We start from the raw sequence: 288,358 nt of genomic DNA, 5'->3' as shown, positions 1-288,358 counted from the left end.
TTCATGACCTTGGGTTTCAAAGTGACTGTTTTCAACTTTTTAAATGCTTCTGCACAGTAATTTTCCAAATGCTGCATCCTGTGACTCACCTGGTCTAAAGTCTCTCCTCCTGGAGGCGTGTAGTCCCGACATGCCTGGCCAGAAGCGTTGGCCATGTTCTTCAGATCCTCTTTTGGACGTCCTTCAGCAATGCCGAAACCCTGCAGGAACACCACAACCACAACTTAGACCTCAGAAAACTACATATAAAACCTTTAATATCTGGACAAAGAGTGCAGACGTCAGATCTTACCCGCTCTCTGAGTAACGGCTCCAGAAGCATCTCGGTGCCAGAACAGTGAGTGTTGTTCCTCAGAATTATTTCAGCTGTCCGTCAGAGGAAATGTAATCTGGAAATTACTGACTCAATACATTTATAAGGGCCAAAACAATCTGTCATGGACACACTTAAAAGTCATTAAAACACTCTGTCAGCGTCAGTGAGTCAAAAACCACAGAGACATGAATGTTCACACAACTATGTTCATATCTGGAAATCTGTTATATGCATCCTGTTTTTCTCTTTGGAGGAAACAATCAAGACATTTTACTGGTTTGACAGATTTATTCCTAATGAGAAATAAATAAGCTACAGCTATTCATGACTCAAAAGATTTCCAAATACACGTGTTTGTAGGCAGAAAAAAAAAGAGGTCTGACGCTCCAACTGTTGGACAATTTACAGGAAGTGTCAGCGCTCAGGTCCACTCATTGAAATACGTGCAAATTCAAAATTTCAACCCTAGAGAATATTGGAGGATATTACATACAGCCAGAATGTGTAAAAAAAACATACGGACCCGGGGGAGGGGGGTAATATTTTGAGAAAAAGGTTTACAAGATTAAAGTGTCAAATCTACGAGGAAAAAAATGTGCAGATTTATGAGATTTAAAGTGGTGAATCTGAGAAAAAAAAGTTGTTTTTTCCCCACTTTTTTCTCCTAAATCTGCAACTTTTTTTGCACAGATTTGACACTTTAAATCTCTTAAATCTGCAACTTTTTTTGCACAGATTTGACACTTTAAATCTCTTAAATCTGCAACTTTTTTCTTGTAGATTTACCACTTTAATCTAGTAGATTTGCAACTTTTTTCTTAAAAGAAAAATAATTTTTCATGGACACTACCACAGGGCAACATATAGGACCGTGCACGTAACCAGATATGATATAAACTGCAATTTTAAATATGTTAACAGTGCAGTAACTTAACATAATTCATGCTCAAATGCATGTATAACTGTATAAATAGGAATACAAAAGGTCTGAAGCAAATAACCACCAAGAACAGCAGACCAACATTAATTGCAAGAAGTAATTTTGTGCATTTTTACACTGCACTTTTAAGATTTAGTCCAGTTGCCCATCTCTGGGTTAAGGCTATGCATTTTCAGTGTAATGGACTAAGATGCTTTTAAAGTCTGTATTTCTGACATATGTAATGGTACAGGAGGAGGAAAACTATCACTCTGGAGATGACTTGAACTAAACTGCAATTTAAACCCATTTACTTCAATTCATCAAGTATCTTCTCTGTTTTTGGATTATTTTTTCACTGTGGAGGCTTCCAAGGAAAAACAAAGTGTTCTTCCAAGAATTCAGGGTGGGTAACATGCTGTGAATAGTGTTTATACAAATAGTCACTTTGAGGGTGAAGTAGTCATTTAACTTTCAACATCTTAACCAAGTGCTGTGGGATAATTTGCCTCCATGTAGAGGTCTGGAATCACTTAATCACAAATGTCAGCCTGTTGCACAATGGCTGCGTTAACAAAAACGATTCCAAGGAAATTTGACCAAACTACATGAAAGGTTTCACAAATATCACTACAATATACCCATTATAAGATCTCTAGGCTCGCATTATGTATGTAAATTTGATATGTTATTCTATTAGAAATAAAAACAATAAATAGTATGACTTTTTTCTCAAATTTTGGACATCTCAAAATATGGTGTTTTTTTTATTATTTCTGGAAAAGCCACCCTATTACATGTATCAGCAGTAGGGTGGTCAAAAGTATCGATACTAAAACGTTGTATCCTGATACGATACTCATATTCAAAAGTATCGATAGTTTATTGTAATATGTGTAAAGCATAGCCAAGGAAGGAACACTTAAGTTATTGTTATTTTTTTATCAAGCTTGCCTAATATTGTGCACAGCATACAACCTCAAAGTATTGTTCTAATTGTTATTGTTTATTGTATTTATTTACTTTTTGCACTACCTCAGACCTGAAGCTTGTTATCATAGTTGCAGTTTCTTTTTGCACAACTGTTTTTTATTATAAATATTTAACCTGTGGTTCTGTTAATTTTTACATGTTGCATTTTCTTGTTAATAAAAATATTCCTGTTAAATTTTGGGGTCTTTGTTTTTATCCTTGTGGTATCGAAAATGGTATCGAGTATCGAATATTTTCCTGAGTATCGGTATCGAGTTGAACATTTTAGTATCGTGACAACCCTAATTGAAAGGGTTTCACAATACAAATATCTGGGAGTCTGACTAGATCAAAAACTCACGTTCAAATTCATGCTGACACACTTACAAGTAAATTAAAACAAAAAATTGGATACTTGGGCCTGTCTTTTTATCAGTTCTGGATTATGCTGATGTTATCTATAGACTTCTGCCTCCACTCTCACCTCAGTGGACTCTGTTTATCAGTCTGCACTCCCATTCATCACTGGTGACAGTTACTCCACCCATCATTGACTCCTATACAACAAGGTGGGATGGGACCTTTATCTGTGAGACGAGACATGCACTGGTTCCTCTTCATTTATAAAGTCTTGATAGGCGACATACCACCATACCTCAGCACCTTATTAAACTGGTCACATAGTAATTATCCAACACGCTCTAGTGATTAATGCTTAATGCTCAGTGTTCCCCGGACTAATACTGAATTTGGAAAAACTGCTTTCAGTTTTTCTGCTGCATCTACCTGGAACATCTTACAACATTCACTAAAACTCAACACAATTATAACTATGGGCCAGTTTAAATCTATGATAAACAATAACTCTGCCTTTTTAATGTTTTTGCATGTGTTTTGTCTGTACTGTTTCGTATTTTCTCTGTACTCTGTTTTGTGTTTTCTCTGTACTCTCAACATCATTGCAAATGAGGGGTTGCCCTCATTGATTCCTCGAGAAAATAAATAAAGGATAAATGAAAAATGAAAATGTATTCAATGCGGTAGGAGAGCATCAGGCGAGGCGTGGCGTGTCAACCAGGTTATTCCAGACTCAAATACCTCAGCAGCTCTAGTATCAGACTGAGCTCCTTTAATAGCTACAGTAGTTTATAGCAGACATGCATTTGTTGAGGGATTATCTTTGACATGGGATGGTCTCAAAGAAAAGTGCCGAAGTTCATTGTAATAAAGAAACACGTCACCCAGTATGACAATGTGGCTCAAACCTATTTAGTCACTGTGTGTGTAGCAAGAAGGGAAGAGATTTTTCTTTCACTGTCACCTAATCTCTGTGTGTGATATCCAGATGGTAGACCACTTGTTTTGTTTTGACCTAGTAGATTAAAAATGAATGGGTCCGTCTTACCTGCACGGCTCGTTGTAGGTTACTGACAAACACGTTGTTGAATGTGATGTCTTTGAGATAAAGCCCCACGGCCTCGGCCTGCTGAGCACCTGTTTCTGACAAGGTAGTGTCCACACCTTGACCTAAAGAAAGAAAGAAAGAAAGAAAGAAAGGGTTTTCAGTGTCTTCATTTGTGTTTTGGTTGATCGCAATGCAGAGATGCATGCTAGTGACTAAACAAAAATTTACATTTTATATGGTTAACATTGCATTCATTTGTATAAACGTAATTTCAATTTCAACATTTTTTTTGGGTGGATAACTTGTTTATTTTCATTTCTGCTTCTTTGTATCATCTATTATAATAATGATGTAATTACTGTTAATATTCTATGTAAAATATGTTTTAATTTTAAAAACATATTTTATTCATGATTTGTAAGTTGTTTAAAATGTGTACATTTGTTAGTAATATCTTTATTGAATAAATTGAAATAAAATAATAACTTTGAAATTTGCTTTATCAAATGTTCAGATATATGCAAATTAGCGCATATTAAATGAGGTCACGTGTCATGAGCATACCTGAACATGAAATTTCAGAAAACTTGTAATGCAAAAAAATATTGTCTTACTGTAAATATCAAACTGGGGAAGTTTCATGGAGATATCTTTATTTTAAAAAAACTGCCCTATTAACCTGTAGTGTCCCCTTTATTACGTACCTTGCAGCAGCTTATCCCTGTTGTACTGAGTCTCCCCACTGTGTGGAAAAACACCAGTGACATTGAATTAGGTTAAACATATTCAACATGTGAAATGATAATAACTTTGTGTTGAAATATACAGCAAGTTATTTAGCTCCAGCTTAGTTAAGAAGACTGAACCACGTTAGTAAATGTTGGCGAAGTTACACGACGTTAACTCTTGTTTCGGCACACAATCAGCCGCCATGCTTAATTAACGCACTAACTGGACAAACTGTTAATGAACAACACTGTCACATTATCGATTAAGTCACATTCAAGTCCTCTGACATCATAAAAGAAAGATTAAACCTGAAAATAGTCACTTACTGTCGCACGAGCGTTAAGCTGAATGTAAACATCTTCCACGGCTGTGCTTGTGCTACTTCCTGGTTAGTTCAGCCGCAATTACGTGACGTGTCTCCAACGTCATCACGCAAATGCTATCGCATTGCAGAGATGCGTAATACATTGTTTACATTTAACAAAAAATAAATAAAACATTTTTTTTTACATTTTATGTGGTAAACATTGCATTAATTTATATCATTTTTGCTTCTTTGTATTTTTATTATAATTATATGATGGTAATTATTGTGATTTCATGTAAAATATTTTATTTTTCTAAATATTCCATGATTTTTAAGTTGTTGAAAAATGTATACATTGCTTTATTGAATGATTATTATTGCACCCATTCTTTGTAAAGAATTTCTATATTTATACGTTTGCTATTTATATGATTTTTTATGATTATAGCAATATAGTATATAATTTTTTTTAAATATATATTTTTATTCATAATTTAAGTTGTTTATTTTAAATTGTTGTGCAAATTGCTAGAAGAGTTATATTCTATTCAATGTTTTAAACATTGTTCCTTATGTGCTGGCCCAATTAATTTATGTCCTAGTTTTAGAATATCTATATATATTTAAAAAAATAAAATAAAATTTGAAATACATTCAAAAATAACATTGTCATTAACATTATGTTTAACTGTCAACAATGCCCTTCACATAGAGTGGTATTTAAAACTTGGACAAATTCTAGTTAAGAAAAAAATTAAATCAACTAGTGCACTTCAAGTCTTAAAATGTTTAGTAGAAATATAGACAATATTTGTTTGACAAATAAAAACTAATACAATATACATAAAACAATTTTTGCTACAAAAGTATTTGTACAGACATATCAAAGTTTTTCTTAAACTATATATTATTCATATTTATATATATACTTCATTACTCAACTATAAGCTTTAACATTGCTTCCCAGGTGGCTTAATATGCATTTTAACAATCCTACTCACATTTTTCTATATTGTTTTACAGTATTGTTAATATTAATGATGCAGACCTGTGTACTGGCTTAGATCTAGTTTTGAGTCTTGTCTGTTTTCAGTGTTTTAGTCGCCCTCTAGTGGCAACAGAAGGGTAAGATCTCACAAAAAGCACAAATCAGTTCACATTTCTGCAGATCAGCAGATCTGTGTCTGTACGGAAGAAGACAAATTAACCAGCCATGTGATTTTTAGCCAATTTTATTGAGGAGAAATTATTGAGGTACACTGTGTGGTTGCTCGTGGGGATAGTGGGAGAGGAGTTTGGAAAAACAACCACACCGAACAAATGATCAAACATTCTCGTGGTTTAAACTTCCGACTAGGTGGGTACCTCAAAAATAAACAATTTTCCATTTTATTCCAATGAACCGATCAAAACATGCCAATGTCCGATACATGTACAACATACAGTATAGGCTGTCTTTTTTACTTACATATATGAAATAACCTATTTTAAAGTATAGGCACTTAGAACTGCTCAGTGGAATCTGGTGGCAGACATTTTTTTTGTGATTTACAGAGAAGAAGCATCGTTGTTCCTCTCATCCAGATAGAGAAAAAAAAAAAAAAAGTTAAACCCGTCCAACAAATTCAGAGTGAAGACGACATGTGTGTGTGTGTGTATGTGTGATGTGAAGTTTGATGAGGTAATGCGAGATGGGCTCTCGCTCTATCTGTCCAAATTAACCTGAGGTACACAAACATTACAAAGAAGCAGCAAGAATATGGTAGAATATAAAGATACAAATGGAACAATTAAAAGGAATAAAACATGCTAATCAAAAAAGATCGGCAAAAACAAGTACTTCCAGTCCCGCACCAAACTGTGTTACGTTCCCTCCAGTACACATACAACAGAGAAGCAAAAGAAGACTTGTTACATATACACAATTTCATAATATAGCAGCACACAAGTGAATCACGATAAGGCATCTTTGTGTAAGACTAGAAAAGAAAAAGCTTCATAGCAGCAAGAGAATGATGTGTATAATCTAGTTTTCTCACTTTGGAATTATCTTTCAAATTATACACAAAACCTTTACAAGCATAAACATTTTTTCTGTTTAAAGCACTTTTTTTTTTTTGGAAAAACATTTGGCTTTTTTTGCACAACAGAACATGCACGGATACAATTTAGAATTTTTGTTTCCTAAAATGTAAATGAGGACTTTTGTAGCATTTCTGCTCATTGGGAAGTCGGTTATATATACAGTCAAAACGTTCACACCATGTAAACCCCTACCTACTCATGCCTATAATGCAGAAAACTTACTTTTAAAACTTCAGTTTAGAGAGCAGTTTACATAAAAAGAGCAAAAAAAAAACAAAAAAAACAAGAACAAAGAATATTTAGGACACAGTATGCGTGTAACTCTTTGAAAGAACTATTGGAAGGTTTTGGCTATGAATTAACAAAAAATTCAAGTAAGGTTAAATAAACGCACTGAATCAAAAAAAAAAAAGTCTACAAGTGACTTGGCTTTCCTTAGTTTATATTCTATTATACTATAACACCGATTATCCTACGTCTACTCACCTGTCGGGGCGCAGCTTTCAAGACAATGTGCGTTACCCCATGGGAATCCAGCCCAGAAAAAAAAAAAAAAAATCAAATAACTTAAAAGAAAAAAAAAAAAGACCCTAACAACCCACTGAACTCTCCTCAACCACCATCCCCTTACCATTCTTAAGGAGTGTGTTTTTAAAAGTGCATCAATATTGTTCAAAGTCGCCCACTCTCAAAAAAAAAAAAAAAAATTAATGGTGAAATTGATAACAGGAGAAACTGCAGCACAACTAATCCGATCCCTCCGAACACCACCAGGGATTCTCTCTCCTCCTGTGTGTCACTCAAGTATCGTGCAGCTGCAGAAACTTTTAGCTTAAGTTAACTTCCGCGCCGATTATTCATCAATCCAGACTTCTAGCATCCCCCCCTACTTTCTACATGCATTCTTTTCCAATAAAAACCTCACAAGAAAACCTTCAACCTGCGTCCATTTCCATCTCAAACCTGGTCATAAAGATAAAAACATGCCAAATCTTCTTTTTCCTCGTGACTACCTAGCTGAGGCTAAAAAAATCGCCTGAAAACCATCTACTAAAACACTCTGGAACATGTAGGAGCTAGACCAAGAACAGAACTATAATAATGTAGCCTCGCTGAATTATAATACATGTACATATCATCCTATTTACATACTGTACTGGTCTGTGGTTTCTGGCAGTGAAATCAATAATAACTGACCTGTGTTAACCTTTAAACAGTAGCCACTGCTCCACACCTCAAAGCCCCTCATGTTCTTCCTCTGTGAGCAGGCCCAGCCCACTCCTGGCCAGCATTTTTCAGCATAAATAGTAAGCAGTGCTACAGGTGCACAGTATGATAGATAGAGAGAGAGAGCGGCTAACTACAGTAGCGCTCCTCCGGCTGGATATCAGGTTGGTTTAAATGCCATGTACTGTATTATCAGCTATAGGAGTTCTCCTGCACAGGGGAGGAAAACCCGATAAAACTGTGAAATTGATAACTGCTCACAAAAGATGATAAAAGAGTAACATAACTAAATGCTAGCTAAATATACAATATTTATATTTATTTTTTACTAGGTTGTATCAAAAGAAATATGTATATTTCATATAATTATGCTGTTTTTTTTTTTTCAAGTATGAAAATATATTCAGGTTTCCATTCTGGGAAACCTAAGGCACTATCAAGTTTTTCAAGAATTTCTTTTTTAAATAGCTTGTTTGATTACATGTGGCCCATAAAAACAAAAAAAGGTCAAAGTACACCCAAAAGGGGTAGAATGGGGCAAAAAAAGGAGAAAAACTAGAAATTTCTTATTTGCTAAAAGTTCATGGATTGTCACACCGTCGCTCATGCGGAGCCTTGATGTAGATACCGGCGGCTCGTGCCTCCCTCGCTCCCGTTAGTTCATTGGTAAACAGGCGTGAGCGGTGTGTGCGAGTCGGGTGGTGATGGGAGCTCACAAGTTGACATCTCGAACATCTGTGGGGGTGCTGGACTGGTCTTGCTGCTCCCTCGCCTTGTTGCCTGCTCTGACGCCGCTCTCCTGCCGGTACTGCTGGCCCTGCTGCAGGCTGGTGGCCAGCACACGCTCTATTTGCTCCTGGCACGCCGTCAAACAATCCTGGAACAAAAAGGGTGTCAGACGTTGTTACACATGCACATGCTTCAGTTACACCTTTTCCATTTACACACCAACAAAAACAACCCTCTGGAGTCAAGAATAGTCTTAGTTCATTTTACTGACTTTCTATGGATTCATTTTGGTCTTTTAAACCTTTTCTTACTGTAGGTGCAGGGTATCTTTTAAACCCAGCTCATCATATACATTATTCTTGGTTCAGACCCCTTAGCATCACTTTCTAACACACTGGGTAACCCTACTTGTCAAACCATGAATTCAAACAAAACTACTTGGTTAAGTTTCGGCAACAAAACTACTTGGTTAAGTTTCAGTAACAAAACTACTTGGTAAAGTTTCAGTAACAAAATTATTTGGTAAAGTTTCAGTAACAAAATTATTTGGTAAAGCTTCAGTAACAAAATTATTTGGTAAAGTTTAAGAAATGGCAAAAGTAAAGATAAAGGGTTTGGTATCAGACCAAAGGGACACCAAGGGCCTGACACATTGTTGGTATTTGAGAACCCGGCAATGAGAAGAGTCTTTGTTCTTTTGTCAGCACAAATTCAATTGAAATACCAACTTTGTCAATTTAACCAAGTATAAAGCAGCCAGGAACCAAAAAAAGGTGCCTATAAAAATGTGTTTTAGCAGATAAAAAATGTGTTGGTCTTCAGACAGAAATGAGATATTAGTGATACTTGTTCACTGTATTCACTGATAAATAGCGTGTTTGATCTGTGCACCTGTCTGCAGACACTGGCGTGCAAAAATCTGGTATTTTATCACATTTGAGGTGCAAGTTGTTTAACAGCTTTGGTCACATGCATGGCATACCAGCAGGGAATTATGTGCGTTGAGGTAGGTGGTCCTGTCTGCATCATGACCAGAACAATGGGTACCAGCACGCTCCAATACCAACAACACAGTGCAGCGAGCTACATGGTGGGCACAGGAACCCTCTCTGACACGAGAGCGGTGCATGGCTGAGGTATGAACACAGGGGGGATGTGATGGGGCAAAGGACCTCTGTGGTCTGTCGGGGAACAGAGAAGCAGATCTGGACTCCCTTCCTCCACCCCCCTTTGGGTTTACAGCGCGGTCAGTCCCATGAGGAGGTCTAGAGGAAATGGCTTTGACCTACTGCACCCTGAACCACTGAGTTTGGGTGTAAAACAGAATATAGGACAGTGGGACCGGATGTTTTTGGACAACTTTTCCAGTGAAAGGGGATCCTCTGTCTCTCTGTCTGCGTCCCTCTGCAGGTCTGTGTGGGAGATGTGGGAGGTCTGGCTCACTGAGCCGGCTGCAGGACTCTTAAAAGAATGAACCGAGGCTCGCAAAGAGGCCAACATTCCTTTGAAATGTACGGATAATTGGAACCCGATGGGCTGCAGTCGGAGCGCCTGTTGTGACGGCTGGGTTTGCGGGGCCCTCGTCGCCAAGCAACGTAACCACAAGCTAAGAGGCAAACCGTGTTGTTCCTGTGGCCCATTGGCTGCGGCCTTTTAGGATTTCTACGCCTCTGAACTGGTCCTCTGGTGTAACAATGACTCACTGTCACAATGAAAGCACACACTGCCATAAATACGGGACAAGTTGTTTTAAGTTGTGTGAATTCTGTGCAGCAGCAAAAAACAATTCTTGAGTTGGCATAATTCTGGTTATGTCTGCTGAATTGTTACCAATATTGTTTATAGTTTGAGTTATTCATATTTAAATATAATTCCCATTGAGATCCATTGTTTGAATCCGAGCCAGAATATCCTGAACAAACTTCAATAATATGTCAAAGCTCTAAATACTGCATACTGATAAACTCTACAAAAATCTCATTAGAAAAGTGTGTAGTTCATGACTTATCACTATTTACATATTACATTTAAGTCAATGGAGGCCCATTCACTCCCATCATATTTTTAACACAATGTATAATGTAAATACCAAATTCATAATTCTTATTATTGCACATAAATAAACTGTGTCAAAGCTCATTATGCTGGCATGTACTTTTTATGACTTTATACAATACTTGAAAGTCAATGGAGGCCCATTTACTCCAACTGAATTTATAATGCAGCATCTATATATGGCACAAACTCCATTGATATTGATGAAGCACATCTCATCTCATTATGATGACATTTACGGTTTATAAATTGTTATGAGGTCATTTAAAGTATTGAAGTCAATGGAGGCCCATTCACTCTCATAGTACTTATAATCCAGCACAAACTCCGTTCACATTTCAATATGCTAATTAGTGCACACTAATAAACTGTGCAAAAGCTCAGGATGATGCCATGTACCTTTTTATGACTTACATAATACATGAAAGTCAATGGAGGCCAATTGACCTCCATTGTATTTTTAACACAGCAACTATATAACCTACAAAATCCGTACACATTTCAAAATGCTTAATATTGTACATTGATAAACTGTGCCAAAGCTCATTACGATGGCATGTACTTTTTATGACTTTCATAATACATCAAAGTCAATGGAGGCCCATTCACTTCTATTGAATTTATAATACAGGACGTGTACACAGCAGGAACTCCATTCACATTTCAAAATGCTTATTAGTGCACAATTATAAAAATGTATGAACGAGCATTATGATGGGATTTACTTTTTTTGACTTATATTATACATGGAGGCCTATTCACCTCCATTTAATTTTCAGCACAGCAACTATATAACCTACAAAATCTGTACACATTTCAAAATGCTTATTATTGCACATTGATAAACTGTGCCAAAGCTCATCACGATGGCATGTACTTTTTATGACTTATATAATACATCAAAGTCAATGGAGGCCCATTCACTTCATAATAAAGGACCTGTATACAGCAGGCACTCCATTGACATTTCAAAATGCTAATTAGGGCCCAATCATAAAAATGTATGAAAGAGCATTATGATGGCATTTAGTGTTTATGACTTATATAATACATGGAAGTCAATGGAGGCCCATTGACTCCCATTATATTTACAATACAGCTCCTGCGTGCAGCACAAACTCCATTTAAATTTCACAACGCTAATTAGTGCACACCTAATAAACTGTATGACAGCTCATTATGGTTGCATGTATACATTTATAAAGTCATCTAAAAATGTACTTAAGTGTTGACCTGCAGGTTTACGGATAACTTTGTTTCTCATCTGTCCTTTTTTTTTTCTTCTTCTGTCCTTTACGAACATATTCCTCCACCAGGAGGGGCACGCAGCTAAAGTGGGAGCCATGCAGAGAAATTGCATGTGTCCTACCACAAGAATGTGGGCTCTGAGTTTTAAGAAGACATTCCCTCTGCCGCTGCTCTTTATAGCAGCAGTCTGGCTCCACAGCCAAGAGCCAAACGCTCGCTCTGCCTCTCTCTCCATGAAAAGTAAATAGCTTCAATCTGCCACTACTGAAGTCATCGCTGTTGTTTACTGAAGGGCCTTTTATGCTGCTGTCGTGAGATGTTGCAATGAATATTATTAACAATGCATTGTTGTGCAGCACTAAAAAACTATTGAGTAATTACTTCTGGCAGGTATAAATTTCCTTCGCTGTTGCACTCACCACCTCTGTGTTGGTGATCTTGGCCAGCAGGTCTGTCAGGTTGTCTCGACTCAGCCTCTGGTCGCTGTGGTCCAGCTGCAGGCCACAGACGGCGGCTCCCATGCTGCCAGTGGCGATCATGGAAGGAGGGTTCATGGCAAGGCGGTCATCTGGCGAGGAAAGAGGAAAGAGTATTAATGTGCAATTAGTCGATCAACTTTGGCCTCCTGCAGGCCACGAGGATGGTTGCACTATCTCGGAGAGAGACTGAAGTATCTTCTACACTGTAATAAATTATTCTGTGGTCATTTCATTTTACAATATATTTGATGTATGTATTAAATATAAATGCGTCCTTGATTTTGAGGCAGTTGTTTAAGTAACTTTAATATAAAAACGTCTGAGATGGAATCTACTCATTTTGACCACATTAAATATAATCTTTATGTGTATGTGATTCTAAATCAAGTGAATTTTGAATGATCCAACAAAATAGAATTAGTCCGTTTTTAATTGACAGGCACTTCCTGTTAAGTTGTTATTAACTCAACTTGTAACTTAGTTAGATTTAATAAATAGTATTGCGTGCAATATGTTGCCTCAATTTTATTGAGTAGCTATTGTTTATCTTTTTTTTTTACAGTGTACACAATCTTGAATTAGATAAATGGCAATGTGTGTTACATTAGAAAAGCTAACCAATGTAATTAGGGGTAAAGTGCAAGAATTTGAAGAGGTATGGACACCCTTAATGGAATTTCTCAAGCAACAGTAGATTATATTTATCTGTAAGCATATTGAGTGTAACAATTATTATTTTTAATTATTTGTTGTAATTGTTATTTTATATTTATGTACTTTTTTTTACCATTTCATTTTAATTTTTATTCATTTTATTTTATTTATTTTGTGTGTATGTGTGTGCAGCGGGGTTTGCCTGCTTTTCATTATATGGCTAGTGCGGTGATTGTTGATGTGTTTTGTATGTTCTTATTAAAAATTAATAAAAACATTGTTAAAAAAAAACTAAACATGTGCAATTAGTCGAGCAGCAGCTTTTATGTCTTTGTGTCACATATTTGTGCCTGTCAAACCAAACAGCTGCAACACAGAGGAAGCAGAAGCGATGCAAGAGACGAACATGTGCCGCAGCTGAACCCGACTTTCCCACAGTGTGAATTTCAACAGACGTCGCTCCACGGTGTAACCTGTGTGGTTTCCTAGGTAGAAACTTCAGCTCTGATTAGAAAAGCAGAGTAGGAATCCTCCTACTCGCTGCGCAATGAGTTCCAGAAACGACTCCCCCCGGTACGTATCGGAGTTTAAAGGCTTAAGCGACAACAGGCCTGGACGGAGGAAGAGGCGGAAGAGGAGGCAGAACACCTCCGCATGTACTGAGCTGATTTTATTTTAATGTGTTTGTGAATGAAACCTTCCTCCCTCGCCACAACGGTTTATTTTTAATTCATGGGAAAGCTTGCGAGAGTCTTATCTGACCACCCGGAGCCCAGAGAAGGGGTGGGGTTGATGACATTTCTGTGGTTGACATCATGTTTCGTGAATGAATGTCTGCATTGATTGCTTGGTGTCGGGCCGGTGACCGGTCTGTCAAACACATTGTGAGGAGAGCGAGGAACAAATATAGATAGATCAGTTCACACTGCAAATATTTCTCCAGTTCACTGAACAAATCAGCCTAATCTAATTATTTATTTATAGCCGTTGGTTTAGTATTTTATGTTCACTTCATGAGCGGATGGTTTGATGGATAATTCATCAGAGAAATTCCAAGTTCGTACAGCATTAAAGTCAATAAATAAACCTATTGACGTTAATGCTTCAAATTAACTTGTGCCAGTACACTCTTTCAGAAATGCGTCAGAAACGTTTCACATGAAACTTGTGACAACACCAGTGTTACAGATTACTGTGGACATTTTACAAAACATTCCTCAAAGCACTTACTTCATTAAGCATTACCGCATTTCTACCACTGAAACCGGGGGCGCTGTTGTGTTATTCTAACATTAAAGCCGGGAAAGCAGATACGTCGTTTTTTTAGTATTTGTAGTTTTACTGAAATGCATCAGAATACTTGTGGGAGTGTCGCAATGCAACACGTTGGTTTTTTTAAAAACTTTATTGAAGGTTTGGGCAAATAAACTCAACTTCTCATGAAAGCCACAGGTATAAGCTCATATATTTCATTTCTATCTACTACAGAGGCTGAAAAATCTATTATTTAGTAGACGCGTTGACACTTATGTTGAATTTCCAGAAAAACTTCAGGTTTTAGGAGGTTATTTTAAAATCGCCCAGAGGTTTTACAGGTATTTTTTCCAGGCATTTTAGGCCTAAATGTGTTAATATTGGATCTGTAGACACCAAATTGTCAATACTCTCGTCACGTAATAAGCAAAAATCGGACTCTTTGAGTTTAAAAAGTTTAGCGTCGACCCTTAGCAGGGCTGCGAGAATATGCCTTTCTCCCGATTGAATACTATCACGATACTTAGGTAACGATTTGATATGACAAATTATTATGATTCCTGAGACTTTAACACTAGTCGGTGTGGAAAAAGTTGAATCGCACTCTTCTAGAGGCTGCATGTGAGGCAATTCGAGTTGCTGCAGTTGCTAAACGTCTGTCCTACAGACCGTCACAGACTACCAATATAAAAGCACCAACTTTCTTTCACCTCCAAATCGACAAAATAAAGCATGTGAATTTGAATTATATCCAATCAGGCAGTTCAAAAAAATGTATTCTAAAATCGCAATATTTAAGTGAATCTATTTTTCCTCACCCCCTAATGCATTTGTAACATATTTTTTAACAAATTAAGAGGTTTTTTATTAGAAAAATGTGGGCGGTATTACTTAATGCAATCATAGGATGCGAATAAGCTTGAAGCTACAATCTGGTACGATGCATCACACCGCTACATTTACGTCATTTATATCAAAAAGGCAGAACAAAATTAGTGGTGTTGGGAAAGTAATGTGATCGGTGTATGCCCGAACACGAGATATGTTGCGTGACAATATTATATCAATTAATGGACGCCAAGTATCGATATTCAGCGCTCCAGCCGTCAGTATTTTCAAGTTTTTTCCGGAGGCCGTAGCAGGCTCACTTTTAGGAATATACTGGAGATACTGGTATCATATGAAACTAGAAGATTTAAGGAATCTATAGGCACCATGTGCGTCAGGATATCGTGTCGGAAAGTTGTTAAAATAACGCTGCAGAGTTCGGCTTTTTTTTATGTTTCATTCAAATAAATTGTGCCAGTGAAGCTTAAAGTTGAGGAAAGTTTGATAAAATGCTGCAGTTGTTGTCGTCCATACATGTTTGATATCAGTTCAGTTCAGTTTGACTGAATACTTTGTTGGTCAGTCTGTGGGTTTGACTCTCATTGTGGAGAAATAAAAAGACTGAAGTGACATGAATAGACTGAGAATTTTCTCTTATTTGATAAAACAATTCTTGATTGAATTTAATTTTGTGGACACAAAATGCAGTTAAAGTGTTAAATTGCAATATATTGTATCGCAATACTCACCATATTGCACAATGCTTAAAATCTCAATAATATATCATGATAAAATCGTATCGTGGGGCCGAAGCACTGATTCACACCTCCGTATAACACTAGTAACGCTTTTATTTTCCTCCATTCTTGACACAGCTATCACAGTCATTTTTAGTGTGTAAAAACAAAAGCAGCACGGTAAAAATGTGCACCGTCACCCCCATATAAAAACAATATTGTGCTCGTAAAACAACTATAAACACACCATCCATAAATGCCTTTAAGAGTTCATGTACTTTATATATTCCCCGAGTGGAGTCGTTAGGACTAACACACCCCGTGTTTTTAGGACTTTCTCCCAACTCAGCCAGTTAGGAGCTACTTTATTTTGTGAACACAGCCCCTGGAGGGTTTTCCATTATTACCATACGCAGGCTTCTTCCGGTCCCAGCACATGGACGTGACCAATCTTAAAAAGGCAGAGTCTTACCGCACAACAAGTCCAAACCCAGCACGTAGCCGTAGCCCAGTGCAAGCCAGCGGTGGTGGCCTGATAGCTTTGATTAAAACCCCGGAGCAGCCGGCTTCACTACGCCCATCTTCTCCTCCAGGGACCAGCTGTCCATAGGAGGAGCTCCTCCATCATAAGAATAACATCTCAACTCCATATAAAACTCCAAACATTTACATTACTGCACAACCACAGCAGGCCTCTCTCTTTTTTTTTTTTTCCACTGCGGCTGCTTTGTGCTTGGATATAACCAGCTGCTTATGAATAGCAGAGGCGACCACTGAAACACACCCAAATATAAAAAAAAAAAAGAAAAAAGAAGTGTGACACTAAAACGACGCTAAACGGGGCATGAAGCTCATTGAAGGAGCCTATGGTTCCAATAACTAGTTCCTAGTAAACGAAGGCCAGATCTGACCACAGTTGGTGTTTGTGAGGAATTTCATTGCACTAATGTGACCTTTTTTTTTTGTTTGATTCCCTTCATTGGATTATCTGAAAGGGAGGTAGCACATGAAAGGCAGCCTTGTGACAGAGCAGTGATGTATGTTCTGTGTCTTAGGTGATCCAGCTGTTGTATTTCTGACCAGGATATGAAAATATTAGGAGGGATTCCTAGTATAGGCAGAGGAATGCCATGAAAATTCACCTAGGGGAGAGGCCTGAGGGGACATCTGAGTTTCTGCTTCTCCAGAGCTGCTGGAGTTTATTTTGGACATGAGGCCGGGATGGGAGGAGGAGAAAGTGGGCGAGTGCCCTGACTTTTCAAAAAACCTGTCAACAAATAATACAGTTGAGCCGCACCTGATTATCCACACTAGGGCAGGGCGATATATCCATATAAGAAATATATCAATATATTTTTAAATGTGATATGGCAATTAGACCACATCGCATATATTGATATAGTTAAAAAATAATGTATATATAAATGCTGCCCTTACTAGGGTTTGTAATGTTTAGTTTATTCCTTTCTCGTATAAATATATTTATTTCAGAAAAAGATTGACCCATTTTATTTCATAGACTATTTTTAAGATATTTATATAAATTATCGACCTTTGATTATTTTTTTAAAAAGGTACTCCTGTTATACAGTATTTATGTTCACTTAATCCATTTAAGACGGGAAAGCATTATCGCATTTCTACCATTAAAACCGGGGGCGCTGTTGAGTTATTCTACCATTAAAACCGGGAAAGCAGATACGTCGTTTTGTAGTATTTGTAGTTTTTTCCACCTACTTTCGGTCTCTTGGCCAATGAAATGCATCAGAATATATGTGGGAGTGTCGCAATGCATCATGGGACTTTTCCAGAACTGAAATCATGGCGGAAGACGACTATAGCGGAGGGAGCTCAGATATAACAGCTATAAGCTCTCAAATACTTTTTGAATTTCATTTCTATCTGCTACAGAGGCTGAAAAATCTATTATTTAGTAGAAGCGTTGACACTTCTGTTGAATTTCCAGAAAAACTTCAGGTTTTAGGGGGTTATTTTAAAATCACCCAGAGGTTTTACAGGCATTTTTCCCAGGCGTTTTAGGCCTAAATGGGTTAAATAAACAGTTTCAATAAAACTACTTGTGAAATGCCATATTTGGCTTTGACCGAACATTTACTCTCATTTTGCGATAAAAATATCGGGATATATATCGTATATCGACATTCAGCCTAAATGTATCAGGATATGACTTTTGGTCCATATCGCCCAGCCCTAATTCACACACGGGACAAGATACGGTACGATAAAACCGGCTCCTTAAACTAAACGGAGCACTGACAGGTTTTTTTCCCCCAGACACTTGGTGAGGAAATGTGGAAATGACCACTTTAAGCAGCTTTTAGCAGCTGTGAATCAAAAACCTCTGCAACAGGCTGCGACTAGAAAGCGGATCAGGCAGCCAGTCGAGTATGCCGAGAGAAGAAAGAGGTCACAGATGACTCACGATGGGAGAATGTTTGTGTGTGTGGGAATATTCTGGTGGATGTGGGAATCACAAGGCAGCAAAGTGAGCGTGCGAGTGAGCAAACAAATCAGGAAAAAAAAAAGGGCTCATGGGATGATTTGCAGCTGTGTTACCTGTGGCACAGAGGGCAATGAATGTCTGCGTGTGTTTGCGGACCATGGCCAGCTTGTCTTTGGGAAGGGGCAGCCGGCGTATGATGTGCTCTATAAAATCATTGGGGGTGACCGAGGCCATGTTCCACTTCAACTTCCCCAGCACCACCAGCTCCCAGTCCTGCAAGACAAGAGAAGAAGATGTCAGTTGGTTCAGACTCAGCCTTCTTGGCAGAATCCACTCAGTCAGAGGGTTAAATGGCGTGCTGCCATGCCTCCATTGACCGTGAAAAAGATCACAGTCCGTCCCTATTCCCAGCGGAAATAGCTCTGTAAGAAGAGTAACATTTCTTCACTTTATCTCTCCTCGCTGTATCTTATTATCTGCGTGCCTTTCTCATTCCTCACATCCTTTGTGTTCATAACGCCGGCATGTGACAAGCTTTGCCCTGCCAATGAGACAGCAAGCCCCTTCCTTCCTGTCACAAGCCTCAAACAGCTACAGTGAGTTTGCAGCAGCAGCAGCAGCACGGAGCTGACTCTTCATACTGTCGGCTTTTGCATCAGCAAGAAAGGTGGACGCGTTTCATGATTCGATTTCCTGTGTGTTGAGTCAATCTTTACAAATCAAGAAAGTATTTGTGGAAAAAAACAAGTTTTTAAAGAAAAAGGTGTAACTGCACACATGCATTTTTGTGTTTTAAGGTGGAAAATTTGCACCAATATGCTGACATTTGGAAATGCAACTGCAAAACCCACAAATAAGACATTTAAGCACATGATTTGGTAAGGAAAAAAGTGCACTGCAAAAAAGGTGTGTCTAAAAAAAAAGATAAAAACACTAATTCTGAAGGGAATCATCTTGCTGCATGGACAGATAATTTTACTTGACAAGATTTCCTGAATTAAGATTGTTAATTCTAGAAATTAGCATGTTGAACACTTAAAATAAGAAATTAACTCTTAAATCAAGACAAATTATCCAACACTTCTAAGTTGTTGTTTTTTTATCTTGGTAAGAGACCAAATAAGAGACAGAATGAGCCATCACAGTCGTTATCAGATTCAAATATTGAACTTATTTGCACGCAGGCAACAAAATAAGTGCAACCAGCCAATCAGATGGCTTCTCAAGGGTTCTTTATAAACATCGGGCATCATAAATTAACACAAGAATGCAAATATTTTACATTAAATTGATTCAGACCAGCAGCAGTGCAAATTTGCAACAGCTACAACATGTGTTCAATGAAAGGTTTGAATTAAGGATGCACAATATACTCTATATCAATGGGAAATTTGAAATATTGTGCATTATTATATGAAATTATAGCCGATCTACCAGTCTACTAATCTACTTTAAGACAAACAATTTGGAAAAAGCAATATCTCCAAATCGTGCTTGTGGACTGATCCTTACACAAGCTTTTGAACCATTTTCATACATTTTTAAGTGTCCTGCTACACATTTTAAACATGCAAAATCTTGATTGTTTTCCCTTATTTCTTATTAAAACTACTTGGTATCCCAAATAAAAGTCCTGCTGCAGTGACGCATCGTCATTACTTTCGCCGAGAAGTTTATGTCTTTGGTTTATTTTTTGGTTCGTTTGTCAGCAGGAGTTCTGGAAACCTACTGGCTCCATTTCCATGAATGTTGGTTAAAGGGCGTAGAACAGGCCGACGCAGAAGTCAATAGGCTTCAGAGCGGATCTGAATCACAGGGCGGTTACACAAATAATTTTCACTTTCGTTACAATTGTATAAACAGCGCGGACGTGGTGGAGGTCCGCACTCTCGGAGTGACCTTTTAGTTTCATTATGATTCCAGAATTAGTCACGAGGAACACTCTAGAAGTTATAAATTACTAAGTTAAGTTTTATGTCTCTGTTTCACTGTAATCAGCCAGTTAGTTCTACGTTAGCTGCAGAGTTTCACTTCTTATGGATCTAATCAAGATTTATATACACTTAGATCACTTGAATACACTTCAGTTAGTCTTTAAATAGGCTTCCTCTTTCTACAACTTGCTGCCATATACATATCTAGACATTTTCCATGGTTTTCTTGACAATGTTTTATGTTATTATCAAGAAAACCATGGAAAATAGCTAAATACCAGCTCTTAAATTAAACTCTCATGAGCTTGTTTGTCCAAACAAATGTACCTTTAGTTGTACCAGACATTAAAATGAATAAGAAACTGAAGAAAAAGGGTGGTCTAATAATGTTTTCCATGAATGAATATATGGCAGCAAGTCGTAGAAAGAGGAAGCCTATTTGAAGACTAACTGAAGTGTATTCAAGTGATCTAGATGTATATAAAGTCTTGATTAGATCCATAAGAAGTGAAATTCTGCAGCTAAAGTCGAGCTAAACCGGCTGATTGCAGCGATCAGAATAAATGCTGATGAATTAAACTCCTCTCCTGCTCTACGTAGGAAGTGTCGCCTAAAAAGCAAACGTAGTAAAAACTGAAACCCCAACACCCGGCGGCAGGGACAGTCCCCCCCCTCCGTCACTAAACACTTATCTGTCATCTGAAAGGTCACATTTACGTGGGTTTCCTTTACATAACCTGCTGCACACATGCTTGCATTTAGCCTCGCTCTCAGCCCCGTTGGAGACTGTTGACTGAGAGATGAGCGAGAGGGGCGGAGGTTTTTCTGTCGGTGCTCTCACTTCCTGGACAGCTGCCCCCTGACACACACCACCACCACCACCCCCTCCACCCCCTCAAACTTCTCCCTTCCAGCAGCAGCACACTGTCCATTACAAGGAAGAGCTGCGACATCTTTGTCTGGCTCTTATGGCCTTCTCTGTGCATCCTGTCAGGATATCCAGGAATCTGGAGTCTTACGACAATATGGAGCATCTAATGGGATGAATGTCATTTCCCTCAACAGCTGCAGGCGACGTGGGAGGAGGATGTATAGAGAGCATGTGGAGCTGCTGGTGTAAATAAGCAGCAGTGGAGGAAGTACTCAGACTAATACCCAAATGTAAAAAATACTGTTTGTGCATTAAATGATTGAGAAAATGTTTATTTTGTGTGCAAAAGTCTTAATTTGTAGAGAAACTAAAGCTGTCAAAATACTAGATATACTAGAAGTATGATATGTGCAACTGAAATGTAGCAGAGCAGAAGTAGAAGTCAAATTTGTACTGTGAGAATATTGACTTAGTTATATTACACTACTCGACATAGCTTGTAAAGATTCCAACATTACCTGGTCACACCTTTTCAAGTGGGAGGATTTGTTGGTTTTCGTTAGAGCGGCAACTCATAATTATTACCTCTACGACAAAGAGGTGATGTTTACCATTGTTTTCTCTGGTGGAAAGGTGCGGCACGGTGCCAAAGAAGAACTCATTACATCTTGGAGTGGATCATGGGACGAATGCACAAATTATTTTTCAGTTAGTGTTGCATTCATGTGCTGTATTTCACAGCTGATCTGTTTCCTTTGCACATCGTTGTCACGCTAATACTGGAAACGGCTATCAAACTTTTGTTTAAACACTCACCGTTGAGCAAATAAAATACGACACGTGTTCTCTATAGTGAAACATGTTGTTTTGATGTTACGACTTGCAGCTCATGGACGCACCGAAGTTGGGAGAACGACTTCCCAACTCAGGAAACGGGAGCACGCAACGAGCACTAAAATGCACCATTGGCCTTGGCGGAGGTCTGCAGTCTCCGACAGTTGTTCTAATTTCCCCAAGTGACCATTTTGTCTAAAAAATGTCACAAATAGTACTGAAAGACCAACTATTGTATGCCTTTTGTAACTATAATATGTCATTTTGTTTATTCAAGGAGCTGTTCATTTTTACAGGCTATTTGAGAGACTAAAACCGAGAAATCTGGGCTTGAAAAAACTGACCGAAACTCATGTTTTTTCTGTCATTTGAGTGTTCATTTAGTACCTCTTCTGCTCCTCGTCCCTGTGATTGTAAACCCAATATCTCAGGATCACCTCCTGTACAGGCCCTTAGCAACTGAGTACATTTAATCTGCTAATGGGGACTGTGTGATACAGTAGAAAGCTCCAGAAGTTATATATGTGAGCCTAGAGCACAGAATGTCTGGTCAACTTAATACGTTTCATTTTTGGACTGTTGGATGGCACAAAACAAGCAATTTGAAGACATCAACTTGGACTTTTTCCAACTTTGTGACATTAGATTATTCAGGAAAACAAGTATGAATGAAAAAAATAGTTGCAGCCTTATATGGTGGCTCTCAAAAACAACAGCTCAAAGTTTGAGTTCATTAAATTAGCCTCATTTTGGCAGGATAGAATTAAATGTATTCCCTCTATATGCCATAAAGAGATATATACTCTCTCAAAATAGATGTATGGAGGTAAGATTAAAGAGCTGTTTTATTGCATAAGCCCTCCTATATTTACTTGAAATACTGAGAAAATCCATGTTCTGCAAGATATCCTAATTCTATGCTGCATTACTGGCACTAGATGGCATCACATGCCTCTTCAGTCCACATGGGCCCGAAGAAAGGATGTGGCTGTGTTGTGCACAGCTCCACTTATAAGGAAAATGGGATACTTCCTGTGAAACCAATATAGCTATTAGCATTATAAAATCATCCCAAAATATGACAGTGCATTTTCATGGTCTCGTGTGAATGAATGGGGCTTTTGACTCGCCCAGTCCTTACCAGCAGTTCCCGTGGTGTGATGGAGTTGTCTGTGTACATGCAAAGTTTTTCTGCAGAAAGCGGCCTGCAGTCCTTTAACTTGGAGGCCAGGAATATGCACACAGCTCCCAGAAGCTGCAAATAATTCTTTCTTGTGGGCATCACAGCTAAAAATCTGTCCAAATAATTAATGGCTAAAGGGAAGACGTCTTCATTACTCTTCTCCTCTTCACACACCTAAAAATAACACAGAAATGTAACAGAAAAATTAGCTTATAGGATGTAGAAAATAACAAAAATATAAAAGTTGAGTATTTATGCATGCTTTAAAACAGAAAAGCAATTAAAAGATGGGGGTGGTTTTGCTGACAAATGCACTTTTTTTCATGCAAGTGTTATCTTTAGGTTAAAACACTGATTTTTATGTCACTTTTCTCAAGTCAAAGGCTGCAAAGTCAGGGCAAGGCAGAAACAAATTAGTTCAATAGGAAGTCGTTCAGCAAAACGTCGCCATTCAACTCCTCTTCCTTGTTGGGGCTTGTCGTCTTTTAAAAAATATTTAAAAATAAAAACACACCATATAGAAGCTTTAAAACGTGTGCACAATGTCGAGAAGTCGTGTTAAAACAGTTCCCGACGGTTAAAAACCAAGATTTTTAGCGAACATTAAGTGATTTTATCATTAAAAATGAAAGTGGTTTTGCATGCACGTTGCCCGAGCAAAGCCAACGAGCCTGGGCCATTTCAAAAAAATTAATAATAATTATTAAAAAGAGGAACTGACGGTTTTTCGATTATGTAAATTAAGTTTAACTTCCCCTCTGTCGCCTGAAGTGGCTAGTTGGCAAAAAGCACCAAGTTTATAGCTGATAATCAATGTAAATACTAAGCTAGGCTACTTCTTTTGAAGCTGAGTTTTCTTCGTGGTGGAATTTCCGACTTCTCCCACGCCTTTTGGTGAGTCATTCTCATTCAATTGTCACACAGGTTAACATCCATGACAACTCTCCAAGAGCTAAAACACCCAGTTTATGAGCTAAACCCGGCTCAAATATGTGTAAACATGCAAAGAAAACTTATCTAAAGCGAGTTATCTCATGAGAAAAAGTGAAGTGGCCACAAACCTCGTGCATCCAACCTGCAACCATTCGTCTCATATAAGGCTGAATATCCTTCTGGACCCGCTGGAAATAGGAGCATTGAGGTAAAAACCTGTCCTCAATGGTTAATAAACTTTGCAACACTCTGTCATCATAGAGGATGTTTGGGTCAAGCTGGGCTCTCACGACTGTGTCCGACTCCAGGCAGAAAAGCTCCATGACTCGGCCCCCTTCTCCCCCCCTCCACGTTTTGTTGCTGTTTTTTTTTTTTGTGGTTAAAAAATACAACTTTTAAAAACTACTGTCACAATGCTGTTAATATCGGACTGGAGGAGGAGGAGGAGAAGTGGCCAGGATGAAGCATGAGGCAGAGACTGCTGGGTTTGCTCCAGTCCTGCTGCCTCTCGCTGCTTCTTCTGCGAAGCTCTGCTGCTCCGAGTCAAACCGGACACAACCAGGAGGACAACATCCGGCCGCTGCTTTCACAATAAAAGCTGCCGTTGGCTGGCACGAACTCTTTCCCTTTCTAACTGCAACTCTTCAAGAAACTGTTGATTCCTAACCAATTTTTTTTTTATCAAGAACTGCATCAATGCAGGCCTCAAGAAAAAGAATCCATTAAAAATAAAAAATAAAATAAAAAAAATAACAAAATGTAGGTTAATATGTAGGCTATAATAATGCATCTGTATCACTTTCACTTAATATTTTTTTTTTTTACATTTTTTTAACATATGTATATGTACTAATTCATGTTTTATACAGTTTATGGTGCACACTGTTAATATAGCCTACAGTATTTTCTGCAATATAAAAAATAAAAAGTCTCAAGAAAAGTATCCAATATACATAGGCCTATACATTTGAACTTTTCTTTATATGTTCTCTTTTTTCTTCTTATATATATATTTTTTACCTGTGTTTATATACTCATGTAGTGATAAGATGTGTGTACATACTGATCATATACATGCCTTTCCTAAAAAACATGAATACATTTTTGTGTAGGCTACTCTTGGTTTGAAAACATGCATGTGTGTAAATACACGTGTCTAAAAAAAAAAAAAGAAAAAGAATCCAATATATTTACACAATTGTGAAATTTTCTTAATATTTTCTTCATTTATTTTTCACTTGTGTATATGTACTCTTAGTGTGAAAAGATGTGTGTGCATACTGATTATATACACGCATTTCCTAAAAATAAATAAATACTTTTTTTCGGAAATATATATAATTTTGAATCTGTATCACTTCTTTCTTGATATTGTATTTATTTACTTATGTTTATGTGTATATGTACTCTTTGTTTGAAAACATGCATGTGTGCATACTGTTAATATACACGCGTTTTCTAAATAAATAAATAAATAAAATAAATAATTCTCGGAGCTGTTTCCTCGGCTTCCGGTCTCGCTCTACTTTTTCAACAATACTTTGAAAGAGGCAGACACGCCGCCGATGACGTAACTTCATCTGCTTCACAACTGGTTTAGACTACAACCGACTTTTATGGTGGCTTCAGATCTCTGCATGAAATATAGGATAATAACTACAAGGGGCATGCTAATTACATATATCTATATACTATATATATTATGAAAGCTTTTTTTTGGTATTTGCTTATTATCGAGATCAAAGGACACAGCGCGCTTGTGCAGAATGACTATAATGATAATAAAAATAATAATAATACTCAGCAGCATTATAATCATAATATACATGTAAAAATAATAAGATAAGAGTTTATTGATCCCCAGAGACGGAATTTCTTATTTTTGCAGTAGCACAAAGACAGAAATAAGTACAGATAAATAGAGAATTAAAAATAAAATTAATTATAAATAAAATAATGGGGATATGCAACTAGTACAGGTGTAGAAATAAGGTAAATAAAGGTTTGAAGTTAGATAAAGAAAAACATTTAGATAAAATGAATTCGTTTTATTTAATTTGTATTTTTATTAGGTCACAGAGAAATTAAATATAAATCTAGAAAAAGAGAAAAAAAGGGATTATGCTGGTGGAAAAAAATCATCAGTCGTTAGGGCATTTAATAAAAAACTGACAACTAAAGTTCAGTTTAGTTTACTTTAGTTTATTATATTCATTTGTCAGCAGCATGCACACACAAAAAATATCATTAATATCACACAAGGAGAAAAGATTATTACAATTAATTTTACCAGCAGGTAACCCTAACCCGAAACACTGACATATTAAACTATTCCAATGAATACAATAAATCAGAAATAATAAATAATCAAAATTAGATTCAAATAATGAGGAATGAAAACCAGAATTATGAAAAACGGATACCATGCAAATGTGAGAAAATAGTTGCAACATTAGTTATCATACATGAATTAATATCTGCAGTTGATTAATAATGCAGCTCATTTGTGAATAAAATAGATGATTATGCTGCTTCTGTACATCTAATGCTGCACATTAAATCCCCTCTTGTGTGACAAAGTTCTTTTTATCACATTTAGGAAAGTAAACGTTTTGATAAAGTTGGTTAAATCGCTGAACATTGTGCAACATAAATGGCAGAACTTGTGTTTAAGTGATGGTAAAACAGAAATATTAACTTGGCAGCATAAGAGTGAATATCAACATGAACTCTGCTGCACTGAAAACTGGAAAAATGCCACATCAACAGTGCACAAATCAGTGACTATTTACGTTATTATATGCAGTTTATGGCACAAATCAGCACGTTGCATTGTCTGCCTTTAGGCCTGTAAATCTCCAGCCCAGATGGCCAGACACATGAGGACAGACACAATAATTCACTGACTCTAAAAAATGACAGAATCTCCTATTAAGTATCCCTCAAAGAGCCAACAAGATCAGAAAAGTTTAGCATATGTGCATAGCAGTCCATCTATGCAGAGAATAGTTACTACTGCTCGCCATCTGTATTGTTTCTTAAATATAATTTCTTCACAGCTGCAAATGTGCTCGTGCTTTGTCCTCGATTCAACTTTTTTCTTACTGATTTTATTTGCATTTTTAACATTTGACATATCAAGAACTATTATGTTATTCACCACTTACAGTGATAATAAATTACAAGTAGTAATAATAGTGGTGGAATGTAAATAAGTACATTTACTCAAGTACTGCACTTAAATACAATTTTATGTAACTTTATACTTCTACTTCATTACATTTTGAGGCAAATATTGTATTTTTTACTCCACTACAATTAGCTGACAGCTTTAGTTACATTTCAGGTCAAGATTTAACAAAAAAAACATGATCAATTTAAAATTATTAGACTTTTGTTTTAAATTAAACTTTCTAACAGTATATTAAGAAGTTGAAATGAGCCCTGTCTTTACAAGCTTAAAACACTGCTTACATAAAATGCATTAATATAAATAATCCAATAATATATTTTGAATATATAAAACAATCTGAGTTGGGCCATTCTGCAGACTTTTGATACTTTTAAGTACATTTTCTGATACTTTTGCACATGAGAAATAGGGCTTATCAAGACGTTTTCCATGGTTTTCTCGATAATAACCAAAATCATTATCAAGAAAACCATGAAAAATATCTAGATATCAGCTCTTAAATTAAACTCTTATCAGCTATTTTTGTTGTTATCATTATATTTGTCCAAACAAATGTACCTTTAGTTGTACGAGGCATTAAAATGAACAAGAAATTAGAAAAAAAACAAGGGTGGTCTAATATTTTTTTCCATGACTGTAGAGCGAGACAACCATTCACACTCTCATTCACAAGTAAGTAGGGTCAATTTAGAGTCGTCAATTAAAACCGAGCAGCATATATTCGGACTGAGAGGATGCAAACTCCACACAGAAGAGCCACAAGCCGGATTCGAACATACAACCCTCTTGCTGTGAGGTGAAACACATTGGTGCACAGTAGCAGCTTATTTGCAGCAACTTACTGTAAGTGTGACCACAGGTTCACTATCTAATAATGTGTGATAGCAGTTGCATAAAGTCAGCACGTCCTCTCTGAAAGCATTGGTGCTTTTAATCAGGTCACAGCCCTGCCACATGAGCTGGGATCCTTCAGTGTGATGTTGTTCACATCCTTATGGCGAAGGGTGTGGACCGCATGTTGATCTCTTTCCAGGGAAAAGTTTTCCATAGAGGAAGTCCTCTCTGCCATGGTGGCATGCCAAAAGGATGAAAGTACAAGGATGGACGTGTAAATCTGCAGAGAGTGCTTGTGGCATCTCCAGGATGTTGTTTTGCTCTTCTAAGACAGGAACTAACCTGAAAAAAAGTAGGATTATAATAGAAGAGGAAGCTGTGAGGTTGTTAACTCCCTATCATGTTTGATCTCTGAAGGCCATTTTAACTTCCGCGTGTTTGCTCTGCACAGCTCTAAGTGCTAGAGACGCCTTATCAAAGGCAACAAATACACTTTTTACACATCTAAATCTGCTGCTTCCGATCACGTGTAAGCCCATTTCAGCTGAATGACGGGAGCTGAGCTGAACCACTTCTCGCTGGAACGACTTCACAAACTTCCACCACCACCACCCCCCCTCTCTCTTTTCATAGTCGCCACCAAAGAGCTGAATGAGATATGGAGTTTCATTGAGAGAAAAAAAAAGGAGCACTGTGGAGCTATTATGAGAGCAGGCTGTGAAGTGAGAGTGGGAACTGTCTCCGAGGGAATGTCAAGGTTAGCGAGATTAGTTCTACTTCAAAGGAGGGGGTGTAAGTTTGAAATCTTAAAATTGAGAGTTTAATTTGAGAGCTGATATCGAGACATTTTCCATGGTTTTCTTCATGATAACCAAAATCATTATCAAGAAAACCATGGAAAATGGCTAAATATCAGCGCTTAAACTAAACTCTTATCAAGTTAATTTGCAGTTAATTTGGTTTGACGATCTACAGGATCAAGTCTCTTTTTGTCTTTTCAAAATAAAACCGTTCGTTATCAAAGCAGGCTTTTGCACAGTACTGTACAAATATATTTTATTTTGCCTATGTATGCATGCAGCGACTGATTAATCAATTCATTGATCTTTAACGTTACAGATAATTGAGTTGGCAGGTTTCTTCCAAACGCCCATCCCTATGACATAGTAAAGACATTTCTAACACACAAACACCAGTCTTCTGGTTTGAAGCCCTGGGTTTGTGCCCTTAATGCAGCCTTTATGTTTCATAAACTTCCTACTTTTCGTAGGAATAACTACAAAGTGTTCATGAGAGCAGCCCGAGGCAGGCTAGCTGTTCTCCCAAGTTCACAGCTTTAATGCTAAGCTAAGCTAACAGGCTGCAGGCTGTAGCTTCATATTTAACTGACACAACTGAGTGGTATCAGAGAGTTGAACCATCATGAAGCATTGTAGAGCATTTAGCATTAAAAGCTTCATTCTGGTTGTTATTATTATATTTGTCCAAACAAAATGTACCTTGAGTTGTACCAGGCATTAAAATGAACAAGAAATTGAAGAAAACAAAAGTGGTCTAATAATTTTTTCCATGACTGTATAAAGGGTTTTTTTCAGTAGGGAATTCATAATATCGATCAATTCTCTTCTGGCAGCATGATGAAAGCTTTTGGCCAATCAATTTGATCCAGACTGAAATATTTAAAATATATGTATATATTAGTTGGGTTGCCATGGGAATTGGTAGAGACTTTTATGGTCCCAAGAGGAACAATAATTACAAATTTGGTGATGCTCAGACTTTGCCTCTAGAGAGCAGGATGTGAAGTGAGAGTGGGAATGTCAAGGTTAGCGAGATTAGTTCTACTTCAAAGGAGGGGGTGTAAGTTTGAAATCTTAAAATTGAGATTTCATGTCAGAGGGTTATATCCTTTTGTCTGTTCACGGAGGGGTTGGCAAATCCCCGGGTCAGGGACCAAAGGGGGTCCTCTTTCTCTCTCTCTCTGCAAGAAGACTCCCACACCAGACAGCCAAAAGTCTGACACTTGAGGGAAACAGAGGTGTCAGACAGATAAAGCAGCCTTACCCTGTTGCTGCTGTTTGTGCATGTGTCCTATGATAACACATGTCAGCCGCTATCACACACTCCGAGCTGCACAGAGGTAACAGAGAGCGCCCGAAGCCCTGGGAAAACGTGGAGGAGCGTGAAATCACCTTGATCCAAAGATTCCTGCTGCATACCAGTCCACTGAACCCACCAGAGCACAGGGGCCCGGAGATGGGCAGACTGCCACAGATCAAGAGAAAGAGACAAAGACAGAAAGAAAGAGGGTGATAGTCAAGATCTTTAATCCCAGAGATTGGTTTGAAGCTTAACATCATCTTATGTGTTTCCTGCTCTCCACGAGGGAGGCCTCTCTCTCTTTCTCTTTCTCTCTCCTCTCTCTCAATTTTAGAATATATTAAACAATCTGAGTGGGTCCATTCTGCATAACGAGTACTTTTACTTTTGATGCTTTAAGTTCATTTTCTGATACTTTTGTACTTTTTCTTCAGTAAGTTTTGAATGCAGGACTTTTACTTGTAGTGGAGTAATTTCACACAGTGCATTTACAAGCACAGTTTAATGGAGCTATGCTTAAAAATCGATTTTGGCGTCTTTTCGAACTTCTGTCCTTGTCCCAGTTTACATGCAAATGAGAAAATCGAAGAACTTACGGGAACGTGTCCTCCTCCTAAACGCTGGGTGGCGATATGCATCATTTCAGCGGATTAATATGACGCCCTTTCCGGTTGACCTCGCTTCGACACTTTGTGCCGTCGCTACTGACCAGCTACTGCGACTGGCTAATGTGACCGGCCGGCTAATGCGCCGGCTAATGTGACCAACCGGCTAATGTGACCGACCGGCTAATGCGACCAGCTAATGTGACTGACTGGTGAATGGGACCGGCCGGCTAATGCAACTGGCTAATGCGGCCGGCTAATGTGACGACTGGCTAATGCGCCGGCTAACGTGACCAGCTAATGTGAATGGCTAATGTGACCAGCTAATGTGACCAGCTAATGTGAACGGCTAATGCGCCGGCTAATTCGACCGGCTAATTCGACCGACTAATGTGACTGGCCGGCTAATGCAACCGGCTACTGTGACTGGCCGACAACTGTGACCGGTTAATGTGACCAGCCAGCTAATGTGACGGCTACTGCGACCGTTTTTTTTGGATGTTTTTGTTCCAGGGTCATATGCCAGCGTGGGGGGTTGGGGGGTGGAGCATGTAGAGCATGTAGAGCATGCACACATGCGGTGTTTGCGAAAAATCCTATTCCAATCGCATTATCTGGGTGTCCTAATCGGAGTTGGAGAACTCCAACAATTAGTCGGACTAACACGTTTACATGCACTTCAGTTGTCCAGTTATAGTCTGATTAGGGCAATCTTTTTTTTTTCACTGACCGTGTGGTATTAGTACTTTTACTGAAGTACGGGATCTGAATACTTCCTCCACCACTGCGCATATGGGTCTATCAGAAGCCTAAAAAAAAAGCTATTACTGGAAGGGCATGGCTGTAATGGCGCATTGATTGCTCAGTAACAAATGTGATGCCTTTGTTTATAAGAACAGCAGAAGAGCAACTTTACATTTATGTGTAGACATGTGAAAAGTCCTTCTAGCAAGGTTGCAACCAGCAATATTATGGCTGACAATGAGCGAAATGTCAGATCAAGAGAGAGACAGAAAGAAAGAGGGTGATAGTCAAGATGTTTAATCCCAGAGATGGTTAGAAGCTTAACATCATCTTATGTGTTTCCTGCTCTCCACGAGGGAGGCCTCTCTCTCTCTCTCTCTTTCTCTCTCTCTCTCTCTTGGATATAAACACAGGATTTACTTTTACATGCCAGTTTCGGGGCCAAGCTTGATTACAGGTTGCCCATGTGCTCTGAGTCAAGCTGGCTGTTTGGGTTTACTGACAGTAGAGAAGAGGATGCTATGGCTGGAATGCTGTGGTGTGAACAGCGGTGAACACTCCTCCCAGCGCTGAGTGATAGCTGGTGTAGCTCAGCCACTGGGGCAGATAAAGTGGCTTCTGTCCGTCACATGGTTGCATACTATATGCTTTCACATCAACTGATTACACCCCTGCTGGCAGTGGACTAAACACCCGTTCCCAAACATGAAAAGTAGGCGACGCAAATGTTCAGTCGCATGTTCTCGCTCTTTCACATGCTATTCCTGTCAGGCTATCAGCACCGTGGAGCAGGCCCTGCTATCGGCAATGTCACGCATCAAAGCCGTCGTGTCACTGCCACTCACTGCCGAGTGGCTGGGGGGGGGAAACGGGAAAAGAAGGTGCTTTCCAGGAGAAGTTCAGCAAATCCTAATCAGGATCTGGGTGGCGCTGCTCCCACTAGTTGCTGTGGTTTTCCCTGCCCACCATCATTCTCATAATTATGTTTTTTTGGATGTGTAATTCCAACTTCCCTAGTGCTTGAGTAAAGATTATTACAACTAATTTTATCAGCAGTTTCAGTGACATACACTAAAATATTAAACTATTGCAATGAATACAAATACAATTAAAGCTGCGATGAACGGGCCCGAGCAGAGTGGAGCCGTTGGGGGAGCCAGCCACGCCGGGTCCAGCGATCGTTGGTTCATTAGTTGGGAAAAGGGGGCGTGGCAAATCAAAAAGGGCAGGACTTTATGAAATATTGTTATGTAGAACTGTTCAGTGATGGACTATCATCATGCATGATAAGTTTGAGGCAGATTGGACAATGTATGGCGAAGTTATACAGTCTTGTGTTTTTATGCCAAAATGCCATATTTTGCCACCATGCCACGCCCACATAGTGTGACAGTCTGCAAAGCTTTTAATAACTTTTGATGTCAAAGGCCTTGTGATGGTACTGAACAAGTCTGAAATCGATCAGATTAAATCTGTAGGAGTTTGTTAGAGTATGCGGTGTGGAAATGGCGAAAAAAGTCTAAAATACCATGTTCGATCCAAGATGGCTGACTTCCTGTTTGTTTTTGGGTATGGCTCCTTGAGCCTTTTTGGTGCGTCTTCCCATGATACATGTTTGTACCAAATTTCGTGTCTCTACAACAAACCTGTTTTAGGGGCTCAATTCTAAGGGGCGCTAGTAGGTAATTTTGCCATGCCCATTTCTGAAACAAATGAAATACGTACATTTTCGACGGGATTGAATTTCGTCCCAAGTTTGGTGAGTTGTGGAATATGATAAAGCCCTCAAAAACGCGATTAATTTACCGTTATAATAATAAACGGACCAATTTCAATAGGGTCCTCTCACTGTGCTTGGGCCCTAATAAATATTCATTTCAATATGATATCTAGCCATTTTCCATGGTTTTCTTCATAATGATTTTGGATATTATCAAGAAAATCATGGAAAATGTCTAGATATCAGCTCTTAAATTAAACTCTTATGAGCTCTTTTTGTTGTTATCATTATATTTGTCCAAACAAATGTACCTTTAGTTGTACCAGGCATTAAAATAAACAAGAAATTAGAGAAAACAAAGGTGGTCTGTATCTTCAGACAGCGGGAGGAAGATGGAGGACCTGCAGAGAGGATGCAAACTCCACACAGAAGACCCACAAGCCGGATTCGAACATGCAACCTTCTTGCTGTGAGGCGAGACACATTGGTTCACAGTAGCAGCTTAAATATGCGGGAAAAAAAGGTGCTTTCCAGGAGAAGTTCAGCAAATCCTAATCAGGATCTGGGTGGCGCTGCTCCCACCAGTTGCTGTGGTTTCCCCTGCCCACCACCATTCTCATAATTATGTTTTCTTGGATGTGTAATTCCAGCTTCCCTAATGCTTGAGTAACCCCCCACCAACAATGCTTGAGATGTGATTGGAGGCCCTGTGGTGCAACCAGCTAATTTGCACTCAACTACGCAGCGAGATTAGCAAACAAATGGAGCGTCGTCAAATCAGCACAGGAAAAAGAGGGTGTTTTCCACACTGTGTCTTAGGAATGTTTTGGCTAAACTGAAAGCCATCATTCAAACTGAAATGCCAACATTTGAGGAGACAATGACGGGACAGATAGCAACATCCGGGCCTGGTCTTTAGTCGTCTGGGTCGTGAACACAAGAGGGTTTCTTTTCCACGCTTCGGGCCTCGGTCACTGCTGGATCTTCCCCCCAGCCCTCCTCCATTAAGTCTGTATACAAGTCTGACGTCCGGCAGCTTGCATCCCTCACTCCTACCAGAGCCTCTGAGAACATTGCCCTATTCTCCTGCATGCTCTCAGGAGTAACAGCAGACAGAGGAGGGGAGAGGAAGAGGGTACACTTTAAACAAAAGGCGTTCTATATAAGGTGCCAGAATGAAGCTTTTAATGCTAAATGTTCCACAATGCTTCATGATGGTTCAACTCTCTGATACCACTCAGTTGTGTCAGTTAAATATGAAGTTACAGCCTGCAGCCTGTTAGCTTAGCTTAGCATTAAAGCTGTAAACTTGGTGAAACAGCTAGCCTGCCTCGGGCTGCACTCATGAACGCTTTGTAGTTATTCCTACTTATTATTACTATTATTATTTTTTCTGTTCATGAAACATAAAGGCAGCATTAGGGTTTTGAACCAGAAGACTGTGTTTGTGTCATAGAAATGTCTTTACTATGTCATAAGGATGGGTGTTTGGAAGAAACCTGCCAACTCGATTATATATAACGTTAACGATCAATTAATAAATTAATCGCTGCATGCATACATGGGCGAAATAAAAGATATTTATATATATATATATACAGTACTATGCAAAAGCCTGTTTTGATAAGGATGAAAAGATGCTTTCAGGTTGCAAACTGTAATTTCACAGTGTGGTATTAGTACTTTTACTGGAGTAAGAGAGCTAAATACTTCTTCCAGTACATGGGTATATAAGAAGCCTGAAAAGAAGCTATTACTGGAAGGGCATGGCTGTAATGGTGCATTAATTGCTCTGTAGCAAATGTGATGCCTTTGTTCATATATGAAAAATGTAATGTAAAAAGTCCTGCTAGCAAGGTTTTAACCAGCAACATTATGGTAGACAATGCACAAAATGTCATCTGATGTGTGAAGATTACAGGAGAGATAACAATCTACACCCTGACGCTACAAACCACAAACTCAGTGTTCCCTGTCTGCACGGCACGGTTACACTGAAAAACATATTTTGAAACATTTTTCACAAAAGCTCTGTATTCAAGAAACGTAAACGCAGTTTGCCTGTGGATGGAATCCAATCGCTGAAAATACAGAATTCTCCAAAATGACCAAAGTTTTTGAAGCCAAATCCCAGCATGGATTCTTCTATGTTGTTCTAAAGGTCTCGATATATTGATGTTATATTCTGGAGGGTTTTTCTGACCATTTTTATCCATTCTCGATATGAATAAAATTGCATAATTAAGCACCAAATATGTGTAACAAATGGTATCCACCCAATAATTGCTGCACCAACTTATGGGATATAGTTGAACATGGACTGGACTTTAGAAAGCGTCCACTAATGTTATGACTCTTTATTCACCATAATAGGCTTCAATAAATAAATAAATAAATAAATAATTCATTAAGTCACTTTTATTTTATATTTTTGACCAGAACAACTTGACACACAGTGCTGAGCTGCATCTCAAATTAATCTTCAGGTTCACAGCTGTCAGATGATGTCATCACTTCTATGTGGCATTTATTGTTGACCTGCTATCTCCCCCTGAACATCCACTGCCCACAACCACTAATTCTAAAAAAAAAGGGACCTTGAATGGTAAAAGGTTAAAAAAATGTCCTAAATTTGGGATATTAGCATATATTATCAAAACTATTATAATATTAGTACAAATATCCAGTATCCCCATCCAAAACACTCATTTCTCTTCACATAGGGGTGAGGCTGGCACAAAGGGGAAGCCTGGATCGAGTCATGAGCGGCGAGCGACATAGGTTGGATGTTAATTGGGTGAGATCACATCCTCTCCATTTCACAGTGAACAAACCTCATGTCTAGAAGGAATCACTTAGATATGTGGACAAGATGAGTTTTGCATCTGTCCCTTTCCCCCCCCTGCATGCCAGACTGTAGAAAAAAAAACAAAAAACACATGCATGCATGTACAGTAATGTCCATGTTCACGGTATGAGAGCTCGGCATGCGTCTGCAGGAGAGACTGATGTTCTTCATGGGAGCGTGCAGCTAGATTTCTGACTGTTATATAACGCTGCAGTGGGGGCCCCCTTGTTCTGTTCCAGCAGTCGACTCTGAAGTTCCCCCAGCTTTCCTGCTCATTTCACATCACATCACACAGATGTCTCGGGGCGGTGCAGAAGACTTGTGGGGGGTGGTGGGCTGGGCCGGGGCCAAGAGGCATCGGCTGCCTGTCACAAGCGAACAAGTGTGTGTGGTCAGAGATTAGGGAAGGAAGGACACAAACAAAAATTCCGGCGGAGGAGCTCCTGCGGCAGCTGCGGTTTTCTGAGTGCGAAGGATGCTGGACAACTGGAGCGAGCCGATTGGCCGGCGGAGAGGGCGAGTGGGCGTGTCCTGGCAGTCTCCTGCTTCCTCTGTGTGATCTTAAATGAGAAGAGTGACAATTCATCAGGGACAGGATGTCCAATAGGAAGACAGATCCCAGGGGTAGATAGAGGGCCTTGCAGCTGGCCACTCAATGACCTTGGATCAAACAAAAGTTAGTCTTTCTCTTCGTGTGCTTCTCTGAAACGCTCTCTGTGCCCGTTGAAAAATGAGGCATTAATCAGGAGCAGAGCACTGAGAAGTTTCCAGTAAGTCATTTTGTGTGAGTTTATTTTAAGCCAATGGGCCTCACTGTTCCACAAATAACATTGCTTTCTTCGTCCATTCACTTCCCTTCGACTCTGCAACATTTCCACTCGTGCACACTTACATTTCCCTCCTGAGAGCGAGGAGGAAATGGGGGGCCTCGCAATGTGAACGAAAAGCTCTTTGAAAGTGGCTCTAGTGAGGCGATATGCTCCTTATAAACGTCGAGCAGGGAGGAATTCAGGGGCGGACTGCTGGGGCCTGGACTGTCTGGGAGCTGCCTGGTGTTTTCCTGTGTGTGATGCATGCTAACCCTGGGCCCCCTCGACTGCTGCAGCCGCATAAAGAGGCCTCTGTAAGGCTGAGTCAGCTCCAGCCTTAATTCACCTCATTGGTCTCATTGGCTTGATTAAATTCAGCAGGGGGACTCCGAAGGCCCCAAAATGTCTCATGCATTCAAAGAGACGGCTGGAAATCAACCTGTTATCAGTATGAGAGCTGAAGCCTGCCACAACAATGCTCCTCATATAGTGCAGATAGAGAAACAAGCCAGACCAAACACGTCAATGCACACTGATAAGTATTGTCAGTTTAATAGATCTAAGTGGGAGTGGGAAATATTGTTTCTGTGAGGTAACTCTTGGTCTTAAAATTGAAACCATTCTAGCATTCTTGGCCGGCTGTGGCATCGCAAAACAGACTACATTTATCCAATTAGGCACAGAAGACAAAGGGAGAGTGTGTGAAAATCAGGAAGCAGAGACTATATCGCATGATAAAGTCCCTGAAAACGACCACTTTACTGCAACCACAAAGCAATTGTTTGGTCCATCCCTGGCTTGTGGTGAGCTTACCACCACTGTCAGCCATGCAAACAAACAAACAAACACTTCATGTGATGGTGAAACACAACGTTTCCCTTGTATATTGTGTAATTTAGCATTCCATAGAGCCTCAGAATAAAAAAAATAAAAGGACAAACAGGGGCATACCAGGCCTATCTGCAGGAAATGCCACGCTATGAGTTAGCGTAGTGATGGCGTGGATGGGTGGATGACAACATCATCAGCTTCTGGCTTTGATCCCTGTATGTGTGGGGGGTCCAGTGGAGGTCCAGCGGCGCGGAGGGGGCCAACCCGCCTGGTGGCGCCCAGAACATTAGCTCGAATCTCTGTCCACCAGGGCGTTCCTGTCTCCGACCATGCCAAGGGATTTCACATACTGGGCAGAAATGACTGAAATCACCTCATCTCTCACTCAAGTGTAGGAATATGAGAAACAACTCAGTAATTACTCCATCCTCCGATGTAAAGATTAAATTAATGCCAAGCTTCCTCCTACAAATTACACTGCTAAAGGAATAGTTTGACATGTTTTGGGGAATATTCTTGCTGGGAGATATGGGAGAAAACTGTCATGTCCGCCTGTTTGATATCAAGCTTTAACAGTCTAAATTACATTTAATTTAATACATAAATAGTTTGATATTTGGGGGTAACAACTTATTTCCTCCAGAATGAAGCGTGTAATGCTAAATGCTCTACAATGCTTCATGATGGTTCAACACTCTGATACCACTCAGTTGTGTCAGTTAAATATGAAGCTACAGCCTGCAGCCTGTTAGCTTAGCTTAGCATTAAAGCTGTAAACTTGGTGAAACAGCTAGCCTGCCTCGGGCTGCTCTCATGAACGCTTTGTAGTTATTCCTACGAAAAGTATTGCATAGTATGTCTTAGCTGTCCCAGACTATTTTGTCTGTTTATGAAACATAAAGGCAGCATTAAGGGCACAAACCCAGGGCTTTGAAACCAGAAGACTGGTGTTTGTGTAATGGAAATGTCTTTACTATGTCACCAGCTTAACTCCATCCAGTAGTTCTGGACCAAAGTATTTTAAGTTCTTTTCCCAACCTTAAACAAACGCTTTTGTTACTTAAACAATACCAACGTGTTCACAATATCTGTGATATTTCAGGATGTGTGTGCTGAGCTAAGCTAACATGCTCTAGGCCAGGGATGGGCAACTTAAATTCTGGAGGGGGCCACAATTTTTCATGGACACTACCACAGGGCCACATATAGGACCGTGCACTTAACCAGATATGATGAAACTGCAATTTTAAATATGTTTACAGTGCAGTAACTTAACATATTTCATGCTCAAATGCATGTATAACATTATAAATAGGAAGACAAATGGTTTGAAGCAAATAAAAAAATAACCACTTACTGTGATTTATTTTTTTAGTGCAAGAACAGCAGACCAACATTAATTGTGATTTTGTGCATTTTTACACTGCACTTTTAAGGTTTCATGCTCAAATGCATGTAGTTGTACTGAGGGCCACTTCAAGTGAGGGTGCAGGCCGTATGTGGCCCCCGGGCCTCCAGTTGCCCATCCCTGATCTAGGCTATATTATATTTAATGGACTGACAGGCCTACTATAAGCTACTGATATCAATCTGGGCAAAAATGACTGAAATCACCTCATCTCTCACTCAAGTGTAGGAATATGAGAAACAACTCAGTAATTACTCCATCCTCCGATATAAAGATTAAATTAATGCCAAGCTTCCTCCTACAAATTACACTGCTAAAGGAATAGTTTGACATGTTTTGGGAAATATTCTTGCGAGGAGATACGGGAGAAAACTGTCATGTCCGTCTGTTTGATATCAAGCTGCAGCCAGGAGGTGGTTTTAACAGTATAAATTACAAAATAAAATCACATTTAATACATAAATAGTTTGAAATTTGGGGGAAACCATTTATTTTGTCTATTTCTGTGAGATAATGGGAAGATCGATACCACTGTCATGTCTGTTTACCTCCAAAGTTCATTAACTAACACAAAATATCACCTCCATCTAATCCGTTAAAAAACTGAAATGTATAAACTAGAGGTGTGAACCAGCAGAGGCCCTATGATAGAATTTTATTGTGATTTTAAGCATTTTTTTACATGGTGAGTATTGCGATACAATATATTGCGATTTAACTGTTTAACTGCATTTTGTGTCGACCAAATTTAATTCAATCAAGAACTATTTTGTCAAATAAGAGAAAATTCTCAGTCTGTTCTTCTCACTTCAGTCTTTTTATTTCTCCACAATGAGAGTCAAACCCACAGACTGACCAACAAAGTATTCAGTCAAACTGAACTGAACTGATATCAAACATGTATGGACGACAACAACTGCAGCATTTTATCAAACTTTCAAAAACTTTAAGCTTCACTGCTCTCAATTTTTTTGAATAAAACATAAAAAAAGCCGAACTTTGCAGCGTTATTTCAACAACAACCTATAGACTCCTTAGATATTCTAGTTTCATATGATACCAGATTCCAGTATATTCCTAAAGGTGAGCCCGCTACGGCTAAATATGGATACTTGGCGGCCATAATCAATATAATATCGCCATGCAAAATATCGTGATACTATGCTGTATATAATATTTCCCCCCACCTCTAGTATAAATGGCAAATTATAGTTTAACAGAGGGTTTGTGTGTAACAGAAATATGTTGCTTTTGTCATGTTTACCATTTTCTGGACAAGAATCCACATGAACGCCTTCCTCGTGTTGCATTCACAATCTTGTAAAATGAACATTTCTAAAAAGCTAAAAATTGTTCATGAACAGAACAAAAAGACTCACAGAAAACAGTTTTTAACCGTCAGCCATCAAGGCCTTAAACGATGCCATGAAGACTTTGTAAGACTATGTAAAATTTGTTGTTGTTAAAGTTTTTCTCCTGTTTTTTTAAATATTCTTACTATTTATTAATTTTCACTTTTATATATTTATTTTAAATCTAGCACTGACAAGGAATGCACTTAATTTTGTTCTACATGTGACAATGGTAATAAAGATATCCAATCCTTTTCTATTCTATTCTATTCTATTCTATGAGATGTGACGAGTTTGCTGACTTTTTGAAAATAACACTGGCCATGGAAATTAATCACTCCGTGGATGGTAAGTTATTATAATGTAATCTTAGTTAGTGTGGAGTTTTTCTTTGTATTTTTATGTCTGAAGGAAATGTTAAATCCCCAAGGCTTCATCTTTTATCTTTTATCTTTATCGTCATTATGCTTTTACCACGCCAAGCACATCATGTGCACGACTTCCCGTGTCATAACTACAAGCTCGCCAGTTGCACCTGAAGGCAGCACCAGAGCAGCATATAATCACCATTAAATGGCAAATTGTACTAATAAACTTTTGCACGGATTAACGAACGAGATAAAACTTGTAAATCAGTAATCTTTAAAGATGCTGGTGGGTAGATTTTGCAAGCTAAGCTGGATTCAACTACATATTTACCAGAGGTGGGACCAAGTCATTGTTTTGGAAGTCACAAGAAAGTCTCAAGTCTTTGCCCTCAAGTCCCAAGTCAAGACCGACAAGTCAAAAGTCCTACAGTTTGAGTTTCGAGTCCTTTTAACAACAGAGTAATAATATTTACACGGATCATGTATGCTTTTAAAATCTGTTTTTATTTATCAAAACATTTTTTTGCAAGAATATTCTTCAAACACATTTGGAAAAAAAAACAAGTGCATAAGAAAAGCATATTGCACTATAACTAGTTCCACAACAGCTTCTGTCCTTTCTTGTCTCATCTCATATTGTCTGTGTTTTTTTCTCACTAATTTAGCAATGCTGCTAGCAAAGTTACTTAGCCGAGAAGCTAGCGTTAGCATTCATTCAAAACTGACTGTTTTTTGTGCAACTTCAAATGTTGGACAAAGTTGGAAGTTGTTGCGTCTCCTGTGTCTGTAAGCTTCAAAATGCATGTTTTGCATACTGCAATTCATTTTTTGTTGACCACTTCGTTGTTTATATACCTGAACGAAACTTTCTTTGGTTTAATTTTTGCCAACTGGCGCCATTTTTTGACAGTTCTTCTTCATTGGTTGTCCTGCAGTTTGGTTGGATGGATGCTGTCGGATCAAAATAACGAGGATCGAATTTGATTGGATGTTGTGCCGACAGCACATGTCAAACACACACACACACACACACACACACACACACACACACACACACACAAACACACAGCGAGAGAGATACAAAGAGATACAAAGAGAGATAGAGCGCAGTAACAGACTTTTAATCTTTGGGTAGCAAGTATTTTCAAGTCAAAAGGCTCAAGTCCTTGTGAAGTCACAAGTCACAAGTTATTAAGTCCAAGTCGAGTTGCAAGTCTCTTTACATTTTGTCAAGTTGAGTCAAAAGTCATCAAATTCATGACTCGAATCCACACCGCTGATATTTACTGTACAGACATGATGGTGGTAATAAACTTCTTTTAGCTCACAGAAGGGGGGGGGGGTTCCCCTCAAAATATAAAACACTTCAAGTATAAAATGTCATTTTTCTCCCGTAATTTATCATGTAAAATCAGCTTAGTCAGCGTTTTCCCATGTATTTCTTAACTTTCCTGTGGGTGCAGCTCTTTTCATCTCTGAGAGCTTGAAATCCAGTCAAACAGGCTGAGCGTCGGTTTAGACACCGACAGAGAGCAAAAAGTACTTCCACCCTAGACAAAACCAGTTGAAATCAAAACCCAGAGATTAGTCTTAATCAAATAACAGGCTTGCAGAACCAGATACCAGGGCTTTGTTACCGAGCTAAGAGTCCCCCTGAGCTATGAGAGGTGGATCACACCGATCATGATACAACATGCTACGCACACACAGCATCATTTCACACTCCTGGAAACATGACATTTGATCCAACTAAACATTCCCACAAGGACTGCCTTGTTTAGCAGTCTATTGGGCCTGTTAATTATAGTCACCGCCCCGGAGGAGAAAACTCTTTCCTCTTTGCCTTGATTCAACGCAGAGAAACTCATCGATTCTTCCCACCGAAAGTCTGGGAGGACTCGTTGTAGTGGTTGTTCTAATGTCAGCCCACGCTGGGAAAGAGGCACGAGGTTCACAGTGCTGCCGCGGCCTGGAGCGGCGATCGTCCAGTTGATCCTCGGCCACTGCTTCCCAGGACCGAGGCCTCGTCCCCGGGGAGCTCAGCTGATGTTCGGGGCAATGTCATTCTGCATCCTCAGCACTGTCCGCAATGGGAGCCCATCCCACTGTAATGACCTACATACTGTATGAATACAAGTATAAGCATGCAGGACGTCAAACTATGTAGTAGCCCTTCTTTAAATACCTTTAACTGCTTGTCCTGTAGCACAGCTGATGATGATGATATCCTCCATGAATCAAGAGAAGGTTAGATACACTATTAGGGGATTGGAGGACAAATTCTACAAAATATGGCGCCCCTGAGAAACCCTCAACAATAATTTCTGACTACCCCCCCCCCCCCCCCCCCCCTTTAAAAATGTTTTATTTTATTTTTATTTTATTGTGATTATATCTTCACTGTTATTATTATTATTATTATTATTTCATTTATTTATTTATTTATTAAACATGTTATGATAAGCATACTGTTAATGTGCAGTCAAATATAGGAGTAAAAAATAGTAAAAACAATCATTATCATTATCTCACTTTTCCATTTATTTTAAACACAACATGCATTCAAACCACAAAAACAATAACAAGCATGTATGTAATGCATTAAACCAGCAATTTATTAACTTTATGCAAACAGCATAGGTTTTTGCGTTTTGTATTTTTGACAAGGTAACAAGGTAACTCATAAATCGCCTTCAAAATAAAAGCACTGTGGTTGTATCAATTTCTAATTTCCAGGTTACCTCACCCGGGCCGGACAGGGACAGCTAATGCCCGGGTCTGGTTTAGAGGGCTGTGCCATGTAGTACCTTGCACCTACAGATGGACCTACAGTATTTGGGATGGCGGTCAAAAAGTTGATCGGACCTCTTGTTTACGTAGCAGTAGAAAAAAGTCAAACAGATAATTTGGCGCCTAACAACCATGATCAAATGTTGGCAGTAATGCTCCGTACGGTTAAAGTTTTCCATTAATAAGAACGTTCGTCAAAGGTTGCAATTGTAAGTAAGTATGCAGTGTATTACGTGGAAGTATGTGAAATTAGACATAGTGTTAGCCTTGTTTTAAACAAGGATGCATAAAGTTTGGCATCCTGTAAAGAGATATCCCACAATAACAGCTTTCAACAGCGTGTGATATCGTGCAAAAAAACTCCCCTTTTCAGTGTCACCATAAAACTTGCAATTATTCCATTCTCATGGAAATGGAAATGGAGAGGGGAGCTGGGTGCTTCCCTGACAGCCTCGGATGTCTTTGTTTCCGAAACCTTATGTAATCATTGATAACAGGAAGTAGTGAGGCATATGTTATGGTTAGAGCCACGGCCAGAGCTCAAGCCCTTGGTCAGGATTCCCACTGTCACTGAGGAAATGAAAGCACAGGGAGGCTCTCTTTATGGTTAGCCCATGAAGACATAAATACTCACTGGGAGAAGCAAGATTTTCAATCGGACTGCAGAAAAACTGATGACTGGGCAAAGAAAGAATTGCACAAGATGAAATAGTCTTTACAGAGTGATCTCCAAGAGCTGCACAAAGCCAGAGACACACAATGCAGCATTGGATTCATTCTCTTGACCTGGTAAAAAAGCAAACATTCTTGAGGAATGTGTGAAATGTGCAGCGTGGGAGGAGAAGTTTGACACATGTGGCTGGTTGCGAGACATGAAAAGTTGCCAGGGCTTTCAAGGTGCGGCTCCTCTCCACCCTTTTCAGTCCCGGCTGTCAGATTGATATGTGTTCTCAGATGTGAAGGGGACTGTGTGTATGTTTGCATTCTGTAGGCTGCCCTGAGTTCAGTTTCAGGCTAAGACAAATACAGCGATGGTCGGGGTGATTGAGGTTATTTAAGATCAGGCTCCAATGCAACGTCATCTACATATCCTGCTCGACAAAGTCAGACTACACCACCTGCACAGAATAATGTTAAGACCAGAATCTGACCTTTTGATAACGTACCTGACCATATAAAGAATATATGGTGGAAATATTAGAAGACGGTGTGTTCACACTGTGGCGCAAGAAGACACAAGAAGAAGCCAGATTTGTATATTTATGTGAATTTTTTTAACTAAAGCGAGAAATTTGTGTGACGCTGAGTTGCCTACCAGCATTGAGATTACCCTACATACACGTACAGTAGCATTGACTTGTTCGGTCAAGACTCTATTCCCAAAACTAGCATTTGGTTTGGCAAGTGGTTTGTTTGTTGTCCTGCAGACAGACGTCATGATGTCGTCAGTTCAGCATACTTTTGATCCGTTTATTGCAATTAAATCACAGCAAATACCAAGCAGGTTATTCTTGCCATGAATAGGGCTGGGCAATAATTCAATACAATCATTTATCGTCTAATTTGATAACAACAAGCACTAGGGCTGGGCAATATGACAATATATATCACCTGAACATTACATATTCTACCATGTTTGCATCACAATGTCAAAAACCAGTGGCCGAATTGCGTTACGGCAAGATTATGTCATTTAGATTACACTTTTACGGAAGATCTGTGCCAGCTTTTTGCCTTAGGGCGTTCATAGTGATCCTGCAAAGGCGTGATATTCTGCCCTTTCATAGTGCAGTCCGGCATTGCGGAAAGAGGTAGGAGGTATGGTAGGAGGCACAGTAGCACAGAGCTAATAGGCTACACAGTTAGCTCTGTAGCTGTACAGTGTGTATGTGCTGCAGCAGTATGTGTTCACTTAGAGACCTCCAGACCTCCTGTCCACTGTGCACAGTTAGCAATGCCGGTTTGTTTACCATCAGCAGCAGACACCACGTATACGGTTAGCATGCCAGGTTGTTTACTCCCAAGTGGTAGGTGTGTGTTAGACGTCACACGCGACATCAAATATCCCGATTCGCCCCGATGGCCCGTTCATAGTGGTCCCACTTCCAACAGTCCCACCAGTTTTTTCCACCTCTGTGACGACCTCTGGAGCCGGGAAATTGGTGGGATCACTTAATCCCAGCATCCCACTCCGGGCCCGTTCATAGTGGAGGCGAGACGTTACAGAGCCGTAAATGTTCTGGCATGAAACGGCACTATGAAAGGGGCTAGAGTAATGCGAGACAAAAAAATTGCTTCGTGTTTGGTGTGAACACAGCATAACGGCGTAAAAATCCCCAACTACAGTTACTAAACTCTGGTTTCATGTCGTTGTTCAGACATCCTGTTGACTGAACAGTCCGGTGATGTTTCTCTAACGCTAACCAAGTGGTTCACTCTGCACTCCTCCTCTGCTAGTTGATGCTAGCTAGTGAGATAGCCTTAACCAAAGCTGATTTACCAACTTGTAAACTGTAATCTTAATGGAGAAGAAAGTATAACAGAATAGTTGTGCTAAAAGGTAAATTAAGCTAGCTTAAAATAAGCTAACTTAATGTTAGCCAAAATGCTGTCTCTGACTCTGGTGAAATTCATGTAACTATATTTTCTTTAAATCATGCATATTTATTTAGATAACAATAAGAAACAACATTGAGTGTAGAATGTTCACATTTCATAGTCTTTAAAAAAAAAACATGATTAATACTTAAAAAGACAAATAGTTACAGTTTCATAACTTAAATACATGTTTCACAGCCTTCAAACTTCAGGATTTACTGTTTCTGTAGTTAACTAAACCTGCCAGTTAGTGGATATTTCTGAGGTGAGAGCACAAGTTGGAGAGCAGAAGTCACCCGGCCAGGTTTAAGTGTAACATTTAGCTGTTACAGGAAGAATGAGGCAGGAATTTTTTGAGTGAGACAGACAGAAAATGCAGTGAACTAACAGGCTGGTGAGGAGCCACAGAAGCAGCTGAGGGTTGCAGACTATTGCGGTTCAACAGAGAGGAACAACAAAGGTATCAAAGGCCAACAACAGCTGGGTCTGCTTCCTCCAGAGAGCAGCGTTTGATGGATGGGGAACATGATATAGACTTTTCCACTGTGCAGCCACACAACAGCCTACATGACATTTGATATTTCACCGCACATGTCCAGTCCCGGCTAATCGTCTTGACGTGACACACAGAAGCGTTCAAATGTCAAAAAAAGGAGAAAAAAAATGCAGAAGACACGTGTCATTTTTTTTTGGTCCAAGTTGTGAAATGTGCTTCTTTCTCATCTTACAGATAAGCAACTCAAATATGTGACATTCAGCTTGTTGAGTATGCACAAGAGGGAGAAAGTGATAACACATTCCCTTATGCTATAATCATTTCCTCCCTCCGGCGCGGTTTCTGCTTCGACAGCGAGCTCACCAGCTGAGCAGCAGAAAGGATGTCCTGGGAAATGTGCACCAGCAAGCAGCAAAATATGAAAGATATGAGAACGTTCTTCCCTTAAGTCCACATTTAAAGTCGAGCTTTGACCGGCTCTTCCAGTGGAGTTTACACAGCTACTGTACCTGCCCGCTCAAAATGAGCTCTCTGTCCTCAGATGACTGGTGATAGGATTAGGAAGTGAAAAGCCCAAGTCATTATTATCATAGTAAATGGTTTCACACTGAAGTTATTTTGTGAATGCTTCAACAAACACTTCCCAGAGAGCTGAAAGGTTATCTACCAAACACGTAGGGACTTTAAAGATATATATTTTTTGTTAATAGTTCAGTTATCTGTTAATATATGGGTCAGTGACAAATAAGGGTTGGCAAGATGTCAAATGGTGTAACCACAAATTAATTATAAATATATATATTTATATAAACTTTATCCACCTACAGTGTATTTAAGTGGATAATTACTTAATTTTGAAAAAACATATTGCTGAGTATTTCTACATTTACACATTTCATCAATATTGAGCAGAACATATTCTCAAAACAACCATTTTTTTTCCTAAAGTTTAGACAAAGTATGTAAAATTTGTTACATACCATAATGTTGCAATGTAAACATGGGTTGTATTTTTATTTCTCATTTAAGTTCACATTTATTTTCCTGTAAATAATCAGATTTTTATGGGAAAAAATGAATGGTTAAACCAACTGACACTTGCATTAGATCACGTCATTGACCCATGTGCAAAATATATGTTGAGTGTTTTTAGAGCAAAATCTCTCTTTTCTCGTATTGTTCCTTATGGTAGTACATTTATTTATTCTTAAAGCTGCACTAATTTTTCAATTTCATATTGTCAGAGTATCATAAGACTACGTTACAGTAATGCATAATAAACATATATATAATGCAGGTATTTGGGGCCCTTGTTGTCGTAATTATGATGCAGCAAAGAAAGGAGTAATTTAGTGTAATATATAGACTAGTATAGTAATATATAGTGTAGTACACAGACTAGTATAGTAATATATAGTGTAGTATAAAGACTGACAAAGTCCGCACAGGGAGGAGGTCTGGGATAAAAAGATGACTTCCGTGTCTGTGAAAAGTAAAACATGTTGATTTTATTTTATTTCATCTTCGTACATTACATTATGTACAGAAGTATGCACTTCTTTTAACCCAAACCATAATCTTGTTTAATAACCAAATAGTTCTGTTTTTTAACCCTTGTGTAGTCTTAACATTTTTTATATTCGTCTTGTCCTAAGGGTCAAAACAGTATAGTAAAGCAGTTCAAACCTCAAATCTAATTTTTCATGAAGAAACATCCTCTCATGCATGAATTACTTTGTGAATATTAGGGAATGTTAAATATTACTACTGCACAAATAATATGAATTTGATATGCCTCACCTTTTGCTTTAAAAGTTATATGGTCTTATATATGGCACAATAAGGAAATTGGCTACAAAATACTCATCTTCTCCCGTTTTCTAAATCATTGAACCCAACCACAAGTTGTATAAACAACAACAGTAAATAGCCTTTCAATCCAATTTCAACTTGAAAAAAAATAATTTAGTATTTTTTTCCCTGCTGGTTGACATAGTGGCAGGACAATTTTGACCCATAAGACAACACAAGGTTTAAAACATTGACAGTGCGATTGTTTTATAACTATAATACCATGCTCATACCTCCTGAGATATAACATGAACTGCTAATGAGAGTACGTTGTATCAAACCACGTTCATTATTAACACTTATGCAGTTCCCTTTTCACTCTAGATGCTTAATCATTTCAGCTGATTGTTTCAGTTTTACAATGTGCAACTTCACAATTTTTGGGTAAGTCTCCACCTTGTTTGTGTTGTCTTTAGCGGAATAAACCTACTGTTGACTAACTATCCAGCACCAAACAGCTAACGAACAAGCAGGGAACACAGTGGAAAGTTAAGGCACTAAAAGCCAGATGTTTCCTCAGGAATTGGTGGAGACCAAAACAGAATGTAAACACTAAATATGGGCCAATATGCAAAACGTGTAAATAGAGATCTGTTTGCTCACCGCAATATATAATTTGACATGTCATTGTGGGGTTTATAGCTTTCTGCGCTGACCCAAATGGCCAAAAATCGAATAATGCTGAGTTAAGAAGACACTCAAAATGCCGTTTCACTGTGACTTTAAACCACAACTTGACTGAATCTGGCTTTAAAGAATACTTTACCCCCAAAATGATAATTTCTATATCAATTACTCACTCCGTCATACCTTGAATTCTGGAAGAAAACTTTATTTTGCAAGCCTCCACTGTGAAGAAGAATCTGAAAATCGTAACAAATTGAAGTAAATGGTGACCACAGAAAAACTATATCAAAACCAGTGGTGGAAAAAGTATTCAGATCCCTTACTTAAGTACTAATACCAGGTCATTTTCAGCATTATTGATATTTTAATTATTGTTTTCATTGCTGCCATATGTTTGTGAAGTTTTGGTTGTTGGATGTTGTTATATTAACATAAAAAACAATAGATATATGTTTTTAAAAAAAAGTACATATACCATACTGTGAAATTACTCCAGTACAAGTAAAAGTCCTGCATCCAAAACTTGAAGTTTTACTTTTACTGAAGTAAAAGTACAAAAGTACTCAAAGTATCAAAAGTAAAAGTACTTGTTATGCAGAATGGCCACACTCAGGTGGTCAAAAAATATATTTAAAATATATTATTGGATTATTATTATTGGTGCAATAATGTAAACAGCGGTTTATTTTCCCAAGCCAAGGCTAATTTAAACCACTAAATATACTGTTATGTGGTTTAATTTAAATTTAAATGTCTAATCACTTTAAATGTATCATGTTTTTAATGTTAAATCTCGACCTGAAAAGTAACTAAAGCTAAATGTAGTGGAGTAAAAAATACAATATTTGCCTCACAATGTAGTGAAGTAGAAGTTAAAAGTTACATAAAAATGGAAATACTCAAGTAAAGAACAAGTACCTCAAAATTACTTAAATACAGTGATTGAGTAAATGTACTTAGTTATATTCCACCACTGATCAAAACATGTTTACAAACAGGCAGTAAAATCCAATTCTTATGCTCTGTACTTCCTAAACACATGCATTTTTGTAAAAATCAAAAGAAATTTTGCATAAACTGTCTCACACTTGTGCAGTTGTACAAGGACGAGTAGCGGCCCCCAATTCCTTCATATCATCAAGAATGTTCTCAGTTTTAGGATTATTTGTTCAGTAATAAAATCACTAATTAAAGATACAAAATGACTACAAAAAGACATAAAATCACTAATAAAATATACAAAATTACTTCAAATAGACATAAAATCACTAATAAAAGATGCAAAATGAGTGCAAAAAGACATAAAAATCACTAAGTAAAGATATAAAATGACTTCAAAAAGACATAAAATCACTAATAAAAGATACAAAAAGACATAAAATCACTAATAAAAGATACAAAATGACTTCAAATAGACATAAAATCGCTAATAAAAGATGCAAAATGAGTGCAAAAAGACATATAATCACTAATAAAAGATACAAAATTACTTCAAAAAGATATAAAATCACAAAAAAGACACAAAATGACAACGGTGATAGATGAGAACATTGATATTTTTTAACATTTTCCATGGAAAATGTCTAGATATCAGCTCTTAAATGAGCTTTTTTGTTGTTATCATTATATTTGTCCAAACAAATGTGCCTTTAGTTGTGCCAGGCATTAAACTGAACGAGATATCAGAGAAAACAAGGGTGGTCTAATAACCTTTCCCATGACTGTATATCTCTTAAACCAGAATATACATAAAATCAGCAGGAAATCTATTAAACATGCAACAAATATTGCACTGACTCTCTCATGGTGACAACTCCCACACTGAGTGACAGCAGTACACAACTCCACTGAGAGTGAAAGCATTCAAAGACTCATTTCAGTGAGAGCAGCTTTTTTTTGCTCAGTCAGTCGTTTTTTTTTTTTGCCCACAGACGCTGAGTTGCATCTCAGGCCGCGACAGGAACTCCGACGTTCTCACCACCTACGAGCCAAATGTGACCTTCTGTTCACAACTGACACCCATTTATCTGTCACTGATGTGGGGAAGCAACAATGGGCAACAGACAGGCGGACGGGCACGTGCCAACATGCTGAGCACTGCACCCTCTTTTGACACAACAGGAACGCATGTTTTCCCACACTGGCTTCAGACACCAAACGTGTTCTCACAACTGTTAGATGATAACAGAGAAGTTTATGTAATCCCCCACAAGATCAGCACACCTCTGTTTTTTTCTTATTTCTTATTTATACAACCACCACATCACAGAAAACATGGTGGCATGACTGAGCAGCCTCTATAAAAGATAAAGACTGTGTTTTATTAGAATAGAGGCATCCAACATCTCGGCCCAGCCCATATGTGTGTGTGTGTGTGTGTGTGTGTGTGTGTGTGTGTGTGTGTGTGTGTGTGTGAGACTGGCCACGGGGTAGAACCAGGTCTCATTCACAGATCCACTGCAACCAATTAGGTTTTACTCACATTGCCACATCAAATAGCTGCTTGAAAAACTAATAGGATTGCATGTTATTGTCCTGCTGATGGGATTTTTTGTCTACAAGACACACATCTGAACCTGCAGAGGTTTAATCTCATTTCCAGATGTTTCATCCTCTGGCCATCATTCACATGTGCAAGGAATTTCAGAATAATGCCTTGTGGAGCTTTACATCATCTTTCATCAGTAATGCATCCGCATTGCGAGGCATGTGAAATTTCTCCCTTCTTCTTCAGAGCTGAGAAATTGCGCACTGATTTCAATATTACAAACAATGACTGGCTCCTCGGCAGCCCAGAGGTGCAGCAGTTCAGTCTCACTGTAATGGAACTTTGTGTGGGCTGAGAGCTCATTGACGTTGGCTCTCGCAAAAACTTCCACATGAAAACGCTTTTGCAGTGTCATATCTTGGAGAATAGACGCAGTTATCCAGACGACTACAGCAGCGGATTGTGCAGCAGATCAAACACGCTGGCCTGGGGCGCATTATATCAGATTTCATTTTGAGTTGAGGCCCTTCATTCATTTCTGACATTTACAGTTGGATCGGTGCACCCCTCTCCGAGGCCTCTTGGCTCCCAGTCTGCACTGAGGCCCCACCAGCCACTCTGGAAAAACCCGGTGCATCTGACTTGCATTGCCTGGCTCCACTTGTGTGTTCTGTTTGGCCCGTGCCGCTGGAGGAGGAGAGCGGGCCAATTACCAGCTGCCGCTCCGAGACCAATATGATGTCATCCTCCCGCTCCGCCATAACAGGCTGCAGATGAGAGGGGCTGGGCCTCTCAGCAGCCTTATTCACTTAACGAAGAGCAGGAAAGCATGAGAAAAAAAAAATTAAAACGGTATTGAATATCCTCAACATTAACATTTCTCTTCATCTACACTCACTTATTATCCATTAAAGCAGCCCCGTAATGCATCGCAGCTTGTTAGGAGCGCAGCAGATGGGAGATAGCAAAGATAATAGCTCACTGTTTGTCTCATGAGCACCTTGTTTGAATAACCCTGATAACAGCCCATGAGAAAACAGTGGTAATGCCATTGTGTTTTAAGGCCGGTGCATTTTTACAGACATGAGGCGGAAGCGGGGTTTCAGAGGCTTTTATGCGTTATCAACACGCCCCACCCGTAAGAAAAATCACCTGCACGATACAGTCGGCTGTGCCCTTTCGTCTGCAGCGACACTCCCTCATTCTTTAAAAAGCCGCAGTCAGCCAACTGTGTCCTCACGTATCAAAGGAGAGAGTTTATGGCGGAAAAGACACTAAGATACACTAAGATACTGGGCTCATGCACTCATTCACACTCAAAACACGCTCACAAAACTCTGGAGACTACTTAAGTGCTATCCCAGAAGGCCTTAGCATTTCCGAGGAAGTCTTGAAGCCACATCACAGAATCTGAAGGGGCCTGTGGGCTGCAACAGATCTCCTCTCATTTCCCCACATACTCTGTCTCCAACGCCCCACAACGCCCACACAACCACTACGTATGGACTCTGGAGATGATACATAGACAGAGCTGATAGGAGAGTATAAACAAATGGCAGCTTTAACTATTTAGGTGTGTTGGCTGCGATTTTATCTCCATGAGAAAGAATAAAATCAAGTCAAACAAAACCTTTGAGGGGGAAAAAAGAGTTTATCAACAACTGTCCACATTCATTCATGTGGAGAGATAGGCGCTGTTTACAGGTAAAGAAAGCTGCAAGTTATGTGTGAAATGTGGAAATTGCAGGACTCTTTACTGACAATACTCAGGAAGTCTTCCTGCATGTTGTTGTAATCTGTGGTTACGTAGTTAGTGAAATGCAAACCACGAGTCTTAGCATAATTTCTGCTGTGTATACATTCAGAAAGCCCGGTTTCAGTCTGTCTGTCTGGGTTATATGGCGATGAAGGCAAAAGAAGAGTTCCAAATTCTGTAAATCCATTTTGATTTAAGGCCACAGCTATGCTAATCGCTCTGGGAGGCTTTGAACTAACTTCATGCTAACATGCTGTACATTAGCCGTGTTTCCATTAAAGTTTAAGCTAATTTTGAAGAGAAAAGTTGAAATGTTGCATTAAAGAAATGCAAATTAGGGACGTTTCCACCGACTGCTTCAGAACAAATAAACAAAGCTGCATAAATGTACTTTGGTCAGTAGATGGCAGTGTAATGTGTTGCAGTAGGCTAATCCGTCAGTAAACAGGAGAAGAAGTAGAGAGAAAACAACAATGAAAAAGAAATTGATAATCGGACAACTTTGGCCAACCACAAGAGAAAATAGAGAAAAGTCGTCCGTAATTGGATTTATAACTAATAATTGTTCTTTCATGTCAGAGTGGAAACAGCTGATCAGTCATGTGAGTTAAATGTTCGATACATCAGAACATCTCCCGTTTAGCCCATTAACTTATTTTAGAAAAATACCAAAAGCGCTTCAATTGAGCTTTAAACGTTTCTGCACTTTTTCGGAAAAAGTTTTATCAAATTTTGGGATCACTGGATTTGTCATCTATTAAAGTAACATTTTGCCCCCATGCCTCTCACTAAAATGCAGGCTAAGTTTATGAGAGACCCAAATTCAACACATTAACTTTTCATTGGTTGGGTTTTCAGTGGTGAACAAAACATTACTTCTGGGACTTTTTGGATAGAGTAATGTATAATTGATCTTATTTTTGATTATTTTAACTATTTTTGGCCTTAAAATCCAAGATAGCTGCCAAATTTAAGCTCTAATGAAAGCTTAGGTCAAGCTGAGTTGAATTATGGACAGTAAAATGGGGCCATCAAAGGGGTCATCTCAAGGGTCAAAAAAGGTCTATGTTTGTGGTTGATGAGAAACAAACCTTCACTCTCCATGGTCACCGAATAACTGGAGATGACCCAAGTAAGTTTATTGGAAAGCATTAAAAACTCATTTGTTTTGCAGGGATTTAGTCATAAACTAAAGTCCTGGGGAAATAAAAGTTTGACCAAATGATGACACTCAAAATCAGGGTATTACCAAAGTGGTTAAAATGCATCCTGAGGGGGACATTATAATGTCTGCAAGTTTCATGGCAATCCATCTAATAGTTGTTGAGATTTTCACTTAAAACCACAAATGTGAAGCTTCTGATGGCACTAGAGGAAAAGTCAGAGGATGACCAAAGATTGAGATATTTCAGACTGAACCAAAGATAGATGACAGACCGACATTGCCGTGCCTAAAAATAATAACCTGTAGTCTTTCATCTTTAAATCCCACTAAAAGTGTAAAAGCGCCTGGCTTGCAAAAGTTTCAACCGTCATCTAAAAGTACTTTCATTTCGCTCGTCTCACTGCCTTTCTCTCCCCCATAGCTGAAGATGCATTATCAGGAATATCTGTTGGTATTTGTTGTGGGAGAGTGAAAAGGCTTCGACAGTAAATTCCTCTCTAAATCTTCACAAGCCGAGGTTCAGATACGACTCAGGGGAGGGTCGGTGAAGCGAGGTCAGGCACTTCACCTCAGCATGAGGTGGTGAAGGAATGGACTTCATACCTTTACAAATGAAAGAACTAGCAGTGCAATAATTCATGATTTATAAATGGTAAGAGGAGCTGTCAGATACCATTTACCTCCACCAAAAGAGGTTCTGTTTTTTTGCTCTGTTTGTTTGTTTGTCAGCAGGATTACACACCAATTACTGGCCTGATTTTCATGGAACTTGGTTGAAGAGTGTAACATAGGCCAAGGTAGAGCCCAATAAAAATGTTGGGGCAGATCCAAATCATGGGGCAGAAACACAGATACTATGATACTATGAACTATGATAACAAGATTCAGGTCTGAGGTAGTGCAAAAAATAAATAAATACAATAAACAGTAACAATTAGAACGATATTTTGAGGTTGTATGGTTTAGGTGCTTAATAAGTTGTTGGATCGATACTTTTGAAAATGAGTATTGTATCCAGATACGTTTTAGTATCTATACTTTTGACAACCCTACTTTTAACATTGCACGCCTTGGGGGAGGTTGGCTTTCACCAAGTGCCCTTCTAGTTTGTTTGGTTGTTTGGTTGTTAGCAGGATTCCAGAAAAACTACTTTGGTGGAATGGTGTTCCACCAAGGAAGAACCCATTCGATTTTGGAGGCCATCCAAATCAGGGGGTGGATACACAGATAATGATTTCACTTTCGTAACTATCATAAGATAAGGCACGGCCTTAGCGGAGGTTGGCACTATCCAAATGCCCTCCAAGTGCCCTTCTAGTTTGTCTCTTGGTTTGTTTGTTTGTTTGTCTGGTTGTCTTTCCGGATTTTCATGACATTGGGTGGAAGGGTGCAGCATGGGCCAAGAAAGAACCCAATAAATTTTGGAGCGGATCCAAATAAGGGGGTGGATACCCATTGGTCTGCCACAATAATTACAAGATTGGAAATGTATTGTCTGTTTAGGAATAAATGACTCTTACTCTTGAGCCAAATGCTTAATATTCAATTAATTAAAATTTCTGACCAGAGCTTGAGCATCAATTTTGTATTGTTTTAGCTGTGTGGTTTTGTTTTATTTTATGTACGATATATATATATTTTTTCCACATTCCAATTCCAATGTCTGAATATTCTTAACAATTCAAAGTCTCTTAGAAAGGGTGTACTTGCATCACTATGCTATTTTATTGTCATTATATCAGTGGCATAAAACGGTCCTAAAACCATTTATCACAATTATTTCTTTGGCTACATATTGTCCGACAAAATTTTTTTATAGTGACATACACAAATAACTTCTGGGTGCTCTTCAAGGTGCAGTTTCCAAATCTACAAGGGTTGCCAGATGATGTTAGGAACCATTACTAAATTGCATGCCAGCCCTCTTTACTGTCGCTTTCAAAAAAAAAGGGGGAAATAATGCCAAAAAAGGATACGGTATAGAGTGTCAGGTTTAACAGACTACAGACATAGCTTCCACCCAGACATCCAATCATCATGTGATTACCCACTCCTACCCATCATGTGTGCAGAATGGATGACTTGACTGTCTGCAAACATGCTAAATAAAGGATGTACTGCAGTTATCAGGAGTCTTATCATCCTCTTTCATGAGGTCTGACTCCTCTCTGTAAGAAGACCTCTACCTTGTCAATGTGTCTTTGGGTCTGTGCCGCAGAGACTGTGTGAGCTATGCCCCGCTTCGCATTCCTCTGCCATCCAACCTCTGTCAAGCCTGGACTTTCCCACAGAACCCTAAACCCTGTGAATGAGAGTAGGCCTTTGTTTCAGGCATTTTTCATCCTGATCCCAGCAACTTCCCCATGGTGGAATGCAACAGGAATGCCAGAGCCAGCTACCTGGCATTAGAGAGTCTTTGTGCGGAAATAGGAGAGGCTGAAGGAGAGAGCAGGTCAAAGAGGTTTGACAATGGATAGCTCACTTCTCAAGGTGCCCAGCCCATATTACAGAGCGAATGAACAGCGGAACCCGGGTCAAGTCTCCTAAACGTGGTAAGGTGCACTAAGAAGAAGTGAAAAAACGACATTGTTTGCAGCCAGGCCAGTTTCGCTATGAGTTCTCCCCTCAGGTTTTTTCTCCTACTGTACAAATCATTAACTGGAGCGCTGATGTAGCAACTGATTGGCATGCATGCACAAGCACAGCTGAAATGTGTGTCTGCAGCAGTTAACAGGTTGTTGTGAGCTTATCGCTAGCTGGGAGCTGGAACGGTGAGGCAGCGGTTAGCCTCAAGGTGCAATTCCATTCATTCCTGAGCGACCAGCAAAGGTGGATTTTAATTTGAGGGATGCCATGTGAAGATGAGGATTTATTATGATGCTATCTGATGAGGTTTTCTCACAAGTCACAACAAGAGTTAAAATGAGTGACATTCAGTTGTGATTCTGCAGCAATTTGCATGGTATTTTGCATAGCAGAAATGTCAAAATATCACACCATCAATACAAAAAAACGACTGAAGGGGCCACCAGTGTGGAGGTGAACATGGTGTATATGCAAACATGGTGGTGTACATGTCAGAGCAGGAGCTTTGAGGCAGGACGCTCACAGACTGAGAGACAGACAGTTAGCTGGGCCCCCCTCAGTAAAACCATTTCACCTGTAACCTGAGCAGCCCGGCTTCTGAGACGACCGGCTGATCTTCTCTGGATCCTGAGTCTGATGATAAGGAGCTGAGATAAGGCGCTAACTGAAGGGTAACGACAGAGCTATGAAGACAAGGGTGGGGCATCAGGTCACATAACCCCTGCATGTCATCCATAACTACCAAGGGGGCCTCTGCTCACCTCCCGTGAGAACCAACATCTGTAACATGCTGCCAAGCCCACTCCATAATAAATATAAATAACCAGAAAAATAGCAGAGATCGTATACGTATCATTAGCTGCTAAATGGTACTGTCGTTTTTAGTCGACCAGAATCAAAGTGAATCATCTGGTCCAAACCAAACCAAATACGAACCCTAACCGAACCGCACTGTCTTTTCTGTTCGCTTATAGCTGTTTGACTGTTCGGCATCCCTTTTTCCTAGAAAACCCAGCAGATGTTCTATTTATTACGTTCAGACTGCCAAGAATCTCGGGGAGGACAACTGAACATGTGAAGAGAGGCCAGCTTTGTGTTGACCAGACTCCCCCCTTCTCCCACCAGAGAGGAAATTTTATGAACTCACTTGGGAAAGATAAGGCTTCTTCCTCGACACGACCGCTCATACTACGAATTCCAGTGAAATCACGGCAGTATATCCACAGACCAATGTATGTGTTAACACCTGAAATCTAAGAAACGCCGCTAAGTATGAGCAATTGGGCAGCCATATTGAAATTGTGTCAAAAAGTGAAAAATCAAAGCACATCAAAGACAAACCTTCCAAGATGGCTATAATTCCGAAGTTAGCTCATTTTAAATTTGCAGGATTATATTGTCATGAAGAAATAGGCTATTACAATATCAGGCATGTGCTCCTTTTATCTGATTTATTACTTCTTTTTTTTATATAAAGAAGGAAAACAGGCTATCTAAGTCATGCAGCAGACATTTGCCTTCAGCTCTTGTTTGCTATTTACAAAAGCAGACTTCACCATGGTCACCAGGCCTGGACTTTAGACACGGAAAGAGAATCATTTCCTATTTGAAACCTCATTATGTAACCAAAGGATAGCTGTGTGAGCTGGCTTGACACCCCTGGAGCATCCAGATATCTGCTGTTAGATAGTTTACAGGATTAAAGCAGATGGATAAGGTCTTGGTTTGGACCAATGGGGGGGAAACATCTTCCCTTACACAGTCATCTCGTGGGGGAGCATTCTTTCAATGAGCCAATTCAACAGTTACAGGCAAAACCTGCCACCATTCACAATCCAGTCCTGAGCAGAAAAGGGGAACTGTGTAGAGACAGTGCATGAATTAGTTCCTTTTTAACGCTGTAAAAATAAAACCAGAAGTCGAACATGACAAATTCTGAATGAAACAGACACCTCTGACACTTCCCTTCAACACTAATAGAGTTGTTTTAACCATTTAAAGAGTTATTCTGCCATAGAATTGTGTCATTTAGATGAAAACAGCATATTTAAATTGCAGAAACTAAAAAATTGAACTAAAAGCCAAGCTTAACGGCATTTACCGGACTTTGGCCCAGTAGAGCCAGCTGGTGAGATAGCGACGGCTAGCTACAACTAAAACAAAATTTACTTATTTTCCCATACAAAGTTGTTTTCTGTAATAGATGGAGAAGGAAAACAAGCTAAAGTCCTGCTAAAGCTAACTAGCAGTTAACTGCCACTTCAGCTTTTGAACTGAGTGGAATTTAAGTAACTTGATTCGGTAAAGTTACCTATAAATCATGTAAATGCATTAAAAGTGACATCTGTTTTATCATGTAAAGTTAATCTGTGTAACAAAATTTGAAAATCAACAGAGGAGAAACCACAGTGGCTTTGTAGTTCTTAATTATGAGGGATAGCTAGCTGGTATGATAGCCACCGCTTGCTACAACTAAATATACTTATTCTCCCAAAATAGTCTTCGGTAATTGAAAAATGTAAATGTTACACAATATTTACTAAATTATGATGGAGAAGCAAACCTAGCTTAACTTCTGCAAACGCTAACTAGCTTAGCATAGAAGCAGTTAACTGCCAATTCGGCTTTTGACTCTATTTTGTTTTGTTAAGCTACCTTTAAATTATGTAAATGCATTAAAAGTGACATCTTTGTAGTTCTTATGCTGCGTTCGATTGCATTCGGAACTCAGAAAGATCCGACCTCCGAGTCGGAAAACTGCAATAGAACGGCCCTTAAACTCGGGATTCCGACTCGGGAATTCGGGTAGGATCCAAGCAGCCCGAGTAGGTCAGAAATATATATTTATATCACCATAATAAAACAAATCTGCAGATTACTGTAGACTACACGGTGCTTTGAGCTGAATGTGAACATGTCAAAATGCTCAAAATAACAATGCTACAAGCTGATGCTAAGCTAATATTGACCATCTGAGCTGCTAACTAGGCTAATTAGCAGTGAGGACAGTTGAAGCAGATGACATTGAATGAATGAATGAAGCACATCAAAGTCTCTCTGCGCCTTTTGTATGGTTGAACAGAATGAGGGCTATTCTCTGATAAGTGAAATTACATTATTGCGGATTATCATTAAATAGACAGTAGGAGGGCTGGAATACTTGCTCTGACTGGCTGACTTTCAAGTCAGGCACAGGCATTTATCTAAGCCTGTGAAATCCTCCAAACAAAAAAAAAAGGGAAAATTTAAGAGTGGTTCTCAAATAGCCAAATTCCATTTTCTCCTCGATGCATCACAGTGGTGTGCTCACCTAGTTACTGGTAAACACACATCAAAACAATGACGAAAAAGCATTAATGAAGCTTGATAGATTCTCCAAAGAAAACAGTTTTAAGTGAGCAAGGCCTGCGGAGTATCATTATTGCCTACGTGCCCACGGACTACGGCCTCAGTTTACAGATTTATTGTGTCAATCACTATCACTGCGGGTAAAATTAGATGCCAAGACAATACAACATAAGGTGCCCTTGGCCGACTGTTTAACACCTGATCAAGATAAAGAGATTATGATCTGTAATAAAGTGTCTAAAGTAACCGCATCCAGGGGCCAGAGCTCAACCTTAAACAATAAGAGACAAAGACCTCATGCATGTGACACGTGCTTAGAAAGAAACAAAAAACGTCCAGACGTTCAGTCAGACTGTCATGCTATAAGCTTTGTTAGTGTCTGTGTTATGGTCAATGTCAGGGCGGTGCGGGACAGGTGCTTGTCTAACATCTACCTGACACATGGCTGTGCAACATGAATTATTAATTAACACCCTACAAAGAGAAAAACCTGTTCTTTGTTGTTGTTACTTCTGAAATTTCAGTTGATGTACTTGTTTATAGTGTGGATAATGGGGAGGCATATACCAAATGTGCCTTTTATACAAAGGTGTTGGAAAGAAACTAATCCACTTTATACTTTGACCCGACTATATTTCAGGTGTAAACATTTTACTTCACTACATGTACCTGATAAGTTAATAGGATAACACTTTACAATAACCAACTCAGTGATATTTATAGATGGTTTATAAACCAATTATTAACCATTTACAAAGTGCTATACAAAATTAATCTTTAAATGTTTTCAACCAATTTCTTAAAGGTATATGAATCATTTATAAAATCATTAACATACTTAATATGGTGTTAAAAATGTTAAAATGAGTGCAACTAAAACTATTGATAAACTATGAAATTATAATTTAATTGTTTGTTAATGGTAAAGTAACTATAAACTGACATTAATATACCATATATTTGCCATTTATATATGATCTAGTTAGTGAAACATTAATAAATAATGTATTTACCATTCTAAATGGCCTATATACGGTTTATAAATAACGATTAAACATTAACAAACTATCTCTTTACCATTTATAATGATGGTTGCTGTAAAGTGTTACCGTTAATAGCTCCTTACATTTGATAGATTATAGTGCCCAACAGTATGTAAAATAGTGAGTTGTTGAAACATTTAAATGTTGTTTACACAGTGATGCATTAATAACAATGTGGTGGAAGAAGCATTAAGGTCCTTCACTTAAGTAAAAGTGCAAATACCACAATGTAAATCCACTCTGTTCCAAGATTTGATCCTGCAGTCAAAAGTCAACTCAGGTGAAAGTACAGAAGTTTTATCAGCAAATGGACTTTTAAATATCGAAAGTGAAAGTGTTAAACTTGCAACAATGCCGACACAGTGACCGGCACGCCCCCCAACTTTGGAGAAGTAGGGAAAAGTACCAGCACAAAGGTTAAGAAATGTCCTGATGTGGAGGGGAGCAGCAGCAAAAATGTAGAATAAATCATTAAGATGTATGCTATAATTATAAAATATAACCAGACAGCCTTTTCTGACGTTAAATTTAAGCAGTTTTCTATGTACTCCTCAAATCACCAGACTCCTTTGACAAAGAAAGACAAATTTTACATCACAGAACACAGGAGTTAATGCTACTTCAATTGGGTTGTTTCTTGCTACTTTGTAACTTTGGTGTTTTTAGGGTTAGTTTGGATCCACCAAAGTCACAATAACAAAAAAAACCTCACAGAGTGAGGCAGCAATAGACCAGAAGCGCCTATATCTTCTGTAAGGTAAAATGATGAATGTTTTTGTCAATGGGAAATGGCTTCAGTTCTCCCTTGCGTAAGCTTAAACAAGGCCGTCTGAATATGAGGTAAAGCAATGCAAATATTCTAAATCTAGTGTACACTTCAACTCAAATAGATATGTTAAGCTGGCTAAAATACATTCTGCTGTAAGTAATATATTGACTATAGATCAGGGATCTCAAACTCAAATCACCTGGGGGCTGCTGGAGGCAGACAAAATGACCAAAAAAAGACACAAAATTACAAAAAAGACACAAAATGTCTGAAAAAACACTAAATTACTTTTAAAAAGACACACAATTACTTAAAAAAAAGACACAAAATCGCCAAAAAAGTAATTAAAGGGACCTTCCACACACAACACGATAAACTGTCATTCATATAAAACTCACATTAAACTTTCATATCAAGGTGGGGGCCACAAAATATCGTCACGAGGGCCGCAAGTTTGAGACCCATGCTATAGATGCTGAGTGCAATTGAGTTTCGTACCCTGAAACCAAAACGATGAGCTAAAAGGGGCTAAAAAAAAAAACCCCTCTGTAGAGCTGAAAAACTGCAGTTTGTTAATTCTCTAACAAATTCTCCCACAGCAGCTTTAACTGTATGATCTAAACACAACTAGCAGATAATGCATTAAATTGCTTGTAAATCTGACTAATCCCAACATGCAAAATTGCATTTTTTTCCTTCTAAGTATGTGTCAACAGTTGATTGTTTCCAATCTCAGCGTCTTGCTTGTACATGTCAGAGGCTCAGATGTGACACTGACTCAAATCTAGACGCACAATATAAACATGTAGGTCTTTGGTGAGAACGTGGGAGGAAGATACCCCTCGATACAAAAAAGCTGCGCCTGTGTTGCCGCATGGCAGCGAGATGACTAAGCATGAGGCCCGCCGCCTGTGGCACTGTGCAGACATGTTCCATTCTGTCAGAGCTCTGCAGCACATAGGCACCATTTCACACGGTCCCCCGACTCCTGGCGAGGCGAGTGGGAACTTTAGAGGCTCCGCTGACAGCCTGCACCGAGCACAGTGGCGACATTTAACCTGTTTTTAACTGCAAGATACATAAAGAGAAAAGGCCCAGAAAGCACAGTCATTTTGAGCTTAGTTGGCTGCTGTTGATGCATCAATAAAACATTAAGGTGCGTCATTATAATTCAGTTTTTGTGTGTCATGTTAAAAGGGCCTGCAGGTAGTGAGAAAATGCAAAACATAAACTTTAAGAGTAAGATGCTGGAGGAGATTTTATTGTTGTTTTTGGCAGCACAAATGAGAAAAAAATGACTTCATTGTTCTTCACGGGTGACTCATATATTTACAGCAGTGTCAGGAAAATGAACACTGACTGCAATAGCAGGTATTTCCCCCCAAACTGTGAACATCTAAGCTAAGCATTCTTCTCAAACCAGCCCCCCCAGTTTCACAGAGTGTGTGTGTGGTCTGAGGGTGGAAAACCTGTCGGTGTGTTGAGTCTTGAGCGCCACCTGCTGGTGTCAGGTGGAAATTACTGTGCTGGAATACAATCTGAATGAGCTCATTAACAAAAAAAATCTAAAAATGTATAATTCAGCATTAAATACTGAAAAAAAGCACATAAAGCAAATAGATGTTTATATTTCTTAAAATCTGAATGAGCTCATTCACCCTCTGGAGTCCAATTAATTATTAAAAATACACTGAACATGTTTTATTTACAGTAATAACTTTATGTGTATATCATATAAAGACAAGCTGAGAAAGCCAAGTGAACGTGCAATTATAGGAGCTTTTACAGTGTGCCATTTATGTTTCTAGACCATTTTAAAATGTGAATTTTCTTTCTACAATGAAAACTATTACTATTTTTAATTTACATGCCATTAGACTATTCTATAGTTTCATTATTTATCTTTTTTTTCAGCTGTTTTGTGTGTATAAATAGTAAATAAATAAAAAATTGAATTAAAAAATGGTACATTTCCATAGACACCTGTGTCTTTTGTTTGTATTTTGGGTTCCTGGCAGCTTTATACTTTGTTAATTAAAATAAAATGAAAAATCTGACTGATAGCCAAGTTTGTGTGGAGAAAAAAGACCCATGCATGTGATGTAAGGACAGACTGAAAGATGCTAAACAGAGACAGAAATTAATGCATAGGAAGTTGACAAATTTGAACCAAAATCTCCTGGACTTCAGAGGTTTAACAAAAAAAAAAATTTAAAAATATTTAATAATTCACCATTTAATAATGTAGAAAAAAAGGGAAAGCATATAGCGCAAATATGTGTTTGTATTTCTTAAAATCTGGATGAGCTCAGAAGAAAATATTACATTTAAAACTACTTCAGTTAATCTTGTAAAGAAAATACATGTTCATATTCTTTAAAAATCTCAATGACTTCAGAAAAATATTACATTTAAAACAATCACCATGTGCAATAAAAAATACTGTTGCTTATGTAAATGTTAAGTGATTATATTCCTTGAAAATCTGAAGTGCAGAAAAAATATTGAATTTCAAAACATTCACCATGTGCAATATAATTAAAGATTACAATGAAAGTTGTAGAATTAGTTCATAAAGATCAGTAAATACAACACCATTCACCATTTGTGATTTTAAAAAAATACAGTTAATTATGTAAAGAAAATTAAGTTTATATTATGTTTATGTTCTTAGAATCTTAATAATTTAGAAGAAATAATAAATTTAAAAGCATTCACCATGTGCAACCAAATAAAAACAAAGTACCATAAAGTTATGTGACGCAAATAAATGTTAATATTACCTAAAAACCTGAATGAGCTCAGAAAAAAAATTACATTTAAAATGATTCACCACTTACAATAAAATAATAAAAAAAAAAAAATACAATTAATTATGTTCAGGAAATTCATATTCCTTAAAAATCTGAACAAAAAATATTATATTTAAACCTTTCACCATGTGCAACAAAATGTGCAGTAAGATAAAAACAAAATAAAATAAAATTACTTGAAGGAAATAAATGTTAATATTACCTAAAAATCTGAATGAGCTCCAAAAAATGTTCTAATAACATTTAAACCCATTAAAAATATATACATAAAAAAATTAATTATGTTGTACAAATGAATGTTCATATTCCTTAAAAATCTGAACAAAAAATAAATCAAAATTTTAAAAAAATAAAGCAAAGTAAGCTCAGAATTTTTTTTTACATTTTTCATGTGCAACCAATGTTGTTGATTTTAATTGTTTGCTTTAAAAATCAGGGGAAAAAATTACATTTAAAACCATTCACCATGTACAACACATTCAAAAAACTAAAGCAAAATATGGTAATATAGCATAATAGGTAAGCTCAGAAAAAATATTATATTTAAAACCACTCCCAATGTGCAATCAAATAAAACACAAAATAAATGATGATGTATTGCAGATATTCCCCATAGATTCCTATAGTGTTCCTATGGATCCAATATTGCACCGTGAGCCCTGGAATAATTCATCCTCAGCCGGACAGTTCTGGTTGTTGCACCTCCTCCTTTGAACCTCTTCTGTACATTAACATGTAGGCTGTGGCTCTGTGAAAATAAACTACAGCGTTAATTATTTGATGACAGACTGGATTTTAGGAGGAGATATACTACAGACATGGAAAAAATTATTATACCACCCTTGTTTTCTCTAATTTCTTGTTAATTTTAATGCCTGGTACAACTAAAGGTACATTTGTTTGGACAAATATAATGACAACAACAAAAATAGCTCATAAGATTTTAATTAAAGAGCTGATATCTAGACATTTTCCAAGGTTTTCTTGATCATGATTTTGGTTATTATCAAGAAAACCATGGAGAATGTTAAAAAAATATCAATGTTCTCATTTATCACCATGTCATGTCATTTTGTGTCCTTTGGTCCTTTTTTGTCTTCTGTTATCATTTTGTCTTTTTTTGTGATTTTATGTCTTTTTGGAGTCATTTTGTGTTTTTTGTGTGATTTTATGTCTTTTTGGAGTCATTTTGTGTTTTTTGTGTGATTTTATGTCTTTTTGGAGTCATGTTGTGTTTTTTGTGTGATTTTATGTCTGTTTGTAGTCATTTTGTGCCCTTGAGACTTTTTTTAGTCTCTGTTGTCATGTTATGTCTTTCGTGTGTCTTCGTTTTGTCCTTTATTAGTGATTTTATGTCTTTTTGTAGTCATTTTGTATTTTTTTAAAAATGATTTTATGGATATTTGTAGTCGTTTTGTGTCCTTTGCTCTTCTTTTAGTCCCTGTTGTCATTTTGTGTATTTCATGTATCTTTTTGTCATCATTTGGTGACTCTTTGTAGTCATTTTGTATACTTTTTTAAAAGTGAGTTTGATTGAAAAGTCATTTTTTGTCCTTGTGGGGTTTTTTTAAGTGTCTTTTGTCTTTTTGTGTCTTTCCTGTGTCTTTTTGTGGTCATTTTGTGTCCTTGTACCTTTTTTTAGTGCTTTTATGTCTTTTTGTGTCCTTCTTGTGTATAATGATTTTGTTTATTATCAAGAAAACCATGGAAAATGTCTAGATATAGTTATGTTGTTATCATATTTGTCCAAACAAATGTACCTTTAGTTGTACTAGGCATTAAAATGAACAAGAAATTGAAGAAAACAATGGTGGTCTAATAATTTGTTACATGACTATATATTCAGGTGGACAGTATGAGTAAAACAAAGTGTCTTTTTAACAATAAACAATATGAATATGTTCTAGAAGAAACACAACACACCTGAAAACTTGCATTAAAACACAAAATGATGCTTCCACAAGTCACGGCAGGAAAAGAGGATAAAAGGGACACGTTTCAGTGCAATAAACAGGAAGAAAAAGTGAAAATACAACGATCAGGTGTTTTTGTAGACAACATGACAGACAAGATGGATTTCCTCTGTTTATAGATTGAGTTTGAAAGTAGTTTGAAAGACATCATAGTGAAAACATGACCACCTCCAGTCTTTAATCTTCACTGGAGGAACGGACAATGCAGCTTTGTCCCAAAGATCTGAAGCGGTTTCCGCGAGTAGGAAGATAAAAGCTGCATGGCGGCAGCGGGAGTCAGGCTTTAAATGTTATTAATAAAAAATGTTAAACTCTAAAAAAGCAACTGGAGGTCGGTTTGAGCGGGCTCAAATGGGAGTCACATGTTTCTGCTGCTATTTGCTGAAGACACGGGTGTTTTATTTTGAAGGTCAGAGACAATTTTAAAGATAGAGAATTAATGTCTTTATAGCTCTCTGTATGAAGTTCAGAAACACGTTTTAGTATTATATTTTTGAGCAATTCACTTTCTTGCCAAGAGTTAATGAGGGGACAGATGTCGCTCTCAAAATTGCAGTTCATTAGAGAACAAAGGAGCAAGATAATGGAGGACAGAAGACAAATGAAGCAATCGGGACATTTCAGCTACAAATAAACGCAAAATGCATTAAGGACTGAAGGTAATAAAGGCAATAAAACAGTAAAACAAGACTAGAAAATTTCCTCTGGGGAAATTCTGAAAGGGCCACGGGGGCTACTGCCAGTGTGTGTACACTATGATGAGATTCTTCAGAGATTTCAAACTATGCCCTTAAACCTCAAAATGTGTGTGTGTGTGTGTGTGTGTGTGTGTGTGTGTGTGTGTGTGTGTATGTGTGTGTGTAATTAAAATAACATAGTTACCTGTGTGTGTGTGTGTGTGTGTGTGTGTGTGTGTGTGTGTGTGCGCGCGTGTTTGTGTTTGAAGCATGTGTATGCATGTGTGAGGAGTGTGCGAGCTTACGTGCATGTGTGTGTGTGTGTATCTGTAACTGTAATCACATCAAAGATCAAAGGATCAATCAGATCAAAGCAATCAACAGAATTAACTGACACCTGTTCCGGCATAGTGACAGCAGAGGTGGACAGACTGAAATTTCTGGCCTCGAAAAGAAAGCATTTTTGGCAAAACCATAATACCTATCATTGATCCGACTTCACTTTGAGCGTCCTGAGTTCTTCCTGAACGTCTACATATGTTTTTTTTTTAAGAAAAATGAAAAAATAGCTTTGTTACAGCGATCTACAAAAACTGTTACATCTCCCTTTTTCAGAAATCTTCCTGCGTTTTTAATATGGGAGCCAATGAGGCTGTTGGTGCGTATTGGTGGATGATCTGTGCGTCCTACACCCAAACTATAACTCTGACAGCTTTACCAGAGGATTGTGAGTGAGAAGACAAATTTTCCTACGTTTCTATGTATAAATTATTTCTGTAGAGTGGAATTTGCAGCCTGGAGCGCAATTTTCAAATTTATTTTTTGACAATTTCTTCTCTCCCTCTACACTCTGGCGATGTCACACACTGTGACACGAACATTCCGTGCAATACACACCCATTATAATCTCAGAATTTCTCCAAAAATGATCATGGTCATTGAACAGGGATTGATAAAAAACTATATGACCTATCGAAACGTGGATTAATACACCGATACCCAAGACTTGTGTCTACTGTTTAAAGTTTAAATGGAGTCTCTAGGTGAAATTATGCCGGAGAAGTAGACGTTTAAAAATCTCCAATTATTGTTCTTTTTCCCTCATTTTTTTCGGCCGTCCCATTCATTCCAATGCAAAATTTTGGGCAGTTTTTCGCGACTTACGTAATAAGTAATAGCACACCGAGCCCGATCAAACCGCACGTTTTGATATATAATTTGTCATACATATGCTTCAAACACGCACACACACACGTAACTATGTGATTTTAATTACACACACACACACACACACACACACACACACACACACGTAACTTTATGCGATTTTCGCTACACACACACACACACACCCACACACACCCACACACACACACACACACACACACACATTTTGAGGTTTAAGAGCATAGTTTGAAATCTCTGAAGAATCTCATCATATTGTACACACACCGGTAGTAGCTCCCATGACCCTTTCAGAATTTCCCCAGAGGAAATTTTCTAGTAATGAACTTACAATACCAGTAAATATTAAAAATAAAAATAAAAAATCATGAGCCCATCAGTGATGAGGGTCATATGTTGATTACAAAACAGTGTGTAAAATACCATTTGGAACATTTTTTATTATGTAAATTCATTTAATTATCAGTTTCAGTGTTATTTGTCACAATATTGTACCCTCTCTATTAACCCGGGCTTGGGACCGGCACTGATGCTGCAACAGCGTGTCTTATCAGAGGCTAGATTGGTGTATTGTTGTTTATTTTTATAATTTAACTGGTGTTAAATTATGGGAGAAACCTGAGCAACCAGGAGAAAACCCTACATGAGATCGTCACTGACTCATTTTGATCGTTTTTTCGAAATATATACAATATATTTACGGGTAAACCTGAGCGATCCAGGAGAAAACCCTACGTTTTTTCCAAATATATAGCCTACTATATATTTACGGGAAAACCTGAGCACCAGGCGAAAACCCAACATGAGTTTGTCAGAGAGGGGGAGAGGAGTTTTTTTTTTAAATATATACATTGGGCCAATTCAGAGTGTTGAATTAGCCTATATATTTTTGGGAAACCTTGAGCACCAGGTGAAAACCCAACATGAGATTGTAAGAGAGGGGGAGAGGAGTGGAGGAAGAGAGAGCTACTGACAGGCAGCAGCCTCCTCAACCACCTTATCACCATGGACAATCCTATTCTTCTCCTCCTTCTCCTGCATTTTCCTCTTCATTCTCTCCAGCTCCGCATCTCTATCATTGATCTTCTTCTTGCCAAACCAGAAGCCTCTCTTACTGTATTGGTCAAGAGCGATGTCCTGCCAGCTCTGCGTCTCGGCCAGTTGGTCCCTGAACCTCTTCTCCAGGTACTTGTTGTCTTCCCTCATCCCTCTTTCCCTGGCCTCCCACCTCTGTATTTGTTCAGCTAGGTCAGTGTCCCTCTGGTTTGTTATTGCCAACTGTGCCGTGAGGGAAGTCTTGTCCTCCTGCCACTGGAGTTGTCCAATCTTTAGCTGCTTCTCAACCTCTTTAAGAGCAGCCACAACGGTGTTGTTGTCCCGTTTCTTCTCCTCCAGTTGAGACACATAGGACTCTCTGGCCTTCTCGCTTTCCTCTAGCAGGGAGGTTTTCTCCTGCTGCCATTGGAGACGGCTACTCTCAAGCTGATCTTCTAGGTCTTTCTTCAGTGCAGCCACGGTATTCATGTGTTTCTCTGCCTGCAACTCCGACTGGGCGTGATATGTGGCCTGGGATTTCTTCAGCTGTGCCAGAAGGGAAGTCTTGTCCTCCTGCCACTGAAGATGTCCAATTTCCAGCTGCTTCCCAACCTCTTTAAGAGCAGCCACAATGGTGGCGTTGACCCTTCTTTTCTCATCCAGCTGTGCTAAGAGGGAAGACTTGTCTTGCTCAGCTTCCTTAAGTGAAGCCATGAGACGACTACTCTTGTCTTTCTCAGCTTGCAGCTGAGCCATCTCATAAAGCAGAGTGTTCTCCAATTCCATCTCCACCTTGGTTTTTTCCACAGCAATCAGCCTCTTTTCAGCACGGAGCTCGTTGTTCTTTGCCTCCAATTCATTTTGGAGGGCCTCCTTCTCTGCTTTCAGTTGCTTTGCAGACTTGAGCTGATCTTCAAGCTTTTTCTTCATTTCAGTCATGGTGTTCTCGTTTTCCTTGGTCTGCATCTCCTGCTGGGCAAGATGAGTGGCCTTGGATTTTTCCAGCTGTGCCATGAGAGAAGACTTCTCTTGTTCTGCCTCCTTCAGTGAAGCCATGAGATGACTATTTTTGTCTTTCTCGGCTTGAAGCTGAGCCATCTTATCGCTCTCCAATTGCAACTCCAATCTGTTTTTTTCCACAGCGTGCTGCTGCTTTGCAGACTGAAGCTCCAACTTCAGAGTCTCAACTTCAGCCATTAGCTTCCTGTTTTCGTCTTCCTTGCCGTTCAGTTGAGCCAGACTGGAGGTTGAGCTGTTCTGTGTCTCCTTCCAAATAGACTCTTTTTCCTGCTCAAAGCGATGACGTTCAGTCTCCAGCAGATCTTGTGTTTTTTTCAGGTCTGCAGCAAACCTTGTAGTCTCAGCTTTCTGTTTTTCTAATAGTTCCTCCGTCTGTCTAAACTCATGTTGTAGCTTCTGAGTTTCAGCCTTCTGTATTTCCAAAAATCTCTCCAGCTCAAAGTTGTTTTTTGCCGCAGCCTGAAGCTGCTTTGCAGATTCAAGCTCCAACTTCAGAGTCTCCACTTCAGCCATGAGCTTCCTGTTCGTGTCTACCTGTCCGTGATATTGACCCAAAAAGGAGTTTACGTAGTTCTCTGTGTACTGCAGGATACTGTTTTTTTCCTGCTCACAGCGAATACGTTCAGCCTCCAGCAGATCTTGTGTTTTTTTCAGCTCAAAGTCCACGTTGTTTTTTGGCACAGCCTGAAACTGCTTTGCAGACTGAAGCTCCACCTTCAGAGCCTGTACTTCTTCTCTCGTCTTCGCATGTTCTTTAGCTTCCATCTCCTGCTGGGCAATATGTTGTTTTGCCTCCTCCAGTGAAGCCATGAGATGACTATTCTTGTCTTTCTCTGCTTGAAGCTGAGCCTTCAGTTTCCATGGATTTCTCTCCAATCGCAACTCCGAGTTGTGTTTTTCCACAGCCTGCTGCTGCTGCTGCTTTGCAGACTGAAGCTGATCTTTGAGGGCCTCATTCTCAGCTTTCACCTGCTCCACTTGTTGATCTTTTGTGTTGCAGGTCTGATGTTTGACATCCTTTTGTGCTCGAAACTGATCCATGTAATTGGCCAGTGTGTTCTTCTGCATTTCCATGGGGGTGTGGTAGAATTTCTTTGGGGGTTCATCCTCCATGGAGTAATCATCATTCATGCTTTCCAGCATTGCTGCCGCGTCGATTCCCCGCTGTTTTTTCTTCTTGCCTGGCATTGTCAAAGTATTATTTTTATTGGCCAGCGCTGGCCAATTATCTTTATTGGCCAGCAAGTTCTTCTGCATTTCCATGGGGCTGGGGTAGAATTCATCCTCCGTGGGACAATCATTCATGAATTCCAGCATTGCTGCCGCGTCGATTCCCCGCTGTCCTTGTTTTTTCTTCTTGCCTGGCATTGTCAAAGTATTATTTTCTTCTACAGTGTACTTTGAAATAACAATAAAGTGATCTTGAAGAAATCCTCTAATTCTCTCGGAACCAAAATGTTGATTGAGTCGAACTGTGTTTGGACTGAAAATTCTGTCTCCTATTCATAGATTTAGAAACAGGATCTGGTGACCTCGTGTGATGACATCATGAGTTCCTATCCTCATCAAAGCATTAAAGAACCAGAATCTGGTGACATTGTGTGATGACATCATGAGTTCTTATCCTCATCAAAGCATTAAAGAACCAGAATCCTGGTGACATCAGATGATGACATCATCTGATGTCCCCCCCATGCATGCCCCCCCCCATGCATAAAAAAATTTCAGGCACAGGATTTTTTTCTGCCTCAAGCCCTGAAAATGACATGTATTTGTGATTAAATGTGTGATATATCTTCATAACAATCTGATCTTTGTCTCATCTATCCTCTATTTGATCAAAGCTCAACCAAGAGTATTTACTTTGGAGGACGACGACAAAGATGAAGACGATATCATTCCCCAATCTTCTCCAGACATCAGTGAGTCCTCGGACAGTGTTGTTGTCATCCAAAGACGGAAGAAGACACAACACGCAACTGTGGCTGTGCCTGGAAAAGCTCATGTGAGAGGTAAGAATGGCATAACTTGAACCACCTGCCCTGTTAGCAACAAGTGTTCATGAAAAGTAATTAAAAAAACACGTTTAAGTAATAAAAGTGTTGGAAGAGCTGTTAAATATATGTTCTGAAGTAATTATGAAAATAAATCTGAAAACACATCATCAGTCCTAGATTCTGAATTTACTAGAAATTTGATGATGAATAAAAATTGAATGTCTAGAGTAAAAAATGTGGCTTTCATCAAGAATTAAGCTACATGTTTTGCAGCATTCACATTATTATTATTCAACATCAAATGTATTGCTAGAAATATTTCTCTCTCAGAAGTAAATATGATTCTGAACTGTAAGACTTACCATCTAAACAGATCTTATAGAGTATCGTTTTTGTATTGAATTCTGAACCACACATTGTGTGTGGAATCATATCAGGAGATGATCAGATTGTCCCATTCCTAGAATATGCTTCATACTTTTATCAAAAGAGAAGTGACCAGTTTGAGCAATTTCAGCCGACCATGAGCCATTGTTTGATCTCATTTCTGGTGTTCTTTTGTTTTTATTTTATGTGTTTTTCAGTGAAAGGGCCAGCTGAGGTTATCAGCAGATAAAAAAAAGTCTTGAAAAGCTTTAGCAAAGTCCGCACCATGACTGAAGCTTTCAGAATCAATGACGTGGACCGGGGAACTATCAAGATGACTGCTGCAATTGCGGAGCTCAACATTGCGGATCCTGAAACCTTCAAGACCCTGGAGTATGATCCTGCAACTGAGACCCTGCAGTCCTTTACTAAGAGGTGTGCAACCCACATTACCCCTGAGAAGAAGAGCATCATAGAGCAGTAGTTCTCAACCTTTTTGAGTCGCGACCCCCAATTTAACATGCATGTTGTCCGTGACCCCCCCTCACTGTACACAATCTCCACACACAGTTCAGATCATACAAACTCAGTTGATACAACGAATTTTGGACAAATAATGAAGCAGATAGCAACTAAAACATCTCCCTGTCTGTGCATTTATATATATTTTTTATATTTTATTTCTACTTTTAATCTAAGTCCTTTGCGTGTGTGTAACAGTCAGCTTCAAGCCAGAGACTCCTTGTAAAGTAATAACTTGCTACTTTGTGATTTGTCAGAAAAGACACAAAATTACCCAAAAAAGAATCAAACTGACCACAAAATGACCAAAAAAAGGAAACAAAATGAACAAAAAGACTAAAACACATTAACACATGAACACTTTAACACAGTGGAGACAGAGCTGACTTCCAAAATGATTTGGCGACCCCCAGAAATCATCTCGCGACCCCAATTGGGGTCGGGACCCCAAGGTTGAGAATAGCTGTCATAGAGGACATGAAGGCCAAAAGCAAACTCCTCCCCTTGTTGATTAAATATTAAAATGCAAGTGAGCTTCTTTGTTCAGTTAAAATTCTGTTATGTTATAGAGCAAGTTCAGGCGGTGAAAAGGCTATGAGAGTACAATGTTTGTCAGTCAGTTCATTACATTTATTGTAAGCTTTAACAAATGTTTTGCTGATAAAGAGCTATAAAGTTTATATTGAGCTGTGCAGCTTTTATATTTTTTGATTGTGCTTTTTTTTTTTTTTTACTAAATATTGTACAGTATTTTATATTGTGCTGTTTTTGGTTTTATTCAGGTACTATTTGTTGTCAGCCTTAATAATAAATGAGGTATTTGTACTTGTGCCGTCTTTGTTATTCAACCACCAAAGATAGATCCATTTATTCAATGGTGTAACCTATCACTTGTTCATTGCAGTAGTTATATGCTATAACATATTTACTATGTGTGAAAAGGAGGCACCTTTAGATAAGGGAACATGTGTTGGCTAATAAGTGTCCAACTATTAGTGAATTAGTAATGGTCAGATGTCACTTTAGTATGGGGAACATATTATAAGTAACAAAGACTTAACTTTAACTCGGAGCGATGGATTTTTTTTGTTCTTCCTCTTCCGGACGCAATTTCGTCACGCTACTAGTCCTACAACTTGAAGAGTTGCAGGACAAACTATATATCAAAATGTGTGGTTTGATCGGGATCGGTGTGCTATTACTTTTCTCTACAGAATACAAATAACTGCCCAAAATTTTGCATTGAAATGAATGGGACTGCCGAAAAAAAATTAGCGAAAAAGAACAATAATTGGAGATTTTTAAACGTCTACTTCTCCGGCATAATTTCACCTAGAGACTCCATTTAAACTTTAAACAGTAGACACAAGTCTTGTGTATCGGTGTATTAATCCACATTTCGATAGGTCGTATAGTTTTTTATCAATCCCTGTTCAATGACGTATTGAACAGGGATGTTCAATATGTGTGTGTATTGCACGGAATGTGTATTGTACATAATTATTGTACGGAATGCATGTATTGCACAGAATGTTGTGACATCACCGCCAGAGTGTAGAGGGAGAGAAAAAACAGTCAAAAAATACATTTGAAAACTGCGCTCCAGGCCGCAAATTCCACTCTACAAAAATAACTACTATTTTAGTAATAAAACAGTAAAAACAACATAAAGAACGGTGGACAACATCACACTGAAACAAGTCTAAAAAAAACGAACAATTAGGAATCAAAAATCCCTCTTAAACATTTGAAGAATATTGTATTGTCTTTTTTATTTTTAAATTAATCTTTATTATTACTCTTTTTTAGTGATTTTATGTCTATTTGTAGTCATTTTGTGTCCTTTGGTCCTTTTTTTGTCTTTTGTTGACATTTTGTCTTTTTCATTCTTGGTTGTTTTTAGTTGTTTTTAGTCGTTTTTAGTCGTTTTTTAGTCGTTTTTAGTCGTTTCTTAGTCGTTTTTTAGTTATTTTGTATGTTTTTGTGTCTTTTCTAGTCATTTTGTATCTTTTTGTCATAGTTTTGTGTCTTTTTGTAATCATCATCATCATCATCAAAAGTAGACGTTTAAAATCTCCAATTATTGTTCTTTTTCGCTCATTTTTTTTTCGTCCGTCCCATTCATTCCAATGCAAAATTTTGGGCAGTTTTTCGCGACTTACGTAATAAGTAATAGCACACGGAGCCCGATCAAACCGCATGTTTTGATATATAATTTGTCATACATATGCTTCAAACACGCACACACACACGTAACTATGTGATTTTAATTACACACACACACACACACACACACACACACACACACACGTAACTTTATGCGATTTTCGCTACACACACACACACACACCCACACACACACACATACACACACACACACATTTTGAGGTTTAAGAGCATAGTTTGAAATCTCTGAAGAATCTCATCATAGTGTACACACACCGGTAGTAGCTCCCATGACCCTTTCAGAATTTCCCCAGAGGAAATTTTCTAGTAATGAACTTACAATACCAGTAAATATTAAAAATAAAAATAAAAAATCATGAGCCCATCAGTGATGAGGGTCATATGTTGATTACAAAACAGTGTGTAAAATACCATTTGGAACATTTTTTATTATGTAAATTCATTTAATTATCAGTTTCAGTGTTATTTGTCACAATATTGTACCCTCTCTATTAACCCGGGCTTGGGACCGGCACTGATGCTGCAACAGCGTGTCTTATCAGAGGCTAGATTGGTGTATTGTTGTTTATTTTTATAATTTAACTGGTGTTAAATTATGGGAAAAACCTGAGCAACCAGGAGAAAACCCTACATGAGATCGTCACCGACTCATTTTGATCGTTTTTTCGAAATATATACAATATATTTACGGGTAAACCTGAGCGATCCAGGAGAAAACCCTACGTTTTTTCCAAATATATAGCCTACTATATATTTACGGGAAAACCTGAGCACCAGGCGAAAACCCAACATGAGATTGTCAGAGAAGGGGAGAGGAGTTTTTTTTTTTTAAATATATACATTGGGCCAATTCAGAGTGTTGAATTAGCCTATATATTTTTGGGAAACCTTGAGCACCAGGTGAAAACCCAACATGAGATTGTCAGAGAGGGGGAGAGGAGTGGAGGAAGAGAGAGCTACTGACAGGCAGCAGCCTCCTCAACCACCTTATCACCATGGACAATCCTATTCTTCTCCTCCTTCTCCTGCATTTTCCTCTTCATTCTCTCCAGCTCCGCATCTCTATCATCGATCTTCTTCTTGCCAAACCAGAAGCCTCTCTTACTGTATTGGTCAAGAGCGATGTCCTGCCAGCTCTTCGTCTCGGCCAGTTGGTCCCTGAACCTCTTCTCCAGGTACTTGTTGTCTTCCCTCATCCCTCTTTCCCTGGCCTCCCACCTCTGTATTTGTTCAGCTAGGTCAGTGTCCCTCTGGTTTGTTATGACCAACTGTGCCGTGAGGGAAGTCTTGTCCTCCTGCCACTGGAGTTGTCCAATCTTTAGCTGCTTCTCAACCTCTTTAAGAGCAGCCACAACGGTGTTGTTGTCCCGTTTCTTCTCCTCCAGTTGAGACACATAGGACTCTCTGGCCTTCTCGCTTTCCTCTAGCAGGGAGGTTTTCTCCTGCTGCCATTGGAGACGGCTACTCTCAAGCTGATCTTCTAGGTCTTTCTTCAGTGCAGCCACGGTATTCCTGTGTTTCTCTGCCTGCAACTCTGACTGGGCATGATATGTGGCCTGGGATTTTTTCAGCTGTGCCAGAAGGGAAGTCTTGTCCTCCAGCTGCTTCTCAACCTCTTTAAGAGCAGCCACAATGGTGGCGTTGACCCTTCTTTTCTCATCCAGCTGTGCTAAGAGGGAAGACTTGTCTTGCTCAGCTTCCTTAAGTGAAGCCATGAGACGACTACTCTTGTCTTTCTCAGCTTGCAGCTGAGCCATCTCATAAAGCAGAGTGTTCTCCAATTCCATCTCCACCTTGGTTTTTTCCACAGCAATCTGCCTCTTTTCAGCACGGAGCTCGTTGTTCTTTGCCTCCAATTCATTTTGGAGGGCCTCCTTCTCTGCTTTCAGTTGCTTTGCAGACTGGAGCTGATCTTCAAGCTTTTTCTTCATTTCAGTCATGGTGTTCTCGTTTTCCTTGGTCTGCATCTCCTGCTGGGCAAGATGAGTGGCCTTGGATTTTTCCAGCTGTGCCATGAGAGAAGACTTGTCTTGTTTTGCCTCCTTCAGTGAAGCCATGAGACGACTATTCTTGTCTTTCTCTGCTTGAAGCTGAGCCTTCAGGTTCCATGGATTTCTCTCCTTTTGCAACTCCGTGTAGTGTTTTTCCGCAGCCTCCTGTTGCTGCTTTGCAGACTGAAGCTGATCTTTGAGGGCCTCATTCTCAGCTTTCACCTGCTCCAGCTCTGCTTGTTGATCTTTTGTGTTGCAGGTCTGATGTTCGACATCCTTTTGTTCTCGAAACTGATCCATGTAATTGGCCAGCGTGCTCTTCTGCATTTCCATGGGGGTGTGGTAGAATTTCTTTGGGGGTTCATCCTCCATGGAGTAATCATCATTCATGCTTTCCAGCATTGCTGCCGCATCAATTCCCTGCTGTTTTTTCTCCTTGCCTGGCATTGTCAAAGTATTATTTTTATTGGCCAGCGAGTTCTTCTGCATTTCCACGGGGCTGTGGTAGAATGTCATTGGGGGTTCATCCTCCGTGGGGCAATCATTCATGAATTCCAGCATTGCTGCCGCGTCGATTCCCCGCTGTTTTTTCTTCTTGCCTGGCATTGTCAAAGTATTATTTTTATTGGCCAGCGAGTTCTTCTGCATTTCCATGGGGCTGTGGTAGAATTCATCCTCCGTGGGGCAATCATTCATGAATTCCAGCATTGCTGCCGCGTCGATTCCCCGCTGTCCTTGTTTTTTCTTCTTGCCTGGCATTGTCAAAGTATTATTTTCTTCTACAGTGTACTTTGAAATAACAAAAAAGTGATCTAGAAGTAATCCTCTAATTCTCTCGGAACCAAAATGTTGATTGAGTCGAACTGTGTTTGGACTGAAAATTCTGTCTCCTATTCATAGATTTAGAAACAGGATCTGGTGACCTCGTGTAATGACATCATGAGTTCCTATCCTCATCAAAGCATTAAAGAACCAGAATCCTGGTGACATCAGATGATGACATCATCTGATGTCCCCCCCCCCCCCCCCCCCCATACATAAAAAAATTTCAGGCACAGGATTTTTTTCTGCCTCAAGCCCTGAAAATGACATGTATTTGTGATTAAATGTGTGATATATCTTCATAACAATCTGATCTTTGTCTCATCTATCCTCTATTTGATCAAAGCTCAACCAAGAGTATTTACTTTGGAGGACGACGACAAAGATGAAGGTGATATCATTCCCCAATCTTCTCCAGACATCAGTGAGTCCTCGGACAGTGTTGTTGTCATCCAAAGACGGAAGAAGACACAACACGCAACTGTGGCTGTGCCTGGAAAAGCTCATGTGAGAAGTAAGAATGGCATAACTTCAACCACCTGCCCTGTTAGCAACAAGTGTTCATGAAAAGTAATTAAAAAAACACGTTTAAGTAATAAAAGTGTTGGAAGAGCTGTTAAATATATGTTCTGAAGTAATTATGAAAATAAATCTGAAAACTGTTTTTTGTTTTATTCAGGGATTATTTTATTCAGGTCCCATACAGCAGTAGCTGTAGGGACCAGTGCACTGGGCGATGGATTTTTTCTTCTTCCTCTTCCGGACGCAATTTCGTCCCGCTACTAGTCCTACAACTTGAAGAGTTGCAGGACAAATTATATATCAAAACGTGCGGTTTGATCGGGATCGATGTGGTATTAGTTTTCTCTACAGAATACGAATAACTGCCCAAAATTTTGCATTAAAATGAATGGGACTGCCAAAAAAAAAATGAGTGAAAAACAACAATAATTGGAGATTTTTAAACGTCTACTTCTCCGGCATAATTTCACCCAGAGACTCCATTTAAACTTTAAACAGTAGACACAAGTCTTGTGTATCGGTGTATTAATCCACGTTTCGATAGGTCATATAGTTTTTTATCAATCCCTGTTCAATGACGTAGTGAACAGGGATGTTCAATACGTGTGTGTATTGCACGGAATGTGTATTGTACGGAATGCGTGTATTTCACGGAATGTTGTGACATCACCGCCAGAGTGTAGAGGGAGAGAAAAAACAGTCAAAAAATACATTTGAAAACTGCGCTCCAGGCCGCAAATTCCACTCTACAGAAATAACTACTATTTTAGTAATAAAACAGTAAAAACAAGATAAAGAACGGTGGACAACATCACACTGAAACAAGTCTAAAAAAAACAATTAGGAATCAAAAATCCCTCTTAAACAGGTGAAGAATATTGTATTGTCTTTTTTATTTTTAAATTAATCTTTATTATTAATCTTTTTTAGTGATTTTATGTCTATTTGTAGTCATTTTGTGTCCTTTGGTGCTTTTTTTGTCTTTTGTTGACATTTTGTCTTTTTCATTCTTGGTTGTATTGTGTCTTTTTTTAGTAGTTTTTAGTCGTTTTTTAGTCATTTTGTATCTTTTTGTCATCGTTTTGTGTCTTTTTTTTTGTCATTTTGTATCCTTTTGTCATCGTTTTCTGTCTTTTGTAGTCATTTTGTATCTTTTTGTCATAGTTTTGTGTCTTTACTAGTCGATTTGTATCTTTTTGTCATAGTTTTGTGTCTTTTTGTAATCATTTTGTATCTTTATGTCATCGTTTTGTCTTTTGTATCTTTTTGTCATAGTTTTGTGTCTTTTGTAGTCATTTTGTATCTTTTTGTCATAGTTTTGTGTCTTTTGTAGTCATTTTGTATCTTTTTTTAGTGATTTTATGTCTTTTTGTAGCAAATCTGCATCAAGGGCAAAAGGTAATATAGGCAATAAAACAGTAAAGACAATATAAAGAAGGGCGGACGACATCACATTAAAGCAATAAATCGTCTTTAAAAACAAAAAATGAGGGATCAAAATTTCATGTTAAGTAAGTCTCCATAACCCTCTAATGCTCTTTGATCAAAGAGCAGGACCTGAGAACGTGTGTTGAGAAGTTTACCTTTCACGTCCTCCGTATGTCCCCTTCACTTCTTCCCAGGACGCCTGTGGGTTGCAATGCAAATTATCACAAATTTACATAAAACAGACTTATGATGATACAAAAATCTTTCTTGTACAAATGGAGAATAAAAAAGCCATTTTTCATCTCTAATGATTGTAGGGAGCAAAACTAAGACGCAACAATTTGACTTTTTCTAGTTTAAACTTGTACTTAAAAGACAGTTCACCCCAAAATCAAACAAACATAATTGTTCTCTTACTTGTACTTATTTATATCAATTCATAGTGTTGGGTTGGCAATATAAGCAGTACAGTCTGTATGTTTGTCTTCTCCTACATATAATGGATTAGTTGGCACTTTATTTGTGGTGCTCAAAAACCTTGTTGTAAGCAGTTTCATGTAAGAACTATGTTCTTTCTACTTTAGTTCCTACATGAAACCTGTTATGAGTAACCAGGTCATGACTTCTAGGAAAAAACGTTTTTCAAATGTATTTTTTGCCGCTCTGAGCACCACAAATTTAGTGAAGTTTAGACATTTTTATCTCCCAACATTCAGCAACTTGCACCAAAAAAATGGTATTTGGTTTTTGTGTTTTGGTGGGGATTTTAATGTTGTTTTGCATCTTTTGTCATCATTTTGTGTCTCTTTTTAGTCATTGTCTTTTTTCAGATTTTATGTCATTTAGTAGTCATTTTGTGTCTTTTTTGTGATTTTATATCTTTCTTGATAGTTTTGTGTGTCTTTGTACTCATTTTTATATCTTTTTTAGTGACTATGACTTTTTGTAAGCATTTTGTGTCTCTCATGGGTCTTTTTTTTAGTCTCTGTCTCATTTTGAGTCTTTTTTTGTCATTATTTTGTTTTTTTATAGTTATTTTGTTGGTTTCTTGGTTGTTCTGGGGTTTATTTGTTATCATTTTGTAGCCATATTTTGACTTTTTCTGGTTATTTTGGGGGGTAACACAGTAAAAGGGCGGAAAACATCACATTAAAGCAAGTCTATAAAAAACGAACAACAATGGGGTTGTAGTCATTTGTGTCTTTTTTTGATCCCTGTTGTGTCTTATTTTGTTCCATTAAGATAAACTACTATTCAAAACATCTCAGAGGCTTAGAAATAAGGTTCTACTAAGGTTCAACTATGCATTGTGATTAATTACAAAGTGTTTCATTCACAAATATTTTAAGAAAGAGCCTTTGACAAGAATAAGTCATGAATAAATTGCATTAAAGTGAGACTGTTCTAGTAGTTTACCTGCTCTACGTGGCTGTCGTCTGCGTAGTACCAGCGCTGGTTGCCACGGTGACGGACGTAGGCGGTGTAGTGGCCGCACATTGCGTGACCACAGTGCACCACCACTGCATGCAGAGTGTACCTGCAGTCGTTCTGGAACAACAAACACATATATGTAGTGATGGATGAACAAAGATACAACATGCAGATATTATTACATTAATAATTTAATTACCTGTGCAAACTGGGAGGAGAACGCCTCCTTATGAGTCTCTGAGAGGTCAAAGGTTTCTGGGAAGGTAACCGGGCAACCAAGCTTCCTGGTGGAGCCGCCCTGGTTACGAAACCTTTTCAGGTGTACGCACAAGATCCGAGGCAGAGCGAGCAGTTTGACCCCCTGAGAACAAAAACATGTTTCACTTTGTCAACGTTTTGTGTCTCTTTGTAGTCATTTTATGTCTTTTGTTATCATTTTGTGATCTTCTTGGGTCTTTTTTTAGTCTCCGTTGTCATTTTGTGTCTTTCATATGTCTTTTTGTAGCCATTTTGTATCTTCTTTTAGTGGTTTTGTGTCTTTTTGTAGTCATTTTGTATCTTCTTTTAGTCTTTTTTTTAGTCTTTGTGTAATCATATTGTGTCCCTTGGTCCTCTTTTTGTCTTTTGTTGTCATTTTGTGTCTTCCTTGGTAATTTTGTATCTTTTTTTAGTGATTTTATGTCTTTTTGGAGGCATTTTGTGTCTTTCTTGGGTCTTTTTTTAGTCTCTGTTGTCATTTTGTGTCTTTCGTGCATGTGTCTTGTAGTCATTTTGTGTCTTTTTTGGTTGTTTTGTGTCTTTTTTGTCTCTTTGTAGTCATTTTGTATCTTTTTTTGTGATTTTATGTCTTTTGGGAGTTATTTTATGTCCTTGGGTCTGATTTTAGTCTTTGTTGTCATTTTGTGTATTTTGTGTGTCTTTTTGTAGTGATTTTGTGTCTTTGGGTTCTTCTTTTTTTAGAATGTCGCTTCTGGCACCAAGTCTCACCTGTTTGGACGAAGTTTTCTTTTCACATTGTGTACAGAAGCAGCTGTTTACGCCCTTCAGCTCCTGATGCGCAAAGAAGGACGTCAAGCATCCTTCCTGGAAAAAAAAAGGTTCATGTAAAGAATTCTAGTTAGATAAGAGGACTGAGAGCAACCTCACATCTAAACCAAGCAGCAACCTCTGGCTTAGAAAAGTGAAGCCAGTGTATAAAGTATAAAACACAAACAAAAAACAGTCTATATCACCAGAGAATCGTGATCTTCCTTCACATGCAGCGGCAGGCTGAGCAGGTAGCTGGTCAGAGTCTGAACGTTGGAACAGTCTGAACACTCCAGGTACGTCTCCACCGAGATCTTAAACAGATTCTGGATTTCTAGAGCCTGGCAGGAAAGAAAAAAATGCATACATGATGTAGATGATGCACTTACTCTGGTGTAAAATTGGCAAATACTCATCATAGTTGTAAATGTAACAAATAATACAAGTGAACCTAATAAAGTTCAATTAAATATATGCATGCTATCCATTTTTCAGAATACATGTACTGAATATGCCCTTTATTAATATATGTCCGACTGCTTAGGAGCTGAGTTGGAAACTATGTAAATACATGGTCAAAATGAACATATCTATTTGATCAACTAATCATCTAGTGATATTCTCAATAGCTTTAAATGATTCCTTGATCCAGAAAATGTATATTTTGACACCAAGATTGACCTTCTAAGTGGCTTGGAAGATATATTGGTTCTCATAGATTTTATATGGAAGCCAAATGGGATCGGCAATCTTGATGGAGTGGCTCACATCAAAAATTTAAACTTATGGTGATAGAGAGCATGTGGAAAAAATGTATGCATGTTATCCATTTTTCAGAATACATGTACTGTATATGACCTTTAATAACATATGTCCAACTGAATATGAACCGAGTGGGAAATTATGTAAAAACATGGCCAAAATGAACATTTCTATTTTATCAAATAATCATCTAGGGATATTCTAAATAGCTTTAAATGATTCCTTGACCCAGAAAATGTATATTTTGACACCAAGATTGACCTTCTAAGTGGCTTTAAAGATATATTGGTTCTCATAGATTTTATATGGCAGCCATCTCTCATCGGAAATTTAAACTTATGGTGATGGTTTGACGTGTCCTCTTTATTTTACCAGAGTCTTGTCATCCATCTGCCGCTGAATGAAGTCCAGGATGGAGAGAAACACCTCGTCAGCGTCGTGCTGCAACCCGACTGAAAAAAGATCAGAAGCTGTGAGATAAAAACCACGTCAATATACACAGAGACATTTATTTTGAAAGTTCCCCTTACGTGTGACATCGTTCTTGTCCAGAGACTTGAGGAAGTCTTGGTGAGGAGCGGGCTGAGAGTGGTCGCTCTTCATGGCGGCGAGGACTTTCTTCAGCTGCAGAGGGACGTTACGGTCTCCTCTCCCAGCTGCTGGATTCCACCTGGTGGAGTTATAATAGTTTGGGATTTTTCATTACTTTTATTTTTAATTTCATTGTGTTTTTTGTTTTCAAATTCAGTTAGTTTTAATTAGTTTTTAGAGTGAGTTTGCTTTATATTATTTTAGTTTTTTAATTTAGTTTTAGTGTTAGTTTTAGTTTTTATTAGTTTTAGTTTCTTTGTAATGGGGTATTTGCTGGGTGCAAGATTAAAAAAAGATAACAATAAATTTTGCCTTTATTGCCTTTTATTGTCCATCTCAGCCCCAATAAGGTTATTAACTCTTACAACTCCGGGAAAATTTGAATTTTGGTTCGAGTGAAGTGCTGAACTTTCTAAAGGCAATCAACTCACATAGTCGTGTAGAAATCCCAGTCTCAATAAACAGATTCTTCGTCTTTTGTCATCATTTTGTGTCCTTTGGTGTTGTTTTTAGTCTCTGTTGTCATTTTGTGTCTTTCATGTGTCATTTTGCATTATTTTTTGTGATTTTATGTCTCATCTTGTCTTTTTTTTGTGATTATGTTTTTTTTGTTGTCATTTTGTGATGTCAGGTCCTTTTTTTGTCGCCTTTCGTAGTCATTTTATGTCTCTTTGTAGTAATTTTGTATCTTTTTTTGTGATTGTATGTCTTTTTTAGTCATTTTGTGTCTCTTTGTAATCATTTTGTACCTTTTTTGGTGTGTTTTTTATGACTTTTTGGAGTCATTTTGTGTCCTAATTGGGTCTTTTTGTCATTTTGTATCATTTTTTTTGTGATTTTATGTCTCAATAAACACATTTACCAATGCTTCCATATGAAAAAAGTTGATAAAGATGAAAACACATTTTCAATATAAATTTAGTTCGTTTACACACAATACAGTTTCACTTAGCTATGGTTTTTATTTTTATTTCAGTTAACGAAAATGTTTTTTCATTTCTAGTTTGCATTATTTCTCAACTTTCCACTGATACCCAGTTTATGTAATTTTACCCTGTTAAATGTGTTCATACTTGACTTTATAAAGCAGCTTTATGTTGTGAATGCAGCTTCATTGTCTTACTTGTCCAGCAGCTCTCCCATTTCCCAGGTAGCAGAGAAAGTCTGCAGCAACGTGTTGACGCAGCAGGACAGACGGAAGTTGGAGAGGCCTCTCATCCCTGTGAGTGACAATCAGAAACGTTAAAACAATCATTTAATCTATTTTATTTGATAGTGACAATGCAGTTAGCATAGATACAGGGCATGCATCCGATGTGCTGCATATAGAGATATAGCCTCAGCTAATTTTCAACTCCTGTCCCTAGTTGGGCTTTTACAACTACATACAAAATCACAATACTATAAAAATCCAATATACAATTACCCCATCTACAAAGTAGAAACTAAAAATGACAAACAATTACAATATACTGAGAAAAAGAAAAAAAGAAAGAAAAAAACACTGTATAAATATAGCTCCTAATCCTAAAAAAACGTCTGAAAACGTGAACCAAGCATGTTCTCCTGATGCAGAACACCCACCTCACTCACACACTGTATTAAAATAAACACCTCAATCATTTTATGGACGACAGAGGGAGAAAAACGTGTCTGGTTTGTTGGTGTAAGGCTCTACGTACAGCAGAGGTTTATTTTTCACAGATCCAGAGTCGGTGTTTTGTTTTCTCTGTCACTGCTGCACACGTGAGGGATTTATGGGTTGTGACGAGAAAAATAACTGCAGTAAAAGGAGGAAAACTGCTGATGAAAATATAATCTAAAAAGTGCATTGGTTGTGTTTGAGTCGTGGAGGTCTGTGGTCCAGAGAGCCTCAGGGATCTCAGAGGAACTCCACAGAGTAAACTCACTTCTGTTTACACCCTGAACATTTGTGGCATCATGTCTCAAGTTATATATATTTGACTTTTATGACTTTTATGCAAAAAGACAATAAGCACCTGGGCACTGACGTCCCCGCTACTAAATTATAGTCTTTCTTGATCATTTTGTGTATTTGTGTCTTTTTGTTGCCATATTTTGTATATTTATGGGTTTTTTTATGGTAGTTTTGTGTCTTTAAGAAGTAATTTTGTGTCTTTCTTGGTTATGTTGCTTTTTTTCCAGGTTTTTTTTGTGTCTTGTTGTTGTCATTATTATTATTTTTTTTACATTTTTGTGTATTTTTGTAGCCATGTTGTGTCTATTTCTGGTTGTTTTGCATCTCTTAGTAGATTTTTTATGACCTTCTTGGTCGTTTTGTGTCATTTTATAGTCAGTTTGTGTGTTACTTGGTCATTTGTCATAATATTGTCTGCTTGTTTCATGCACCTTTTCGGTAGTTTTTTTGTCTTTTTAAGTAGTTTGTGTCTTTAAGAAGTCATTTTGTGTCTTTCTTTGGTTATGTTGCTTCTTTTTCTGGTAGTTTTGTGTCTTTTTGTCATCATGTTGTGTCTTTTTGGTAATTTTATGCCTAAAAGAAGTAATTTAATGTCTTTCATGGTTATGTTGCTTCTTTTTTTGGTCGTTTTATGTCTTTTTGTAGCCATATTGTGTATATTTATGGTTGTTTTTTGTCCTTTTTAGTAGTTTTGTGTCTTTAAGAAGTAATTTTGTGTCTTTCTTGGTTATATTGCTTTTTTCTGGTTGTTTTGTGACTTGTTGTTATTATTATTTTTTTTTTAATATAATTTTGTGTCTTTTTGTAGCCATGTTGTGTCTATTTCTGGTTGTTTTGCATCTTTTAGTAGACTTTTCATGACCTTCTTGGTCGTTCTGTGTCATTTTATAGTCATTTTGTGTGTTACTTGGTCATTTGTCATAATATTGTCTGCTTGTTTCATGTGTCCTAGTAGTCATTGTGCGCCTTTTCTGGTAATTTTTTTTCGTCTTTTTTGGTAGTTTGTGTCTTTAAGAAGTCATTTTGTGTCTTTCTTGGTTATGTTGCTTCTTTTTCTGGTAGTTTTGTGTCTTTTTTGGTAATTTTGTGCCTCAAAGAAGTAATTTCATGTCTTTCATGGTTATGTTGCTTCTTTTTTGGTCATTTTATGTCTTTTTGTAGCCATAGTGTCTTTTTCTGGTTGTTTTGCAATTCTTTGTAGTCATCTTTTTGGTAATTTTGTGCCTTTTAGTTGTCATTTGGTGTCATATTTTTGCTGTTTATTTTGTGTCTTTATAGTCATTTCTGTTTCTTTGTTGACATTTTGTCTCCTTGTGGTCTTTTGGGTCTCTCTTTGTTGTCATTTTGCGTTTCTTCCTGGTTGGTACAAGTCTGTTTGAGGGAAATCCTTCCAAATATAAGCTACTCTGTATATCCTGCAGTTAGATAGACTCATATGATGTAGTGCAATGCAAAACTACTTTAGTTTCTCTGTTTTACTTAAGTATCTGTACCCTCTGTACCATCTTATTACACTATAATAAAGTATGTAATGTTAATATTTCCCCACGTTAATTACATTCTGTACATGAAAAAATATATTACACACACCAGTAAACCGCACCACAGAGCTATTGCATTACAGTTTAAGTTTTTGGTAACATTTAAATAATATTTATCATCATGAGACATGTTGAATGTAGTTTACTTACCAGAGCAGTCTCTCAGATTGAGACGTGAGAAAAAAATGCAGATCCTTTCAGTCATCAGCTCAGACTTTACTTCACTACCTGAAGATCTGTAAACTCAGAGAGTCTTCCTGCGGAGCACCGAGCAGGTTATCCGGAGAAAAACAGTCAAACGTTTCGTGTATCTACAGATTTAATCTGCTCCAGTGAAAAGCTCCTCTCTTCTCACAGTAAACATCAGCATCACATCTACAGCTTCAGGCTCAGTTTCGTTTTAACAGCTGATCGTCACTTTGCCGAAATCGAAACTTAAGAGTCGTCATGCGCAGGACAACGCTTGCGTAATTTACGCAACATTTCATCCGGTTTCATGACCTTCTGACTCTTTTATCTCACATTATGTCGCCAATAAGACTCGTTGTGACAACAAGCAGCTGAGCACAGACCTGCAACATATTTGTGTCTTTTTGTGGTTGTTTTGTGTCTTTTTTGGTCGTTTTATACCCCTTTGTCATCATTTTGTGTCTTTTTAGATAGATAGATAGATATAGATAGTAGCCTGGGTATACCCAGACTGCCTCGCGCGCTCGAATTTGATTTCGAACCTCCAGGCGGTCTGGCAACGAGGCGATTATCTTAGCCCTGTTTTAGGGATCCAATCACAGAGCGGGGAGGGACGGTGAGACGATGACGCGTACTACTCGGCACTTGGAAGCTTTCCGGATCCAACATGGCTGCTGCGGACGCGAAACTCTCTTTAGCTGTAGATGGTGTTTTAAATAGTTTAGAGCGAAAGTTGAAAGGCGAAAGGTCTCTCGGCAGCTCCGCTGTCCCCCGGCTCGGAGCCAGATCACCGGTAGCGGGACTATTAGCGCCGCACGGGCGGTTTCTGCAGCTCGTTGCGCCGAGCCGGTGAGACCGCCGGTCACCGCCGGTGATCTCGCTCCGAATCGGGGGACAGCGGAGCCCCCAGAGACCCGCAGCAGCTTGTTTGTTGCCCATAAAATCAGTGGATGTGTGTGGCTGAATGACATGAGGGGGAATAAAGCGTGAAAATAAATAATCTTGCAGAAAGCGAGAACTGGAGAAGCAAAGCAGCAGCAACACTCTCTCACAGACACACACACAACAAACATCCATCTCTGTTGCTCTACTACGTCATCTGGTATAACTGATCTGATTGGCTAAGAGCTACCTACAGACGCTTTGATAGACATTCTAAGCGCCCAATAAACGGCTCCGGAGGATCGTAAACCACACCTCCTCTACGGAGAAATACATTGTAGGTGTCCAGACCTAATCTCCAATGAGATTTGGTCTGGTGTTAGCCAGGCTATATAGATAGATTGTTTTGCATCTCTTTGTGGACATTTCATGTCCTTCTTGGTCTTTTTTGGTTGTTCATGTCTTTTTGCCTTCATTTTGTGTCCTATTGTTATTATTTTTGTAACCATATTGTGTCTTTCACTGGTTGTTTTGCATCTCTTAGTGGTCATCTTATTGGCTTTTTGGTAATTTTGTGTCTTTCTTGATTATGTTGCTTCTTTTATTGGTTGTTTTGTGTCTATTTGTCTTCATTTTGTCGTATTGTAGCCATATTGCGTCTTTTCTGGTCGTTTCGAATCTCTTAATGCACATTTATTTTCCTTCTTGGACTGTTTGTAGTAATTTTTTGTGTTACTTGGTCATTTTGTATCTTTTTCTGGTTGTTTTGCATCTCTTAGTAGTCATTGTGCACCTTTTCTGTTTTTTTTTTTGTGTCTTTAAGAAGAGATTTAGTGTCTTTCTTGTTTATGTTGCATCTTTTTCGGCTTTTTTTGTGTCGTTTCAATGTGTCTCAAGGTTATTACGCTGTTTTTTTCATCATCTTGCAGTAAAAACACTATTATAATGAAATAAGGAATATGTCGCTCATGTCTTTATCACGTGATAACGTACAGCAGGGTTACTATTACAGGTTACTTACCGAAGAAATCAATAATATGACACATAATATTGATTTACAATTTATTTTGAAAATCTGATTACTTAAAAAAGAAAAAACCCAAATCTGTTAGGTTCATAATATGTATAGATAAGTTGAAATTTGCCGTCTGAACTTGCAATTGTAAACATATATTTTTATTTATCACCATAATGATACTGATATTTCTATTTTTTCCATATTTATGTACTATCTTGAAATGCAGGCTGAATTAAACACACAAGCACAGCAGTCAATACACCTATAGATGTCCACATTCCTGTGTATACGTCACACACAAGCTGGTTTAAATGTCAGATAACTAATAGTTCAATATCAGAGTCAACAGCACCTTTTACCCTTTTACAGTTATATATTACAATAGTCTCAATCTACATTACATTCATACGTGAGAAACAAAATTATCAAAACAAAAAATCTAATGTTTGAATTATCATAGTTTACATTATCCTTGTGATCATAACTGTATTCCCATTGAATTCTACCATCATTCTTTTTTCCTTATGATTTTATTATTTTATTACCAGTTTTATGTTTTGTAAATCTGTGTATTTGCTGCTAGTATCTTAGCTTAGCCAGGACTGCTGTAAAAAGGATTTTAATAGCTATTTAATCGGCATTTTCCTCGCCAGGCATCACCTAAAATAATTTGCATAGTGCACATCTGCCAGAGAAAATAAAACTTATTCTCTTATCATCACAACAAAGTAAAAAATAATCAAAATGATGGATGAAGCATACACTCAAAAGTTTTGGGTCAATTACAAATGCCCTTATTCTTGAAAGAAAATCAAAATTTTTTCAAATGAAAATAACAGACATACAGTGTAGACATTGTTAATGTGGTAAATGATTGTAAAAGCTGGAAACAAGCTGATTTTTCTTATGAAATGTCTGTTATACATTGTTCCAGTGGTACATTGTGTTAATCCACGTTTATAGTGTTGAAAGGCTCATTGATCATTAAACCACCTGAGCATTATGTTAGCACAGCTGAAAACTGATTTGTGCTGATTTGAGAAGCAATAAAATGATCCTTCCTCAGGCTGGTTGAGTATCTAGAGGTAAAGTTGGAGATTTGTTCAGGTCAAAATTATTATTTCTACCCTTGTCAATGTCTTTACTATATTTATGGTTCATTTTGTAACTCATTTCATGAATAAAACAGTTTATTTTCATGGGTGACCCCAAACTTTTGCGCTCTAGTGTATTGTGATCGTCAGTCTTTCACGTTCTCTGGGTTAAAGCTTGATAGTACGGTGCAAACATGTCGCTCCACATCTGTCTGAGCAGCTGGAGAAGTTTGGAAATCCACATGAATGCAGACGGAAGAGCTGCAGGGAAAGAGCAGGAAGAAATGCACTTATTAAGGTTTATACTACAGCAAAACATTGTGATGAAACTGAGCTATAAAGAGCGTTTAATCCAACCTGGATCCAGCCGGAAAAAAAGCATGTAGAGAAGAACGGCGGCCAGGAAGACTCGCCGCAGAGTGAAGCAGCCTGAACTGCTCATCAACACCTTTCTGTAGAAAAACCTGAGCATGGCTTCCAGTTTACGAACTACAGACCCTGTAAAACAATCACAAAATCTGTGATTAATTGTTCTTACCGGTATAGGACTCAGTATAATACATGTAATAAAAATGCAAGACCTCGAGCTGAGACAGGATGTGCAGAGATCTCAGAGTCTGCAGGATTTAGAGGTGTTTCTTGACTCTCTTTTTCTTCTAAAACATCCAGCGCCGTCTGCCTCTGGTCTTCTGTGAACGCGGCGCTCCCGACCTCCCCGTGGATCAGCTCCAGAGCCTCGTCTCTGTGTCCCAGAGGCACCAGGACGTGCAGCAGGTAGAGCTCGGCCACCGTCCTGAACCCCGGCGATCTGCTGTTGGACGGGCAGTTTAACCAAACTCTGGCTGCCTCCTGCACCACAGCCGGCTCACCCACCTTGGAGTAGAGAAGTATGCTGCCAAAATGAGCAAAAAAAATAATTTAGTGTGTACTTTAGAGCTGGAAAGATCAATTGGTGAATTGATTATGTAATTGGCTGAAAGATAACCTTTGTTTCAGTCATTTATCAAGCAGAAAATAACCAGATCTCTAATTTCAGATTTTTAAAATGTGACTATTTGCTGCTCTTCTTGTTATATATTATACTATATTAATTAATCCCTCTGCTTGTAACTTGTCAGACCAAGGAAAGAATATGAAGTTGCTATGTGTTGGAGGTGGAGGAAAAAAATTGATACAGCATATTATCGTGATATTTTGCATGGCAATATTATATCAATTCATGGCCGCCAAGTATCAATATATAGTCATTTTCCCAGAGCAGAGTTGAGGGTGATACTCACCACATCTGCATTATTTTAGCCGGGACTCTCTCCTGCTGCTCGTACTGCTGGAGGACCCAGGAGAGGACACCGTCCCACTGATTCAGCTCAGCCAGCGCCTGAATACCCAAGATGCAGAAGCCGGCCTTAAACTCTCCACATCTGAGGAGGAAAAACACACACAAAAACTCAGTGACATAATAATATATGGGTCTAATAAAGGAAATTGTATCTCATCTTATTATCCAGGTTGCATTAAAGTCATACAAGGTGGAAAGTCCTACTGTTTCGTCCCCCTGGCCATCACACTTTACCAACAGCTCTCAGTCAGGACAGGGAGGACAAAAGACAATGGACAATTTCATGCTGTTTTGCACAATTTTCCAGGTCTTCTTTGCAAATGTAAAATGTATCTGCACATTATTTTAATTTGTAAATGTTTAATTTCCCCGTAAAGTCCAATTTCTCTGCAAATGTTTAGTATTTTACCAAAGTTTTAATTTAAATTCAGATTTATCATAGGTTAATTAATTATAGGTAAAGTTTAATTTTAAAGAATGTACAGTGAATGTTCAACATTTGTTTGAATGCAGAGCTGGATGCTTGAATTTCCGTCAGGATAAACTACCTACCAACCTAATTACCAACCTAATGACCTACATACCTACCTACCTAACTAATAAATAACCTACCTACCTAATTACCTAATTACCTACCTACCTAACAAATAACCTAATTACCTACCTAACTACCTACCTACCTAACAAATAACCTACCTACCTAACAAATAACCTAATTACCTACCTAACTACCTAATTAACTACCTACCTAACCAACTAACCAACTACCATCCAGGCTGCATTAAACTGATAAAGGTGGATGTTTAGCCTCCCACCTGTTGTCCTCTGGCTCCATGTTGTCGAGGCTCTCCAGTCCTCTCTCGCAGGTGTCAAACGCTGCCTGGAAGTCTCTGTGGACCATCATCTGCTCTGCAGCGGAGTCCAACATGCTGAGTACCTGAGCGAGAGAAGAAGCGGACTGCGGGCTGCAAACGCTGCGAGCAGCAGGCAGACTGGCCGAGCAGCCGCTCATCACTTACTGTCTAAATAACACCAAATAAACAAAACTATTTACAACACTAAAAGATGCGGGTTTACTTATCGCAGCTTAGTTTAAACCTGGAGGCCAAATAAACCTGTCTGCAGGTTTGATTTGTGCATTATTCTCTCCCCTACATCTTGTTTACAATCCATGCTCCCTCAGACTTCCTAGTTTGCGATCAGTAGCCAATCAGACGCTGCGGTCTTCAGGTTGACAGAAGCAGCCAATCACGTTGCAGTTTCTTCAAAACGCGTCATCGTTTTTTTCTTCTCTAACTTGTAAACACGTGTGCGGAGCGGAGTGTGTGTTCCGCCTGGATATTTAAGGACATTTAACCATCTAAACAAGTTCACTGTGAGTCACCGCTTACTGTTTGTATTTGGAACAATGATCACATCCACATAATTCAATTAGCATGTGTAATTAGCTCACGTTGGCTTTAAAATGTGTTTTTTTTGCTGATTTAGCGTCGGAGAGCTAACATGCTAACACACTGTTTACGCAGCTTGCTGAAACGTTTACAGTCGTAGCTGCTAATATCTAGTCATGTAATGTAACTAACACGATTTTTAATGTTAATGTACATTATGTATATGCTATAATCACGATAAGCCATTGAAAAAGTGAGCATGACTAATCTTTAAAGGTTATTAAAGGGCAGTTTTTACAGATTATTTAGGGGCCTGAACATTCTCACTTTAAATATAATCTGTCATTATTTATACCATAAACATTATGTGAGCTACAATACCCTATTCCATTCTTCCTTAACCCTCTTGTTATGTTGCGGGTCAAATTGACCCAATTAAAAAAAAAAATTAATTAATCAAAAACAACGTGGGGATGTAGAATTGAGTTTAAAGAAAACTGTCTTGTAGTTTTTCCACAATACTACTTGTTGAGCGCTGAGCCTTCAGTGAATGTGTGATCTCTGTTTTGCCATCAAAAGCATCCCATAGAAACTTTGTGTCTTTTTAAATTTAAGAATAATGGAAGCGTGAGGATTTTTAGAAAACTAGGAGGGGGAAAAAATCATTATGCACTTAGAGAATACATTTGAAATACAATGGCGAGAAAAAAGTCAACTTTTTGAGGTGGGTAAAGTAGACTCAACACGTCTAATATATGTCTAAAAAAATCACATAAATTGCATAAAAGCAGATTTTCCCAAAACCATAGTTGTAGCAGCTAGTATCAAGATTATCTCATTTATGTGTCGGGGATTTAAATTCTACTAAGCCCTTAAATATTGTGGTTATTGCTCATTTTATGACATCTACTAACTGTCCGTTTCTCTAAAACAATGTTCCTCTGAAGACTTATTGACACAGGAACAATGCATTCTTTAATATTTTTACAACTTTACCAAACAAAGTTTCGCCTTTTTTCTCAAAATTGTATTTAAAATGTATTCTCAACATTTCAACTTTATTCTCAAACTGCATCATGAAAAAAAAAATCCTCATTGTTTTCTCCTACCTGGCACCAATCCTCTTCCATACCTACAGGGCTGCTTACTGTCTGACTGTCTGAAAATAACAACAACTATTGGACAACAATGTGAACACGAGTTGGTTTTTACTCCTGTGTTGTTGTCATTTCCAGATCATTCCTTAAAATGGCAAAAAGTCTCCGAAGCAAGTGGAAGAGGAAGATGCGAGCAGAGAAGAGGAAGAAAAACGCTCCCAAGGAGCTGGCGCGTCTGAAACAAGCTCTGAGTCTGGACAAGAAAGGAGAAGCTGCCATGAGCGACATGCAGGAGATCGCCACCGTGGTGCCGGCCGACAAGATCAAGAAGCAGACGGACGTAGAGATGGGGGAGACGGGGGAGACGGGGGACGGTGAGTGAGAGACAACACAACACAATAGAACACAATAGACTGCAAGCTACAACCTGATTCTCCTGAATACGTCTAGTTTGTCTAAAAAAAAATCACAAATTGCATAACAGCAGATTTTCCCAAACCAACAGTCGTAGTAGCTACTACTAGATTTCAGTTCTACTACGTCTTTAATATAACAGCTTGTTAGTCATATTATTATATTTACGTCTGTTTAATGTCGTCTGTGTGTTGTGTGTGACAGACGGGAGGATGGACATGGACAGCAAGCGCAGCAAGAAGACTCAGCTGGATGAGAACGGTCAGTACCCGGCGTGGATGAACCAGCGGCAGGCCAAGAAGCTGAAAGGAAAACGGATGAAACAGAAAACTGGCCAGGGCAAGAAGAAGAAGGGGATCGCCTGGTGAACCGGACACCAACCAAAAGGACCTTTGCTTTGCCTTTAAAGACTTTTGACGCAGAAACACAATATCATTTCATGTATTATTTTGAATACATGATACATTTGTGAGTTTCTGCTCTTGAATCTCGTCCTGTTCGGTGGATTACAGGATTCACAGAGTCTGTTATTGTAAAGTAATTCACTGCAGGAAAATGTTTGTTCTTATGGAACAGCAGCTTCATGTTGAGACAAGTTTTAAGGAGCGAAGACTTGTGCAAAAAAATGTCGGATTGTCATTTGTTCTCTGCTACAATATAAATCTTTTCATACGCCCATTAAAGAAAATTATCTACAGATGTATGCGTTGTTGTTTTCTGTTTACTTTGACTGTTTATAGACTGGGCAGTTTGGTTGAAATCCCCAAAAAATAAATGGAAAAAAATAAAATCTAAAAATAAAAAAATGTATTTTCTCTTATCTTTCTACTCTCAGAATCTTTAACTTAATTTGTGTGTTTTTCAAACATCACTGCATATTCCACTAAACAGAAAATGTACGCAAACTCAATTGGTGAAAGATTATAAATGATAAAAGCCTTGATGTTACTGTAAACTATTACTGATAATAAAATCAACAAATAAAAGCTGTCGGCATTACAAACAACACAAAGAAGATCTGTAGAATATTTTATTGACTCAAATCAGTTCATTGCAGATAAAAGATGGAACTCGTGGCCACTGATGTGGTCATACGATTCTCATTGCCACAGACCCTCAACGAGATATTACACTAAAACTACAGAAATCAGCTCTTCAGAAGAGATTTCTGTCAAAATGCTCTTTCCATAAATACATTTTTAAAAGTAATTATTTCCGTTTACATTTATACTTCACAGCCAAAATGATCATTTTTATATAATGAACTCACTCCACGTCACCTGAATTATTTTCCTTCATGCTTCTATGGTGAACAAAGAACTAACAGAAAAGTTTTGGTTCTATTTAAGTAAAAGAAAAACTGTCAAAACTCATTGAGTTGTATGCTCAGAACTTCACAAACATGGATTTTCACTAAAATCTTACAATTTAAATATGTCATGCAGGGTAGCCACGGGGTCTAAAAAAGGCTTAAAATGTTTAAAATCCAATAATTTGAATTTAAGACCTTGAAATGTCTAAAATTCTCTTAAAATCTCATAAAATGTCTTAAAACAATTTGAAAGGTCTTAAAAATGAATTAACTTTAACTTTTATTTAAAATAAATGCATAAACTTTAGTCTCGCTTTGAAAAAAATTATATTATAACATAACTATAAAACGGGGTAAGTACCTGAGCAGCCCGTCAGAATTTAAACAATCAGAATCAAACAGTCAGAATTTAAAGTTCTTAACAAATATTAGTTCTCGATAGAGAGGCTTCTGGTGTTTTTAGTTAGGTTAAGCATTTTTTATTCCAATGTGAAAGAGCTGTGAATAAATTCATATATTTTGCAAGTATTTCCAGGCCTCTGATTTTCCTTCATTCCTTTTGTACTTTTTTGCCAGTATGGATGTGAAATGGGTCTTAAATTGTATTCATTATGGTCTTAAAAAGTCTTAAAAAGTATTACATTTGACTTGTTGAGACCTGCAGAGCATGCTTGTGCAAGTAGGAACCCTTGCTTCAAATCATCAAGAACTTTCTCCATTTTTTAATTCTTTGTTCCCCATGGAGGCGAAAAACAAATTCTCCTTGAAGAAACCAAGGTGATACAGTTAAAAATGGCTAAACGGATCATTTTGAGGACAAAGTATTCCTTTAACAACATGATTGTTTGAGTGAAGCCTGTGCAGAACCTCCCTGAGTCGGTCCGTCTCACTGAATCAGCTCGACGTAAGAAGACGGGAAGAGTCCGACGCGGCCGTGACACTGTCCCTTCCACCAGCCCTCGTCAATCATCTCGATGTTGGTGATGATGTCATCCGGGTTGAAGGAGATCTCGTCGTCGGCCTCTGTGAGTGAGGGGAGACGATTGGTCCTCACAAATGCTGAAAGATGATTATTAAATGTGAAAAATATTAAAGTGTCCTTACCTCCTTCATAGTCATAGATCGCCCTCGCCTGCTGGCCACAGGACAGGTCTTCATAGTCGTTATCATCAACTGGAAAAGAACATATAATCATATAGTAATAAAATATTTTATCACTGCTGCACATAAATTGTTATGTTGAAATGATGTATACACGTTTGCTTGTACGTTGTATTCTTTAATTTTTAATTTATTTATTTTTGTGGTATAACCAACAAAGATGAGGCCATGTGTAAGACTCTTTAGAAGCTGAATTAAATAAAATAATAAATAAATAAATGTATTATTAATAATTATAATAATAATAATAATAATAATAATAAAACATTTTATTTATATAGCATATCAAATACAAGATCAGAAAGTGCTTCACGGAGATAAAAAACAAACAAAATATACATAAATATTGAACATTTCAAAAGGTTCAATGTAATTTAGATAAAAGAAACTGAATACAAAATCTATGTTAAAAATCTAGAATAAAAGCAAAAAAACCCCAAACTTTAATTAAAGGCCAATTTATAAAACTTAGTCCTTTAAAGAGTAATTCACATGTAATAGACAGCAGAGCAATTGTGGAAAGTAACTAAGTACATTTACTCAAGTGCTGTACTTAAGAATAATTTTGAGATACTTGTACTTAACTTGAGTATTTACAGTTTATGTAACTTTATACTTCTGCTAAACTCCAATTTGAGGCAAATATTGTACTTTTTACTCCACTACATTTATCTGACAGCTTTAGTTACTTTTTAAGATTTAACTTAAAATACATGATCAATTTAAAGTGATGAGACACTTTATTAAACCTCATAACAGTATATTAAGTAGTTAAAATGAACTCTATCTTTACTTAATAAAAACGCTGATTATATAAATACAAATTTGGAATAAAACAATCTGATTGGATCCATTCTGCATAACGAGTATTTTCACTTTTGATACTTTAAGTACATTTTGATGCTGATACTTTTGTACTTTTACTTCAGTAAGTTTTGAATGCAGGACTTTTACTTGTAGTGGAGTCATTTCACAGTGTGGTATTAGTACTTTTACTGAAGTAAAGGATCTGAATCCTTTCTCCATTACTGCAGTAGACTCAGATACAGACCTTTGGGAGCTGGAGGAGGCATGTCACCGATGTCCTCGTATTCTCCTCCTTCATCCTCCTCCACGTCCTCGGACCTGTGGGGCAGCGGGGGAGCGTCCGGCTCCAGGAAGTCGTCTGAACGTGGAGGCAGGTCCGGGGGCTCTTCGTATTCTGGTTCGTCCTGGAAAGATCATAGAATAAATAATAATATATAGAAAAAAAATATCTATTTTGCATTTATTTTGACTGATATTTTGCATCTGCAATGTTGGAGGGAGATTAGAAGGACTTTTTTTTCTCATTTTGATTCCAAAAATATATTAAAATGACTAATGAGGATCTGAACTAAAAGAAGATTGTTATGAAAAAATGACAGCCCTATTACAGAATAGCATTGCTACAGTCTTACTGTCTGTTTTCCAAAGTCTCTTTTAACCAAATGGATAAAAAAAAATATTGTCTTTTGCACAGTAAAGAAAACCTGTTTCCATATTTGTCCTAATCCAAACAAAGAACAAATGTTTCAAATATTTTAGTTATTTTAGTGTACATTGACGTTTCTTTCCAGTGTTTAAGATTTTCATACAAAATAACACATTAATACTCAATATGGAGAATGAAATGCGTGTTAATCTGCAGCTGAAAATGTCCATAAAAGAAAAAAGCAAATATTTTTGATTTAGATTTTCTTTTCTTTTTTCCCTCAATTGTCATTACAATTAAAATAAAGTCTCAAATGCTGGAAGAAAACTGTCCAAACTATTAAACTATGGCTGAATGACCTGGTAAACATCTTATATTTAGAGAAGATTCATATGCTTAAAAAAACAACAACTCTCAATTTGTGAAAAAGAAATGTGAAAGAATGAGAAATAAACATGGGACACATTGAGTGATATCGTGGTTTTTGTTTGGCTCCGTTTTATACCATCCCAAGTTTATTTTTGTAGTTGTTATAATTCAGTAGATATGTGCAGTATCAAACCTCCCATCTATGATATTGGTTACTGTTAAGTATATTTCTTTGCATTTTACCTTATTTTAAATGCAGCAAAAAACTGGTGTAACAGATAATATTCCTCCTGGGATTAATACATTACTCCGTCTGTCTATTTATCTTTTAATTTTCAGTTACTGATTGACTATCACTGGATTTGTTGATTATCAAAAATATAGAATATTGCCAGTTTCAACTGATATAATCTGGTACATGTAATGTTTGTTTGAATCCGTCTTGTGTGTCTTACGTCTGGTTCTTGCTCTGGTTCGGGTGTTTCTTCTATCTCTGGCATGTGCTGGTGGATTTCTGGTGGTGGCATATCATACTCCACACCTGCATCCTCATATAGATCCTCTTCTGGAGCAACATGTGGAGCAACATATGGAGCAACATGTGGAGCAACATTTGGAGCAACATGTGGAGCCACATGTGGAGCAACATGTGGAACAGGTGGTGGATGAACCTCCTCCTGTCTTCTGCTCTCCTCCTGCAGGAAACACAATCATTAACATATTGACCACTTAATATTCAGACCTCTTAACAAGTATGAAGTGTGTGTGTGTGTGTGTGTGTGTGTGTGTGTGTGTGTGTGTGTGTGTGACATCTTCTGTGTGTGTGTGTGTGTGTGTGTGTGTGTGTGTGTGTGACCTCTTGTCTGTGTGTGTGTGTGTGTGTGTGTGTCTGACATCTTCTGTGTGTGTGTGTGTGTGTGTGTGTGTGACCTCTTGTCTGTGTGTGTGTGTGTGTGTGTGTGTGGACGAACCTCCTCCTGTCTTCTGCTCTCCTCCTGCAGGAAACACAATCATTAACATATTGACCACTTAATATTCAGACCTCTTAACAAGTATGAAGTGTGTGTGTGTGTGTGTGTGTGTGTGTGTGTGTGTGTGTGAGACATCTTCTGTGTGTGTGTGTGTGTGTGTGTGACATCTTCTGTGTGTGTGTGTGTGTGACCTCTTGTCTGTGCGTGTGTGTGTGTGTGTGTGTGTGTGTGTGTGTGTGTGTGTGTGTGTGTGTGTGTGTCTGACATCTTCTGTGTGTGTGTGTGTGTGTGACCTCTTGTTGTCTGTGTGTGTGTGTGTGTGTGTGTGTGTGTGTGTGACCTCTTGTCTGTGTGTGTGTGTGTGTGTGTGTGTGTGTGTGTGTATGTGTGTTTTAGACCTCTTGTCTATGTCTGTGTGTGTGTGTGTGTGTGTTTTAGACCTCTTGTCTATGTCTGTGTGTGTGTGTGTGTGTGTGTGTGTCTGTGTGTGTGTGTGTGTGTGTTAGACCTCTTGTCTGTGTGTGTGTGTGTGTGTGTGTGTCTGTGTGTGTGTGTGTGTGTGTGTGTGTGTGTGTGTGTTAGACCTCTTGTCTGTGTCTGGCTGCCTCTCTCTCTCTGCTCTCTCTGGCTTGTCTTCTCGCTCTCTCTTCTTCTACTTTCTTTCTGTTCTCGTCGTCTGAAGCTTTGGCCATGTTTTCAAATCGTGCCTTCAGTTTTCCTGCACCGGCACTCGCTGCATAATACAGAGACAAAAATATAAAAACACGTTTGAACATGTGAACACGTCAGCAATGGCGGCTTTAACTGTCCAGCAGAAAGACGCTCGGTGGAGGAGATGATGGTGAACTAATGAACTCACAGGCCTCTAACGGCTGAGTCTTCTCATACGCTGAGGTCGGAGAGTCCATGTCTGAGAAGCCGGCTGCGCTCTGAAAGGATCAACACAAATTCATTTTAAAAAACATATTTATACAAGTGTACTCACACAGGACATGTGGCCTGAATTCTTAAAACCTATTTAAATACAAAGGTATAAGGTACTTATTTAAACTTATTTCCTTAAAACTTAAAAAAAAAAAGATTAAAACATATATATCAGAGAAATAACCTCCAAATTCATCAAATAAATAAATAAATGCTGCAGCTGTAACACTGACCTTATCCATGCGGTCTGCCTGAACCCCATAACGACCTCCAAAACCTGCTGAATAATCTGAACAAGGACACATTTCATCAGTTTTATGGACTTTGTTGTAAGTATTTTAAAAAAAAAAAGGAGATTAGATTTATTTTAACCACGTAACAAACATAATACAAACAGAAAACATGAACAAACAATAAATAAACACTAAATATAAACAGTATTTTTTAAATAAACTAGTAAAGGAGTAGAAAGAAGGTATAGACTCATAAGGTCCTGCTCTTTCTCTATGACTTAAATAGTGTCCTTAGTGTTAATCATATACAGTATAACCTAACCCTCTGGAGTCCATCTATTGATTGAAAATACACGTTTCATTTACAGTAATAACTTTATTTATATATGATATGTAGACAAGCTGAGAAAGCCAGTTGAAAGTTCAATCATAGGAGCTTTCACAGTGTGCCGTTTATATTTCTAGACCATTTTTAAAATGTGAATTTTCTTTCTACAATGAAAAGTATTATTATTTTTGTGCTGTTTTTGTGTGTATAAATGGTTTTTAAAAAAGGTACATTTCCAGAGACACCTGTGTCTTTTGTTTGTATTTTCGGTATTTTCGGCAGCTTTATACTTTAATTAAAATAAAATGAAAAATCTGACTGATAGCCAAGTTTGTGTGGAGAAAAAGGAGCCATGCATGTGATGTAAGGACAGACTGAAATATACTAAACAGAGACAGAAATTAATGCATAGGAAGTTGACAAATTTGAACCAAAATCTCCTGGACTTCAGAGGTTTAATAAAACAAAAGCTACTTTAAGGTACCTTTCTGTGACTGGTGCTTCTCTGTTTCTCCTTTATAGTCGTAGCCCAGAGCAGCTTTGTCCACCTTCTCCTTCTCCACTCCGTACTTTCCTCCGAACCCCTTGGCGTAGTCTGGTGAAAATGAGATGTAGAATTAAGCAAATAATGTGAAAACTGACAATAAATATAACTTTATCATCAGCGGTGGTGTCAGAGAGGAGGATGCTGTCTAGAGTACGGGTCTTCTTGGACAGTGTCTCCCACCTCCCTCAGAGCCAATAGACTATTTCAACCATCAGCAGCCATGACCACATGATTCATAACATCACAACTCAGAGCTTTATAACTTTATTTATAATTCTTATCATGTGCAATAGTTCAAGTTGTAACATGTATACATATTTTTACCTATATTTCCATATTTCTATTTCATTCTACTGTACATATCTCTATTTTATTTTACTCCAAATTATTCTGCGTAATATATTTCTATCAGTACATATCCTTACTAACCCATTTAGGCCTAAAACGCCTGGAAAAAATGCCTGTAAAACCTCTGGGCGATTTTAAAATAACCCCCTAAAACCTGGAGTTTTTCTGGAAATTCAACAGAAGTGTCAACGCTTCTACTAAATAATCTAAAAAATCTTGTTTTCAGCCTCTGTAGCAGATAGAAATTAAATTAAAAACGTTTTTGAGGGCTTATACCTGTGGCTTTCATGAGAAGTTGAGTTTATTTGTCCAAACCTTCAATAAAGTTTTTTTTTTTTAAATCAACGTGTTGCATTGCGACACTCCCACATGTATTCAGATGCATTTCATTGGCCAAGAGACTGAAAATAGGTGGAAAAAACTACAAATACTACAAAACGACGTATCCACTTTCCCGTCTTTAATGGTAGAATAACACAACAGCGCCCCGGGTTTTAATGGTAGAAATGCGGTAATGCTTTCCCGGCTTAAATGGGTTAATCTAAGAATCTGAATTTCCCCTCAGGGATAAATGAAGTCATTTTGAATTTTGAATTTGAATTTCTTTCAATTGAATGAAATGTGGTTGTTTTAATCAAAATTATGCTAAAATATATTTTTCCAATTATATTTAGGTTCCTGTTAAGGGCCAACTTTTAATTTTGTAAATTCTCAGTTTATTCCCGTAAATTCTTGTTAACTCCAATGGAAAGTTTCCAATTTTGCAACCCTAGTCAAAACTGACAAATGCTACAACTTAAACTAACCTTTCTGTGACTGGTGCTTCTCTGTTTCTCCTTTATAGTCGTAGCCCAGAGCAGCTTTGTCCACCTTCTCCTTCTCCACTCCGTACTTTCCTCCGAAGCCCTTAGAATAATCTGGTGAAAATGAGATGCAGAATAAAGTCAATCTCAAGAAAATTGTGTGAAAACTGACAATTTATACAATTTAAACTCACCTTTCTGCGACTGGTGCTTCTCTGTCTGGCTTTTATAGTCGTATCCCAAAGCGGCCTTATCCACTTTTTCCTTCTCCACTCCGTACTTTCCTCCAAATCCCTTTGAGTAATCTAAAAACATGTGGATTGTGAGGACAAGTTGGTTGGGTAGCAGCTTACAAAAGGAAAATATTGCACCATGTGATGTTGGACTTACCTTTCTGAGATGCATGTTGCTGCACTTCTCCTTTGTAATCAAAGCTCATGGCAGACTGTAAAGACAAATGCATAATTCATAAACTTCTTTGAAGATCCATTCCTGAGGTGTTTTAAGACATTTAAAAAGCCCCTGCTGTTAATGTTAATCTGTGTCGGTTATGGTTTCCCCATAACAGTTTATCATTGCAGTTAATAATTCAAGTTCCAGTTAATAATTCTTAAACGTACATCCTGCTTCCTCAATGAAAAATCCAAAATCTCTGAACAGCTCATAGTTTCACGCCTTAAACTGAGATTGAAGGTGAGCACAGAGGAACTTCTTCTACGTAGGGTCAAACTCTGCATGTAAATCATTCACTGAAGGCCAAACATCCAAGTAAAGTTACAATAATCAAAACTAGAAAATTTTAATCAATCAGAGCAGAGCAATGAACTGCAATCAACTCCTCCTGTGGAATTTGACGCCACTGAGGGAGACAGAAAAACAGCTAAAAAGTTCCCGTCAAACAGAAAGCATTGTTGGCCAAACTGTAGCTCCTATCAGTGAATCCGGAGTTCTTCCTGAATGTCTACGTGTTTTGTGAAGAAAAATTAAGACATTATTTTTTTAGAGCGATCAGAAGAAACTGGTACCTCTGCTTTCCTCCAGAAATTTTCCCACCTTTTTAACATGGCGGTCTATGAGGCTGTTGGTGCGTGTTGGTGGCGCATCTGTGTGTCCTACGCCCAAACTAGAACTCTGACAGCTTTACCAGACCAATGTGAGTTAGAAGACACATTTTCCTACGTTTCAATGTATAAATTATTTCTGTAGAGTGGCATCTGGGGCCTCGAGTGCAGTTTTCAAATTTATTTTTTAATACATTTTTCTCTCCCACTGCAGTGATAATGTCATCCACTCTAGCCTCTCCATAAGGTAACATTGGGGGGATTTGTTGGCGTGTTTTTGCTGAATAATTTGAAAACCATTTGCCAAAACCCTTAGAAAAGTCGTAGCAAACTAGCCGAGCCGGTCTATTTGATACCTTTTTAGTGTATGTGCAACCAAAACTCTGGGAGGAGTAGTCGACCGAAAAAAACACGGAAGAAACGGAAGAATAAATAGGAAGAAGCCCGGTGTATAGTATATAGTGTGCTCTTTCAAGCACACTCAACAAGTCTTTGAGAGGAGGACTTTACGAACTGAGGATATGTAAGACTTTTTCTGTCTTCTCACCTTGTCAACTCTGTCTTTCTGAACACCAAACTTCCCGCCGAACCCCTTCGCTGCATCTTTCTGGGAGGAGTGCTGCTCCACTTGTGCCACATAGTCGTGTCCCAAAGCCGCCTGGACATCAGAGACACATGAACAAATTCAGCCTAAATCATACATATATAGTCCACATACATAGTGGACACAGAGTGAAGGATAAAATAAAGTGTCAGAAATGTATCGACCTTGTCCATTCTGTCTTTTTCGACTCCAAACTTCCCTCCGTATCCGTACGACGCTTTGGGAGTCTCTTCCTTCTGCTTCCCCTTCTCGTGCTCCACGGCCACATTTTTCCTGAGCTCTGCAACACTGAGAGGTCACACAGAGGTCAAACACACTGACACAGAGATGCACACTAACACACCTTTAATTTGACAAGATGCACAATGTATTTTATACTTGTATCGCTGTGTATTGTATTTGTATCTGTATGTTGTCACTAAATTATGTAAATTGGCTTTTCTGGAGACTTTGACATGTTTGCATCTTGTATTCTTTATACTGGATTAAATAAAAGACTGTCCCTATCAAATAAAGTTGTTTCTTTGTTTTTGTTTTGTCACATTTTCTATAGATATTGCAATATCTAATATTCTGACAAAATCTGATATTGTGACATAGTGATATTTGCTATATCACTATGTCACAATATCAGATCTAACAATACCACAACCTTGTTGTTTAAATTGTTAATACTTTATATATTTCTACATCTGTAACTGTTAATTGTTGTTGTTCTTCTACTTGTTAAAACTTTAATTTTTTTTAATACTTTTAAAATATTTTTTACTTGTTTAAATTGTAATTTGTTAATACTTTTATATTTTTTACTTGTTTAAATTGTAAATTATTAATACATTTTTATATTTTTACTTGTATAAATTGTAAAAAATAAATTGTTAAGAAATACATAAATAGATATCTTATTATTTTATTATATCTATTTTCAAATTAAGCATCCAGTAGCAGCATTCAAACATGCATTGAACATACACTATACATACATTAAAATTAAACTTAACCTGTAAATAATTAACCTATGATAAATCTGACTTTAAATTAAAAACCTTTGCTAAAATATTAAACATTTGAAAAACTGGGAAATTAAACATTTGCAGAAATTTAAATTATGTGCAGATAAATTCAACTTTTGCAAAGCATTAAAACATGTATATCCGGCCTTACAGAGAAAGTGGGCCACCCGACCTCAGCATACAGCTCACAATGATGAGTTTCATAATTATTATTAGTAATAAATCTCAGTGCAGAGTGATTAACAGCATCAAAGGGCTTCTATTCAGAGTCACAGCTGTAGCATGCATGTAGAAAATGTCACCATGATCCAAGACTGACAACTTTATATTTGTTATAATTTAAATGTCCTGTTGGAGGATAAACACCAGCTGAAGGGATTTTTCTTATCCTAGCAACTAAAGGTGCATTTGTTTGGACAAATATAATGATAACAACAAAAATAGCTGATAAGAGTTTAATTTAGGAGCTGATATCTAGACATTTTCCATGGTTTCCTTTTTTTTAAATAAATATTTTATTGCATTTTCCAACATAGACAAAAACAACAAACAACAACACACTGTGGCCACAAAAAAAAGGCTCTGTCCCATTAAAATTGACAGTGATGTAGCAAATACATATCTGGAAAGAAATAAGAGTAGTAAAAAAAAAAAAACAATATTTACAATGATCTCAATTCCAATCTCCAAATCAAAAGAAAATGCTATGTTTTTTGAAAGCAAAATCATAAAAATAAATATATTAATAATAATAATAATAATAATTATAAGTAAATTAATGTCCTGCCTTATAACCTAAAAACATCAGTTAGCCAGTTTCCCTCATTGCCATCTATCATCCCTTTGAATACAATTTCCATGGTTTTCTTGATAATAATTATTATTATTATTAACCAAATTCATTATCAAGAAAACCATGTAAAATGTCTAGATATCAGCTCTTAAATTAAACTCTTATGAGCTATTTTTGTTGTTATCATTGTATTTGTCCAAACAAATGTACCTTTAGTTGTACTAGGCATTAAAATGAACAAGAAATTGAAGAAAAAGGGTGGTCTAATATTTTTTTCCATGACTGTAAGCTTACATTGTGCTTCCTCCCATGTAGAGAAGCATCACAGTGTTTTTTTAAGAACAGCTCTTACTGTCACAGTATGTCATAGCTTCACTCACACATTCATAAATGTTTGCTGTCTTTTTAAGAAGTGGCGGCTTAATCTGTACGCAGTCCTATTCTTACACTCGGCACAACTGCATGAATATATGGTCATGCATAAATCACCATGCCGACACCAACATAATGCAGTGGTTTAAATCTCTCTGTCAAAGTGTCACATAATACCCATATTAGGACACACTTGCTGCCTCTCAGCTTGTACTCTGGTCTTACTTCCTCTTCCTGTTGCTTCCTTAGCTGTCACTCTGACCTGAATCTTCTGTATCACCTATCACAGACAGTTTATCTAGACAAACTAAATCTAGACATAAACTGTTGCACGTCTTACCTGATGTGCTCTTTCCGTCCCGAGCCCTCGATGGTCTTTGCTCCCCACCTCTGCTCCTGCTCGGATACGTCATTCTGAAACACAAAGACAGGAAAATAGTTAGACTGAAGCACACACGATATACACACATCTCCAAGAAGTATACAGTACCTCGAAGTCAGGGTCCGTCTCCCAGTCGTCCCCCTCTGCAGCCACCTTCATGCTCACATTGTGGCCCACGACTGACTTCCACATCTGAGGAAGTCAAACACCACAACAAAGTCTGATTTATGATCATGTCTGTGCACAACAGGACACATTAAAACTAACATCTATGCATTTTGTTTTTCCATAACTAATTGCACTTATATAACAATCTAGGCTACTTAATCCCGTTTTATAGCTTTTAGATATTTTTAGATTCGTCATTTCTATTATAAAACACTTTGTAACTTTGTTTTGAAAAGCTCTACATAAGTACAGTTAGTTTTTACAGTCTATTCACCGTTTACTTATTCTAAAGGACTGAGCAAACTAATGTGCAACCACAAACTCTGACCACCATTTGCTGAAGTCTTAAAAAGGAAGTTATTTTCAACATGAAGCTCCATTTCCCCATAATGAAACACACACTTCAGTACTCCATGTAGTGGAAAAAAAGGCATTAAAATACTAAAGAAACAGAAACTTTAGAGACTATTATTCATCATACTTACTTCCTGTGAAGCTTAAAATCTTGTGTTGCACACTGAAAATAACATTATTTTTTGAGGGAGACATAAAAAATATTCTCTATATTTATGTAACTAATGCTAAGTTACTAATTGTCACTTTTACTGTATATTTTTAATCATATTTTGCTGTTTAAAGTGGTAGTTGCAGGTGTGTAACTGTAGTAGAATAAATACTGTACATAATATTGGTATAAAATATGATATAAATGCCCCAAAATGTTACCCCAACCCATCTTACTGCATTGTTTTAACACTTTTGAAGTAATTAATGTGTTGCTGACGGTTTTAGGGACATTTGCATTAACTACGTACTGACTCAGTCTACTTCCTTAATTAAGTTTAAATGTTAATAAAATAAAAGCACAGACATGTAGGCTTGTAAGAGTCAGCTTAGAGAATAAACATAGCCTTACCTTTGAGTTTTCAGGGTAATATATCCGTGTTTCAGTGGATATTTCAGCCACAGATTGTTCCTGAAAGTTTTCACTCAACTTGTGACAGTTTGATGGGCGACAAGTGAACGCGCATAGAGCGAACGTGAACGCGCGTTGATGTAAATAGTAGTTTTAGTTTTTTTTTAGCGTACATTAATTAATAATACGTAAACGCAGCTATTTTAGTGCAAACTTTGCAAATGAGCTGTGAAATAAATTAAAAGGCTTTTTTTTTTTTTTTTTTAAATAAAAAGACAATTAAAATTTAAAAAATGTTGCATTCATGTGCGCACGGAAATCCGAGGATTGGCAACCAGAATTAGTACATTTTAGGATTCACAAGCTGTTAAACACTTACATTGACAATAATCGCTATAATTTTAAGATACAGTTTCTCTTTATTTACGCACAGATTTTTAAAAACATTTTATGTAACAGTTAATTTAAATTGGTTCCTTTTGGATTTATTTGAATAAATCAATTTAGATGTTTATAGAACCTTGGATTATATGTTGACGTTGTTTTTAGTTTATTATCGTAATTTAGAATTTATACTAATTAATAATGACTTGGATTATTATCCAGAAAACCATGGAAAATGTCTAGATCAGCTCTTATATTAAACTCTTATGTGCTATTTGTGTTGTTATCATTATATTTGTCCAAACAAATGTACCTTTAGTTGTACCAGGCATTAAAATGAACAAGAAATGGAAAAAAAGGTCTAATAATTTTTTCCATGACTGAATATTGTGTTATCAGACACCTGTTTTTGTTTTGATTTTCAAGAGTCTTGGGATTTTGATTTAATTTCAAAATTGACGATCTGCATTGTCTTTTTTTGTTGTTGTTTATGTTATTTGAAACTTCAAATGTCTTCTACTGTCTAAAAAGTTTGCTCTTTTTTTCTCCTTTCTTTTTTAGCAGGTCTTGAATATAGAGTTAGCTACAACTGTGTTTTAGCTGTAGTGGCTGTAGTGTATTTCTAACACTTGGGGGCAGCCACACACCACTTAAATACAATACAGCCCACAGTGATGAGAACAACCTAGGAAATATATGTGTGTGATATATATATATATATATATATATATATATATATATATATATATATATATATATATATATATATATATATATATATATATGTGGTGTTTATTTTGTCAGAAAAGCATTTAAAGGTACATCTCAATAAATGAAAATATCATGGAAAAGTCCATTTCCAGTAGTTCAAGTCAAGTAGTCAAATATTGAGTCATATGGACATACTTTTCAGAGAACAACATTTCCATATTAAACATACTTTTTAAAATTGGTCTTTTGTAATTTTACATTTTTTGCAACACTGAATGTTAGGTCTTCATTAAATGTAATTAGAAGAAATTAAATACATTAAGACATGAAATGTTTCATTCTGTGTGTAATGGATCTATATAATGTGTTATTTCCACTTTTTGAATTGAATTACTGACATAAATTAGCCTGGCTAACACCAGACCAAATCTCATTGGAGATTAGGTCTGGACACCTACAATGTATTTCTCCGTAGAGGAGGTGTGGTTTACGATCCTCCGGAGCCGTTTATTGGGCGCTTAGAATGTCTATCAAAGCGTCTGTAGGTAGCTCTTAGCCAATCAGATCAGTTATACCAGATGACGTAGTAGAGCAACAGAGATGGATGTTTGTTGTGTGTGTGTCTGTGAGAGAGTGTTGCTGCTGCTTTGCTTCTCCAGTTCTCGCTTTCTGCAAGATTATTTATTTTCACGCTTTATTCCCCCTCATGTCATTCAGCCACACACATCCACTGATTTTATGGGCAACAAACAAGCTGCTGCGGGTCTCTGGGGGCTCCGCTGTCCCCCGATTCGGAGCGAGATCACCGGCGGTGACCGGCGGTCTCACCGGCTCGGCGCAACGAGCTGCAGAAACCGCCCGTGCGGCGCTAATAGTCCCGCTACCGGTGATCTGGCTCCGAGCCGGGGGACAGCGGAGCTGCCGAGAGACCTTTCGCCTTTCAACTTTCGCTCTAAACTATTTAAAACACCATCTACAGCTAAAGAGAGTTTCGCGTCCGCAGCAGCCATGTTGGATCCGGAAAGCTTCCAAGTGCCGAGTAGTACGCGTCATCGTCTCACCGTCCCTCCCCGCTCTGTGATTGGATCCCTAAAACAGGGCTAAGATAATCGCCTCGTTGCCAGACCGCCTGGAGGTTCGAAATCAAATTCGAGCGCGCGAGGCAGTCTGGGTATACCCAGGCTAGACATAAATAATCTTTCTATGACATTCTAATGTATTGAGAGCACCTGTAGAATCTTGATGTTAAGGTTCAAAGCAATCAAATGTGTTTTGGGAAACAGTCACTAAAATAGTTATAAAACTGTATTTTATTAGATTGAGGCACACTAAGCATACTATTTAAATCAAATTAAAATAATCTCCCTCTGGGAAGTTCACATCCTGGATGAAAAAATTAAACTGTTTCAACCTGTTTTTCGTCCCCATTGACTATTCAGATGGTCCAATGAATTACATTTACGCTGTTTTAACTTCCGACATCAGTAAAGAGAGACACAACTTATGTTTTTAATCTTTATTCTGTGCTATGAGCACTTTTGCAAAAAAAGTGATAGTGACTTAAGTGTCAGCAAAAACAGTGTTTAGATGTTTCCTCTTATACAGAGAAGCTTTATAGTGTTTAAAGTCCAGCATGTCACAGTATGTCATGACGTCACTCCCACATTTATAAATGTTTGCTATATCTGTAACATCACTGATTAATGACGACCCATTGATTCATTGATTCTAACTTACTTCACAAATAAAAGGAAAAAGGTGTGTTTTTAACTGAGCCCAGATAAAAATTAAAACAAAAAACCCCAATGTCTGCTATTTTCCCACAAAGGAGCAAATTATTAATGCTTGACAAGATCTGTCCCTGCTCTAAACCACCAACACTTTTATTATTACATTTTAGTTTTCTATACAGCCCTTTTTAAACATTTATTTACAGTTTAAGTATATCTCAGTGAGTGTAAGATGTGAAGAAGATGGATGTTAAAGGAAGATGAGTACAGACGGATTATTTCCCCAACATTAAATAAAGATTTATCAAGAGGATGATGTCATTATAGGACGTGTAGGTAGTGGATAATTTAAACTGTTATGGGCAATAAATTATGCTACATCTGAGTAGTCTATGATGGGATGGATGTCACTAGAAAAAACAGCAGTCTTTCTCCTCTGGAATGAACCCACATGGTGGTAACATTGCACCTGAATGGCAGCTTCACCTGCCATAAAAACTACAGAGCAAACTGTAAAATCTAAATCTGTGCAACAGAAGCATGGACGGTGGATATTATTATTATATAATTGGATATGTAAGAGGGGGGGGAACCCACATCCAGCTGATGTACATAATACGTGTACATATGTACAAATATCAATATAATGCTGCCTTTTACACTGTTATTTATATTAGAAGAAGGAAAGGAAAGGAAACACACAGTAGGAATGTGTACGAACGGAAATTGCACTGTGCTCCGTTTTTGTGCATGAAATGAGTAGAAGAGTAAGAGACTGGAGTAGAGCAGCACATCCTGAACCTCAAGCCATCTTTAAATAATATTTTTTGACATTTTGGGAAATAACTACCTTATTTGAGTTAACAAGCTTGATAGCACTCACATATCTTCGTCCGCTAGGTTACAACAAACTCTTGGTTAGCACAATGACTAGAAACTAGCCTTGGTCTGTCCAACAGTAACAAAATGCACCTTAAAGTACATATTAAGGTCAATAATTACGGAAACTGTATAATGTTTTTTGTCTTTACATAAAAACAACAATAAAACAGCATTTCGCCGTTTTAAAGGTACTTTTGGCCGCAACAAATCCCAACGTCTTTGCTGGTTGCCGGTCAACTGCCCGGAGGCAGAAAATAGTCCGGTCACGCAATAAAGTACAACACCGCCGGGAAATAGCTCGGCGGGAACCCCAGGAACCTCCGTAAATATATCGACAAACCGACAGAAAGGGTTTTATCTCTACAAAAACTAACTATAAAAACAATAATTTGCCATTTTACAGGTCATTTTTGGTCGCGAAAACTCCTAACGTCTCTGCTAGTGGCCGTCAACTGCCCAGAGGCACAAAATAGTCCGGTCACGCAAAAAAGTGCAACACCGCTCGGAATGGAAATACTGGTAAACCCAGTAACCCCCGTAAAAATGGCAACACTTGGCAGACAGTTTTTTTTTTAACTAAAACTAACATAACTAAAAAAATGTTTTTGCCGTTTCACAGGTCGTATTTAGTCGCGACAACACCTAATGTCTTTGCTAGTCGCCGTCAATTGCCTTGAGGCACAAAATTGTCTGGTCACGCAAACAAGTGCAACACCGCCCGGACCGGAAATAGCGGCGATAACCCTCGTTACAATGGCAACCAACTGGCAGACAGGTTTTCATCTTCACAAAAACTAACTGTAAAATCAACAATTTGCCGTTTTACATGTCGTTGTTGGCCGCGACAATTCCTAACTTCTTTGCCGGTTGCCGGTCAACTGCCCAGAGGCACAAAATAGTCCGGTCACGTAACCAAGTGCAACACCGCGGGAAAACGTGTCAATGACACAAGTGACAGCCTGGTCAACAGTAAACATCATCTGAGTTTGTCGAGCTTTCCATGTCACAGATGTGTTATACAGATGTTTTTTTTTTGTTAGGCACATTTTCAAATTGTGAGGGTTTATTGTATAAAGGCTTTGGGACATTATGATGGAAGTATGTGATGGCCCTTCCCATCAATTACCTTTATGTCTCATGAGTTGTTGCAGCACTTTGTTTTGGTTGTTTCACAGATTAAGTGCTAAATTTAACCATGTTTTGACTCATCTTTTGACATTTTAGACATTTCCACAAGGGCTGCATTTTACAGCTATTTGGAATTCCCCTGTATTGCCAATATACCTATGAAAGGCAAAGTTTCATGAGGCTGTGATGATCCTACAGGTCACAACAGGTCATTTTACTACAATTATTACAGCCAATAGAGATCGCCACCATTTCACATGGCTTCTGCTAGGTCTAATATCATCATCACATGAATAAAATTGGGCCCAGTATGCAGAAAATAGATGCAGGAATAGAAAAAATGCCTTTTTTTTCTGCCAAAAACTGCATGTGGTGATAATAAAGTGGGCATGTCTGTAAACGGAAAACTCTAATAGTTAATAGTGAGCTTTAGAATTGTTTTTGTGTGGATTTTGTCACCATCTAACAGAGCGAGGCTTGCTGCTTCCCCCCAGTTTCACCACATTATGTTAAGCTAAGAGTCTGCTGTGTGTGGTGTCCATTTAACAGAAAGACCAGTTTATTCCCCAAAATGTCACACTTTTGCTCATATAAAGTGACCCTTTTATATCCAAATCTAAAGGCACCAGAGAACACCATCTGTCAACGTACTTGATTATAAATCTGCTTTCTTTTTCTCCAAAACCATAGATTTTTAGAAAGAGAAATTAGTCCCTTTATGTCCTCTCTGCTTGAGCAACATAGTTCAAACCGATGCCAACAACTTCCCATATAAACCTACATACTTTGGCTAAAATATTAAGTCCTGTAAAGTGCAATGTTTGTGTAGGACATCCCTCACACCCCTCTATAAGTTATTACATGTAATATATATAACATATTGATGGCTTGGGTTAGGTCTGTGTCACATTTCCATTTTCTCTCCCCTCCTCTCTCTCTTATCGTATGTCTTTCTCTTTTTAAAAAGGGGGCTGGTTTCAGAGGTATCCGCCCAGACACAGCAGCAGCAGGACGTGCACAGTGAGCAGATAGAGGCTGAGCAGCAGAGGGGTTCGCTGACGGGAGCAGAAGGCCACTCGGAGCATCCGCGTCAAACCCGGGCCGCCTCTCCGAGTCTGTGGGAGGGAGAGGGAGAGAGAGAGAGAGAGAGAGAGAGAGAGAGAGAGAGAGAGAGAGAGAAAGAGAGAGAGAGATGTGAGCGCCTGTCACAGTCTGGTAGAAAACAAGCACACACACAACACATAGAACACATTCACTCCTCTACTACACAATACTACAGCTGACACATTGATGTATCGTTGTTGTCTCTTTATTTACTAGATTTGCTTAATGAATTGTATATTTGTCATTGATTTGTCTCACACCACACACATCTATTTCACTTCATCTATATATATTTTATGAAATGTATCCACTTTGTTATTGATTCTTATATATATATATATATATATATATACTGTTATTGTGTGAGACGGGGGGGGGGGGGAGAGAAAGTCAGGGAGGGGGGAGAGAGAGAGAGATGGGGAGAAATAGAGAGAGAGGGGGAGAGATACAGAGAGAGGGGGGGAGGGGGAGAGAGAGGGGGAGAGAGGGAGAGGGGGGGAGAGCGAGAGGGGGGAGGACAAGGTGACAGGAAACATTCAGCTCATAATTCTTCATCATTAGAGTGATTAAGATGAGAGAGGAGGTGTAGCAGGACATTAGAGGAGTCTTACTCTAGTGACGGCTCCTCCCTGCTCGATGAAGACCGCCGTCTCTGAGTGATCCTCTTCATGTGCCGACTGCCACTGAGCCTGGCTGTGACTAACAACAACAATAAAAACAGATGTTAGCCGTCACACTCTGTTGATTTGAACAAATTCATCAGAGCTGAAAGATTAATTATTCAGGAGCAGGAAGCATCAGAGAGCACTGAGAATATGATGATTAGGGCCAATAATATACGTTTAAAAACATTTAATCAAGAAAAAAAAAGAAAAAAATCATTATAATCATATTAATGATCTGAATCCTTAATTTATTTAAATTTTTAAAAAGCCCCAATTTCGCAGGTAGTAGCTTCAAGTTTAAAAAGTTTCTGCTTAAAGTAGTCTTATATTTATATAATTAACTGAATCTCTTTAAGTTCTGCAGCTTTTGTTAGACAAAAACAGTGTGAAGAGATTCAAACTCAGACATTTTTTGAAAAATTTCACAAGTATTCATAAAAAAAATCATGAGAAACTTTATTGGGTTACAAAGTGCAAACAAAACACTGAAACAACTTTTTGCTAAGTTGCTATTGCGATCTTGTTGGCAACAGTTGCTTATTAAAAAACAACTGTTGCAAACAGGGCACATATAAAATGTTTTGTAATTCCTACACTGTTCACCCGATTTGGATGTAAATACCCTCAAATTAAAGCTGAAAGTCTGTACTTAAAGCACATATTGATTGTTTAATTTTAAATCCGTAGTGGTGGTGTACAGAGCCGAAATGTTGAAAATTGTGTCAATGTCCAAATATTTATGTACCTCACTGTACTGCCCTACAAAGCCTAACTGCAGTAACTACATTTTTGGTCGAAATTGAGTTATAACTAAAAATTAACTCCTTGATGTCTGTTTTATCTTGTGACAAATTTTTAGAATTCAATTTTGCTTATTTTCAGAGAAATAATGATATAAAAATTGCAGTAACTACAAAATCCAACTCAAAACCAAAGCAGACCGCAGTAACTGCACTTACTGCGGTCTGCTTTGGATATATATACGAATTTAAACATAAAACCAAAGCAGACCGCAGTAAGTTCACTTGTGTTGAATAGTGAAGACAAGAATAACAGAAATTATAAGTCTATTTGATAGGGAAACTATCACTATATAGTGATTAAGTAAAAAAGTGAGATAAAATTATATTAAGACTAAATTATAACATAACTTTATAATATCAAGTCTAAAATACACAAATCTTTGAATAGAGTTGTTAAACACTTTTAAATACACTTATAACAAAATCAATTTGAAAATGTTTATTCACTGAAAACAAAATATAAAAGCTGAAAGAAGACAACAACATTGTAGTTACTGCACTCTGCTTTTGCATTACTATGAGAACCTTTTACAGCAATGCAAAACCAGAGTGCAGTAACTACATTTTTGGGGTCAAAGGTAAAAAAAATCATCATGATTTTTGAGCATAAAAATTACATCATCAATACATGCAGAAATAAGTGTCATATCACTTACCTACCTATAACCCATTTGGCTGGCCGGTTCAGAAACGTTCAAAAACTTTAAAGCAGTTTTTCTCAGTTTCACCCTTTGCGTAGTTACTGCAGTTAGACTTTGTAGGGCAGTGTACATATCAAGTCACCTGATGAACGTAAGTTGTTTTTTAAACTACTGAGGGACATAGCTTTCTCTTTAGCCGGTAAATTTGTGTGTAGATTGTAGCTGGGAGGGTAGAGTACAATAGGTTCATGGCTTTAACATGGCTATAAACACACAGTGATAATAATTTTTACATTTCTACATAATTTTTTGTACTTTTTACTTGTTATATATATATATAAATATCTTTCTTATATTTTTAGTTTATACTGCTTGTTTACAAATATTATTATTATTATTATTGAAGCGCCTCTCTATCTTGCTATCCACTTTGCTGCTGTAATACTGGAAATTTCCCCGTTGTGGGACTAATCTTAAGGAAAATCTTATCTTATCTTTCTTTTTAAAAGCAGCTTTGTTAGACACTTTGACAAATCAGTAAAAATGGGCTGAAAAACCAAAACAATGAGCTAAAAGTTGCAAAGAAAAGCCACCTGTTTCACAGTACACAGTGACTCCATAGACTCTATAATATAAAGCATTAGTTCCCCTTCTCTTTAAACTCTTATCACTTTTCATACCGTTTGAGTCGGTCCTGTGTGGCCATCAGCTGCTCCTCAGCCGCCACCCTCTGCTGCATCTCCTCATCCAGCCTGATGTAAAAGAGTTAAACACTGATAAGTATCCTTATGCTTTAAAAACAGTATTTCTGGTAAAGTTTGGTCCACTATGTGATATTTGTACCTTTTCTGGAGCTCTTTGACCTCAGCTAGATGGGCGTGGCTGTCCACCAGGCTGCTCCTCTCCTGTGGGGCTCCAGGAGCGCTGTCCACTTCCTCTGTGCCCTGTAGAGAAGATAATGATGATGTGGAAAAAGTCACATTAGATACCAAATCCTGATATATTTCTAACTGGTTTTATAGTTTATATTATTAGTTCTGTCGGCTGAGTTTCTGGAGGGCAAATAAAGATTCTGGATCAAAGTAAACGGGGCATATTTAGTGATTTGGGGCTCCCAGATGTCTTTTCTTTTACATTTAACCCTTTCTATAACTGGAAATAAGATATAACTTTATTTATCCCGCAATGGGGAAATTTAGTCATCACAGCAGTTCAAGATACGGCCACAAACAGTCATGGGAAAATGATTAGACCCCCACCCTTGTTTTCTTCAATTTCTTGTTCATTTTTAATGCCTGGTACAACTAAAGGTACATTTGTTTGGACAAATATAATGATAACAACAAAAATAGCTGAACAGAGTTTAATTTAAGAGCTGATATCTGGACATTTTCCATATCATTATATTTGTCCAAACAAATGCACCTATAGTTGTAAAAAGGCATTAAAATTAACAAGAAATTGAAGAAAACAAGGGTGGTCTAATATTTTTTTCCCATGACTGTATGTTTATTTTATACTATTTATATATTTTCTTATCTTTATTCCATTTCATTTTTATTATTTAAAAAAAATAAAAATAATAATAATATATATATTTATATATATTATTATTTATATCCTTAATCTGTCTTTACACTGTACTTGTGCTGCTGCAACACCTGAATTTCTTCCATGGGGGGATCAATAAAGGAATATCTTATCTTATCTTATCTTATCTCAGTCAGAAATGGAGGAAGAAGTTCACCTCTCTCTGATACTGCTCCTGTTGGATTTTGGGTGTGTGAGTGCGAGCTTCCTCCAGCATGGCGCTGAGCTGCCGCAGCTGGTGGTCTCTCTCTGAGAGCGTGGCGAGGGTCTGCTGCTTCAGCTGCTCCGCCTGAGCCATCCAGTCCATCCGCTCCAGTCTAACAAGCACAAGACGCACATTTACACACAGTAAAGGGGTTTTAGTGCCATTTTGCTTTGCTAAAAAAGTGATGACAAAGCACCGGCTCTGCACCTCACCTCAGAGTTTCTACTTCCTGCTTGCCAATTTCCACCACAGTCTCCAGCTGCATGATGACGCCCAGGATGTCTTCGTTCTTCTTCTTCTCATCAAACAGCTCCTGGCTGACTTTAATCAGCTCGCCTGCTCCCAGTCGAGCCAGCTCCAACTTCTGCTTCTTGAGCTCAGACGTCTGTGTTTGAAGCTGCTCCAGCTGCACACAAAGACGAGGAAAAGATTAAAAGAAATAAATGTTGAAATGCTGTAAAAAAACTCTGCTCACATCAGTATTTATATTCTTTGAGGGGAGAGTTTTGATATCCAGAATTGGGGGTTTGTGTATGTGTACATACAGATGTGTATGTGGGGATGGGAGGGCTGGGTTTTGTCATTTGTCTGTTTTTATTCTTATTTTTTGTAAAGCACTTTGTGTTGCATTTATATGTATGAAAAACGCTATATAAATAAAGTTTGATTGATTGATTGATTGATTGATTGTGGGCAGTGGACTTTTAGGGGGAGATAGCAGGTCAACAACTAATGCCCCATAGAAGTGGTGAACATCATCTGAAAGCTGAGGATCTGAAGATTAATTTGGGATGCAGCTCAGCACTGTGTTGTTCTGCTCATAAATCTATAATAAATTGACTTAATCAATGAATTAAACCTATTAAGGTGCACAAGGGTTCAGAATATCATTGTATTGCTTTCTGAAGTCCATTTGACTGTTTATGTAGAAATGTTCAAATACAATAGGCATGCGTGTCGTCATAATAAAGCATGCTTGTGGGAACCCCAAAAAAAACATTTTCATTCATAAATTATGATGTCAGAAGATCGTTTTGGAAATCGCAATGCTTAATTATGTAGCAAAAAAAAAAGAAGCCTAACTTTGCAGCGTTTGTCCTGACATGCTTGGTACCAATGGATTCCTTAGATCTTATGTTTCATTGATATTAACATCTTCTCTGTCAGAAAAATTAAGCTCGCTGTAGCTCCATGAGCCCACTGACCCCAGGGTGGTACAATGAAAGGTAGAGGACCTCACCAGTCTCTCCCTGTCGTTCTGCAGGGCTTGCAGGGCGTTCTTCAGCCCCCACACTTCTCCGGTGGAGCCTCCGGGGCCGCTGGGCCCCACGTGGCCACCGGCCACCTTACTCATCTCCTCCAGCTTCAGGCTCAGCTCCTGAGCTTTGTTCTCTGCCTGGTCCCTGCTGTCCTGGAGCGAGGCCATGGCCTTTGAGAACGACTCGTTCTCCGCTCTCAGCCGCGTCGTCGTCTCCTTCTCCTGCAGCAGACTCTGCTCCACCATCAGCAGGTCCCTGGCCAGCTCCGCCACCCTCTCCTGAGCGCTCTCCGACTCCGTCCGCATCACGCCTCCCTCCCATCGCAGCTCGGCCAGCTCTTTGCTCTTGCCCTCCTGCTCTTGCCTCTCCCTCTCCAGGCTCTCCTCCAAAGCCTCGACTTGTTCTCTCGCTGCTTGCAGCTGCTCCCTCAGCTTCTCTACTTCAGCACCAGGAGCATCTACGACCTGAGGAGCTGTTTTTAAGTCGGCAGCCTGGCTCAGAGTCTCCCTCTCCACTCTCACTGCTTCTACTTCCGTCTCTCTGGCTCTGCTGAGGCTCTTTAACTGATTCTCTAATCCTACACGCTCCTTTTCCAGAGAGGCGATCCGCTCTCTCTGGGCGGCCAGAAGCTGTTTGTGTTGGGAATCCTTCATGCTCAGGACTTGGTTCAGTTCGTCCCGGTAGCCGTGGAGCTGAGCTGACAGCTGGGCCTTCTCAGCATACAGGTCGTCTCTCTGGACCAGCAGAGAGCGCAGCTCCTCCTTCAGGCTGTTGTTCTCCCCCGCTGCTTCCTGGATCAGCCCGTCCTTCTCCATCATCACCTGAGACACAACACAAACATTATACTGGCTACGAAAACAAAGCTCTCCAGATGTTATGAGCCTTAAATGTATGTGAGTTACCTGCAGGTGTTTCTCCTCCAGCTGTTTGTACATGTTGAGGACTCTGTCTCTGTCGTCCTGCAGGGAGCCCATGGCCTTCATGAAAGAGTCTAGTTTGGTTTTCCTGTTGTTGCTCTCTTCCTCTGCCTTTCGCAGTTTTTCTTCCAGATCCCGCAGCTCCCCTCTTCTCTGCTCCAGCTCCTCCTCGGCTCCTTGTGCCCTGCTGTTGGCCTCCTTTCGAGCCTCCTCTGCAGCCTGGGAAAAAGCAATTTGTTATTCATGAACAATATTTTAAACTTATTAGGTCAAAGGTTAGGATAGGTTAGGTTAAAGCACGGGGGAGATAGCGCCTTTGCAATTAAATCATCCCTCTGCATGTTAGGCTGGCAACACTACTTGTTTTTTAGTCACATCTTAAAATTTATAATCTGACTTTTATTGCACTACAACAGTTGCCTCTATATATTATTTTGCTGTGTGATTTGACCTGTTAATTGTTGATTTAACCTATTGAGAAGGAGTTTACTGAAGATACTGATATGAAGTTGTTGAAAAAACGCTGCAAAGTTAGGCTCTTTTGGCTATTTTCAAAGCGGTCATGTGACCTCTGACATCATGCTATGTGAATGAAAATAGGCTCTCTTGGTTCCCACAAGTCTCCTCTTTACATACATGCCTACTTTATGCTGATAACATGCAGTTTAAGGCAAAACCCACATATTTTTTCTCATGTAGTACAAATGTGCTATTTCGGCCTACTATATGTGAATTTTTGTGCATACTGAGGTCCCTAAACAGGCTTTGAATCACATAAACTGGGTATCAGTGGAAAGCTGAGACTCTTGTGGATTCAATGAGTCCAGTTCTCTTCATGTGGGATGATGTTAGTCATCAGTAGGAGCCAGTCCATTGCAGTGAGGGCCTTTCTTGAGTCTCGACCTCAGTGTATAAAACAAGCTGCTGTGACCTTTAAGATAATCACAGCCTCATGAAACTTTACAACCACAAACTAGAGACCTAGAGCATTCAGAGGATGTGTAGCTTTCCTAGCCATATTGACAATAAGAGGGTTTCTCAACAGCTTGAAGAACAGAAGTGCTCGTCATCCAATCACTGCAAATACAGAAATCTCCAAAATGGCCAAAGTTTTTGAACCCAAATCTCAGCATGGAGTCTTCTATGTCGTTCCACAGGTCTTGGCTTATTGATGTTATATTCTGGAGGGTTTTTCTGACCATTTTTATCCATTCTCGATATGAATAAAATTGCATTATTCAGCACCAAATGTGTGTAACAAATGGTATCAACCCAAAAATTGCTGCAACAACTTATGGGACAGAAAGCGTACCCTAATGTTATGTCCCTTTATTCACCATAATAGGTTTCAACAAATAATTAATGAATTCTTTAAGTCTTTTTCATTAGATATTTTAGACCAGAACAACTTGACACACAGTGCCGAGCTGCATCTCAAATTAATCTTCAGGTTCACAGCTTTCAGATGATGTCATCACTTCTATGTGGCATTTATTGTTGACCTGCTATCTCCCCCTAAACGTCCACTGCCCACAACCACCGATTCTCAAAAAAAAAAAAGGACCCAGAATGGTGTTTAGTTGTTTTTGTAATAACTATAATCGCCAGAAGGGGGCAGTCTGCTCTTAACTTGAAAGACTTAAAGAGCATTAGAACCAGTAAGAGAAAGATTTGTTCGGGCATCATCAGTATGTACTGTAGATGGAAACATACCTGTGTAACAGCTTGCTCCTTCTCTCCCAGCATCTCCACCTCTCTCTTTTCCTTCTCATGTAACTCTGTCTGCAGACTCTCCGTCAAGGCCTTGGAGGACCTCAGATCCGTCTCCAGCTGCTCCACGTTCAGACACAGCCGCCTCTCTTCTGCCTCCCTCTCCCTCAGCTCCGTCCTGGCCTGGTCCACTTCGCCCTGCAGCCGGCCCACAGCCTCCTCCAGAGCTCTGGCCCTCTGGTTTAGACTCTCCAACTCGATTTTCAGGGCGTGGGCTTCAGTCTGTGCGGACTGCAGCTCGGTTGAAGTTTGCTGAAGTTTGCTCCTCTCCTCCTCTAAGGCGGCTTGGCTCTCTGTGAGTCTCCTCGTCTCCTCTTCCAGTTTCAGCTGCCATTCTTTGTCTGCTTTCTCCAGCCTGAAAGGAAAGAAATCGGATCAGTTTTGTGCCAAACAGCTGATCACAACACTGCCCTACAAAGTCTAACTGCAGTAACTACGCAAAAGGTAAAACTGAGAAAAGCTGCTTTAAAGTTTTTTAACGTGTTTTAACTGGCCAGCCAAATGGGTTATATGTAGATAAGTGATATGGCACTTGTTTCTACATACATTGATGATGGCATGATGATTTATTTGACCTTTGACCCTGTAAACGTAGCTACTGCATTGCTGTAAAAGGATCTTATTGTAATGCAAAATAAGAATGCAGTAACAACAATGCTGTTGTCTTCTTTCAGCATTTATATATATTTTTCATTTTCAAATTGATTTGTTAGAAGTGTATTTAAAAGTGTTTAACAACTCTATTCTATTCTATTTGTATTTTAGACTTAATATTATAAAGAAATATTATATTTTAGTCTGAATATAATTTTATCTCACTATTTTTACTTAATCACTATCAAGATAATAATTTCCCTTTCAAATAAACTTATAATTTCTATTATTGTTATGTTTAATTAGTATATATATCCAAAGCAGACCATGGTAAGTGCAATTACTGCTTGGTTTTGAGTTGGATTTTGTGGTTTTTATATAATTGTTTCTCTGAAATAAACCAAAATTGAAATCTAAAACTTCGTCACAAGATAAAACAGACATCAAGGAGTTTATTTTTAGTTCTAACTCAATTTTGACCATAAATGTAGTAACTGCAGTTAGGCTTTGTAGGGCAGAATAGACAAACAACATTTACCTGTCCACTGACAGCTGAAGTTCCTCTTTAAGGGACGATTCTTTCTGAAGCTGCTCTGCCAGTTCCTTAGCTTTGATTTCAGTCTCTCGAACTTCAGCCTCCTTACCCCGCAGAGCGTCATTAAAGCGGGTCTCCCACTGTCGAGTCTCGTCTAGAACTCTGTCCCGGTCGTCTTGCAGTGAGGACATGCAGCGTGAGAAGGCAGCTAACCTGGCTAGAGACTCGTCCAGACGGGCTTGTGTCTCCTGCGCTCGTCTCTCTGCTCCTTCTGCCACGTCTCTGGCCTCCAGAGTGGCTTCCTCCTCCTTGTCCCGTTCCCTCTCCACCTCCTCCAGCCTCAGCTCCATCTCCTTCAGCTCGGCTCCCAGCCTGAACCTCACAGAGTCCAGGGTTTGCTCCGCCTCCGCTTTCATCGCCGCCTCCTTCTGTTGGCCGTTCTGTTCGAGGGTCGTTTTCTCCGCTAACGCCTCGCTCGCCTGCTTCTGAGCCTCGACCAGCTGAGTTTTACAGCTGTCCAGCTCCGCTTCAGTCCTCTTCAGGTCTTCTGTGGTTTTGGAAGTCTCCAGCTGGGACTGCTCTAGCTTCTTGTGGAGCTCGTCGTAGCCGAGCTGGAGCGCCTTAGCTTCTCTGCCCAGCTCGCTGATCCTCTCCTGGTACTTGATGCAGTCCTTCTGCAGCTGACGCACCTCCAGCTGCTTCTCCCTCAGCAGCTCCTCCAGCTGCCGCGCCCGGCTCTGGCTGCCCTCTCGGACCCTCTGAGCTGACTTCAGCTGCTGCTCCAGCTCCCTCTGCTTCCCGGACTCTGCCTCGGCTTCGGCTCTCTCCCTCTGCGCCTGCCTCATGTCCTCCTCCAGCCTCGCCGCGCGGTCGCTCTCGCTCTGAGCCTCGGCCTCCAGCTCCGCCCGCTCCCTCTCCAGCCGCTCCACCTCCCGCTGCAGCTCGGCCAGGTGCTCCCTGTTGTCCGACGCCTCCTGCTGGTAGCCGGCGATGCTCCCGTTGAGCTGAGCCAGCTGGTTCATCAGACGCTCCTCCAGGTTGTCTTTCTCCGTTTCCAGGCTTCTGAGCAGCTCTTTGAACTGAGCTTCCCTCTTGGAACCCTCTTCGACCAGGCTCTTCTCTCTCTCTTTGCCCTCTTGAATGCACGTCTCTAGAGAAGCGACAAGGCTCTCCTTCTCTCTGCTCTCCTGAAGATCTCGCTCAAGAGAGGCCAGCTCCTCTTTGAGTCCAGCCTCCTGTTCCTTCCACAGCTCCCTCTCTGCGTTAACAGCTGCCTCCATCTCCCTCATTTTATCCTCTAATAAAACATTCATTTCTGCTTTTTCCTCAGCAGGTTGTGAATGTGTCTCTGGTGCAGCTTTTTCTTCAGCTGGCGTCTCTTCAGCAGGTTTTTCTTCGTCTTCATACTGACTCCCAACAGGTTCTGCTGTGGTCATGGTTACGTTAGATTGCTGGGCAGCGATCACCTCTTCTACGACAACTGCAGAGCTCATCAGAGGAGCCTGAATCACCTTCTCCTCCTTCTCTTCTGTTTGTGAGAGTTGTTCCTTTAACTCCTCGATCTGCTGCCCTAAAGAGTCTCTTTCTGCCACAGTAGCATCCAGCTCCGCTCTCAGAGCCCCCAGATCATCTTTAAGTCTGTCAACCTCTCCCTTCATCGCCCTGCCCTCTCGTTTTATTCCCGTCTTCTCCTGCATCTCTCTCAGTCTCTCATTCTCCTCCTCCAGCTCCAGGATTTTCTGCTGCTTAGTTTTGGCGAACTTTCTCATTTTGTCCTTCACCGTGTCCACCTCTTTTTGCGCCTCCTCCGCCTGTCTCTCGGCTTCTTGCCTCCCGGCCTCGTGCGACCTCACCCTGGCCGCCAGCTCCTGTCTCTCCTGCCTGGCGGCTTCCAGGACGCGCCTCACGCGCTCCGCCTCGTCGCTCACGTTCTCGTACGACTTGAGCAGCGTCTCGTACTCCTCCTTCATGCTTTGCACCTTCTCCTCCCATTCTCTGCAGCTTTTGGCCGCCTCTTCTTTCGCCAGCTCCACTTCTCTCTTGCAGGCGTCTTTCTCGTTCAGAATGCCCTCCATCGCTAGTTTGAGGCTCTCGCAGGACGATCCCAGACTTTGGTTTTCCAACAACGTCCGGTCGACCTCATCGATCAGTCGAACTCTTTCTGCTCTCAGCTTGTCCAGCTCGTCCTCCGCTGACTTTATTCTCTGCTGCAGTTCGGCTGTGAGCGTCTCAGCTGAAGCCAGTTGTTCCTTCTGGGTTTTGTTTTCTTTTAAGGCCTCTTTGCGAGAGATCAGAGCCGCCTGAAGTTTCCGCTGAAGCTGCTGGATCTTTGCCTCGCTGTCTTCCTCTTGCTTCTGAGGAACCTCCACCTCCACCTTTTGGTTTTTCTCTTGCTCGGCCTTCAGTCCGTCCTCTAGAGAAGATATCAGCTGATCCTTCTGCGACACCGTCTCCTGCATCGAGCTTATGAGAGAGTTCTGCTCGCTGAGCTGCTGACTCAGCTCCATGATTTCATTGTTCTTACTGTCGAGGAACCGCTTGAAGTCCTCCACTTCGGTCTGAAGAGTCGTAATGGAGGATGAGGAATCTGCAGAAGCTGCTTCGACCGCTGCGTGCATCTCTGCTTTCAGGGTTTCGGCGTAAGACTCGGCTTGGTGATGCTTTTCTCTGAGATCATTAATTTCCTCTGTAAGTGCATCAATCTGCTTTTCCTTCTCTCTCAGCTCTTGCAGCTCTTTGCTTAATTCCAATAAATCAGCCTCCTTCAGTGACAAACTGGTCTGGGTTTCCTGCAGCTGTGTTTCTAGCTCTGTGTGAGCCCTCTGCATGGCCTGGATCTCCGCTCTGAGAGCTTCCACCTCCATTTGTGCAGAATCCGACTGCTCTGCAGGAGGCTGAACCGGATCACTGGATTGTGCTTGTGCCGAATCGCTCTCAGACGTGGCAAAATCCACCCAATCCTCCTGGACCCAATCACCTGCTGTCTGCTTTCCTAAGTTCTCAGCCAGTTGTTTGGTCTCTTGGTGAGCGAGATCTCTTTCAGTGCTCGCTTTTTCTTCTAAATCTCTCAGTTTGGTCATGAGAACATCTCGCTCGCCGCTCTGAACCTCAAATCGCTCGACAAGCTCGCTGTACTCTTCTTTCTGCTGCTTCAGCTGCTCGCGGTGGTGCCTGTCTTTCTCTTTTGCTTTGCGGATGGTTTCCTTGCGAGACTCTTGGGCCTCCTGAACTTTCTTCTGAAGAGTTTCGCACTCTGCTTCCAGAGAGGCCACCTGGGACTGTAGCGCAGTTGTCTCAGAAGAGTTGTCGGCCTGCTGAGAGTTTTCAGCTTCTTCGCTGAGCTTTTTATTCAGAGCGAGCGTCTCGGTGAGAACTTGATCCTGCTGGCTGATTTTCACCTCGAGAGCCTCGGCTGCCTCTTCTCTGGATCTTAAAGCTTGCTCCAGTTCGATTAGCTTAGCCTCCATTTCCTGAATCTCTTGTCCTCTAGCTTGTTCTACCTCTGCAGGAGTTTCTCCCTTTGCTGTTTCATCCTGCTCTTTCCTTTTCTTTGCTTCTACCTCAAAATCAGCCACCTTCCTCATGAGCTCTTTGCGTTGTACGAGAGCAGCCTGCAGCTTCTTCTTTGTAGTCACCAGTTGGGTTACCAGCGCTTCTTTCTCCTGTCGCAAACTGCCAACTTCATCACCAACATCAGCAGCTTCAGAGTCTTCAGAGCTCCCTTTCTGTTTCTCCTCTCTGACTTTCTCCAGTTCCTCTAACTGCTCCTTTAGTTTACTGACTTCACTGCCTATCTGGTACTTCTCTTCTTCTGCTTGGAGGAGTTTAGCAGACATGCTGTCGCTGAGCTCCATCACCTCATGCTCTTTCTGGCTCAGGCGTAGCTGCAGCTCGCTGATCTCCGTCTCCTTCTTCGACAAGGTGTCGTTGTTGAGCTCTGATGTTTGCGAGTACTCCAACATGCTGTTCTCCATATCTTGAAGCCTCCTTTCAAGCTCAGAGGAGAGCAGCTCTCTGTCCTCCAGCTGAACGCTCAGCATCCTGGCCTGCCCCTCCTGCTCGGAGAAAGCTTGGCGGGCCGTTTCCAGATCCGTCTGCAGCGCCTCGATCTTCTCGTCTTTGGTTGTATTCGCTGTGCTTAAAAGCTCTATCTGCTCCTCTAGAAGCTGCATTTCAACGCTGTGTTTCTGCACCACAGAGCTGCTTTGCTGAAGCTCCTCTCTGGCTGATTTAAGTTCATCTATAAAACTATTAGTCTGGGACTCCGCCTCTTCTTTAGCAGCAGTAAGCGACTGTGTTTCTTCTTCCAGGTTCTTGATCTTCTCCTGCGACTCTGCCGCTGCCTCTCTGAGCCTCTGAAGTTCAGCCAGAAGCTCGCTGTACCTCTTCTGAAGCTCCTCGGCCAAGGCCTGAGCGAACACCTGACCGGAGGACACGCTGCCTTCTGTAGTGGAAGAACTCTGCTGCGTCACGTGAAGTTGCACCGTCTCTCGGATGATGACGGACGAAGACTCGACTTGCACCGTGGAGCTTTCCTGCTCCATGCTCGTCGCCTCCCACGACTGCAGCTGCAGCTGGCCGAAGTCCTGCAGCATGGACGGCCACTCCTGTCCCCCGTCCTGATTCACGGCTTCCAGGAGGGTCCAGCTGCTGTGGGCCACCTCTGAGTCACTGCTGGCCACCATCTCGTCTGACGAGGTGCCTTTGGATTCCTCCGGGGACTCAGACTGGTGTCCGATGAGCTCCGGGCTGCTGTCGTGATCAGCAGATATGGAGAGGACCGAAGTGTCCTCAGCAACTAAAGTGGTCTCCTCTTCTTCTTGTGTGTCCTGCATGAAGTCAGGAAGGACTGGAGAACTGTCAGAGGGGGGCGTGCTGGCATCCTGAGGCTGATCTGGAGTCTCATCGTAGCTTTCACTTGATGCAGCCCCGCTGGAGCTTTTCTCGTTAGCCAGTCTGAGGGACTCTCGCAGAGCAACCAGCTCGTTGTCTTTTTCTAGAAGCTGCTGCTCCAGTTCCAGTATGTGCCCTATGGAAGCCAACAAAAGGAGGAAATAATTAGAAAAACATTGTAGGAAAATTAATTAACCCTTGGGCAACACATTAGGGACATTTTAGTTTTTAAAAATACATTCATTTTGGTTGCGTTAATGCATATGCCATTAAATTTGTGTGACTTTTTGAGCATTTGGTATACAGAGAAAAAATATAATTTTGTGGGTTTTTTTCATTGAAAAATAAATTTAAACGGTTAAAATTCTAAAAAAGAAAGGTTATTTGGAAGTTAGTCATCTGGTGTTGGTTAAAAAAATTAAGTGGAAAATAATGTTAATATATGTTTTTTGCAGTGGTTTTGGGAAAATAAGGGACATCATGAATAAAAAAAATCTATATAAAATAAATCTTTTTTTAACTTAATTGCATTAAAAGGGTTCAAATTCAGAAAATGATTATCAGGTTAAAAGATTGAACTCAATAAAAAGTGAAAAATAATGTTAAGAAGAAATACATTTTTGTGGGTTTTTTTCTATAAAAAAAACAGTTAAAGGGTTAAAAAAAAAAACTTTTGAAAAGGAAAGGGTATTTGGAAGTTAGTTATCTGATGTAGGTTAAAAACAAAAATCAAAGAATAAAAATCTACAGAAAATATTTTTAAAAGTGAGGCACAAAGATAAAACGATTAATTGATCATCACAACAGATGGGAAAAAAAATTCTGTTGATTGACTTGTTGAATTATATCAGCTCTGAAGCATAATTATTTATTTGTTGTTTCAATTTGACATTAAAAATCTAAACCTATAAAGGAGCTAGTAACTATCGTTGTACACAAATGTATTAAAATAGAAGTTTACAGTCACATAAAATTTAAATAAATGCAAATTACAAGTTCCTCAAATTTCTACCCAAATACTGAAGCCTGAAGATATCAGCAGGACTGTAAATAACAACTCTGTATTTGTTTTGGCACTGAATAAAAGGTAAACGAACGCCTCTGACAAGCTGAGCAAAATCCCTTTCACTGTACATGTGAGTGCTCTGATCTCAACCATTATGTTTGATTCAGTTTTCATGTAACGTGTGAATTTTATTTCGGGAAACCAAATCCTTTTTGTACCTTTTTTAGCTTCAGATGAATCCTGTGCTGCTGGTTCTGTCACGTCTGCCTCTTTTTCAGACATCTGGAACAAGAAAATGTGAAAAATTGGCAGGATTTAAACTTTTTCCTCTCATGATTAAACATTTACTGCAGAAAAAAGAAGGGGGGCGACACTATAGAGGCTCTGTGGTTGTTCCTAAGTCTCTATCAGCAGCGTATACGGCTGTAGCGTGAGGTGAAGGTCGGATAAGGCGGTCAGGTGCAGCAGTGGATCAGTGCAGAGGGGATTAGGCACAGAGGTGGAGTCCTGTCTGACCCTGTGTTTGTCCTGTCTGAGACCGGCAGACATCAGATGGCTAGACACAAGTCCTGACCCTGGACTTTGACCCTGGACCAGGTGCAGAGGATCAGACCAGTCTGACTGAGTCCCAGCTCAGAATAAAACTCCTGCAAACTGTATTTTAATGAAAGTAATGACGAAGACACGGTTGTCTCTCTTTGTACACAGACATCTGAGAGCTACTTTGACTTCTTATACCTCAGCTTATACTAAGCTTCCAGTCTTCAACTTCAACACCATTTCTAATCATATAAACAGAAACACAGAAACTCTGTACAAAGGCAAAGAGAAACTTTGAAGTTAAAGCTCAGCAGAGATGATAAAACTTGCAGAGAATCACACGGAGCTTATTGAAGATTTCTTTTTGAAGTTTACAACTAAAACGAGCTGCTAACTTCTCGTGTTAAAGCACAAAGTTGCTTCTGTGTTTTTAAATATTTTGTGTTAACAGGATCTGTATCCTGGTATCGTATCTGATGTAAAAGCACGGAGAGGGAAGTCAACATTTGGAGACGGTCAGGCTCACATCGTGATCTCTGTCAGGTGTGAATGTGATCCGTACAACACAACCACATTCTGAAGAAGAAAACCTGTCCTGCAAGTTGAAAGGTCACCTAACTCCTCCTGTCGTTAGTTTTGACTGGCCAAAAAAAAAAAAAATACTGCTGCATTCCAAATAAGGTTGCAAAATGCCAGGTATTTTTTAAGTTTGAAACTTTCCATGGGAATTTATAGGGACAGACAGACGGGAACTTTATTAATCCCTCAGGAAATTGCACTTTTAGCTGCAGCATAACACCAATACAAAAAAATGGAATCGAATAAAAGTTAATAACTAGTATAAACGTGCAAAAGCTTGTCTTTAGGAGGAGGGTCCCATCCCCTCCAGACAGACGTCACCCTTGCCAGCCATTGGGGCCTGGCGTAATGTTATTAAGCTTCTGACGAGGTCACGCAGGAGGCGTTCGCCATAGTGAGACAGCCACTCGGCTACTCAGAGAACCGGGGTTTTGTAAATAACCTAAAGATTTCATGCAAGTACACTTAAATATCTGGTATTCCTCAATCACATGAAAGATGTGTGTGTGTGTGTGTGTGTGTGTGTGTGTGTGTGGCACGGCCAAACAATGCATAAAAATGACGTGCTGTCAAGATGAGGGTGTGTCTGTTTGAACAGTTTTCTTTTCATCAAGCCGGAGCAGTATTCATAACAACTGAAGAAGCATCTGAAAATAACCACAGCAGTTTCTAAAGCAACACACTTCATGTAGCTGCAGATCCAGTACGTCCTCAATCACATGCACACAGCACACCGCTTACTGCAGGGCTGCTGAGGCCACGCCCCCAACGAGGCCACGCCCCCTACAGGCACTGTGTATTCCTCCATCACATGTTCAATTAATTTACATGTTGAATGGGACTTTTTGGGAGGGAGAGGGGCTCTTTTCATTTTTTTTATTAACATGTTGAATCAGTATTTTTGAGTAATTTTACTTTAAAGTTCTACTTACAAATACATCTGTATAAATGTCATGTTTTTCTCATTCTACTAAACAAATTGTTCTTTTTCTTATCATTTTCTAGATTGCATTTCTATATCTACATTGCATGCAGACATCAAGATAACGACAATATATTTTACTACCAGGTGTTTTATCTAGATAATGCATGGAAATACAGATTTACCAGGCGAAAACAGGTTCTAAGCACTGACCGTCACAATTTGATGCTCCAGCTGGTGGATCTTCTCAGTGGTTTCCTCCTGTTCTGTGTTTTTTCTGTCAAGTTGTTCTAAAAAGAAAACAACAGAAATTCATGTCAAAACTAAAAGGTTTGATGTGAATGCAGTGAAATTTATAAATAGACCCAACCAGAATGATGTTGTTACCCTGAAGGGTTTCCATGGTGTGGGTGAGCTCGGCACGCTGTTGCTCGCTCTCACTGCGTTCATGTTTCAGCTGCGTCAGCTGTGTCTGGATAGACTGCACCGTGTCCAGGAACAGGGAGAGCTCCGCAGGGACGGGGACTTCTTCTTCTTCTTCTCGTACTTCTTCCAGACCCAGAGGACGTAGATGTCTCCAGATTTCAGCCAGGATCTCACCCTTCTTCTGGGCATCTTGCTGTCCCTCCCTCAGAGCCTCCAGCTCTCTCTCTAGTTTATCTACATCTGACTTCTCCTTCTCCGAGGCGTCCTGGTTGGCGAGGACGACCGCTCCTCTCACAGAAGAAAGTTCACTCTCAAGCCGAGCTATTTCCGCCCTGTCGCTCTCTGAAGCGTCGGCGCTGGCTTGGACGGCTGCGAGCTCTGCCTCTTTCATCAGAGCCAGTTCTCTCTCCAATCTGGCAACTTCCATCCCCTCCTTCTCCAGAGCCTCCTGAAGAACACGCTCCGTCTCCTTCGCTCTCTCTGCCTCTGACTCCTGCAGGCTGCGGAGGACTGTGGCTTCGGCAGCGGCCCTACCACACTGCACCCTCTCCTCCTCCAGCTGCCTGGCGGCCTCAGTCAGCTCCTGCTCCATCTGCCGGAACTGAGCCGTCAAGATCTGAGCAGAAATGACACAGAGAGAAGGAGAACGACTGTATGAGTGTGTGTTTAACGGTCATGATAGCCCCTTTCATTGTGCCGTTTCATGCCGGGATATTCACGGCTCTGTCACGTCTCGTCTCCACTATGAATCACTTTTCATTTTTTTTATCTAGGTTTTTTTAAAACTTTTTATTGTTATTATTTACTTTTGTTTTACATTTTATTTTATTTTACCTTATTTTATTATTTTTTTATTATTTAATCTAATTTTATCTAATTAACTTCTAACCTGGGTGGAGGGTGTTTGCTTGTTTCTATGTTTTTTGTTTTTTTTTCCCTTTTTTACGTGAAGCACTTTGTGTTACATTTCTCTTGTATGAGAAGTGCTATTCTAATAAAGTCTGATTGATTGATAGATTGATAGATATTCTCAAGATTTAAAAATTCATTGGTGTGGAAAAGGATGTACTTATTATGCTCTAATATCGTTATAAAACTAAAACAAAATCAATACAACAATACTATCATTTATCGTGATGGTTTCTGGGAAAAAATTGTGACAGGCCTAAGTGTGTGTGCTGTGTGTGTGTGTGTGTGTGTGTGTGTGTGTGTGTGTGGCATGGCCAAACAATGCATAAAAATGATGTGCTGTCAAGATGAGGGTGTGTCTGTTTGAACAGTTTTCTTTTCATCAAGCCGGAGCAGTATTCATAACAACTGAAGAAGCATCTGAAAATAACCACAGCAGTTTCTAAAGCAACACACTTCATGTAGCTGCAGATCCAGTACGTCAGGATCTGTATTGTACCTGTTTTTGCTGATCAGCGCTGCTAACTTCCTGCTGCAGCATTTCCAGCACTTGGGACCGAGAGTTTAGGGACTCCTCGAGCTCCTCGCAGCGTCTCTGTGCTGCATGCAGGGCCTGGGAGGAGGACAAACACAGACACTTCAGTTTAAAAGTCAACCTTTAAATGAAATAGTGGGTTTTTAGCTCAAGCTATTTCAGAATAAAGTGTTTAGTTAGGGCTCACTGGCCTGGTCCGGAGAGTTTTATTATTAGAAATGAGTGTTGTAGAGACTGTAAAGCACTCAGAGACACATTTTTGATTTCTAGGCTACACAAATAAAACTGACTTAACTACAGGTGCATCTGAATAAATTAGAATATCATAGAAAAGTTTATTTGTGTCAGTGATTCAATTTAAAAAGGTGGAAATAACACATTATATAGCTCCATAACACACAGAATGAGCATTTCATGTCTTAATTTATTTAATTTCTTCTAATTATAATGATTATGGCTTACATTTAATGAAGAACTAAAATTCAGTGTCTCTAAAATTCAATTCAATATTACAAAAGACCAACTTTAAAAAGTATGTTTAATATGGAAATGTTGGCCTCTGAAAAGTATGTCAGAAAATGATAAGACCATCCTTGTTTTCTTCAATTTCTTGTTTATTTTAATGCCTGGTACAACTAATGCTACATTTGTTTGGACAAATATAATGATAACAACAAAAATAGCTCCTAAGAGTTTAATTTAAGAGCTGATATCTAGACATTTCCCATGGTTTTCTTGATGATTATTTTGGTTATTATCAAGAAAACCATGAAAAATGTCTGCATATCAGCTCTTAAATTAAACTCTTATCAGCCGTTTTTGTTGTTATCTTATATTTGTCCAAACAAATGTACCTTTAGTTGTACCAGGCATTAAAATGAACAAGAAATTGAAGAAAACAAGGGTGGTCTAATCATTTTTTCCATGACTGTGTGTTGTACCTGCTGCAGCTCTCCGTCGCTTTGAGACTGAGTCGTGACCCGCAGCAGCTCTTCTTCGTGTTTCTGGATCTGCTCCTGAAAACGAACGTCTTTCTCACAGACCACAGCCTGCAGCTTCAACAGCTGAAAGCAGAAACAACAAATCCTTCAGAAAGAGCTTCCTCATGAAATTTGAAATCAATTCAAATCATTCAAGTTTATTGGTCACATACTCAATAATACAGGTATAACCAGTAGTTAAATGCTTGTGTACCTGTGCATGGTTCCCCACATATAACACATCATAATATAAATATAAATGTAAATGTGCCCCATACATTGAAAGTGCTGTTAACCCTCTGGGGTCTGAGCCGTTTTTGGCCGTTTTTGAATACTTGTGATTTAATCCTTCATGTACCACATGAAAAATGTTTACTACATTTTTTCTTCACCTAAATGATCTGACAATTATTTTTTCAATTTAACCTACTTTATCAACATATTGAGCCCAAAAATATACAAAAATCATGAAATCCGAGTTGAAAAATTATACTTTTTACTACAATAAAAACCACAAATATGCTCAATGAACTATTTTGGAACTTGAAAATGTAAACATAGGATCCATATACGAACATATTTATAGGTAAACATTTAAATATAATAAAACTATATACTAAAAAAAGTCCCATAAAAACATGTATATTTATAGGCGTTTTTTTTCCTTGTTAGCTGCAACTCTTCAAAAAACAAACTATGTGCAAAATTACATGTTATCATTATTATCTTATCTTATTTTATTATCATATCTTTGGTTTAATATGACCTGGGAATGTCAATGTTGAATGTTTTTTTGTTAAACTTATCAGGACGGCACGATCATAGACCCCAGAGGGTTAAAGGGTAAAAAACAAAGTGTCAAGAGCCGTAGTACACCTGTGATGACAGCATGTCCGTCCAGTTCAGTCCAGTTATTTGTAAAATGAAATGTAATTAAAAGTTCCAGCTACCTGTTCGGCATGTGCAGACTCCTTCTCCTGCAGCAGCTGCTCGGTGGTCTGGAGTCGCTCCTGCAGCTCTCTGCTCTTGACTTCCTCCTCGCTCAGCTTGTTCTTCAGCTCCTGGAGCTCCTCCTCGACCGCAGCGCCGGCTCCGGTGAACGAGCTGTCTGGACTCGGCTGGAGACACAACAGATGCTCCAGTCAGATAAAAAACTTCAGGCTTTATTGTTTGACGAGTGGCACACTTCTGTAGAGGATCATTGTTGTGAAAAGGTCGGCCGCATTCCATTTCACAACAACGCTAGTTTTGTTTTGTCTGGTGTTATAAATCCAGCAGATCTTTACTTACAGCATCGTGCATTCATCCGTTTTTGGTGAGTTCCTGACTGGAATTTGCACTTGTAATGCACTTAGCTCATGATAATTTGCACCTATCATGATGGTCTACAGTATTTAGAATTTTAAGTATTTCACTAGTATGTATTTAGTATGTAACTATACATGCATTTCATGCATTCTGTTTTTATTTACATTTAATCGGGATGTAGTAGTTTTCAGTACTAACTTTACAACAAAGTTGATCTTACTTTCAATGTTAAAATGTTAAATTTGTGTAGTAATTTCATAATGACCTGGTTGAAAAGATGCAAGTAAAAATGTATATTTAATTGTTTTTATTTTTGTACAAAAATCAATACATATATATTGTTTAATAGTTGATCTTACTTATTTTAGTCTATTTTTCTTTTTTTTATTATTATTTAAATATTTTTAGAATTATTTATTTGCATATATATATTTTTTTTAAATTTGCATTTATATATTAATTATTTTATGCTTTTTTTTTTAATCAGTTGAATTACATCTAAATTCTAGAATATCCACTGTAAAAAAAAATATATATATATATATATATGTTAGTAAATGAGTAATCCTGTTGAGTAACCATTATTTCAAAATAAGTCAAACAAATGGTGATTTTTCAATAATTGCTCTATCACACAGACCAGTTTGGCTCATTCAGACTTACTGTTGCTCCTCCTTGTCCTTTCAGATCGTTTATCTGCTTGTTGAGTGAAGCCATCTTGGCCTTGGCCTGCAGTTTCAGTTTGGTGAAGCGAGCGTCGGCTTCTTCTTTCTCACTCTGTGGAGCAAAAGAGTGCTGAGTCATGAAGGACACTAACATAAAGAATAAAGTGGACCGACTTTTGGAGTCTTGATTTTGTAAAACAAACAAACAAACACACACACAGAGGGTTTTTTTTACCTTGAGCTGTGTGTCTTTATTAGCCAGGTCTGTCTCCTTCTGGCCGAGCTGGGTGTCCTTTTCTCTGATGAGCTCCTTCAGCTGGACCACCAGCTGTTCCAGGTGAGCCAGCCTCTCCATGGCCTCCTCAGGTACCTCAGACTCCACTGGAGCCGGCTCCTCACCGGGGGGGAGCTGAGGTACCAGCACGCCCTGCACAAGGACACCAATATGATCAGTTCATCTGTCCATAAACCTGTAAATTCAGCAGTATAATGACCTCTGTGGCTCTCTGCCCTCATACTCGGGACAAAACGTCAGAATATCTCGGCCTCAGCTGCTTCAATTCTGACCATTTATTCTCTCACTTAATGGAAGTGACAAACTAAATCACCAGAGAGCCTCTTTAATGTGGGACAGAAAAAATGTGTCCTTGAATATGTCGACTCTCTGGAGTCTAAACAGTTATGCCAACAGGGGCGGAGCGGGCCCTCAGGTCCTGAATATTTTAGGTTTTTAAATACCTTCAACTGTTTGCAATTTCCCCTCTGTGACTGGGCTGGAAAATCAACAGAGCTAAAGTTCTACTACCAGAGAAATATCTCCATTTATACATATTATACTGCTACTACGGCTACTATTGCAGCTAGTACTACTTCTATGACTGCTACTACTGCTATTACTACTACTACGACTGCTACTATTACTAGTGCTATTACTGCTCCTGCTTCTACTACTACTGCTACTACTAGTAGTGCTACTATTACTGCTACTACTACTACTGCTGCTACTATTACTACTGCTACTACTACTACTACTACTACTACTACTACTAGTATTACTGCTCCTACTACTACTACTACTACTACTACGGCTATTAATGCTACTGATTCTACTACAAGGGGACATTCAAAACATCACCTTGGTGGTAAAATAAATATATGTTCATGGGATTACAATCTTGCATGCAGTCTCAATTTCTCCATCTTTTACACAATCTTCTGCCTATAATATACATCGTCTGGATATACATATTTTTGCATACTTTTCATCCTGTTTTTTCTGAATGATGTGCCGATTTTAAGGCATTCTATTCTTAAATTACCTGGAAAAATAGTGCATACAGCTGCGGTAATGTCCCTGGACTGCCTTAGGTTTCGGCCCATATAACAATCTAAGTAAGTGAAGTCTGTAATGCAAGGTACTGCTGTCTTTGACCTATTTCCGCACAGACAGGATGTGTTAAGATATCATCTTTCTTTATTTTGAAAGATAAAGACAGAAGCAGACATTTCCTGTCATCATCCTCTTGTATTTTTCCACCAAACGGAGGATAAAATGCTCTGGACTGAACATAAAATCCACTTATTTAAAAGCAGCTTGCAATACTTTTCGTGGCTATAATTCATGATGTTTTATGTGTTGCTCTCTCACCTGTGGGTCTCCATCTGGGCCCTCCTCTCCAGAGAGCTCCTGGAGGACGGTAGCCAGACGGCTGAACATAAAGATGGCACTGTGAGGGGAAAACATATCAAAGTAACATTAGTAATGGCTGCCATATAAATAAATTCTTTGCTGCACCTGCGCAGGCCTTTTCCTGTTTGCAGGAGATAATACAGTGGAAACGTAACTCTTGACACTTTCTCCAGTGGCTGCCATCTGTGTTTAGCCTCATTAGTATTTCATCTGCAAACATACATTTTATTTATAGCAGCATGAATGCAGCCTACGGCTCAACCTGTCTCCTGTTCATTATTCACAGTATATAATGTAGGATGTACACTTGCCCTTTCACTACGTCTTTGCCAAGAACAGCTTGGAGTGCTGCAACATGCTGCTGCTGAATGACACATCCTCTGAAGGTGTGAACATACACACAGTCCAAGTTTATTTACTATACTGCAAACAGTGTCAGTCAGGTAGTCTGCATGCAGCAATACATTACATTAAATTACCGGAGCTGAAATACGTTGGTTAATTAAAAGGATTGAGAAATACTCAAGCACTGTTCTACAAATTTGAGAGGTTTAAATACAAAAAATACAAAGGTATAACATGGTTTGGTATAACTGAAACTTTCCAACAGTTTATACAGCAGAAATGATTTTACAACTTCCATCTTTGTCATTTTTTATGTAAAAAAAAAAAAAAAAGGATGAATTTGATGATTCCAGATTCCAAAAAAAGGGAGGGGTTGCTGTTTTTCCTTTCTAATAACAATCAGGTTTGTACAGTTGCTAAGTAAAGTAAATACACAATATTTGCATGCTGAGTGAATAAAATCATACACAGGATGCTTGTAATATCTCTCAAAGTTTTTACTATGAACAGTCGGAGCTCAGGGGGCGAAAAGTGATTCATAGTTATTTATTTTTAGTATAGGGAACCAGAGTTCATTAAAAAGCATCAAAATAGAGCTATTTTATTAATATATAGTAGGGCTGGGCGATATATTGATATAAAAAAATATATTAATATATTTTTGTAATGTTACTTATTCTTTTCTCATATTAATATATTTATTTCAGAAAGGGTTTGGCCGATTTCATTTCATATGCTATTTTTATTTGAGTTTTTTTTATTTAAATGTGCACTTTGCAGCTTTGATTTTTTTTTTTTCTTTTTAAAAAGGTACTTCTCCTACTGTATTTATGTTCACTTAAATAAACGGTTTCAATAAAAATACTTGTGTCATATTTGGCTTTTACTTTGACTCAACATTTGCTCTCACTTTGGGATAAAAATATCGGGATGTATATCGTATATCGATATTCAGCCTAAATATATCAGGATATGACTTTTGGTTCATATCGGCCAGCCCTAAGATATAGATAAACATAGTGCCATGGAATGATGTCTTAGGCTAAGTCCTGAATGTTCTCAAATCCTGGAAACGCCCCTGTGTACACTGTTGCTGCTACAACTGGCTGATAAATATTATTAATCTTTGTTTGTGTACATGTGTATATTTATATATATGTATATATGTATATTTATATTTAGGACATTCTTTTTTTCCACAAAAAGACGGATATGCAGAACCATGTTTACATGGATAAATTATACGACCTGGGATGACTTTGACCCTTATCTTTATTTTTTTTTCCTGTTCTCCCGTCCTTCTCCAGGGCAACACATTGTCAGACACCCCCCAGCCCGTTTCCTCCGAACCTCCCCGATCGGAGCCGAGTTCACCCGAACCTGCCGAACCCTCCACTGCGGCTGCGTCACTCTTTTTGTGAACAGCAAAGATTATAAGCTAGCTTAACGCGAAAATGGACGTCAAACTTTCCCTGCGGCTGGACAGCGACGTCTCCAACAAGCAGTAGACACATTTGAAGATAAAGAAACGGCGGCGTTAACGGGACACTCCGTGAAACCCTCCGGTGTCTACTCCGGCTGTAGTTTCTCACGATACAGTAAGTTAGCTAATGCTACTTAGCTAGCTAACGCTGTAAAAAAAAAACATCTTTAAAAACCTGCTTCGCTGAGTTTTTCTCCTCCATGAATGACAGCTCTGCAGTGCAGCTCAGTGAGTGGTGTGTTTTTTTTAATAAAGGACATTTAACTCACCTGTGCGAGTGCTTCCCAGGTGAATGTATCTGCTTTTTATTTGATATATTTCCTCGGATGGATGTCGGAGCATAGCCACATCACCAAACATTCCCGGAAACAAAACTTCCTTCGCTCTGATTGGTCCGCCGGAATCTGCGTGTTTAAGGGACTGTCTGCAAATTCCAGAGCGCCTTTCTAGGGAGCATCTGCATAAACATATACATATAAGAAAACGAAAATTGAGCCTTTAAGCTGGGAAAAAAGGAAATCAACATCTGGAGTCATACAGTTTGACTAAATGATGGCAGGACATGACCAAAGAGTCAATATCCTCATCAACCAAGGCCGGCAGCTGGGGAGGAGTCTGCTGCTGCTCGCCCACTACGCCACAGTGTTTGTGGCCTTCGTGGGGCGCAGTGTGCAGTGGATGGTGGACGCAGTGAAGTGGACCAGACTGTTTGCACACTACACAGTGTCAGTGTTCGACTCCATCTACAGACATCTGCACTGGGTGAAGAGGAAAAGTGTCGCTGCTGCTGGCGGTGGTGGCAGAGAGATCTGCCCGAGCTCTGACATGCAGCCGCAGTGACTTTGTGTTTATTATTATTAACTGTGTTGTCCAGACATGAAGCCAAATTAAGACAATGACAAAGAATGCAAGGGGTGAACTTTTGGAAATGAAGAATGAAAACGAGGCCTTAATGAAGTCAGAGAAATTATAGCTTTTTACTTTTTTATGCTCTTAAAACATAGCTATTTCTTACATAGTCTTATTAGTGGTATATTTGTATGTGTGTATTACATAATGTGTGTATTCCATGCCTCGTTATTGTCAGGAAAAGCTCTTCCAAAAATGTTGGAAACTATATTTCAGGCTATAAAAACCCTGTTGCTGCCATTCATAACTCACATCTGTAGGTCTGTCATGATAACTACTACTACAGGTGCAACTCAATAAATTAGAATATCATAGAAAAGTTTATTTATGTCAGTAATTTAATTCAAAAAGTGGACATAAATTATATAGATCATTACACACAGAATGAAACATTTCATGTCTTAATTTATTTAATTTCTTCTAAGTATGATTATGGCTTACATTTAATGAACAAATATTTTTATTATAAAGGACCAATTTAAAAAGTATGTTTAATATGGAAATGTTGGCCTCTGAAAAGTATGTCCATCTATATACACTCAATAATTGGTTGGGGCTATTTGACTTGAACTGCTGGAAATGGACTTTTCCATCATATTTTAATTTATTGAGATGCACCTGTACTTGTTGGATGATAAATTGTCCCAGAAATAATTTCTATAACTGATATTATTGCCACTAAAATTACTGTAAAATAAAAGAGAAATATTCTCTTAATTCTTAAAAATATTCAGAAATTGGAATGTGAAGAAAATATCAAAATATCCTGAATAAATAAATAAAACAAAACCACGCAATTTAAACAAAAAAAAAAAGAATATATGTATATATATATTTTAAAAAAATATTGCTTATAATGGAATTATCTCTTAATGTTTAAAAATATTCAGAAATTGGAATGTGAAGAAAATATCAAAATAAAAACAAATCAAACAAAACCACACAATTTAAACCAACAAATTAAAATAAAAAAAATGTGCCTAAATAAATATTGCTTATAATGGTAGAAGAAACCCTGCTGTTGATTCAAAATGCTGTAAAAAAAATGTAGTTATCCTGACAGGCCACCATATCTGCTGATATGACTGTTAATGCAAATGTGTCACAGGGTAATAATGCAAAATAGAGTTCAACGTGTTCAAAGCATACATACTGTATGCCCTTTCCTTTTCTGTATTACATTATTGCACTACAACAGGGGTAGGACTTTTGATTGACAGCTACATCACCAGCCAAATGTTTTTCTTTTTACATGTGTGCCTGTCCGAAGCAAACATAATATTCCATTTTGCTGCAACATCTGTTGTTTTTTTGGCAAACAGGCCAATCCTAATGTGGTAACAATGAATAATGGCTACACCTGTGGAGTCGCTGCTTCCTGTGGTTTTCCTGTGATGATCTGAAACTGCTCAGCAAGTTTTTACGGCCAGTAAGAAACACTTAACGCCTGTGCTGTGAATGTATCCAAGAGGCAACTAATCTGTTTTTATTTAACCGTTTCCTGGAAGTAACTAAATGAAGTGAAATGTTGATTTAAAATGACCCACAGCTGCATTTACTCATTTTTATTTTTACTTTATAATGCATTTATTTTAATTGACAGTCCGTTCAGTCTAAGCACTACCATGTATGTATTTGTTTTTATGACTTAACTGCACTTAGAGCTGATGAATAACACTAATTCAGTACTGCACAAAATATACTTTATTTCAAACAAAAGCACTTACACATAATGGAATTATTATTTTCCTTATTTCTGGTATCAACACTGAGATCAAAATGATTTTTTTCTGCAGTGTTTTCATTTCAATTTTGCTGACTCAAACTGTAATGTTTGTAAAGTTGCTGTACTGTACCAGCCATGGCTCATCATGCCTTCTTAAACTGTGGTATCCAAATAAATTCCTCCAGTACCAAATACAGTTTTTAGTGCTGTTTGTTTGCAAAGTGAAAGACAAGAGGAGCAGCAACTAAAGTTTTTTTTTCAATTCAGTTTTTATTGATTATTACAACATTTAGAGACACAGAGATACATTTAGAGAACAATAAATTACATTTTTAATACATTTTTAGCCCTTTGAGAGGCCTTATTCTGGGGAATAGATTAGTGTTGCAGCTAATTTTTGGATTCTGAAGTAATAATTTACTCTTAATATGTGGTAAAAACATTACGGATGCAACTAACAGTTACTTTCATGCTTTATCGATCTGCTGATTATGTTCTAGATTAATAATAATAAATGTCAGAAAATAGTGAAAAATGTGCATCCCTGTTGAAGGTGATGTCTTTATTTTCTTGTTTTTTCACTTTGAAACACAGATATTCAGGGTTTTTTATATGAAACAGCAATAAACAAGAAAATCTTGATATTTGAGAAGCTGAAAATGACATTTTTGTTAATTTTTGCATGAACACTAATTTATTTTAGTAGAGTTAGTATCTCAAAATAATGAGTTAGTATCTCAAAATATTACATAAGTATGTTAAAATATTATATTAGTATGTTAAAATATTACATTAGTGTGCTAAAATAATGACTTAGTGTCTTAAAATAATGAGTTAGTATCTCAAAATATTACATTAGTATGTTAAAATATTATATTAGTATCTTAAAATATTACATTAGTATCTTAAAATAATGAGTTAGTATTTTAAAATAATGAGTTAGTATCTCAAAATATTACATTAGTGTGCTAAAATAATGACTTAGTGTCTTAAAATAATGACTTAGTATCTCAAAACATGTTAATATGCTAAAAAATAATGACTTAGTGTCTTAAAATAATACATTACTATCTTAATATAAAGAGTAAGTATCTCAAATATTACATTAGTATCTAAAAAACTGTTGATGTACTAATGGACTAGTCGGCTAATGGTTGCAGGTGAAGTAGAGAAAATTCCCATTACAGCCCAAAGTGATGCCTTTAATTTGACTCTTGACTTTGAGAATTTCCTCCATATCAATGAATTGCTGACTGATATTTAAAAAATGAATGATTCATTAGATGACAGTAGTGTTTTGTCATAGCGTGCACACTTTTTGCATACTTCTGCATACTGGAGTTACTGTTGAGATGCAGGAGCGTGACTGATGGATCCACGTGAGGGATGAAAGCTGCGTTATGTCTGTCAGCACTTCTCACAGTAAACATGGATGCAGGTGGAAGAGTCAAGCTGCCCTTTTAGTGTCGTGATTATGCTGATCATCTGCATGTTCGCTGGGATTACAGCCGGTGATTAGACCCAAGGAGGACACAGAGGGGAGTGCACCGCCTCATCCCCAAACACACACGGCTACAAAAGGCCCCCGTCAGCAGCTCCTCTCACCCTAAGTCCCTTGTTGTGTGACTGTGAAGAGGGATCACCTCCACTTCACAGTAGACCCATCGGACTGACAGGTCTGGGAGGGAAAAGCTGCAAAAAGCTGCAAAAAAACCAACAACAGGCTCTTCATCTTAAAGGTGTTGGATAGACATGGGTAACTCGACAGGAAGCACCGTGGACGACCTGCAGGCGGTGGAGATGCACCTCTGGTACAAGAAGTTCATGACCGAGTGTCCCTCGGGTCAGCTCACCCTGCACGAGTTCAAGCAGTTCTTCGGGATGCGAGGACTCGACCCCGAGGCCAACGCCTACATCGAGCAGATGTTCCGCACCTTCGACATGAACAAGGTGAGATCATCTGCATATTTTAGGTTTCATTTAAGAGCGTTTACACCTGCACTGCAGAGAGAGGAATTTTTTTTTTTTTTAGTTTTAACCATGGCAGGGTGTGATGATTCTTGTGAGATTACTAGTTTGTGACTTGTTTTGCAATTTTTTATATCTACTTTTGGGCTCACAACTGAAATCTAAAATTTGGTTCTTGAATCTTAAAGTGTTTCTTGGGCACTTATCTGAAGAAATGTTTGAATTTGATAAAACTTCTGTTGAATATTTAGTTTTTTCTAATGCTAGTTCATAGATACTAAATACTTGATTGTACTCCTTTTTTTGCTTTTTTCTCATCACATATCTGAACTATATATTTACTCTTTGGGTACATAGAACTACTGGTTTTTCTATATATTTCATTATAGTTTAAGAAAAAAACAACAGTATGAGCAGTACACTCGCAAAAGACTGTGCACACTATGAAAAAAAACACTACTTTTATGAAATGAATCATTCATTAAAAACAAAAAAAACATACCAATTTACTGATATGGAGGAAATTCTCTTGGAATTTTTTTTTTTTTTTACTTTTAATTTTTTAAAATCACACCCAAGGTCAAGAGTAATCATTTGATGTAGAAAACGTCAGAAAATAGTAAAGAAAAAAAAAAAAACCAAAGTAATTAAGATACATTTAAAAAATTGTTACGGTTCCTGTGAAAAATTTGTTTTTGGAGATTTTTTTTCTTATCATGGGGCCTTATTCTGGGCAACAGAGTAATTATTCACTCTATAAATGTTGTGACAACATTAGGGATGCAACTAATGAATACTTTCTGCTTGATTGATCTGCTGATTATGTTCTAGATTAATAATTTGGTCTAAAAATTGTCAGAAAACTGTGAAAAAATGTGCATCCCAGTGACTTAAAGTCTAAGGTGTCTTTATTTTCTTGTTTTTTTTTCACTTTGAAACACAGATATTCTGTTTTTTATATATGAAACAGCAATAAACAAGAAAATCTCCATATTTGAGAAGCTTAAAACAACATTTTTGCATGCAAACTAACTTACTTGATGTTACTATGATTCTGTTGATGTACTAATGGATTAGTCGACTAATGGTTGCAGCTTTAGTAGTGAAACTGCCCATTTAAAACCCAAAGTGACGTCTTTAATTTGACTCTTTTGTTCAAACAGCAGTCCAAACATCTTTGATGAGGTTTAAAATCACATTTGAGGTGCTGGAACTGGTTAATTTTTAGGCTTCTTTGCTTGACAAAAATACTTAAATTATCACTTCATAATTAAAACGTGTCGTTTAATCTCAGTCGGTTGACTAATCCACTTAGAAAACAGATAAAACCACTTGTGTGAGATGTTTGTTAGGGCTCAGAGTAGAGTGCAGAGCGGGTCAAGAGCAGAAAAGTTAATAAAACTTTGCCCAAACATCTGTATCACCCGGGGACTCGTGCTTACTCAAACATACAAGCGACGCTGTGACCTCCCAGCAACAAGCTTGTAACCCTCAGATGGGTTTAATTAAGAGCGTCTCGGGGCGTGCGACAGGGTCACGGCGGGATGTGTCTGTCTGAGTGACTATATTTAGTCGTCCCTTCAGCTTCACAAAAGGCCGTGGTAATCTTTCTGCATGATTTAAACTGTAAGATTATCTGGGAGACAAATGCTTTGATGCCAAGATTGTTGCCCGTGTTCAGACAGTCCCTGGAGATAATCCTCCATCCTGGCACGCTTTATTTCACACAGATCGCTTTTGGAGTCGAGATGAGGGGAATCTCTTTCAACTGAGGGACTGATTTATCTCTTTGAAGGGCTCAAAATAGTTTAATAATAAGCAGACAGTCAGGAGACAGTACGATAACTACTACTATTTGTTGGATGATAAATTGTCCCAGAAATAATTGCTATAACTCATATTACTGCCACTAAATTATTGGTAATATAAAAGAGAAATTATCTCTTAATTCTTAAAAATATTCAGAAATTGGAATGTGAAGAAAATATCAAAATATCCTAAATAAATAAATAAATAAATAAAACAAAGCCACACAATTGAAATAATAATATAAAATAATTAAATAAATATTGCTTATAATGGAATGGGAAACACTGAGTTTTATTCAAGATTGCTATAACTGATATTATTGCCACTAAATTATTGGTAATATAAAAGAATTATTTAAAATATTCAGAAATTGGAATGTGAAGAAAATATCAAAATATCTTAAATTAATAAATAAAAACAAATCAAACAGAACCACACAATTTAAACGAACAAATTAAAATAAAAAAAATGTGCTAAAATAAATATTGCTTATAATAGAAGAAGAAACCCTGCTTTTGATCCAAAATGCTGTAAAAAAAATCTAATTGTCTGACAGGCCACCATATCTGCTGATATGACTGTTAATGCAAATGTGTTACAGGGTAACATAACTCATATCTGTAGTCTGTGACGATAACTACTATTTGTTGGATGATAAATTGTCCCAGAAATAATTACTATAACTGATGTTATTGCCACTAAAAGACTGGTAATATAAAAATCAAAAAAATCAAAGAGAAATTATCTCTTAATTCTTAAAAAAATCAGAAATTGGAAAGTGAAGTAAATATGAAAATATCCTAAATAAATAAATAAAAATAAATAAAACAAAACCACACAATTGAAACAAATTTTTTTTTAAAAATAGAAAAAATGTGCTTCAATAAAAAAAAACTGAGGGACTGATTTATCTCTTTGAACGACTTAAAATTGTTTAATAATAAGCAGACAGTCGTGCATAATTTTTGGTGTTTGACACTGTTTGGTTGTTTTTTTTGCAGGACGGCTACATAGACTTCATGGAGTATGTGGCTGCTCTCAGTCTGGTGATGAGAGGAAAGATGGAGCACAAGCTGCGTTGGTACTTCAAACTTTATGACGTGGACGGCAACGGCTGCATTGACAGACACGAGCTGCTCAACATCATTAAGGTGCAGTATATTGTTCACCTGCAACACTTTAGACTGTAGAGCTGAGTCCTTTCCTCAACATGCATCAGAATATTCTCATTTTACGCCGTTTTGTGCTTGCAGGCAATCCGAGCAATCAACGGGAATGAAAATCAGGAAGGATCTGCTGAGGAGTTCACTAACCGCGTGTTTGACAGGATTGATATTAATGGAGATGGTGAGTGTGTGCTGGCGCTGCATAGGAACCTATGGGAGGAAATCGATAGTGGGTGGACAGTGTTCAGACATTTATCAGCTCCGGTGCTGTCTTGAGTCAGGAAAACTATTGAAAAAGGCCCATTTCCGCCAGTTATAGGAGAAAAGATTACAATTTAGCCTTGTCATTAAAATATTTAAAAAGTTCCTATGAGTCATTAATATAAGAAATATTTTTTAAATAATGAGTAAGTATCTCAAAATAATGAAAACTTTCCTCAAAATAAATATGTCAAAGTCATAATCTTGTAATGACGAGTTAGTTTCTCAAAATATTACATTAGTATGTTAAAATAATGAGTTAGTATCTCGTAATAATGCATTAGTATGTTAAAATGAGGTGACAACTAATGACACACTTTCTCAAAATAATGAGTTTATATCTCGAAATTGATGACAAAAGTATCCAATTTCTTACTTATCTTAAAACAGTGTCAAACACAAACATTATTTTTGAGAAATTTATGGTAAAACATGTAGAAACTAACGATCCACGAGCCTGTTAGAGCACAGCGGTGGCCGAGCGAGCTAGACGGTGAATGAAGAGAGGGAATGGCTACAAACTCTTAAATCGGAGGGATAAAACGTTATTTGTGATGACTGTTTTACAACAGTAAGATTCTAAAACATGAATAAACACCTTTATGTCAATATTTTGAAATACTAAGTCATTATTTTGAGAAAGTTTCTTATTATTTTTGAAATACTAAGTAAGTAATTTGAGATACCAAGTCTTCATTTTAACAATTTTTCATCATAATTACTTTTTGGCTTTTAAACACAATAATAAAAGTTTCGAGTAAAGTATTCTGTGAAAGCATGGGTCTCAAACTCGTGGCCCATGGGCCAATTGCGGCCCTCGTGACAATATTTTGTGGCACCTTGATATGAAAGTTTAATGTGAGTTTTATATGAATGACACTTTACTGTGTTGTGTGTGGAAGGTCCCTTTAATTATTTTTTTTGGTAATTTTGTGTCTTTTTAAAATAATTTTGTGCCTTTTTTGAACAATTTTGTGTCTTGTTTTGTAATTCTGTGTCTTTTTTGGTCATTTTTTGTCTTTTTTAAATCATTTTGTGACTTTTTTGGCAATTCTGTGTATTTTTTGGTCATTTTGTATCTTTTTTTTGTCATTTTGTGTCTTTTTTAAGTAATTCAGAGTTTTTTTAGTCATTTTGTGTCTTTTTTGGTCATTTTGTGTCTTTTTTTGGTCATTTTGATACTGCCTCCAGCGGCCCCCAGGTAATTTGAGTTTGAGACCCCTGCTTTAAAGTGTCTGTGAGTTGGACATTGATGTGCTGTGCTAAATCGGTGGAGTGCTCTTTTAAACACATCTTAGTTTGGGGCGAGAAAGTAAGTTTTTAAATACAATATTCTCCTCCAACAGGCGAGCTTTCCCTGGAGGAGTTTGTGGAAGGCGCTCGCAGTGACGAAGATTTCACGGAGGTGATGATGAAAAGTCTGGACCTCACCCACATCGTGGCGATGATCCACAACAGGAGGCGCAGCATTTAGGCTCCGCCCTGTCAGACTACCTCATCCTCAATCACGACTTAACCCGAGAGCTTCGGTACATGCACGGCCTCTGGTACAAACATTCTGAGATTTCTATTAAGATTGAGTCCAGTTTCATATAAACGCCAGTACTGCAAAAACTGCCACGTCTTATTTCTAATCTTTAAAACACTGACACATGTGCACTTTAAATGCATTTGGATGACTCAGTCAACCTTTGCGAGCCGGTCATTGTCCTTGTTTATTGATGCTGAGCGTTCCCCGGGCAACCGGCAAGAGGGATGATCTCTCAGACGGTCGGCCCACTTACCCACAGATACCCCACGGGATAAAAGAGGGAGATAGTGGAGCAGAGTGGCAATTATATGCACTCAATGCTTTCCCAAAAAATTTTCTGGGTCTGACTTTTTCTGCATCAGCATCTCTTTTTACCCGTTCTGGCCTGTGGGGTTCACAGGTTTGACTCTGCAGCGTGCTTAACATGCATGCTAATTTGATTAAGTCAAAGGCTGCAAAATACACAAAACACTGTGCAGTTTCACAAATGTTTACCTATTTTTCTAACCTTTTTTGTAACATTTAAAATAAAGTTCAAGCGGAAAACAAACTACAGGTTTGTGGTTTTGTGTCATTTTTGTGTGTGGGGGTGTTTTATTGGCTACTCAGCATAAATACAGATATAGATTATATTTGTTATGTTTGTTGGCAACGCTTGACTGGCGCCTTCTGTTAGAAAATGGCTGAATGTGTGTGTTTTTTTTCCAGCTTTTGCTTATCTGTCCAATAAAAAAATATTTAAATCTACTGTGTAATGTCTCTGAAGTGTGCCCAGCCTGCTTGGTTGCCATAAAAACTGCAGACAACGCTGGGGCACTTCTCCACACCTCGAGACATTTTAAAATATACATTTCAATTCTGCATTTACCAGCAAAGCAAAATAGGCCAATATAATCACCTGAACACAACAAAGAGCACTTTACTTTCATCCCAACCTGTTTATTCTTTAGCAGAGAATGAATAAATGCTATAATTCACCAATCAGAACGGAATATTCAGCATAGCAGTTTAATAAAGTATGTTATAAGCTGTTTATATACTCCTTATTAATGCAAAATAGTGGGAGATAAAGTCAAATGTCAAGACATAAAATCTTAGGAAAAATGACCCTAACATGACACAAAAGTAGAATCATTGCATCATAAAATTCCTCCCATTTTTTCAGTATTTTCTCTAATCTTTGCTTATTTTCTTGTGAATTACTGGATCAATTCAGGCTCTTTTAATGTTGTTTTAGGAGTAGAAGGGGAGGGAAAGTTCTTGGTTAAGCTGTTCACAACTGGAGCACATTCAATCTGAAAATGTCGTGCCCTGTTTTTCTACTGTTGTTACCCAAAAATGTGTCTAGAGCACACTGCATTAAAAGGCCAGTGTGTTTGTGTAACACAACAAGGTGTTAAACGAAATATTTTTTCTGTTTAAATACATTTTTTATGTCTCACCCCTTGTAAACATCAACCAACTGTGACACAGGGTCACAAGTTAACTACAGTTTGTTTTAACCCCTGTGTTGTCTTAGTGGTCAAAAATGACCCGCCACTATTTAACAGCAGAGGAATCCTCCTTAATGATATTTTTTAAAGCTTGAAATTTGATGTCTTTCCTAGAATAACCCCAACATGAGAAAAAGTAAAACATTGCCTTTGTTCATATTTCCATGAAAGCTGTTCACCAAAGGTACAAATCTTGATTTAAAGGTCATTTTTGACCTGGCAGCTACAAAATAATTTTCATACCAGATAAAAAAGCACACAAGCACGCACGTACACATGCATGTTTGCTTCAGCCCAACTTTAGTAAAACATTAAACCAATTATGACAGGTGTGCTGTAATAAAAACGAGTGGATTTCCCTAAATAAATCCAGTTTTTCTGCACTTTATAGAGGGAAAACCTCAATATTCACAAAGTTTGTGACAGGTTTTTTCTTCCTGTAAAATAGATTTGGGTTTTAAAATTCAATCAGGCTGCTTTATTTAAGGGTTTAGTGAAGGTGGGTCATTTTGACCCTTAGGACAAGTGGTGTACACGCAAAAGTTAAGACAGCACAAGGGTTAAGCCCAAAAGGTTGGAACCAGTCGTCTATTTTTGCACAATAAATCTTCATGAAAGCATCATAGTATCAGTATCCTGTGACTTCAGTATATATCCTCATATAACAGGATAAACAAAGGAGACACATCACGGAAACTAAATCCTCCCTTTGAGCAAGGACGATGAATCACCTGCATGGTGCCGAGGTCGCTCTATGTCAGGGAAATAAGAGGATAAACAACCTGCATCGTATTTAACTTTTTCTCTCTTGTTTTCTAAGCAGGTTGCACTGTTATTTTATACTGGCTCTCTTTCTTTTATACTAAAAAAAGAAATATAATCCTGACTAAAGTAAGCCTCTTTGGCTATTTCCATTAAATTGAGAGCAAACTTAAATCGAGAACTACTAACACCCGCCTGAAATTACTGCACTACAACTGGTTGATGCGAATGTATACAACTCCAGAAAAGCTTAATAAATATAATATTGCTATTCCTGATATTTGTACCAAATGTGAGAAGGAAAAATGTACATTTTTCCATTGTATTTAGCAATGTACAGAAGTACAAAATTCTGGCAAGAAGTGAAACAATGCAAGCATTTTACAGATTAAATTACCCTTAATCCCAAAGATGATTTTATTAGGTTTGTATCCAGATAATTTGAAGATTAAAAAAAGTAAAAGAATGTTTGTCGATTTAAGCATATTGATTGCAAAGAGAGTAATAGCCCTATCCTGGAAAAACACCAGGTGACCAAGAGTAAATAAGTGGTTGTCTGAGCTTTCTACCACTCTCCCCTTTGAGAAAATGACCTACACATTAACACATCAACAATATCATTTTCATATTATCTGGGGACCCTTCATTTGCTATGTATTAAGAACAGGCTTAAACAATGGTCCTCTTTGGTATTCAATAGGGAGACGTGTTTTTTCTTCTTTTTTTTCTTATACAATGGACTGAAATGGACTATCACTAATCTGATCCCCCAAGTAATTGTACTTCTCTGTTATGTTGTGAAAACAATAAAAAAATGTTGAGAGCAAATTTATGAGAAAAAACTAAAACAAATATAAAGCAAAATTGCCAATATGGCATTTATTTTTATATAAATGCAAATATTTAACATGAACATAATTTTTCTTTCACATTCTGAGAGGCTTCACAAGGAAAACAGAAACATATTCATCAACCACAAGGGGGCAGCGACATAATTGGATTAATTTTCCTCCACAAAACTCCCAACAACAGTCTGAGATCCCTGCTCAGCTTTGAATGTATAAATCTCTCTTCTGTCTTACTGTCACTGTTGGTCATCTCTCCTTTATTCACAGCAGGATCACAGGAAGTCATAAAGGTACTTGAGAATCTCAAAGTTCACCGTCCTGGATGATAAATCACAGAGCACATTGTAAATGGTTAATTTACCTTCACTAGTTCAGACCCTTCAATACCTGCAATCTGCTTTTGATGTGGTTCAATCCCATCTAGCTGAACTCAGGTTGGTATTGACTGTGGAGAAATCTAAACTTATGATCTTTTCAAATGGTGAAGACTTGACACCCAATCTGCCAAAGATAACGACGGTACAAGGTGATGAAATTAAAAGTGTCACGGCTTACAAATATTTAGGGATCACTATTGATCAGAAGCTGTCTTTTAAGCCCCATATTGAAAGCCTTGTGACAAAACTAAAACTTTTTTTTAGAAACAAGTCTTGTTTCTCCTATCTGACAAGGAAATATTTGATTTCTGTAACTTGTTTTCCTCTACTGGATTACAGTGATCTGCTTTTCATGAATGCAACAACTCAGAGCCTGAAGAAGTTGGACTGTGTTTATCATTCTGCTCTGCGTTTCATTACTGGTTTGGGAAATCGTACACATCATTGTACTCTGTATGCCACGGCTGAGATGCCGTCTTTGTATGTTCGCAGGCTCTCATTGGTTAGTTTTTATCTATAAATGTATTCTTGGGCTGCTTCCCTCTTACAAGTGTGCATACATGTGTCGAAACCAAACTAAACATAGTCCAAGCTCACAAAATATTGTACAGATGCTGGTGCCAAGAGTGAGAACTGAATTAGGTAAGAAAGCTTTTAGTTACGCCCCTTTATCATGGAACAATCTGCAAAAAGAATTGAAATTGTCTGAGTTGATCACAATTGGTGAATTTAAGTCGATTCTAAAGGATAAAGAAATAATTTCCCTTGGTCGGTGTGACTGCTCCGTATGAGTCTCTACTGAGGCTCTTTCACTGATGTTGTGATGGCTGGATTTGTATTTAATTGTTTATGTTAACTGTGTTTTAAATGTTGTGACTTGTCACTTTTTATGCTGCTTTCTCCGCCAGGTCTATCTTGTAAAAGAGATTTTTTAATCTCAATGAGACTTTTTACCTGGTTAAATATATATACATATATACATATATATACACATATATACACACACACATATATATATATATATATATATATATACACATATATATATATATACACACACATATATATATATATATATATATATATATATATACACACACATATATATATATATATACACACACATATATATATATATATATATATATATATATACACATATATATATATATATATATATATAAAACCATTTATATAAAATCCTGTCTTACAGTGTGTGTCATTTGTATAACCAGATGTGCACACACCTGGATATGGCACAGATGAAGTCCATGGAAACAGCACATTTGAACTTTGGGGCGTCGAGCTGGTCGTCGTGGCTGACCTTGGTCAACAGCTGTAAAGTCACCAGAGACGAGATCTAAATGGAGAATGGAGAGAAACATGAAGTGACTGTGTTCCACTTCTTTAAACACAGCTTTTCCTCACTTTGATGCAGAGCCACTAAATGATACAGAGAGCCAGTTGTGCAGATACGGGTCGAGCCTAATTTCCTAAAACCATTTCATGCTCGGGGCCATAAATAGATCGCCATTTGGCCACGGATCCCCAAACTCACAGCCATATGGGTAGAAAACTCATCTGAGACACTGTGGTCATTAGGCTTGATTTAACATAAAATAATGTGCCATTTGCACCTAGAAAATGTGCAAAATGATCATTTAAAATCCATATTATCCTCGTGTACATTCTCTGTCATTTGGTTATCTGGCGAATGGGGAAAGAGTGTGACATTAAATAATTTTCTATATTCTGTCAGAGCCACTTACAGACCCATGAGGCTTCCTACAGCTAACATTGGAAGTCACAATCATGGAGAAAGATTAGAAGCGGTGCAGGACTAAATGAAGGGCAAAATTAAACCACGACAGAGCTCAATTTAACACGAATGGTCGTGTTGAAAAAGGCAATGAGCGGCATGTTAAACACAGAGGACAATCAACACACTGTTGCTTTGGATGGAAATTTCAACAAGTTCTACATAAATACAAGTAAGATTTGTGGCTGTAAAAAAGGTTGCAGTTTCTGTGGATTTATGTTATGAAACCACTGACCAACTTCCTGGTAAGACTTATTATAAAAGACAATTTACACATTAAATAAATGTACATAAAGGCCGGAAGTGAAGTAGTTACAAGGGTCACTTAACTACTGCAAGTTACGTAAAAAACGTAAGTTACGTTCAAAAACGTGATCCACGTAACTTACGTAAACAACATAAGTTAGCACGGGACACCAACCCTGCTCTCCTGGTGAAAGGCTGCCGTTTGTTTGAGGGAATCCGCCTTTTTAATTTCTCTTCGCCGCCAATCACTATTACATCAGCAAGATGGCAGCTGACGGTGAAATATGTTAAAATAGCTCGTATTTCGCTGCCTGTTTTTGAGGGAAGAACAGGCTGGATATTTGTAGCCTTCTGCAGCCAAACGTACGTCTTTTAATAGTCTAGAAACCTCAAGCAAATTCATGATGGCGAAAAAACTACAAAAAAGTGCCATCATAGCAATCTTAGGATGCTCTTCTAGATTTTTTTCCCTCTGCACTTTGTTTTGAATGTTAAGTAAAATTTGGATTTAAAAAAAATATCAAGCACATTAGAGGTGGGAATCAGCATTTCGGCCCCACGATATGATTTTATCCCGATACTTGAGTCACGATACGATATTATTGCAATTTCAAGCATTTTACAATATGGTGAGTATTGCGATACAATATATAGCGATTTAACTGTTAAACTGCATTTTTGTCCACAAAATTAAATTCAATCAAGAATTGTTTTGTCAAATAAGAGAAAATTCTCACTCTATTCATCTCACTTCAGTCTTTTTATTTCTCCACAATGAGAGTCAAACCCACAGACTGTTATTCTAACACACATGGTTCCTATAGATTCCTTAGACCTAGAAAAATGGCGAAAATACCACCGGAACGTTAAATATCAATACTTGGTGGCCATGAATTCTTATAATATTGACCTGCAAAATATCGCAACACTATGCTGTATAGATATTCCCCCCCACCTCTAATGCACATATTGAGTTGTAAAGACTGCATGTGAGTGCAGCAGCCAGCTGGACTCTGACCTGAGAGAAGATGCTGGCGGTAGGAGCCACTCTGCTGTCCACCACGGTGTAGAAAATGGCGAGCAGGCGGTCCAGAGGGAACGGCTTTGGCCCCAGGAGATGGTTACTAGTCTAGAAAGTAGACACAGAATATATTTTTATTGTATTAACTCTTATGCCCTCCACAAATTTACTACCCTCTGGACACCTTTGTGGCAAAAATGTACACACACACAAAAAAACTGCTATTAAATCAGCATACATCAATATTTTTGTTCTGCTTATTTTTCCATAAATCTCTTCAACAACTTCAGATTTGTTCAAAACTACCAAACTTTCAATATATATATATATATATATATATATATATATATATATATATATTTTTTTTAAACCCTTTAAATGCCAGTTTATATATTTTAATTATTCCATAATTTCTTCCAAACCAACTCAAAAAATGAATTATTTTCCATATAGTAAATGGAAAAATGTGGCAAAAATCTACACAAAAACTGCTATTAAATCACCATACATCAATACTTTTTCTGCTTTTTTTCCCCCATACATCTAAATAAACATATAACAACTTCAGACGTGTTCAAAATCACCAAACATTCATTTTTTAAAATTTATTTAGAATTTTAACCCTTTAAATGCCGGTTTATATATTTGAATTATTCCATAATTTCTTCCAAAAACACAAAAAAATTATTATTTTCCATATAATAAATAGTAGGGGTATGGAGCTTTGGTGGTGATTAGAGTCTTGGATATGTCAAAGATAAGCTACAAAATTGATTTTATTGCATTAGTATTTTTCATGTAGTGCCAGATACTCCCTCTGGTGACCTCCGTGGCAAAAATCTACACAAAAACTGCTATTAAATCACCATACATCAATACTTTTTCTGCTTTTTCCCCAAAAAATCTCTTAAGCAACATCAGACTTGTTCAAAACTACCAAACATTCTTTTTTTTTTTTTTAATTATTTAGTTATTTTGAATTTTAACCCTTTATATGCCAGTTCATATATTTAAATTATTCCATAATTTCTTCCAAAAAACACAAAAAATTAATTATATTCCATATAATAAAAAAGTAGGAAGCTGGGGCTTTGGTGGTGATTAGAGTCTTGGATATGTCAAAGATTGGCAACAAAATTGATTTGATTGCTTTAGAATATTTTATGTAGTGCCAGATACTCCCCCTGGTGTCCTTCGTTGCAAAAATCTACACAAAAACTGCTATTAAATCACCATACATCAATACTTTTTCTGCTTTTTCCCATAAATCTCTTAAACAACTTCAGACTTGTTCAAAACTACCAAAAATTCATTTTTCTAAATGTATTTATTTAGAATGTAAACCCTTTATATGCCAGTTTATATATTTAAATTATTTCATAATTTCTTCCAAAAAACACAAAAAATGTATTATTTTCTATTTAATACATAGCAGGGAGCTGGGGCTTTGGTGGTGATTAGAGTCTTAGATATGTCAAATATCAGCAACAAAATTGATTTGATTGCTTTAGTATTTAAGAAAAAAAGAGAAAAATGTACATTGAGGGCATCAGGGTAAACAGTTTATATCTAAAACAAATGAAGATCAAAGCCAGCGTTATTTAAAGAGGCTCACCTTTTCATTTTTCTTCAAGAAGTTTGTTTTTCTGACTTTGCCGTGGTGCTGTTGGGAGGAAACAGATGGAAGGCAAACTCATTAAGGCACACGAGTAAAAACAATTTAATATGGTTCAAATGAATTATCAATTTGCCTCAAAGGGCTTTACAGTCTGTACAACAAACAGTCTGTCTCCTTAGAGCCTTCAATGTGATATTAATAAAAACGACACACTTGCTTAAAATCCTTTAAGATGAACTTCCTGTACCTTAACAAAGAAGCGTTTGTCTGTGCGGGCAGGATTGTAGGACGCCAGGTAGGCAGCGATCAACAGGAACTTGGAGTAATAAGGCAGCTCGACATGAGTGTGAGCAGACAGACCTTATGGGAAATAAAAGAGTCAGATGTACTATATGTCTGGAAAACTAAATATACTCTTCAACCCAAGATGTGTATTGAATGTATTGGGATTCATTCTTTGCAGCACTGATATCGTCACACTGTTAAAATAGGTCATTTTTTGTCAAAATTGTTTTTTTTGCCTAAATCATCTCCTCATGACGCCGGCCACCTATGGTAAAATCACCTCCATCCTCAGTTGATCAGATCATGTGATTTTACCCCTTTAAGATCATCACTTCTTTCACAATTTGCCACAATCATAGGCATCAGATAAGAACCCAGCAAAGAAGAGCTACAGGGAGATTGTTTAGTTAGCAGTTTAGTTTATCAGTGTTTTATTGTTGACACTAATATTGGTAGCACTTTATTTTGAAGGTGTCTACATAAGTGTGTCATAAACGTGACATGGGATGTGTCATGAACATTAATGACACTTTGAAGTAACATTAATGCTCATGATACTTGTCATGTCATGTTTCTGACAGGCTTGTGTAACTCTTATGTAGACACCTTCAAAATAAAGTGTCACCATATCTTGCTTAAGTCACAAAGGCATGTTCAAAAAATTGCCGAAGTAATTTATTTCTCTTAAGTTACATAATTTACACACAGTGTTATTACTATGCCAATAGCCATCCTTTGTTACATCCTTTTTGAGTGAAATGATCAATAAATGTTATATGTTACACTTTTGGTGAAGTTTTTTGTGTTTCCTGCAAAACTTAGGCCGTTATTTAAACTCGGGTGACGAATATGCTGTAAATCCCAATTTTAGCCTGAATCCAGAGTGTCACTGCACTCGGTCAGCTGTTTTACACTTTAACATCTGCTCTGCGTTACGTCACTGAGTGCAACAGCTCAGCGTGTGTTGATACCTCTCAAGGCTCCGTTCTCCTTCTCCTCCATTTGCTGCATCTGCTCCCACTGGAGACTGGAGAGGAGGAGACACACGACGATGAAAATAAACCAACAGCATCAGTAATCACGCCTAATCAGGTTTGTTGGCCAGAAGGCAGCAAACAAGTCAGAGTCAGGAGAATGAGTGGTTAGATGGACAGTGACACGGTTCATTAGCAGATTGATGTAAAGGACACGGACCTGGACACTTCCCGCAGGTACACCGTCTGCATGGCCTTTTTCAAGTGAGGCTCGATGTTTCTCCACAGCTTGTGAGTGTCACTCTCCTTCACTGAGGACAGGAAGCAGAGCAGCGTTGATGACACAATTGAAACATACACCAGGTTAAAAAACACAAAAACAATAAGTCAAATGAGTAAAAGTTAGAGATGGGGGGGAATCGATAAAGCATTTATCGTGGTATTTTTCTTGGCAATATGATATCGATTCATGGCCGCACATGATATTTGGAGCTCCGACTTCAGCATTTTCGCCATTTTTGTTTTTATTCAGAGGCCGTACCGGGCTCACTTTTAGGAATATACTGGAGATACTGGTATCATATGAAACTAGAAGAATCTAAAGGCACCATGTACATCAGGATATCATGTCGGAAAGTTGTCTGAATAACTATTTTTTGATGTTTCATGGGGATTTTCAAAGCGGTCATGTGACCTCTGATGTCATGCTATCTCAATGAAAACAGGCTCTCTGGGTTCCCTCAAGTTGACTCTCATTGTGGAGAAATAAAAAGACTGAAACAAGATTATTACACTAGAGATAGACCGATATATCAGCCGATTATTTGCGTTTTTTTCTTGTATCGGCATCGGCCGATACCCGCGTGCGTTCGCCGATCAATCAGCCCATTTCACTGAGCCAACAGCAGGCAAGGCTCGGTGCAACATCTCCATTCTCTGGTGAGCTTTTCTTTTTTTGTTTAAGTTGAGACTTGTGTAACATTTGTTATCATTGTGTTATTTTTATCATGTAAATGGAGAGAGAAAAGGCAATATCGGGTTCAAGAATCGGCCCAAAAAAATCGGCAGCACATATCGGGGATCGGTTAAGACTGATGTCAAAATAATCGGCATCGGCATTAAAAAACCCGTATCGGTCGACCACTAGAATAGACTGAGAATTTTCTCTTATTTGACAAAATAATTCTTGATTGCAGTTAAACAGTTAAATCGCAATATATTGTATCACAATACTCACCATATCGCAAAATGCTTAAAATCGCAATAATATCGTATCGTGACTCAAGTATCGGGATAAAATCGTATTGTTGGCCGTCTGCTGATTGACACCTCTACTATATGTTCACTATGTTAACCCCTTAACATTCCCAGCAAACATACTATCTTTCAGAGGCTGTAGTGGGCACAGCTTTAACACTGCAGTTAAGACAATGGTATTTGATAACTACAACTAGACCAGAGGCATCCATTGGTAACAAACATGGTGAGGGAAAAAACGGCATGGCCAATTTCAAAGAGGTGTCTTGACCTCTGTCCTCAAGATGTCTTAATCAAAACGGTTTCTATAGAGACACACAAATCTCTCCTTTACAGACACGTCTACTTTATGCTAATCCAATGCAGGCTGGGGCAGAAACTGCAGTTCTTCTCATGCACTACAAATGTGTAATTCTTGCCTCTTGTATTTTAATATTTCTGCATAGTGGAGTCTCCAAACGGACTCAGATTTGCATAAAATGCATTAAATTTAATGTGAGTCCTCATAGTAGCATTTCCATGCAGTGTGAGCATTTTTTAAACTGGACCTCAATGAATAAAATGTCCTGGAATGACTATCTAGGATCATCACAGCCTCGTGAAACTTTACAACCACAAAGTAGAACATTCAGCAGATATATGACATTCATAAGTACATTGACAATAAGGGCAGCCGTTTACAAAATGAAGTGCTTGCCATCCAATTGCTGAAAATTGCAGCTCGTAGAGAAATCTCTAAAAACATCAAAACTTTTTAAAAACCTAATCAAAGCATGGATTTTTTGATGAGGTTCTTTGAGGTCTTGGGGTCTTAATGTGGTATTATTGAGGCATTTTTGACCATTTTCTATCAATTCTGGAGTTAAACAAAAGGTAAAATCCAGCACAGAATCAATGTAGCAAATTGTATCAACCCAAAACATTGCTGCAGCAATGTATGAGACGAATACCAATACCTACTATATATCATATAAGCCCTTTAGTTGTTCCAAAGCCAAGGTCTGAAACTAAAGATGATCGTGCTTTTGCCATTAGGGCTTTGGAGCGACCTGTCTGAGGGAATAAGGCTTGCAGAATCTGTGACTTTGTCTAAATCACTTCTATAAATCCACTTCAATAGAGCTGCTTCTATATAATGTCCTCTGTTTATGCTTTTGTTATTTTCTTTGTGTTTATTCATAGTTCATTTTGGCTTTCTGTTGTTAAATTGCCTTCTGGGTGTCCTGCTTTTGCTCCGTTTTGTCTGTCAAAGCACTTTCTGTTTTGAAAGACGCTATATAAACAAAGTCATTATTATTATTATAATAATAATTGTTGTTGTTGTGGTTTTACAGCCTGTAAAAACGCCACACAGCAGGAGGTTGTTTTCAGCCAAGAGAAAAGAAGCTCTAATAAAATGATCGTCTGTGTGCCGTTTGTTCCTGTGCAGGTAATGTGCAAAGTTAGAAAGAGGCCAAAGAAAGTTTATCAGCTTAAGATAGATATTTTGAACGAGAAGGGGAACAAAAAAAAGGGTGATTTTTCAACTTGAGCATCACATGAACTTATATATAATGATTTTTATTATAATTTATATCTTCAACTGTGCATAACATTTTGTGCAAGAATTTAACTGTGCAACAATAATTCAACTGCACAATAATTTGGCATGGATACTGCATTTACATTGTACATTTTAACGACTATACTTAATCATAGAGCCAATTTTTCAGCAGCATCATTTAGACTGATGTTACGTGTATTGTACTACAATATACACTACCGTTCAAAAGCAGAGTCACCTACAATTGTCCTTATTTTTGGAAGAAAGGCCAATTAAAATAACAGACATAGAGTGTAGACATTGTTATTGTGGTAAATGACTGTTAAAGCTGGAAACGGCTGATTTTCTTATGAAATATCTATTATATATTGTCCTGTGTTCCAGTAGCACATTGTGTGAATCCACGTTTATAGTGTTGAAAGGCTCATTGATCATTGAAACACCTGAGCATTATGTTAGCACAGCTGGAAACACAAAATTAAATTCATTCAAGAAGCACTTTATGGAGCTTTGATTAAAAAAAAAAAAAGTACTCCTGTTGTTATACAGTATTTATGTTCATTTAAATAAACGGTTTCAATAAAACTACTTGTGACATGTCATATTTGGCTTTGACATTGACTGAACATTTGTTCTCACTTTGCGATAAAAATATCCGGAAATACATCATATATCAATATTCAGCCTAAATATATCAGGATATGACTTTTGGTCTATATCGCCCAGCCCTACTCTAAACTAGATTTTGAATTTGAATAAATACTTTTTTGATGCAATTATCACATTTAACATCATCAAGATACAACATGAATGCTGGAAATAGAACAAAAAGTTTTTTACCCCCACATTTCTCTTGGTTGGACAAATAATTGGATTAAACCATTCAGAAACTGACGATGACTCCCATGAAAAGGCCACTTAACCAGAGAAAATTGGATGAAAAGTGGAGACACGTCACTCCCGGTTGGAAGTCTGTAAAGTGCCTTTTCTTCATTTCTTGACTGAACATTTGCTCTCACTTTGCGACTAAATATCGAGATATATATCGTAGGGTTGTCAAAATTATCGATACTCAAAAAAGTATCTATACTAAAACGTTGTATCCGGATACGATACTCATTTTCAAAAGTATAGAAACCCCCCCACAGCTAGCAATTAAAGGCTGACGCCACGTTAATGATTATAAACAACGTAAATAAATAAACAAACAAATAAATCAGGCACGTAGCATGCCCATATTACATTAATTGACACAGTGTCAGTATACATAAGAATAAAGTTGATAAGTTTACATAAATGTTGGTGACTGAAAAGTGTTATTTTCTCTCTTGAAGTCCCAGAATGAAGCAGAGAAAAGTCGACCTGCAACCAAACAGCAACACACAGCCGAATATATTGTTCTAATTGTTATTGTTTATTGTATTTATTTATTTTTTGCACTTCCTCCGACCTGAAGCTTGTTATCATAGTTGCAGTTTGTTTTTGCACAACTGTTTTTTATTAGTAGTATTTAATCTGTTAATTTTTACATGTTGCATTTTTAATAAAAATATTTCTGTTAAATTTTGGGGTCTTTGTTTTTATCCTTGTGGTATCGAAAATTGTATCGAGTATCGAATATTTTCCTGAGTATCGGCATCGAGTTGAAAATTTTAGTATCGTGACAACCCTAATATATCGTATATCGATATCCAGCCTAAATAAATCAGGATATTTTGGTCCATATCGCCCAGCCCTAACCTAACGTAAACTGCAGCTGACATGCACCTCCTAACAGGGGGTTGGGTCAGTTGTGCTCCTGCTTGGTAGGAATAAAAACCTGCAGCCACCAAGGTTATAATAGTTTGGGATTTTTCATTAGTTTTAGTTTTAATTTCGTTGTGAATTTTTGTTTTCAAATTCAGTTAGTTTTAGTTAGTTTTTAGAGTGAGTTTTCTAGTTTTAGTTTAGTTTTTGAAAATGCTTAGTTTTAGTTTAGGTTTAATTAGTTTTAGTGTTAGTTTTAGTTTTTTTGTAATGGGCTATATGTTGGGTGCAAGATTCAAAGAGGCCATAATAAATGTTTCCTTTATTTCCTTTGGTTTATCATCTCAGCCCCAATAAGGTTATTAACTCTTACAGTTCTGGGTGTTTTGAATTTTGGTTCTAGTGTAGACATCCCAGTCTCAGTAGACATATTCACCATGTGTTGCATGTTCAAATAGAAACACTGAATTATGAATGAAAAAAGTTGACAAAAACGAAAACTAAGGACATTTTCACTATAATTTTAGTTAGTTTTGTAACCACGCAATACAGTTTCAGTTAGTTATCGTTTTTTTTTAAACTCTAGTTTTTATTTTTATATCAGTTGACGAAAATGTTTTTTCAATTCTAGTTTTCGTTATTTGTTAACTATAATAACCTTGGCAGCCACATGCTCCTTTCATGGATCAGTTTGACCCCGCTGTGACCTAAATCATGTAAGTACAGCAGCTCCGGAGATATAACGTGGTGATTGCAAGATGTGTTCGCTAACACAATCACCACAACGACTTTATATGGCGACAATATGTCAATGTTGTGTATACAGCTTGTTCCAATTGGCCCCAAAAAAATCAATTGATGCAGCTTTAGAGAAATAAATATTGAAAAGTTCAAATAGCTTCAGGGCATTTCAACATGATAGAAAGATCCCTCTTCAAATGAACACAAAGAAAAGGGTGAAACAAGGTATCTTTAAATATTGATCAGCTGTCAGATGAATGAATACACCTCTTTACCTTTTCCTTCTGCTAACGGCTCGCAGAACTTTGAAAAGTTGAGGGCAGCCTAGTTAAAAAGAGAAAAAAAAGAGAAATCGATCAATGATGCAAGACTGAAAAAGCTTTAATGACTTATAAGAGTGTGTGTGTGTTCGTGTATGTGTGTGTCTGACCAGGTGGCGCAGCTCTCTGAGGTCCCGACAGACCGAGTAAAAGACTCCCAGCAGGATGTTGATGTAGGACGAGTAAAACTCAGCTGAATATGAAGGGTGTCTGTCCTGGGACAGGATCTGCTGCAGCTCACCTTCAAATAAGTGAAGAGAAAACACACAAAAATAGACGTATTATGAAAAAGAAATGTCTCTTCTCACATATTAAGTACAATAATTCACTCCCTGCACAGTGCTGACTTTATACAGCGGCGTGTTTTGTAACGCAATATTGCTCCTCATTCGCTGCCTGAAGTGTTAGAACAAAATCGCAGGTACAGATCTCACATCTCACACCGCATCCGCCGAGTGTGTCATCATTATGCAGCGTGGTGGGAGTTTATTCATGACACTGGCTGATGAAGCACGTGCCCGTGTGTGTGTGTGTGTGTGTGTGTTCTTGTACTTCCTACATAGTGAGGACCGGAATACATTTTTAACCAACAGAGTGAGGACATTTTTGCAAAGTGAGGACATTTAGGCCTTTTCATCTTTCAGCAGCGTTTTCATCTTTGTCAACTTTTTGTCAAAATTTACTGTAAATTTACTAAACTAAAACTAGCAAACTCACTCTAAAAACTAACTGAATTTGAAAACAAAAATTCACAACAACATTAAAACTAATGAAAAATCCCAAACTATTATAACCTTGCAAGGGAATTTACTATTCCAATGAGGGCCCTCACAAAGATAGAAGTACAAGAGTGTGTGTGTGTGTGTGTGTGAGCAATTATACCTTTACTGTAGTCGGGGAAATGGAGCAGAAGGGGCTCGAAACAGCCGGTGTTTGGCCTGAACTTGTCCCAGACGATTTCACTCAGCAGGATGACGGTAATGTTGTCCTCAACCTGAAAAGGACACAAAATACAATTATGAAAAATAATGGTGGTTTTGTTCAATAAGTGGACTCAGCAGGAGTATGTCTCCATCGCATGTCTGCCACCTCCTTGAATTTGTTTTTTATGTATTTATATCTTTGTGTTTTTTATTTTGTGCTGGGCTGAGAAGTGGATGGACAGAAAAGGAATCTGCAACAATTTTGATAGTCGACTAATAATTTAAGCCATTTATTCAGCAAAAAAGCCAAATGTTTCCCAGTTCCATTTGTTCAAATGTGAGGATAAAATAAAGTTTAAGTTGGAAATGCAGCTTACCAATGGATTCTTATCATAGAGTTATACAGAATGGGCCACATAGGTAATAAGAGTCCATCCATCCATCCATCCATCCATCCATCTATCCATCTATCCATCTATCTATTAAAGTGTTAACAGAATCCACCACAGAATTTACAAGAAAGTTGTCAAAATATGATGCCTTAAATAAAACTTATTTATTTATAACCTTATTCTCCTTTACAATAATAATAATAATAATAATACATTTTATTTGGAGGCTAATTCAGCAGTAAAATACACAGAATTAATAACAATACAATACAAAAGATAGATTGGACAGGGTAATTGTGATCCCCTACATGTTTACAATCAGGTAAGAAACTCATTATTTTAAGACCAATGATTAAGATCAGAGTATATGATGGAAAATTTGTATTTCAATGTGCGAGAGGCCACCAAATTTGAGCTTTTACGGCAAAAAAATTGTTTGCATGCACAAAAAATGGCCTTATGCATTCACGTTTTGCTTTTCCCTCCTTAGTTAATCCATCACCTTTTAACAGAGAGGCCTAAATATTAATAATAATACATATTAGAGACGCAACAACCGTTCATTCATCCTGTCATCCTTCACATACGTGTAAATCTGCATTCTCATTACCACTTCACAATCCTGAGTGGTCGCTCCGAGGCAACGTGACATTGAAAAAGACAGATTCCTCTAAACACTCACAATCGACCAGGAAAACAATTTGCTTTCCCGAGAATAGAACACAAACAATCACATAAGTCTTTTTACTCTCGGTGTCTTTAATTAAAATGCTGTGAGTGTTTTGCCATCCTTCCTTCCTAACAGCATTATAAACAAGAGCTCCACGCACTCAGCACAAGGTCATTCATTAAAAAGGAGCTCTTCCAGCCCCTCTTCATCATCCACGCGGTGCAACCACATTAAAGAGACTCACTTGATGGATAAGACAAAGAGCTTGCTGCACTTTCTCACCAATTCTTGAAGACGCAGGAGAGCAGGGAGGAGATTGGCATCAGTGTCTCTCAGCAGCTCGGCTTTTTCTATTACCTGAAAAATACACATTTGAGCTTATTTTGTAACATCCACATTACTTAAACTAGAGGTTGTGAATGGCTGTTTTATCACGGTACATTTCTGTTTTGAGCTCACCTTCAAATATAATATAATGATGAAGCCAAAACACTAGATTAAACCTCCTGTGCTGGCTGAGAAATCACATTTATTCTCTCCAGGCTGATGCATCTGGAGCTTTGTTTAGCATCTATTTGCATAAGCTATCACTACTAATCATGTTATAATACAAACATTTAAGTGACACATCCAAAGGATAAATAATCTGACGTGCCGTGGATTACAGTGTTTTGGCGTGCCAAGTGAGGAGTGATTTTCTGGTCGGGGCGTAAAGTGCACGGCACTCACAATGCATCGCGTCTGCCTGGCAGGAGTCTGGGAGCACTGCTGTCTGTAGATGCGCACAAAGTCAGACAGGGAGGGACTGCGGGGGAGCAGCGAGGCGGCGTCGCAGCCAAAGAAGGACAGCAGCACTTGTTCAAACAGCAGCGCGACAGAAACACATTCGACACAGCTGACTGTGGCGTGAGGCAGCTGCAGACAGGAGGAGGGAGGATAAAAAGACAATCAGTTTCATATCTGTGGAGTTCAATGCATTGTTGGTTTAGGGCTGGGCGATATGGACCAAAAGTCATATCTCAATATATTTAGGCTGAATATATCCCGATATTTTTATTGCAAAGTGAGAGCAAATGTTCAGTCAAAGTCAAATATGACGAGTCACAAATAGTTTTATTGAAACCGTTTATTTAAGTGAACATAAATACTGTATAACAACAGGAGTACCTTTTTTTTTTTTTTTTTTAAATCAAAGCTCCATAAGGTGCATATTTAAATAAAGAAATATCTTAAATAAAAGTAGCCTATGAAATAAAATAGGCCAATCTTTTTCTAAAATAAATATATTTATATGAGAAAAGAATGACGACCATTACAAAACTAAAACTAAAAACTAAATATGACAAACACTAGTAAGGGCAGCATTTATATATAAAGAAAGAAACATTTCTTGAACTATATCGATATGTGCGATGTGGTCTAATTCCATATCACATTTAAAAATATATCCATATATTTTTTATATTGACATAACGCCCAGCCCTATGTTGGTTCTCTCCTTTGCTTTTGGTGCCCAATCAATCACAATGTTTTCTAAATGAAATGACAATAAAATACTTCAGTTTTTCTCTGCTGTATTTGGTATCACATAAGCGCTGAAAATATTTCCTCCCTCAAATGAAAAAATCATGCTTTCCTTTGTTTTATAGGATAGTAAATTGAATATCTTATAGTTCTGAACTGTTAGTTGATCAATTCATGCATTATGAAGATGTCCCTTTGAGACTTGCTTAATAAACTTTCAGAATGAATACATTTGTTTCTGGAAGTAGCCTGGTCCCAAATAGCTTGCTGTCAGCATGATTCGTACTCTAGCATCACTAGGGGACACATTGATGTCTTGGCATTTGTATTGCTCAGGACCAAAGGAAGTGCAGTGTCGAGTGTGAAGTTGTTTGGATGAGCAGTTCTCGAGAAAGCTGCAAGCAGCAACACCAGAGGCCAAGTAACTGGGCCATTCTGAACAGACTGCTCTAATAACAATAAAAATAACACATGAAAACTGATGAGGACAAACGGCATGTTTGTGGAGTCATAAGAAGGGGAGGCTTTCAGCATTCTAATAGTAGTTGGCAAGAACGACTTGCTATACACATTACAGATGCTGTTGCTCGTCTATTGCATCTCCCTGAGGGTGAAAGCTTAAAGTGTGGGTTTTCTTTTAAGTGATTCCGTTCATAAATTTTAAATCAAGGAAGGGAAACATAAACCTAGGCACACATTTAAAGTACTCGCACAAAGCAAAAGGAACAGAACATTTTGGTACTTTCAATAAAATTTAATGTTTTCAAGGACTGAGGACTTTGCTCGACTAAAGTTCAACCATTTATGCAAGGTTTATAGAAGGTTATATTAATTAATAACTCAAACTGTTAAGCAAACACTGATGCAAACCAGATAAACAGTTTGTATAACAGTTCAGAATAATTATTTAGTTAACAAATTTCTTCCCAATCAATACTACATAACAACTGCACAAACAAACACCATTCACTCCCAGTTTTGTGAACTGACAGTTATTCTCTCTTACCTCAAGTTCCTTCAGCAAAACATGCAAGACATGACTCTTCCCTGATGCCCGATGACCATAGATGAAGATTGAGGGGAAGCTGTACTGATGTGGCTGCAAGAACAAAATTCAGTACATTTTTATTCAGTATAATTATGACATTTCATTATGATAATCATCTAAAGAAACACCCTATCCCAGTTAATTCTCATACAAAAAACCCTAGAAAAAAACACTTTTCTTGTAATAATTGTAAAATAAATAATTACATTTGATATATTTATTGCTTTCTGGTAAGTTTGCTGGTCGAGTCCATCCATAACATCAACATTATTTAAACTAGAGGTAGTGATTGGCGGTTGTTTCGTGGCATATTTCTGTTTTTTATGCTGAGAGCTCACCTTCAAATATAATAAATTAATGAAGTCAAGACACTAGATTAAACCTCCTGTGTTAACTGAAAAATCACAGTTATTCTCTCCAGGCTGATGCATCTGGAGCTTTTGTTTAGCATCTATTTGCATAAACTATCACGACTAATCATATTATCATACAATCTTTTAACCTAACTAACAAATACAAAGAGCTGCAGTGTGTGTAACTCAGGTATAGGGCTGGGCAATAATAATCAATACAATAATTTATCATCTTTCATTGGCATCATATCGTGATACATAATTACATGTCTAATTTTACACTAACCAGCACTAGCTGAGTGAAATGACAATATTGTTGCTTGTTGTCTATATTTTTCTATAATGTTTGTATTGCAGTGTTAAAAACCAGCAGCCAAATTGTGTCACATCACTATTGAGATTAAATTACCTATATCAGGATAAAAGGCCATCTTGCCCAGCCCTACTTACAGTCATGGAAACATTATTAGACCATTGTTTCTTTAAATTTCTTGTTCATTTTAAAGATTTTATCCATATCGCCCAGCCCTACTTATATATGAAACGAGCAATACAAAAAAAAGTTTTTAAATATTGTTTTCTGGTAAGTTTGCTGGTCAAGTCCAAAAAGTGCAGAACAAAAAAATACAATAGTCTGTTATTTATGCAAACTAACACAAAAAACATGCTAATATAAGGGAAACGATGCTCCAGTCTTCCGGTGTTATGGTTTAACTGGTGACCATGTTAACTGGTGACTTTCAGCCAAATGTGTCTGTGGTTTAAAACACACTCACACCTAAACCTTTTTATGTAGACTTTTATAAAGACTCCAAAGATAACATTTACTACGTTATAAAATAAGTAGATAAAGGGAGCAGCCACGTATTTTCTTTTTTTGTTTTTAACTGCTGCCCTACCTGTCACCAGTTAAACCAGCTATTCTCAACCTTTTTGAGTCGCGACCCCCAATTTAACATGCATGTTGCCCGCGACCCCCGCTCACTGAACAGAATCTCACAGTTCAGATCACCCAAAAAAGACACAAAATGATCAAAAAAAGGAAACAAAATGAGCAAAAAAGACACAAATTGGCCACAAAATAATCAAAAAAAGGACACAAAATGACCAAAGACACAAATTGGCCACAAAATGATCAAAAAAAGACACAAAATAACCAAAAAAACCCCACAATATTACCAAAAAAGAATACACAAAATGACCAAAAAAAGACACAAATTGACCAAAAAAGACACAAAATGAAAAAAAAAAAAGACACAAAATTACAAAAAAAAAAGACACAAATTCACCAAAAAAGACACAAAATTACAAAAAAAAGACACAAAATTACTAAAAAAACACACAAAATTACCAAAAAGTCTAAAACACATGAACACTTTAACACAGTGGAGACAGAGCTGACTTCCAAAATGATTTTGCGACCCCCAGAAATCATCTCGCGACCCCAATTGGGGTCCTGACCCCAAGGTTGAGAATAGCTGAGTTAAACCGTAACACCAGCGCTGACAGGACCGGACACCAGCCTACATACATACCTGCCCCAGGAGCGACAGCAGCATCCCAGCCTGGACCTCTCTGCAGGGCAGCTGCTCGGCCACCCTCTGCAGCCTCTCCTCCTCATATCCTGGGTGATCTAACAGCGCTGACATCCTGATCTTCCTACTACTAACAACAACAACAACAACAACAACAACAACAACAACACACAGTGAGGATCAGTCACAAAAAGCTACAAACAACCAGGTTAACGTCTTCAGTTACAGCACACTCACGACGGTTTTCAGCCAAAATACGACCAAAACGCGAACTAGTACAGGAGATTATTCACTATGATCACGACTTAATACTGTATAAATGCCCATACATTAAAATAAAATGGTTAACGAACTTCAAATAAGGAGAAAAACTAAGTTAAAAGTTGAAAATACATGCAAACAGTTGGGGACACTCACTGGAGTTTCGCGCGCGCTGTCCGATTACGTCAAATGACAGCTCCGGTAACCAGCCAATCAGAGCTCACATATGGGATCATGGGTAATGGAGTTTTTGGCTCTAAAAACTCATATTGTACAAAATATTAAATAAAATGTAACTTTGATTTCACAGAGACTACATATACTAAGACAACTTAATGTAGTTTAATTAGAAGTGACAAAAAAGTGAAGTATAGAGTAGGCAAACTTATTTATATAGCACAGCAACAAGAGAATTCAAAGTGCTTTACCTAAAACAATAAAAGCATCAAGAGAAAATGTAAAAGCAATGTATTATTAAATGACGTCTAAATAAAACTAAAAATCGTTAAAGAGACACAAGAATCAAAATACTAGTAATGTACAGAATTTACAGATTATACACACCACCATCACACTGTACATTTATATTCATTCATATATCATATTTATTCACCTATGTTCTCTCATTCAAGCATTTTAGTGATTCCAGTGCAGACATCCAGGGCCAGCAGCTCAGTCTTTATCTATTTATATCTTTTTATTGATTGTATGTCTCAGGATTTGTTATCATTCTTGTTTTTATTCTTATTCTGATTTACCTGGTATGCCCCTGACTCTGACTCCCACCTGTACTTGTGTGTTTCACTTCAATTCTGTTGCTACTAAGAGACCTGAATCTCTCCAGGGGCAAAACAAAGGTTTATCTTATCTTTATAAAATATAGGATAAATAGAATGGGGAATAAACAGTAAAGGGCTATGAATACATTATATATAGGCAGACAATATGAACAGCAGTGGTGAAACGATGGTATAATACTATTAGGACACAGTAAGCAGCAGGTAAAAATAAAAAAAGTGCAGTAAATCTATGTAAGCTTGCAAGCTGTGCTAATAGTGAACATTATATTGCTGGAGGTCTGATTAGGTCTGATTAGGTGTATTTACTAGATCAGGTCTCTACAACATAGATAGTGGCATGACTAACCTATAACACAGTAGTATATATAACCCCAAAAATATGCTGAATTAACCTCAATATGAGATTTTTTGTTTGTTTTTTGTTAAATTAATATATTTGTTTGATTGACAAAACAACTACCCAATACTACAACATTATGAATTAAAGATAAATTGCTTTAACCTGCTTATAGCATGCAGAAAACTGGAGTATATAATAATTAATCCAGGTCTAATTTGAGAAAATATATTTGTAGGGTAAACCTAAAACAGCGAAAATGCAGGCAAAATCTGGGGAAATTATTAATTATATTATTATATAAATACTGTATATCATTGGGGAAAAACACCATCTATTTAACTAGCACTACAGACATTTTTATTTTTTATTTCAGCTCACTGTTATTGTTATTTTTGTTGTTCAATATAGGTGCATTTGTTTGCATTAATTAGTGTTGCATTTGTCCAACCTCCGCTCACACAGTCGGAGTATTATTGTCACCGAGCTGTTACAGTGGGATTATGTGTGATCATATTAGCTCCACTGTTATCTTTTTTTTTATTCAATTGTGTGTGTGTTTAAGATTTCGCGCGTGTAACTGGAATAACACGTCAGCCTGGGATTAAGGGATGTGGGCTGGACCTGAGATATCCGAGGCTGTCCTCCTACTCTAATTCAATAGGAGCTCAGCTGCGGCTGTTGGTCTGTCGGCGTCGAGCACACACGGACCATTTCTCTCACAGTGAATCACACAGCTGAACCTGTCCGTCGGAATAACAGTCTGTGGCTTCGGACGCGACATTTTTAAATAAATATGAGGACAGATTTAGGATAAACCGAGGATGGATGCATGAATCTTGTGTGTTTTCTCTCTCTCTCTCTCTCTCGGAGCGTTTGGTTTTTTTGCAGAGTGATGAATGAAAACCAGCAGGAAAAAAACAAAATCCGAGCTCGCCATGGATACCAGAGTGCAGTGATGCTGAGGGAACAGCTGTGACTGAATAAAGTCCGAGAAAAAAAGAGCCAAAAAAACAGCGACAAGTTGTGCAGAACACTGTTTTTATTCCATTTCTGGATCAGATGCTGCAGATGTTATAGTTTGCTGAGGACGCTGATCCTGAGGACCGAGCAGACCCCCCTCTTCACACAGACCGGAGGATGATCCCCGGGGCCCCCAGCACGACCACCACCATGCTCCCCGCCTCCGAGGCTGCCAAAATCTACCAGACCAACTACGTGCGCAACTCCCGCGCCATCGGCGTCCTCTGGGCCATCTTCACCATCCTCTTCGCCATCGTCAACGTGGTGTGCTTCATCCAGCCGTACTGGATCGGAGACGGCATGGACACCCCGCAGGCGGGCTACTTCGGTCTGTTCCACTACTGCATCGGGAACGGGCTGTCCCGGGACTTGACCTGTCAGGGAAGCTTCACCGAGTTCAGCACCATCCCCTCCGGTGCGTTCAAGGCCGCCTCCTTCTTCATCGGGATGTCCATGGTGCTGGTGCTCACCTGCATCGGCTGCTTCGCGCTCTTCTTCTTCTGCAGCACCGGCACCGTGTATAAGATCTGCGGCTGGATGCAGCTGGCTGCAGGTAGGAGGCTCCGAGTTCACTCAACAGTTCAGTGTGTCAGCGAGTCCAGTTGAGTTCATGTTAGCAGAAAGAAGAGATTTCTTCCACATGTCTAGCCTCATAAAGTTTGGTATAAAAATAGCTGCACATATAAACATCCAGATGTTCTCCTGCTTTTTCAGGTCATAGATTGCAACAGATCTATTCCGCTCAAAAGAGTCAGAGTTTGATTGCAAAATCATTTAATTTATTGGAAATTTTCCAATAATCACAGGTTTCACTCTCAGTTCCCCAACTCACAAAGTTTCGTATTCGAACAGCTCAACATGCACACAGTCTGCACATGAAAATCCAGATGTTCTCCTGCTTTTTCATGTCATAGACTCTGATAGACAATCTAAACAAAGCTCAAAGGATTTAACTCCACAATCATATAATTTATTGGAAAATTTTCCAAAAATGACATGTTTCATCCTCATCCCCCCAACTCACAATTGTTGGTATAAAAACAGCTAAACATGCATACAGTCTGCACCTGAAAATCCAGATGTTCTGCTGCTTTTTCAGGTCATAGATCGCAACAAATATGCCAACTCATTTGAGATCTGTTCGGCTCCAAAGAGTCAGAGTTCAACTGCAAAATCATATAATTTATTGGAAATTGTCCAAAAATTACAGGTTTCACTCTCAGATCCCGTCACAAAGTTTGGTATTCGAACAGCTCAACTTGCTCACAGTCTGCTTCTGAAAATCCAGATGTTTTGCTACCTTTTTTAGGTAATAGACTCCAACAAATACTTACCTGTTCAGATTACCCAGAGCTCAGAAGTGTAAGAATGTAATTCACACAAAATCCAGGTGTTTGGCTGCTTTTAAGTCATAGACTTTCTTCTCTTACCCAGAGCTCAAAATCAGTAAGGCTTTAATTCCACAATCATACTGGAAATTGTGCAAGAATGTAACAGGTTTCACCCTCAACATGCACAAAGTCTGCACATGAAAATCCAGATGTTCTCCTGCTTTTTCAGGTCAGAGATTGCAACAGTTATGCCAACTCATTTGAGATCTGCTCGGCTCAAAAGAGTCAGAGTTTGATTGCAAAATCATATAATTAAATGGAAATTGAAAAAAAATCTCTCTCAGTTCCCAAACTCGTTTGGTATTTCAACGTGCACACATTCTGCACCTGAAAATCCAGATGTTTTGCTGTTTTTTAGGTAATAGACACCAATAAATACTTATTTTAGATCTGCTCAGATTACACAGAGCTCAAAAGTGTAAGAATGCAATTCCACAATTGATAGGATTTACTGGAAACTGTCCAGAAAAACATGTTGCACTCTCACCTCCACAACACATAATGTTTGGTATAAAAACCGCTCAACATGCACACAGTCTGCATCTAAACATCCAGATGTTCTGCTGCTTTTCCAGGTCTTAGACCCCGATGGATGATCTCAACAGAGTTCAAATGAGCAAGAGTGTAATTCTACATTCATATACTGTGATTTTCTGGAATTGTGCAGGTTTTACTCTAATAAGATTATAAAACAAAATTACTTTTTTTTCTTAACCTGAAAAACATGTTTCCTGCTTTTTCAGGTCATAGACTCCGATAGATACTTTCATTCATTCATTCATTCATTATCCTTAACCGCTTATCCAGAATTGAATTCCATGATAATATAATTTATTGGAAACTGTCAAAAATCATAGGTTTAACCATCATCTTCATGCTTAGATTGTAAAAAAAAAAAAAGACCAGGGTTAAAAAAAAACCACATCTCGTATACATATATGTTCCACTTTATGCATTTTATGTGTTCCATTTTATGCATTTTCAGCTTAAGGTTTCCAACAGTTTGTCCACAGAGCCACATTGTAGCAGATTTTGTCCATTTCAGAGCGTTTGTGTAGTTACTAGAGCCTTGATAAAACATTATGTAACTGTCTGAAGTGTAGGTGGAGTGACAACAGCCTTGAGGGAGCGTAAGACCTCAGACTGAAACAGTGAAAAACACTCTGTGTGCTGATCCATGAAGAGTTAAATAATGAAAAGATACAAACATGTTGGTTTTTTTACTTGCATCTCTTTTTTGGAGAGGGGGTGTTTTTTTACTGATACCTGTAGGTCAGAAGTGAGGTTAAACAAACAGAAAAAATGTTATTTTCTGTATCACAAAGCTCTCATATTCATCGATTTAAACCCTTTAATGCAATGTATTCCAAAGTACACCCAGAATTCAGCTCATATATTAGCAAAATTATGTCCTAACTGGACTGGAAAGCTTAAAAAACCCTCTCATCTACACCCTAGAAACAGGTAAGTCCTCTGTGTTTCACATCGTACGTGCCTTTCAACTGGGAGCTTAAAGCGAAAATATGCAAATTATTCTTTTTCTCCTAATGAGAACAAAAAGGGTCTCTGTAACATCTTCAAAACTTCCATGCACATTAGAATAATAACACCAAAAAAGAAAAAAAACATGTAAAAGGAAATAACAGGAGTAAATCAAAGGAGCAGGGGCATGTAGTGTGTGACTGACTGACTGAGGGTGTCTGCATTTCATTAGTTTTATTCAGATTTCCTCTCTGAGGCAGACAGAGAAGATCTTGATTTCATTCCAAAAACTTATTTTCAAATAACTGGTGCAGCTAAGCTTTCATATCTCAGCCAACTATTTCAGTACACACAGGAAAAATAAAAACAAATGCCAGCATTAACCATCTTTACTTTTGGTAGATTGGAGCTATAAAGAGCAACAGAACCAGGGCTTTTTTTTAAAAAATGTTTTTTTTAGTATAAAAAATGATGCAGTTGAACCAGAGATATTATCCTTTTTTTCTTCATCCGTGTCAAAACTTAGTGCCTACGTTAACCACAATGCAACTGAACCGCAGTTTTCTGACTCTGAAATTCTGTTGTCTTTTTTCTTTAATTGCTGCTACAGTCATGGAAAAAAACAGCTGATATCTAGACATTTTCCATGGTTTTCTGGATAGGCATTAAAATGAACAAGAAATTGAAGAAAACAAGGGTGGTCTCATAATGTTTCCCATGACTGTATATACATAACAGGGCTGTACATTAACTTTTTTTGCTCATAGCACTGGCGCAACGGAGGTTGATAGTTTTGTAGCACAATCCACAAATTCTCTATATGTAGTTTCAAACACCTCATCTGTAGGCTACACTCAAGAAAACGTGTTAAATGAGGTGTCACTGGTGTTTTTGTAGCATGTGCATGAGCAGACATATGTCCGTCTGTTGATCTTGGAGATATTAAGTTGGGAGTGGGCTCTCCCACACTGTTTAAACCACAGCCAGCAACGCTCCTCTTGTTTTATGAGCTTTTTAAAAGGGAAAAAGTTAAGTTAAGGCACCAGCAGTTGCGTGTCTTGATCTTTTTGAATTTCCTATTGTTGCGATTGTTGTATCATCTGCAAAGAAACACATTTTTTAATGAGGGAAAGCTCATTTGTGTAAGTGATAAACGACAATAGTGCGAGGTCAATAGAGCTGTCATGATTAGTCAACTAAATCAATTAGGCAATTAGAAAATATTTGGCAAATAGTTTCATAATATATTAATAGTAAAGTTAAATTTTTCATGCAAAATTGGCAGAAAATGCTGTTTTCAGCCTGTCAAATTTGGAGATTTTCTATCAAAATAAACTGAATCTCTTTGGTTGTAAACTGACTAAGATATTAAAAAAACATCACCTTGGACTTTGAAGGACATGTTTTTTTCCCCGTATTTTCTGACATTCATAGACAAATCAATAATGTAGAAAGTAATCTGCAGATTAATTGGTGATTAAAATAATCATTAGTTGCAGCTCTAGAAGTCAGCGGCTCTAAATGAAATAATGATGGAAGAAAACGGTAATCAACCTGTCTGCCATTCAAATGACCTTGATTCTTGATAAACTGGTGGCCTTTTAAAAAACGAAACATTGTTAATAGACACAACAGAACAAGTGCTTAAATAAGGCTGCTATTTAAGCCAAACACAAAAGATTAAATGTTGTTTCTGTGAGAAAATGAGTGCCATCACACCAATTTACACCCCCGCAGAGAGACATATGACAAATAATGACTTTTTGAGCACAGTCCATGGTTCATAATTCTCATATAAATCTAATTTGTGTGTATGAATAATTTCAAAGCATCACGCTGTGAATCTTCATGGATCTCTGCTTGTAAAACACAGCTTGTTCTCAAATGGGAATTAAACGTCACAACCGATAATAATCACATTCATAGAGAGTGCGCTTCTGTTTTCCTTTCTGACTCAGGGTTCATGTGTCCCAAAAGTCTGCTGATTACCAGTTTTAGCAATAAATATCAACCACAGACTGCAATCTAATCCCTCGTTGCACAAGCCATTGATTAGAGATAGAGGTTAGTGGAGCCATTGACCAGCTGTGAGGCTGCAAAAATAAAATAAAGAAGCATTGTCATCAAAGCATCCAGAGTGTGTGGAGCCCAGCAGCTGTGAGTCGGTTTATCTTGGAGCGAATGATGAGCTCTGTCAGAGTCCTAATGAGTGGCACATCCTGGCACTTTGAGTCTTTGCTGGGGTTTTTTTTTGTCACAGATCAAAGCTGCTCGTTATTCCTTCGAGTCACTTGTTGGCTTTTTCCAGTTTTTCCCACCATGTCAGGGGAGCAGATGTGACAGCTTGTAACACATTCAGGAGAAGGAATGAATCAGATTTTCATCTCAATCGCCATGAAGGTGAAGGAGGAGCTGAGCCAGAAGGCAAAGCTCCCAGTTTACCGGTCCATCTACGTTCCAACCCTCAACCCCCAAGCAGCTGAAATGAGTTTCCTCCGTAGGGTGGCTGGGCTCAGCCTTAGAGACAGGGTGAGGAGCTCAGAAACCCAGAGGGAGCTCGGAGTAGAGCTGCTGCTCCTTCATGTTGAAAGGAGCTAGTTGAGGTGGTTTGGGCATCTGGTAGGGATGGCTCCCAGGCACCTCCTGTTAGAGGTGTTCCAGGCACGTCCAACTCACAGGACACCCTGGGCCTGGAACACCTCGGGGTCCCCTAGGAGGATGAAAATGGATGGATGAATAAATGGATGGATAAATAGATGGATGGATGGTTAGATGGACGGTTAGATGGATGGATGGATGAATAGATGGATGGATGGATGGATGGATGGATAAATGAATGGATGGATGGATGGATGGATGGGTGGATGGATGGATGGATGGATGGATGGATGGATGGATGGATGGATGGCATTTTCCATGGTTTTCTTGATAATAACCAAAATCATAGTTCAAGAGAATAAGCCCTTATTAGAGAAATAAAATGAATAATAAAATAAATGCACATAAATGCCAAAAGGGAAGTAGTTACGATGACAACGTAGTGACATAGTTGTGTTAGTTACGTAAAAATGGGACACACTGAAGTTAAGTCACTGAAAATATATTACGGTTACCTCTAGTTTCACATGGGACATGAATGCCTGTTTACAAAAGTGAAAATTAATTTGTGTATCCTCCCTGTGATTCAACTCCTCCACAACATTTTGTGGGTTTTTCCTTGGCCCGTGCTACACCCTTGGACTAAATTTAATGAAAAACAGTGAAAAAACATTTTTTTTCTGTAATCCTGCTGACAAACGGACAATAAAACCACACTGAAAACCTACTTGGCGGAGGCAATAAAATATCAGCCTTAGGGGGCATTTTTTTTGCAAAACTAGTACTTTTACTTTCTATACCTGCAGTACATTTTACCAGCATTGTTTCTGGACTTTTACTCAAGTAAAAATCTACTTTTCTGATCATCACAGTGCTTCTTTCTCTCACAGCCCCATTCAGAATATCATATTGTTTCATTCTCGTTAAGGCCGCTGTGAAATCTGCCATTTTAAGGTTTTCTGGGCGTCTTAAAGAGCCAATGTCGAGGCGATTTCTCTCTCTAAGCAGCCTGAAATCCTGACGTGATGGTGAAAAAATCCTCCCTGTCAGATGTCATTTCAGGTGGTACGAGGCTGTGATGTGCTATCAAAGGCAGCAAATGCAGCTCAGAGGCAGCCCTTCTCTCCAACGATGGGAAGTCCTGAATGTTTGATGAGCTCTGCCTTCTGCTCGATAAAGAGCTTTTTGGGGGGAATATAGCTAAGAATAATGACGGTCGCTGTAATGATGTAGCCGTTTCTTTGCTTCTTTGCAGATGTGAGAAAAGAAACACAGTCTGGTTTTATGGTCCGTTTTATAGTTTGCACAAATCTTTTGCATAACTTTGCTCAGGAGTTGGCAGACGGAGCTGGCATCCGGCCCAAACAGACACAACTTTCTCTTCTCTCGCTTCTGTTTCTCGCCTCTAGTTTTTCTGCATGAAAACCACCAACTCTGCTGAATTTCCTCACCACTCATGACCAAAAGGTTGATGGCCACTACAGCTCTTGTGGAAGTCCTCCCACTGGTACTTACTTTATTTTGGAAATATTAAACTCCAAGTTGCTGGCTGCGCTGCAGTCCACCAGGGATGAAACCTCGTTTTTGAAAGCTGCTTCATTATTGTTTAATATCAGACGATGTGAAGTCATCCACAAACTAGAAAAAAAAACAGCTTAACAAAGCATGAAATGAAAGATGAGTCAGTCTTTCACAGTCACATAGATCTTAACCTAGTTGTATACCTACAAAAGATTTGTTCATCAAAACACCAAAAGAGCATCTTATGCACAACATCTTTTAAAAACTGTGTTTCATCCCTTAGCAACTTGTGAAATCAATAACAAGGAGCATTTAAATGATTTTGGGACCTTACTGTATCCTCACACAAAACATTTTTTTATATCTTACAAAATATGAATGTTCTATTCAACGTTGTGAAATAGGCCCCATTTTAAATACATTATAGGGAACTTCTTGGTTAGGTTTTGGCACCAAAACTACCTTGTTAAGTTGGAAAAAAGATCATGGTTTGGGTTAAAATAAGTGTTAACCCTGTTGCCAGAATAAACAGTTGGCTTCTTATGTTTCTGCAAACCACAGATACATGAAATCTTGATGTTTCGGAACCGTCACAAGCCGTTCTCATTCCCAACTCATCATGTACCGACTATTAGTAAGTGCTCTAAACCACACAACCACATTTGTCGCTTGCTCCAACCCTTAAATACCAGCAGCAGGAGGTCAGCATGTCCTCATAACTAAATATAATGGTTGCTGCTTTAAATGTGTTGTAATGTTGGAGAAGTCGCAGTTTTGTTTCATTTCGGCTAGTAAACTACTTCTTTAAGGTTCGGGCAAAAAACTACGTGGTTAGACGATATGAAAGATAGTTGAAAAAGCCAAATGAATTGATGTTACTCAGGGAATTGAAGTAGTTACAGTATGTTGGTGACGCAAGAATGTGATGCTTGGAAGTTATGTTACCTCAAAGAACAAAATGAATGACAGTTTCTTTCGTTAAAGTCCTGTGTTTGTTTCATCCATCCTACACCCCTCTTGCCCTTCCTAAGTGGACTACAGCCACTAGAGGATGCAACTTACTACAAACACAAATAAGGGGTCATCATAAAGTGCTGTACAAACTTCACTTCCTCCTTCACTCCTGTCATAATCAGTTCGACCACTAGAGGTCGCCACTTAAAAGTCATTATGGGGCTATTTAAAGTAAAATTTAAAACCTTTGTAAATAAAATATGTCTTTTCATTAGTATAAGTACAAACTGTGAATTAGATCAGCCTGAACCACTAAGTCAATTAATGTTAATTTTTCCTTTTTCCAAGAATTTCTTTGGGGGATTTTTCTGAATTAAAGGGGAAAAAGCTATCTCGAGGACACCAAATGGATTTTCACAACCTAATGACCTACAACATTATTAATGGCTAATCATTTATATATCAAGCTGTAGAGTGATTTAGCCATTTAGCCATTGGCTGGCTGCAGGTAGGAGGCTCGTGTCCACGCCTCATGTTCTCCTGCTTTTTCAGGTCATAGATTGCAACAGATCTATTCGGCTCAAAAGAGTCAAAGTTTGAATGCAAAATCATAAGAATGTAATTCCACAATCGATATAATTTACTGGAAATTGTCCAGACAAACATGTTGCACTCTCACCTCCACAACACATAATGTTTGGTACAAAAACAGCTCAACATGCGCACAGTCTGAATCTAAAAAAACAGATGTTCGGCTGCTTTCAGGTCATAGACTCCAATAGATTCTCTTACCCAGAGCTCAAAATCAGTAAGGGTTTAGTTCCACAATCATACTGGAAATTGTGCAAGAATATAACAGGTTTCATCCTCAACATGGACAAAGTCTGCACATGAAAATCCAGATGTTCTCCTGCTTTTCCAGGTCAGAGATTGCAACAGATAGGCCAACTCATATGAGATCTGCTCGGCTCAAAAGAGTCATGGTTAGATTGCAAAATCATATAATTTACTGGAAATTTTCTAAAAATCTGATGAATTTAAGGGGGAAAAGCTATCTAGAGGACAACAACCTAATCACTTACTTATTAATGGCTAATTATTTATATATAAAGCTATAACTGAATGATTTATTTTCCATTAATGAATCCATTAGTTACTATCCATTTGATATTAAAAACAGGTTGGTGCTGCAGCAGCCTGATTAATCCCATAGAGCTGGATCAGATTTCTGGTTGTCTGACCTGCAGCTTCCTGTGTTTTCTAAGTGGTCTCGCATTCAGAGCCAAAACTAAAAAGTCCATTTGTTTGCCGGAGGTGTATTGATCCACAGAAGAAGAGTTCAGCGGTGTGTTCTTGTTGTGAGAGTGACACAGAACACACAAAAAGCTCCGGTTGCTTTATGTTTGATGCACGATAACAGTTTGATAAAAGCGTCTCGCTGACTGATATCATTATACGAACACTCTGTGCATCGTGCATTATTCAATTTTACACCTCTTCAGAAAGATGTCAAGTGGAACCGGGGACGATGTGCTTATCACCGTCACATTGTGTGTTCGAACGGAGAGGGGAAAGATACGCAGAGACACTATCACACTGTGTCTGCAGAGGAGACGGACAGATAATGAGAGCTGATCCTGTCTCAGAGTCTGTTGAAATGCTGCTTTTGTCATTTTCGTTCATGTTATAATCCAGTGGTTCCCAAAGTTTTTCTACTGGGCCCCCCTTTTCTATCTAAAAAATACTTTCTTGTTTGTAGAAATAACAGTAAAACACTGTCAAGTACATCAGAAATAGGGTGTAAAATGAAAAAAATCACGCCATTAGACACTTTTAATTACCGTAAATCAAAGAATAGCACAAAACTTTTACCTTTCTCTGTCATAAACTTTAAGAAACACATGGTTTTGCTGTAAAAATATAACATTTTCATGCAAAATTTATGGAGAAAAACCATGTTGTGTGAATGAATGACACAATTACCCTAAAATAATGGGAAAATTCAGTCTAAATTACAGTTTTTGCTGATATTTACATTTAAATTTAGAATAGAAAACCCACTCACTGTAATTTTTACGGTGAAGTTCTGGCAACCACAGCTGCCGGTATTTTTCTGTAAATTAAACAGATTATTTTTTACAGTGGAGCATTGGAGAACAATTAAATTATTTCAATTTAGCCTTGCCAGCACCTATATGTTGAACAAATTACACATTATATTCTATATTTCTTCCTGACAAGAAATGCATACTGAATTTCTTTTTATTGATCCATTTATTTTGCAGTCAGACCTGCATTAAGATCTCTATTTTACTAGTGTGTCTTCATAGCAACGAGAACAAAAAGGCAAAGATGAATGGTCGATTATTATCACAACCATGAAAAGAACTAGAAGTGCAAACCTCTGCCAAGGCCAATGTTTTAGTCTTTTATGAATAGTAAATCTGCCAGTGCAACTATTAAATATGCATTGATATATTTCAAAATATGTTTGTGCCAAGCTGAAGCTTTGCCATCTCAGCTGTGCATTCAGCTAAATTGAAAATATTTCACATATATTTGTAAATAAAAAATAAAAATATAATGTATACAGTCATGGAAAATTATTAGACCATTGTTTTCTTCAATTTCTTGTTCATTTTAATGCCTGGTACAACAAAAGGTGCATTTTTTTGGACAAATATAATGATAACAACAAAAATAGCTCATCAGAGTTTAATTTAAGAGCTGATACCTAGACATTTTCCATGGTTTTATTGATAGTAACCAAAATAATTTTCAAGAAAATCATGGAAAATGGCTAGATATGTATGTATGAATGTATGTATGTATGTATGTATGTATGTATGTATGTATGTTTTAAAATAAGACATTTTTTTACTTGGGTCAAGGTTAAATTTGCATTTATGTGTGTTTTTATGTAACATATTTTTTACAAAAGTGAAAAATAGTTTGTGTATTTGCAAGTTCTCCCTTGGTTTCATGAAAATCAGGCCAGCAGTTTTTCAATCATCCTGTTGACAAACTCAAAACATAACCTCCTTGGCAGAAGTAATAAATGAATCAGCTGAGTATCAATGTGTCAATCAAGAACATTATTGCATTTATTAAGAAATTAGCCTAAATCATTCATAAAAGCTGTAATGTGGAATTCTGTGAAATGTTTCACTCTAAAACTGCAGTTTTCAAACCATCGAAGGGAAATGTGATAATAAAGTTCATGCAGAGCTTTGAAAATGAGAAAACAATCCCACCTCAAGGGTTCATTCAGTTGCTGTTCCTGAGCTTTTGATCATGATCTTCCTCAGCAGATTTTCCAGGAATCGTAAATGTTCATATTTCCATCTCCTCTGAGCGCCTTGAGGACTTCCCGTCGTGTCCTCTGAAGCCTTTGTGCACTCTGCAGTCTGCACATTTGCATATTTGCACCTTCAGGGTGTGCAAAATTTTATATCACGGTTTGCTGTACAACTGTGACATTTTACAGTTTATATAGTGCACAGCCCTGCACACTGCACGGGCCAATATATACTGTGGTATTTTAATGCTCATCTTTTATATTTTTACACTTATTCTAACCGTTACTATGACTACACATTATCCTTTTTAACACAGCCTTACTCATATTCCAACCTTTATTTTATTGCATTTGTTGTATGAACCTGGGACAAGTTGAATCCATGCTGGCCCAAAAGCTTTTAAGGTTTAAGACCACGCTTGAGCTTAGAAACAGGGACAGAGAAATCCTTCTGCTGAAAAGTTCAAAGGTCCAGAAACGTTATTTCTCAATCGATGTTTCCAATATAAGAACAGGCTTTGAACCTCATTACACTGTTATTTTCAAAGTTATTTATTTTCTTCTGTTTTCCCTTTTTAATATTTTTTTTTCTTGATCATGATTTTGGTTATTATCAAGAAAACCATGGAAAATGTCACCAGAATATTACAGCCATGCTACTTGTTGTGCTAAATGCTAACATCACATGCTAAAAATGGCGATGCTAACATGCTAGCTGTTAGCAGGTGTAATGTTACCACGTTTACTGCCTTATATTAGCATGTTAGCAAGTTAACATTTGCTAATAATCATTAAATGTACAACAAACTCTTAATTGTCAGTTTCTAACTAAAGCTAATCAGCTAATCAGACTTCGACATGCTAACGTGCTAACATGGTAATGTTTAAATTTGTTCTGTTCATGAACTTGAAGTCTTCATTCGGAGACAACATGGACAATATAAGACCTTAATTACCTGAAACTACTAAAATATAGCGTTATCAGTGTAAATAAATGGTAATAAATCACTCTACATAGACAGCAACTTACGGTTACCACCTTATACCGCCAAACATTTACAGTCATGGAGAAAATTATTAGACCATTGTTTTCTTCAATTTCTTTTTCATTTTAATAACCAAAATTATTATCAAGAAAACCATGGAAATTGTCTCGATATCAGCTCTTAAATTCAACTCTTATGAGCTATTTTTGTTGTTGTCATCATATTTGTCCAAACAAATGTACCTTTAGTTGTACCAGTCATTAAAATGAACAAGAAATTGAAGAAAACTGTATATATCATCTAAATTTAGCACTTCAAAACTGTAAATATTGCTTCCCAAGTGATACATTTTAATGTCTGGACAAGTAAACAGCTGAACTCCCTGATCTCTGACATAAAAGCTATAAAGTCTGTACTTGCCCCCATAAAAACTGGACATCAAATAAATAAAAGCGAGACTCTACTGGCAATAATTGGGCTGCTGATCAAAGCTAATCCTAAAATAAGCCACATGAATGTGAACATTTGCAGTGTCGCCGAGATGGTCTGGATTTAAGGCGGAGAACTAATGACATCAGCCTGGTCCTTATCCTCTCACACATATAATGAAGGACCGGAAGAGTCTGAGAGGCTTTAGAGTGATGTAACACGACCACACAAGAGACTTAGACGCCGACACAAACACACACAGGAGAAGATGCTTTTAGTGTGTGTGTGTGGGGATTCAGAGTGTTCACCTGGAGGTTTTTTTAGATGAAACCCCCTGCCCTCTTTCCTCGTTTCCTTTCCTCTTAAGCGTTCAGCTGGTTCCCTGTGGCTGCCCTGCAGGAGGATATTACTTCTTTTTTAAGCTTAGAGAGGTCACAGTGGACGGATGATGATTTTTACACCGGGTCAAAAACGGAAAAAACACCTACAGACAAAAAAAAAGAGAGATGTTGACACATGTAGAGTGAACCAGCCAAATTTAAAAAGCCATCTGAAGCTCACAGATCTCAAACTCTGAGTCTGAGGATTAAGAAAGTGGATCACCTCCTCTAGCTGGAGAGGATTTTAAAGGGACAGTGACGGATCTGTGACCTCTATCCGCTTCTAAAGTTAACAGTCTTAAAGCCTCAATGTACCTGTGACAACATAAACATGTAGGAAAGCACTGACACAGAGATAAATAATCTTATCCTAAAGCCACTTCCATCGTTGTGCTTCTTTCGTTGCAGTGTTGGAAAAAGTATTTATTCAGATCTCTTACTTAAGTAAAAGTACTAATACCACACTGTGAATTTGATTGTGTTTTTTTAATGTTAAATCTTGACCTGAAAATTGATTTATTTAAGCAATGTTTTAGGTTTGTAAAGATAGGGCTCATTTTAATATACTGTAATGAGTTTTATTTAAAAAAGTCTTATCACTTTACATTTATCATGTTTCTCATGTTAAATCTCGACCTGAAAAGTTACTAAAGCTGTCAGAGATAAATGTAGTGGAGTAAAAAGTACAATATTTGCCCCTAAAATGTAGTGGAGTAAAAGTATAAAGTTACATTTTTGGAAATACTCAAGTAAAGTACAAGTACCTCAAAACTCTGAGTAGATGTACTTAGTTACATTCCACCACTGTTTGGTTTCTTGAGAATTAGGTTTTTGTACAAAAATTCTACATTTTATGCATGTTTTTTCCTTTTAGACTCTGAACTAACCTTTCTATAACACCAAAATCACACAATAACTCACACAAACTAACAGATCGAGGCAGCAGTAGACCAGCAACCCCTATTAGTAAAATTGGTCTTTTTGTCAATGGAGTCTGGTGGCTTTGAAGAGAGCAGATAACAGCTTCAGTTTCCTGTTAGAAAGGGCTTTCTGACAGCATTTCTTTTCTTTTCTTTTTTACATGTTATTTACAGTTATTATTACAAGCATTGGTTGAAGAAGTATTCAGATCATTTACTTAAGTAAAAGTACTAATACCACACTGTGAAATTACTCCACTGCCACTTACTTAAGTAAAAGTCGAAAAGTATCAGCATCAAAATGTACTTAAAGTATCAAAAGTAAAAGTACTCGTTATGCAGAATGACCCCACTCTATATAATTAGATTATTTGTATGGATGTATTGACGTAAGCAGCGTTTATATATTTAGACTGTCATGAGGTTTAATTTAAGAAAAAGAAAATGTTTTTTATGTTAAATCTTAACCTGAAAAGTCATTAAAGCTGACAGCTAAAAGAAGTGGAGTAAAAAGTACAATATTTGCCTCAAAATGTAGTGGAGTAGAAGTAAAAAATATATAATGGAAATACTCAAGTACCTCAAAATTGCACTTAAATATAGTAATTCAGTAAATGTACTTAGTTACATTCCACCACTGATTATATGATAACATATTTACCAGGTAAATTAAATCATTAATCAATCCCCTCCACCGATGGTTGCGATTGTATAAAAAAAAGAAAACCCTTTGAACATTGGAAAAATATATAGCTTCATGAAATCAAGTGCTAAAAACAACAACAAACAAAGCTTGAAATATGTCCCTTAAAGTCGAGTGCCCAGATGATCAGCGACCTGCCTAATAGAGCTGTCGCCTGGAGAGAATAAATCTAAAGCGTCCGTGGGCGAGGCGCCCCGGAGGGTCAGGTGTTTTATGGGGTGTGTGGTCTGGTGGAGAGGTGAGATCGAACATCGTGTCCAAGATTCTGCAATCACTGCCAGACTTGAGGTCCTCATATCTGCCTGTCAGCTGCCCACAAATCTGCTGCAGCCAGAGGAGGAATCTGACATTAATGTGCGCTAACAATTTCATAGGTAACATTTAATCTCCTCGACTCCTAACTGCAGCGCTGATATACATTTGGCCCTGAGCTTGAAAATAATCACGTATTCTTGGACTTTTGGTGGAAGAAGTATTCAGATCTCTTACTAAAGTAAAAGTATTAATACCACACTGTGAAATTACTCCACTACAAGTAAAAGTCCTGCATTCAAAACTTACTGAAGTAAAAGTATAGTAAAAGTATTAACATTAAAAAGTACTCATTAACCACTAAGATTGATTTACATATTCCAAATATATTTGCAGGTATTTGGTCATAAAACAAAGTATTCGACAAATATTAAACTGATGATGCCAAATTAAAAGTTAAGTGATCACTTAAAACTTTAGGATATATTCTCCTGAATTGTCTTCCATGAATTTCGGTATAATATTTCATGGCGATCCATCCAAAAGTCGAAATATTTTAGTCTGAACCAAAGAAATAGATCGACCGAATACCGTTAGATTGACTTTGCCATCCCTAGAGCCACAGCAATGAGTTCATTAAATATTTGACAAATAATGAGAATGAAAACAAACATAGAAAAGCAAGTATCCATATTGTCTAGTTCACGTTATTCTGAGCCATTTACTGCAGCTTGTTGGTGTCATCCTGAGGTGATGATGAGTTTGTCTTTTATTAGCCGAGGCATGATGGACAGATGGGGGTGCAGGAGTGTCTGCAGCCTGGTTTCGAGGTAAAGCGAAAGTGTTGGTGTGTCTGATTGGGGAAATCGCAAGATATTTAGAGCCTTAAGTGTGACTGACAGTTTTGATTGCGGAGTAGTTAGGACGGGGAATGAGCAGAGAGATGGAGATTATGTGAGACGAGGAGGAGAAGGAGAAGAAGAAATTGTCAGTGCTGACAGATGAAAATGACATCCGGAGTCCCTCGTTCGGCAAAAAACGCTCTGGGACTGTAATTATTCTCAGCAAAATATGGATCAGGTTAAAGTGTGAAGAAATGAAACCAAGACGGCAAATATTTGGAGATCATAGCACAATATCTAAAAGATGCTTCTACAGATTTTAGTTTATGATTAAAGCTGCACTAAGCAATACTTCGAAGTCAATTTGATGCTGATACTATGAAATGTAGTACTATTTTGAAGCAGATTAAACACTTGCACTTAAGGAAAGTTTGATAAAATGCTGCAGTTGTTGTCGTCCAACATGTTTGATATCAGTTCAGTTCAGTTTGACTGAATACTTTGTTAGTCAGTTTGTGGGTTTGACTCTCATTGTGGAGAAATGAAAATAATTTTCTCTTATTTGACGAAACAGTTCTTGCTTGAATATAATTTTGTGGACACAAAATGCAGTTAAACAGTTTGGGGTTTTTATTAACAATATTTTTATTAGTTTTCAAGTTTTACAATAAAATTCGAACAAACAAAAGTAAATGATAACATACATAAAGAATGCAGAGCAAAACCCAAACCTTCATACACACACACCCATTCACACCAGGTAGATTTGCACAAAATGATATATGTATACCTACACGCACACATACATACACATGCATGCACACATATGCATACCTAAACAACATGTACATACATATATTCTTATAAAGACACCCATATACAAACTTATATACACGTAAACATATACACATAATAATAATAATAATAATAAAGATAATTTGGATTTCATGACCATATTTTCCAGATGCTATAATGTCCACATATGGTTCCCACAATTGTACAAATTCCTTCAGCTTTCCTTTGGTAATGTAGGTCAGTCTTTCCAATCCGATGCACTCTGATAGTTCTTTTTTCCATTGGCAGTTAAACTTTTAAATCACAACATATTGTATTGCAATACTCACCATATCGCACAATGCTTAAAATCGCAATTATATCGTATCGTTGGACCTCTGGAGATTCCCACCTCTGCTGTGTTCTCTTATTGCTTTCTATTTGTTTTGAATGCCTTATTTAACACTAAATGGTACTTTTATTGCACCGTTCTGGACAGACGCTTTATGGGGACAAGCATCAGAGATGTCACAGGCTCCATTACCTCTTCATTAAACCAGCTATGAGGAAGCCGGTTTAATGTTCATGTTGTTAGGAGCCTGCTGAGGGAAATACCTCAGCACTGCAGTTATTAAAAACTGTCAGAGTCGAACCTCTAATTACACCCTCCATTTGCCTGCATGCAGCAACACAAAAGCCTAAAGAGTGATGGGTCCCTCTCATCGCCCTGGTTTCTGCAGTGTTTGCCAAAAGTGTGGTTTTAGACATGTTTGTCTTGTGTTTCGCTGTCCGGGAACGAAACTGTGCAGCCTTAGAAGTCTGTTGGCAATTTCCACAGCTGTGGTGCCCTTTAAATTGGTGGGATGTTGATGGGACAGTGTCCATTCGCCAGACAGAGAGAGAGAGCCGGTGGTGAAGCTGATGGGGAGATAACGAGGTCTTTCCAGGAGTCTCTGCAGGATGTGGATGTGCTGAAGGTATAGGGCTTAATAACGCTCCTAATCAGGTGCTAGTTATGGAGCAGCAGGAGAGCTAACAGCAGGAGATTTGGACGGAAATGAGAGCGCTTGAATGGCACGAGGAGTGATTGGCAGCTCTGAGTTTGACATCCCCCTGTGTGCTGTTGCACAGCGTGTGTACGAGAGACGAGATTTATTCAGCCAGTGTGTTTCAGACCGGGCTGAGTGGGAGTATCAGCCGTCGATGTTGTGTTATTTTCCTCCCTGCAAAAAACAGAAAAATGTTCCCAATCTGCTGTTGTATTATCCTATTGTATTATGTATCCCTGAGGGAGCGTCACTAAATAGCTTGCCCGCTGCACGAGGGATCAGTGACAAATCCCCCAGCAGGGGAAAGTGATAATCTCAAGGAGCATAATCTCGTCCCAGAGGAGAACAAAATACTCTCTGTGTTTCTCTTTCCTGCTGCCTTTTTAAGTCTTCTGGGAAGCTCCAGATCAACACTAACTAACTTACTAACTTCTCCTTCTATCTTCTGCATATCAAAGTCTGCCATGATGGTGGAATGAATTGTTTATCCATAAATACCATAGACTGTATAAATAATGGACGTAGTCACTGTGACGTCACCCGTTGGTTTGTGGCCCGTTGGAAGCATCAAGTTCAACGTTACACTCGTCGCCATCTTGTTTCCGATACCTGGAGCAGACCATATTTGGACTTTGGAGGAGCAAAAGGGATCTTTCAACCTGACTGAGTGAAGGCGGTGCTCATTCATGTTAGCATTAACATGAGCATAAAATGAGCAGCGACTCCTTGTCTGTTAGTCCAACCAAACACTGAACAAGACATTTTTACTGAACAAAACGTTCAAATAAACTGTCATTAAGTGAAAATACAGTGAAAGGGTCAAAGTTATGAGACCAAACCGCTAAACGTCCTTTTTTAAAAATATATATAACTTTATTGACACGTTGCCGTGGATACACATTGTTCTGCTTCTCTCCTCATAACGGCTCTCCTTGTTAGCCACCTGTCAATCAAAGGTAGCCACGCCCCAAATCATATGATTCTTTATCTTCTATTTTCTTCTAAATGGGGCCATTATTTGAACTATTAACATCAAATTGTCTTGAAGAAGATTTTTTACTAGCGATTGAGACCGTAGTGTTGTCCTAAAAATTCTGAGGTCATAAATCAAGTGAGAAGTTTACTCATTTTGTATTGAATTGAATGGACCGAAATGCTTCTGCAGCCGTGGTCAGCGCCCCCTGCTGGAATTTTTGGTAGAATGCAGGCTGAAGGCACTTCCTGGTTTGCCTCCCTGTTTCATTAGAGCATTGAAGAAATGTTATTTTGATTGAGTGACTGAATTTAAATCCATCCAGACAGTTTTGGACTGACTCCACTCAGTCGATCACAGCTGGACTTGGTCCTTGATTGATTACCTCCTATTAAGTAATTGCTGAAGTTCTTCCAGTCAGACCAGTTTGCAGAATTTTAACGGGAAAGCCTCCACCAACAGTGGTGCATTGAATATCTGGCTTTTTTGGTAACTAATTATAATCATAAATTAATGCAGCTCTGTGTCGGGTTGATGCCTGTTTGAAGTACAGTAACTGCTTTTTAGTTTTTTGCAGGGATGGATCAATCCAATATTTGAAATTAAATGCAGACTTTTTAGCATTAAAAAATGCAGTGTTTCAGCAATATTGCATTGCATAAAAAGATCCAGATAACTTTCACATAGTGGGGTAAACACGTTTTAAATTTGGGGAAAAGAGATTACTACTTATTTGATGGTAATCTTTTAAAAGTGAGTGAGTCTCTAGTTTTTTTTTTACATGTTTCTCTGTTGGTTTTCACTCCTGGCATGCTAGTTAAATCTGCATAAACGTGTTTCTCAGGCTGTTGCAAGATGCACCATGTCAAGTAAACTGGATTCTCATTTTTTTAAAAGACTTAAGTTGTGGTACATGGTATCTTAAAGCGACACGATCAGGCACCCGTGTTTGCGGTTTATTATCGAAACAAAAAAGTTTCATGTTTCTACGTATCCATGTCACTTCTTGTTCACTTACCTACATTTATTTACTGTTTAAACTGTCTTTTACTACATATAGTCATTTTATTTTACCAGTATTATACCAGTTAGAACCATTTTCATTTCTAAACTATAGTTGCAAAATACCAAGACAATATAAGAATTAATAGAGGAAAATCTAATAATGCCAAGAATAAAAAGAATAGTGGACTGGTGTCCACATCCTACAGAGGCTTTTAAAAGTCGTCAAAGGTTCAGCACCTCCGTTAGTCGAGACTGTCATGTCAAGAACAGCACTTAAGTCCTCCACGCCTCATTAAGATTTGATTATCCCGTCTCCCCAGGAGTAATGTAATTAGTGTAACCAGGAAGGTGAAGCAGGAGGCGTGAATAAAGCCCCGGCCTCTGCAGCTCAGACACCTTCAGTTAAAGGCTCCGCTGTCTCTCAGGGCAGAGTTTTCTTTCTGCTTGTGGAAGACTTGGATGGATTTATTTGGTGGGGTGTTCTTGGTCCGCCTTACATTTTTAAATTAAAAATATACATCGTTTTTGGACCATTATTATTACCATATCTGCAGAAAACATGATGAATTGTCCTGTTTGGTAAATGGTAAATGGACCTGCACTTATATAGCGCTTTTCTAGTCGCTTTGCGACCACTCAAAGCGCTTTACACTACAGACTGCGCTCATTCACCCTTTCACACACACATTCATACTGGTGGCAGAGGCTACCCTAAACGGTGCCACCTGCCACCATTGGGAATTCATTCACACACCGATGAACACAGCACATCGGGAGCAATTTGGGGTTCAGTATCTTGCTCAAGGATACTTCGACATGTAGGCTGCGATGGTCGGGGATCGAACCACCAACCCTTCGGTTGGGGGCCAACTCTCCCAACTGAGCTACAGTTGGGAGAGTTGCCGCCCTGGTGCCTTCTAGTGAATAAAAAATGAAGACGTGCCCTCTAGTAGAGAAAACATGATGAAGAGTCTGATGAATTGCCTTCTTCAGTGCCTAATAATGGAGAAAACCTCATGAATGGCACTGTTTAGTGCCTTCCAGAGGAGAAAACATGATGGAAAACAGTATTAAGTGCCTTCCGGGACAGAAAACGTGAAAAATTGCCCTCTATGGGGGGCTTCTGGTGGAGGAAAAATCCTGAAAACGTTATTATGTGCCCACTTAGGTGCCTTCCTGTATAGAAAAAAATATGAAAAACTGTAATAAGTGCCCACTTAATTGCCTTCCAGCGGTGAAAACATGATAAATTGCCCTGTCCGGTGTCCTTAAGGGGATAAAACATGTACCCTTCGGGGGGCCTTCTGTTGGAGAAAGCATGATACATTGTCCTGTTTGGTACCTTCTAGTCGAAACAGAAAGAAGCAGTGCCATTTAAGGGGCCTTCCAGTAGAGAAGAAATCATAAAAACAGTATTAGGTGCCCACTTAAGTGCCTTCCATTAGAGAAAACATGATAAATTGCTTTCTTCAGTGCCTAATAATGGAGAAAACCTTGATGAATTGCCCTGTCCAGTGCCTTCCAGAGGAGAAAACATGATGGAAAACAGTATTAAGTTCCCACTTAAGTGCCTTCCGGTTGTGAAAGCATGATAAATTGCTCTGTCCGATGTCTTCTAGTGGATAAAACATGAAGAAGTGCCTTTTAGGAGGCCTTATGGTGGAGAAAAAATCATGAAAAACAGTATTAGGTGCCCACTTAAGTGCCCTCCAGTCGAGAAATTATGATAAATTGCCCTGTCCGGTGTCTTCAAGGGGATAAAACATGGTAAATTGTCCTGTTTGTTGCCTTCTCGTGGGTAAAAAGAATTCCCCTCTTGGGGGCCTTCTGTCGGAGATAATATGATAAATTTTCCTGTTTGGTGCCTCCCAGTGGAAGACTTGGATGCCTTTATTTTGTGGGGAGTTTGGGGTCCTCCTCCAAGAAAATTTTACATTTTTAAATTAAAAGTATACAAAGTTTTTGGACCATTATTATTACCATATCCGCAGAAAACATGATGAATTGTCCTTATTGTTGCCCTCTAGGGAGAAAAAAATCATGAAAAACAGTATTGTGCCGACTTAAGTGCCTTCCGGTAGAGAAAACATGATAAATTGCCCCGTCTGGTGCCTTCCAGTGGAGAAAAATGTGATGAAATGCCTTTTAGTTTGCCCTGGAAATGAAGAAAACCTGATGTAGTGCCATACAGGATGCCCTACATGTTGAAGAAATCAGGCTGCATGCTGCTGGCGGCTTTTTTACATTTTTCCGTCACCTTCACACCAACAACTCCTCATAACCTCAGACGACCGGAAACTTCTGCAAAAGTTTCCCATCAGAGCTAAAAACAAAGACTGAGCTTTGAGGCTCGCCTGGCTGTGATGAGATGTGACAGGCTGGATGCGAGGGACGAGACCCCCGAAACCAACAGAACGCCAAATCGACCGGCGAACGACTTCGTTGCTTCTTCATCCCTCGGGCCTTCTCAATCTGAGCTCACAGTCGGGATATTTTGAAACATCACGGCCAGTTTTTCGACGACCTCGCAGATTAAATGCTGCTGCTGTTGTTGTCGTTGTCTCTCTGCAGCGGGTCACTCAGACATGAATTATATATGCAAACATGCCTGCTCGTTTGTGAATAAATCATTACACTCCCAGACATGAATGAGCCTCCGAGTGTGTGTCGAGTCTCAGAAATTCAGTCACGTTTCGGTTCTACTAAAGTAAATATCCTCGTTTAATCCGCAGATAGCAGCTGAAACTGTGATTCTCAAGCATACAAATGAATCTGTGGCTTTTCTGGAATTGAATGCGATTAAAATATGAACAAAAACATCCAACTAACATCCTGGCCAGCTCCCTCCTCCTCCTCCTCCTCAGTCTGTTTGTATGTAAACTCGGACCAGAGCGAGCTTCCCACTCCCCTGCTTCATAATTACGAGATGAAGCAAGTTGAAATCCACCTAATTAGGACCTGAGGGCAAAGAGAGAGAAATAACCTCACACAATTAAAAAAATAAGAGGGTAGATGTGGTGTATTAACAACAAGACATCATATTTGTATGAGCAAGTTTACTGCAGGATAGAAAACATCACAGAGTACACCATGTTAAGTAATTATACTACAAAAGCTCCCGATTGAGGAGCTCTTCCTCGCTGCTAATGATCTAAGCATTTTAATTCAGCAGCATGTCTGTGGGCTGGTTTCGGCTATTTCCGTGTTGGCAGGGAGAAAGCGGCATGCAAAAACTCCCCGGTGTCTCAGTTTAAAACGCTGAGATGCTTTGATTGGAATTTCTAAGATGGAAGCTTTTAGTCTGTCACCAACTCAAAAACAGGAAATCTGAGGGAAAGAAGTTTGAATAAAGGGTGTCGGGGGAGAAAAACAACAATAAAAGCCTGTTAAAAACTGTTATTACATTATAAAAGGTCCACTTGGTTTTTAAAAGTTATTTCTCTGTCTTATCCATTGATTTCAGTTTTTTGTAGACCCTTTTCCAGTTTTTCAAACAGTGTTAAGGTCCATAAGCATGCAGTTCAATAATGAAAGAATGGTTGAGTGCAATAGCTTGTCAGGGGCTAAAACTACCAAAGATGGTGACCGAATATCAGATCTGTGTACTGTTAATGAATGGGTATAATATATATATTTTTGTGTTGGATCAATGGGAAGAAATCAACCATTTTTGTATGTTCTGATTTGTTGATTTGATTTACACATCCGCTGTAGTGAGTGAGGGGGAACAGGAACACAAACAGACCGGGAGCCGTGTTTGTGGAACGTAGATGCAGTTAATAAGTTCAAAACACATACACAGAGGGATATTTGTGTGGTTTAAACAGTTCTCTATGCAGATAATGCTTCACTTAACACTTGAAAAACAGACTTAAATCTTAAAAAGCACGGACTTGGGGCGCCATACATGGTGAACGCAGCATTTGGGGTTCAGTATCTTGCCCAAGGATACTTCAACACAGGCTTTTATTAAAAAAAGAAAATCAGAGCAGCTCTGACTGGCACTTTTTAGAGTGTTCGACACAGCGCATTGTAGCCAGTTACCCGGATGTCGGCCATATTGGAAGTACTCGGATGTAAACAAACAATGAACAGCACGCTGAATGTTCATTTTAAGCAGGATTTAAAATGTCTAAACTACTAAAAAGCCCAGAAGAACGTACGTAAACGGCTCTTAGGTAAAAACAAATCCTACGAACTCTCAGTAGTACTCTTAAGCACATTTCACTGCTGACGTGTTGGCATGGTTGTGTTTTCTTTTGTTCAGTTCAATAAAATACATTACAGTGAAATTTCCGTCATATTTATATATTAATTTATTCATTTCCTCTGTGTGGCGTCTACACACGGCCCTGCAGTCCTTTTTATGGGCCCTTTTATGGGCATTAATGGGCGGTTACCTATGCTAATCCTATGTTAATTAGACTCACCTGGCACCCCCGCTCAATTTACGAGGAGATGGCATTCATCAATTTAAGAACACGGCTGCGAACAATTCAGCGGCTTAAGAACACGTTGATGAATCTGACGTAGGGTCTTCTTAGAAATCTTCTTAAGAAGGACTTAAGAAAGAATCGAAGAAGATATTGGTGAATGAGGCCCAATGACTCCCAGCTTGAGCCTTCTGTTTCTTTATGTAAACAAAAGGATGACCAGCGGACAGCAGCTCTATCAGGCGTCCATTTGATCCATTACACTCTGCAGCTGTGTCCTCTACACACCACTCTCTAACTGTTGTCAATACGTCCCTTCCTCTGCCGCTCGCTTCCACATGTTTCCCAGAGGAGGGGCAGGCTTTATAGATTTCCCATCGGGGGTTTATCTTCTTGATCACTGGGCCGGGATGGAGAAGACAGACGGTTGATTTATCCTCCTCCTCCTGAGTTAGGCAGCAGGACAAGGACACGCTGACCCATTTGAAAACTATCTGCCTGTGTGTGTGTGTGTGTGTGTGTGTGTGTGTGTGTGTGTGTGTGTGTGTTTGACGGATGTTCATTTCATGGCGTGCGAGTGTTTGGAGCTAATGAGTGATGCCGGTGTCTGCTGGTGTCGAGGAGACTGACGCGCAGGCTCAGGTCTTCATCATATATCAGATTGTGTTATGACACCTGGCTGTCATTGTGTGAGGTTGACTGATGCGCAGATGCTCCTCGATTTATAGAAAAGACACTTCTGTGAAGGTTGCACCACAGAGTCCAATTTTAAACTCTGACAAACAGCCGTGAACTCTGTTTTGGGATGACAGTAGGAGGACTAACTTTAGGGAAGCTACTTTCTCATCTCAGTAGATATTACTAGTGATGGTGAGAGTGAAAAAGGGCTGATGTGTCACTTTAACCCTTTATTGGGCGAAGAACTATATTTGGTTACTTCAGTGGATATCAAAATGAGGTCCCCATGTCTCTCTGGGAGGTCGTAGAACTACATATACCGTATAATAATATTTAGAGAAAAAAGCTGCAAAAGTACTAGATTAAAGTGGCAAATCTACAAGAAAAAAAATTGCAGATTTAAGAGATTTAAAGTAGCAAATCTGAGCGAAAAAGTTGCAGATTTACGAGAAAAAAGTGTGGAAAAAAGCAACTTTTTTCTCGCAGATTCACCACGTTAAATCTCTTAAATTTGCACATTAGATTTGTCACTTTAATCTCGTAAACTTTTTTCTCAAAATATTAACCCCCTCCCCCGGGTCCGTATGTTTTGGTTTTTGGGTTTGTTTGTTTTTTACAGATTCTGGCCGTATGTAATATCTTCCAATATTCTCTAGGGTTGAAATTTGGAATTTGCAAGTATTTCAATGAGTGCCCTATTAAGGGTTAAGGTTGATGTCACTATTTAGGTTGATCTCTCACTACTTATTATGATACGTCGATTTTACAAGTGATACAGTCATGGAAAAATGATTAGACCACCCTTGTTTTCTCTAATTTCTTGTTCATTTTAATGATTTTGGTTATGATCAAGAAAACCATGGAAAATGTCTAGATATCAGCTCTTATATTAAACTCTTATGAGCTATTTTTGTTGTTATCATTATATCTGTCCAAATAAATTTACCTTTAGTTGTACCAGGCATTAAAATTTACAAGAAATTAGAGAAAGCAAGGGTGGTCTAATATTTTTAGTAAGTAAGTAAGTAAGCCATACAATTCACTGTAGTTTATATATATTTCAGAGTAAAAGCTTTGTGTTAACAAATGAAGGGATTCGGCTCACAGAAACGCTACATGGCTTTTATTTTGAAAGAGAAACAACAGAGGATTATGACATCTTTATATATATATATTTTAATTACAACTAAGGATATTTCACATGATTGGGGAGCATATTTTGATACTGTATTTTAACATCTTTATTTAAAATTTTAGTGTATTTCAATAGACAATTTCCAGTGCATAACTTTTTATAAGCTACAATGGCAGGAAGTCTTAACATTTACTGCTGAAATGACATTTTTATGAATAAACAAACACATCTGTAGTTTGTCGATACAAAAACAGTAAAACTTTGCACTTTACATGGATCCAGCTTACTTCCTGAGCGGTTTATTCGATCTTTATCCTCTCTCCGCCTCCTAAATATCCAATTTATGGCCCCCAAATCCCTCATACTGCTCATCTCTGCAGGTCTAAAGTGCAACCACATTTCCCTTCCCCCCCCAAAGAGGGCAAAACAAAACTCTGATCCATTAGATCTACTTCTCAGCAGGACATTTCATTCCCAACATCCCATCCTCTCATCAATCAATACCCTCATATCGGACGCGGAAGCTGTTTGATGACTGCAGCCTTTTAGCGATCATACAGGCGTGACATCCAGAATATATTACCCTCCCAGGACCGCCTGTCTGTGGCCTCAGAAGATTTAAGTGCCCCACTGACGGGAAACATGACGGCTGTTATTGAGCCATAAATGTCTACCTGCTGAAATTACCTCTGAATGGGACAAACTGAGCAGAAATCGGTTCATGGATTGGAGTCACGAGGCGTCTCCTCCCGCTGGTTTCCCCTCCGAGGTAGACGCCTAATTACACTGATCATCCATCGACGATTGCAAATGAGGAGGTGCCCCATGCTGTGTGGAAAACACGCCTAACAATGTTAACATTGGGAAATATATTGGCGGGGGGACTGAATCAAAGAAAGCTTAGTGAAAACTGGGGGCAGAATACAAATGAGGTTTTGAGCTTGAAAAGGACATCAAAAGGCTCCGGAGCTGCTGTAGCGCCGCGACAGAAGGCTGTTATTTGATAAACTTAGCAGGGGGAGTTGAGGAGTGTGAGCTGTGGGAGTGTTTGCATCCCAGTGGACTTACTCACCATTACACCTGAGGAACAGTGCGAGGCTCTCTCTGCCTGGTCTGAGTGATTTAACAGTCGCTTCTGTGTGTTTGTTTATTGTCACCGTTTTCTGAAGGTCACGGATCAGAGGCTTTGTGTGTGTGAGTGTGTGTGGGGGGGACGTGTGTTGTTTCCGTGATGTTTTCACGGCCACCTCAGCCGCCCATTAATGCTCTTCCTCCCGCTCCGAGCTTGCCGGTTGCCATGGAAACGCTGTCTCCGTGCCGCTGCATCCTATCACTCTCACTCTTCAAGAGGACCGCCAAGGTGAGCCGCTCAGGATCAGCGGGGGTCCCTTCAGGATGGAGGAGGGGTGGGGTGTGTGTGTGTGTGTGTGTGTGTGTGTGTGTAGAAAGGATCTGGGTGCAGATGACAACCTGCATGGATGTCAAGAACAAGGTTCAAGCCGATCTGGCTAAAACACCCCCACCCCCACACAGAGCTTTCCTTCAGGTCACTAACAGGCGGGTCAGGAGAGAATCCCCGGAGCGGCGAAGCATCACAGCTGCATGACAAGTGGCGAGACGAGGGCTTTTCTTCACACATCACACATGCAAGAGGCACAACATTTACAGCAGCTGAACCACCTGGTCTGATCTCTCTCTCTCTCCCCGTCAGCTATCACTTTCCAATAAAGCAGAAATGCTAAATAAGTAATCTAAAAGTAGACATGGAAATGTAGTTGTATAAGGTGTAATATCTCTTGCAGGTTTGAGCTGAACACCTACTGCATCATTTTTCATTCATTCCACTGGCTGGGGTACTGACAGACAACCATCCACGCTCTCATTCACTCCTACGCCAGAGAGAACCTGAGAAAATGCAGAAGAGCTGTAAGCTGTATTTGTACCCGTGGCCCTGTTGCTGTGAGGTGAAAGTGCTAACCACTACACCACCCTGTAGCCCCTGCATAGTTTTGAAAAAATATTTTTTTAAAGTTGGCAAAAACGGGAACAGGGTGTTGGAGCTTTGATTTGACAGGTATAAGTCCCGCCCCTTTGTTATTAGACACTGCTCCTCCGTAAAGTGGCGCCCTCTAGTGGCCGTAGTAATGATCAACAACAACAATGAATTAAGAACAGAGAGCATGAAAAGTAGCTGTTAGAGAAGGTGGGAGGGATGGACGACGCCTCAAACAAATCCCTCAGGAGACCAGCGTTCGTGTCGAAAAAACAAAAAAACATTGTTATTTGAAGAAACGTATCTTCAATGCATCAAGTTTTAACGTAACCAATATAGGTTTGTCACTTCTGGTGTTTGACTCGTCAATTGCGCCTACTTCGCTTTTGGCATTTACAAGCATTTATTGTACTTTTTTAACTCACCCTAACCCATCTTTAAGAAGAGACTGAAGACCCAGCTCTTTACTGAACACCTTCACACTTAATCTACACAGATGATAACTATATATATATATATATATATATATATTGTTGCAATGTGAGGTGCAGGGAAACATAGTGAGACTTGAGGAGGACAAAAACTATCACAATAGCCAGGAGTTATGCTGAAAAATAACTTAGACTTTTATTTTCAGTCTCAAAAAGAATCAAAATGAAACAAGACAAAACGGGTCACAGCTCAAACAGTTCAGACGCCGCTCTCCCTCTATATCAGCCCCGGCCACTGTCATTTCACTCATATATATAGGATGAGAGCCCGCCTTGCCAGTTCAAACTGGCCTATCAGGACAGCACTATAACAGAGGTCACAAGGTTAAACACAAATATATATACATATTCTTAGGTTGCTCATAACAACAAACCCCATTTAATTTCTACATTAGGAGATCCTTAATGTCATACCTTCAAATTAAGTGAAACATTTCTCTATCATTTAATATTCATCTTAATTTGCTGTCATCTGTATTACACACCCTTTAACCAATCAGCTGCAGGTACCCACCTACTCACAAACAACATAAAAGGGCTGCAACTGAGGCGTGCTTCCTCTTTAATCACCAGCACAAGATGGCCTCCACAAAGGACTCAAAGGACAGGTTATGACTTTAACTAAAACTGAGCTTTATGCAAAATAAACAATGTGTATCTCCTAAATTTATCATCAAACTATTTTATACCAAATAAAGGAAACAAAGAAAACTGTATGAGTTTGTGTACTTTTGTTAAAGAAAAAAAAAGGGTTTAAGCAAAGCTAGTGAGGGAGTTGATGCTTCCTCACATTTCACACCTCCTCCCCCTCTGGCTTACACAGGTCAGGCAAACGGGAAAGATAGTCAGCAATTATGTTTTTCTTACCCGGACAATGCTGTATGGTGAACTGGTATGGCTGGAGGGCTAGGCACCAACGCAGGATCCTTGCATTCTGATGCTGCTTGGAATGCATCCACTTCAAAGGCCTGTGGTCAGTCTGTAGCACAAATCGTCTTCCCAAAAGGTAGTACTTCAACGAATCTACAGCCCATTTGATAGCCAGCCCCTCTTTTTCCACAGTAGAATATTTTTTCTCACGGTCAAACAGTTTCTTACTCAGGAATAGGACAGGCTTCTCCTCACCAGGCTCTCCTTGGGCTAGCACAGCTCCTAGTCCAACACCCGAGGCATCGACCTGCACCAGGAATGGTTTTTCGAAGTCTGGGCTCTGCAGCACAGGGGCTTGACAAATCTGCCTCTTTAAGGCCTGGAAAGCATATTCACAGTCATTATTCCAAATCACTTTGGTGGGTGATTTTTTTGTTAGGTCAGTGAGTGGTGCTGCCAGTGTAGCAAAGTGGGGAATAAACCTTCTGTACCAGCCCACTAGTCCTAGAAAAGACCTTACTTGTTTTTTAGTAAGGGGTCTGTTGATCATCTGTATGGCCTTTACCTTTTCTATTTGTGGCTTTATGTGCCCATGGCCTACCAGGTACCCAAGGTATTTCACCTCCTCTTGAGCCCATGAGCATTTGTTGGCATTCAGGGTCAATCCAGCATGCTGTATCTTTTCCAGGACAACTTTGAGATTCTGCAGGTGGTCTTCCCAGGTCTCACTGTAAATCACAACATCATCTAGATAGGCAGCTGCAAACCTGGAGCAATCATTGAGAATAATGTCCATTAATCTCTGAAATGTTGCAGGTGCTCCATGCAGACCAAAAGGTAACACAGTGTAATGGAATAAACCCATTCCTGGTATCTGGAAAGCTGTGTATTCTTTGCATGCTGGGTCGAGTGGTACTTGCCAGTAGCCTTTACAAAGGTCTAAAGTTGTAATGTACTTTGCTTTCCCCAGTCTCTCCAACAGCTCATCAATGCGAGGCATAGGATAAGAGTCAAAACATGATATGCTGTTCAATTTCCTCATGTCAGAGCAGAACCGAGGTTGAGTAGAATTTTTCTTTGGAACGAGCACAATAGGGTTGGACCACTCACTTCTGGACGGTTCAATGACACCCATGTCCAACATCATCTGGACCTCCTTCCTCAGTGGTTCGACCATTCGTTCTGGAATCCTGTAAGGCTTCAGGCGAACAGGCTTAGTGTCCTTCAGAACAATTTTATGTTTTATTACATCAGTACGACCAGGTCCCTCTAAGAACAAGGATGGGAAAGATTGTTTTAGCTCACCCAACTGATGCCACTGGTCCACACTTAGGTGCTCTGGAGGGGTCTGGGGTTTACATTTCTCTCTGAAGGGTACCATGTCTGCTTCCTCAGCCTCCATTGCATCATCGTCTTCAGGCTGGACGTCCCGGACCATCAGAACACGCTCCCCATCTGATTCCTGGTCATTTCTTTCATGGTATTCTTTTAACAAATTAACATGAAGCAGTTGTTTCCGTTTGTATTTATCAGGACAAGAGACCTCATATGTTACTGGGCCCACCTTTCTGGTCACAGTATAAGGGCCTTGCCACTTAGCTAATAACTTACTTGGCCCAGCAGGAAGCAGTACCAACACTTGTTGGCCAGCTTTCAGTTCTCTTTCACGAGCCCGTTTGTCGTACCATACCTTTTGTTTGTTTTGAGAATCTTGCAGGTGTTCTCTGGCTATTCCTCTGTAACTTTCCAGTTTGTCTCTCATCTGCAGAATGTAGGAGATGATGTTTGTTGTTGTTGCCTCAACAGCCACCCAGTTCTCCTTCAGCATGTCCAAAGGGCCTCTGACCTGTCTGCCATACAATAACTCAAAAGGGGAGAAACCAGTTGAGGCCTGGGGTACTTCTCTGTATGCAAACAAAAGAAAAGGCAGCCATTTATCCCAGTCTCTACCAGTATCATCCACAAATTTTCTCAACATTTGTTTCAGGGTGCCATTAAATCGTTCAACAAGACCATCAGTTTCAGGGTGGTAGGGCGTTGTTCTTATCCCTTTTACACCAAGTTGGAAATAAAGGGACTTCATCAGATGCGACATAAAGCTTGTACCTTGATCTGTCAAGATCTCTTTGGGAATACCAACTCTAGAGAATAACTCCACTAAACACCGAACTATATGTTTGACCTGAATGGAGCGTAGTGGATACACATCTGGGTATCTGGTGGCATAGTCACATATTACAAGGGCAAATTTGTGTCCATTGCTACTTTTTGGTAGGGGACCAATGATATCCATAGCTATTCTCTCATAGGGCACACTCATGATAGGCAAAGGTTGTAATAGGCCTCTGTCTGAAACCTTGGTGGGGGCTACCATCTGACAGTCATGGCATGTTTTACAATACTCCATTACATCTTTGTACAAACCTGGCCAATAAAAGCGCTGAGCAATGCGGTTATAGGTCTTAGTTTGTCCTAAATGCCCAGCCCATGGAACTGTATGCCCCAAACGTAAAATTACTTGACGATACTCTTTTGGAATAACAAGCCTAGGCTTCTCAATGTCTGCCAAATACAAAAGGTTGTCTTTTATGATAAAGGGATCCCCAGTTGCATTTTCCAGCCCCCTTGTGCCCAGGTCATAGTCCCCATTAACTTCACATGCTTTTGCAAAGAGAGGTTTTAGAGATGAGTCATTCTCCTGACTCTGCCTAAATTTGTCTGGGATTTGCCATTGGGGGTCAATGATGGATGACACAGGAAGCTTAGGTTCAGAGGTTTTAGCTTTATCCTGATTTCTGTTTTTCTCCTGACGTCGTTGTCTTTTGGTTTTCTTAACCTTATTTCCCCCTTCAAACAAACTGTCATGTATACCTGGCAGGGGTTCTAACCCCTTGGCCACTGAGCGGGTAACTACAGCACAAGAGTATGCAATAGAATTTTGCTGGACCAAGTTGTCAAGGATAGGCAAATCTTCTCCGAGGATTACATCATAGGCTAATTTATCTAGCACTCCAACAGTTAACATGAAGGCTTGCCCTTCAACCTCAATGATAACATCTGCTGTTGGGTAATCTTTCTTACATCCGTGTACACATGTGATATTTATACTTTGCTCGAAATTAGGTAATGCATTTCTGAGCATGCTAGTTTTCACTAAGGTTTGTGTACTACCAGTGTCAGCCAGAGCCTTTGCCACATGACCATTAACTGTAACATCCACTACATGTTTGTGCATAATCAACTCATTATCATTAGCATGGTCATCACTTTCTGCCCGAGGTACAGAACACAACTCAACTGACTTTGATTTTCTTAAAGGACACACTGAAGCTTTGTGTCCAGGCTGCTGACAATAATAACATACAAAAATTTGCTTCACATTTGGATTAACAGGTTTCTTACAAACCCCAGTGTCCATTCTGTCCATAGGAGGCAAACTGTAAGTTTTGCCCTCTCCAAACCTTGGTTTCCCAACATTCATCTTTCTCTTTAAAGGGTCCCAATGGGCTGCTGCATAGCGTTCTGCCAAGTCTGCCGCTTCTTCTCCTGTTGGGGGGTTATGTTCCTTTACCCAGGTGCGGAGGTCTGGAGGGAGCACACGAAGGTATTGCTCCAATATAACCGTTTCCCCAATCTGCTCCTTGGTGTGGCTCTCGGGTCGCATCCATCGTCTGTACAAACCCTTTATCCGATTGTAGGTTTCTCGCACAGTCTCTCCCACTGGCACAGTGGTGCTCCGGAAGCGCTGTCTATATGTCTCTTCTGTGACATTGAACTTCATCAAAACTGCCGCTTTAATAGCCTCATAGGATTCTGATTGTTCTTCATCCATTCCAGCATAAGCCTCGAGAGCTTTTCCTGTTAACAAGGTGACCACTCTTGCTGCCCACTCCAATGGCTGCCACCCCCATGTTCTGGCTATCCGCTCAAACCGAACAAAAAAACTCTCAGGATCTTCACCTTCTTTGAAGTCAGGTATTCTGGGTTCACCAACACGGGTCCCTGACGTCCGATTTGGTGTGACAACAGGCTGCTGATGCTGTGTTGGCAGCTGAGGTGATGAGGAGACAGGCGGTTCATGAGCTTCTTCTGATGTCCAGCCTTGCCTAAGGTTTGGTCCAATATCCCTCCTTAGTTGTTTAATCTCCTCAAAAAGTACAGCTTCAGCTTGCTTAGACCGGTGCATAAACTCTCTCATTTCTTCAAAGAAATCTGCTGCAGAGAGTTCTGGACTTGCAGCACGGACAGTAACTTTTGGCCGTGTCACTGGCTCATCCTCACCTCCAGCAGCCATTGCTCCTTCAGGTGGTGGCTCCGCCTCCACTGCACATTCAGCTTCTCTTTCCTCCATTTCTGCCAAGGTGTTTTTCCTTGGCAAACGAGCTCTTCCACGTCCACCTCTCATTTAGTCAGTATTTGACAACAACTCTTCAAAGGCGAATATAATCCCACCACTGCCACCAATTGTTGCAATGTGAGGTGCAGGGAAACATAGTGAGACTTGAGGAGGACAAAAACTATCACAATAGCCAGGAGTTATGCTGAAAAATAACTTAGACTTTTATTTTCAGTCTCAAAAAGAATCAAAATGAAACAAGACAAAACGGGTCACAGCTCAAACAGTTCAGACGCCGCTCTCCCTCTATATCAGCCCCGGCCACTGTCATTTCACTCATATATATAGGATGAGAGCCCGCCTTGCCAGTTCAAACTGGCCTATCAGGACAGCACTATAACAGAGGTCACAAGGTTAAACACAAATATACATACATATTCTTAGGTTGCTCATAACAACAAACCCCATTTAATTTCTACATTAGGAGATCCTTAATGTCATACCTTCAAATTAAGTGAAACATTTCTCTATCATTTAATATTCATCTTAATTTGCTGTCATCTGTATTACACACCCTTTAACCAATCAGCTGCAGGTACCCACCTACTCACAAACAACATAAAAGGGCTGCAACTGAGGCGTGCTTCCTCTTTAATCACCAGCACAAGATGGCCTCCACAAAGGACTCAAAGGACAGGTTATGACTTTAACTAAAACTGAGCTTTATGCAAAATAAACAATGTGTATCTCCTAAATTTATCATCAAACTATTTTATACCAAATAAAGGAAACAAAGAAAACTGTATGAGTTTGTGTACTTTTGTTAAAGAAAAAAAAAGGGTTTAAGCAAAGCTAGTGAGGGAGTTGATGCTTCCTCACATATATATATATATATATATATATATATATATATACTGTTCGCACTGACCCCTCGCACCCCCTAAAAGCAGTTGCGTCCTTTTGGACTCAAACTTAATCCATGGAATTTATGCTTGTGTTGTTTCTTGACCTCACCTTTGCTTGTGTTGTATTATCTCTCATATGTACGACGCTTTGGATAAAAGCATCTGCCAGTGTTGTAGTACTCGAGATCGGTCTTGAGATCACTTTTTGAAGCTCTCGGTCTCAGAATCAACTGCATTTTTACTCGGTCTTGTCTCAGTCTCGGACAAAGCAGACTCGGGATTTTATTTCAAGACCAGTCAAGACCAGAACTGTGCCTTTTTGGATTTAATTGTTAATATATTCTTTGTGATTTTGTGTAAATCGCATTACCTCACCCAACTTGTCTGTAATAAAATGTAGTTACCTGAACCACAAAGAATTTTTGTGCACAACTACAAAAAAAAGAAAACATAGCACAACTTGTCATTTCTGCAAAGAAACGCTAATAGAGATGACTGGGACTGGTCTTGGTCTTGTCTTGGTCTCGATACACTGTGGTCTTGGTATTGACTTGGTCTCCATTTAGGTGGTCTTGACTACAACACTGGCGTCTGCTAAATTACATTGCAGAATTATGGAATAACACTGAACTGGCAACTTTTTTAGCCCTAACCTTAAAGAAGTATCTTTGTAATCTAAACTGAATGAAATTGTGGCCATTTTCTATGTCAAGCCTAATAAAACTGAAAGCGAAATGTGACAAAACATTGATCAAGATAGGGTAGGCCCCTACTTTAATCACTTAAATAGTGCAATAATCTCCATGCCTCCATTGTTCTTGCCATCTTGCATTTCTCTATTGGTGCCAGGTGGATTTTCCTCAGTGATACAGTTTTTTTTCTCCTCCTTCTCTCACATCATCAGTCATCATTGCTGCAGAAAGAGAGCGAGAGAGATAGAGAAGAGGGAGGGGGAAGGCTTGAAAGAAAAGAAAAAGAGGAGAACATGTTCTCTGTGCCATCACCACAGATCAGAGACACATTAGAAGTTACTGAAACGGAGTGGAGCAATCCCCTCGGCTCCACTTCAAAGGCAGCCGCTTTTGGAAGAGAAAATAAGGACAACCGTTAAAGATTCAGAACTGCCAAAGTTGTGTTCAAGAACGCCGTCGCCAACATCTGAGGAGGCAGAGAGAAGAGAGAACACTTAAATGAAGCAGCGACTGATCAAACGTGTAACACAACATTCATCCGATCAAATGTTGTAAATAAAATTTGACCATGTGGGCTTCTTCCTCAGCCTCCCAACTGAGAAAATAAACTGTCTCACTGTTGTTGTTTTTTCGTGTCTGACAACCGCTGAGCCATGACAACATTGAGCTCCACAAACATTATCACCGTAGGGGGATTTAGCTTTACTGACAGCGAGCATACAAGGCTTAACACATGTTTTTCTTCTGTCTGGGACGCAGTGTGGATCCTGTTTGGCAGATTTACTCCTCAGGTTCACTGGTGGAGGCTGTTAATTAAAGGGGACACCTCAAAATCACCCCATGATAGGTTTGCGGGAGTCTTCCTGTATGGAGGACAGAAGCAGCCAAAATAACAAATGAATGATTAATTAATGTACCAAAAATAATACTGCAAATAATTATAGTTACTATTTAATTCATAAACTGTGACATAAACTGATATTTTAGTCTTGTTTCTTTGTTTTTTTACATTTGTTTCAATTTCTCTAAAATTACTTTCCTATTTAATTTTTTTATTTATTTATTCCGTATTTTTGTTGCTACATTTAGTTAGTTTTGCATTTGTAATATTTTTATTTAAAATGTATTATTTACATTTTAATGTTTTTATATTATGTGTTATTTTTATTTTTTATTTTTTAAGATTCATTTTAAAATGTATTTTATTTATTTTGCATTTATTTTTTATTTAACTTAAATATATTTATTTATTTTTGACTTTTTGTTTGCATCCACCCCGTATTTAATTCCCAAACATAATTTATTTTGGTGCTTATTTATATTTTTATATAATATTATTTTTCATTTCATTTTTTTTATTTAATTTATTGATTTTTTATTATTTTTAAATTACTTAAAAATCATTTATTTATTTTTTACTTTCCTTTTGCATCCACCCCATATTTAATTCCCAAACATGATTTATTTTGGTAATTATTTATATATTTTTTTAAATATTCTTCTTTTTTTTTATTCATTCTAAAATGTATTTATTTTGCATTCATTTTTTATTTATTTTAAATATATTTTATTTTTTATGTTAATATATTTAATTCCCAAACATTATTTATTTTGGTAATTATTTATATTTGTATTTAATACTATTTTATTTTTTAAATTAATTTTAAAATGTATTTATTTATGTTTGCATTTACATTTTATTTATTTTAATTTATTTTATTTTAATTTTTTTATTTTGGCAGCTTCTGTCCTCCATACTCCTGTATTAGCAGAGAACAAAAGCTGCTTCAGATTAGGGTAATGAGTGGCTGAAGGCTGAGTTGCCTTGTTGCTCATATGGACATATGGCAGAGCTTTACTCATCAGAGGAGACGGAGGGAGTAAACAAGAGAGGCCTTGTGTGTCACATTCACACTCCGACTCCGAGGTGTTGCTGCAGTCCTGACACTCATCCATACAAATCCACATATCAGTCGGCAGCCCGTCACCATGGCAATGCAGCATCTCCCTCATCCAACCAGCCGATTGGATCGTCGGCGTGGGGGAGCGACCTCCCACTCCCGAACATGAAGAAATCAGAGGATGCTTTGATTAAAAAGCTTGTTTGAAAACTCTGTTCCAACTAGGACCGACTTCAAACGAGACAGGCACCAAATCTGAGGCGGCGTCGACTGTTTGGATGCAACTTCTGAAGTCGTCTCCTGTGTACTGTAAGGCAGCGGGGGAGAGGAGGCATCTAAAGGAGGAAAACAATACCTCCTACCGCCCAGGAGGATTATCAGAATAACTTTTATGCAGATTATCACTAAAATAAGAAAGCTTTGTTTCTGCGGCACTGCCTTGCCGGAGGGGGTTTAAAAAGGGCCACTGGAGGTATCTTATAAAATCCCTAATTTGCTAAAACAAGCATCCTCATATTATCATCTTAAGAGGCCTTGGGCCATTTTCATTACATTAAAGGTAAACTATCCAGGAAATGTTGCTTTTTGTTTGTAAACACAGCATTCAAACTCTGCTCCCGACTCAACAAAACATATCAAGCAGCAACCTCCGAGTCTGAAAAGTGAAGCCAAAGCTGAAATGCTTTAAACTTGTTTTCTTGCATTCTCTGCATCCAGCAGGGGGCGACTCCACTGGCTGCAAGAAGAAGTCTGATTGCATGAGAGTCTATGAGAAACTCGCTTGATTTATTACCTCTGTAAACTTTTTCCTAATTAGTTTATGGTCTCAATTGCTAGTCTCAGGTCTTCTTCAATACAACATGATGTTGATTTAGTAAATAATGGTCCCATTTATAGTAGAAATAGATGATAAAGCTGGGTATGTTTTTGGACGTGGCTACCTTATGATGGGAGGTCGCTACCACAGACTTTGACTGGTTCAGGGTGTGTTTTCACAACAAGTTCTCCAACATAAACGGCAGAAGAAGTTGTGTATCAGTATCACAAATTACGGCACATAGGCACGTATTGTTGCTGTGGCTCGTGGTACAACGGCACGTTCTAAAAATTGCACATAAGTACGATCCGCGGTTATAAAAAAGGCTGCAGCTTCTGTGGATTTATGTTACCTATGTATGACCTAGGTTTAGGGCAAAAACGTAATGTGCGTAAATGTACATAAATGCCCAAAATGAGGTAGTTACAAGGGTCACGTGACTGCCACAAGTTATTTTAAAAACGTGATTCACGTAACTTATGTGAACAATGTAACTTAAGTTTAAAAAATGGGTTACTTTTGTGTGTTTTCCGGGACGCAAATCCCGCTCCCATCCACCACCCCATCCTCCATCTGCAGGAATCCACCATATTTAACTTCGCTTGGCTGTCAATCACTACTATGTCAGCAAGATGGCGGCAGACACATTACAGCGGACAGTTAAATACGGAGACGTAGCTCGATTTTTGCTGCCTGCACACGTAACCTATATTGACGTTTTTGACGGGAGAACAGGCTGGTTTTCAGGTTACGAAAGCATCATTTACTGTTGCAAAACTGTCAACGAATTTCACACATGGGGCGTCCTGGTGGCTCACTTGTGGAGCGCATACCACTAAGGCGGAGTTCTCTTTGCACCAGACCGAATCAGGTTCGAATCTGGCCTGAGGTGTCTTTGTCTCCCCTTCCATTCTCTCTGTCACAATCTAATAAAGCATGGAAATGCCCAAAACAGTAATCTCAAAGTAAAAAAAAAAAAAAAAGAATTTCACACATATAGATGAAGTAGAGAGAAGTAAAATGGAAAGCAGCGTCAAACAGAAAAACACAACATAAATGAAACAAATCTTCTGTAAAAGAAAAAAAAGAAATCACATTAAATTTGCCATTGTTATGAATGGTATTGTCACCACCAAATTGCATTGTTGGATATTTATGTTGCATACTGTAGTATTTCACTGGAAATAATATGCAATTTGAATACTATTTGTTTCATACATTGGTTTTGGACACATGAAAAAATCACTATGTACTATTTCAGCATATGTGAGCATGGGATTTTGGACACATCCTAAGAATATCAAGTAAAAAACATCTTTGTTAGGACTGTAAACTGTAAAAACTAAAAGCTTGGTAGCCTCAGCAGGGCGTAGGAACACTGGGCGGTCAATCAGCCTGAGCTGCGTTTTACTATTACATTAGGTTTAAATAAAGGTGTGTGCATCCTTGAACCAAGGTCAGCTGTTTTTCCTTTGATAAATGATAAAGCACTAATAATATAATAACTCTCCTGTTTGGCCTGCGCTCTGCACAGACCGGAGCTTCCTCCCTCTCCGCTCAGAGATGATTAGATTGTAAATTTGATTCTCAATCAATTTTACGGCACTCTCTCCACCGGGGTCCATCCCCAAACTAGCTCGTCTTTGACACAGAGTTAAATTTTATTTAGCTTTTCAATTGAATGAATGAGGGCAGCCTAATGGCCGAGGTCGCCCCGGGGAGTAAAATAAAGAGTGGATTAGCTCTTTTTTTTTGTGAGGGGGGAGATTTTTTGGTTGTATTTTTTTTTAGCCCTGACTTGACTTGAGAGTCAGTCTGCTTTTATGTCTTTGAAGTGTGGTTTCTCTGTCTGTGTGCCATTCTCTGATCTGATGGGGGAGCGAGGTCTGTCTGGCGCTGCATTTTTAAACAGCCACTTTCATTCCCTTCATGTTTCAAATGAGGTGCATTGGGATTCCAATCTTGTAACCCTTGTTCCTGCCGAATCCCTGCAGCCTTCATATCGAATCCCCACCTGAAAACGACACGTGAATGACACACATGTCATTAAACTTTCCAATTCTGTCCTCTGTTCTAATAGTCTCTTCTAGTGTCTCACAACACCATGCAGCCACTTGTGTTATTTTTAAGCCCGAGCTGCACAGATCAAGCACCTCTCTCCTCTATTTTTTCCTCATTTCCTGTCTTTATTCTCGCTTGTCTCTTCATCCTCAGCCTGTGCTTTATCTTCCTCCCTCTGTATCTCACTCTGACAACAGAAACATGGCTGTTGTCAGAGGTGGAAAGTCTTTTGTTTCCGCCCGCGTGCTGCCGTGCATACAGAGCGGCCCACAGTGACCCCAGTCAGTGTCTAAATCACAGGGAATTGTTGAGGCCGTGTAGTGCAGAAGAGAGCAGCTGGAAACAGTCGTTTCAGCACCGCAGAGAGCGGACAGCTCCTCTGGAAGATTACAGCGTTAGAGGGGAACTTTAGCTCGACGTAAATTAAATTAGTAACCAGATATTCACATCCTCTGTGTTTCATATCTTTGCAGTAATGCCCTGTGTTGTTGGTAGATTGGTTTATTCAATATTGAGCAATTAAATATTGATCATATTTTGTTCTACTGAGGGTCTTCAGTATACCACTATGCACTCGGATGCTTTATTATTTCTTATATGTAAATTATTCTGCATCTTCTGACCAGAATTGTATTCCTGCTGGTGTAGAGAGGGTTTTAAAACAGCGTTTAGACCTACAGCTTGGGAAAACAAACAATAAGTTGAACCATTAACAATTAAGACGATGCAAAAAAAGAGAATTCTGTCTGGAGAATTTTCTAAATTCACACTTCAGCTTATATAGGAACTCAGAGATAAGATGTGGATGTTTCAAGATGAAAAAATATTTGTACAACCTTATTTTTTCGGGATAGTTTGTAGGGCATTTTTTTTTTACATAACTTTGCATACGTGTTGTAATGCTGCTGTTTCCCTGCGTGGGTTAAAACAACTTTCTAACACAGTTACATAGTTGGTTCTAGTTTCTTCAAAATAAGGGTATTAAACTAATCAAATGAAACAACAGAAATAAAAGTGTAGCAAGTGTCCCAAATAGCTTTCTTAGAAATACATTCAATGTTCTGTTATATATTTTTGTCAGCTTTGTTCAGGTTTAGCTTGGAAAGTGCTTTATGGATGGGTAAATAATGGATTTTCCTGTAATTATTATCTACATTTTTTTTTATGAAGACACATGGGTTACATTTTGATTTACTGTTGGCTTGCTATATATTTTCACGAGCCCGATGAAGTGCTGAACAAAGCATGTAGCTCATGCCAACGTTCATAAAAGATCCTTGATCATATAGATTTTAATGGGCTGAGTGTGCAGTCAGTAACTCTTCTCTGACTCTCATCTTGCTGTTGTAGCACCTTTTGCTCTGTAAGAGCTCACTGGCTACACAGGTGTTAATGACCTTTAGCGAGCTTCTTTGTGGTGTATTTGTTGTATATAGCTTGTTGTTTAGGTTTTTTGCTATCGTATGTTGCTTTTATTTTGAAAAGGTGCCGTCCAGTGTGAGCGTGACAGATGCTTTAATTTTGAAAGGTAGTAAAATAACATAAAATGTCACAAAATAGTCATAAATGCTGTAAATTACCTTAAGCAAGGTTCTTTGTGATGTATTTGTATTATTTATCCTGTTTGTTTCGTGTTTGTTCATTTTCTAGGTGTTTTACTATGGTATGTTGCTTTTATTTTGAAAAGGTGCTGCCCAGTGTGAGTGTGTGACAGATGCTTTAATTTTGAAAGGTAGTAAAATAAAATAAAATGTCACAAAATAGTTATGAATGCTGTAAATTACCTTTAACAAAGTGATTTTGCATGTTCATAAATGAAACCACTTATATATAGTAGTTAGAATTAGTATAATAATCATATATTTGGAATATATATATAAAACAATCGAGGTGGGGCCATTCTGCATAATGAGTACTTTTTAAGTACACTGATACGTTTGTACTTTTACTTCAGTAAGTTTTGAATGCAGGACTTTTACTTTTAGTGGAGTGTTAGTAATTCTGCAGTGTGGTATTAGTACTTTTACTTAAGAAAGGGATCCGAATATTTTTTCCACCACTTCTTCTTGGCTGTGGTAATAAACCAATCCTTTAAAGTAATCAGAAACTGCATTCAGAATTTAAATTATAACTGTAACAAAATACAGTTAGTCATATTTTGTATTTTAAATAAAACGCCCCAATCTGCATGTAAATATTCATATTCGTCTTATTATTAGTATTATTGTCTCTGCACCTTATTCTCCTCCTTTAGCCGTTTCCTTTAATGTACTTTATTACCTGTGTCTTTTTATCTACTGCTGATTTTAACATATCTGATTTTTCTCTTAGTCTTTTGTTTATTTTGTTTCTGGTTTCTGTAGCACTTCGAGATTTCTTTATGGAAAGTGCTTTGCAAATAAAATGTATTATTATTATTATTATTATTGTTATTATTATCTCCAAAATATAATATAACAGTAAAGAAACTAATTTTTTACTAAACTTTTAATTTGCTTTTGCAGGTAGTTTATCCATATTTTCCCCCTTTTTTAAATTTTATTTTGTGCATCATGCAACATGTGAGTCTGTGAAACAAGTGCAGCGTCTTCAGAGCAGCACATTAATCTGCTGCGCCAGCGGTCGATAGCAGACAAACCCTGTGAATCAGTGGACCTAATACAAGAGGTGTTAATGAGGATGGGGGGTATATACGGAGGGATTTGAGTTGCAAATCATGCTGCCTTATCTCTCAGCACACACACACACACACATTCACACACATGCTTGCTCAGTCCTCTGTGCAGCAGAAGGCATCAGGGCGGGGGGGTCGGAGGGAGACAGGAGGAGGTATTTTGTCCTCGTACCTTCCTGCATCTGCCAGTTTCTGCCCCAATTAACTCCCATTAATATCATTTGCCACAGTCCACCTTGATGCTGATGCTCAGTGCATACAGTATGAGCCCTCTGCATCTCCAACACACACACGGACTCAATAACCGTGACATTTAAAGCAACATGAATCGCACAAAGTGGACGGCCACAGCTGGGCCTGTGAAATGCACCATAATGAGTGGCTTCGTGTGTGTGTGTAATAGCATGTGGCGATTGGACACAGAGGTCTAGATTATGATGACACCTCCTCCTCTTGATTGTCCGCGGAGGCGCTGCCAACAGCTGTCAGCTGGCAGCCTTGGAGGAGAGACGGAGTGTGTGTTTAGCATGGGAGAGAAATCAAGGACATCCAAGAATCATTAAGACACTTTTTAATGGCAAACTCGTTCTGTGACCTCTAACTTCCCCGAGGAGAGAAAGAAGAACACTTTCATTTACTTTCACTTTTTTTAGGTCTATAAAATGTCACAAAATAGTGATAAATGTTACATCGTTACTGTCTGGAGCTCAAGATGACGCTTTCAGATTGGTCCTTGTGTCCAACTAGTAGAGGTGGGAATCAGAGGCCCTATGATACGATTTTATCCTGATACTTGAGTTACAATGCGATATTATTGTGATTTTAAGCATTTTTTGTGTTTTTTTGGTTGTGTTATTTTCCTTGTGCGTTCTGAATTGGGGGGCAGCCATGTACTTAACCCTCTGGAGTCCACGAAAGCACCGGAGCACGACTTCTTCATGAGGTCACAACGTAAAAACGAAGCAGCATGTAGCCCTGCTGTCAGCTTTTCTCTAAAGTTTTGGCTTTTCCAGAAGTTTCCATGTCCAATTTAATGCATCAACCCTTTTTTAGCAAAGGTAAAAAAAAAACATCTTGCAGTTTATTAACATGGTTTTACTTTTTTTGCAGAGATTTTTCTAATTTAGCTTTGTGCATTTAGCATTTGTAATGCAATCTTTTGTGTTTACTGTTTTTTTAAAATATCATTTGTTTGTGTGTTTTTTGTAATTTTTGTCTGTTTTTTCGTATTTTTGGTGTGTTTTGAATGTGTTTGTATGTATTTTTTGTAATTTTTTGTGTTTTTTGTGTATTTTTGTGTATGTTTTTGGTTTGTTTGTCATGTTTTATGTGTTTATGTGTTCAAAATGTTGATCCAGTAAGTCAAAATGAAAAAAATAATCAGGTCATATAGGTGAGGTTGTCTTGAAAACAATGATACCAACACATCATGGTAACGATTTTTAAGTGGTTTATACAGGCAGAATGAAAAGGAGTCCAAAACCGACAAAATAGCCCCAAACTCCAAAGGGTTAAGTAATGTGAATGCTTAGACTTCTAAGGATTAAAGAGGAGACTTGTGGGAACCCAGACACCCTATTTTTATTGAGACAGCATGAAAAACTGCTATTTTAAAGTAAAAGCACCGAATTTGTATTTCTTTGTAGAATTTATATAGATGATTGAAATAATAATTACAGGGCAAAAAAAATCTCTTTTTTTCAGTGTATGCTGTATCGATTTTTTCCCTCTCTACCAACTAACAGCCCAAAAGTAAAAAAGAAATACATTTATGCACTAATTAAAGATACAAATTATTTAAAGAGCACCTGAAAATGTTGTTTTTGCTTCCGTCAGTGATGTAGAAGTGTACTCCAGGTGTCAGTACGCCATGACATCACTGCTGGATGTGGAAAAGGCTGCAACCAGACAAGTCCCTGTGAAACGGAGCTTACAGCCTCATCAGCTCTTCAGCGCCTGATGTATTTCCCTGAAACTGAATATTTCAGTGATATAGTTCCAAGAAGTACTTAAATCAAATCCTTCACATTTGATTGGGTTGCTAAAATGTGGGTGGGATTAGAGGTATCTAGTCAAGTCAGTCAAAGTTTATTTTTAGAGCACATTTTTAAAAAAAACCTCAGTTAACCAAAGTGCTGTACAGTTATTAAGATACAATAAAATCATATAGCAATAAATAAAAACAATGAAAACAATAAAATATTGAAAAGAATAAAACAGTAGAATAGTAATAAAACTGAATCTAAAAACAGAGTTAGAATTAAAAAGGAAATAAAAGAATAAAACGTAATTATGGGAACCTCTGGAGCTGAAAAATGTGAAAAAGTGTCAAAAACTGCAGTTCCCAGTGTGGCCACTTGAGGCTGGCTCCAAAGTGAGTCAACCTTCATTGACCCCCATGTTAAACTGCAGAAATAAACATGTTTAGAGCCTGGTATAGAACCAGTTTTCGTCTCTAACTAATTTCCTCGTTCACAACAACTCTATATAACTCAATCATTTTAATTATAAGAAGGCTTGTAATTAAAGGTGTTTTTGCCCGTTGATATCCCAACACACATCTCTTCCTTTTTCTCTACCCTATTGCTCTGTTAGCGACTACAACCCCACAAACGGTGAAGTATAGTTTTAGAAGATTGGTGTATCTAGCCAGACGTCTAGAGTCTAATTTGATTGGATTCATTTTTGTTAAAAAGGCCCTGAGTGCAATATGAGTCATCAACATTTGAAAGAGGAAGAGAAAAGACAGTCACTCAAACTCAAAATCACTTCCAAGTATTGAAAAATACAATCAGTTAGTGAAAAAACCATACATGGCTCTTATAAATCGTGTTAGTGAAGAGAAAATGTTCAAAATTGCCGAAATTTTCGTAGGAGTGGTACCCATTGATTTTTTGGCTAACATCAAGAGATAAATGAAGAAATTACACAGGGGCAAAGGATTAAAAGTGGGAAAATGCGTCTCTTTAGAATCAATTATTAAGCTGGTTTCAATCAAGTAGTCTTCTTATCCTCTAATCCAGCTTTTCTTTAGTATATTTCATTGGAAAAACCCAGTCAAACATCACACCGTTGGTATGAAAAACCAACCCGATTCATTACTGTCGAGGAATGCAGAATATTCACAGCCTCAGTAGCGACTTGGCCAAAGAGTGGAAATGTGCCTGAAGTCTCTCTAGTAATGAGCGAGAGATGAAAGAGTGCGATGTAGCGTTGCTCAGTAATTGACCTCCTCTTCCCTCTGTGATGGAGAGCCGTTTTCAGGAGTCCAAGTGTGAACTTCAGCTCATTACCACCCACCTCCTGCAGAGTTGGAGTACTACCACACTGAATGGCGCCCGTTCTTCAGCTAAAGAAGCCTGTTTTGAACATTTCTGAACAGCTTGTGCGCTCCATTTTTCAGTCGACCTAAATCATTTGAAGCGCTGAACATTACGAGCCAGGATCGCTCATCTGTTTTCCTCCTCTGAGTCCGAATGTTATCCCGGGCTTTTAAGGTTGCGCGGGTTTGAAAACATCACTCACTTAAAGTGTCGAAAATGAGCTGACATGATTCCTCGTCGGGAGGGTTTTGGTAATATCTTTCATTATTTACGGCGGGGATTGTGTGTGCAGGCTGCTGTGGCTGCAGGGATGTTGAGATGAGGAGAATTTATTTATCAGGAGATGAAGAGGCTGACCCCGTCGGCTCACCCCTGTTCTCACTGCACCTTACGCTGTCGCTGCATGCCATTTGTGGGATAGTTTCTAGCTAGACAGCATTTTCTGAGCAAGCCTGAAAACAAAACAATCTTGCCGAAGATAAAAGATTGGCCCCTCGGCCTACTTTAGAGACATTTGGATGCAGTTTATGGGGATAGAGATGATTTCTGTTTGAGCTTTTTTGAGCTTTGCAGATAAGAGCAAAAAAAAACAACATTTCTGCTAGAGCGAAAAGATTAGAGTGAGTAGTTTTTGGAAAACAAGAATAAAGTGTTCTTGCAGGAAGCGTTTAGGTATTGAAGATAAAAGAAGGATGAGATCAGAACTTCTTTGGTAGTTTTATGCAAAGAGTGAATGCATATTTAGCTTTAGTTAGACATACACTTTGGCTTTTGTGGAATCAAACCTTCAGCTACTAGAAGCCCAAAAACCACAGCACAGAAATGGACATTTTAAGGCATTCAGATGAGAGTCAGAAAGACAAACCCGGAGTCTCTTTGATCCTCTGTGTTTCTCTTCGGCTCGAGCTCTGTGGGAGATTTAAGATTTGCCGTTGAGACATCGCTCAGTTCAACTCATTCTATTAATATTACAGCTGAAACGCCTGCAGGAGCAGCTTGTTTACACAGGAGAGAACTGTGTGCACCTTACAAATCCTCCTAATATGAATAAAAGCAAATCAACATTAATATACCGTGGAAGACATGGTGAAAGTTTTAGTGTTTTGTGAACATGAAAAACCGTTTCCTGAAGATCAGAAGAGTCAGAAATTCAAATTACTTCTTTACTTCTTTATGTGACACATTTTAGGCAACTGCATTTACACTTTAAAAGGCATGAATAAATCTGTGGGTTTATAAGTTCGTTATAGTTTTACTTTACATGACTGGCAGTCCTGTGAATGTGTTAAAACACTCTGTTGACAATCAGTTTTCCACTGTCACCCGAGAGTGTTTACTTGTGAATTAGACAGATTGCATCTTCAGCTTCTTTCTTTCAATCTTTGTTTTAGCGCCATATGGTTTAGAGCTCTGTGTGCAAATTTGTTCTCTAAATCTTGTGATGATCACATGCAGACTGGGATCTGATGCAAACATGGCAAACAACAGAATAAACTGTTTGCCAGTGACTTCCAAAATTATAAAAATTAACTTCCTATTAAACGTTGTGAAATAGTTGCATTTTAATAAGATTTAGGCAACAAAATTACTTGGTTAGGTTTAGAAAAAGATCATGGTTTGGGTTCAGATAAGTATGATTCTCTTGCTGTCCTCTTCTTTAAATATTTATTTTATCTTCCTGTAAATCTCCCGTTATTTTAAATTCAATTAAAGACACATGCATCTATACAGAGCTGTGTAATTATTCATTAACCATGCTATTTCATTAGTCATTTCTGTTTTATGTAACTGGTATAGTCATTCTTAACACATCTCACTTATTAACCATCAAAATAACTGATTTTTTGAATATTTTTTTGTATTGCAGATTAATCTTTCTTCCAACAAATAAGAACGTTACCAGGGAGTCACATGTGTATAAAGTGTTTGATGTTTTTATCATATTTAAGGTTTTTCTATCAAACAGTACGTAAAAGTTTATAGAAATGATCAGGTTTAGTGTAATTACATTTAATAATTTGAATGATATTATGTGCATGTATGCCAATCAGTCAAGGAGTGTAGGAGGAGAAGACCATCACAGTTAAACAGGATCTGTGATGTTGGAGGGTTACAGCAGATGTTGCCAGAATTAAAAAGTGTGGTTTTGTTTTTTAAAGTATAACTTAGCGTTTGTTCAACCAGTAAAACCCAAATATCTCCAAAAAAGTCATTCTTGTTGCCAATTTTCACTGTCAACACAGAAAAACACAATGTTTCCTTGTGAATTTCACAGATTGTGTTCTCGGTTGTTTTCTCTCAAGCTGTGTTTTGCTGGCAAGTTATTTGGCGTGGGGTGCAAAATGTGAACCCAACATTGAACACTTGTTGTTCTGTGATCATATTAGTTAAAAAAAGGAATGAGAAGATATTGTTAGTAGTTAAGTTGCAGGGATACAATGCAATTTCTCACAAATCTGCTACTTTTTTCTGGTAGATTTGCCATTTTTAATCTCATAAATCTACAACTTTTTCTGGTACATTTGCAACTTTTTTTCTCGTAGATTTGCCACTTTTAATCTCATAAATCTGCTACTTTTTTCTCGTTAATTTTCCACTTTTAATCTCATAAATCTGCGACTTTTTTCTCGTACATTTGCCACTTTTAATCTCATAAATCTGCGACTTTTTTCTCGTACATTTGCCACTTTTAATCTCATAAATCTGCAATTTTTTTTTGTACATTTGCCACTTTTAATCTCATAAATGTGCGACTTCTTTTCCGTAGACTTGCAATTTTAAATTTCATAAATCTGCAACTTTTTTCTCGTTAATTTTCCACTTTTAATCCCACAAATCTGATAACTTTTTTCTGGTACATTTGCCACTTATAAATTAATAAATTTTGGGACTTTTTTCTCGAAATATTACCCCCCTCCCCTGTTTTTTTTTCATACTTGGCCCTAACTCACCAGATTCCTTTGTCAAAAACAGATTTTAAGATGATGAGCTGATATTTTGTACCAAACAGTGACAATGTTGTATCCAATAAAAAATAACATGAAGAACTGTATTTGCAACAACCCGCTGCTGCTTTAGACAGCTTTTTCCTTCCTTTGCTCTGAGAACATTGATCTCCAAACTTAGCAAGGCTGCAAGAAAGTCAATAGACTCAGTGCCTCCTGGGAAATGTAGGCGTAGGATATGGATTAGAGTGCTTTTACATCAATACTGGTTATTATTACAGTAGCTTGTTGCTTCTTTTATTGGTACAACAGTGAGACAGACGGCTGGGTGTGTTCAGCTCATGACTAACAGGAACACAGACACCCATGTGGTCTCATCCTCCGTCTCTATTATATACTGTATAAAAAGGTCTCTATCTTTTCTCATTATTGTGGCCACAAAGAAAGCGAGACGTGGGAGGGTGAGATAAGGAAAGGGCGGAGGGAAGGAGGGACACAAGTCCCTGACATTTCCGGAGATTATCCGTTTGCTTAATCTGCTGGCAGCTCACCTTACTGTGTTTAACCTGACACACACACTTTAGTTTCTGTACTTGTGAGGCCCCCGAATGCAGCAGAATGTAACTAAATCCCGTGCTTAAGTACAAATTTGAGGTTATTATACTTGAGTCTTTTCATGCCACTTTATACAAGTACTTCTACAGTACTCAACTGCAGTTCAAGGGATATTTTTTTTTTTAAAGTATAAAAAGCAGAATGTGATAATATGCTAATCCTTTTTGACATGTACACTACCGCTCAAAAGGATGGGGTCACTTAGATATGTCCTTATTTTTTGAAGAACAGCACATTTAAAAAAAAAAAAGATATTAAATTGATCAGACATACAGTCCAGACATAGTTAATGTGGTAAATGATTATTTAAGCTGGAAATGGCTGATTTTCTTATGAAATATCTATTATATATTGTCCAGTGTTCTAGTGGCACATTGTGTTAATCCACGTTTACACCTAAACATTATGTTAGAACAGCTGAAAACTGTTTTGTGCTGATTTGAGAAGCAATAAATGATCCTTCCTCAGACTGGTTGAGTATCTAGAAAACAGAAACATTTTGCTTTGTCATAAGAAGGCATGCATGCAAAATATAGTAATATAATAATAATAACATTTCAACTGATTTATTTGTAAGTAAGTTTTAATTATTTTATTGAACAATAAAACATGTATATTAAGTTCAATATTTTTCATCCCCACATTCCCAGATTTGAATGTTAATCTATATATTCCCAACTATATTTAAGTTCCCTGTTATAAGGCCATCCCTCAATTTTGTAAAATTCCCTGTTTATTCCCGTTTATTCCCATAACTTCCTGTTAATTCCCATGGAAAGTTTCCAACTTTGAAAATTCCTGGAATTTTGCAACCCTAATCAGATGTGCTTTCCCAAATAATGTAGCTGGAGTGAATGAAATAGTACAAAATGGTCATAGAGAGAAGCAGTTTCCTTTTTATACAAACTTTTATTATTTATAAGAAACAGCATGAGCACTGTTATAAATGTGTTTTTGTTTTGGCTCAGTGATGCGTTTCTGTTTCAAATGCAGAAGGGAAACAACATTTCTTTCATTTCTATAAATAAAAAACAAAATGACACTGTTAACTAGCTTTATTATTCATTTTGACACACTTAACCAAACTTAAATGTCAGGACACTTCATCACAGCAGAGCAAAAACTCTGTAAATCAAAACTTTTGCTCCTTAATTCGCTGCTTTAAGGTTTGAATAAAAACGCTCTTATTCCACAGTGTCTGACTCTATTATGTATCTTCTGTATCCGACTGTTCCAGTTCCTCATTGAAGCTTTATGATGTTGAAATATTTATACCCGAGACTTTTACTTCCACTCTTCCATCAGAAATATTCCAGGAAATATACTTGACATCTTCACATTTCCCTCAAAACTGAGCTTCACATATCTGGTCTCTTTGGAAAGTTTTGGACCTCCACAAGGATTTGAAATAAAGTTACTGTAAGTTTCACGGCCACACGAAGATGAGTTGATAATAACTGTCCCGCTGACGTCAGTGAAATTGATAACTTACTTAGAACGATTTAGCAACTTCTTTCAAACTTCATGCACGCCTGAAAAGCACTGGAGACATCCCTAAAACATTAAAGCAACAGTTTGGATTTTTTAAAGTGGGGTTGTACTTTTCCATAGTCAGTGCACACCTTCAGTAGATGGTGGTACTTTAGCTACCTGAAAAAAAGTTTAAGTGTACTGTACACTATATTTAGAATATTTTCACAGCTTTATTTTCGTGTTGTATGCTCTCTTCAAAGCCACCAGACTCCACTGACAATAGTCATTTTACCTTGAAGAACATGGGAGTCGGTCTACTGCTGCCTTATGTTTGTGTGTTTGTATTATTGTGCCACTTTAGTGTTTAAAAGGGTTATTTGATTATCTGAGTAGAGCAGCTGCAGTACTCCTCTGCCTTTCAAAGAAAAGGAAAATTTCTTATCCATGTTTTCCATCGATTTTTGTGTAATGTTTTTTTTGTGTAAAGTGTAATGCTGAATATTATATCTTTTCTAAGAATGTGTCCCATTTGTATACCAAATCCAGATTTTGGCCTTTTTGACATTAATTATTATTGACGTGTTTAGCCAATATTTTTAGGAACCCGGTCTCACAGGAATCCGTGAAATAGCCACGGCAGTCAGAACAAAAAACATGGCGGACAGTTCTCTCATTTTTAGTGAAAAAAAAACAATATTTTGACTTATTTTCTGCATAAAAATGGATTTTGATCACATTCCTAATGAGAAATTTATGTTTTATTTTCTAAATATTCACTCAGTGAATGTACATAATCACTTTGTATGTTGGAATAGCCACGGGATATGACTGTCATTAACTTGCATTGTAGCGAAATCCGTGTCAGTTTCACGGAAATTTGAGTGATTCCGTGGCTATTCCACAAATTCCTGTGAGACTATGTTGATTTTTAGCGTTGTGATGGTAAGATTCAAATTAATATTTTGAAGGATCGTGTCCTCCCTCCTTAAACAAACTTGAACCTTAAACCAGATTAATTACCCGGGTAAAGCGTGAAATGGAAACAGGGCTGTTGTGTCGGTACTCTTGCTATTGTATTAGTAATTCAGACAATCTCACTTTAAAAATATCCAAAATATCCCTTTAACTTTAACCCCCAAACCCTCCGATGTCTCCTGTATTCCAGAAACATCCTCACTTACCGTCATTTATTAATTTCGCCTTGATGGACAGAAATTAAAACACACAAAACCTCTGACATTCAGACTTAGTTTTTGGCCCCCATAGTCGACAAATAAACAGGGACCTCTCAGACCCGTAAATCATCTGATTGCCTCAGCTGACTGTGTGTGTGTGTGTGTGTGTGAATGTGACAGCAGCTCTGGCAGCAGCAGTGTAGTTAGATGACTCTGCTCTCTAACAGCTCAGTCTGTCGTTGTCGGCCATGCAGCAGACGGCTAATGAAGGCAGGCCGACTCACCACATGGTGCTGTGACACGTTGTAACATATTCTCTCTCTTTCTGCCTCCTCTCTCACCTCTCGCTCTCATTTCTGCACTGCTGTCACCTCCTTTGCTTCTCCTGTCTCACTTCTTCTCCTCTTTTCTCTAATATAAAGCTTTTTTTTTTTTTTAGCAAAATATAATCTTTTTGTTTCACCTGCTAATATATTCCTCCTCCTTGAATTGTATTGACTAAACTCACCTTCCCAAAGCTCTCTGTTTGTGCTGCACACTTCATATCTTGTGCATTTTTTATAAGTTTACAGATTGTCCCTAATCCAACATAAAATCCCCTTTAGGTAGCCAGTTAAGCCCTTAAACACTAACGCGTCCTCCTCTCTTCCTGCTGCAGGTACGTGTCTGATTCTGGGCTGCATGATCTACCCGGACGGCTGGGACAGCGACGAGGTGAAGAGGATGTGTGGCGAGCAGACGGACAAGTACACGCTGGGGGCGTGCTCGGTGCGCTGGGCCTACATCCTGGCCATCATGGGCATCATGGACGCTCTCATCCTGTCCTTCCTGGCCTTCGTCCTGGGGAACCGTCAGGACAGTCTGATGTCTGAGGAGCTGCTGGGAGACAGTAAGTGGTTAATGACCCATAGTGGGGGGTGTAGACACAGCCAGTAAATGTTAGACTGTAGCTTTTACTTGTTTGGATAATGCAGTTAGTCGGGGTGTAGTCTCCCATATCCAGACCGGTCTACACAGAGCTGGAAAAGAGCTGGCTGCAACTAATAATCTTTTGGGAGATGGGGAAAAAGAACCTCTCTGTTCATATTTCTTTAAACCATTTACAATCATCTTGGAGCGATACTTAGTCCAGGATAAAGCAACAGAGCCGGAGCAGTAAGGGAGGAGAATGCTATCAGAAATAGGTGCCCAATGAGAACGCTTATCCCATCAAACTACAACACCGATTGCAAAAAACCCCAAAAACAAACAATGTATCATTCAGTGTTTATATTTACAAAAACAAGTTTGAGCATTAGACATCTTGTCTTGTCTGAAGTCAAATTAATTTAGGTTGCAAAGGATTCGGTTTTTCACAGCTTTCCTACTGTTTGGAACTGGGGTTATACATCCAGAGAATTAAACTAACTGGTCCGTACATTTTACCTACTTTAGCCACCTGAAAATAGTTTAAGTGTACATTATATTTAAAGTATTTTTACTGCTCTATCTTCGTGTTCTATGCCCTTTTCAAACCTTATTCGCAAAAATAGTAATTTTATTTGTTCTATCGCTGTTTGTTTGTGTTACTGTGCGACTTTGGTGTTTTAAAGGGTTAGTTGAGATTGATCAAAGTCACACAATAACATGAACAAACTGACTGATCGAGGTAGAGCCAAATCAGCAACTTTTTTGTTCTGAGAGGTAAAATTACTGCTTTTTCTCAATGGAGAGAACATAGATCGACAATGTAAAGCAGTAAAACTCTTTTTAAATATAGGGTACACTTAAACTGATATTGATTTTTGCACAAGGGCACTTCCATCTTTGACTTGTCAGTCCTGGAATTCAAACCAGCAACTCTCTAGATAGAAGCCTGATTCCTGACCTCGAGGCCACAGCCTGCCCAAGTGGTCAATAGCACTACAGTTAAGAGGATAAATCTGTATTTTTGGGGATTTTTTAGCGGTGAACTGGCCCTTTTATCACTCAAGTCCCAAGTTAAAATGGGCAAATCCTGTAAAAGCCACAACACATTCTTCCTCAGATTTGTAGCTGTTTCAAAACGGAAAAAACAGAAGCAGATTTTGTACTTTTTCAAAACCCATTTCGTGGTAATCCATGGAGCGCTTTAACACGGACAGTTTGGTACAACAACAACAACAACAACGAAATAAAAAGCTGTAGTGCAATTACACCTGAAATGAGTTTCAGGCTATTTTCAAAACAAAACAAAGCAAGATCCACTAAACTTATTAAACAAAAAATCGATTTAGAAGCTGGTCTGAATGTCTGCTCTGTGTCTGTGTCCTCTCTAAGTGAGCTACAAGTCTTCCTGTGTGTGTGTGTGTGTGTGTGTGTGTACATTATATTTGTGGCTCGTATCCACACCTCTTTGTGCTTAATTGGCCTTTCCATTTAAGCATAGTCCAATAATGAGACAGGACACATCAAAGATCTGGTTCCTGCACATCCCACCAGCAGCTTGAAATTAAAAACCTTATTTCCTCCGTGCATAATTTCCCCGTGCTCAATTTATTCATTTTCATACATTAGATGGATGTTATACAACACCTGCTTGCTCCTGTTTGCCAATGAGATTTTTCTGTCTTGATTGGGCGAGATGACAACTGCCCTCGGACCTGAAGAGAATGATTTAAACAGTGAGGAAGGAGGCGGGAAGGAGAGGAGAATACAGATGAAGGAGCACAGAGATGAAAAAGCAATGAGGAGAGACACAGAGAGGAAGAGAAAGATGGGTGACTGAGAGGAAGAATGCACCAATAGCAAGGGTTAATTGAAGCCCGGGGATGCTGGACAGAGTCATGAATTACTAATGGCTGTTTACACAGCTTGCTGCCAGCCTGTCTAAATGAATCACAGCCACCCTATCAGCCGGGACACAGTCGCCTGTTAGCTCGTATAAGCAAAAAAGACTCGGAGGAAGGAGCCATTATCAATGGAGAGGACAAGACGAGAGGGATAATGAGCCGAGGAAGAGGAGCAGAGAGGAAGAAAGAGAGGCAGATGTAGATGAAAGTGAGGGATTCATCAAACGGCAGATGAAGTTTAAATGGGATGTTTTCTCATCTTGTCACTCAGGAGGATGGATAGTGACATCTGTCCAGAAACATCATATGGATGTTTTAATTCATGCGTCCTGTAGAAGGTGGACAAGTTTGATGTAATACTGCCACCTGCTGGTTAAAACATGTCATTGTATCTTCTCTAAACTGAACTTGTTTCTCTTTTTTTCCCCTACAGAGAGCGGCAATAACGCCATATAAAATCTGGTAATGGATCAGCAGTCACACACACAGGTAAGGCTCTTATTTCAGTGTAATAGCAGCCCTGTTAATGTTTTTTCTGTTACTTCATAGTTACATCTCAGGCTTCTGTTCTACTTGAAAACAAAGCTATAGTGACTTTGTGGGGCTTTTATTTTTATTTTTTTTTAAATGCAGACTTGTCCTGAGCTTCCTATTAAGCCACAATTTTCTCAGGCTTTTATTATGAAAAACTCCTAAGATATAGCTAATTTTTGGGGCTTTTATTTTGATAACACAGACTTGTCCTGAGCTACCTATTAAGCCACAATTTTCTCAGGCTTTTATTATGATACACTTCTAAGATATAGCTCCTTTGTGGGGCTTTTATTTGAAAATCAGCCTTGTCTTGGGTTTCCTGTTAAACCACAATTTTCTCAGGCTTTTATTATGATAAACTCCTAAGATATAGCTCCTTTGTGGGGCTTTGATTTTGAAAATCAGCCTTGTCTTGGGTTTCCTGTTAAACCACAATTTTCTCAGGCTTTTATTATGATAAACTCCTAAGATATAGCTCCTTTGTGGGGCTTTTATTTTGAAAATCAGCCTTGTCTTGGGTTTCCTATTAAGCCACAGTTACATCTCAGGCTTTTATTCCACTAAGCTACTAAGATATATTTACTTTGTGGGGCTTTTGTTATGAAAACACAGACTTGTCCTGAGATTCCTATTAAGCCACAATTTCCTCACTATCATTTTCTTGATAATGATTTTGGTTATTATCAAGAAAGCCATGGAAAATGTCTAGATATCAACTCTTAAATTAAACTCTTATGAGCTTTTTTTGTTGTTATCATCATAGTACCTTTAGTTGTACCAGGCATTAAAATGAACAAGGTATTAGAGAAACAAGGGTTGTCTAATATTTTTTTCCATGACTGTATAAGACTTCAGCTCCATGTCTGAAAGGCCTGTCTGACAACAAAGTATAAAGCAATGAAATATCAGAAATGTAGCATAAGCTCATAAACTCAAACTCATATTGATTTTTGCATTGGATGTTTGATGCTACGCCACTCCGAGTAATAATAATCATGCATTTTATTGAACTTCTTTCACCCATTTCCTTTTTATTTCCCCTCAAAAAGCTTTTATGGTAGAAACATTTCACACTGTTGAACTGTTCAATTACCTTTTCAATCATTCTTATTTTGCTATATCTAAGTGCCATTTCTAAGCCTTTCCTGCTGTTATTATTCAAGTTATTAAGATACTAAAATGTTATTATAACTTCCGCTCGAAAAAGTGTAAAAGCGTACACCTTTTTATTATGACTGCACCATGCCATCAAGTGAATATTTTCTAGATGCATCATTATTTACACTCTCCCCCAAAATTTAGCCTGATATAATTGTTATCCCGGGAAGGTTTTGGATCTTCAGTAGAATTTAAATCAACTTTGTGTTTGTAAACAAAGCCTGGCTGCACAACATCATCCTTTTATGGAGTGCAGATGCAACATATTTACTGCAGCCACATGCTCCTCAAGCAATCTGTTTTAATCAATACAATTATCATAAAAAATAAAGTAATCACATTGATGATATTCATTATCATATAATGACTTGTTTGTTTATTTATTTATTTTTTTTACTTAGTAATTTTCCAATCAGGGGCTAAAATATTAAAACTAAATAACAATAATAATCTCTCTAATTATAATCACTTAAATGGTCATAGATTTAGCATATCAACATGTATTTGTTCTTTATCTGCCAGTGCCTCCCATCTGATTAATCTTAATCAGAGGTGCTATTACATTTTAATTGCTGTTTAAAAGCTGTGTGGTTTTTTTTTTTGTGAAATGAAGACTTGGTATTTTATGCTGCGTTCAAGTCAGAATCGGGGGTCAGAAAATGTATACACAGTTGAACTTTCAGCACTGCAGCCTCGTACATATTTATATCTGCCTGTCACGATAATTACTATATATTGACTTATTGTTCAATATATTTAAATGGACATGATCGTTTTTTTCTGGACTCAATATATTGACTTTTTGTGCATTTTTTGTGTTATGTTTAAAGTAATGCTGCAAATGTTTGACAGGCAGTACGAATTGGCAAAAAAGACTATATTTCCCAAGCAGCCATTCCATTTGTTTATATGTTATTTTAATAATAAAATAATATAATACATGATGACAATGATTATCTCAGTGCAATCTTAGGAGTTTATCATAATAAAAGCCTGAGAAAAATGTTGGCTAATTAGGAATCTCAGGACAAGGCTGATTTCCAAAATAAAAGCCCCACAAAGTAAATATATCTTAGTAGTTTAGTAGAATAAAAGTCTGATATTTAACTGTGGCTTAATATGAAAACCAAAGACAACACTGATTTTCAAAATAAAAGCCCCACAAAGTAGCTATATCTTAGGAGTTTATCATTATAAAAGCCTGAAAAAATTGTGGCTTAATAGGAATCACAGGACAAGTCTGCATTTTCAAAATAAAAGCCACACAAAGTAAATATTTATTTGTAGTTTAGTAGAATAAAAGCCTGAGATGTAACTGTGGCTTAATATAAAAACCAAAGACAAGACTGATTTTCAAAATAAACACCCCCACAATCTTAGGAGTTTTTCATAATAAAAGCCTGAGAAAATTGTGGCTTAATAGGAATCATAGGACAAGTCTGCATTTTCAAAATAAAAAGTCACTAAAGAACATGGATTCCTGCTGATTCTACATTATTTTTCCTCTTGCGTGCAGGTCTTGCTGCCTATACGTGACGTTACTTCAGGATCCAGCTTCCTTCTCCTGGTCCATCCTGTGGCTGGGATGCAGAGCTGATGTGTGAGAAGAACCGATCTATGAGGAGGTCTGGAGGAGGCCTCACAACCTTGGTGGAGACTGGGATGCTGCTTGTCCTCTCTGGAAGCTCCCCCCTGTAAAATAGCCTTCTCGTTCATCTCAAACTGCCTTTTTTTTTAGCAGGATGAATTCTCAAAAAGACTTTCACGTTTACCTGTGTTGGTATGTCACTGCGTCATCTTACCCGAGCTGTTCAGACTGAAACGTTTGTCCGTGTGGATGTGAGGAAGGCTGGCAGTGCACAAGAAAAAAAGATATATATATATATATATATATATATAAATATAAATATATAAAAAGACTCTTCATGTGGTAATTCAGCTCCAGGACACACTCTACGGAGCGACGGCTGCTCAAATCGAATTAAATCACAACAAATTATCCAGACTTTGACCGACACAAATAAGGACTTAACAGACTTGGGGTCAAAGCTGTCAGATCTTCTTTCTTATCAAGTCAACAAACTCCATGCAAAGGAGTTTGGCTTCTGACCTTTGGTTTAAAGGAGAGCCAAGTGAGGACTGAAGAAAATAATAGACTGGATAAAAGGAACAGACACTGTTTTGTTATGATTAAATGTTTGATGTGATAGATTCAAAGGTAGTAACTCGAGTTTTTGCTGGTGACAACTTTGCAGAAACGGGTACTAAATAGGAGAAAAGATCAGTTGTATTAAGTCTATAATCTGTGTATAGCTATATGTTGATTGTACTTTGTCTTGACTTTTGAAATGTACACTGAAATGTCAAGCTATTGGTCCATTGTTAGTGTGTGCCATACAGTATCTTGTAATCTGACAGTATTGTGGAGTAAGAAACTGGACATGAATTGAAGCTGGACAAGTTTGACTCTTTGTATCGTCTTGTTTGTGGTCATTCTTTAGTCTCCCTGTTAAAACTGCTGGTTAAACACATGAGGAGAGACTCATTTTGGGGAAATATGCTTATTTACTTTCTTAGAGTCACATTAGAGTTCTGTTTTATTCTCAATCTTCAAAGCTCGCTTAGTCTCCACTAGAAAGCGAACAAGCGTAATGCCCAAAATGTCAAATTCCTTAAACACCTTATATTTACAAATTATTATATTATTATAATTAAAATAAATTATATTTGTGAGCGTGCCTCCTTTGTTATTAATCCTGTTGCTTCAGGTGTTAGCCATGGATGTATTATATGAACTTGATACCAGATAAGAACAAAAACGTTTCTAGCTTCATGGACCAAAAACTCATAAAAAAAAGTCATAATTGACCTTTTTTTTTTTAACAGTTTGAGGTGTCCTGTCAATAGTTTTACGTTTCTTTTATAATAGTAGTCAATGAGGGAAATGCTAGGATTTTTTTTGACCATTTTGGATTGACCACTAGAAAAAACGGCTGCAAGTCTGAGCGGCGACACAGTATTCAGTTCTATATTACATCCATGGTGTTAGCATGTCATGCCCCTTAGTATTTGTCTTACCAGATAATTACATGAGTCACATTCCTGAACCCAAAGTTTGTGATGGAGGTTCTTTCTTTCTCCCAACTCGTGTTGAGACAAAATGTTGAACCCTTTTCCATATGCTTCTGTCCAGATGAAAAACTTCTAATATGGAATCAAAGAGTGAGACATAATAAAAAGAAAAATGACGAAAATTTACTCAGGCATGTGTCCTTGCTTCAGTTTATTGGGTTACTTGTCTGCGTGAAATAGAAGTTTGTTCACTGATGATGGCTGGGTGGCTTTTCGCAAAATCACCAAAGAAAACCCAACACATTTTGAGACGTTCAAAATTTGAAAAAGAAGTCATACTATAGCATGTCAATTTTTGTCAAAAATGAAGACAATTTAAAATGTCTAAAAATGCTAAAAATTACTTTATGATAGTCTGTTGATACATATCAGAGCCTAGTCTGCCCAGAAAAGACAGAAAAACTCCTTATTATGGGATGTCAAAAAATTGGACAAAAACAAAAAAGTCAAACTATAGCATGTCGTTTTTGTCAAAAATGGTGACATTTTAAAAATGCCTTAAAATGCTTAAAGTTACTTTATTATACTCAGTTGATACATATTAGAGCATAGTCTGTCCAGAAAAGACAGAAAAACTCCTTATTATGGGATGCCAAAAAATTGGACAAAAACAAAAAAGTCATATGTCGTTTTTGTCAAAAATGGTGACATTTCAAAAATGCCTAAAAATGCTAAAAATGACTTTATTATACTCAGTTGATACATATTAGAGCATAGTCTGTCCAGAAAAGACAGTAAAACTCCTTATTATGGGATGTCAAAAAATTGGACAAAAACAAGTCATACTATAGCATGTCGTTTTTGTCAAAAATGATGACATTTCAAAAATGCCCAAAAATGCTAAAAATGACTTTATTATACCCAGTTGATACATATTAGAGCATAGTCTGTCCAGAAAAGACAGTAAAACTCCTTATTATGGGATGTCAAAAAATTGGACAAAAACAAGTCATACTATAGCATGTCGTTTTTGTCAAAAATGATGACATTTCAAAAATGCCCAAAAATGCTAAAAATGACTTTATTATACCCAGTTGATACATATTAGAGCATCATCTGTCCAGAAAAGACAGAAAAACTCCTTATTGTGGGTGAAGTATTCAGATCCTTTACTACAGTAAAGTTCAGTATTTTTTCATTTTTTTTTAATTTTTTAATTTTTAAAATTTTTTCATTTTTTAAAATTATTTTATATTTTTTTATTTTATTATTTTAATTTTTTTTTATTTTTATTTTTTCTTCGCTTCTGCGCATGCGCGGCCCCAGTGCACTTCTGCGCATGCGCGGCTTTGGTTCGCTTCTGCGCATGTGCGGAAGCCACGCATGCGCAGTAGCGCAACGGAGCCGCACATGCGCAGTAGCGCACCGGGGCCGCACATGCGCAGTCGCGCGCCGGGGCCGCACATGCGCAGTAGCGCGCCGGGGCCGCACATGCGCAGTCGCGCGCCGGGGCCGCACATGCGCAGTCGCGCACCGGGGCCGCACATGCGCAGTCGCGCACCGGGGCCGCACATGCGCAGTCGCGCACCGGGGCCGCACATGCGCAGTCGCGCACCGGGGCCGCACATGCGCAGTAGCGCAGGGAAAAAAATAAAATAAATTAAAATAAATTAAAATAACATAAAAATAAAAAATAAATTAAAAAAAACAATAATAATGAAAAAATAAAAAATAATAATAAACAAATTAAAAAGTAAAGAAGTAAAAAGGACAGTGGTGGAAGAAGTATTCAGATCATTTACTTCAGTAAAAAGTACTAATACCACACTGTGAAATGACTCCACTCCGCTCATTTTAAGTACTTAATAAACTTTTAAGTGGTTTAATTTATAAAAATGGGTAATAATTTTAAATGTATCATGTTTTTCATTTTAAATCTTGACCTGAAAAGTAACTAAAGCTGTCAACTAAATGTAGAGGAGTAAAAAGTACAATATATGCCTCAAAATGTAGTGGAGTAGAAGTATAAAGTTACATAAAATGAACATAAAAGTACCTCAAAATTGTCCTTTAAGTCCAGTACTTGAGTAAATATACATAGTTACTTTCCACCATTGCTACCTGCCTCTTCTAACTTATACATATCAGTTCAGAGTCCTCCTTCAGACACTGTATGAGGATTAAAGGGATAGTTTGTGCATTATTATTATACAAAACTTGGTACAATTATTGTCAATGCCCTCCTGAGGATAACCCTTTAAGGTTTTATTGATCGGCCCCTAGGTGGCACTGTGGTGGCAATCTAATTTCATATTTGGTACCGTGGCCACACTATAACACTTAAGGCAATGAAATTCATAGGGGTGGTATAGACTGGCCCCTGTAATGCACACACCCCGACTCGTGTACTGCGAGGGCCCGTTCAGTACTGCTTGCAGTCCTAGTTTTATCTTTATCCCTCTACACATTGCCATGTCGCTCCCAATTCAATTAAAGCAACAGAACTGGTAAAGAACTGGTTGTGTGCAGTTATTTCTCTGCTTTTTGTGCTCTGAACTCACAGGTGTCCAACATTTGTAAATGTCCATCAAATTGACTAAGTAGTTTGGATATCAACTAGACATTTACTGAAGCCTTGAACACGACTTCTCCCAGGTTCATCTCTGCAGCAGAAGCCTCTTGTCGTCCTTGAATGCTCCCCGTCACAACGTTCCCAGAGAATCATGACAAGACAAGTTGTATAAAACTGTCATTACAGTGATTTATTATAATGAACCATGAAAATAGCCAACCAGTGCAGTGTCTGTGAGTCTCTCCCCTCCACACAAACATACACTCACACACACAAATAATAAAAAAAAAAAGACAAAGTTGAAGAGTCCAGAGAGAGAGAGAGAGGGAGGAGAAAAAAATAAAATAAAAATAATGCTACAGTCACAGAAAACATTCAGCTTTGCCAAGAAGAGCGTTCATATTTACAACCATATTTCAAAAAATGGGATGGGAGCGAATTGTACAAGCATAGAAAAGAAAAGAAGCGAATATTTACAACCTGTTCCTGGTGAAAGCTGGAGTAACCACCTATACATTAAATTACACTTTCTACAAATAACCATTGATATTCAAAAATAAACCGCTAACGTCCTACCTGTGGGCGAGACCACTCTGCCTACCTCAGAAGACTACAAGCACTCGTTACAAGAAATCACACACACACTCTCCCTCCTTTAAGCAGCCATACTCTTTCACACACACAGGCATACAAACACACACACACACAAACACACACGAGTGCAGCCTCCCGGGTGGTGAGGCAGGCTCCCAGAATTGGGTCTTTTCTGAATCTGCAGCGGTGAACAGATATTTGTTGTTAGACAGAGGAATAAAAAAAATAATTGTGTTTTTTTCTCTATACAAAAAGCTTTCTCTTTGCTATAATGAGCCACTAGATTAAAACAAATAAATGGTGTAGAGAGCCGACAACAGACGAGAGAGAAGTAAAAGGAATAACTGACAGAAGGAGGGAGGGAAGGGGGGGGGGGGGTATAGGCTGGAATGTCCATTGATAAACAAAGTGCGGGGTCTTACAACGGGAGTCCAAACAAGACACAGAACAGAGAGCGTTCCTCTCTGTCACAGGAAGGAAATATAAAAACAAACGGAGGCCAGAGAGAGAGAGGGCTATGAGCACCGGGGGGATCGTCCATCTTCATTTTCATACAGTTCGTGTTGAAGATCACTTTACTGTCCTTTTTGTTGTCTAAAATTTTTCTGTCCTTGTTTTTTTTCTTCTTTTTTTTCTTTAAAAAGCATCCTCGTTTTATCCCACAATCAGCTGTTTTTCCACTGGCCATGTGTTCAGTACATAGAAAACATATCTACAGCTTATGATACACGCCCCTCTCGGGCTGAGTCCTCGGGGGGGCGGGTCAGTGCCACCCCGTGCTCAGGTACCCCGAGCTGTGGAAGGGGGTCGAGGACGCAGGAGCTCCTCGAGTCCCAGAAGGCATCTGGGAGGAGGAGGCGGCCTGAGCCGGGCCTTGTTGAGTCTGTTGGGGGGGAGGGGGGGGAGGTGGAGGCAGTCCGGTCTGCTGGAGGGGCGGGGGGTACGTCGACGGGGGCACTGAGGGGTTGGCGGCGCCGCCCGGGTGCAGCAGCGCCGGCTGGAAAGCCCCTAAGTTCTGAAAGTGGTGCGGCTGCATGGGGGCGTTGGTCGAGGGGGCGGGGGGAGGTGGAGGAGGAGGCGGGGGAGGGGTGAGGGACAGCAGGGTGCTGCCGGAGGGAGGAGGCTGCTGCTGCTGCTGCTGCTGGGGGGTCTGTCCCTGCGGCGGGGGAGGCGGAGGAGGCGCGGAGGTCAGCATGAGCTGGTGCTGCTGGATGGGAGGAGGCTGCAGGTTGACGTGCAGCAGGGTGGGGCCGGGTATCGCCGGGTGAGGGGGCGGGGGAGGAGGGGGGGGGCGGTGCGGCCGAGCTCTGATAGTGCACGCTGTGGGGAATAGTCTGCATCAGGGGCTGGGAGCCGGGGGGGTAGGGGGGCGTGACGGCAGGTTTGAACCCGGGGAAAGGTCCAGCGGGCGAGGGGCTCTGGCTGGGGAAGTACGGCGTGGAGGCCGGCGGCGCCGGTGGAGGAGGGGGAGGCGGCGGGGGAGCGCTCTGTGTGGTGTACTGGGGGAACGGAGCGGGGCCGCTCTGAGCCGGAGGCTGGGCTTGGTTCTGCGGCGTGGTGGAGAACAGCGCCCTCTGGCTGCGGTACGGAGAACCCTGCGGCTGAGGCTTGGGGGAGTGCAGCAGGGAGGAGCCTGGGTAGTGGACCGGAGAGGAGGGCAGCGGGGCCGGGTGCAGCTTGGTGGGGGTCAGAGGAGCCGGCTTGGCCGCTGCAGGCTTGCTCGGTGGCTGGCTGGTGGCGTTTGGCGTCCGAGGCTGACTGTCGGCGTCGTCGTCCTTCGCTGGCCGACTGGGAGGACCGGGGGAGCAGGGCTGAGGGGGGAGGGAGAAAAAAGGTCTTAAAAATGATAACATTTTAACGCTATAACACTTCAAAAATTTGACAAAGACAAAAGTCATTTTTGGTGAAAAAGTCGTTAAAATTTGGAATGCCCCGATACTCTCAAAATGGTCTTATTATAGCCTGCTGATGTGTGTAATAGGGCGGCTTTTCACGAAATCACAAAAAAACACCACATATTGAGATGTCCAAAATTTGGGGAAAAAAAGTCATATATAGCATTTATATAGTCGTTTTTGGTCAAAAATGGTAAAATTGTAATGTTATAAATGACTTTTGTTATAGTCCATTGATACATACTAGTTGTATAGTTTATCCAGAAATGACAGAAAAACACCAATCATGGGATGTCCAAAAATTTGACAAAAATAAGTCATGTTTTATGTCACAAATTGAGAAATTTTATACATGCCTAAAAAATGGCTTTATTATGGTCAGTTGATAATATATTAGAGCATCGTCACGCTGTAATTTTTGGGGCAAAATAGTCTCATTTTTTTCTAGCTTTGTCCTTTCTATTCATGCAATAAACGTACATTTTAGCATTATCTTATCTTTATCTCTCTTACCCGCTGAGACGAGTCAGACCTCAGATCAGATCATATGGACTCACCGTGTGGGTCGGGGTCTTCTGAAGAGTCGGAGACGGACAGTCTCTCAGTGCAGGCGTGTCTCCTCCTTCTGTCTCACCATCTAAAAAGAGAACAAATAATCAGGGTTTGCTGCTCCTTTTCAAAAGTATTCATGCATTTTCAAGCTTTTTTCCAGCTTACATTTACCAGCGATCCAATACACCAGTGTTATCTCCATCAGGGAACTTAATTTTTTTAACTAGCCAAAAGAAAAAGCTGCTAATGTGAATTGAATTACCAGATACTTCAGAGGGTGTATTTTAAATGCCTATTTCCTAAATGAATGTTACAACTTTACTGCTCTATTGCCAGCTAGAATTGGGGAAATAAATATATTGTCTGTATATAATATACACTTTGGGTTTTGAAAAGCATATATTTATTTATTATTTATTTTACAGCTAGGTAAATTACACATTTATAAACAGCATATTGATTATTTTACTTTTTGCATCACATTTATTTAGACGTAAATCACAAATGATTGTTTCTGAAAGCATTCTACAATTTAAACAAAGTTTCAGGTTTCAAAATGTGACCTGTTAGTTAGTAGGCCAATCACTTTTCAAACCATAAAAACACAAATTAAAACAGTATTGTATCAAAAGTAAAAAAAGTTTGTGTTATAAAAAACAACTAACGAAGTTTAAACCAAGTTTCCTTGCTGCAGCTTAACTAAAAATGTAACGCTGGGCAAGAATGCAAAACATTTTATTTCCCAAACTTTCAAATGAATTCTTCGATGCAGAAGATAGAGTCATTATTCTCACCTGTGTCTTTGTCTTTGCTGAGCAGCAGCGCTCTGTGGTAGCTGCGTTCTCGCGCCTGCTCTACAGACGTGGACGACGTCCTAAAAACATCAAGAAAAACATCAGGATCATCACAATCTACATACTAAATATACTAGTACACACTACATAAGATAACATGAACAATTGATCACAAAAAAGTTATAATAACATTTCAGTAGAAGTAGTTTTGATTGTAAAAACCAAAGGTGAACAGGCTTTCTCCACCAGAGCGCCCTGACTTTGGAACGGGCTGCCCGAGGAGATAAGGTGCGCAGAGTAAGTAATTTATTTTAAATCACCTCTTAAAACCCACTTTTATAGACTTGCTTCTATGTAATGCTTTCTATCTTACCACACCTTTTACTTCTTCACTTTGTTTATTCCTTTTACCTTTTATTTTCTGAGATATCTGAGAATGATTGTTCCTCTTCTGTCTCTTATTGTTTTTCTTTTAACGTAAGAATTGTTTTTAGCCTTATGGCATCATTCTCCTTGTGATTAACTGCTCTCTGTCAAAGCACTTTGTAAACTGCTGTTTTTAAAAGGTGCTACATAAATAAAGTTATTATTATTATTACTTACCACTGTCCCTCTCCTCCTTCCTTCTCCCCCTTCTCTCCGGGCGCCTCGGCCTCCTCGTTTGTCGGAGGCTCCTTGACGGCGGCGGTGTTGGTGGTGCAGGGAGGAGCGGTGGGAGCAGGAGGCTGAGGAGGTTCACTGGGGGTCTCCATGGCGACGGGGAAGGCGTCCACGGTCAGAGGCGGCACGGTGGAGACAGGAGAGCTGCACTCGGTCTTGGAGCCGCTGCGACGAGCTTCACGCTGACGTTTCCTGTATTCCAGCAGGGAAACCTGGAAGACGCAGCAGCAGAATGTCACTTATGAACAAAGAGCAGGTTTCTTATTAAACCAGTAGAGGGCAGCATTGGGACGTTGAATTAAGTGCTTCTGTACATACATTTTGGTTTTATAGTGTTTCTTTTTCCCTTGCTGAGCTGAGTGGTAACACAGATTAGTTATACAAGTGCATCTCAATAAATTAGAATATCATAAAAAAGTTTATTTATGTCAGTAATTGAATTCAAAAAGTGGAAATAACACATTATATAGATCCATTACACACAGAATGAAACATTTCTGATGTCTGAATTTATTTCATTTTTTCTATTTATAATGATTATGGCTTACATTTAGTGAAGACCTTAAAATTCAGTGTCTCAAAAAATGTAATATTACAAAAGACCAATTTTAAAAAGTATGCTTAATATGGAAATGTTGGCCTCTAAAAAGTATGAACATCTATATGACTCAATACTTGGTTGGAGCTATTTGACTTGAACTACTGGAAATGGACTTCTCAATCATATTCCAATTTATTGAGATGCACCTCTACCCTTAAAAAAAGTTGATTTCATGAAACAAAACCAATTCATTTAATCCAATAAACCGCTTCATTCAGAATTATGATTTAGTTCAAGAATTTGTCGTTTTTAGGTCGTCACCCAAAACATTTTTCAGACTTTCAAGGCTGCATTTGAGAAGCTCAATAAAAGATTTCAGTGTCACAAAAAAACCCAAAACACGGTACATCCGTTTTATTAAAATAAATAGCAACTGTCGTCACCCAGAGCACACTCAGTCATGCAGAAGAACGCGTACGTGCAGACGCACTTTCAGACCTTTGCAGAGGTAGATAAGACCGCTAGATAAGATCGGTTTGATGTAAAGAATCGGCCGATCGCCGATCCCGCAAAATGAAGTAAATCAGTGCTGATCGATCGGTGCAGCCCTAGTTATAAGCACTTCTCACTCACCTTTTTCTTCTGTGGGGGGTTCTGCGCTGACCCTCCTCCCTCGCCGGAGCCGTCCCCGTTCAGCGAGCGCGAGAAGCCGAGCGAGCCTCCCTCCTCGGAGCACGGGTAGAAGAGCGGCCCCTGCCCTTCACTGAAGGGGGCCTGAGAGACGACCAAGGGCCCCGTCGCTGCTGCGGGCCCCGCTGCAGCCCCAGCTGCGGCCTCGGGCCTGAAGGGAGCCACCAGGGGCTCCAGGGTGTGTGAGGGGGTGAGGTCCCGTAAGTTGGAGTTGACTGGAGAAAAGTTCAGGCCAGCTGGTCCAGTCGGGCCTCTGTCGGGGCTTTTTATCCAGCCGGGGAAAGAGGAAGCACACGTTTCTGCAGACGAGGGAGCCTCACTGCTGCCCTCCACCACCACCACCACGCCGTCGGCACGGTCCTCGCCACAGTCCACAGGCTCGGCGGCCGGAGGCTGTGGACTCTCAGGAACCGTCACCTTGACTTCTGCCGGGAGTCCGTCTGAGCTGGGAGCCCTGACGCACGGAGAGGAGACCAACGAAGGAGGACGATCGGCCTGGAGAGGAGGGAGGGAACCAACGTTAGCATCACGTCTAAACGTTAGCATCACGTCTAAACGTTAGCATCACGTCTAAACGTTAGCATCACGTCTTAACGTTAGCATCACGTCTAAATGTTAGCATCACGTCTAAACGTTAGCATCACGTCTAAACGTTAGCATCACGTCTAAACGTTACGAAGACGTTCTTTACTATTACTCTGCACTTTTAACAGTCAAACAAGAAATGTATCCTACTTTTGGAAGCTTAAAATCTCAAAATATATTTCATTTTATTATTTTATTAAGATGCGACACATATGTAGGACTTTCATGATAATTACTATATCGACCTATAATGGAGAAAAAAAATGGACACAATATTTTTTTTCTGGACTCAATATATTGTTCTTTACATGCATGACTTTTTTGCTTTTTGTGTTGTGTTTAAAGTAATGGTGTAAATGTTTGACAGGCAGTACAAATTGCCAAAAAAAAAACCCAACAACTTGTTTCCCAAGAAGCCGTTCCAGCTGTTTATATGTTATTTTAATAATAAAATAATACATAATGTTAATCTCATTGCAACAGAGCCTGAAAGTCTATTTTTTTTGTTTTGGTTGAAGTTTATGTATTTATGTTTTATTTATCTAGGATATTTTAATATTTCTTTTCCACATTTCAATTCCAATGTTGAATATTCTCGAGATTTAAAAATCCACTGCTGTGGAAAAGGATGTACTTATTATGCTCTAAAATGGTTATAAAACTAAAACGACATCGATTCAACGATACTATCGTTTATCGTGATAGTTTCTGGGAAAATATATCGTCCTAAAAATGTGTTATTGTGAGAGGCCTACACAGATGTGATCTCTACTGATGAATTAAAATGTGGAACTTCTTTAAACTGTTGATCTGATCAATAATTAAATCCAACAATAATTGAGCGCCAAGCCTTGTGAAAAAGTTTCTGCTGCGTCCTCGACTCACCTCTTGCACACTTGGTTTCCGGCTGACCTCCGGGGAGCTTTCCACTGAAGATTCACTCTGAAACGACAACAGATTCGGTCACTCCGGTTCTTTTTTTCTTCTCATGTAAACAAATGTGCAAACCCTCCACATGGCCGGTGCGTCTTACCTCCTGAAGGGCGTTAAGTGTTTGTGTTGGGGTGCTGGGCAGGGGCTCCGTACTGGGCTCCTCTGTCCGGGGACGCGGCGGGGTGGCCAGTAAGACGGGGGTTGCGGGGGCCTCCGATTGGTCGGCCCTGGTGGGCGTGGCACAAGGGGAGCCGTAGGGCGTCGAGCCCTCGGACATGCAGGCATCTAACGGACTCAACCGACGCTTTTTCAAAGGTGTCGGCAACTCTGCAGGACGAAACACAGCGTGTGGTTTAGTTAAACATTCATCTATACTTTCTAATAGAAGTGTGAATCTCCCAGAGGCCCCACCATACTTGAGTCACAAGACGATATTGTGATTTTAAGCATTTTGCCATATAGCGAGTATTGTGATACAACATATTGCGATTTAACTGTTTAACTGCAAGAAAAGAAAAGAAAACAAAAAAAAAAACTGCATTTTGTGTCCACAAAATTAACTGTTTAACTTTCTTTTTCACTTGTGCATCACTATGGTACAATGTTGCCTATGAGCACAAACCCCAAAAACTTAAAAAAAAAAAAAAAAAAAAAAAAAAGAATTATTTAGTCTATTTTAAGAGAGAGAAAAAAACACTCTTTTTTCCTAACTGGCATCATAATGCGTACCATAGAGGGTTCAGTTAATTTTTTTTTCCCCCAATCAAGAATTTGTTTGATTTTAAAATGTGGTCAGATATGTTAATGTTGAATTAGACTGGCTGCTTACCTGGTAGTGAGCAGGTGCCGTTGTAGGGCAGAGGGCTGTCAGAGTCTCCGTTGATGGAGGGGCTGAGGGGACCCTCGCTGGGCATGAGGAGGCTGGGTCGCCTGGCCGGGCTGGTGGAGCCCTCCTCCTCCAGAGCCTGCTTCAACCATCGCTGCAAGAAAGAGGAGACGTTCAGTTACTCTACAACTGATGCAACTAACTACAGGTACATCTCAAAAAATTTGAATATCATGAAAAAGTTCAGTATTTTTTGTCATTCATTTCAGCAAGTGAAACTCATACATTATATAGATTCATTACACAGAGCGAAATATTTCAAGCCTGTTTTTCTTGAAATTTTGATGATTCTGGCTTAGAGAGAATGAAAACACAAAACTCAGTGTCTCAGAGAATTAGAATATTGTAAATGGACTGGCCAGCCAACTCTGCTGACCTGAACCCCATAGTTGTTGTCAAGAGGAAGGTGAGAGACACCAGATATTAATGCAGTAATTCATGCAAAAGGAGCCCAACCAAGTACCGAGTGTATAGAAATGAACACACTTTTCAGAAGCCTGACATTTGTGTTTAAAATATCCTTTTTGTAAATTGATCTTATGTAATATTCAAATTTTATGCAACACTGAGTTTTTATTTTATTGTTTTTATTATCTATAAGCCAGAATCATCAAAATTACAAGAAAAACAGAATATAACAGAAATATTTCACTCTATGTGCAATGAATCTATATAATATACAAGTTTCTCTTCAATAAAGATAATTGACAAAAAATACTTTTTCGCGATATTCTAATTTTTGTTCCTGTACTGACAGTCAATAGGGAATATTTCTATTTCTATCTCCTCTGTACCTTCTTGCAGGAGCCGGTGGTCGGCGGCGTCTCGGGCAGTTCTCTAGAGCGCCGTCTCCCGGTGGGGACTCCGGGAGTGGTGGGGCTGCGGTTCGCCAGGAACGGGGACGAGAAGCGGACGTAGTGTTTGGGCGTGCTGTAGACCTGTGGGGAGCACGCCATGCCCGGTAGGGCGTTTAGCTGCGTGGCGAGCACCTCGGGGTCGCTGCTTATTCTTAGCGGCCTCTCCGGGACCGGCTCCGGGGTTCGTACTGCACAGCGGTCCTGCTGCTTCTCTCCCACCCACTCACTCACAAAGTGCTGTTGGAAAGGACATTTTTTAGATTATTGGAGGGTTAACACACCTTTTCAAAGTTTTCAAGCTTTTTGCACCTTGCAACTGTGGTAATCCACATATTCACAGATACAGTCATGGAACAAATTGTTACACCACCCTTGTATTCTCCTTGCTTGCTTTTTCTCCTGTTCTTTTTAATGCCTGGTACAACTAAAGGTACAGTTGTTTGGACAAATATAATGATAACAACAAAAATAGCTCATAAGAGTTTAATTTAAGAGCTGATATCTAGACATTTCCCATGGTTTTCTTGATAATGATTTGATAGACTGTTTTTAAAACTGAACTACCTGTAAACAAAGTTCTAAGACCCTGAAATTAAGACCAAAAACCTAAATATTTAAAAAAGCAGTAGAGTATAAATGACCACCATGGAAAAAAATATAATTTAAATACTAAAAACCGGCAGATTTATTGAGTAAACACCTGTGGCAGCCAGTTTCAGCCAAGAGAAAAATCAAACAGAATTGAAAATCATACTAATTCTAACTTGACTTGATATTCTGAGTCAAAATAATGAGGTTGTATCTTAATTTTCCACCGTGGTCTCACCTTTTTAGTTTTGAAGTTCTTGCTCCCGTTGCGGTTCCTGTCCGGTGCAGGCGAGCTGCTGTGTGGCGGGCTGCTGTCCGGTACTTCGGGCAGGATGGCCTCGGGCTCCGGCGCGGGGAGCATCTCGCCCTCGGGGGCTTCGTTGCTCAGAGGCTCTACGGACTCGGTGGGAGAGCCGGGGGCCAGGTCGGAGCAGGTGCTGATGGTGCGAGCTCGCCGGCGCTGCTGCCCGATGTGCGTGCGGTTCCTCGAGAAACTTTTCCTGTTCCTCGAGCTTTTGACCTTAGCCGGCTTTAACCCTGGCTCCTCTTTGACCTCCAGGAGTGGCTGCGGAACAGACAGTAGAGCGTTTATAGCTACTGAAAAGATGCAAAGCTAAAACATGCACAGACAAAAAAGCACTTCTTACACTTGAAAAGACCAGATATATCCTTAATTCATCCATGTTTGTATAATGCGGCCATCATTTTGTTGCGTAAACTTTTGTTGGGTTCTGGGTTTTGTTGGGTTCTTGGGTCTTTTTTTAGTCATTTTGTGTCCTTGGGTCCCTTTTCATTTTGTACCTTTTTTAGTGACATTAGTTATATATTTAGTTATAATCAAGAAAACAATGGAAAATGTCTAGATATCAGCTCTTAAATTAAACTCTTATGAGCCTTTTTTGTTGTTATCATTATATTTGTCCAAACAAATGTACTTTTAGTTGCATCAGCCATTAAAATGAACAAGAAATTGAAGAAAAATGGTGGTCTAATCATTTTTTCCCATGACTGTGTCCTCATTGAACCATGATCTGTGAGAAGAACACAATTGCACTAAATATTAATTGAAATGGTTAGTAACTGAGTTAATAATGAAATATAAACAATGTTTTGGGGGACACTTTTGGATAATTAAAAATGCCCGGGGTCAAACTGACCCACGAACATTATTGTTGTTCCTGAGAAACGAACACAACAGGAGGGTTAAAGCTTTTTTTGTGTTCTACCAGCTTCCACCAGACTTCTGCAGTCTAAATCACTGAATAAAGCCTTAATAAATACAGGTTTTGGTGCTCTCACCTGCATGATAGCCGGAGAATCGGCCATCTCTGGCGTGGCCGGAGGCTCCTCCTTGATGTCGCTGCGTCCGCCGACCTCCGTCTTGCCGCTGCCGATTCTTTCCAGAGCCTGCTCTCTCCGCTTCTCCCTCTTCTCCATCCGGGCGAAGGCTTGCAGGATGGCCTCCATCTTCCTCTCCTCTCGTGTCTGCAGAGAGATGGGCGTGGGGGTTTGGAGGAGGGGTGACGGATGGGGAAGAAGGGGGCAGAGACATTAGTCCATAAGTACTCCTCTCTCCCACAGAGCCCCAGAGGTAGCGACACCGCAAAAGCCGATCTAGCTGAGCAAAGTGCAGAGCGCCGAGTGAAAGAAAAGTGTAAAAAAAAAAAAAGTGACCTCTCAGCAACAGAAACAAAAGGGAGAGAAGGTCAGGAAGGAGCAACAGGAAAAAAATGCTTTGAGGATGTAAATGTAAATTGGCTGTTTTTATATATAGCGCTTTAAGGCTTTACAATTGAACCCTGACGAACCAGGAGGATGCATGTCTAATGTGTTCCTATATGCATGTTTGTGCCACAAACGATCCCAGCTCCACCTCCACCAAATAAACAAACAAACAAACAAAGAGCTCCACCTTCAGTCAGAACCACCCCCTCTGAAAAGATATTCATACCACGAAAAAAACATAGTGAAACAACAGACCAGGCTGCAGACGGGGGTCTGTAGAGACGGGACAGTTAGTACGCTTGTGAGTCAGTCACCTCTGGGAGATTTGGGGGTTGGGGAGGCTGGTGGATGGGTGGAGGAGGGTTGGCTATTAATGGTCAAGATTACCTCCTTGTGTTTCAGTCCCTTCCAGCTGGAAGCCGCCCCGACAGGGAGATGGGACTGCTCCGCTGGGCTGGCCTGAATGTTCAATAAAGAGACAGCCCAGTTTAGAAGAGACACGTCCCCCCTAAACAAGGCTTCACACACACTGGACAGGGCTAAGACTCTTCTCATGCTAATAAACAGGCCTGTGTAGGTGTTGGACTTTATTATAACTCTTTAATATGGAGGATGCTGGTGATTATTGGGCAGGATTGCATGAATAACACCAAAATTTTCTCAAATAGCTCATGTTTTTAAACCCATTTCAAGGGTCTCCGTCCTTATAACAACCTCTCTTTTTTAATCACAGTAAAAGCTTGTTAAGGCCTCTTTAAACTGCAGTTTCAGTCTATGGTTGACGAAACTTGACAAAGGGAGATATGGTAAAATATTTGCCTTTAATCTAAACCTCGCTGATGCAAGTCCAGTTTAGGAAACACTCCAAGTTCAACCTGGGGACATGTGGGGTTTTCTGTACGTACACATATCCAATTAGATCAATTGGTTAAAACTCTTTTTGCACTTTTTTTGACTGAATGGCAAAGTCTATTCAGATTATAATGTATAACAAGGAAAAGCATTCAATTATCACATTTGAGAAGCAAAAAAGCGGAAAATGGTTGATTGACAAAAATGTCGCTGATTTTTTTTTTAGTCAACTAATTATTCCAGGTATTATAGGGCTGCAACTAAGCATTATTTTTTTTTATTTTTTTTTATTATTTTCTCCAGCAATTTTGTCAATAAAAGAGTGAAACATGGCCGCAAATGGTATGTTTTAATGGTGTTGTGATGAACAAATCCAATTCAGACAGACAAATTCAATTCACTTTGTTATAATCTATGACAAAAAGAAAAAATAGTCAAATTTTCACATTTAAGAATCATAAAAAAAACCTGAAAATGCTTGCCTTTTTTTTGTTTAAAAAGTTACTAAAACTATTTTTTGATGTTCAAATAATTGCAAATATTTCTTGGGGGGTCAAATAATTATTCCAGGTTTAGTTTATAGGGCCGTAATTTACCATTAATTAATCGTAATTTGTCAATAAAATAGTGAAACATGGGCCCCAAATGGTATAATTTATCCAACAGACAAATCCAGACAAAATTTTCACATTCAAGAAAGATAAAAAAAAACAAAAAATGTTTGGCATTTTGCTTAAAAAATTACTAAAACATTTTTTATGATCAAAATAGTTGCAAATAAATTTCTTTATCGTCTAATCGATTAATTGATTATTTCAGCCTTTATAGCTAATGGGTTGACAGAAAAATGGTGGATTTTCCTCAGGGGTAAATGTGTCTCCCATCCAGGTCGAACACAGCTAGAAAACTAAAAATCTAGTCGACACGGGCGAACTAGGATGAACCAGGATACTTTTTAGTAACAATAGGGGATCGTGCCAACACACAACAATGTAATCTCCCCCGCACCTTGTCGCGGCATAGATTTATGACACCCACATGCAGCTACTACGCTTGTGATCGTCAGTTTGTGAATGCACGCCTCTTTGATCCGGCAGCAGCAGAGCTCTCTCTCTCCTGGGCCACATTCCATAGAAAGCAGCCTATTGGATCTCCCAAAGTCAATACGGCCCTGGCAACAAGGCTCTACCCTCCGCAGCCCCTCCCCTCTATCCCTCCCTCCCCCTCTCCGACTATCTATCTATCCCTCTCTGGCCGATTAGCAGAACTGTACGTTGGCCAAAGATGAGTCAGCACTTTGCACCTTGGGTCCACCGTGTGAAATGAAGCTGACTGCGGGGTAATTTCCAGAGAGTGTGTATGTGCCGTGCTCGCCTGTGTGTATGTGTGAGTGATCCCATCTCTCAGGGACATACGGCTGTTTGGCAGTGGGGGGAAAAAAAAAAATAAAAAAAGTGGTTGAACCAGTAATTGGTCGTTTCAAACTTCTAGCCGCAATGACGGTGAGAGGAGAGCAGAGCAAGCTATGAAGCACCCTGTGGGGGACAGTTTCGACTCCACATACTGGTTTGTTCCCAGTGACGGGAGACGGTGTCGTGACCAGGCACCACTAACTCTTTTACACGCTGAAGGGAGAAAAAAAAGGCAACAAATGAGGAGAATAAATGCCACTACGCACGGTGAAGAAGAGGGGAAGCCAAAGCTGCGTAAGGGTGGAAAAATAAAAAAATAAAAAAACAGCAACAGGGGCATTGACAGAGGTGGGAGCGCTAGCAGCAGATAAGTGATGAAGAGGAGGGTGATTTAATGGAAGGGAGGTAGAGGACAGCTGCTCCTATCCAAGCCACAGCCCCCACAGCAGACAAATAGTTAGGTCCACACCCAGAGCAACAGGGGAGTTGTTTTATTTTCTTTCTGTTGGGTGGCAAAAAAATAAAAAAATAAAGCTGTAGCTCCTAGCTTGTGGCACACTTACCATCTTCCTCCTCCTCTCTGCAATCTGCTCCTCTGACTCCATCTCTACTTCATTGCTAACGGAGGTTTTGTCTTCTAGATCCTCATATAACTCAGGATCCTGTAAGAGGAGGGGGAGAGGGGGAGTACGGCGCTTTATCACGGCTTGTCAGTCAGTCTGGCTACAGACTAGAGGGAGACAGGTAAAGGTGGAGGAGAGGGGAGGTGAGGGAGGAGGGGGAGGGGTCACCTCAAATATATACGAGAGGGGGGGGGGGGGGGGGGGAGGGGGTACCTCTGTTGGTCCTCAGGGGTCAGTCATTTAGAAAAAAAAAAAAATCCCGATAACGATAATCTGACGATATCCTTTGAAATGTGATTTCTTTACCAAAAAGAAAAGCCGTTAAAATTCTTCTTGCTTACCAAAACACCTACGGATGGACACAATGTTTCAGAACAACAGCTCTTGTTCGTTTTCTTTAAACTTAAGCATTCAAGAGACTCCCAGTTAAACTTCAATGTAGAGACATTAAATGGGTAAACATCAGTTTGTTTTCTTTTTGAGATATTATTAATACTTTTACACTTGTAATGTAAAATTGCATATCGTCAAACCAATGTTAACAATATTATCATAGATGATACATATCGCCCACCTCTACTTCCAGACTGTGTAGGAACCCTGACACAAGCTCAGAACCGATCCACTGTCCGTGTTCTACCAGAACCCTTTTATAGAACGAACCAGTTAGCAGCTGACATACTCCGCTCTGCCTTTAGTGTGAACATATGGTTGTAATAGTGAAGACTTTTGGACATTTTTTCTCTCCTTTCTTCTTTACAGCTGTGACACAACTCTCCAAAATGGTTTTAACATATCGGGGCGTCTAGATGACACACTCGCTGCATCTCATTTTCAAATACACGAACAACATTCCTGCTGAATCAAACCTATTTATAACAATCTGGGCTTGGTCGTAGCGAGTGAAAATTGCTTTTTATGGAACCGACGAGAGACTGTTGCTGTTAACACGTCTGAGAGAGACGCAATTCTCCGAGTGTGTTGCACAAATAAAAAAAGGGGATAATACACTGCAACACATCGCTGCAAGACAAGTGGCTCAATAGTGGCTTGTGCAATGAAAGTAAATCCGAACTATGATGTCAAAACTATTAGTTGGGAGGAGGGCAGAGGTGAATGCATAAAGGGATAATGGGAAGAAAGAAGGGAACTAAAGAGGATGTAGAGTGACTAAAAATGGAAAAACACATGCACAAAACATTTGACAAAGAACTACATGCATGGACCACAAGGGTAAATAAATGTACTTTAAGGGTGTTTTCACACCTGTACTTTCTTTGTCCGGTTAAATCGGGACTCGTTTTCCCCTTTTTGTGCGGTTCATTTGGACAGGGGTGAACGCAGTAATCACGCTCGGGAAAAGAACTCAGATTCCTGAGAGGAAGAAGCCTCGATTAAATCCTAAATGATCTCTGGAGCGGTTTGTTTGTGGTGGGAAAGTGATCCGGCCTCGGTCCGAGCCAACTAGCAGGTGTAGCAGTGGAGTATTTTAGACTTTTCTTCCAAAAATCAAGCATTTTTCTCAATTGAGTAAATTCAAATTCAAGTATATTGCTAACCTTGATAACACATCGGTCAAAATTAAGCATTTTCCAAATGAAGACTTTGTACAACCCCTGTACAGGTGCATTTCAATGCATTAAAATATAATATAATAATATAATGGAAAAGTGAATTTCCAGTAGTTCAAGTAAAAAGGCTCCAACCAAGTATTGAGTCATATAGATGGACATACTTTTCAGAGGCCAACGTTTACATATTAAACATACTTTTTGAAATTGATCTTTTGTAATATTAAACATTTTATGAGACATTGGATTTTTAGGTCGTCATTGAATGTAAGCCATAATCATAATTAGAAGAAATTAAATAAATTAAGACATGAAATGTTTCATCCTGTGTGTAATCAATCTATATAATGTGTTATTTCCACTTCTTGAATTGAATTACTGACATAAATAAACTTTTCTAGAATATTCTAATTTATTGAGATGCGTCTGTATTCCTAACTTTGATAACACAGCTGCCAAAATTAAGCATTTTCTGAACTCTGAAGACTTTGTACAACCCCTTATCACCTTAAATGTAAAAAAAAAAAAATCAACCGTGTCACTACTACGTATTCAACTGCATCGCAAATGTTTCACTCGCAGAAATCTGCACTCTTCCAGAAACCAGGACCTTCTTTCGAGACTCCAAATCCTGATCAATAAGTGGAGTGGACACCGTCAGTAATTCATTTTGGCGCGATTGGATTTTTTTATTTGTGTGAAAAGAAACTGAACCACGGGGGGAGAACGCTGCAAGTTCATCATCTGATTCAGACCGGAGCTAAAAACAAACTACAGGTGTGAAAACGCCCCTACTTATATGGAAAGAAATATGCTACAGTGAGACAAAATCTAGACATGTAACATGAGAGCAGTAGAGTGTCAAAGTAGAATGAGACTGGGGTTTGTTTTGGTGCGGTGTGAATGAAAGGTGCAGTCTTGCCTGGTTGTTTGAGATGGAGAGGCGGAGAGGGGAGAGTTTCCTCTGCTTGCCGTCGCCTACGCTCTTGCTCTTCCCCTCGCCGTCCAGGCCCATGTTCTGGTTCTGGCCCAGGTCGTCCCGGACCACCTCCTTGTCCTTGCGGCTCCCTCGGCGCCGGGCTCCGGAGCCCTGGTTCTCCGAGGGCTCCAAGTTGTGCTTGAGCACCGGGCACTCCTGGTTCCCCTTCACACAGGCACAGTCCACCTTGTATTTACTGAAACAAGTGAGAAAAAGCAAAATATGAAGTTAGAATGCAAAAAAGACCTTGATTTACTACACGGCCCTACAAAGCCTAACTACAGGAACTACACAAAAGGTAAAAAACTGAGAAAAACTGCTTTAAAGTTTTTTAACTGGCCAGCCAAATGGGTTTTAGGTAGTTAAGTGATTAATTTCTACATGTATTGATGACGTAATTTTGAAGCTCAAAAATCAAGAAGATTTATTTGACCTTTGACCCCAAAATTGTTGTTATAGAGACCCAAAATGGACTCCGTTAGTCCCTGTATCCCAAATCGGAAACATCTGCAATGCTGCACGTTCCAGAGTTTTCACGTCATTTTGAATAAGATAAGTTCTATTATTCTTGTCTTCATCATTCAACACAATGAAGAAATACGAGGCTACACTGTATCACAGTCAAAGCAGACCGTCTGCTTTGGTTTAGAGTCGGATCATTATTTCTCTGGAATGAAGAAAATTTGAAATCTAAAACTTTGTCACAAGATAAAACAGACATCATGGAGTTCATTTTTTCGTTATAACTCAATTTAAACCAAAAATGTAGTTACTGCAGTCAGGCTTTGTAGGGCGGTTTTACTCCTTAATACTCACCAGCTGCCATAGTCATAATCAAAACCAATGGTGATCTCTGTGCCTTTGGTGATGGGCCTCAACGAGTAGATGTACAAATGCAGCATGCCGTCCTCAATGACGTGCCGCACCTGAGGGAGGTTAGACAAAATATGATTGGAGAGTGACACATTTTAACTATGCATGAGGGCAGATTTAATTAAGATTCATGTCGTCATTCTGCCTTTCTGAAGTATTTACTTACTTCAGAGTTCGGGGTGCAGGAGCGACGGATGAAGCGCGCCTCGTTGCCGAAGCTGCGAGCGTCGACACACATCTCCAGTCCGTCAAATTTGGAATAAAATAACACAAAAGGGTATGGCCTGAAGAGGGTAAACATGCTTGTGTTATTACTCGAACTTCAAAACATTAAAAATAAAGCAGCAATAAACAACTTAAGATTCACAAGAAACAACTCCGAAGAGGAATCCCTTTGATGAGCGACTAGCCTCCTGACCTCTTGAAGAAGTATCCGTTGGCCTCAAACTGCTGTCGAAGCATGAACTTTCCCCTGTACTCAATGATGAGGGAGTCTGGGGCCAAGTCTCGCACCGCCTTGAGGATCTTCTTGTTCTTTTGAACTTGACTCTGCAAGAAAGAGAGAGAGAGAGACAGTCAGACATGAGAACAGATCTGGGAGAGGCTACACATTAGTTTCAGGGTTCCTACACATTTACAACATTAACATATTAAACACACTTTTTAAAATTGGTCTTTTGTAATATTATATTATATTATATTTTTGAGACACTGAATTTTAGGTCTTCATTAAATGTAAGCCATAATCATTATAATTAAAAGAAATTAAATAAATTAAGACATGAAATGTTTCATTCTGTGTGTAATGGAGCTATATAATGTGTTATTTCCACTTTTTGAATTGAATTACTGACATAAATAAACTTTTCTATGATGTTCTAATTAGTTAACTAATTAGTTTATTGAGATGCACCAGGTCAGTAAAAACATCATATTGATTATAACACTTCTAAATAACATTAAATTAGTTGTTATTGTGATTCAAAGCAGCATTTTAGATTCCATTTCAAAAATGTAATTAAAAAAATCAAATAAAATTATTTTTCTAAGTGGACTTGACATCTTATAAGATCTAAATTGTAATCATTGTCTTTACATTCCAGGCACTTTTTTAATCATTTCCAAGGATTTCCAGTCTATCTGTAGGAACTCTGTGATTAACTTTGACTTGACTGAACTGTAAAGGGTGTTTTTACCTCCACAGGCGGTTTGAAGGAGGCGGGGTGCGTGTTGTACGCCAGGCTCTTGCCGTCGCCTTGCTCTTTAACACGCAACAGGACCTGGACGTCCTCACTGTACTGATTGCTGCTGGCCTCCTCGTAGCGCTCCATCCACGTCTTGATCTTGTTCTCCCACAGAGACGGGTGCTCTGTCGGCTCCTGCTCCGGAGCTGCACCCTGAGAATTAAAAAACAACAACTATTAAACAGAGCAGCTGTTGGTTTAAATAGTTCCACGTTTTGGCAAAGGACAACTCCGGGACTCTAGTGTTGTGTTCTGTGAGCGTACCTTTACTCTGGAGGATTTTCTGGAGCCCTCTCGGAAGGCCTGCCAGCAAAAAAGAAATCGAAACTTTAATGATAATTAAAGTTCAAGCGTAAAATGCATAATGTGCTTTGACTGGGATCATTATAAATTAATTAGTCAAACCTGACCTTCTTAGCTCGGGCGGAGGATGCTGGAGGCTCTTTATCACCGCTCTTTTTGCGTTTTTTATCAGTCGGCTTATTGCCAAGGCGCCCGGTAGTGAGGGTGATGGTGGTAGGCGTGTGTTGGAAGGTGGAGTAGAGCTCTAGCGGCACCTCGTCTCCACTCTCTGTAGCACTGGTGTCCCCATCTGAATGAGCAAACAGTCACATATTAGCCATCAGGAGGGGGACAAAGCTATAAAAAGCTGCTACAGCTGCTGCAGGCAAAAAACAGCTAGCTGTGTTACAATAATGGAAGATAAGGTTACAGCATGAATTAGAAAAAGGCAGTTTGCTTCTCGTCCAGCAGGTGTCAGCGTGTCCCCGGCTCAGGCTGCGTGGCCTGACCTGCAGGGGGAGGAGGCTGCATCCTTACATAGCCTCCAACCTGCTGGGTTCACTAACAGTCAAGCAACTTACTGCAGCAAGGAAGCGAAAAAAAGCAGAAGTAAAAGAGCTATAGAAAACCTCTAACACCTCAGAACTCTGCAGAGGCTTCAAAATTAAATCCTGCTCGGTATTTTGCTGAGATTTTCAAAAAGGTAAACTAAATCAGTGAGGCGAAGGCTTCTCGATCCGTCCGTGTTAAGAGCTGCTTACCAGACAAACATTCTCGCTTCCTGGTCTGCAGCAGGATGGCCCTCTCTCGATCCAGGTGTCGTGGTTGGCAGCGTTCACACAGGTATGTCTCAGGAATGTTCTGCCTGTCGATGCCCATGCAGTCTATGTGCTGCCAGGCACTGAAGAGGAAATCACAGCACAAGATTGTGACACGATTTTAGCAGGAAGCTGATTTTAAAAAATCACTGTTTGAAGTTGCATCAATGTTCACGTCTAGGCCTGTCAGCATAAGACATTTTTTAGGACGATATATTTTCCCCAAAACTATCACAATTAACAAAAGTATTGTTGAATCAATGTCGTTTTAGTTTTATAACGATATTAGAGCATAATAAGTAACTCCTTTTCAACAACAATTAATGTTTAAATCTCGAGAATATTAAACAGTGGAATTGATATGTGGAAAAGAAATATTAAAATATCCTGGATAAATACAACTCAAATAAACTACAACCACAACAAATAAAATAGACTTTCAGGCTCTGTAAACAAAAAAACTGCACTGAGATAAACATTATGTATTATATTATTTTATTATTAAAATAACATATAAACAGCTGGAGTGGCTGGTTGGGAAATATATTTTTTTTCCGCCAATTTGTACTGCCTGTCAAACATTTGCAGCATTACTTTAAACACAAAAAAGCACAAAAAGTCAATATATTGAGTCCAGAAAAAAACGATCGTGTCCATTTTTATATATTAAACAATAAGTCAATATAGTAATTACCGTGACAGGCATATTCACGACAAGTTTGGGCCGCAGGAGGATCGTACCTCTGAGTCATCGCAGCTAATTAAGATCGTGAAAAAAAGATCTTGTAAACAACGACGAGTCTCACCTGCACTTGTCACAGCAGATCATGTAGCCGTCATCGTGGGTGAAGCCACAGATGCAGCGGGTGATGTCAGCCCCGTAGCTGCCATCCTCTGAGGTGCTGAGCGTGGTGCCCCGGGATGCTTCGTCCTGGCCCCCTGGAACAAACAGCCCCCCCTCTCCTTGTCGGATCAACATGGAGGGGGGAGGGGAGGCCGGAGGGGTGGGTGGGGGCCGCGCCCCATAGTTATGGTCCTGATGGAAGGAGGGAAGACACAGGGGGTCAAGCAAAAAACGCCAAAATGTGTCACATGGATCCATTTTCAATCCTGAAGGTGTTCAAAGAAATATAAACTACTGATTCCTACATTAAATTAGTTGTAATTGTGCTATAAATATCCAAAATTATGTTACGTGACAGCAGTTTGGAGAAGGGGAACAAAATGAAAAGAAAAAAAATCGAATAAAATTCATTTTTTAAGTGGACTTAGCATCTTATACGATCTAAATTTCAATCATTTTCTTTAAAATCCAGGCACTTTTTTAAACATTTCCAAGGATTTCCAGTATCTGTAAGGAACTCTGTGATTTACATCTGATTTGACTGCACTATAAAGATTGTTTATACCTCCACAGGCGGTTTGAAAGAGGCGGGGTGTGTGTTGTACGCCTTCAATCCTGAAAGTGTTTAAAGGAATATAAACTACTGATTCTCAGGCATATCAGAAAGGACGACAATTTCTCTAGGGCTTCAACTTCTGGTTATTTTCATTATCGATAAATCTGCCAATTAATTTTTTAAGATTAATCATCAACCTGCTGAACCCCACAACCTGCCAAAGGGTTTTGAAGGCATGTTTTCTATTAAAAAAACAAACAAAAATAGAACAGCGCATCTGTAAAAAAATAAATAAATGAAAATATTGTTAGATTTTTAAATATCTGACAGCCTGTGTGATGAATGTTTCTGTCAGGAAAAATAACCGAATCTCAGATTAGAATAATGATATTTCCTCAAAATTATTTATTCTAAATGTCTCATGTAAAGTTTCACCAGAATTACACCATGTGCACTAGCAAGATCTCATAAAATACATTATATTTTGTGCTTTTCGGTGCCACTGGGAATCCTTGGATGACTCTGCTGAGACCAACAGTCACATGACAAAAAGAACCAGTGAACCTTTGACTGAACCGCAGGCTGTTTGCACACCGTACAGAGGAGTGGACAAGACATGATAAAACAAACTTGATAAATGTTTAATACATTTTATACTGCGCAAAGACATTTGAGTTCTCCCTGCTTCTCGCCATGATTCTGCTGTTTCTATAGAGTTGCTGGACTTATATATTGCAGTGAAAAACCAGGCCAATGTGACAGGAGCAAAAAAACGCCCTCAAACTGCCCTCAGAGGGTTGAATAAAAATCAGAAAACATTAAAAAATGTCAATCACAAACTCCTGAAGCCCAGTACAGGAAATATTAGATTTACTAAAAACGTAAGACAAGAGAAAGCAACAAAAGCTCACAGTTGTGAGGCCGGGACCCTCAAACGCTTAAACTGTTACCTAAACAGTTGATTGTAAAAGTTGCTGATTAATTCTTCTATCAAGTAATAAACCAACCTAATTTCCTTTGTCGTCAAGACTGAGAGAGCCAGTTTAATGTAGGTCAGAGTTCTATCTTGGCCTAAATTGGAGCTAGTCATGTTGCTCTTAATGATTAACAGAGAAGGAGGGCTCAAGGTGTGGAGCTAACTTGTAAAAAAGGGGAAAAACAGAGTGTGTACTCACAGCGTAAGGCAGGCCAATGTAACTGTGGGAATGGTGAGAGCTGCTGCTGTAGATCTGGTGTGGGTAGCTGGACTTTTCCACCACCACAGGGCTGGCCTCCACCGATTCTGGTCTGCTGAGCAGCAACACAAACAAAAGGGCGAACATTACTGTACACTGAAAAACTCAGATAACAAGGTTACACAGAGTAATTGTTTCCCTCGAACAGTGTGAGGAAGTGTGTGTGTGCGTCAGTGAGCTGAGCAGGGAAGCAGGGCAGATACTGCTGGTGACACGGAGCTATAGTGGTCAGAATATGGATGCATGTTATCAGTAAGACTGTGAGAGGGCCCGGGGCAGGAGAAGGCCACTGCACACAGAGTGCAGGAAAGTAATGAAGTGATCCATTTTATGCTACTTTATACTTCTGTTGCACTCAATGTCAAGGGTAAATGTTAGGGTAAGTACTTTATTCTTATAAAACAGACAGAAAAGCAACATAAATGGCTTACAAAATGATATATTACTAGAGCCCAATTGAGAGATTTTTAAGACGGATGGCGATTTTAGAAAGGAAAAAATTCTGAATCTGAACATATTGGCCAATATAGTGAGTTTTTGAGCTGGAATAAAATGATTGTTTTTTTTCTTTGTCAATTGTGCCCTGATATGACGATACAGAGCTACCTTCCTAACCAAATAATAATTTTAAAAATACCATCAACTATCAACATATTCTAGGTATTAAAAGTAAGAAAATACAGAATAAAAAATAAAATAAAAAGTAAAATAAATATCTGCACTGTATGTTCAGTATCAACCATTTAAAAATAAATAAAAATAAAATGAATAGCTATACAATACCAATTATAAATCAAGTTCTCTGCAAATAGATCTTCAAATAGAATAGAATAAATTACGTGTATATAATTATAACTATATATCCATTACACGGTATATTTTACTGTACTTTTATTGTGATACTTAAAGTACATTTTAACTGACAGTACTACTTCAGTTAAGGCTCTGAATATTTCTTCCGCCACTGACTGTGCCTGCTGTCATGCCACCTTTCCTGGCAAACTCATGCCTGGGAGCCAGAAAAAAATAAATACAATAATAATAATAATATCTGTCAAAAATAATTGACGTTTGCACTCCCGTATCCACATCTACAAGGCGAACAATCCTTAACAAACGCGCCATCTCACTCTCACACTCATACACAAAACACCACCACGTATTCACACCAAACCAGTAGATCCACTTTCCACAGGATCACAATGCAGCGGAGGGGAGAGCCTGTTTGGCCGTTTGGGACAACCAACCCTTATTATGACATGAGTAATCTATTCTTCAGTTGCTGAGGGGGGGGGTGGCGGCTCTAGAGGAAGAGGGAAGTGGAACTGGCAAAAACGGATTGGCATGAGACTAGATAGCACAAGGAGAAAGGGAGGGAAACAGTGCAAAACAGGACGAGCATGGCGTATTTGCGTTACAAGGTGAGAGAGTTTAAGGTGGTAAGGTGCGGTGGCAGATATCCACACGCCTTAATGGTTCAATCATGCGATAACATTACTTGATTCTCCTCTTTAGTCCCGTCTAAGAAAAAAAATGTTCCAAGGTCGGAGACATACAGAAACCATAAAGGAGCACATGACAGCTGCTGAGCTTGTTTCTCTCTCTCTCAACACTAAAAGTTCACCAACTAACTCCATGTGGGCCAACAAGTTTCCGTGAACAAGGCAAATACAAAACATGGAGAACAGCTCACAAAGCAAACTAGACAGCCTCTCAGATATTCAGAGTAATACGGGTAGAAAACAGAAAAAGATTATAGAGACTCTGAAGAGGCCGTGCAGCATTTCAGCCTGTGTAAAACTCAGCTTTGCGTCCAATGAGTGACATATCTTTAAGCTCATATTCAGAAAACCAGCACAGTTAAAAGAACAGTTAAAGCCCCATATGGTGATATAGATAATTATCAAGTAGCTGGAACCCGACACACGTGAAATTTTAAATAAGCGTCCCGAGGTAAAGTGGTGATACGATACCTGTGTGAGCCCTTCTCAGCCCTATCGCTCTTGTTGCATGCCGTAAGAGCAATGTGCAACACTTCCTGTGTGCGTTGCCGCTCAAGTATTCACTGTCAAAGTGAAAACGTAAGTGCATTCATGAGGTCTGGAGGCGGACCCAGGGTAAGGTGTGTGTGTGTGTGTGTGTGTGTGTGTGTGTGTGCTTGTTTTTGAGCGTGTGTGCACAACAGATTAACTGCCACTCAGAAGAATCTAAACTGTATAAGTGTGTGGAAAGAGCCTGGCTACAGAGATAGAGGGGAGAATTTTTAAAAACATACTTCAGAAAAGAGCAGCAGGGCTCACCAACTTTCTCCCATTAATGATTAACCAGATCAAAGTCTAGATTTTATAACGCATGGATTTAAGATCTGGTCGAGGGCACGTTTCACGAAGTGGGTGAGAGAGGAAATTATTTATAAAAGGAACTGGGGCTTGTGCACTCTTTTTGAGTTTGACCTAGCAGTGGATCAGTGAGAGAAGCAGAGAAGGAGAGACAGAAAGACACACAGAAGGAGAACAAGTGAGCCAGCATGTTCAGTGGGAAGGAAGTAAAACGTGTTTAAATGTATGTGTGCATAGCTGGAGGGTGTGTATCATTCATGTCTCCACTCCTGGGTAGTGGAAAGGAGGGCCCAGAGAGTCAGAGTACACAGAAGGAGGCGTGTTGCAGACAGTCATGATCAGACTTGAACTGCAGCTTTTGCATCATGCACATGAAGACGATGATTATGACTGAGACGTTGTTTAGACTTGGTTTTAAACTGCGTCTTGGGCGATCGGATCACAGGTGGACAGACGGGACACATCGCCGTTTACGCCTATGTGTCTCATGCGTCTCCGAGGGTTCCCAGCTGACCACTTGTGTTCAGATTTTATTACTATCCACGTCACTTTGACTAGGTCAAATTGCCCCACGCACATTCGAGTTGGATGGCGACAACAACTAGAGACGCTCGATTTAAACCGTGTTTATCTCGGCTAGCTAAGATGTTGGCCAGACTTGTTTACATGTGTGGCTGATTGCCATTACAAAAATTACATTAGATGGACAGATTAATTCAAGTTGTTGTGTTTGACCTCACTGTTTATACTGTAAATTCTGTTTATACTGCCATATTTATACTGATTATTCTGTTAATACTGTGCCATATTGCCATACTGATACTATTTGCCATATTTATCCCATTAATCTGTTCATACCATCATATTTATACTATTTACATCTTTCAGATTTGCCACTGTCTTTTCGTTGATGTCTTCTTGCTTGTAAATATGTTTTTTACATTTAGATTTTATATCTTTTACTTATGTTTTATATTTCATGTTTATTGCGAGGAAAACTCTATTTCAATTCTCTGTATGTCCTCTACATATGGCAGCATTGATAAATAAAGTTGATTAGACCATTTGCACTCTATCATCAAAACGACCACACGGCCTGCAGTGATGACATATTTTACGGTTACGTTCTTGTTGGGGAAACATCAGGAAGCATCGACGTTTACACTACAAAATATATGTGGCCAAATGCATTCTAGGGCACCTCAGCAAGTGGTTTTGAGTGATCTGATCACAGATCTGGTTTACAATTGTACCTAACGCTGACCACTTCTGATCCAAGTGTAAACGGTGTGTTAGAGAAAGACAGGGGACTGAAAAGGGGAAATTTGGGGACTTAAAGTTCACATTAAGGTGTGTACTTAGGTATGCACTATTTATAGCGCCAACGTCGGGAGTGTTTAACAAGGAACAGATGCCTTTTAAAAATGCAAGCACCTGCAGAGAGAGGGCGAGGAGGCAGAGTGGACGAGCGTGGAGAATGGAGAGATCAACAGCAGGAGAGAAAAAGAGCAGCACTGAACAGCCAGAGGCAACGCCTTCACTCCTAAAGAGCTCCCACTTGCTGCCATGGCAACACTACGTATTCTGTCGTCGTGTGCGCGCACGCCGGGGCTCTGTGTGTCACTGTGGACACATACACACACACATACACACTGCATTAGCCAACAGCTGGTCACGCTGCTGCAGACTTCAGGGGGATGTGGAAGGGACGTGACGCTGTTGGTGAGTAACCAGCCCCGCTATTCCAGACTCGGCTGGCGCACCAAAAAGAGCCGTGTGTGTGCATGAGTGTCTGTGCGTGAGTGTGTGTGCGCGTGTCCGGCTACGCTCCGTCCCTCTGGTCTGGATGGGACCAGCAGGTGGAAGCCCCTTTCAAGCTTGTTATCTGCTCTTGAATAAAGCTGCAGCAGGCGATCGGACGCAGAGCCCGGACGGACAAAGAGCGAGTGAGAGAGTCGAGGCTTACAGGGGGTGGGGGGGCTGGGGGCGCGGTGGGACTGTTTAAGACGCCATGTCTATGTACGGGCCACCTGTCACTCAGGCCAGTGACCATGGCAACAGGCCCTGCGCAGTGCAGAGGGGAGGGAGGGGGGAGCGAGGGACAGATACCATGGCAACACAAGCTGTCACGGCTCTGATGAAGGCCGAGGGGGAGGGAGCTCGCTCTCTCTCTCTCTCTCTGCCTCTCTTTTAAAGAGACAGGAGCCCTGTTGATGACGTGTGTTATTCTTTAGTCATACGAGAACCTCTTGCTTCATTTATTTGACCAGAAAAAGCCACGGCAATGTCCTTGACAAGACTATAGGAAACAAGAGAGGAGGGGCTTTGCTGCCACGGCTCCATGCACCATTTCTTGTTTCATACCGACTCAATGCAGCGTGCACATGTGAAAACGTCAAGAAAAAAGGATCAAAGATATTTATGTTGTGCACGCTGCACACAATTAATGTTATGAACACAGATCAGGCGGCACTCATACATCTACATTTCAGGCTTGCTGCCAGTTTGACACGGGCAGATGTAGTTAATAGCTGTCTCTGTGATGAGAAAATGCAAGTATAATCAATGGCACAACTGAACTGTCCATTAGAGCAGAAACTAGAGGGGCCCTGCTTCCGTGAGCTGCAAATTCCTTCCCATTAACAGTAACTTTATGAACGTGGGAGAGGAGAATTGAATCAAGCCATCGAAAGTCAAGAAAGAGCTGCTTTAGTCACGAAAGAGGGCAATATACAGAGAGGAGAGGGAGACGGAGGAAATCGTATTACATCACCTACGAGTGTCAAATATAGGTGTTCAGCTGAACCAGAGGAGGGTGAGAGATGAGAGCGGTTGCAGTGAAACTGAGAATGAACGTTTGGCAAACAGGGTTTATAAGAATGAATGAGAAAATTTGAACACATGTGGGGGCATAAACGGTGTTACCAGTGAAAGCTTGATGTGTTCGCCAGTGTTACTCACTCTGAGCCCGCAGCCATGTCCAGGTATGAGGTGTCTGCTGTGTCCACCCCTACTGGGATGACTATGCTCATGACGTTCTCTGCTGATCAGTTCTTGTCCTACTGAGTCCAGAGAATGGGAGTCCAAAACACTGAGGCATGCCAGCCACAGCAGTCATTGCAGACATCTAAGTGCATCCACAAGGCCTGAACATGGAGTTAGAGAGGAGAGAAGAAAGACAGACAGACAAAAAGAGAACAAAAGAAAATCAGTTTGCATTGTGTAGAAGCATCATTACACTCGTGAACAGCTCAACAATGTGTAATTTCTTTCATACCAAGAACAAAAGCACCTACAAGACTGCAGCTTCAAGCAAACCCGAAAATTACAAATCATAGTGAAAATGGGGTATTTCCAGCATACGTTAATGTGTGATTCATACTTTCAGACCATGAACAGTGTTTAACAGGGAAGAGCATGACAGGAATTTCCCCTCTGACAAAGCTGAGGCATTGACTGATGAAAAGCGAGAGCATACGATATTGTAAGGTGAAGCCTGGGCTGCTGCCTGTGAGCTGCGCTAAGGCGACCTCTACACACCATCACCCAGGAATGCAGAGGGCTGCACTGTAAGAAAGCTCCCACAAAGGGGAGCAAGAGAACACAGAGCAGCCAGCCGCCATGAAAGGAGGGAGGAAAAACGCAACAACACACAGAGGCCATTTTTTCCCCCCTTCGACTGAGGAGAGCTGCTCTATTCCGAGCACTCGCACACACTCGATCCAATAAAACGCACACAAAAAAGTCTTTGAACATTACACATTTCATTGATGGGAAGGCTTGTGTTTTGATTACTGGTGCTGTAAGGATTGCTATCCATTCACACAGAGAAGGCTGCTGTAAGATGAAGTCATCAATAATTGACTGCGTTAGGTGTCAGGCAATGAATGGAGTGTCCCTTTGGTCCCCAAAGTAGGAGGCTGGTTACACTGATAAATTATACACTAGCAATAGTATTGATGGGAATATTAAGCCATGTATTTGAGTGTGATGTGAATCCAGACGGGAGCATATGTGTCAGTGCGGCTGCCCCTGATACAGAGAGCTCTGTTGATAAGCGGGATTAATGGGAGGGACAGATGCCGAGACAAAATAGGCTGGAGGTCACACCTCCGCCTGCTCCTGCACTCTGGGGCCAAACAAAGGCTCAGATCGTGGCTGGAGCTGGAGATGGGGAAGAAGGGGTCACAAAGCAGGGTTGGTCATGTATTGAGCAGGGACATGCTTCGCACACGTAGCAAGCAATAACACACAGTCACACCAAAAACCTGCCTCTGCATGCCTATGTGGTATCTGCCCATTCTGGCCCAACCATGTCCTCTGTTACACAAATGCTTGTCAACTCACACGTCTCTCTCCAGGCATTCACAGTCTCTGTCAAGGAAACGCATGGTTCACATGGGAGAATCTCGCAACGGAGGATTCTTTTAATAGGAAAAACAGCCCTGAGAGTTATTCCAGGTAATAATTCACCCAAGTGCTCTGTTTGAGCCAGCAGGACTGGTGAAAGGCTCACAGACATGACAGCTGCCTGCTCCAGACCTAATTAATAGCAGGAAGGAGACCCCGGTGTGTCTGTGTGTCAGCCAAGGCTACTGATGGGACCACCCTCCAAATTCTCCTCTGATTGTGTGTGCAGTGACTGGGTCAAACAGCAGGGCTTTATCACTGGCAGAGGACTTTCCTGGTGAAAGAAGGGCTGAACTATGTGTAAAAAATGTCTGATTGTAAAAAAATTTGACTATATTACAAGGACAACGATTCACAATACTGGAGGGAATAGCCGTTTTTGCACAACTATTCTCATTTTGTCTGAAGAAGTCTGAATAATACAATCTGTAGGCCATGACATCTCTGCAGCAACACAATACTTGTTCTGGGTGGTTTTTTGACACATTTTTTGCATTTAGAAATATTGTCCCTCCTGTATTTTGGATATTGCACCATCCCTATTGCTATTTCAATGAAACTACTATTAATTGTTCAGCCCTGGATGGAGGCTGATGTAACCAGAGCACTTTCTTTCAACAAGGACGGGCCAGTTTGCCAAAAACACTGAAATAACAGACTCCCCCTCCTTTGTATGATCTGAGAGGCCCAGTATGTTTTTGCACTGGTAAATAGCTTCCCTCCCAAGCAGCCTGTTTGTACCCTCGTCCACTTGGTTTGTCTCCACTTCATCCAGGGAATCCTGCTGTCACAACTAAGGAATGCACACACACACGCTCACGTTCACCCCCCTCCACACACACACACACACACAAACACAGATAACCCCCTTGCCCCGTCCTTTCAAACATTCCTCTCCATAAGGAAGAGCTTTGTGCAAACATACATGCACTGTGCTGCAGCCAGACACAGTCAAGACCGACAAAAGGCGGGTGGAAAAAAGAAAAACAAGTACAGTACAGCAGCATTCCTGACTAAATCTGAGCTGCGCTGTGACTGCCTCTGCCTGCTCCTCCTACTTCCTCTGGAAGAGCTGCCCGTCACCCTGGAGAAACGCAGCCAAAGAAAGGAAAAGAAAAAAAAAGAAAAAACACCACCCCCCCTTCCTGTGCCCAGTCACCCCGCCCAGCCGGATTTCTCTACCTCCTCTGTGCATTTCCTAAATAAACCTGAGACAGTAACGCAGAGCGAAGGGGAAGGGGAGTGTCGCAGACGCAGTTCCTAATTACAAGGAGCCCGGGAGAGACCATTTAAAGCCACCTTTGGCCAAATCCACTGCTGTTATGGAAACACATGAGGAGCGAGGGGTGGGGAAAATGGGGAACATGCACAGGGGAGGGTGAGCAGAAGAGGGACATACAGGGAAAGACATGCAGCGAAAGTGGACAATAGTAAAAAACAAGCCACAGGATGGAAGTGGTTTAGGGTTGTTTGGCTTAGTGCGCCTCCTTTCTCTGAAACCGATCACCTTTCACGAGCCCTCTGAACAGATTTCCTTGCGCCGTAGGGAGCTTTAGAAATCATCCACAGCCCCCTCCATTTCAGAGGGCAGCGGGGTGGGGGAGGTGTACATGGGGTCTGTCTGACAGTGACGCTACACAGCCGAGACCTGGGTGGACTCTGGGTGGCAGAGTGGAGCACATAGCGTAACCCAGTCTCTCCTTTTTCTGCTCCTCCCCTCCCTCAGCAAGGGGACACAGTCACGTCATTGTGTGGGGAATAACTATCCTTTTAAGACAGAACCGCACTGAAGTCAGTGAGGGAAAACCCACACCACCGCACTCAAAACCATGCCGCTACAGACAACAGCTTTCCTCTCTCCTCAGTTTATTACCACCGCTCCGTGTGTAAGTGTTTTCATTCTTGTTTTTCGCAGCCAAGTCTCGGCAGATTATGTTTTTTTCCCTCTATAAGTAGGAGGAGCAACAGAAAATGAGGGATTCCAACTGAATCCCACAGCCCCCCTGCCAAGCTGATGTGACTTCACACCATCCTCATAGCTGGTTGCAGTGACTCAGCTCATAAACAAACGGATAAAACAAACTCATACAAATACAGTCGTATACACAGGAAGCATGACCCAGATGGAATGTAGGCCTGGACCTCTTTTTTTTCTTCCAAAAGGTACCCACAGTGTACCACAGTGGGACACATTGCATCTGCCCTGTCCTTCATAAATCAGTGTGCCCATGGCTGCCAGCGCTCCCTCTGCACTCGAGCACTGAAGGTGAAGTCATACATCAATACAGCGGGGGATATGGATGTGAATGTCCACACAAGCAATTTTTGTGGCCACAATAGGAACTGTGCTGTTGTGAGAGCAAGCCAATAGCCTCAGCGGACTGTAAAGATCTGCCCACTTAGGAGTCAGATGATGAGACAGCGGTGTTGCAGTGTTCATGTCCCACAACGGGTAAACAGCAGGGCAGGCAGTGCAGCAGGCTAATAAAGAAACAAAGTAAGAAAATTAAGGTTTTCAGATTAAAGGAGCTGCAACTTTCAAGTGCATCACAACATGCAACATCTGTGATGTGATAAGATGTGAGACATAAAATCCTCATACAGCACCATGAGGACAAAAAGGAAAACAATATCCTCTGTGCTCAGTTCAAAGAGCCAGGGAGTGAGTGAGTTAAAGTCAGTAGGAACAGGATCTGGCAGCAAAGCTGGGGCAGCCCTCCTGTAGTCTGAGTAATGCCTGTTCAGGAGAACCCCCAGGGCACGATCTCTCCATCTCCCTCTCGCTCCTGCTAAAAGAGTATCACAGCCAGGCTCTGTGTGGTCAAGGATGAGTTCTTTTAAACAGTTGCAAATTAGACAGGTACACGTTACGTTACGCTGCATCTTTATCTGTGCGATTGAGCTTCTGAAGGCCGATTTGAAATGCCTCTTGGTCCTGGAGAGCCACACTGGTTGTCAGAGCAGGCACATATGCAGCCAGAAGCTAATTACAGCATTTGGAGAATGCAACATGCAGCTAACTAAAAATATGTGCTAGCATGTGTGTTCAAGAAAAAAAAATGGGGATAGGCAATTCAGCATCTACAGGGCAAAAGAACAGTAAAAGCCACTTGTCCCATTACAGCAGCGGTCGAGGATCAATTTCACGCCTGGACCGCAGTGCCGTTACATCACCAACATTGATGGCACATCCCCTCTTTATTCAGCCCATTCTGCCTTGTGCTGCTACCCATGAATGCTATTGCAACGCGGGCACAGTAACAGGAAGAATGTTGGGGAGGTGTAGTCGGGCTGCAGCCTCAGCAGCCCCAGCCCCAAAGCCACCTGTCGGGGAGGCAGCTTGCTAGTTTAAAGAGGGATCTGTTACGGCCCAGCTAGCAGCACAAAAACAGGTCACCTGAGCCCTGGCTTCTCCTCCCAGCTGGGATACCATGTGACTGCGTTGGGCCCCAGAGCCAGGCCGCTTTGTCTCCGGCTCTCTCCGGGTTTGGGTACCACACAAGCGAGATCACTGGAGACCGGGCCGCAGCCATACAGCTTAGCCCCACATGGTGAGGGGTGTATCTACAGAGACACACACACTTCACCTACACAGGCTTGCTACTGTTTCAGGGATGAGAGTTTATTGTCTGGAGACTGGGAAGAGCACAATAACAAAAAGGGAGCTCCTCCAAGTATAGGAAGAACCACAAAGAGAAAGCCGAAGAGTCTGTGGCCTTCAGCTGCCCTATCAATATGTCAATACACTAGTAGACATCCTGTGCACCTGCCTGACTTCTTTATTGTCTCTCTCACTTTCTCTGCAGCGCATGCAGAAACATGAAATGGTTCTGTGCAAGCTATTTGATCGTATGAGAGTGTGTCTAGGGGTTAGGGTGAGAGGAAAGATGTCATCGGAGACCGCTATGACTCCCTGCTGCCTGCCAGAGCGCCCTGTCCCTATGGCAGAGGGGGGAGTGGCAGCTCACCTCCCGTCACCATCTCTGTCAACAAAGCAAGCAAACACACACTTTGCTGCACAAGGCAACTAGGCACACATACAGCCAGTCAGGTATTTAACACTTTCAGCTCCAATATCTTGTAGACACAGGGAAAAAAACAGACGAGAGAGAGAGAGAAAGAGAGAGAGAGAGGGGGGCTCTGCTGTCTGCTCCTTTACAAGGAAGAACAAGATGGCTGGGGATTTTGTGCATTATGTAGCAGAGACTGATTAAGCACAGCAGGGCCCTCTCACTCATCTAGTTGTAATAAACCCTCCACAGAAGACAAGACCCTTTGCCACGTACTATAATGTGAACCAAATCCACTCGAACTTCATTACAGGGATACTGACCCTCAATGGACAGAAGCTATACAGACCATTCAAGCGCTTAGTGGTGTTTATGATACGAATAAAGATAAAGTGACTTGAAACTGACCCTCTTCCGTCTGCTCATTTCACAAAGTATGGTTTGAAGTGGTTTGGAGGCCCGTTTCATGATGCATTTCTCCTGCAAATGACAGGTGCTTTAGTCAGACAGACCAATATATGTTTCATACAATGATGCCTGTCCTCACTGAGGTTGACAACAACACAACATGCTCACCCTACAGTCGTTTAAGGTCTTGTAAATCAAATTTATGTTGTTGATTGTTTGAACTATGCAATCACATTGGACATTGTGTGTGCTACAGCAACTTTGATGTATTCCCTTTCTTCACTCAACTGATATTAAAATCATCAGGAGGGTCGGAAAGAGGAAAAAGACTTGGCATTAGTCAGGAACGGGCATTTCAGCTGAACAAAGTGCCAAAGTTAGTCCCACAGGGTGACGTAGAGGAGAGGACAGCTGTGCCACACCATCGCAGGGCATTGTGAGAGCCCACATGCTCACAAATACTATTCTGGAAACTGTCTTTGAATTTGTTTTCTCAATATTTTCATTTCAATACGTTTATTTTAGATGCTATTTTGGTTTAAATGCAATTTACGGGGGCACATCCATAGCATACAGCATTACTAAACATTCAGTTTTAAACAATACCTATTATATGGGATAGTGCTGAGGCATTATGCAATATTTGTATTCAATGTAACCAAGGAAACGCATGTTTTACTATTGTGTATATTCCATGCAACTGTAGGCTGTAATGAAGAAACATATTAGATGAAAACACTATTAAATTGGCTGTGTTTGTTTTGGTTGAGTCTTGAGCTAATTAAATATTCAACTGATTTTTGTCTTTGACCTTGTTCTTCAAACTCACTTAAAGCATGTGCTTCTTAACTAACACTTCACATTTTTCACAACTAATAAGCTCATATCCTAATTTGTTTCGATAAAATATTCAGTGAATTTCTTTCACAATAAAGGGGAATAAATGTCAAACAGTAAAGAGGAAATGCAAAGTAAAGGTGTTGGGAGACAGACTAAAATATGTTGCCTTAGAAAAGGTGATTTCAGGGAGGTTATATGTGGCAGAGCAGCAAGTCTGCAATGTGTTTATTTTTGACAAAACGATGGGTTTGAAGAAACTTAATGCTGACAAAAAAAAAGTATATCAACTTGCTTTTTTAAACGGTATTTTTCAGTTTTTGTGGCAAATATTCTCATGATTATAAACCTCATGTCCCAGCATCCAACATTACAACACGAAACACGAGCAATAGCATAAGCCGTGACGCATGTTACAGCAATACTATGTTATTCGTTTTGGGAATAGGCACAACAACGTCAGTGGTTGTAACTAAGACCGGCCAAAAAAGGGCAGTTTTACCGACGCATGATCTAGATTATTTGACGTTATTGTTAAACTCTATCCACATACACACAAAAAAAAATCATGTGTTGTGTAGTTGCTTCCCAGTGAGTGTGTCGGCGCTGCAGTCAGTCCTGCCGATAGGGGTGTGGAGGGTACAACGTTGCTATTATGTTACCACAACACCCTGGTGCTGTCGCCATTTTCATAGCGCTTTTCTCAGGACGGCGAGACAATCGTGTGGCCAGGGGAGCCTCGCCACGGGAAGAAAAATCCCCAAGAATGCATTCAATCGCCTCTTTCATACACTCTACCTTAAGTATCACTCTGTCGGTACAGTGTCTGTGTTGTTACCAGTAGGATTTTTTGGTGAATTCGTCGACAGCAAAGCCAGTAAGCTAATCGGATAGCAATTATGGCCAGCAATGGCCTGTGGAAATGTAGCAGCCTGAATGTAAATGGCACTCGGAGTAGCGAAAATAATCGAAGCACGACTTAAATGTGACTTGTTTTTGACAGGAGTGCAGAAAGCGAGAGAAGCACCGTTTAAACACAATAATACCTGCTCATTTCGGGGCCGTAAATAAAGGCCAGAAATTGCAGTGTGCGTAATGCGTAAAGGGTTAAAGTTAGCAAAGTGAGCTAGCTCCGACACGAAAGAAGTGGATTAATACTTGGCAGGAAACAGCGACAACAGCAGCGCTGAGAGAGCTACTCGGGGGCAGACCAGAGCACATTAAATTGGGTAAAGCAACCATTTGCGACAGTGTGCTTCAGCATGGCAAAAGGGTTGCCAATCGAGATGGAGTTACAAATTGTATGAGTGGGGCGAGATGCCCAAATGGATCACCCCCTCCCCCACGCTTGCAGCATTTGAACCCAATACACCCTGAATCTAAATTAAGTGATCGCGAAATGTTACTTTTATGTGTGATTATAAGAAAACAGTTCCTCGTTTGACATTGGGTCTATTCTCGATAACATCTTGTCATAACTACGTTTCCATAAAAGCTCAGTCGCCTATGAGATTACTGCGCAATGTAGCTGGGCATTTAAGCTATTTTAACAGCTGCTCTTGCTTTTGACTCGATGGGGCATAAGAGACTAAACATTCTCATATATCTGTTTACATGCATGTAAAAGCTCATTGTTCTCTGGCTTTTGAACAGTGGCATTGTATGAAATTTTCGCTGAACGGAAATAATGTCCCGTGCTCTGGTAAGCAAGAGGGTGGGAGCCACCACGGCAAATTGAAGTTAGTAACTAACAGCTAAAATGTACTGTTTTCATGCTGGATGACAGTGTTGCGAACACTGTAATCGAGTAACACAGGATGTCAAAATGTGAACTGGAACGTTTGCTGACAGCTGCAAGGACCTTCGTTCATGTAAAGTAAAATTAAGTGGTTGGAAATAAAGCGGGGAGCGTTATATATACATTATGAGGTCACATTATTTACAGTAAAAAAGGGATGAAACCGTGCGCAGTATGGCCCGCAGTATCTGTGTCAAACTAAACATCAAGTGAGCCCCCCCTCTGGGTCTAGTTATTTTAATTTAAAGCGCGAATATGTCGTTATTTATAAGGACAAGTTCACTGCTGCCACTGTTGTTGACCGAGTCTGTATGCTGTAGTGAAGACGTGAAGCTAAAGGACCATATAGGACAGCCATTAATCTAATTTTCCTCTTACGTTACCATAACGTTGATGTGTATTTAGTGTGGAGGGGTTGCTTCAACGATGTGGCAAACATTTAAAGTTCATCCCTATGTATATGTCCTTATTTTCCATGTTGTCTAAATTCTGGGGTATGAATACAGTTATCTATACATCCATCCTTACTTCACTGATATTTTGTAGGTTAAAAACATTTGATTTGACAGAAAAACTGGGATTAATAACAACATCTCTCCATCTATCTACCTATCCTTACTTCACAGATATTTTGTAGGTTAAAAAAGTTGATCCCTACTATCTGTAGATAATATTTACCTGATAACTTCAGTATGACGTCTCGTGTATCGTCCTGCTCGCTCTGTGTGAAGCTAATCTGAGCTAGTAGCATAGTAGCATGCGCTAGTTAGCAAGAGGTCTCCTGGCAACTTGACACTTAACATTTGAAACTTGCGTCATCTTATTAGCGGTTTTTAAATTTCTAACAACGTAAATATGAAGAAAAGAGGGCATTAAAGCCACATACAGTGAAATAACGGTGTTGGTGAGCTAGCCAGCAAGCTAAACTCAGCTGATACAACTAGGTTAGCCAGCATCAGCATGATGAGCCTAGCCAGCTAACTAAAGCCAACAATAGCCTTCCAGCTCGGATTTGAGCTCACCCTACAACTACCCACTTAATGCACTTTACTTACCGTTTTATGTCCACTCTGGAGGATCTGAATAGTGAATAAGGGGACCTGGGTAAGACCCCCGTCGCTTTCCACACAGCTTCCACAACCAAAACAATACTTGTGTCCACACACTGCGGATCCCTAGCAAAGCTTTAAAATGTTTCTATTTAAACGTGTCCTCTAAAGAGTCCTTTCCTCTTCAAAAATTCCTTGCTTCTTGTTCTACGAGGTGACACCAAATTCAGGCTAGATATGAATTGGAAACCGTTAAAACTGTGCCCTAGTCATCGGCGACTTTTAGAAATTAGATCCCCTCAAACCCAGTCTCTTTTCCCTGTGTAAAAATGGCGGCCCTGCCAGGACTGCCGAGACTCCGCCTCCCCCACCAGCCCCCCCCCTCCCATCACTAAACCCGGGCTCCGCCCCCACACACTGCGGGGCTACACTCCCGCTTTCGCAGGGGCATCGTGACCGTGCTCCGTGCGCGTTCACGACTGTGATTCCTCAAGACTGCTATTTCTGTCGGAAACGCTCCGGATCTACTTTTAGTGGGGCAGATAACCAGAAGGATTGTGCATTTTATGATACATTTGGTGTCAAATTTGGTATGCTTGTAGCCGAAGGCATATCGAGAAAAATTAGAAGTGGAGGCACGACATATTTTCAATATCGTCATACTGTTAAAATAATCGCCTCAGTAATTTTTTGTCAAAATTGTTTTGTTTTGCCTATATCATCTCCTCATGACGCCGGCCACCTATGGTAAAATCACCTACATCCTCAATTGATCAGATAATGTGATTTTACCCCTTTAAGATAATGGCCTATGTCAAGTGTGTGACTTATGCAGATTTATTTTGCCTAAGTCAAAATAAAATGTGACTTAGGCAATTTTTTGAACATGCCTTTGTGACCTAAGCAAGATATGGTAACACTTTATTTTGAAGGTGTCTACATAAGAGTGACATGAGTGTGTCATAAACATGACATGGGATGTGTCATGAACATTAATGACACTTTGAAGTAACATTAATGCTCATGATACTTGTCATGTCATGTTTCTGACAGGCTTGTGTGACTCTTATGTAGACACCTTCAAAATAAAGTGTTACCATATCTTGCTTAAGTCACAAAGGCATGTTCAAAAAATTGCCTAAGTCATTTATTTCTCTTAAGTTACATATTTACACACAGTGTTATTACCATGCCAATAGCCATCCTTTGTTATATCCTTTTTGAGTGAAATGATCAATAAATGTCATATGTTACACTTTTGGTGAAGTTTTTTGTGTTTCCTGCAAAACTTGAAAAAATTAGTGAGGCGATTATTTTAACAGGGTGACGTATTCTGTCAGAAACGCTCTGGATCTACTTTGTGCTGCACTCTTTGCACAAGTCTTCTCATACCAATCAATTAATAGACTAATTGGACCTTATAGCATGTTTAATAATTTAATCGAGACAATTAAACCTGCTGGCATCATAATATCAGTGGTTTAATCATTGTTTGTGTTAAAAATAGCCCTTCAAACACATCTTGCAGCATGCAGTACAGCACATTGCAATTCATAAAGTGTGTGCTGGTTGCAGTCTTTATTAACAGCTTGTGAAGTCAGCTGTGGGAATGTTTTGATCAGGAGGTTTTGTTTAAAGTACTGTTATGTTCCCTCCTGTTTCCTCTTCTTCCTCTTAGGACGGAAAAAAGTGTATTTTGCCTTAACAATAGCAGATTTACATTCCATTTAATCCTGACAGTGCTCCTGATTTATTAAATGCATGTTTTATTTTAACCATAAACAGACATGGGCTACAACACACAAAGGTTGTGTGTAGGCCAGCCCAGATTGCTTATTAATTAATTTGTGACATTTCTTTAAGTTTATTAATAAAACATAATGTGGATACTTTAGACCAAAATCCTTGATCTTTTTTTTTTTACCACTGGCTTGGCTGAAAAGGAGCACCTAAATCCGCTACCCAACACAGGAGGAGGCAACTAAGCTGTTATGTAACCCCTTACACAAGAGCAGCGTTTTGTATATTGAACTGATGTTAGGAAGGGGTTGTCTATGAAACACTGACCAATAAGATTAAATCATGGAAAAAAAGAAAACAGACCATACAGGGCTACGACATTATTGAACGTGTCATAAATCACAAACACACACACTAAAGCCTACAAGTTTGTACAATTCACACTGGGCTTAAAGCCAAAATACCAAGTACAAATATCTATATCCACTACTTTCTATTTTAAGTTTATATGTATGTTGTTAATACATATTGTATATTTCCTTATTTTTCATGTTGTCTTAAATACTGAGGGATTAATACTGTTATCTATCTATCTATCTATCTATCTATCTATCTATCTATCTATCTATCTATCTATCTATCTATCTATCTATCTATCTATCTATCTATCCTTACTTCACTGATATTTTGAAGGTTAAAAAACATTTAAATTGACAGAATAACTGGGATTAATAAAGTTATCTATCTATACTTCACTCATTTTATAGGTTTTAAACATTTAAAAGGACTGTATTATCACACTTATTGGCCTATATATAATAATATATGATATAATATAGATAAAACATTTATTTCTTCTATTTTATGCCCTTTAATAACCATCAGCGAGTAGTCGTTGCAATTTACAACCCTTGTGATTTATTTAACAACCATATCACTGAACGTAAACTGAGGCATGTTTGACACTGTAGAAAAAACATATCTAGCAATCTTTCCGACAGCTTTATTGTTGTGGTGAATCGGTTACTGTCAAATCTCCAGAAATATGTCTGTAGAAATCCCTTTGACATCATATGTTGAGAGAGGATGTTCTCATCGTTTCCATTTATTGACCCTCCCCCCACCCGAAACCGCATCCCCCCGCGCATGCGCATTGAGGCCAGGATCGCTGCAACTGCTGGTGCACGGGGCAGCGAGGTGGTTTGAAATAAACTTGAGGGAGGACGGAGGGTATAAAAGTTTGGGCCGACCCGTCAACGGGAAATAGTTCGTAAAGTAAACGGCTGTGGAGGACGCAGCGATTTATATTAAAAAAAAACGGTCGCTGTCGATTTTTTTTTGTTTTTTTCTCGAAGAGGATAACATGTATGCGTCACCGTTGTGGTCTGAAGATGATCGCAGTTCTTTTATGTTACAATAATGACCAAAAAAGGCCGTTTTACTCGGTGAAAATGAGTGATTTTGTGAGAAACGGTTGGTTTTTGATGACGTCATGCAGCTGGTATTTGTGGGCGGGCTCTGAGCTGTGAGGGGAGAGGGGCGCAACCGGAGAGCAGCTACGACCAGGCGCCATTAGGTAACAGCGCACTGTGTGTCTATTTAATTCCGTTAAGCGGCTTTCCTGTGCCTACAAGGTACATGAGCCGACGTAAATGTATATTTTTTAACCCGTTAAGTTGAAAACTGCCGCTTCGAATCGGGCGATAAAGAGTGACGTCCTGTCGTCAAACGAAATTCGTTATCCGTTGTCGATTGGGAACAAGATGGCGTCGAGGATTTCTTTCTTGTAGTGCACGGCCCCGGGGTCGAGCACTCTTGGGCGGCGGCGCCGTGCGCGTTCTCGTCAAAATGTTATTATTTCCTGTGTTCATATCCTGAGAAGTTCTTGTTTGAAATCGTCACCCTGTTAAAATAATCGCCTAACTCATTGTTTCAAGTTGTGCAGGAAACACAAAAAACTTCACCAAAAGTGTAACATATGACATTTATTGATCATTTCACTCAAGAAGGATGTAACAAAGGATGGCTATTGGCATAGTAATACCACTGTGTATAAATTATGTAACTTAAGAGAAATAAATGACTTCGGCAATTTTTTGAACATGCCTTTGTGACTCATGCAAGATATGCTAACACTTTATTTTGAAGGTGTCTACATAAGAGTCACACAAGCCTGTCAGAAACATGACATGACAAGTATCATGAGCATTAATGTTAATTCAAAGTGTCATTAATGTTCATGACACATCCCATGTCATGTTTATGACACGCTCACTCTTTTGTAGACACCTTCAAAATAAAGTGTTACCATATCTTGCTTAGGTCACAAAGGCATGCTCAAAAAATTGCCTAAGTCACATTTTATTTTGACTTTAGGCATAATAAATCCACTTAAGTCACACACTTGACATAGGCCATTATCTTAAAGGGGTTAAATCACATTATCTGATCAACTGAGGATGTAGGAGATTTTACCATAGGTGGCCGGCGTCATGAGGAGATGATTTGGGCAAAAAAAACCCAATTTTGACAAAAAATTACTTAGGCGTTTATTTTAACAGTGTGACGATATCCTGAGAAGTTCTTGTTTCAAGTGAAAAACCACCACCTGCCCACGCAGACAGAGAGGTGACCTTGTGGGCACATGTTTTAACATTTGTTCGTGGTTGTTTGAGCTCTACCACCCAAGGAAATATTTTTTCATGCAAACGTGACGGGAAAAAGCCTCAACCTTTGTTACAATTTAAGGAATCTGTGTATTTACAAGTTACACAAGCACTTCATTTCCCACTGACACTTTTCACACCGACATTAAAGGCCTTACAAGGTGACAAACTGACATGTAAAACACAAAACAGTACATCATCCGGATGAGTTCACCCTTACCAGCTTTGTTTTAGCTTTTGACCCCATCTAGTGGGCCATGCAGGCAAAAATGTGGAGGTTATGATCATTTCCCCCAACTTTAATTTAGTTTTTTTTTTTGTTTGTAATTAGGGAATTACAACTTTTAGTGATCTATAAACATTTGTGTTTTTTGAATTTCTGTCTGTAATTTGTTTTTTTGTGTGCTCCCACTCTAATATGTTAATAAAATACATGAAAAGTTGAACACTAACAAAAATTAATTTGTTACAAATGTTATGACCCAATGGTATAGCTAGGTATAAATGGGTAAACAGCTCAGTGTTTTAAGCCAAGGATGGTCATAACAAATTTTCTCAGGCACGTTTTACATCTAAACAAAATGCAGCTAGTTTCAGCCAACTAAATAAATTCATGTCATGTTTCCGATCCTTCACTTCAAAGTTAAAGAAGCGATACCACACTCTGAAAATACTCTACTACAAGTAAAAGCCTTGCATGCAAAACTTAACTCAAGGAAGTGAAATCAAAAGTATCAAAAGTAGAACTACTGATGCAACAACACAAAAACATGTAAGAACAAAAAATGTAGAACATGGGTCAAAAATGACCCGCATTCATTTCCCATGTTACTTCACGCTGGCTGTGTGTTTCTTTGCTCTATCTTTTAAAATCAATTTATTTTATAATTGAATAGTCCAAGTATTCTTTGAATTTTTTATTTTTTATTTATTACAAGCGGTCATTATGGGTCAAAAATGACTCAAAATTAAATGACCTAATACTATAATAATAGTAATTTGTATCAAATAGTTACTTTAGCAGTAAGAGAGTCCAAACACTCATATATTTAATATAATTAACACGTTTATGTATAATTTTGTCACACATACAGTGTATCTGGAAGGTATTAACAGCGCTTCACTTTTTCCACATTTTGTTATGTCACAGCCTTATTCCAAAATTGATTAAATTAATTTTTCCTTAAAATTACACACACAATAACCCATAATGAAAATTTTGCCCCATGTTGTGCATCAGAAGCGTAGTAATACAAAAAGGTTTTTTATTCAAAAAGTAAGAAATTAAAACAAAAATTAGGATGTATGATGATCATAAACATGTTGATTGAGGAAAACCTGTAATACTGAATGATCAAATTAATTTGTGGCAAAGATCTAGAAAATAAAAACTCAGTCGGGTCACTTTAGATCCATCTTGCTTGTGTGTGTGTGTGTTAAGTTTAAAATGTGCAGAAAACTATAAATAAAATAATAAAACAATAACTCAAAGGGATGTAATGTCAACAGGAGAACACAAGAGGGCGCTGTGCTTTAAATGTGTTATTTTCATTCAACCAATCAGCACGCAGGAAAAACGGATGTCGTCAAGCTCTGTCCAATCACAGCCCTCGCTGTTGGGAGGTCGTTTATTGACAAGAGGAGAAGGTGACTCCTCGAAGAGCAGGGCAAATATCTCGTAGAAACATTAACAAATAACCAAAAATAAGACTGGTGTTTGCTAATAGGCAGCCATGTCTTCTTTTGGAAGGGCGCTGGGAGTCCTCCGGACGGGATCCCTGCTCCTCAGACGACGCGGTACACAACAGATAACGACCCGAAAGTAAGTACCGTCCAGCCCGCTAGCATCTGAGCTAATATCGTTAGCTTCAGAAACGACTTGCTAAAACAACAATAAATTAAACAAAACAGCTTTTTAAAACTAACACTGCTATCTTAAATATACGTGTATATTCCACATTATCTTATTCTGGCTTGGTCTTGGTTTTAACTGTGTTTTTTAATGTGATAGTGGAAGCGATGGTCCTGCGTACCGGGGTTATCCCCATATCACCAAGAGACAGGTGTTCCATTCGGAGCTGATCAGCGGAGCCATGTGGTTCTGGATCCTCTGGCACTTCTGGCACGATCCTGACTTGGTCTTCGTAAGTACACATGGGTGGTGTACACCACCCAGCACCATTTGTAGCCTGGTGCAGGTGGATGTAGTGGTGACAAATAACTTACCTGTCGTAACCAAGGTTATTATAGTTAACGAAAACTAACGAAATAACGAAAACTAGAATTGAAAACACATTTTCGTTAACTGAAATAAAAATAAAAACTAGAGTTTTTAAAAAAACGATAACTAACTGAAACTGTATTGTGTGGTTACATAACTAACTAAAACTAACTAAAATTATTTTATTCTATTGTATTTTATTGTACTTGAATACCGAACTGCTGTGACAACCGAATTTCCCTTCGGGGATGAATAAAGTAATCTATCTATCTATCTATCTATCTATCTATAGTGGAAATGTCCTTAATTTTCGTTTTTGTCAACTTTTTTCATTCATAATTCAGTGTTTCTATTTGAACATGCAACACATGGTAAATATGTTTACTGAGACTGGGATGTCTACACTCCAACCAAAATTCAAAATAGTTAATAACCTTATTGGGGCTGAGATGATAAACCAAAGGAAATAAAGGCAAAATTTATTATGACCTCTTTGAATCTGGCACCCAACACATAGCCCATTACAAAAAAACTAAAACTAACACTAAAACTAATAAAAACTAAACTAAAACTAAGCATTTTCAAAAAATAAAAACTAAACTAAAACTAGCAAACTCACTCTTAAAACTAACTGAATTTGAAAACAAAAATTCACAACGAAATTAAAACTAAAACTAATGAAAAATCCAAAACTATTATAACCTTGGTCGTAACACTCAACTGTTTGGGGTCACTTAGAAATGTCCTTATTTATCAAATAAAAGAACACGTTTTAAAAATTAAAATAACAGACATACAGTCTAGACATTGTTAATGTGGTAAATGACTATGAAAGCTGGAAACGGCAGATTTTCTTATACTTGTTATGTAATATGTTATATATTGTCCTGTGTAAGCAATTAAATGACCCTTCCTCAGGCTGGTTGAGTATCTAGAGGAAAAGTTGGGGTTTGTACTAGAAGTCGCCCGAAACATCAGCCGGCCGATATTTGTGTTAATAAATGTTTCTTTTTTATTTAAATTGAAACTTGTGTAACATTTGTTATCACTGTCATTTTTATCATGTAAATGGAGGGAGAAAAGGCAATATCGGCTTCAAGAATCGGCCCAAAAAATGGGCAGCACATATCGGGCCTTAAACATAATGGCCTTAAAAAACCTGTATCGGTCGACCACTAATTTGTACAGATTCAAATTATAAAACAGTTTCTTCTCATAGAAAACAGACATTTTCTGTGTGACCCCAAACTTTTGAGCGCTAGTGTGTATGTATAATTCTAGTAAGTATAGTTTTAAGTATTTCCATTTTCTGCTACTTAATATTTCTACTCCACTTAAATTGAGGCATACAGTCATGGCCAAAAATATTGGCACCCCTACACTTCTGTCAGATAATGCACCATTTCTCCCAGAAAATTGTTGAAATTACAAATGCTTTGGTATTCACATGTTTATTTCTTTTGTTTGCATTGGAACAACACAAAAAATGCAGAGGAAAAAAAAGCCAAATCTGATCATTCCACACAGAACTCCAAAAATGGACGGGACAAAATTATTGGCACCCTAAACTTAGTATTTGGTAGCACACCCTTTGGAAAAAATAACTGAAATCAATCGCTTCCTGTAACCATCAATGAGTTTCTTACACCTCTCTACTGGAATTTTGGACCACTCTTCTTTTGCCAACTGCTCCAGGTCTCTCAGATTTGAAGGGTGCCTTCTCCCAACTGCTGTTTTGAGATCTCTCCACAGGTGTTCTATGGGATTTAGATCTGGACTCATTGCTGGCCACTTCAGAACCCTCCAGCGTTTTGTCTTCAACCATTTCTCGGTGCTTTTTGAAGTGTGCTTTGGGTCATTAACCTGCTGGAAGACCCATGACCTCTGACGGAGACCCAGCTTTCTGACACTGGGCCCTACATTGCGCCCCAAAATTCTTTGATGGTCTTCAGATTTCATGATGCCATGCACACAGTCAAGGCATCCAGTGCCAGAAGCAGCAAAGCAACCCCAAAACATCTGTGAACCTCCACCATGTTTGACCGTAGGGACCCTGTTCTTTTCTTTGAAGGCCTCATTTCGTTTTCTGTAAACCGCACAATGATGTGCTTTACAAAAAAAGCTCTACTTTGGTCTCATCTGTCCACAGGACGTTCTCCCAGAAGGATTTTGGCTTCCTTAGGTACATTTTGACATTTTTTGTGTCTCTGTGTCAGCAGTGGGGTCCTCCTGGGTCTCCTACCATAGCGTCCCATTTCATTCAGACTGCGACGGATAGTGCGAGTTGACACTGTGGTACCCTGTGTCTGCAGGTCAGCTTGAATTTGTTTGGAAGTTGATCAGGGTTCTTTATCCACCATCCGAACAATCCTTTGTTGCAATCTATCATTTTTTCTCTTCCGTCCACGTCCAGGGAGGTTAGCTACAGTGCCATGGGCTGTAAACATCTTAATGATGTTGCGCACAGTGGACACAGGAACATGAAGATTTCTGGAGATGGACTTGTAGCCTTGAGATTGTCCATGCTTTTCAACAATTTTGGTTCTCAAATCCTCGGACAATTCTCTGCTCTTTTTTCTATTCTCCATGCTCAGTGTGGTACACAGACACACAACACAAAGGTTGAATCAACTTTTATCCATTTTAACTGGCTGCAAGTGTGATTTCTATATTGACAGAACCTGTTACTTGCCACAGGTGAGTTTAATTACAAATTAAAGGAGCATCACATGCTTGAAAAACAATTATTTCTTACAATTTTGAAAAGGTGCCAATAATTTTGTCCAGTCCATTTTTGGAGTTCTGTGTGGAATGATCAGATTTGGCTTTTTTTCTCAGCTTTTTTTGTGTTGTTCCAACGCAAACAAAAGAAATAAACATGTGAATGCCAAAGCATTTGTATCGATTTTCTGAGAGAAGTGGTGCATTATCTGACAGAAGCGCAGGGGTGCCAATATTTTTGGCCATGACTGTATGTTGTTGTTGTTGTTTTTTTTACCTCACTACAATTATTTGATACCTTTAAAGGTCTTCCATGCACAAATTATACAAAAAAAATTAAATTATGATCAAACAGGGCGGTTTTGATAAACTGCTTAAATTATAATATAACAAACATAAATTATTCTTGAATTAACCATTATGCACAATGAGTTATTTTACTTGTTGCACTTTACATATATTTTGATGCTAATACCAGTTTACTTTTACTTGTATCTAACTGCATCCTCTGCATCATGAATAAAGCACTTAATATGAAATGGCAACAAACCCTCTGAATAATTTGGTTATGACAAATAGAATAATAAACTGGGCTGCAGTGATAGAATCTGAGTGTAAAAGCACAAATCTGACCAGGAGCTTCATTTTATAAAATGATTTTACCCCTCTGTGTTTTAGAAGCTCCAGTTTAGATCTGGAGTAACAATTGAAAACTAGGAACAGCTGAATTTAAAAAAAAATCTACCTGTGAAAATATATTGCTCTGCTGTTCATCGTGTAGTCAGTTCTCTTTGTCCATGTCAGATATTTAAGGAATCATAACTCAGGTTTGATAGAGCTGAAACTCTGTTAAGATCATTAACATACTTTTTGTGTTTATCTTCAGCTTGCTAAACCTATAAAGCCAGATAGAACCATCATCGGTTAACTTAAAATGAAGGTTCCTCTTACCTCTTGTGCAGGGTCACTTCCCCTGGCCTGATCCCTCTCAGTGGACAGATGAGGAGCTCAGCATCCCACCAGATGACGAGGATGTCGAATAAGGTAAATTTCTGCTGTTTTCTTTGCTTAAATCACGGATGGGCAACTGGAGGCCCGGGGGCCGCATAGGGCCCGCACCCTAAATTGAAGTGGCCCTCAGTACAACTACATGCATTTGAGCAATCACAGTTAGTGGTTATTTTTTATTTGCTTCTAACCTTTTGTATTCCTATTTATACTGTTATACATGCATTTAAGCATGAAATATGTTAAGTTACTGCACTGTTAACATACAGTACAGGCCAAAAGTTTGGACACACCTTCTCATTCAATGTTTTTCCTTTATTTTCATGACTATTGACATTGTAAATTCATCAAAACTATTAATGAACACATGTGGAATTATGTACTTAACAAAAAAGTGTGAAATAACTGAAAACATGTCTTATATTCTAGTAAGCAAAGGGTGGCTACTTTGAGGAATCTAAAATACAAAAGACATGTTTTCAGTTATTTCACACTTTTTTTGTTAAGTACATAATTCCATATGTGTTCATTCATAGTTTTGATGCCTTCAGTGAGAATCTACAATGTAAATAGTCATGAAAATAAAGAAAAAAGCATTGAATGAGAAGGTGTGTCCAAACTTTTGGCCTGTACTGTATTTAAAATTGCAGTTTCATCATATCTGGTTAAGTGCACGGTCCTATATGTGGCCCTGTGGTAGTGTCCATGAAAAATTGTGGCCCCCTGCAGCATTTAAGTTGCCCATCCCTGGCTTAAATGAACACTGGTACACCTACCAATCAGGATAACAACTTTTATTTCTACAATATATAAACCAATGGGTGAAGAAAGTTCAGTTTGTCAAAAGTTTTTTTTTAACCAAGAGGTCACACAGTAGTGGATTATTAAAGGCTGATAGAATAACAATAGTTAAGAGCACGATAAAGCCGATTAATTGGCCGATATTACAGCATAAAACTTAGAATTTACGAATAAAGCAGACTAATGTAACTCGACTGAATGATATCTTGCCTTGAAACGTGTTTGGAGCCTCTTCAGTCAGAGCTGATTAAACGTCTAGTAAAGTCCAGCTAGTCAGTAAGAGGTTTGTTTACATCTCTCATCTGTAAGACCCACAAACAAGCCTGTCATTTATTATTTTAACTCCAAATGTTGATTTGCTGCCAGTGGGATATATTAATGATTCTCATTTATAAAGGAATAGTGATTTGAACCTCAGTATTTCAACATTATTCTTATATTAGTAAGATAACTCGGTGTCAGATGTTTATAAAACGCTTTCATTGTGTCATTGTGTCATCTGCAGTACATTTTTTAATCAGACCTCACTAAAATATTACTGTAACTGCTCTACATATAAGAGGGATAACGGCACAACAGGCCTTTTTACTGTCGACTTTTAACTTGTCAGTCGGAAAATCACAGGTGTTACTAATAACATAGGTGCTGTTTTTAATTAGTTGTTCCAGGAACATGTGACTGATTGATTTTCCTGCTGTGACGCATGAAAATGTCTTCAGAGAATAATTCCCATTAGGGATATCCTCAACAGTAACCATATACTATTTTTCTCATTCTGTACAATCTTACTGTTCTTTAGTTGCTGTTGACAGGATTTTCTCCCAAGTAATTCTAACTAAATTTGACAGCTAACACCTTGAATTAACAACTCATTTAAATAATTGTGTTGCCTGAGGCGCCTCTTGTCTAAACAGTTCTGGAGAGATGTTGATTCAACTGTTTTTAACATTTTTTTTTAGGTCACCATGTGGGATTCAAGCTGCTGGACAAGTTGTTGTGGAAATCTTCAGGATATTTTGAAAGTCGGTGCTGTACATAAGACAAATAAAATCTTTAAATACGGGAAACTGTTGTCTTTCTTTAGAGTCAGACAAATTTGGGGTTTTTATGAGGCCAATACAGTACTAATGTTAGAGGGAAAAATTCATATTACAAATTTGGCAGCTGATAAATTGAGCTGGAATGAAAATCCACCGAAATAACTATTCAAATGTACTCAGGAGATTTTTCTTAGATAAAAATGTCAACCAATTCTTGAAATTAACAAAACGGTCAGGTATAAAAGTCTATAAATCTTCAATTAGGCTTGACAAGACAAGCATGTTATTTCATTAGTTTTATTTACACGCAATTTTTTAAAATGCAGAAACAAAATGCATTAACAGTGTCACAGTTAGCCAGTGTTTGTATATTTTAAATCATAAGCCATTTAAATCTGGGGAAAAAACCATTGCAAGAACCAACGCACATAAACACAAATGCCAAGAGAGCGGCTTTAAAAAGCAACAAAAACATAAACAAAGAGGACAGATTCTGTACGATGAATACTACAGCTTATGACAAACCCTGCCTGCGGGCCAGCTTGTGTTTTCAATGACTTGACATGCAAAGAGTTCAAAAGGTAAAAGTGTAGTGTAAGGAAACAAAGTAGGAAATCAGTGATTAATAACACTAATATTGTAAGTTGGTTCTTTGTGTTCGGATCGTGTGAAACACCTCGAAGTCTCAAACTGTTCAGAGAGGCTCTTAAAGCTGAAGAGTCAACCTAACAAAGTTGTTTTCTGTTTAATAACACTGAGCTGAAGTGTGTTAAAGGGACAGTTGGCCACAAAATCAAAAATACACATTTTTCCTCTAACTTGTAGTGCTAGTTCTGGATCTGGATTGTTTTGATGCAGAGTGTTTTTACTTATTGACTGCAGAGATATCCGCTTTATTGTTCATTTTAATGCCTGGTACAATTAAAGGTGCATTTGTTTGGGCTAATATAATGAAAACAAAAATAGCTGATATCTAGACATTTTCCATGGTTTTCTTAATAACCAAAAATAATCATCAAAAAAGCCATGAAAAATGTCTAGATATCAGCTCTTAAATTAAACTCTTACCAGATATTGTTATTATATTTGTCCAAACAAATGTACCTTTAGTTGTAACAGGCATTAAAATGAACAAGAAATTGAAGAAAACAAGGGTGTTTTTATCATTTTTTCCATGGCTGTATATGGCATTTAACTGCTCAAAGTACTAAGAAATAACACATGAAAACTCCACAGCAATGTCTCTTTCCAAAAATCATAACCTGGTTACTGGAGATAATCCACAGACCTTGTAGTTCCACTTTTTGAATTAAATTACTGGCATAAATTAACTTTTCTTTGATATTCTAATTTATTGAGATGCACCTGTATATGTATTTACAAAAACGCGTTTTAATATAATCAGATGTAACATTAAATATCTATTTTTAACCGTTTTCAAATGAAAGTAGATGAAAAAGTATTTGCAAATTATTTTTTTTACATTTTTCATAGCGTCCCAACTTTTTTGGAGGAGGACGGCCTTAATGTTTACATCTTGAGCTGTCAGAAGCTTCTCGTCTGAGCAGATGTAGTGATTCAGTTCACAGGTGTGGTTAATTTTTTTTAAAAATAGTTCCGACATGAAACTGTTCAAAATAAAGTTTGTGGATTATCTCGCACTAAATGGGTCAATTTTTGGCGCTTTGAGCAACACAAACCATGTGCTGCACATCCAAAACACTGACACCAACACCAAACAGCTACATTGAGGAAAAAGAATAAGCATTTTAGATTTTTGTGTCACTGTCCCTTTAAGAAGCAGTGGGGGGACAATACTTAGTTCATGTTAACAGAAGTTGTATCCTTAAAAAAGGTACAATGACTGACTGGTTAAAGCACAGCTTATCGTTACAACTCGAAAAAACCACGACCATGAAATAATTTTGAGCAATGATTCAAAAATACAAAACAGAAAAACAAACCTCAGCAGCTGCAAAAAGCAGGAGGTGAATCTTTTTTTTTTTTTTTTTTTAAAGTCTTGCGCGAGTCGAGTGCTGAGAAAACATCCTGTCTGCATCCATGACGTGGCTGGTGGTTAATCGAAGGTTATGTCCATGGCATCATTCCCTGAGAGTGAAGAACTGCGCACCCCGAGCAAAACACACATCTCACATCAGCACTGCTGTTATTTTTTTCTTTTTAAAAAAAAAAAACCTCACTCATCCCGTTGAAGTTCCACAGACTTCTTCTGAATGCATCGACTACTTTGGATCGACCACAGTGGCTCAGAATACTTTTTTTTGTGTTTTTTTTTTTGCTAAACGATAACTGGCACTAGCTGAAAAAAGCTCAGGTTTTAGACATGGAAGTTGACGTTTTTCTCAACCTAACCTAGTTTCTATTCGCACATAGCCCAACACGTCTGGCTACAGGGAGAAGAGGAAACCAGAACAGACAAGAATCAACACAGGATCTATCCGACAGGAGGGACGGGGAGAAGTAGAGAAGAGTTGTGACAGAATAGAAGGTAAT

General features: G+C 38.9%; 13 protein-coding genes across 17 annotated transcripts in view; 4 read left to right on the top strand and 9 right to left on the bottom strand.

Annotated features, from left to right (window-relative positions):
- Positions 1-4,734, bottom strand: part of tigarb (TP53 induced glycolysis regulatory phosphatase b) — a 6,495-nt gene extending 1,761 nt beyond the window's left edge. The window contains exons 1-5 of the mRNA XM_059326047.1: positions 4,668-4,734; positions 4,317-4,354; positions 3,614-3,734; positions 293-371; positions 90-200 (exon numbers count right to left, since the gene is read on the bottom strand). Of these exons, the coding sequence (XP_059182030.1) occupies positions 90-200; positions 293-371; positions 3,614-3,734; positions 4,317-4,354; positions 4,668-4,699 (381 nt within the window). The 5' untranslated portion in view covers positions 4,700-4,734. The remainder of the gene's footprint in view (positions 1-89; positions 201-292; positions 372-3,613; positions 3,735-4,316; positions 4,355-4,667) is intronic.
- A 1,130-nt stretch (positions 4,735-5,864) lies between these two features.
- LOC131960817 (G1/S-specific cyclin-D2-like) lies at positions 5,865-24,821 on the bottom strand. The gene is made up of 5 exons (XM_059326085.1): positions 24,292-24,821; positions 23,189-23,404; positions 18,522-18,681; positions 12,412-12,560; positions 5,865-8,837 (listed from the first exon to the last, which is right to left on the bottom strand). Exons 1-5 carry the CDS (start codon positions 24,484-24,486, stop codon positions 8,673-8,675), a joined length of 885 nt encoding a protein of 294 aa, XP_059182068.1. The 5' UTR covers positions 24,487-24,821; the 3' UTR covers positions 5,865-8,672.
- A 38,891-nt stretch (positions 24,822-63,712) lies between these two features.
- usp18 (ubiquitin specific peptidase 18) lies at positions 63,713-88,754 on the bottom strand. Its single transcript, XM_059326113.1, has 10 exons — positions 88,471-88,754; positions 85,964-86,066; positions 84,780-84,919; positions 84,622-84,701; positions 83,694-83,828; positions 83,449-83,544; positions 82,661-82,822; positions 82,447-82,578; positions 81,186-81,229; positions 63,713-66,053 (listed from the first exon to the last, which is right to left on the bottom strand). Exons 1-10 carry the CDS (start codon positions 88,523-88,525, stop codon positions 65,981-65,983), a joined length of 1,020 nt encoding a protein of 339 aa, XP_059182096.1. The 5' UTR covers positions 88,526-88,754; the 3' UTR covers positions 63,713-65,980.
- LOC131960843 (uncharacterized abhydrolase domain-containing protein DDB_G0269086-like) lies at positions 76,470-79,192 on the bottom strand. Its single transcript, XM_059326112.1, has one exon. It carries the CDS (start codon positions 79,015-79,017, stop codon positions 77,224-77,226), a length of 1,794 nt encoding a protein of 597 aa, XP_059182095.1. The 5' UTR covers positions 79,018-79,192; the 3' UTR covers positions 76,470-77,223.
- A 1,685-nt stretch (positions 88,755-90,439) lies between the features above and the next one.
- On the bottom strand, positions 90,440-94,026 carry pex26 (peroxisomal biogenesis factor 26). The gene is made up of 5 exons (XM_059326055.1): positions 93,658-94,026; positions 92,784-92,924; positions 92,085-92,395; positions 91,861-92,001; positions 90,440-91,764 (listed from the first exon to the last, which is right to left on the bottom strand). The coding sequence occupies exons 1-5, from the start codon at positions 93,852-93,854 to the stop codon at positions 91,658-91,660; spliced, it is 897 nt and encodes a 298-aa protein (XP_059182038.1). The 5' UTR covers positions 93,855-94,026; the 3' UTR covers positions 90,440-91,657.
- A 58-nt stretch (positions 94,027-94,084) lies between these two features.
- llph (LLP homolog, long-term synaptic facilitation factor) lies at positions 94,085-96,443 on the top strand. Its single transcript, XM_059326056.1, has 3 exons — positions 94,085-94,217; positions 95,469-95,704; positions 95,949-96,443. Exons 2-3 carry the CDS (start codon positions 95,482-95,484, stop codon positions 96,110-96,112), a joined length of 387 nt encoding a protein of 128 aa, XP_059182039.1. The 5' UTR covers positions 94,085-94,217; positions 95,469-95,481; the 3' UTR covers positions 96,113-96,443.
- Positions 96,444-96,760: 317 nt separating this feature from the next.
- hcls1 (hematopoietic cell-specific Lyn substrate 1) lies at positions 96,761-109,587 on the bottom strand. Of its 2 annotated transcripts, XM_059326053.1 has the most exons (17): positions 109,503-109,587; positions 108,527-108,610; positions 108,377-108,450; positions 106,023-106,146; positions 105,802-105,912; positions 104,584-104,638; positions 104,388-104,498; positions 104,197-104,307; positions 102,980-103,090; positions 102,168-102,223; positions 101,870-101,939; positions 101,595-101,743; positions 101,011-101,034; positions 100,495-100,734; positions 99,269-99,428; positions 98,161-98,229; positions 96,761-98,079 (listed from the first exon to the last, which is right to left on the bottom strand). In XM_059326053.1, exons 2-17 carry the CDS (start codon positions 108,608-108,610, stop codon positions 97,943-97,945), a joined length of 1,686 nt encoding a protein of 561 aa, XP_059182036.1. In that variant the 5' UTR covers positions 109,503-109,587; the 3' UTR covers positions 96,761-97,942. The 2 variants fall into 2 exon arrangements, with proteins under 2 accessions (XP_059182036.1, XP_059182037.1); XM_059326054.1 differs by lacking the exon at positions 101,011-101,034.
- A 2,511-nt stretch (positions 109,588-112,098) lies between these two features.
- golgb1 (golgin B1) lies at positions 112,099-141,059 on the bottom strand. The gene is made up of 20 exons (XM_059325574.1): positions 140,971-141,059; positions 138,832-138,910; positions 137,419-137,610; positions 137,182-137,295; positions 136,161-136,328; positions 135,172-135,294; positions 134,195-134,308; positions 132,748-133,402; positions 132,574-132,650; positions 130,538-130,601; positions 124,424-129,449; positions 123,235-123,646; positions 121,507-121,740; positions 120,586-121,425; positions 119,558-119,751; positions 119,298-119,457; positions 118,394-118,494; positions 118,231-118,302; positions 116,053-116,140; positions 112,099-115,452 (listed from the first exon to the last, which is right to left on the bottom strand). The coding sequence occupies exons 2-20, from the start codon at positions 138,898-138,900 to the stop codon at positions 115,315-115,317; spliced, it is 8,841 nt and encodes a 2,946-aa protein (XP_059181557.1). The 5' UTR covers positions 138,901-138,910; positions 140,971-141,059; the 3' UTR covers positions 112,099-115,314.
- A 3,568-nt stretch (positions 141,060-144,627) lies between these two features.
- On the top strand, positions 144,628-150,538 carry guca1a (guanylate cyclase activator 1A). The gene is made up of 4 exons (XM_059326076.1): positions 144,628-145,286; positions 148,115-148,264; positions 148,367-148,460; positions 149,887-150,538. Exons 1-4 carry the CDS (start codon positions 145,089-145,091, stop codon positions 150,012-150,014), a joined length of 570 nt encoding a protein of 189 aa, XP_059182059.1. The 5' UTR covers positions 144,628-145,088; the 3' UTR covers positions 150,015-150,538.
- Positions 150,539-153,180: 2,642 nt separating this feature from the next.
- On the bottom strand, positions 153,181-172,177 carry orc5 (origin recognition complex, subunit 5). 4 transcript variants are annotated; one of them, XM_059326051.1, is made up of 15 exons: positions 171,984-172,177; positions 171,567-171,696; positions 169,637-169,729; positions 167,836-168,021; positions 167,389-167,463; positions 166,004-166,115; positions 165,232-165,362; positions 165,077-165,125; positions 159,735-159,825; positions 159,512-159,567; positions 158,503-158,615; positions 158,253-158,300; positions 156,635-156,745; positions 154,799-154,911; positions 153,181-153,492 (listed from the first exon to the last, which is right to left on the bottom strand). In XM_059326051.1, the coding sequence occupies exons 2-15, from the start codon at positions 171,678-171,680 to the stop codon at positions 153,447-153,449; spliced, it is 1,338 nt and encodes a 445-aa protein (XP_059182034.1). In that variant the 5' UTR covers positions 171,681-171,696; positions 171,984-172,177; the 3' UTR covers positions 153,181-153,446. The 4 variants fall into 4 exon arrangements, with proteins under 4 accessions (XP_059182034.1, XP_059182033.1, XP_059182031.1 ...); XM_059326050.1 differs by having other exon boundaries at positions 171,896-172,028; XM_059326048.1 differs by lacking the exon at positions 171,984-172,177 and adding an exon at positions 171,804-171,969.
- A 1,433-nt stretch (positions 172,178-173,610) lies between these two features.
- Positions 173,611-232,460, top strand: lhfpl3 (LHFPL tetraspan subfamily member 3). Its single transcript, XM_059326321.1, has 4 exons — positions 173,611-174,540; positions 226,720-226,950; positions 229,305-229,360; positions 232,080-232,460. The coding sequence occupies exons 1-3, from the start codon at positions 174,105-174,107 to the stop codon at positions 229,325-229,327; spliced, it is 690 nt and encodes a 229-aa protein (XP_059182304.1). The 5' UTR covers positions 173,611-174,104; the 3' UTR covers positions 229,328-229,360; positions 232,080-232,460.
- Positions 232,461-236,371: 3,911 nt separating this feature from the next.
- kmt2e (lysine (K)-specific methyltransferase 2E) lies at positions 236,372-274,256 on the bottom strand. The gene is given in 27 exon segments (XM_059325721.1): positions 236,372-238,092; positions 238,094-238,612; positions 239,254-239,333; positions 240,043-240,122; positions 240,646-240,914; positions 241,877-242,428; positions 243,404-243,460; positions 243,552-243,778; positions 244,281-244,431; positions 245,132-245,431; positions 246,021-246,347; positions 247,082-247,267; positions 247,822-247,836; positions 247,838-247,966; positions 250,335-250,433; positions 252,888-253,140; positions 253,761-253,870; positions 253,984-254,101; positions 254,236-254,366; positions 255,014-255,214; positions 255,326-255,364; positions 255,472-255,653; positions 256,105-256,244; positions 256,968-257,197; positions 258,737-258,851; positions 264,097-264,281; positions 273,654-274,256. Coding segments are annotated over 26 exon segments (5,109 nt in total). The 5' UTR covers positions 264,168-264,281; positions 273,654-274,256; the 3' UTR covers positions 236,372-237,564.
- Positions 274,257-277,949: 3,693 nt separating this feature from the next.
- ndufb2 (NADH:ubiquinone oxidoreductase subunit B2) lies at positions 277,950-285,871 on the top strand. Its single transcript, XM_059325710.1, has 4 exons — positions 277,950-279,875; positions 280,065-280,197; positions 283,958-284,039; positions 285,764-285,871. The coding sequence occupies exons 1-3, from the start codon at positions 279,787-279,789 to the stop codon at positions 284,036-284,038; spliced, it is 303 nt and encodes a 100-aa protein (XP_059181693.1). The 5' UTR covers positions 277,950-279,786; the 3' UTR covers position 284,039; positions 285,764-285,871.
- Positions 285,872-288,358: the final 2,487 nt, after the last annotated feature.

This window comes from Centropristis striata, chromosome 22, assembly GCF_030273125.1.
Source record: "Centropristis striata isolate RG_2023a ecotype Rhode Island chromosome 22, C.striata_1.0, whole genome shotgun sequence".
NCBI lineage: Eukaryota > Metazoa > Chordata > Actinopteri > Perciformes > Serranidae > Centropristis > Centropristis striata.
The sequence above is the reverse complement of the archived record's forward strand: the minus strand, read 5'-3'. Positions and strand labels throughout refer to the sequence as shown.

What these genes read in the sequence shown, in the direction of transcription:
- golgb1 (XM_059325574.1), bottom strand. Translation starts at nt 138,900, where the DNA reads ATGTTCAGCCGTCTGGCTACCGTCCTCCAGGAGCTCTCTGGAGAGGAG. An exon ending in CACCATGGAAACCCTTCAGG is followed by an intron (nt 132,651 to 132,747) that starts GTAACAACATCA and finishes TTTTCTTTTTAG; the next exon opens with AACAACTTGACAGAAAAAAC. An exon ending in GTCAAAGAGCTCCAGAAAAG is followed by an intron (nt 118,303 to 118,393) that starts GTACAAATATCA and finishes CTTTTACATCAG; the next exon opens with GCTGGATGAGGAGATGCAGC.
- guca1a (XM_059326076.1), top strand. Translation starts at nt 145,089, where the DNA reads ATGGGTAACTCGACAGGAAGCACCGTGGACGACCTGCAGGCGGTGGAG. An exon ending in GCACCTTCGACATGAACAAG is followed by an intron (nt 145,287 to 148,114) that starts GTGAGATCATCT and finishes TTTTTTTTGCAG; the next exon opens with GACGGCTACATAGACTTCAT. An exon ending in GATTGATATTAATGGAGATG is followed by an intron (nt 148,461 to 149,886) that starts GTGAGTGTGTGC and finishes CTCCTCCAACAG; the next exon opens with GCGAGCTTTCCCTGGAGGAG.
- ndufb2 (XM_059325710.1), top strand. Translation starts at nt 279,787, where the DNA reads ATGTCTTCTTTTGGAAGGGCGCTGGGAGTCCTCCGGACGGGATCCCTG. An exon ending in CAACAGATAACGACCCGAAA is followed by an intron (nt 279,876 to 280,064) that starts GTAAGTACCGTC and finishes TTAATGTGATAG; the next exon opens with TGGAAGCGATGGTCCTGCGT. An exon ending in ACGATCCTGACTTGGTCTTC is followed by an intron (nt 280,198 to 283,957) that starts GTAAGTACACAT and finishes CCTCTTGTGCAG; the next exon opens with GGTCACTTCCCCTGGCCTGA.
- orc5 (XM_059326051.1), bottom strand. Translation starts at nt 171,680, where the DNA reads ATGTCAGCGCTGTTAGATCACCCAGGATATGAGGAGGAGAGGCTGCAG. An exon ending in TCCTGCGTCTTCAAGAATTG is followed by an intron (nt 166,116 to 167,388) that starts GTGAGAAAGTGC and finishes TGTCCTTTTCAG; the next exon opens with GTTGAGGACAACATTACCGT. An exon ending in TTCATCTGTGCCATATCCAG is followed by an intron (nt 153,493 to 154,798) that starts GTGTGTGCACAT and finishes TTTATCATCCAG; the next exon opens with GACGGTGAACTTTGAGATTC.
- hcls1 (XM_059326053.1), bottom strand. Translation starts at nt 108,610, where the DNA reads ATGTGGAAGTCAGTCGTGGGCCACAATGTGAGCATGAAGGTGGCTGCA. An exon ending in GAAGCACCAGTCACAGAAAG is followed by an intron (nt 103,091 to 104,196) that starts GTTAGTTTAAGT and finishes CATTTTCACCAG; the next exon opens with ACTACGCCAAGGGGTTCGGA. An exon ending in GAAGCACCAGTCACAGAAAG is followed by an intron (nt 102,224 to 102,979) that starts GTACCTTAAAGT and finishes GTCCTTGTTCAG; the next exon opens with ATTATTCAGCAGGTTTTGGA.
- usp18 (XM_059326113.1), bottom strand. Translation starts at nt 88,525, where the DNA reads ATGACTGAAAGGATCTGCATTTTTTTCTCACGTCTCAATCTGAGAGAC. An exon ending in CAATCTGAGAGACTGCTCTG is followed by an intron (nt 86,067 to 88,470) that starts GTAAGTAAACTA and finishes TCTGATTGTCAC; the next exon opens with TCACAGGGATGAGAGGCCTC. An exon ending in AGGAAGATCACGATTCTCTG is followed by an intron (nt 83,545 to 83,693) that starts GTGATATAGACT and finishes TTTTTTTTCCAG; the next exon opens with GAAGGATGCTTGACGTCCTT.
- pex26 (XM_059326055.1), bottom strand. Translation starts at nt 93,854, where the DNA reads ATGAGCGGCTGCTCGGCCAGTCTGCCTGCTGCTCGCAGCGTTTGCAGC. An exon ending in ATGGAGCCAGAGGACAACAG is followed by an intron (nt 92,925 to 93,657) that starts GTGGGAGGCTAA and finishes TTTCCTCCTCAG; the next exon opens with ATGTGGAGAGTTTAAGGCCG. An exon ending in GCTAAAATAATGCAGATGTG is followed by an intron (nt 92,396 to 92,783) that starts GTGAGTATCACC and finishes TCATTTTGGCAG; the next exon opens with CATACTTCTCTACTCCAAGG.
- llph (XM_059326056.1), top strand. Translation starts at nt 95,482, where the DNA reads ATGGCAAAAAGTCTCCGAAGCAAGTGGAAGAGGAAGATGCGAGCAGAG. An exon ending in GACGGGGGAGACGGGGGACG is followed by an intron (nt 95,705 to 95,948) that starts GTGAGTGAGAGA and finishes TGTGTGTGACAG; the next exon opens with ACGGGAGGATGGACATGGAC.
- LOC131960843 (XM_059326112.1), bottom strand. Translation starts at nt 79,017, where the DNA reads ATGCCAGGCAAGAAGAAAAAACAAGGACAGCGGGGAATCGACGCGGCA.
- LOC131960817 (XM_059326085.1), bottom strand. Translation starts at nt 24,486, where the DNA reads ATGGAGCTTTTCTGCCTGGAGTCGGACACAGTCGTGAGAGCCCAGCTT. An exon ending in TCACACCACGGGAACTGCTG is followed by an intron (nt 18,682 to 23,188) that starts GTAAGGACTGGG and finishes CTTGTCTTGCAG; the next exon opens with GACTGGGAGCTGGTGGTGCT. An exon ending in AGATCACCAACACAGAGGTG is followed by an intron (nt 8,838 to 12,411) that starts GTGAGTGCAACA and finishes TTTTTGTTCCAG; the next exon opens with GATTGTTTGACGGCGTGCCA.
- lhfpl3 (XM_059326321.1), top strand. Translation starts at nt 174,105, where the DNA reads ATGATCCCCGGGGCCCCCAGCACGACCACCACCATGCTCCCCGCCTCC. An exon ending in CTGGATGCAGCTGGCTGCAG is followed by an intron (nt 174,541 to 226,719) that starts GTAGGAGGCTCC and finishes TTCCTGCTGCAG; the next exon opens with GTACGTGTCTGATTCTGGGC. An exon ending in TGAGGAGCTGCTGGGAGACA is followed by an intron (nt 226,951 to 229,304) that starts GTAAGTGGTTAA and finishes TTTCCCCTACAG; the next exon opens with AGAGCGGCAATAACGCCATA.